We start from the raw sequence: 286,426 nt of genomic DNA on the forward strand, positions 1-286,426 counted from the left end.
ATCCGAATTTGGTTTTACAGAAACGAGAATGTCTCTGATTGTTGGAATAATATAGTCTAGTAGTAGATTTTTAAGTTTTATAATGTCCTAAGTTATGTTGGGTAGAATGAAATCTTGCAAGCGAAGGTTTGGGTCAATTTGAGATGACGAGATACTAAGTTTCTTTAGGAAATTGTCTGGGAAGCCCCAATTATGAAGTCAAAAGAGAATTTAAGTTCCATCTCCAATTTTCCATCTAATCCCTTAAAGTATACTTATGTACAATATAGTAGATCTTATCAACGGAAAACATATATTGATATTATACGCAATATAATGGAGGATTTGATTTTAATATATTGTTTTAACATATAGAAGATGCATATTGTGTAGTATATATCGTGATACGTGCTTTAACATATAGAAAAATGTAATTGTTGCATGATAAAGTAAGTGTTTAAATGATATATTAAGTTTCTCCATGATATATTGAGTGTTTGAATGACTGTATTATTCAAAAATGATGTAAATTTGCATGATAGAGTATGTCACTAAATAATATAGTGAGTTTCTTTATGATATAGTGGGTTTCTGAATTATATAATGAATGGTTTAAAAATGTAGTTTCTGCATGATATAGTATGTTTTTGAATGATATAATGAGTTTCTATATGATATAGTGGGTTTCTGTGTGATATAATGAATTTGAATGATATAGTGGATTGTTTAGAAATAATACTAGTGCACAGTAATGTTAACGTGAAACTGGTCTACATAAGTTAGATTGGTGTAAATATCTTAGATTCGACTTTTACATGGAAAGTGTATTATGAAATTACTATTTCAGGTAGATATTGAATCACAAGCCGCCATAAAAATAATCATACAACCTTTGTTTTCGGATGTAAAAAACAATACTTCTATATAGCTAGTGTGTAGCCTGAGCGATTAAATTTTGTCGAATTATAACATTTTTGAAACAATTCTAGATTGATTTGTGCCATAAAGTTTTCGAAGTTTATTGGTATCAAATGTTTTATGATCAATGCATAGTGAATATTTATGTAACACGGAAAAAAGTTTGTACATGATGAATATTTAATTGTTTCAAGTTATATATATTTACGTGGAGTAAAAGCATATTTAATATTGGCTATTACTATGCTTTAAGGCCAAAACAAATTCTAAGTAATGCAGATGATCTTATAATATAAGGTGACTTAAAATGGTAGCACTTTATCATTTAAGTCACCTAAAATACTTTCTCAAACAAAACTTTAATTCCTCCCAAAATAAAGTGGGTAAATTAAAATAAAACAGAGAAAGTAATAAATAAATAGTGTAAATAAAAATGCATTAACCAACTACTCTATCACCTATCCCCTCTAGTCAAAAAAAAAAAAATATCATCTATCCCCTAAAAAAAAAAAAAAAAAAAACTACTCTACAGTCTAATACTAGATTTTCTCAGTCAAAAACTCCATACATTTTTCGCCAATTCGAATCTGAAATTTCGTGTTTTCTCTCTCATCTTCCTCGTGCTCGAATTGCAGAAGCTCGTTGCAGGTTCTTCTTTCGTTCCTTAGATTAACCTACTTGTTCAGACGATTTTTGTTATTGTTGCGAATTTTGGTGTCAAATTGCGATTTTTAGATCTACTTCATGTGATTATTCATACCATTGTTTGTTTTTATGCGGTTGTTATTGTTTGTTTCATGAATTCAACCTATTTTTTCTTTATCTCAGATACTTGGTTATTTCATGTTTTTATGATTCGAATTTGTGGGTATAACTTGTTAATTCATGTTTGTTTGTTTCATGGCTATGTTACTCAGACACACGGATTGAGTGTCTACTCTGATACAAGTGTCCAAGTGTCCGACTTGGCTATTTTGTAGAAAAAAGTCAAGTTTTTAGTTTAAAAATGAAGTATCCAAGTAGTGTGTCATGTCGGACCGGACACTGACACGACACTTTTTTTGAGGTAAATGAAGGTGTCGGAGTAACACTGTTTCATGGAACTAAATGATGATAAAATTTATGATACAATTTGTAGATGGGCATATTTTCATGCCATTGTTCACTTGTTGATTATTTCATCAGATTAAATTTTCAAGTGTTTGTCATCCCTGGCCCTGGCCGCCCCTCTTGCCCTTGCTCAGGGACGGGCCTGCATACATAACGCTATAACAGGAGACAACAATCAGCATGGGACTACTTTGCAGCAGGCATCAACATTCCAACAAACCTGATCCAGAAAATGCCCAGGTACAGGTAGTGCTACTAGTCTACTATTACTATTACTTTTACTTTTGCTCATTGAATTTCCATTACTCACCATTTTATTGTCAGGCTGCAGAGATTGAAAGAAGGATTGAGCGAGAGACTATTGCTGAAAAGCATATACAGAAGCTCTTATTACTTGGTGCTGGAGAATCTGGCAAGTCTACCATTTTTAAGCAGGCATTTCATCTTTACCCCCCTCTCTCTCTTTCCTTACAATCCTAATTAGTAATTACTCATTCATTATTCATTACTCATTCATTATTCATTACTCATTCTACTTCTCTTTCCCAGATTAAACTTTTATTTCAGATGGGATTCGATGAAGCCGAGTTGAAGACATATACTCCTGTTGTTCACGCCAATGTTTATCAGACAATAAAAGTATGCAATACTTGAAAAGGGTGTGTCGGTTGTTTCCCTTTTTCACATGTCATAACAATTCTCATACTATATTTTTTTCTGCATTGGTCTTCAGCTTTCATTCAATACTAATTGTCTTTTGCAACAGTTATTGATTGATGCTTCCAAGGAATTTGCTCTTAGTGAAACAGATTCTTCAAAGTATAGCTTGTCCATCCATAATAAGGTTACACTTTAACATTCTTATTGTTTATTATTTCCTTTGGCTTCCACGACTTTCAGTTTGTTTCTTCATTGCATTGTTTCCCTGGTATGCTAGGTAGTATTATATCAAGTTTTCTAGAATTATTTATATCCTTGGCAGGGAAGGAACATTGTATTTCTCAACTTATTAAATTAGTGAGTATTCTGTTAGGAAATTGGAGACAAGCTCTTGGAAATTGGTGGCAGGTTGGACTATCCATGTCTCACTAAAGAACTTTCTGAGGATATAGAAAAACTATGGAAGGATCCGGCTATTCAGGTGACTCATTTGGTTCTAGTGGCTCTTCTTTGTTTGACTTCACTCGATGCGTGTATTCTTCAATTAGTGTTACTCACTCTTACGTGCTCTTTGTAGGAAACTCATGCTCGTGCTAGTGAACTTCAACTTCCAGACTGTGCTAATTTTTTTATGGAACACCTGAAAAGGCTGTCTGATGTTAATTATATTCCTACAAAGGTGCATGCTTGTTTTACAATTTATGTCTTCTTAATCCTCTTTTGGTGGAAGACACATATCTTCTGCACTTCTTTGCTTTAAGCAGAAAGCATAATAAAATTCTAATATTCAAGTAAAGAGCGCTTCTTTGGTTTGCTCCATAATGTGAAATGGTCCTATGGCACCGAACAATTAAGGAAACCTAAAAGGTTATAATATTACTAGTTCTGCAGTCTATACTCTTTACTTTTTAAAATTTATGTCCCCAAGTAACTTTATATTTTACCCTTCACATGCAATATGGCTGTATTCTATCACATAATTGCTGCTCGGTTGCGTGTTCTATCATTGCATTCACTTAAATTAAATGGAGGTGGTCTTCTTTTACAAATTGAATGGAGGTGGCCTTCTGTTACTTCTGATTGGAGTTTGATGTGCCATTTCACGGAGTTTGCTTCTTCAAGTTAAATTTAATGAGTTTTGTCATGCTAGAAGACAACCAAATCGAATACAGGCAGCTTGGTTTTCATGTCTTTTTCTGTTGACTGAAGGTGTACATATTAGTTATGCCAGCAGCCTGCTTCATATGTTTTTGGCTATCTTGTATCTAGACGTTTTTACGTTGATAAAGTTGGAAATTTGGAATGCTGGAGTGGTTCACTCCTCAATGAAATGGGTCTATGATCTGAATAGTTAAGATTGAAATTGCAACTAGGAAAAGTTTTCAGAAACTACCTTATAGAGGCCGACTTTTGTTAGAAACTACATTTTATAAAAAGTTTGTGAAAGTATTACCTTCTAAAATGTTTTTTGTTGCGAAAGGTACCTATTGGCGGAATATGAAGACGTTAAATTCATGTTTCATCCTGTTTAAGCATCCACTTTTTTGCCTAACGTAATTTATCATCTAGGATCATCATCATCACCGTCTTTTCGTATTTTAACAAGCATTCCCTCCTCTTGTTTTCGTTTTCTGCGAAACATATACCGTCCTCTCAAATATATGGACCAATTAAAGCCCATTTTCTTTTGATTGTTATAAAAGTGCCCTACAAAATTCATGTTTCATTGGTCTCTGTGCTCCATCTTATTATTTCATCCAATTAGATGTTTTGGGTATGTGACTCAAAGCCGGGACATAGTTTAGGGGAAAGATAAAGATAGTAAAGCCATTATAAAGAGAATGTAGGAGATGGATAGAGGCAGTTAGGGATACAAAGGGGAGAAAGTCCAGGGAAACAAAGGATAAAGAGATAGAGAACGCCAGAATTTTGGTCAACTCTCTGGATCCTCTTACTAGGTAGGTTTTCACAGAAAAACTTGAAGGAGCTTCTCTCGGTAACATACTTCTAAAGGTAGTTTCCAACCAGATTTTCTTATAACTAATATTTAAGGTCTTGAACTTGTAAACTAGAAAGAATTTTTTATGTAATGTGGAAAAACCTAGTTCCCTCTCTTTTCTGGGACTTGATATATCTCCTTATATCATTATGATCCTATTCTAATGTCCATCTCCATGACATTATACACACAGGAAGATGTTCTATATGCTAGAGTCCGCACAACAGGTGTCGTTGAGATCCAGTTCAGGTAATTTATTTTAAAAAAGATATTGGTGAAATGAATTTTCTCTAGGTATTTGTTGCATTCCCTGTTCAGCTAAATGTAGTGCTTCTATCTCCTGTCCCATTCTCCTTATAATTCTCTCCTTGAATAATATGGAGGCTCGAGAAATTGTTTTAAGGTAGTCATGAACTAGACTGGTGTGGAAGTTGTCTTTGCGGGTATCTGCAGCTAATGTCTGATTGTCGATTCACTATATCCGTTCAGAAAATCATATAACCTATAACACCTTATTTTGTCTCCCTTACTTTTCACTAATAGTTTAATGTTCCCAAATTTGCAGTCCAGTAGGAGAAAATAAGAAAAGTGGTGAAGTATATAGACTTTTTGATGTTGGAGGCCAAAGAAATGAACGAAGAAAGTGGATCCATCTTTTTGAAGGTGTTACAGCAGTAATCTTTTGTGCTGCTATAAGCGAGTAAGATTTTTCTTTTTATTAGTTTGTTGATATTTGTTTTATGGTAATGATGTTCTTCTTAAAATGCGCTACTTTCTAAAATTTTAACGTCACCTTTCATGATGGAAACTGATGAACTGGTGAAGTAAAGCAGTTTGTGGACTTGAGCTTGTAGGACGCAGTAAATGACTGCCTAAGTTACTGAATTCCTAGGATCACATTTCTTCAGATGCAAAATTACTAGTTTAAAATCAGAATGACCAAAGCGAGAAAACCTTTAAAATCATTTTCACCAAATCTAGTGCGACCAGCTATTAAATGAGTTATCTATGCTCAAGGGATCTGTTTCTTGAGACCATATTTTTTTTGAGATAAAAAGGTGGAAAATGATTGCATAAGCAACATAAAGACTATACATTATGTTGTAGCGTTGCAGGAAAAAATTACAAAGGCGTGCGGATATGGTCTGTTTTCTTCAGTAGAAACAAGGACGTTGATCCGTACGATCCTCTCCTCTGCCAATATCTTGTTTTCTGCGCAAGTTTGCTTGAATGTGAACATTGATTTGCTAAAAAGAAGATTATCCTGCTCGTAGCAGTTATCCGTATTCTTATACGTGTCTACTCTTACGTTGAGCTCAAAGTTGAAGATTGATATTAGTTCTATGCAGTGTAACTTGTGTAAGTCTAACCAAGCCTAATAAGAATCATTAATGCTGGTTTAGATACCTTAAATTCTGCTGGCAAATTTATGTGCAACTTTAAGAAAGAAAATCGCAGGGGTAGACCTTTCTCATGTCAGTTTGTCAGTGGTTCATTTTCTTCCAAGGTTAGAGAAATTATTATGTTTGAGAACTAAGTTGGTGTAGTTTAGTCAATTCGAATACTAAGTGTTTGTCTGTTACTTCTGCTACTATGTTTGTAATTGTTTTTTCTGTTACTTCTGCTAGACTGCTACTATGTTTGTATTTGATTTTTTTTTTTATATAGTTTATGAGCAATATCCATTTTATTAGCTTTGCTCATTTCTGCTGGGTGTCTTACTAAACAACCTCTTTGCTTTCTATGGGGGTAAGGACGAGTATGTTTTACCTTTTCCGTGTGCTTCGACCTTATGAGAGGCTGCTGTGTTATTAGAGGCCAGATTTGTTTCCTTTGTTGCTATCGAAATTCGGTTGTGTAGCTAGGGACCGCCAGTATAAGTGGAAGAGTCATTGCTCCATTGCCTCTATATGGGCCAGCTGCAACATACCTTGTACTCAAGCTCCAGTTGTTCAACTTTGCTATGATTTTTCCTTTTAACCCAAATCATCATGAACTTAGACCTTTGATGAAATTCAGCCAGTCCCATTTACTAAAGCATGAAGTATATTATGAATTCTCAAGTACACCTTTATTGCTCCTGTGTATTCTGTCAGCAATTAGCACGGGTTTCTCTTTCATCACTACTTAAGCTTCATATGAGAGCTTCCTTGATTATGTACTTCCCCATCTTCCTCTAGCTTCGACTCAATTTTGAAATGTACATAGAACTACAGAAGAGGTTGTTGTTCAAACTTCAAAAGTGTATTTTGGCTTATTCATATAGATTGTTATCTGTTTAGTTTACAAGTAGCCCATATGATGATTGATGAAACCAAGCTGGCTGGATTTTCTTCCAATTAAGCTTGTTGTGGCTGTTCTGTGATCAGTCCGTTAATTTCTGTTTAGGAGCTACTGTGGTGGTTGCTTCTGAGGCCAAAATTGCTGATCTTGTAAATGGACTTCTCCAAGATTGGAAGCCTATCTACAAATTCCTAATTGGACCAAGTCCATGAAACTCTATGTAATTTCCATGGCCATGGTGCATATCATAGTTTTATTCTGTTTGAGGCAAACAACAATCTCGGTTACTGACAGTTGATGAAGTCATGGATTTGAAAGTGATTATTCAAAGGAAGCTAAAGCATTACCAAGTTCGTTGACAAAATTGTTCATGAAACAAGGCAGCCAAGGAACAGGACCCCCAGTTTAAGGGTGTAATGCTAAGTTAATATTGAAACTCACATGGCCTTGTTATCCTTAGATTGTTGGGTTATAGAGCATGCCCTGCTGTTTGGTTGGATACTTAGAGTCTAGGATCAGTTAGAATATGTTCAGAGTTACCCCAACCCATGCATAAAGTTCTATCTGGACATTTTTTAAGAATTTGATACTGATGGACAAACCCCCAGATACACACCAGCTATGGTTTTCTCACTCCAGTTGGGGGAGTTCGGTTTACTCTGGACCCCACTCTTGCTATCAAGTGAGAAAAATAAAAAGTTACTCTGATTCACCACTTAGTAGCCAAACCACCATCACTACTGTATCTATGTTCTACAGACACCCGCTGCTTCCTCTCCCGGATGCCACAACTTTAGCTGTTACCTCCTGTATCCTTGGTGCCCCTGTCCCTCGCTCTACCACTATTGCAACAAGTCATGACTCATGAGTACTACAACAAAAGGCGACTCCTGCTCCACCTCCCCGTCTTCCTTTACCCCCTCCACCTATTTTTTTTCAAGATGATAATGAACTGCACAGATTGAACAGGAAACAAAGGCATACCTTATCCTTGTCGATATCGATTAGGTTGTTTTTGACCGAACATGGTTTTGGAACTTTACTGGTGCATATTTCACCACCAAAGGTTGGAATAGGGTAGAGAAGACTGAAGAGGACTGGAGGTGGTTGTGCTGTGGAGAAAAATCCCTTTAGGATTTGGAGAGGAGAGAGTGGTGGAGGGCAAAATATAGAATTAGTGGGCTGGAGATTAATTGCTGGTGGAGGAGATGGAAAAAAATTGGAGGAAGTTAACATTGAGTTGGGGAACAGGAAGTAAGGAGGAAAAAAGTTGAAAAAGTAAAGAGAAAGAGTGGTTAAAAATAAAAATGTTTAAGTTTGAGCTCGAAGGGGTATATTAGTATATACCAACTTTTTTGTCTCTAAGATAGTTTTTACTGAGATCTGGGATGCTTTTTTTGTCTTTTTTTCTGGCAACTTGTGTACTTAACTTATGCCAATACTGTATTCAGTTATGACCAAATGCTCTATGAAGATGAGAACAAGAATCGAATGCTTGAAACAAAGGAGCTCTTTGAGTGGGTCCTGAAGCAGCGCTGCTTTGAGGTTCTCTTCTATTATTCTGTGATCTTTTTGTGCTACATGACCTCTGGCTGAGATTTAATTGTTTGAATCCCTGTCCTTTGATGCAGAGAACATCCATCATGCTTTTCCTCAACAAGTTTGATATTTTTGAGAAAAAGGTTCATAATGTAAGGTCAATTAGCACTTGGATCTTGGGAATTTATTAAGTTAAATCCATATATTGAAGTAATGTGCTTTAATCATGAACAGGTTCCATTGAATACATGCGAATGGTTTAAGGATTACCAGCCAGTTTCTTCTGGAAAGCAAGAAATTGAGCATGCCTATGAGTAAGCAGTTCTTGACCTGTTGGCCACTTTGTAATTTGTAGTCGTATACTTGTATTCTTTTCTCGATTATTGTCAGTGGGAATCCATGAGGTAACTTATCTCAATTTTATTTGTTCCAATGCATTGTGTTCATATTTATTTTGGAATTTTCTGTGGAGGTGAATGGTAACAAGTGGAGCCGTTCATTGAATAGTTTGTTGGATGGATCCCCAGTGCATTAAGACGTTTGCAAGAGTTAGCTCTATCAATACTATATTGAATGCTCGCGATTCGCTACATCGCGGTGATATTATACGTGTTTCTTTTGTTTTTAAAAAATTTGGAAGTTACCTTCACTAGTTTAAATATGGCAGTTTATTTTAGGGAAAAAAAGCGGGCAGTTACATACATTACAGTTTTTTTTTTTAAAAAAATCTATGACTTTGTTGCGTTCATTAATTATCTTAGAATAGCAAATACATAAAGAGTATTTAAGGGAATTCAAGTGGACACCAAAGTCCTCAAGAATCCCCATGTATAATAGAGATGTGAAATCTTTGATATATATCTTCTACTAGTACGACTGTCTCAACTTTGCATCCACAGTTCCTGTTTTCTGATATATGTTGGTGCAGATCAGCCGAATAAAAATCCATGTTTGAATAAAACATCTTGGACCTTTTGCAATGACATTACTGGTGAATGAGCTTTATTCTGATCCCTAATAAAAAAAATTCAGGTTTGTGAAGAAGAAATTTGAGGAGCTGTATTACCAATGCACTGCGCCTGATCGTGTTGATCGAGTTTTCAAGATATACAGAACGACTGCTCTTGACCAGAAGCTTGTGAAAAAGACTTTTAAACTGCTCGACGAGACTTTGAGAAGGAGAAACCTTGTTGAGGCAGGTTTGTTGTGATATAGAGAGTCGTATTTTGGTGTGAGTTCTGTTAATATATTTGATTAGAGGCGGTCTGGGGAGCATATTTTCAAGTGTCAATTAACCAAAAGAGGGACTATATTTTTGACACCAAAATGTGACTACTGTCATTATACTACATTACATCTAGAGATTATATTGTTTACTCCCACATTACATTGAATTCTGTTTTATACATTGGCTTGCCTCCACCCTGTCGGAGGGCCAGAATACTTTGTAGCTAAATGAAGAATTTTTATCAGAAGATTATTTAGTGACAGCTAAAAATCCTAATTGCATATATATATTACCTATACTAATGTATAACAATCTTTGTGGTCAAGTTTTGAATCCAACCTTACAAGCATCATTATGGGCTTACAGCTTACTGCATCAGTTGAATGATTTTAATTGGGACTAATGGAACAGGCGAAGGCTGGTTTATCTGGCTAGCAGTCATCATAACTATGTACCATGTAAATTTTATAGTTCAGAGTTGTTTTGGAATACAAATGATATGAATATAGGATTATTTCAAACCATTAAATTTCCGTGGTCAGCATGAGTTATTGACCACCTTAAAATCTTCCGAGAGTCAAACTCGTCTTCCATCTTCCCTTCACTAACCATCTTTAAGGATATTGAGGCCTCAAAGCTTAAAGGCTTATGACTATTGACTTTTGATATTTTTTCTAACGTTTTCTTCGTCGTATCATTTTTTCTTAGAGGGTGTTCGGTGTGGGAAAATTTGATGTAGGAAACGTACTCAAATAAGCATTTTCATATCTAATTGTTTGATATGAGTGTTACGTAACAAATAGCATTTTTGCAGGGAGACAAAATCCCTCCATTTGTTATCCTTATCAAACTAGTAGAAACAATCTACGTTTCCTTGCTCAATCATAAGTACATAACCCTCTCAATTGTTTCCATTCCACTAGAATATCAAACTACTCCCTCTTTTTTTTTTTTTTTTTTTTTTTTATCTTTTTCACTTTCCTGTGCACATCTCTCACTCCACATCTTTGAACTTAAATATCTCTCATATATATTAATAAAACTTATATTGAAGAATATTAATAATATATTAATTGAGACGAATCAAACAAGACTCACATGACTATATTTTTTCTTATAAATTGAAAAAATTGAGAAGATTCTCTCCAAGTATGTATAGTGTCAAGATTCTAAGTAAGAACAATAAAAAAAAAGAGAGGGAATATTATTTAAGGTAACAATTATTGTTTTCATTTTCCCTTCTTATTCAAATCATTTCTACTCCGTTTACATTAATTATACCGAACACTCTCTTAATCCTTATCCGGCCACTTGGGCAATACCCTTGTTTTGTCAAAAAGTAGATGTGACAAAATTACAGGGCCCATGTTGGAACTTAACACTCCTTGATTAACGTTGATGGATTTAGGATAACAATAATAGACAACAAACTTATATATGACCATACTTGAGTTCAAATTTTAAAGAAGAGTTAGGCTATTTGATGAACGATTTGGTAACAAATAGGATGTGGAGTTATTCATTTCCTCACCTCTTAATTCATAACATATTGTTTCTCTTTGCTTGATCCAATCGAATCGAATATGAGTGATTTGTTTTCTTGTTCGTACTTCCACCTTGCCAAATGCTGCAGCCTGATCCACTTCCTTTCTCACTTAACATATAGATCAACGTAATTATATCTTAAATGTTAAACTAACTACCCAGTAATAGTAGTGTAACTTTATGAGAAATTCCCATGATGATTATACAACTTCTCACTTTGTGTAGACGCAAAACTATAACATGATTAGAAATTGTAATTTAAGGTCTCTAATAGGATTAGCTAGAAGTTTGTTTATGAATGTTTGCTTTTAGTTTAAGGCAATCATCTCTTGTTTGTAATTATCGGAGATTTGATGCTGTAGCCTGCAGGTATCAGCTAGGCAACCAACTTACATCCAACCACCTGTCTGCCTGTCTGTATTGGCAATCGTAACCTCCTTGCTTCGGCTGTTTTTTGCTAATCTTCTTTTACCATCGAGATAGAAAAAAACCCTATTGAACCGACACCTCTTGCAATGTATGTATAATTGACAGACAGAATTTCATCAAAATGCTGTTTAATATGCGTTCAATAATGAACGAAGTATGTACAATAGCACATTGGTATGTTTCAGCTAACAGATTCTTTGAAACTAGTACTACATCAAGTACCACAGAGTGACCCCCATTAAATTAAACAAGAAAATAGAAAAAAAGACCATTTTTTTGGCAGATATAGGCCTTTAATTTGTGTCATCTTTTCTAATTTACTTTTAAGTACAAGCAGCAGCAGCTGTATAGACTCATGAGCTACTCAATCATGTTACAAATGTTTAGGGAAGGGGAACATGAGGACAAATATAACATTCTTACAATTATATACACACACCACACATGTACTCTTTGTATAATAATCAAAATATGGGAGGAGAAGGAGGAGCCTCCCATACATCAAACACATTTTCTTCACTGTGAAGGGCAAAGAGTCGATCCCCAGCGATGGAAAAATCGCAGATTGGACCGCCATGTCCACGCCTAAGCCTAGAGGTTAAGACCCAATCAGGGCCAGAAAAAACAGAAATGGAGTCATTCATAGAAGAGAAGAGCTGAGAGTTGTGTAAGGCTAGCTTAGGATAGCAAGTCTCATCCTCTGCCTGTTGCATTCTCTTATTGGCTTTCATAACATTAACCAGTCGACTTCTAGAGCTCCATCTGACACTGGAAGCGGAGCTTCTGAGGTCTATGAATCCCAAATCCTCGAACTCGTTGACAACACATATGGAGCTAGCATCCTCCATGGCGATGGCATCTCTGACACGCTTGTCATCCACCAAAATGGGGGCTGGACCAGAGGCCCCTATGTCAGACCAAGACCAGACCATGGACTTGGCCCTGAAATCCAACAAGCTGATATAACAGTTGTCTTTCCTTGGGAATAGGGTAGCGACTAGGAGACAGTTGGAGGCCGGGAGCCATTGCAGCCTGTCAGCATCCCCAAGAGACCATCCAAGGGGTTCGTAGAAGAAATCGACTTGCTGGCCAGTCTCCTGGTCCCAGAGGCCAATGCCATATTCGTTGCTGCGGCCCTTGCAGCTGGAGTAAATCATCTTAGAGTTGGAGTCAGAAGTAGTGAAGGCCAATGCACCTGCAGTGAAGCTCTTGACTTGGTTCTCATGCTGGACTTGGAACTTATGACAGAGGTGTCCATTAGAGGCATCAAATAGAGCGATGCCACCATCTCCACGACCGAGCTTTTCACAAGCCGTGACTACAATGTGGTTGGCATCTAACCAACCAACATCGTTGACAATCTGGTAATCAAGATGCAATGGAGGGTGCTCCTGAAGCATCCAATCATAGACATGAACTATGCAGCCATGAGCAACAGCACAACCACCATCAGGGCCAGCTCGAATGGCAGTTCCATCACCGGGAGCTGGACCAGTGACGGAGCTGGTAAGCCGGAGCCAGTTACCATCAAAAGGGCCCCACTTGGCGGCACGAACATGGTTGGAGAGGCCGTAGAATTCTGCCTCCCGGTAAAGGAGGTTCTGAGGGAGGTGAGGTGGGATGTAGAGCTCCCCAGTTCGGAGAAGGTCTAATAGAATCCCAAAGCATTCCGGGTTCCGATCAATGAACAACGATTGCGATTGCGATTGCGATTGCGACTGTGATTGTGATTGTGATTGTGGTTGTGCTTGTGTAATGGAATTGGGAAGGTGGTGAAGATTCCAATCTTGATCAAAGAGTGCCCCAAAGAAGGAATTTCTCCCTGCATTGGCGAGCGTAGTTGATGTAGTCTCAAACAATTTTCCGCCAACGTTGAACTTGATTCTGTCGTTTGGGATTGAAATTGGGTTTCCATCCATGTCTACCTCACTTTTTTATTTTGTCAAGTACAAAGTTGGACGCTAAACACTGATCACTAATCTAAAGAGAATGATTGTATCTTTTTACAGGAAAATGGAAGTATGAAATTCAGAAAACAAAACTACTGTAGTCTGTAGAATTGATTGAATGTTTTTGAAAATAAGTAAAACTTGAATGTATAAGAAGAGAAATTTAGCAGTTGGAGAACTTTGAAATGTATATTAATTGGGTTCTTTTGACTAGGTCTGCTCTGACTCTGTAAGCTGTAAGTCTGTAAATAATTTTACTGTTTGGTTTTGTCTGACCTCTTACCTTTTTCCACGTTCACACTGAAACCCAAACTCAAAGAAGCCGCCTTTGTGCTTTTTTATATAGTTTGGAGTAATAACTACTTTTCCTTTGTTTTTTTAACTACCTTGGTCCATTAGTTTAATCTGTTTGGAGTTTTGCCTTCTAAGTTCTCCCTATTCATACGTATCAATAACTTATCTGCTACTCTCTTTACAAAACAATATTACTAGTAAGTATTTTGGACTAGGGGAAGTGTGTTTCGCCTTGTTTGGTAAAGAGAGATTTGGGACAAAACTAGATGTTTGAGCTTATATTAGAGAATTTGACAAGTCAATCCTCTAATCGGATTGTTTTGTAAAAAGAGGTTTCAATTAGATTATTGAGTCGAAAAAGCTCTTTTTGAAAAAGTTGGTGTAGGAGCTTTTTGATGTTAGAGGTTCCGGAATGAGTCGAACAATTACATTTATGTCCTAAAGTTGTTAAAAATGACATTAATAAATAATAAAAGGTACAACGATAGATTATTCACTTGTCCTTATTGGTCATTTTACGCAATAATGTAGCAATCAGCTATCAACTACTTACCAAACACTTTTATACAAACAACCAATACTTCATTATGGATCTTACTTCCTACTTCATTCTCATTTTCAATAATACAATTACAAACTAAAAGTAAAAGTGGCACTAAGATTTTATTTTCTTCATGTCAGTGATTATGCTCTTCATACCCTAATAATTTGTGTGGTGGTTAGATACTTCCTTGTTTTTTTTTCTAACCTGTTTTTCTTTTTTGATGAACGTTTTCGAACTTCTAATATAGATAATTACTCATATGTAAGAAAAAATATATTCGTATACAATCTTACTAGATTATGTGTATTTCTTTTGACAGGAATTATGCGTGGTTTCAAAATACAGACTTTTTATAAATTTAACTAATGCATAGTTAGATATATTCATAGTTAAAGTTGTGTATTGGAGACCACACACGCTAACAAAAGAATAAAGAACACATAATAGATATCGATAATGGTAGTGAATTTATGTGTAATTTTGCAAATAAAATTTCACAAAACATTCATGCTTATATATTTTCATCTTATATATGAATTTTAATATCACCTTCTAGTAATGGTACTAAAGTTTGTAAAGATAAGTTACAATAAATAAAATATTCAATATACGGTTGAACTTAGACAAAGAAATGAAATATGCTTATCAAAGTGGTCAATATCATTAGTGAGTAAGAGACAAGAGTAAGCCATAAATAAGTAATTGCAATGAGAAACTGATAACATATGAAGATTTGGCAAAATAAGACATAAAAGATGATAATCTTAAAAGGTAATTGTGGACCTCAATCTCAGCACTTATGGATTAGTGCTTAATTTGTACGTTCGTTCTCCCGACTAATCCTAGATTATTGTGTCTCCAAGTCAAAGTCCAAGCAACCAACGAGTATTTCCTTATATTATTAGGAAATACGAAATTCTAGGGGCCAAGTTTTGTGTTAGTATATGTTATGTTATCTATATTCTATGTGGAGTTGGCCACCTCAAAGTGCAAAAGAGCGTGTCTTATGGGGCGTCTCCTCTAGATAGTAGATACAATTATTATAGAGTATACATATTAATATTCTTCCGGAGAAAACGACACCAACTTCCATCACCATAAATAATAATAATTGGTCAATACTACAATTATTATACTAACTTTCTCGATCAATTTCAACTCGTTTATGCGTGACGGGCTATTTTTTTATTAAAAAAGATAATTGGTTCGAAAACCAACCCATATTAAGCTACGAGTCTGCGGAGTATACCACCTTAGTGGCTGGGTACAAGGTTAAACAACCCAAAAGTAAATATCCCAACATATTATTGAGATGAAAATTCGAATCCTGAACAATGCTCTAGAATTTAGGATAGTACACCACTGAACTACCACCTTTCCCTCTAAATGTGACGGACTATGTTGGTCAACTATTGGGACTAAACAATTTTAAAACAAATTTCATTTCCAACTCTGTAAGACATGTTTCCATATCCTTTTTCTTCGTTTATCAAGTTGAAAATAAATATCAATTTAATGACTTAAAGTATAACAATATTTTATGCCCTCTTTTCTATTTACGTCACTATTTTTCTTTTTGGTATAGTAAGTTACAATCTCTTACAAATTAACACTTTTCTCAAATCAGTTGGTTCAATTTAGGTCAAATCTTTTAAGGGGAGGGGGAAAGAGAGAGGGAATATAGAATCCCCCTCAACAAAAGCTCCTCATAGGGTGTAATTATATGACTTCATGAATCACAAAATTGATAACAAATTCAAAGAATGCGATTCTCTTTCACTAATTATGGGTTAAGAACCACACTCTTATAGCTCCAACCTCTAAATTTTCACTTTTCCCATTACCAGTAAGACAAACTTTAAGATTGAAAAAAAATACACTAATTTAATTCTCTTTCATTGATGATGGTGAGAAATCACCAACGGTGGTTGTGAATTGTGTTGTAGAAGTATTATGCAAAGTGGTAAAGTATGAGTCATCTAATTGTGACTACAGAGATTTTACATTGGATTTGTTGATACCATAAACATGTAGGAAAAGTGTAACACGTCTCTGAATCTGTATTTGTGAACAAACTTAAAAAAGTTGCGTAACAATAAAGGCAAAAAGGGATGCACAAATGATATACATCATTTGGGGTTTTTGTTTTTAAATACTTAGGCAAGAGTCCAACTAAACAGCTAACACCAAATACAAGATATAGCTACCTAATTGCCCTTCATTGAATTTGTAGCAAGGACAAATAGGTATTTTCATACCGTGTTAGCTAGTTATCTAGGGACAAGACAAAGTGTGCCAAGCCTCCAATTACCCATTTTCTAGTTCAATGGCTGGTAAACTACAACTGGTGTTCGACCACTTCAAGTTGCTCCATGACAAAAAGGAATGAAAAGTACATTCTTCTCCCGATCAAACAACTTAAGAAAAGGAATACTATCTAATACCCAGCTTTAAAAAAGCTAGCCTAATATTTCATCATTAGCTGCATTATGTTTCATCATTTACATATATAACTGAAAAACCAGCAATAAAATTCACTATACAAGACATGTTGGGCAAAGGCGCACACCTGACTACTGTGGCCAGATGCCCAAGATGAATGCCAGAAGCCACACAAACTGGAGTATAAATTCTTGTAGCACTACGTCGACGTGTATTTCAGTCGTTCAAGAACCCATTGAAATAAGCAGGGTCAAGACGCAGAGGAAACCCGTGGCTTAGGCTCCTAATCCAGAAAAGTAAATTAGCTCAGTTGCATCTTCTAATAATAGAAGCAACATTTTTTCCGATCTCTTCTTTTGCTTGCTTTGAGACAGGAAATTCTCCAATGTACATGTCAAAAAAGGCCCCTGCACAGATAGACATCGCATAAAAATTCGGAACTTCGTTTTCAAACTCTTCCCACACTTCTTTTTCCAGGCAAGGGACGGGTAAGATTCGAGATAGAGATGGTGACCAAAAAGATGGAATATTGAACCAGTTTTAGTTCATTCAACTCTGTTCATGATCTTGCCCAACTGCCTCATACCACGTTAAAAAGGCACAATACTAATTACGTCCAGAATTACTAGGCAGATTGTCCATATCCCTCATAATTAAGGATATGACACGATTCTGATTAGAACCTTGATAATAGTTGGACAGTTGACACTCTCTCCTCTTTACTCAACCTTGGTAACGGTATTTTGGGAAAATAGTGTCCGACTCTTATTCCTTGATGGAGAGAGTAGTTTTCTAGCTTTTTTTTCCATCCTTTTATGAGAATGTGAGATATGCAGAATCTTGGTTGGAGGACTGAAGGAGGTAACACCCAACATTGGAGCTCACAGGTTACAATGTGATTTGCACTTGACGCCAAGGAAAGGCACTTAAATGAAATAAGAAAGCAGAGATACAAAAGAATCACTTACTACACAATTCCCTGCTATGCACTGCTCCGATTTGGTTACCTCCGACTGCACGACAAGGTTGCCAGTATTAGTTATGAAATAATTCTTAACGTAAGGTAGCTCTAAGCCTTTAATACAGCTACTCACTTTCGGTAATCAGCTGTCCATCAGCAGTTCTTCTGACGTCAATTATTGTACCCTGGGGAACAAAACTGAAAAAAATAAGACGTCTATACTTGAAAAGGATCTAGGGACAGATAATCTGTATCTCTAATGGCTTTCTTACAACAGGCAATGGAATATCTTTTGTGAAATAGGAACCAAATGTTGTGATGCATTTGAAATCAGTTTCTGGATTTGTCTGTTAAACATGGACAGAGGAAAAGCAGAAATTAATCCAAACAGCTAAAACTTTTTAAAGTGATACATCAGAAGATGGACGCCAAACAGGTTATGATTTACTACCCTGGCTAATCTTGCTCGGAGAGACTTCTCAAACGTACTGCAAGAAAAGAGGAAATAGAAGTTAGAAGAGACAAATAAACTGAATCTACAACCCCATCATCCATCAGCATTTGCATTTCAACAGAAAAAAGATCAGCTCCAAGACAAAAATCTTGCTCAGCCAATTTGCATGTGACTGAGTGCAGAAGCTGGATTAAATGTATACTTCATATTAAACTGAATGGGGTAGCAGGAACTTTTCCTTTTCCCTGTCTTGGGTGGGAAATGTTGGCAACTTAGGTTAGAGTATTTGCTTCAAGACTAAATTGATGGCTAGAACAACCGAGCTTAGCTTAATTTCAGATTATGAAGTTTTCTGAAAAGAAAAAGTTACGGAAATTTGACCATGGATGGAGTAAGGGAGCAACAAGTTAACACTGAAGTCTGACATACAAGGCCCTTAAATGATAGAGAGAAGGATGTTTCTCATTGATAAGTTAACCACAAAGACAAAGAAGTCTAACCCTTGGAGAACGCATGATAGAGGCCACGAATCACGATCTTAGAAAAGCATATCTTGATGGACCATTGATGGCTACGAGAACCTCACCATCATTTATTACTAAGGAAGAGACTTAGTGAGAAAAGGACTGTATGACAACTAGATATCCTCGCGTTAGCATGCTACCAAGTGTGTGTCCTGAGTCCATAAAAATCTAGATATGGCAGCCTGGCAAGTCGGCCATTAAAAACTAGGAACACTTCTGTTAAACAATATATACCATTAAAAATCTTCGACATCTTAATACGAAGTCCATATGCAATGTGAGAGACCCATAATATAGGATTCCAACATATATTAACGAATTGTCTCATTCGGTGCTGATAGTCAAACAACTTAAACCACAGTGAATATGTTATATGGTCCTAAAAGATGGCATTCTCTATATACCGTATTGATGAAGTGTATTTGTCATGTGGTCCCTAAAAGATGGCATTCTCTATATACCGTACAGATCCCCCATACAACCCTGGAAGAGAAAAAAAAAGGAGGGAAGCCACAAACAAATTATGAATTTAATACCTTCAATAATATAAAAGAAATTCTAGAAGATAAAATGCAGAAGAATCTTACTCTTTAACTGTATCAATTTTCATACCACTGTAATTAACCACAAGTCTAACCGTCATCCCGATATCTTCCCTGCACCATCCACAAAATAGATGTTATCATTAAAATATAGTTGAACTCCATGAAAGGAAGATAGATCAGTTCTGCGTTCATAAGAGTAGTAAAGACTGAAAGCTATGATTTAGACTACAAATCAAATGGAGTACCAATGTATCCACTAACAATGGAACAGTTAATAAAGTGAGCATAATTTGTTGCCCAGTTCATGAGCAGATACTTGATACACTAGCAATATGAACTTGGTTCAATATATACAAGTAAAAATAAAATGCCAAATGCTTTGGATGATTTACTATATATTTCCTTCTTTTAGGAGGGATCCTTTAAGATCTTTATAATGGTTAATGATATATGTAGCCCTTAGGGCTACATATAAGCATTAAATACATTTCTTTAAATGGAAACTGTTTAAGAATTCAAGACACATTTTCACATCAATTGAGGTAATAAATGCTTGATTCAATATTTTATTTCCATTTTAAGCACCTTATACATAGCCCTAAGGGCTATGTATATCATTTTCCCTTTATAATAATATATTTCTGTTACATTTGCATGTTTCATTTAGCTCTGAGAGACTCAGAGTGTGGTTTCACTGTTTTAAAAGGGAAGGTTTACTTTATTACTCTTGTAGACCAATGGAAGTTGCTTTGCCCAGTTTTTAAGCTTGTTTTGTTTCTGATCTAGAATTAAGTCAAATAAAAATTGAAGTACGAAGGCGGTATACTCCTAAAAATTACACACGAGTAAGCAGGTATAGTATAAATAAAGGTGGTTATTCGGATTTTGACAACTAAGGGTGCATTCTCTTCAGCGTAATAAAATGTGTAAAGGGGCTGACAAGGTCTAATCAGGGATGATCAGGTGTAAACATAAGGTGAAATCAGCCATGAGATCTAATAGGTTCAGTTCAAATCCTCATATGCTTTAGAAACAAAAAAATGTGTGCTTGGATGACGATATGCTCTAGCAAAACAAAATTCATACCTAAGAAGATCCTCATAGAAATCATGGCGTTCTTTGAGATCCACGGCTGGAACAGAACCATATTTGGAACCCAATTTCTGACAGACAGAATAAGGATGGACATCTAAAAGAGAGAGATAGTTATAAAGCTTGTCATAGTAGACAAAATTATACGAGATCCATAATTATATTCAAATGTGAGAAAACTTACAAAAGCCGTAGGCATAGACCTTCAAGGATTTAATTCGAACAATAGTCAGAACCCTAGATCCGGTTCCAACAAGTACCTACAGGATAAACAGGAAAATGATTTGATGCTCCAAAGCATTTAAAATTCTCCATCTTATGACTCCTACACCAAGTCATATATCATATACTTCTAAAATCTAAGACGAAACAGCAAAAGGGCACAAGAAAATATGGCAAGTCAGATTGTTGAAACAGCCTCTCTTCTTGTTTATTCTGGACTCTGGATAGGTGTCAGGTTGTAAACAGTTATATTTCCCAAGACCTCCTATGGATCTACTAAATAGTCATTTTTGCTGTTGCACCCAAGAGTCGAGACAAGAAAAACACATTTCATGCATAGCTGGACATGATCATGCCCAAGGAAGAATTGAAAAGGGCCAACTTTTGAAAGAGAGTAGTGTGCAAGGAATACCGGGAGACACAAATTAATTACACATCAGTAACCAATCGGTCAGAGCAGTTTAACAGCCCTAGTTTTGGAAGAGAATAGTGTGCAAGGAGCCAAGGAATACCGGGAGACAAATTAATTACATATAAGTGACCAATCGGTCAGAGAAGTTTAACAGCGTTATTCTATTTTCTATATGGGCACATCATGGCATGGGTATTACTATTATGTATATATTTGTGCCAAAATAAGGGGGTGGGTCACTTGAGAATTGTTAGTAGTATTGACAAAGCTTATATAAATGATCTTATGTTCCACCATTTTCCTGATATGATGGTGCATTATTTACATGAAGGGATTTCAGATCACTCTCCTCTGGTGGTCTCCTTGTCTACTCAACATAATGAGGGTGGTAGACCTTTTAAATTTGTTAACATCTTAACAGAAGATCCTTGTTTTTCGGAGGTTGTGGCTGAGGCCTGGCATTCTACTAGTGCTCAGTATAAGCTTAAAAGTGTTTGGCTTAAACTTCAAGCTGTGAAAAGAGCTGTGAAACTGTTACATAAAAATCAATACTCAAATACTCATCTGAAAACCGCTTAGTACAGATCTAAACTTGTTGATATCCAAACTGATGCTGATATGGTTAGTAATGAGGAGTTGCAATATGCTGAGAAAGAGTGCCTTGATCAGTTAAGACTCTGGTCAAAAGTGGAGGAGAGTATTTTAAGACAGAAGGTAGAATGAATTGGCTGGCTCATGGTGATGCCAATTCTAGACTTTTCTTTACAGCTATGATTCTATGAAGGTTAGGAGGGCTAGGAATTCTAACACTAGGTTACAGGATAATAATGGTTAATTGTTAACAACTAAAGCTGATATCTAACCAGATATAATGGATTTCTATAAAAGTTTGATGGGCACTAGTGCAAGTTCGCTTCCAGCTATAGACTGCTATGAATTAACATAGCTTGGACACATTAATGGCAGAAATTAAGGAAGAAAATGAGTATTTGATTGAGAAACTGAAATTACAGCAATATAAAATGATAGTACAAGCTTTCGAGAGGCTTGTTCTCTCCCATTGAACTTTAAAAGCTCACCCAGTTTTTCCTTAACAATTTTCAACATACTTTTCTCCCTCTAATTATCTCTATATATAGTGTAATTACCTTAGCACAACTATCTAGCTTATTCCCCAAGCTAATAATTATGATAATACCTAAATTACCCTTCCCCTAAAATACCAGTTCATAGCATAGACTTGAACACAATCAGGAACAATCTTGAGTAATGAAGCTTGTGTTGCTTTGAGTCAACCAGTGACTCATGGGGAGATTGATAGAGCTTTATATTCAATTGATGATAATAAAGCTCCTGGGTTAGATGGATTTAATGTTGTTTTCTTCAAGAAGTGCTGAAGTATTATCAAGGTTGATGTTTAAGAGGGAATTCTGGAGTTTTTTCAAACAGGTTTTATTCATCATCCTATAAACATTACTGCAATCACTTGGGTTCCTAAAGTGACTCAAGCCACTCATGCTAAGGATTTCAGCCTGCTGCTCAGTTTTCTATAAGATAATTTCTAAAATTATCACTCACAGAAATCATCATATGATCAGTGAAGTTGTAAGCCCGGCTGAAGCTGGTGTCATCCCCGACAGGTTTATTGATGATAATATTTTGTTAGCTACAGAGCTGATCAAAGGCTATTCCAGTGCTCATGTTTCACCTAGGTGTGTCATTAAGGTGGAGTGGTGGACATTAAAAAAGCCTATGACTCTGCAGAGTGGTGTTTTTTGGAGTCAGTGTTATTGGAGCTTGGTTTCCCTGAAGTTTGTGTTAGATGGATCATGGCTTGTGTTAGAGGAGTGTCTTATTTTATACTTCTCCTTTTCAGGCTAAGAAAGGGTTAAGGCAAGGAGAGGCCTCTCTCCTTTCCTGTTTGCTTTAAGCATGGAATATTTGAGCAGATGCCTTGGTGAATCGAAGCTTAACCCTGATTTCAATTTTCATCCTATATGTGAAAGGATTCATCTCACTCATTAAATGTTTGCAGATGAGTTATTACTATTTGCTAGAGCTGACCTTAGTTCTGTTACTAAGATTATGGCAGCATTTCAAAAATTCTCTTCTCCTTCAGGCTTATAAGCAAGTGTTGATAATAGTATGTATATTGCTAGGTACTTGGTTCTGTTGCTGTAAATTTTGCTGATGCTAACTTACCTCAGGAGAGTTACCATTTAAGTACTTGGGAGTGCCTTTATCTTCCAAGAAACTTAATTTCTCTCAATGTAAGGAGCTTGTGGATAAGATTACCAAAAGAGCTCAGGGTGGATGGCTAAAAATATTTCTTATGCTGGAAGATTAGAACTGATTAGAAGCATCTTGAGTAGTATGCAGAACAATTGGGCTCAGATCTTCCCTTGGTCAAAATAAATCATCAAAGTTGTTGAGGAGGACTCCAGATTTCTATTGGACTGGGAAGACTCCAGATTCTAAGAACGCGTCAATAGCTTGGACTGCCTTCTACAACCCTAAAGTGGCTGGAGGTTGGGGTTTATTTAACATGCAAGTTTGGAATAAGGCTGCTATACTTAAGCTCTTATGGGATGTTACCTTCAAAAATAATAAGCTTTGGGTTAAGTGGATCCATGCTTATTACTTGAGGAAGCATACCATCTATAATGTTACTATTAGTAGTAACATATCCTGGTAGCTGAGGAAAATAGTGAAAAGTAGAGAGCTGCTGCATGAAATTGGTAACTGGGATGATATGGTTACTCATGGTAAATTTAGTATAAAAGGGCCTATTCTTTAATGCTGAGGAATTTCCAGAAGGTGCAGTGGAGAAGGTTGGTTAGTTGGTTTGTAATAACAAAGCCAGCCCTAGGAGTAAGTTTGTGCTTTGGATGGCAATTCAAAACAGGTTAGCCACTGTTGACAGAATCTAGTAAATGAAATGTGAATTGCAGCTTATCTTGTGCTCTTTGTCAGCAAGACAATGAAAGTATTCAGCATCTTTTCTTCCAATGCCCTTATTGTGGTGGGTGTGGGAAAGTATTAATGGTAAGTTAAAGCTTACTTATCAGAGGAAAGATTTCTTTGAAGAGTGTAGGACTGCTTGCATTAAGGCTCATGGGAAAAGCAAGGTAACTAGATTGTATGTGATGCTTTTTACTTAAGTTGTCCATGCTCTGTGGATTCAGAGGAACAATAAGGTCTTCAATGATAATTGTATCTATCTGCAGAACTAATATGAAATGAAATAAACTGAACTGATGTGAAATGAATGAAAACTGTAAGAGGAAACTAACTGAAATGAATGTGTCTGAACTGAACTTAATTGAATTTTTATTAATTCAGTCCAAAAGAACAGAGCCTTAGTAAAGGGAGATCATTTTCAGGGTTGGTGAGTCTGTGTTTGGTTGCTGTTGATTTAGCTTCAGTGTTTGCCTTTGTGTAGGTGTTTTTGCTTTGCCTCTGTGTAGGCTGCTTTGAGCTTGTTTTCTGTCCTTGTGTACACTATTTTTTTTGGTTATCAATAACAACTTTCAATTGCCAAAAGAGAAAAAACTTCCTTAAGATACTATCAAAGCAATGTGTTCTCGCTTCTCAGTGCATTGCATGTGCTTGTTCACTTTGCCACCACACCGTGTTGTCGGCCCAAATGTCTCATCTACGGAATAACACACCTCTTCCTAGTACATTGACATATTTGCATCTCCCCCGCTCCCACACCCTGTCTGCTTATGATCCTTACTAGAAAACAAAAACTCACTTCCCCCTTCACGAAGTCATGATCAAACTTGAAAACCTCAACCGCATATTCCACAAGTTTGAGAACATCAAACTGTGAAAACACAAAACACACAAACCTTTTATGGAAAACTGACAAAGTCGTTAAAAATCTCAGTCAACCCAAAATGAGAAACCAAGGATCTTTTATCGTACTTAGAGCTTTGAGTACATATAAAAGAAAATGGTTGTGTTATGGAGGCATCAGTGTCCTTGAAGCTTTAAGCAATACAAATGACAAACATTGTTTACTATTTTTCATATATTTTATTAAAATAGGTACGGATGAGATGACAACAATACTATGGATAGGCCTACTGGATGATGTGGATGCATCATAATATCTTGAGGCCCTGTTATACTTGAAAGAACGAGTAACTTCCTGTATTAGCCAATAGCTGATAGGCCCTCTAAACTGAAAGACATGATACAGACCTAAAGCTACTCAGATACTTTTCCTTTTCTGGGAGGAGGGAGGTATCACATGGGTTCTTTAGAGAAATTTACCAAAGAAATGTAAACTAGAAGCATATCAAAACTCTATAAACTATAAACCATGCTTTTATCACTGATCAAGTCGCATTTGCTTCAGGCCCTCAGCCCTTGAGAGAATAGAATCAGTTCACATATTCATATGAAAGGTATTCAGTTCTGCTTCCTAAAGTGCAAAAACTTCCGCTCATAACAAGTTGTTGAGTTAGAATAGGTTACTCAAACAAATATCTCCAAATCTGTAGGCCTAATTTCAGTTCACATATTCATATGAAAAGTATTCAAGTTCTGCAATTTCCTGAAGTGCAAAAAACTTCCGCTCACAACAAGTTGTTAAGTTAAACTAGGTTAATTAAGCAAATCTCTCCAAATCTGTAGGCCTAATTTGAGTCCATAAATCAAATTAAGCAAGTTAATCTGATAAGGAACGTGCACATCTCTTAACTAGAGTTAGGTATGTGAAAGATTTTAAGTGGTTTTAAGGATGAATATCGATGGGTAGTCTCAACAAGCAGTATTTTTCTGAGTTATATTTTAATGGCAACAACAATGGAACCCGGGTTAACAACCTTTTGAATTATTATCAAAAATTCTCTTACTCAAAGATTTAACCGGAAAAGCTTAAGAGAATTACAATATCATAAACGTCCAACTATAATTGTTGCCACATGACTTACATTTATAGACAAAATAATCCAAAACTCCTTAATCTCCCACATATTTTTAGGTCCATACAGCCAAACAAACTTAACTATTTGGACTTATAATCTTTTAGAGATCAAGCTCCATAGTCCCTACCATAATCAAAATAGACTAGATACTGCTACTTTTATCGCAAGTAATCAAGGTTAAATCTGTCCGGATTCTCAAAAAAAGTTTCCTAAAAGAATCAAAACTACCTTTTTATTCCCAGAGAAACGTATGATCATGAAAACCTAAGCTCCTAGTTCATAGATAACTAAAACTCTAGAATGTTCTAATGAAAAAAAAAAAACCTTGGTAAAACCCGAAACTAATGACTGAAAACGAAGACCAAGTAGGTATCATGTCCCATGAACTTTGGGCTCACATTTTATCTTAAACGAAAGAGAGATTAAATCAATTAAAATCCAAAACAACCACAACTTCCATCAAAACATGTTAGCCCTTTAAAAACCATAAACCATATTCTACAATTCTTGCTAGCTACTTATCGTGAAGCTAATGTGTTAATAAGCAAACTACATCCTATCAATTAAGTTTCACTGGCTAACTTACCATCATCTTGCAAAGAACATGTTCCAAGTGATTAAAAATCAGACTTCTAGCTTGGTATAAACTGGGATAGATATTAAGAACATGCGGCTTATTTTAATTCCTCTCACAAAAACCAATTTTAAGGCAAATGCATGCTGACTTCATTAGCCAGTAAGCCAGCCTTGATAATTCAGCCCATGAAAATTCAGATCCGTGAAACATACTTCTACAGATCCTACCATCCAACCACCCTCACATCCCAATAACAATAATTCAATCAAAGATACGTCAATGAGGAAAATTTTAAAAAAAAAATCCAAAACAGCTACCTAATATCAAGTTTTTGGTTTGGGTAGCCCTGACAACTAACAACTGGACATTGATAAATCTGTCACAGGGGCCCAGTCTCTATATGATCTCTGTTTCCTATTTTCCTCAGCTAAGAGATAATTTTTCCCCCTAGGCTATTCGAACTTCAAGTAACTCCTTTCTCCTTCCTTTTCTCGTTCATTTTGGCTCAAGTAGGAATTTTGTCCCACATCAAAATTAAGGGTCACATGCTCTCTGTCATCATTAGCCCCTACTTGTAGATCTGGCTCTCTCAACCTCTCTCTCCTACGCATCACATACCCCTCTCTTTCACTCCCTTTCTGAAACTTTCTACATGGTATTGTGGGACATTGTTCTTGAGTTAGTAAAGTACATAGTTTTCAAATAAACGATTACCTCTTATAAAAAGATTTTAAAAAAAAAACTATCCTCTAAATATAGACTATGTTCATTGAAAAAAGAGGAATCAATATTGAACTGAAAATTTAAAAGAAAAGGTTTTTTTAATGAGAATAAGAGGAATTTACATTGAACTCAAAATTTAGTCCAGGCGGAGGTGAAGCAATGAATAATGGAACATCATAAACAAGTATTTATAGGCTTAGTTAGAGAGTCATGTAATGAGTGCTCAAAGAAGAATGTAATGTTGAGCATATCTCAAAATAGGCTTAAATCCTACAAACATTCATAAACAGATTATAGTTGGAAAATTCCTCACAAAGACTTCTGTCAGTCCGTCACAGAACTAGTTTGTTCTATGAAATGAAAATTTCTCTTAAACACTAATGTAGCCTTAAAATTCGTCAAAATAAGGGCAATCATTTGGACGCTTTATGTCCATTAACTGACCTGAAAGGCAAACTTGCATGCCCAAGTCAAGCTCATGTGCTCAGTAATATGATCAACACGGATTGCAACAATAAAGGATAACACCAGACATAGGAAACTGTAACAGGCAAGTAGAAGTTAAGTCCAATCTTCCAAGTGCAATGGGAGAGCTATATTATAGAAGTTCATGCTTTCGGTCATCTTTTTCAAAATGAGCAACAAAACATATATCCAAAAAGTCACAAGTTAACAACAGATTATGAACAAAATTCAATAGGAATAAAACTATAACTGCACATAATAAGCAAAAACTATAAGCATGCCATCACTAGAAGTAGAGCTACCTCTGATGACAAATTGGATTGGTTGTCCTTGGCTAGTATGCTGTTTAAAACACCAGGAAATACAATGCCCGTTTTGGGTTCCACTGCATGTCTTTCCCAATTAAACTCTGGAAATGCATGACCGACACAATCTCGATGCTGAACATTGCAAGGGCTTTTATCCAGGGATCCCAACATTGGTATATTAGCATCCTCAGGTGGGATAGCTAACAAGCTTGTAGTTCTGAAAATAGGAGGCTAGTTGGTTAACAAGTAAAAATTGGCAAACTTGAAATCGAATTAACAGTGCATAACTGGAATCAGAGATAAATAGGGAACCGCTTACAAGTGATCAAGCGGTGGTATGAGGGCAGCAGCCAGTGAAAGCACAGGAACTGGTTGAACATTGTCAGCTACTCTAAAAAAATGTTTGAGAGAGAATGTTGAAAACTTATGACCAAAGAGTCTAGCGAAAGATTCTTGTGGGAATGTGAAGCAGGATGGAGTAATGTGTTTGAGTTTAGTAGAGGGGGTAATGTATTTGAGTTGTCCAATGGAGCTACTAGAAATGTGAGTGTCATGAACTTTAGTTTTAATCTGGGAAGCACCGGAAAACCAAAAAACAAAGGCTCCAGCAAGCTTAGAAAAGCAGCTAAACGCTCTTTGCAGTGCGACGCCTCCAGGAGCTAAGAGGTATTTAGAGTGATGGAGGGAGTTGTCGACAATCGAAAGGAAGGGATCAGTGAGCAGCAAATAATAAGGATCACTACCCCCATTAACATCCATCAAGAGTTTAATCAATTAATTGTTATTACTATATCAGTTTTGGTTACTGCCAAAAGGAAAAGGTTCCCTCCAATCTCAGCCTGGCAAATATTGCAGGAAAAAAGAATCGATTAATAGCCCGTTTGAATGTTTGATTGAGAGCGATGTCGTCTACATCATAAAATCATACTATGAATCAAACAATTTACAGCATTTGCGTCAATAAAAGAATGAATATGTGATATGCAAGTATCATAGCATCGATCATAACAATGATAATTAGTTCATTACGGAAAAACAAAACTCAACGACTCCATTGTTGACAGAAACAGATTATCATCAGTAGTACGCATAAACTGTAAAAAAGAAATTGAAGAATCACAAAACAAATAGGATACGGAAGGAACAAGAGTAGAAAGAATACCTGTTACGAAAGAGTTGGAAGGGAAGTTTCTGGGCGTCCAGAGACCAGATTATTCGACCAAATACATTATGAATGGAATTTCTTGCAAGTTTCACTTTCTTTTCTTCGTCTTCCCAACTCGATTTGGCGCTTTTTGCCACTACAAACGACCTATTTCACCCACCCGGAGCCCCACCTTGATTTTGGTATCTCTTTTGTCTTTTCAATCTCAACCTTTATGCTTTTTAATAGCAAAAACCCATCACTATCATAGTATCATAGAAGTGATCATGGGTCGAGTCGAGTTTTGGTCAAAAGATAGCTGGCTTGTTTTGGGTCAAATCCTTAAGTCAAGATTCACGTACCAAATCTCACTTGAAGTGCTCATAGAAAAAAGTATTTTTAGGCATCCTACAATATAGGTGAGTTTTTTTAGGATTTTTCAAGTGTTGTAGGCTATTTATTTATTTCATGACCCCTTCTTTAAGTGTTTACTTTTTTTTTCTAGCAAAACTCTGAATGGTTTTCAACGATGAGGATATATGATTTAAAATTTGAAATATTTAGAGATGCTTAAAGGTCGAAACGGGCTAGCCTGGACAGGTTTGTGAAAGGTATAAGGTGGACTGGGCCTTTTGACTTGTCTCCAAGTCAACCGAACCCAACAAATAATTGTGCGTTTCTTATTCAAAGTTTTCTTGTGCAAGTTTGCTTGAGCACCCCCAAAATCACCCAACCGACCTAATTTATCGGTGGCAATCACCCTACTGAAATTGAACCATACACCTACGCCGACACCTACACCTACACCTACTTACCCGCCTCAACCACCTTTTTCAATTGTTTAGACAACCTATCTCAATCTAGCTCTTGGATTCAAGAGACTCTTTAAAAGTTGTACATTTACTCCTCCCCCACATCTATACCTCTATACTAATATATTAAAAGGTGTTCCTCGATTTTGAGTGTTTTCTGCCATGTAATCCACATACAAAAAAAATAGAAAATGTATTAGGCAAGATTCAATCCCGGGATCACAAGCATATATACTAATATACTAATAACCACTAAACCAATTGATATTTGATGTCATTAATTCAAAGTAGAATATTAATAAATGAAAGCTCATATATGTAGTTGTGATGGTAGCTGTTAGTGGTTGATGTGTAGCTTTTAGCTGTTAGATGTCAAAGTGGTGGTATAACATGTTGATGTTCGGTAAAACAAGTTGTCAAAATGGCTATTTACACATAACTAGTCAAAAACTCAAATAAAACTTTAATATAAATTCATAGACCACTAAACAATAAACACTACTCCAAAAGCTACAAATTATACCTTTTGACAAACACTATCAAAACACTATTTTTACCACTAAAAGCTACTCATACCACTACTTAACCAAACACTCCTATTTTTCTTAATTAGTATCTTGACCGAGTCCAAACACTAATTAGAAAATATAATAGTGTTGCCAAGATAATGGTGTAAGTATCTTTAGCGGTACAAGTAGTGTTTATCAAAAGCTACAATTTGTAGCTTTTGGTGTAGCGTTTAGTGGTAATATAATTATATGTTACAATTTTGTTTCAGTTTTTAACTAGTTATTCTTAAACCGCTACTGTGACAGCTTCTTTTACCGAACATCAATATTTTATACTGCTACTTGGACAACTAATAGCTACATACCAACCACTAGCTGCTACCAGCACAACTAACAAATACACATCAACCACTAACAGTTACCAGCACAGCTAACAGCTCACGCAAATAAATACATGCACCCAAGTGCACGTAGACTATGGTGCACCCTTTTCTAAACTACGTCGTTTTATCATTTTTAGAGTCTATAATTTTAAAAAATTATTGTTATTTGCTTCCTTAAATTTTGCAACCAAAGATTCTTTTATCAAATTCAAATTTAAAAGGTATATATTCTTTTAACTTAAGTGTAGATGTTCATTTACTATATGTTCTTTTCATTATAACCTTTGTTCTTTTAAAAATATAAATTTACACGTTCTTTAATTTTAAGTCGTGTGTTCTTTTTTAAAATAGAAAAGTTGTTAAAAAAAGTTTGTCTTCTTTTATATAAATGGTATTGTACATCCTAGTGTATAATCCACGCTTTGCTAACAGCTACTCTAATAGCTAAAGCCTAAAAGCTACCACACAGCTACCGTTGTCGAACAAGTCCCAACTCCCAAGCCGAGGAGCCCTAATTTAACTTTAACGGTTGCTTCCCGTTAAGGGAGTGATGTGGCGCATAACTGTTGGCAATTACAACCCTTCTTCCTAAATAAGAAAAAAAAAACAAAAAAACTTGCTCATAACCACTAACCAGTATCGAAAAGATTAAACAGGAAAGAAAAGAAAAAGATATCGAGTCTGACGACGAGTTCGAATCGACATAGGAGAGAGAAGCAACTGACAAGAGTTCATTTTTGATTGTGGAGTAACTATTCGTGAAGTGGCTTAGTGTGGTTCTTCCGTTCATCCAGGTTTCTCTCCCATTTCTTTCTATTTTAAACGATGTTTGTGTAATTTCGATTTAAGTTCACCATCCACCAACCACGAGGTTCCAGATTTCTTGTAATTTCGATTTAATTTTTTTCGTTTTTTAGTTCAAGAACTCGTCTTTTTTAATTTCATTTCTTGTTTATGCCAGTGTTCATGTTTTGTATTTGTTTAGAAAGAAAAGAGATTTTGATTGGTGAAAATCGAACTGAAATGGCGCACTCAACTTCAGAAAATTTAGATTCCTCACCATCTTCAATATATGGTAACCCATAAAATAATTTTCAGGCTATCCCTCTCTTCCTCTTTTTTTTGTAAAAAGCGAAATTTGACTAATTGAAGCAGATTCAAAATTGGTTTCTTTTTTGCTTTTTTTTTTTGTATTTCTGGTGCATTTTCTGCTGGAAATTACTGGATATGCCGCAAATGGTGTTGGAGAAGGCGCGCATTGGAAGAAATGAACAGTTTATATTTGAAGAACAATAACTAGAAATTAACAAATGAAAGTATAATCAATTCTTAAAAAAAAGGAGCAAAATTGGAAGTGCATAAAGATGATAAAAATTACCAGGGTTTGGTTGAGAGTTTGAGTGAGAAAGTAATGGTGATTGAGAGTTTTGAGTTTGACTAGAAAAGTAGCAGAGACTCTTTGTTAAGGAGGAAGAAGGAGAGCGAGGCAGATGGTGGCAGGGGAAGGGGAGTAAGGGGAGGGGAGGCAGGAGAGAGAAAAGGAGGAATAAAGTAATCTGGTTAAAAAAATGGAGGCAAAAATTGGTGGTTTCAGGGACGGGGATGGGTGGTGGGACACTAGAGGAGGTATTGAGGGCGGGGAGGGGGTGGCAGGGCAGAGGATGAGGTTTCAAGGTGCGGGAGGGAGTGGCGGGGTAGTGGAGGAGTTTCAATGGCGGGGGAGGGGGTGGCAGTGCAGGGGAGAGCGTGGCAGAGGTGGCAAGGGTGGTGGTTTCAAAAGGTTTACTTATTGTAGCAGGTTAAGTGACCTGCTAGGACCATTAATGTAAAGCACCCCCAAAGTTGGGACTGGTGTGAAATGATCGAAAGTTGGGATCTTTTATGGAAGGGTGGTCAAGGGCGGCCATAGTTGGGACCACCCTTGTCAATTTTTCGTAATTTGTATCAGTTCGAGTTGTTTGAATACTTAAAAATTCATACATAATTTACAGACTTTTTGGAAGTGTGTTAGGGCCTTAAGGATGATGTGGTTTTATTTTCAGAAAAATAAAATAAATGAATAAAGTAACATGTAACATTGGACTAATTTTGGAAGACTATAGTTTAATTATCTTGAGAAGAAGAAAGACGAATGATCTAAGAAGCTATACTAATGATCTGTTTATCACACACGTTTTGGGATTTCCTGGAGAAGCTTGTGGCCAAATTAAACTGTCCTTTCCAACGAGACTGTAAACTCAGTCTTCCCAATTTTTTGAAGGTTTATTTACTTTTTAGGAGTAACTGTATCCTTTAATTAAGATTGATTGGAAACTTTTTACATCTTCCATTAATCTGAGCGACTGAGCGACAATTCAGAATTGGAGAAACCCAGAAAAGAGTCTTGCTATGAGTGGATGTGTTTCTGCTCTTTCTTCTTTGTTTCAGTTTTTTCTTCTCTTTTCTTTTTGTATATTGAAAACTCTCAGATTTTATGTTGGTTTAAGATACATTAACAGCATTTCTAGCAATGTCTGATTGTCTATGTAGTAATTCTTATTAGTGATTGACCCATATTGGGCTTCACGACTCATGTACTAATGCATAATCATCATTTGCGAATCTCTGAGTTCTTGTGTAATTTTCATTTAAAGATTTGGTAAGATTTTTGCTCGTACTCGACATTATTTGTTTTTAATATCTTATATTCTGAGCCTTGGTTTTGTGTGGAATGGTATGGGTTATTTCAGAGTTAGCCAACAAAAACTTGTGTTATTTCAAAGTTCAAACTATATTGAATCTCTTTTCGGGGGTGATTTAAATTTTGGGGGTTTATTTGGTGTGGTTTTAAATTCCTTGTGGATTTCTATACCATGATTTTATTTTCTGTTTTAGCTCCTAGCGTAATTCAGCACTAATATCTCATGAGCTTAGCATCGATGTCCAACATTTTCAATAGAGAAGAAGTATGCACTATCAGAGAAGGTTACATGGGTAGGGAGAGAGATTAAGAAAGAGGAAGGCAACTTTTTCGACGTAATATTTGATCAGAACATGAAGTGCAACTAAAAGTTTTAGGGCTTCAATCCAGTGTTGCTATCCTGGAGACTTTTCTTTTTGTCTTGCGAAATTTCAGTCATGCAAGATTAGGTGATGGCTAACCTCTCAATTTGTATCTCGTGTGGCCATATTGCAGTGTCTTGTATGTACAGAAAATCTTTGCCGAGGCTTCTCGATTGCAGAATTAGAATTTAGGAATGTGGTTTTTTTTGTGTCTGGATTCTACAGCCAATAATCAACAACTCGTTGATCTGTAATTAATGTGATTCCATATCAGATGCTGTCTGTTGGTCTTTACTGTCCCTAGTTTTTCTACTCCCTTCTTTAAATCATCATTGTACCTTATCTAAGTGACTACTTTTATTTTAGTGTGTTTTCTTCTTTTGGGTCTTCAGGGAGGGTGTTGATGATCTAAAGTGGATGTGACTGTGTTCTCTGCCACAGCTGCTACTATCACTAAGATTTGGTTGATTCTAGAATTGCATCGATTATCAAACTTTTTGTAGTGTTGTGTGCACAATATGCTGCTTGCATTAGGGTTATGATTTGAACAAGTATTGCTGTAGTTGAGGTTAATGATAACTTTCAGGTTATGCAGGAAATGGATGTAATTCCAATTGAATCGAAAAAGGACACGTCTTCTGCTCCTGCTTCACAAGCTCCGTCTGAAGAACATGGTAAGACGGACTTAGACCACATGACTACTGCATTAGGTCTGTCTCTTTTTTACGGGGGTGTTCTTAAAGAGCCTGTGTCATTTTGCTAGAAATCAAAGCCCGGGTGGATTCTGTGTGGCAGCAGATGAATAAAGGAGTATCTACCAAGACACTCAACTCCATTGTAAACAAATGCAGTTCAACTGCAAATAAATCCCCGCAGACAGACAAAATTTCCAATGTATGACTGGAAGTGCTGCTCTTGAAGCATTTGGGGAGTAACGATGCTTGACTACTAATCACGTTATTTCTCTTTGCAGAATTGGATGTCATTCTTGGGCTTGGGATCAAAGAAAACAGAAGCCAATGGGGCATCCTTGGAAGGGAAGAGCACCATTACTGCACAAAACGGAACCAGTGATGAGGCAAAGAAGCTTGCTGCTGCTGCTCTTGCAGCAGCCAGAGATGCTGCCTCTGCGTTAAACAGGGGAAAGATTGAGGTTATTAATAATCACATGTACTATGTGTGTCATCATTTTTACTATTACAGTATAGTTGAATGGTAATGTGGTAATCTGGATTACAAAGTTTGGAATCAAGCTTTGAACTGCTTTATTTTTCGAAATCTGTGTGAAAAAGAGTTATTTTGAAGATAAGGATTCTTGAGTTGAGTTGTGAAGTTGTTAAGTTGTTCTTCTGCTACAGGTTACGGAGGTTCGTGACTTTGCTGGTGAAGAGATTGAAGTGAAGAAGCTGGTTGACCCTAGCTCAAAAGAGGCAGCTGAAAAGGCCAAGTCACATGCAGCACCATCATCTGCAGTGGATGCTGTTCTTGAACAAATTAAGAAGAAACCAAAGCTCAGTCTTCTTGACAAGACCAAAAAGGACTGGGGAGAATTTAAAGAAGAAAATAAAGACTATGAGGAGGAACTAGATATTTACAAGAAGAGTTCAAATCAATATTTAGACAAGGTCTCCTTCCTGAAAAGGACAGACTATCGGGAATTTGAGAGAGAGAGAGATGCAAGACTTGCACAGCAGGCAAGGCGGAGGTCAGATATGCGAGAGGATCCCTAATCGCTGATTTATACATCCACATAACAATTTTCTTCTTGCTATTTTTAAGGCAATACTTGTGTTATTGGAGAGGTTACATGATCTTTTTATTACGCTATGGATCAATTTTAGCTGTAGGAGAGTGCAAATGCAGTGAGGCTGTAATCAAACTTGAATGAGATTTGTGGAGTCGTTTGTGAATTGTGATTGTTGTACCAAGCAAATGAAATGCGCCCCAAATTTTGATTATAATACTAAATTATGTGTCATTGTTTATCATGTGTACATAATTACATATTGCTTAATGGTGTTTTTGGAATTGGATGTCAATGGTTGGTGGAACATGACAAGGATAGGGAAGGGAATGATTGGGTTGTGTTTTCCCTCCAAATTGTTTCTAACTTGGGGAGGATGTGGTTCCATTTCCCATTTTGCATCCTTATCTAATAATAGATTGTTCATTGTCTTGATTTCTATTCAAAATCTCTCATACAAAGACATTGTAAACTACAATATCATACAAAGACATTGTAAACGACGATAGAAATGTAATTGGATTTATCTCGAATTATTTTAAAATTAAAAAGGAGCATCAATTTAGGTTTCAAGATATTAGATTGATTCTCTATTAACAGGAAAAAGGGTTTTCTATATTGTATTTTTTAATGTGAAAAATAGAAGAGATTTTGATAATGAACATAAATAAAAGATAAGTCATTGAGGGACCCATATATAGATAATTTGAATATAACTAATAATTTATAAACTTTGTTGTATTTTTATAATTGGAAAAACTCTTTAGTACAATAATGCATATCAGTGCAATATTTTACTTTTTTTTTTTTCAAGATGGCTAAAGAAATCCGTAAAGTAATTGAAAATTAGATCTATCTCTATTATACTCCTATAAGGGAAGTGGGAGGAAGATGTGTCCCTGTTTAAAAATGCTAAATTACCCTTAATAATCTAATGGAATAAAAAAAAATTACAAAGAAAACAATTTAAGAATCCTTTTTCATTTCAACTTTGCATTTTAGACACTATTTTAATATGGAAAAAGCTATATTCAGCCCTAAGGGCTGTATATAAGAAGGTAAAAATGGAAATAAGTTGCATTAATTGATCATTTATTACCTCGATTGATGCAAAATTTTTCCATAAATTCACAACTTATTTTCATTTTAAGTAGTGTATTTATCTCTTATATGCAACTCCAAGGGCTGCATATAGCATAACCCTTTTAATATTAACACACGCTTCGCATCCATATAGGCTAGTACTAATATATTAAAAAGCGTTAGTAAACGAAGAGGGGTACCACGTGACGCTCTCCCTACCGCATTTTACTTCATTTAGTTCTATCATATAAAAGTTAAATTTAATAAATGAAAAGTTTCCTTACTCGGCACATCGTCCAGGCCTAATAGTTCAGGCCTAATAACCATTTATAATGTGATAGAGAGTGTGTTGATAAATTAAAAAAACCTTGCTCGTGTTCCTCCTCCTCGCGGTGATAGAAGTTTAGGCTGAATTTGGGTTTGGGGAGGGGAAGAAAAGAAAGGAGTGATTTCTAATTTCTAATTTCTAATTTCTAATTTCTAATTTCTAATTTCTAATTTTTGGGGATTTTGTTAATTGGTAAGTGGTAGTTCCAATAACACCACACTACAGAGTACAGAGTACAGACTAGAGACTATTCACTAGTGTGTGTGTGTTGAGTGTTGAGTCTCTAAAGTGTTTGTTGAAATCTGAATAAAGGTTAAGGTTGTGATTGGTGTTGGTGTCGGTGGTTTGGAAGTGGTGCGAATGAAGGGAGGAGCAGGTGGTGGTGGTGTTGGTGGTGGTGGTGTTGGTGCGAATGCAGCAGTTTCTACAAAGCGACGATGGCGAGGCTTCGTAATTGCAGTTTTAGGACTGGTCATTCTCTCTATGCTTGTCCCTCTCGTCTTCCTCCTCGGCTTTCACAACGCTTTTCACAATTATTCTTCTTCTTCTGGATCCGGATCCGGTATTTTCTTTTCCCCTTTTGGTTTTTGTTTTAGTTTTAGTTTTGTTTCCGAATCCAATCTAATCTCTTGTCGTTCCCCAGGTTTTCCGTCTCAACAACAAGCTTCATCCGACTCTCAGGTAACAACACTTTCTTTTCTTTTGTCTTCTTTTCTGATGCTATTACTTGTACACATACATTCACACTATTAGTATTAGTATACTCTATTGTTGTTTATTGTTAATCGTTCACTGTTAATCGTTAATGTAGGAGCATCATGTTCATGTTGCTCTTGGAGGTTATCAATCTCACAACCCCAACACCACCATGGATCCTGATCAAGATCAGGAACAGGATCAGGATCAGGATCAGGTTCCCTTTTTAGATCTCCTTTTCCACTACTCTTATGCTTTCACTCTCATTGTGCTATTCTTAAACAGTTAAACTCGTCTATTATCTCATCATTATTTACCATTTTCACAACTCATCTGCAGCATGATCAAACAATACATATCAAAGATCTTATCCACAGATTGGCACCCACTCTTCCTAAGGTTCATTGCATAATGCTCTGATGGTTAACACTCATCTTCTTGTACTTACTTTTTTCTTATTAGGCCACACCATTGCCTTTTCTTATATTCTAAATTACTGCTTGCCAATGCTCAGGTTTTTCCATCATTTGCTTCATTTTCTGCAAGTTTCTTATTGTCATGTGGCCATGTCGCTTGTTTATCTAAAATGTCTTCACAAATTCTATCATAATTCCTTTTCCTTATTTGTAGTGTCGTATCAATATTGATTATCGAATTTGCTTAATTTGTGACTACAGTTATTCTCATGAAATTTTATCTTCAAAGGTTTTACGTTCTAAGATATTGGCAAGATATTTTTATAATATTTTGTCGATTGTTATCCCAATGCTTCTGATATAGGTGCTTGTAGTGTTACTTTACTTTGAATATCCAAATTGTGTAGTTCAACGAGCTACTGTCTCCGATTTTTATTAGTTTACCCACTACTTTGAGTACATAGTTTTAGGATAAATAAGTCTGTGGGTCATAGAAGAAAAAATAAAAGTATTAAATTATTGGCATATTATATTGAAGCTAATGTTGTGGGCCAAGAAAAGTAAAGTGAGAAGTTAAAGATAGTAATAAGCAAGAAGTCTTTGATACAAAAGCAGAAGCAATAGTATTATTGGGAAGTGCAATAACACATTCACCATCCTCTAAAGCTAATGGTGAAGTCTTCTGATACTATTGCACTTCCTAATAATACTATTGCTAAGGATATAAGATAAAGCTAATGGTGAAGTCTTTAGAGGAAGGTAAAGTGTTGCAATAGTATTATTGGGAAATGCAAGTCTCTGCTGAAAGTGAATGTGTTCAGCTGGACTATGGTTTTGAATTGAATTAATGCAATTAACTTATCTATAAGTCAAGAAAGAGGAAATAGATATAGTTGCTGAGGAGGTACACAAATGAGTTTATGCAGTTAGGGACTTGGGAATCCTTGTAATCTTTTTTTCTAGGATATTTGCTTGGCTCCTACCCCTTGTGTACCCAAGGGGGAGAAAATTTTGCATCGCTTTCTTTGTTCTTTTTTTTTTGTTCTGGAGCATAAGATGGACTGTAGGGTAAGACTGACCATATTTTAGGGGTTTGATGAACTTTATGATGAGGGAAGACGTCTTGTGAGAACGACAGAATTTCGGGTAAATTATCCGTCTTACATGTGTACCCATTCTATCAGAGAGATTTCATTTGCTCAAAAGCTCTGGAGACTAGAGGAGATTGTTGAGGGTGGTAGGTGACTTAGGTTTTCCTTCAAGAGAATCTCAAGCTGAGTCTTGTATTACAATGAAGTGGTTTACCTATTCTTTATTTACCGGGAATGCGCTGCGGGAGCTTTACGTTATGGTTTTCCTAACATGCTCCTGAACTGGGGAAGTTTGTCATCTTCGACGATTTTGCAAGATGTCGTTTCTTATTATTTTATACTTTTACATCTTTTCTAACAAACTTAGGTAGTTTTAGGAAAATGGATTTTATTTCAAATTTGGTTATTGAAATCCCAACATTCAATTTCAAATCATTTGTTTGGCAAAAAAAAATTGAAATTCATAATTCCAAATTCTTGTATTGTTTGGGAACTTGGGAAGTGACAAGTGAGTAGAATTTTACTTCCGAAATTGGGAATTTTTAACTAGGACTCCCTTTTCTCTCCTCCACCTCCACTGCCAAGTCTGTCATATGACCATTGAAATTCTCAGATTTGCGATGTCTATGTTTGGCCGAAATAGATCAATCACCCGGGAAGAGAGACAGAGGCGCAACAATATGTGGTGGTGTGGTGGCTCAGGAACAGATTAGATAAATAGAGCTTGGGGAAGGAGAGAAAATATATAGCTTGCAAGAGAAGAGAGAAATATAGTTGGCGGGAGGAGGGAGGGAAAGAATCAGAGCATAACATTAAAGAATAAGAGAGAGGAGAGAGAATGAGGGAATTAGGATTTGAAATATGAGATTGCATTTGAAATTCTCACTTTAGGCCTTTAGGATTTGTATACATGGAATTGGGTCAACTCCAAATCTTAATCTCATGATCCAAGCACTTGATTTTGGCCAAATCCAGAATCTCAAATGCAATTTTAGTTCCTAAAACAAGCCATTATATTATCTGGATGATGGTGTACAGAAAAAAAAAAAAAAAGATGTTCGACTTGGTTTATTTCTCCACTGAACTGAAAAACGTAGTCTTTGAACTGCTTTTTCTGGACCAAATGATAAACATATATTAGTATGTATCATTATTTTTCCATTTGCATTTTCCATCTAAATTTCATATCTCTGCCTTAGGCCCTCATGTTTTCTTATTGTCAAGCGCAAAGTAGGCTGTTCTAAATTATTGCCTCGGCTGGGATCCTAGCCTCAACCAATTTGTGCTATTAATTAGTTTCTTGTGTTTTATCTGAGAGTACTACCGAAAGCGTTTTATGTCTTCCTGCTGTTTTCTGAGCTGACTCGGATTTTTTTGCGGGCAGTATTAATTGTAGTCACTTACAATATTCTTTCCGAGTGTCAGGAGCATATTGAAAAACCAGATCAGGAAATATCCGTTCATAGTGGAATAAACAAATCCACCACTAAAGCCCCTATGCAAGATTTGCAGCCAAAAGGAAGCCATGGTACATAAACATCTCAATGTCATTATACCAAATCCATAATTCTTCCGTGAAGAGATTGTATATCCTTTTTTTTTTTGTTTTGCAGGGAATCCTTTGGAGAAAGATGTCCATAAAGCATCTCCAGAAGGAACTGTAAGATTTAATTGTAATTTCTTTTCATAAAGATATACTTCCTGTGTTCACAAAGAAGTACAGCAGTTTGACTTTTGTACTATTCATGTACTAACCTTGATCGTATATTTATTTACCACTTCCCAGTATACGAAAATAAAGGTTAGTATGTTAGTAATGATGGTCAAAGACTCAAAGTTGTGCGTTGACAAGTGTGAAGGTCAAACTGTTGCACTAAAACAGAGGAAATAATATTTATTTAATAAGATGTTTCTTTTGGGAGAATTTTTCACCATCAGATAGCAACCACCGAGCCATTATCAAAACTTTTTCTGAATTCTGGCAGAGTGTTAACATCAGCAGTCCTGATGCAGTGATTCAGATAGCAAAAGGTGATGAAAGGCTAACGTTATGTGAATTGAGATTTGGGAGCTATTGCCTTTGGCGTCGTGAATATAAGGAAGCTATGATGGATGTTATGGTGAAAAAGCTGAAGGATCGGCTATTTGTTGCTCGTGCATACTTCCCGAGCATCGCAAAGCTTCCTGTACATGAGAAATTGTCTCGGGAGTTGAAGCAAAACATACAAGACTTTGAGCGTATGTTGAGTGAATCTACTACAGATGCTGATCTTCCCCCTCAGTGAGTCACAACTATCTCAAAATTTTCAGCCTAATCAAGTTGTTATTATTACCTGCGTACCCCTCACACCCCCCCTCCCCACTGCCAAACACCTCAAGAAAAATGAAGAAAAAACAGAAAGAAAGGAAAGATCGGATCGGAGAGCAGAGAAGAAACAAAATGGAAGACCAAAAGAATGGAAAATTGAGGAAATATAATGGGGAAAATGAAAAAGAAGCTAGATTTCTGAGTTAGCTACTGTTTAACTAGATGAGCTATACTTTCCAGCCTGAATTAGAGTAGTTTTGCTTGTGGTTCTTGTTATGTTTATTACCTTCACTATGTTACGTTTATCTTGTTACCGGGAAAATGAATGCCGATCCTTCTAAGAACTATGTTAAATGAAGTACGGAACACACATTGCTCATTAGCTTATATAAGAATTTTGTACCTGTTCGTGTTCTGACCTCATTTGCAGAATTGTAACTGCTGGATTTGGTAGTGCTGGCGTTATTACCTGCAATATTTGTTCAGTATTTCTTCTCTACTTTATCAGATTGTTTTCTAATAGCCTTTTGAGAATATATGTACAAAGTACAAACTGTTTTATTGTTTGTGTCTATCAGTGTTGAGGATAAGCTGTGGAAAATGGAAGCTGCAATAGCTAAAGCCAAATCAGTTCCTGTAGATTGCAGCAATGTGGACAAGAAATTTAGGCAACTTGTTGATCTGACGGAGGATGAAGCGAATTTCCATACTAAGCAAAGTTCTTTTCTTTATCAACTTGCTGTTCAGACCATGCCAAAATCTCTACACTGCTTGTCTATGAGATTAACGGTTGAGTATTTCCACACTAACCCCCTGGATGTGGAAGATTCGGTGACAGAGAAATATGTAGACCCAGAATTGTACCATTATGTTATCTTGTCCAACAACATATTAGCAGCTTCTGTTGCTATTAATTCGACTGTTATACATGCTAAAGTATGTTCTATTCCAACACATTTTTCCCTTTCGAATTTGACCTTCTTTTCATTTGTTCATTTATTTAAAATTTAACAATGAGCTCCTTTTCAGGAGAGTAGGAAGCTGGTATTTCATGTACTGACAGACAGACAGAATTATTTTGCTATGACGCTATGGTTTGGTAGAAATACGTTCAAGAAAGCAACTATTCAAGTATTGAATATTGAAGAGTACAATAGGGTACCCGGTTTATTACTGCCTCAGGAATTTCGTGTTACATTCCAAAGTGCTCATAAGCTTCCAAGACTTGATTACAAGACGGAATATGTTTCCCTATTTTCTCGTTCGCACTATCTCCTTCCCCAAATATTCAAGAATTTGGACAAAATTGTTGTTCTGGATGATGATATTGTTGTTCAGCAAGACTTGTCCCCTTTATGGAGAATCAACATGGGAAGGATGGTCATTGGCGCTGCTGAGTTTTGTTCTGTAAGGCTTGGTCAGTTGGACAAGTATCTGGGTGGAGTCAATTTCAATCGAAACTCTTGTTCCTGGATGTCTGGAATGAATGTGATTGACCTTGCAAGGTGGAGGGAGCTTAATCTTACTGGAACATTCAGAAAAACCGCACAAGAGGTGAGTTGTATACTCTTTTGCATTTTTCTGTTCATCTTTGTTGCTATGTTTGAGCATAGGGTCTCCCCTGATATGAACTCAATAGTTTATTGGGTAAAATAGACCAAGAAAGTTGCATATATGCTAGTGTACTCTGCCCTCTCTCTCTTTCTTCTGTGGGCAGGCCCTTGAATGGAGGGGATTACAGGCTTTCATTTTGGTTGTCCTTGCAGAGGCATTTTATATGGTCATCATTTTTCCTTTTTTGTCATTCTTGTTGAACCACAATTTTTTTACACATTTGCTTCGTATGTTGTCTAATTTTCTAATAGCGTGGTCTAGATCATGAGAGGGAAGAGGCAAATTGGGTTTGATTCCCTTCCTCTTGTCTTCTCACCATGCAATGCGCTGGGGAGGGGAATTATTTTCGTTTCCCTGTTCTGTCACATGGAAGCTTTGATCAAAGAGCTAGCGATGTCTATACAAACTGTGGATTTACTTCTAATTTACATTATTATATTTAGGGGGTTGGGGGGGTTCTCGTTAGCAAGTACTGTAGCTCTTGACTTACCTTCTTTTAAAAATCATTTTACAGCTTAAAAGGAAAGGTAGACTGCCTGAAGCTGCTGCATCTATGGCTAGCTTACTTGCATTTCAGGATCTGGTTTATGCGCTTGATGATATGTGGGTTCTGTCAGGTCTGGGTCATGATTATGGCCTTAATCTACAATCCATTAATAAATTTGCGGTGTTGCATTATAATGGGAACATGAAACCTTGGCTTGAGCTAGGAATTCCTAAATACAGAAGTTTATGGTTTAAGTATTTAAACCGACAGGACCAACTTTTAAGTGATTGCAATGTCATTCCGTAGAGGATGATCCAGCTTGTTTCAAGTAGGAGATTTTTCGGCATTCTTTTCCTTAGCTCAGGGTTTTTGAGAATCCTGCTCTGCTATGACTTGAAAGATGCAGCCGGGACGATTACAACGGGCTTGTTTGGCATGCTATTTTGTAAAATTCATAGTTGAAAGACTTGAAAATTGGATTATTCTTTCAAGCAACAGAAGAGCTCCTCGTTGATCAAAAAGTGAAACAGATCAATCTTTGTATTATCTAAACAATGTCGAGATTGATGGCTCGAAAATTCTTAGCTCATGATTACAGGGATCCTGGGGACATCAAGGAAATAAGCTTCACCTTTATACTTACAGGGTCCGATTTTGCAAAGCTAAGCTTACATCTACTTTAGTTGAGCGCTATCTTGAGCAGATTTGTCTTGTGTGTAAGTTAGAGTGTGTTGTGTAAATGATAGGTGGTCTAAGATGACCCCTTTGTTCAGTCTCAGTTTTTGTTTTTAAACAGTAAAGGTTGCTCGGCTGATTCGTTCTTTTTTGTCTAACTTGTAATCAATTTATTGTCTTAAATTTATTTCAAGTTTTCTGTTCCAAATGGTTGGATTAGTGAGCTATTGGTTCAGAAATAGTTTTTAGCTAAATGCAACTGGTTTTTTTTCTTCGTAGACAATTTTTTTTTAATGGCTACATAAACAGATTCTCAAGGAACGCAAGTTGCACATGTGACTGTACGAAAATAGGTGATGAATGAGTGAACATGACAGATAAATGGAAGAGTCTTTTGATTTCGACAGTCAAAGGATATGTTCTGCTCACCCCATTTTCAGTACTTGTTAGGAAAAAATAAATTTAGATAAGTTCTTTTTCCATCTAACAAGTTCACATAAGCTTATTTAAGTGTATGACACTCTCACAAATAAGGTAAAATAAGTTCTTAAATAAGGTATAATAAGTTCGGATAAGTTTAGATTAAGATTAACAAGGACTAATAAGGTTTAATAAGTTTAAATAGTAAAAACAAGTTGATATATTGTAAAAGTTATTTATGTTTGTCATTAATTCCCAAAATCCCCTACATTTCTACAATTGTGAGAAAATTGCATAAAATTAACGAGAGTAAACTAGGATTATACTTTCCATAAGTAACATATATATTACCAATCAAATAAATCTAAATTAACAATGATCTAGTATTGATCACATCATTAGATACATGGAGATTTGATGATATTAATTGCCTAATCACTTTTTATAATCACGACATTACCTTAAATTTTGATCGGTTGATTCCTATTAATTGCCATGAAACCACTTGTCCAACTCTTTAGAATGATGATTATATTTGTTGGCATGACTTGTATTGACTGCTTGGACAGCCCTCAACATAGAAATATATACAGTTTGTGCATTAGATTATACACGTCGTAGGAATTAGGATAGTAGGATTGCCTTTTATTTCGGTTGTTTGTAAAAAGAATTTCTATTAATGAAAGAATCAATGAAGGAAATTTAGGATTCCATTAAAAGTGGGTTGGCTCTCCTTGTTTCTCTCCCTCCATATCTTTCAAATGATAATCCATTCCCACTCTTACTACTCATTTACATTTGTTTTTCTTTCTTTTTCCTTTCTTCATCATATTAGTAAACCAGCCTCCCCTCATTAGGGGACAAATATTCAAGAAAAAGAAGAAAAAAAAAGTTGTATTGGTTTGTGATTTATACATAATCCCTTAAAAAAGAGAATTGTTTATAATTAATCCCACAAAAAAAAGGTGAAAAACAAAAAATAAAAAAAATGAAGGTAATATCAACAAGTATGGCAGCATGGGTGACAATAATGATAGCAGTTTTGGGTGGATTAAATAGGCAAACAGTAGTAGCACAAGGAGGAGGATTCAACTACAAAGAGGCGTTAAGCAAAGCCATCATCTTCTTAGAATGTCAAAGATCAGGGAAACTGCCTCCTACTAATAGGGTCCCCTGGCGTGGTGATTCTGGCCTTGAAGATGGCAAACTTGCCAACGTCTGTATATCTATCTATCTGTCTATCTATCATTTTTGTTCTATCTCGCATGCACATTTTATTCCCCATATATCATTTATACATGGTATTTATGGTTAATTTCGATAGACAGTAATATATATATAGCGGTAACAATAATATATATGTTATGCTATTATAAATTTGTAAGAAAAACCACGTGTCAATGTCTATGGCAATGAAACTTAATCTCGAAAAATGAGTTGTTCTTCCTAAACTTTCATCACCAACCAATACTACATTCCAAAGTAATAATGTACGGTAACATTTTTTGAAGAAAAACTAATGTTAGAAGGTGGACGTCATAGAAACTGATATAGGACTTCTTCCCTTGTGATATCATATCAATATTACTAGTTACTGCAAGGCTGTAAAATTTTGAGAAAGGACTAGTTATATTATATAAAGAAAGGAACATTACTTTATGTAATTCGAAGATAAACTTGGCACGAATCGTGGATTTAATGGCTGAAAGTCACTTGTAACTTGTAAGGATATAAGATAAACCAAACATGCAAATGGTAACCTCAATTTGGATATAGCAATAGATTAATTCAATAGCTAAATCCATTTGCATAAACGAGTCTCACAAACAGGGATCAAGATTTAATTTTTGTGCATTTACTGAAATAGTGATTCACTTAACATTAATAAATGTAGGTGGACCTGGTAGGGGGATACTATGATGCAGGAGACAATGTAAAGTACGGACTGCCGATGGCATTCACAGTGACAACCCTGGCATGGGGAGCCATCTTTTATGAATCTCAGCTGCAGGCTGCAGGGGAGCTCCAACATGTGCACGACGCCATTAAATGGGGAACTGATTATTTCCTGAAATGCAGCTCCAGACCCAACCGCTTGTACGTTCAAGTCGGAGACCCATTGCAGGATCATCAATGTTGGATTCGCCCTGAGAACATGAAGACCCCTCGTACTGTCTTACAGATTGATGAACATAAACCTGGCACTGAGATTGCTGCTGAAACTGCTGCTGCCATGGCTGCTTCTTCAATTGTCTTCCGCAAATTTGACCAGCCTTATGCTCGCCGTCTCCTCAACAAGGCCAAATCAGTAATTTTTCTGTTACTCTGATGCATGGCATGCATACCCCATTCTCAACACCAGTCAATACCAAATGTTTATATAACAATATAACTAATGCATGCATGATTTATATCAAAAATGCCTCATATAACATTGGTTTTGCATGCAGCTCTTCAGATTTGCCGGAAGCTATAAAGGAACCTTTGACGGAGAATGCCCCTTCTACTGCTCTTTCTCTGGGTCTAATGTAAGCTACTATGTCTCTCTGTCAAGACTGTCTTTCTCTTTTCCAGAATATCAGTGTTTGTTAAGTGGCCGCATTTCTACATGTAGGATGAAATGCAATGGGCAGCAACATGGCTATATAAGGCCACCAACAACCAAACATATTACCACTATATCAAGGACCAGTCTGTTGACGCCTACATAAGTGAATTTAATTGGGACCTCAAATATGCCGGTAGCCAGATTCTTCTCACTGAAGTAAGTGTTCGTTGCAGATAGAAGTCTGCCCCGTAACTTATCTCACCTTATTTAACTGCAATATAGCAAAGCAGCATTACAATATCAGCTTGCTTATATTTTTAACAAAGTTCTCTATATGACAACATGGTGATGGCAGATGTATTTTCAAGGGCAGCAGACTTTCGATGAGTACAAGAAGATGGCTGACAGTTATATATGTCAAGTAATCCCTGGAAGCCCTTACGCTCAAGCTCCCTTCACTCCTGGTACCCATAATCACTACTACTCTGTCTAAAACATCACATAGACCATAACATCTATGCATCCAACATTTATTAATATTATGATCATCAGGAGGACTGCTTTACATGAGGGATGGAGCCAACTTACAGTATGCCACAGCTGCAGCTTTTGCATTCAGTGTCTATGGTGATTTGCTTGCAAGACACAACCAGCAGATCACTTGTGATAAGAAGGTATTTGGATCAGCTGACCTCCTGGCTTTTGCTAAGAAACAGGTACTAGTTAACAATAAGCTCGCATCTTGAATTGATCAATTTCATTATATACACCCAAGTCACAAGACTTTCTGCCATACTAATATCTCAAATGATGGGGTGGACAGATGGATTATATATTAGGAGCAAATCCACAGCAGAGATCATACATGGTAGGATTTGGGAAAAACTTTCCACAACAACCACATCACAGGGGAGCATCAAATCCTATCATGCAAGTATCTGAAGTGGTGACCTGTGCCAGGACATTCATTGACTATTTCACTAAAAATGCCCCAAACCCACACGAGCTAACTGGTGCCATCGTGGGAGGTCCTAACAAAAGTGATAACTTTGAAGACCGACGTCACATTGGGAACATGGAAGAACCCTGTACCTATATAAACTCTCTTGCTATTGGTGCATTGGCTAGATTGACATCCGCTTCTTAATAAAATGTACTCAATTTATCTCGGTTTTCTCTCTATTAATCCCCCCATAAGTCTTTCAGTATCTACCTTATTTGTGAATTTTGCACCGCTTACATGAGAAGAACTTAATGGCATGCAACATGTAGTACATCTCCATATCAATAGAAAGCCAAGATGAGATGATAGCATACTGTCATCTATACAATGTGATGAGTAATTAGCAGAATTATACTCTGGTGTAAACAAATTCGCCAAAGACTAATAACAGCTTATATAAAACATATATGTATATATACTCCATATGCAAAGCAATTGTTTCGAAATTAAGAAGACACATCCACTTGTGGGCACTTGACCTTAATTTCATCAATAAGATATGTAAAAAGCTTGAAAAAAATGTGATTTATAAATGTTAGTATATGTCAAGCAATTGTTGGCAAGCAACATTTCAGATTGAGTACATGGACTAATTAGAAAAATAAATGAAGCCTCAACTCAATAACCAGAAAAGCAAAATGAGGTCCAATAAAAAGTAAATGATTGAGAGCATAGTATGACATAGTAATAAGAATCACTTGCAAAGCTTCAATTTTCTAAAAAAGGGTGATACTACAGATTTAGGATATGGCTTAGTAGCAAGACATGTTGGAAAATTCTCAGGCTGCTCAATCCATAATTTGTGTAAAATCCCAGCTGAGTTGAGCTTTTCTGAAAGATTGACAAGCTGAGTTTCTCCTTTAACTTCAAGTGTAACCTACAAAGATAGGAAATAACAATGATCAGATTAACATGGTTTTCATAAAATGAAATGAATGAATAAAAAGGTGACCTTACTATGTAGAGAATAATTCTGTTAACCTGATTAGATTAATTCTCACATTCGATATATAGTGTTTACAATACAGATCTAAGACTAGTAAAAGTCGCTTTTACCTACAATATTAGTCTAATACTTACCTTGTGCATAGAATCGAGAGCATGAGGAGGAGAACAGTAACGGAGAGTGGAAGAGTCATCTTTGTGTTGCCAAATAGCAGCGACAGAAGCATGGCAACCTTGTGTAACCACACTACCAAGAGGCCATTTGTCAATTAGGTCTCTCCTTAATACCACGTACTGTACCACAACATCTTCATCTTCATCTTCAGATTTTCTCTCTCCTACATCTGACACTGATAGATTTGTTGTTTCATCGGTGCTCATGCTCCTGCCGTCAATTGAAAACCCAACAAATTTGGCTCTTCTTTCTCTTTGTCTTGCTTTACCCGTTAAATTCAATGGCACCACTCGTAGTTTTGGTATTGATATTGATATGGATGCACTTAATCTTACCAATGTCAACATTTCCATGTTTTTCTTCGTCTTTTGCTTTTATCCTCGACTTGGGAGTTGGGTCCGAGTATCTCATTCTAATTCTACCATAGACTCAAGTCCAGTTTCGCATGTTGGACCCTGCGTTGATTTACCCTAGCGGCCCGTAAGGTAGTTAGTAACAAATGGTCATGAATTGTGATGGGAATAAATTTTAAGTATAGTTTTTCAAGGAAAACATCCGTAAAATCTCTATGGAAAGGAATTTTCAACTTTTAAGTTTGTGGCTTTTTCTCTACGGAGAATGCAATTTCTCCCTTTAGCTTTAAAGGGAAGTAATTTTTGTTAGCACTCATTGCCAATTACAAGGTGGTATTAGACGGGTGTGAAAATTTAAGGAGAAAGATAGACACTTTTAGATAAATTAACATTACCATGAAAATTAACGTTGTTTTTTTATCATAAATTTACCTACAAATAAGGCAACTCGTGATTGTCTATACATTGAGAGGGTGACACTTGTCATTCTAAGATTGAGAGATGTCATTTCCCCAATCACGTACACTTAATTTTTTTACCGTCTTTATTTTGGTGATATAAGCTTAAATGGGCCCATCTTTTTGGGGCAATGTAATGAAACGTGTCCAAAAGGATTTGTTTTTTTTTACATAATGAAAGTTGTGATATATTTTTCTCAATGGAGACTCCTAATGAATCAAGAAGAGCTAATTTATCTAACAAAGATTTCGTAGAAATATCCACGTCAACGGAAGCAGCAGAACTATTCTGACATTTGTGACCTTTTTTTGATAGAAGATATGCTATCCGATTAGCTTCCCGAAAAATATGCTTAATGGTGTAGAATCTAAACTGGCGAAGCAAATGTTGAATGTCATCAATTAGGGTTTGGATAGCCCAAGGGAAAGTGTAATACCCTTGCAGCACTCTTATAACTACTTGACTAACTCTTTCAATAATCAATATATAGATCTTAAATATAATGCTGAATGGCAAGTATCACTCCATTCCTTAATTCCCAGGCTTCAGCAACGAGAGCTGAGATTTGGCCAAATCGATAAATTGAGCGGCCAAAGGAAGACTAGCAGAATTACGAATGGCAACACCGGCAGCGGCTGATGATTCAATAACTGAACCATCAAAGTTTAGCTTAAAGCAACCGGGGGGAGGCTGCCAGCTAACTGCAATATAAGTAGGGGACCTGCAACAAGGATTTGAAGAGATTGTGAGAATACATATAGGTAGCACAACCAATGAGTGACATGTGAGCCCTCTTAAGAGACACTAATTGATAATTTTACACCACAAAGAGTTCTCATATTGACTAGTCATCCAAATGTAATGTCAACATAAGGAAGTAGGAGAGTCATCACATGTCTACTGGATATCGGATGATCTTGTTAGGAGTTAGGCCATGTAACAACAATTTGTTAGGGAGACATATTGCTTCTTCTTCTTCTGATGCTTAAAGAGCAACTTAACATGATGATGTAGATGAGATTTAATCCCAAATCTTTAATACCACCCTCCCAACAACTTTATCAATTAAATTAGATAACATCCACATACATCTTCCATTTATTTAACTCATTATGCTTCTCAAGTCTCAAATGCCCTGAGCCCATACTACCCTAGGCCCACCACAAGTCAGCACAGCAGTCACCACCACCAACATCCAGCTTCTTAAAAAATAAACAAAATCATACAACCTGGCAGAAGCTTGAGGATTACATTTGGGACTCCAGGAGCTACCGAATATGTATGTCATCATTTAATGAATAGGCTGAAAGCTCTACAGCCAGAATGCCAGATCATGACTCATCTCATGACAGCAATGGACTAAAACTTCAACATACTTCTACTAGTCTTCTAGCATCAATATGAGAAAGTATTCCCCATATTTGATATTCGACAATTTGTCCCGTATTATGTTATTTTTGTAATTTTACTAATAACTCGATACAATACAATATAATATATCATTCACTCGATATGATTAGATACAGTTAAATTATGATATAATAGCTAAATGATATAATAAGTTAAAATATGACATACGAGTCGTCTAACACATTAACTAAATTTCAACTAATAATCCTCAAATAATAATATATTAAAAAAAATATTTTTCATTTATAATTTTTTAATATCAATTTTTGACATAATAATTTTGGTATTGGACAAAATATCATTGCTCGCATCAATACACTTTTTATTTTGTTTCTCTAGTTTGTGAAAAGAATAACGGAAGAACTTACAATTTTGCATGCATGTTTGCCGCGTGCATCTATGCTTTGCGGAGACATTGTCCTGCAGCTTACTACCTTACTACTATTTCTACCATTGTTAAATGTTAATTTGAGCCTAAGATATGACTCATTCATATAAGATTTTTGGTATGAATAATAATATCTGTTTGGCATATTTAATATTCCTTTTGCTAGCAAAGCATCTATCTACTACTATTAAATACGATCTCATAGGTTCGATCTACATTACATAGTTAAACAATTAAGAGATACTCAATAAAATAGACATATTTTTAAGTCATTACTAGACAACTTGCATATAATCTACCAATCTAGATCCTAGATACTTTCTCTATGTATCAGAAATTTCACTTCATTAAGCATCATCATCTTCACTTTTTAAAAAAAAACTAAAATAAGAAGAAATTCAAATTAATTAAGTTTTAATAACATTATATAATTAAGTTTTAATAAAAATAATTTCAAGTATTGTCCAGGATTCGAATCCTCATTGACATTTATTTTTGAGTTGTTTAGTGTTGCACCCAACTCCAAAGCAGGTGTGCCGTGCACGTTAGTGGCATAGCAGGAATTGATTTTCGGACCAATTATCTTTCCTAATAAATAAATAAACTTAAATGTAAACGCATCCTCTAAGCTCTAATCTAGTACAATAAAGCTTCAAATCAATTTTCAATGTGGGCATGTTAATTTTGGATGGAATTCATCAGATAATATTGCAGACAGCCCAAATCTTGCATCTAATTCTAGCACGATTACTTGTCCTAGAAACATAGTTTTTTTTTTTTTTTCTATCCAAGCAAAAAAGCATGTGACTTTCCAATGGCATAGAATGGAAAATGCTGGTTCAAAATAGAAGCAATCAAAAGCAAAAACACAGTGATCTACATATATATTTATATATGAATGCGTTATTACAGTACAAGTACTTAAAAGAAGAGCATATATCTAACTATTACGCCTAAACCTATCATAACAAACATGATTAGCAGTAGTAGTAGCAGCAGTTGAAGAAGAAGAAGTAGGCAGATTTACAGTAGGATAAGAATGCTCTTTAATTTGTTGAAGATGAGTATTAGATGCTCGAAACGAATAATAATCGTCGGCATCGGAGGAATCATCAACAACATCACCATCACCATCACCATCACCATCATCTTCTTCAGCAAGACGTAAAAGAGGCATTGAGATGTGATTGGAATGGGAATAAAACAACCCTGATTTCTTCTTCTTATGATCATTATTATAACTATGATCATCATCAGTATTATCATCCTTAAACATGAGATTATACGCCATTAAAGTTCTTCTCCTCTTATTAAACGGATTCTCTGATTTCCCTAATTCCTTGAGGTTCTTCACTTCTGTTAAATTCGCAAACGATTTCGACTTTCCTGCGTAGAATTTCGACAGCCCTCTCCTGTACATGTTTAATCAAATCCGAATTTCATCAAATTGTTTAACTCGCTCATTTTCTAATTTATTCAAAAAAAAAAAAGTATTTTTAGGCCTACTGGTTAAGATTGGATTGGTTAAATTTGAGGTGCTGTTAACAAAAGTATTATTTCGACACTTTCATTTACCTCAAAAAACAACGGAGTGATACGACACTTTAGCTGTTTATTTTTAAACTAAAAACTTGACATTTTTCTACAAAAATAGCATTAGACACTCAATTCATATATGAGTAATATAGGTTAACGATAGGTCACAAATTCAAATCCCCTCCCACTTATTTATACTTTATACCGTATTCGCGGCTCATATGGATAAAAAAATAAAAAGAAAAGAAAACAAACTTGATAGGAAGAGAGTCTTCAAGAGAAGCCAAGCAGGAGAGAGAAGAAGTGCTCTGAACTTCATCATCATCGGTAACATCGTCTTCATCATCATCATCAGGTTCTCCAATAGATGAGCTTTCCGTTGAAGCCTCTTCATTTTGTATTTCCAATTTTGTCCTTCTCAAACTACCGTCTCTTGAACACCCTGGTTTGACGTCATCCACAACTGACATCACCTCCATTCTTCTTCTATTATTGTTTAATTTTATATTAAAAAAAAGGAAAAAGAAAAAAACTGAGCTTGAAGTTGAAGATAAGATGGTGAATGGATGGATCTAGGGTTCAACCTTCACCTCGGCGTCGGCGAAATACGAATTGAAAGTTAGAAATCCAGCTTAGCCGCTTTAAAATAGTAGTAAAACGGCTGATGCTGTAATTATGTTTCATATCCAGATGAATCTAATCTTTTTTCTTCTTTAATCTTCCATCATAATTCATCTCATTCTTATCTCATATCATAGATAAATGCTTTTAATTTAACAAATATCACTTCAATCAATCGATCGGATTAAGATTGAGTTCGATTGGATTTTATTTACCACTTTTATTATGTTGTGTTTGAGAGAAGAAGAAGACGACGAAGAAGGGTAGAGGAAAGAAGGGAAGAGAAAAGAAAGAAAAACAGAAGATGGAGGGAGTGGGACATTATAAAGCATTAACCACCAGATTTTGGATAGTGATGGATACAACATTATTTAATCCTGCATTTAATACAGGATAAACTTACTTTTTAATCCATTTTTTATTTTATTTTGTAGATTTTTTTTTGTCATAAATTACCTTACCAATTAAGTTTTTTTTTTTTGAAAAAAAAACCTTAAATAAGGTGTTTTTTTTTGTTGTGAATAGTATATTTTGCCGGATTTTGGATGTTGACTATAAACTTACCGTTTAATTCATTTTTTATCTTATTTTGTAGATTTTTTTTTGTCATAAATTACCTTAGCAATCAAGTTTTTTTTTTAAAAAAAATACCTTAAATAAGGTGTTTTTTTGTTGTGAATAGTATCTTTTGCCGAATTTTGGGTGTTGACTATATAAACTCCCACATTGACTAACACATACTCAAAAATCCCTAATAAAGTCGAAATAAAGATTCCCTCCCCTAGTTCCTCCAAATTTTCCCATTGTTTTTGTTAAATAAATTACAATCAGGTTCAATAAGGTCAACTAAGTTTCAATCAGGTCCAATAAGGTACAATCAGGTTAAATAAGTTTCAATTAGGTCAATAAGTTACAATCAGGTTCAATAAGTTTCAATCAGGTTCAATCAGGTCCAGTAAGTTAAGTTCAATTCAATTTAAATAAGTTCAATTCAATTCAAATAATTTCAGTTTAATTTAGAATTATTTAAGTAAAAATAACGCAATTTAAGAGCCTTACAAGTTGTAAGTTTGTAACGACTCTCTATTTCGTTGATCATTAGCGGGGGTTGTACAGCCCGTCTTGAAAATTTTGCAAAAGTTGACAATTTCTTTTCCTTTTAGCCCATCTTTATAGATATTGCATCAAAAATTATATTTTGGTGATTTTATATGTGGATGTTAGGTGATTAATGAGTTCACTAGGCCTAAATTTTAAAACATTATTGGCCGACAGATATTCTAAACCCCCAGGCATTGACCGTGGTAAAATATACATTTAACCACTAAAATAAACGGAGTGATGCACAAGGGATTATTTAGGAGACTATTTGGTGAAGAAATGGGTTGGCCAATGCTATCACTTGCGACTTGCGTGTTGTGTTCTATTCGCCAACCCATTTGGCTCCCACTCCTAAACCTAACCTTATCCCCTACAAAAAATATATTACTATGTGTTATTGTCATCAACTAGAAGATGATTGATAAATTCATTCTAGCTTTGGTGTGATTATTAATAGTTTTATATATAATTCTCTCCTGCTAAAAGTTGTTTCCATATATTTGAACAATTTACTATTATTTACCTAAAGTCAGAATAGGTACTTTTCAATAACAAGTGTATCAACTTTCTACTCGATCTCTACTTTTCTATTCTTCCTGTCCGTTTAATTAGTGATTATAAATCGTGATAGTAATAATGAAATTTAGTGTAAATGTGTAAAGAAGTTCTTATGTCAATATTAGAATGAAAATTTATCACAAAATATGGATTTCCCGTTATAAATTTTTGTTACCATCCAATACCACATTTTCAAGTGGTAATGGATAGTAATGAGATTTTAGAAAGAAAATAGATATTTTGGGATGAAGTAGCATTACCGTATATAATGATATTGGATTTTTAGTACAATTTTACATTATAATGCATTAACATTTCCACCATTTTATAACCTGTTACTGAATGGGCCGTTAGAGTTTTTTTTTTACAGTAAGCTATAGAAATGACATTGGACATCTATGATGTGGGGTGACAATAAGTTTTTCAGGCAAATAAAAGAGTTGTTGGAAAACCAAATTTTTCTCTAATGGGAGATAATACACGTATATGTTAAGAAAGAAGAGTATGATTATCCCTCATACTTAGCTATTATGGGCATAACATTGACATGAGCTGGAATCATAATGCTAGACATAAGTTGAAGCCTGAAAATACAATAAGAGAGAAAAGAGCAAATATGTAAAAACAATTTAGTAACCACGAATAGAGTCAAACATTAGTGGAAGTGTGGAACATTGATATATGGCTATACACTCAATTCGCTTATGAATATCTCCAGGGAAGTAATTCAAGTGCATGAAAGATATCAATGGTTGTCCATCAAATAAAGGATATATGTATGTCAATTAAGATGAGATCGTGTCTATACCAAATTACCAATGCAGTATTAGTTACAAACACCCGAAAAGAGGAGATAATCTAGCTAGCTAGGCAATCAAAATCAAGTGTTTTAACTGTTTCCACATATATATATATATATGCATGCACGTTTAATTTACAGAAAACATCTCTCTAGCTAGCTTCGTAAACAAGTGGTTACTCGCAATATTAACGCAAATATTAGTCATCTGTCATCCCAGCCCTAGCCTCTTTCCCAACGTACACCCCACCTCTGACCTCTCTGGTTCTCCATAAGTAGTAAACTTGAAAGTACAAACTTGATCAAAAGAGAAAGCCCATTGTTGAAGCTATAATGTATAGCGCACAACATTTGTAAGTGTCTCATATTGATAAAAAAAGAGGGATGAATTCGCTTTATATTGCAAAGGGAGTACTCCCTTACTCGTGAAGTAAACTCTCTTTCTTTATGATGGGTGCGGCTTAGGCCCCATAATTAACACCCACGCATCCATCGATGATCGATCATTTAAAATTTGACTAATATAATAGCTTGAGTTGACGTGGACTCCATCTCTATTAGATAATCATGGTCACGCTACTCCGACTGTGAGAAGAAAGAAGATGCATCCGAGGAGCACGAGTTGGCCGCAACAATACTAAATTCAACTTGAAAGCAAGAACATGATGTTGTGCTCCTAAAGGGCTTAGCTTGCTCAAGTTGGTCAAATAAAGGATTATATATGGTTTGTATGTGCAATGAATTCATGGGTCAAGAGTGCCTAGGACTCGTGTTAACTCCAGACTCTAGTGTGTACGTGACTACGTGGGTGCCTTCGTCGTCGCCTGGAATGATGCTTTCTTTCTTGCTAAGTATATTAAGTTAGTCTCATATTAAGTGGGAAGGTAGTTTAGTACGTAGCTCATCATTTAACTTGTATTTTACCTTTTAGAGTTAAACAAACTCGGGTTCGTCATTACCCAAATGAGTAGGGATGGCAGTGGGGCGGGTCAAGTAGGAGACCCGCTCCATCCCTGCCCAAGCGGGGCGGAGATAGGTCTAGGTTTGGTAAGGATGGGGATTAAAATCCTACCCGCAATGGGTGGTAGAGCGGGTATGGATTTTATGCTATCCCCACCCCATCCCCGCCCGCCCCGCCCGCGCCTTCCCAGCCCCACATATATATGATTAAAATTATATTTATATACTTATATTAATAATGATCTTATCTTGCAAAATATAAATATATGGGTATGACATAGGTACGAAGCGGGTGCAAATACAAATGCGGGTGGTGGGGGTGGGGATGAAGTGGGTAGGACGTGGATGCAGGTACCCATGCGGGTGGTGGGGCGGAAATGGGTATAAATACGTATCTGGTGGGGCGGGGATAGGCCTGGAATTTTTCCCCCGCAGGGAGTGGTGAGGCGGGGATGGGATTGGAATTTTATGCGAGTACAGGTGTGGAGGTACCATCCTCCACACCCGTCCCGTTCCGCCCAATTGTCATCCCTACAAATGAGGTTGTTCTTATATATGTATTGATGGACAATACGTAACTTAATCCATACTAATATATATGCCCGCTTTTTTTTTTACAGGAAAGCGAATCCATAAATAGGCATATGTACTAGGAGTATTATTTTTGAATTTGGACTTTGATATGTCCAAGTCCAGTGACGTGGATTTCTTCCTTACATGCATGAATGCTAGCTTGATGCACAAATATATTGTGCTCCTTCGTAAATGTTAGTATTTTTTTTGGTGCACGCAACAATTGTTTATGAATGTAGTATATAATATGGACTACTAGAGGAAAAGTCAAGCTTTATGGCTCTTTCTTGACTAGCCCATATTCTTCCCCCTCCAGGATTTACACAAGGTTAATAGTCATTTACAATTTACTTTCTTTCTTTTTGTTAAGCTGACTCATTTAAGTCCTTCAGTAGGAGATAAGAGTATTATCTACTTTTTCGAGAAAAATTGAATCAATAAGTAAACAATTGTGAATCAAGTTCATCATAATAAAAGTAGTGAAAGTCGGACCAGAGCTTAAGAGAAAGAAATTAATGGCAACAACTCACGACCACTCCTCTCTCTCCTCCAAACCGCTTGCTACTCCAACATCCTCTTCTCAGCATGCTCCCTGCCGACTCCGACGTCTCCCACCACAAATCTTCGTTCGAATTGTGGGGTTGGGCTTTGATGTTTGGGTATTGTAAGATGATGTTGATCATATTATTGGAGAACAAGAGGATGATGATGGATGATCTGATGATAACCATCTGATTTATTTCTCCATTTCTCCTCGATTTTTTAGCGACAATAACAATTTGATAATGATCGATGATGATCATCAATGACTCAAACAAGACCAAGACACTGACAATTTTCTTCTTGATTGAAACATTAGAGGATGATGGCGACATAGGTTGTGGTGGTGGTGGTGTTTCTTTCATTTCTTTTGTTTATTGTTTGAGTTGAATGTTTTCAGTTGGTTTTATTTTTCTTTCATTTAGTTGAATTTTTCTTTTCAGTTAGTTTTGTTAATGCTGATTATAGTTTATCTTTTGTATTTTTAATAGTGGGTCTGATTCAGGGAAGAAATCAGTTAAATATCAGACCAAATGAAAAAAAAAAACAAAGTGGATGCATCAGATTTTTATCACCTGATGCTAAGAGGATTGAAATACATCCAATAGGGTTGGAGTTTCAGTTGATAGCATCAGGTATTCTTTCAATGACGCTATGGTAACAGTATTCTTTAAGTTCGTTGGTATATTATTTCAGTTGGTTCCTTTATTCTTTCAGTTGGTTGTTGGTCAGGCTGGTCCGACCACTTCCATTGTGTCAGACGAGTCTGACACAATACCTTCTCATAAAAGTATTATATCTATCAGTAGAACTATTTGTTTACATCCAGTTGAATCAAATCAAACTAAACCTCAATTATTATAATCATCGATTGCCTCGCTCGTTGAAGTTGTAGAACACTAAGTAACAATAATAAGACCTTAATTATGCAAAAATATCAATTCACACACACACACAAGAGTTATTTTTAATTCATTATGTGATATGCAACTGCTATATTTTGCACTTTACAACAGTAGTCCAACTTCAAAATTCAAATTAATGAATAAGCTTAAGTTTTCTGGAAAAAAAAATCACTTCCTAATATATATTATTGCTTTTGTTTGTAAAATTTCAAAAGTAACAACTCTAAGTAATTTGGAATTGGATTCCATCCATTCCACAATCTTCTACTTCTAAGTAAAACTAATTTGAAGATTTATTTTTTTAGTATATATTAAAAAAAATGTATGCTATATACAGCCTATAAATACATTACTTAATTTATTGTTAATTTATGATAAAAGTTTGCATTAATCTATGTAGTAAATGATTAATTAATACTTATTTTTTTATTTTTAACTTTTTATATGAAACTCTTAACCCTTACAATTGCATTTAGCTTTTTTTATAAAAAAAACACTCATATGTTGTGGTAGAAGAACCTACAATTAATAATAATGTTGATAAAGTATCTACCCTTGAACCAACGAATATGATATTGACTTTGCAAAACCCAATAACCATCCATCTTGGTGGAAGTCTTTAATATTTGATAGTCAATGGATTTGTTGTCCACTCGTATTAAAGATATCCATCAAGTGGCGTATTCCACGGGCTACGAATCTCCTATTTAACACTTTAACATAGACAATTCAACGCATTTTGATATTGCCATATCAATTTCTTGTTAGAAATGTCAAACTTTGCATTTAAAACCCTTTTTTTGTCATTATCATTTCTTCCGAATCAATTGACCAAATCACCTTTACTAAAACAACCTCCACCTCATTTTGTTTTGTCTAGTCAACATTTACATTAAAACCCCTCTTTTGTCTTTTTTACCACTTTGCCCCTACATAAAGGTCATAGTAGTAATTTCATACAACACCATCTACCACTACTTTAAGAAAAGTCTACATTACAACAAACAAAAAAAACAAAGATGATAATAATAATAATATTATACTTATAGTACATACAAAAAAGGAGTCCGTCTTAAATTGATTAAATTACTACAGTTGAACAGAAATTCCTAATTTACCCCCCTAAAACCTTCTTTAATCTCAGTCAGTCAGACAAAGTCAAAATAGAGTGAGACTGCAAAGGGACCAACCATGCCGGTGATGCAGTAGTGGGGACCACTGGTAGATGGTGAGAAATGTTATCGTGTGATGCAGGTACAGGTGAGTGTCGGTGTTCTCCTTCATAAGTTACAATTAACATCGTTGGATCATCTGTTGCTCTTTCTACATGCTTTCTCGCCGGACATCCTCTTACTGTGCTACACTTGTAATATCCTCTGTTTCAATTCAATTTCAATCATTCATCAGTAATCATACTTAATATTTTTTAATATTATTAGAATAGATAATTGATCCGGAAACAAACAACAGAATTCGAAATCGTAGTCTAGTGAGCTACCACCTCTTGATCAATTTAATATATTCATATACTAATTAAAAACCAGATAGATTTAAATATAAGAGAGAGAAAAAATTATACCGTGGGTAAGGAGATCCTTTGATTGGTTTTTGGCCGTATTTTCTCCAAGAAAAATCATCAGCAGGAATATCAGCAGTTTTAGAGCTAATAGCAGGAACTCTGATGGTTTTCTTCACTCTCAATTTCTTACGCTTGGAGGAGCAGTGACAGCGAGTAGAGCCGGAAAGTTTGCCGGAAAAATCATCGGAATATTCTTGATGTCGGTGATGATGATGATGACAACTTTTATTATGATGAGAAGATGAAGAATTAGAGAGCGGAGGTTTTCCGGAGAAACCAGAAGAAGATGAAGGAGGATGAGGAGGAACAAACATAGATCCAATTCCAAATTGTTTTCCATTAGAAACACTTCCTTCACCAGTAATCGAAGATAAAAACGACGATGAATTCGCCGATGATGAAATACTAAACGACGCCGAATTAGAAACAGAAGTACACTGGTTAGGGTTAGGTTTTGTAAAATCTAGAGTAACTGGTTGGTGAGATTGTCTAACAACTCTCACAGGAATTGGTTTCTCTGGTTGAGAAATTGCAAGCTGTGGTTGTACTGGTGGTTGAAATGAAGAAGAAGGAGGAGGAGGTGAATCAGTTGAGTTTGACGAGTCAGAGGAGAGAGAAAGATTAGGTGCACGACGAAAACGAGCATGACCAGTACGATTAAGAACAGAGATGAGTTTCTTAAACTTACCAACTGTTGCTTCTGTAACTTCTCTACACTCAGCTTCACGTTGAGGTTGAGAAGATGAAGATGATAAAAGTCGAAGCAATTGTTCCATGGATTTCATTCCAGCTGATGCAGCTTCTTCTATGGCTACTTCATCTTCCATTTTCTTCGATCTATAACCTCCCATTAATTTAATTCTTGGAAAAAGAGTAAACGAGAGAGAGAGAGAAAGAGAGATAGAGAATGAGAGAAGAAGAAGAAGGGGAATTGCAGATATAGAGGCGGAAGAAAGGGTGTGACCGGGTGAACCGGTAATACACATATCCCCAATTATGATAAAGCAGCGTACATGGCGGGTCCTACCTTCTTATTACTTTACTTTATTTCTTTTATAAGTCAAATTGTTGGGAGGACTATATTTATTTTAAGGGCCACCTTTAGATAAACAAACAAACAAATAAAATCAAAATTAATTGGGAGTCACCCACTCAGGTTGAAGTTTCATAATTTTCCAATCCTCTAATACGTTTACTCAGAACAGTAAAATTGACAAAATTCAGCACTTCTCGAACTTTTATAAAAATAAATTAAACAAGGGTTATTCTCATTTCTCAATTTGACCATGTCTTGTGTTTATTTAAACTCGAGTTGAGTTGATCTATACGAGATTCTGGTCCGTTTAGAATATTTTTTCGTTTCTTTAAAAAGGAAATGTTTAGTGTTTATTACTCCTTTCACTTTTTTTTAATTGCTACATGCGTATATTTTTCATATATGGTGTTTCTTTTTAATTGATATATTGTTTAACCTTTTCTTATTTGGGCACTTGGCCCACGATGAAGTATCACTCCATCTGTTTCAAAATATAAGTCATTTACGCTTTACAAAAATTTGCTTTGACCACAAATATCTCTCAAATACGATAAGTAAAAATTATAAAAATTATACCGTTGGATTTGTCTTGAAAAATACTATAATAATATTATTTTTAAAAATTTTATATGAACATAAATTGAGAGTAATTAACGGTCAAAGTTCGACCTGAAAGTACTATTTTTTCCAAAAAAAAGATCCATTATTTTTTCCCTTTTTGTGAAACAGAGGGAGTATTATTATATTTGTTTTTCTCTTTTTCCACCCAAAAGTACTATTTTTTCCAAAAAAAAAATCCATTATTTTACATTAAATGACAATGTCAAAAAATAGTCTCTCAAAAACTTGAAAGTGTTGTTGTCTAAATAAAAACGAAGGGAGTATCTTCTTGATTTTTGTGTATAGATTGTTTCTTTTAAACTATTTACTATTTTTTTCCTCTCAAAATAAAAAACTATTTACTATTTTTTTGTTACTCTTCAATGGTAGGCCCCCATGAAGTATTTTCTCATTATTCTTTTAATGTTTTTCTTTATAATGTACTTCCTCATACACTCTAGAAATAAGCGGAAAACATAAGAATATGCAGATCTACAAGCATAAGGTGTTTATCTACGATCGGGTGTGGCCTCTAGGATGCAAATTGTATTTTATGGACCTTAATACATTCTTCTACTCGCTTTTTTTATTGTTCCTATATTTTTCATCGATAAATTTCAATATGTTATTTCTATTTTAAATCTCCAAATCACACATCGCATTAGATTAGGCCTCTAATTTTTAAAGAGGTTTATCTAAAAAAAATTACGATATAACCAGGAATACGTTTAAAATACCACATGTGGATCATCAGGAATGCCAATTTAATATAGCCGATTTGATACCTTCGTATTCTAGAATCGAATCCATACATAGCGTAGTTTATGAATTAAATTTTCTCATTAGTTTTAAGTCGCAATTAATCGTTCACACTATTGAGTAGTTATTTTTTACATTTTGGGTTTTTCTACGTTATACTCTTCTTCTTTTTTTCAATTTCAACATTGTACGTCAAGTTTTTAAAATTCCACACGCACAGTATTCTCAAACTTACCTTTTTAAATCCACAATTCCCCTACCGCTGATTATACGTCATTCATTTAGTGTACTTTTTATAATCCTGTGAAACAAACTAATTAGTGAATAATCCCTTTAGGGATTAAACTATGTATAAGTTAAATTAATTCCAACAATTTTTTTAAAAAAAAAATAATGACATATAATCAGTAATTTGGGCATCATGCATTAAAAGAAGGTAAGCTTGAGGGTACCTTGTGAAGTTTTTTAAAAGTTAGGGTACAACGTATAAACTGAAGAAACACGAGGGTATAATATAGAAAAACCCATATATTTTTAACTCCTCAAACTTTTATCTCATATTCTCATTAGTTGCCTAACTATACATAGACACATGCTTATTAGAATCCAACTTAGCAATGTATTTTTTTTTTGACATTATTTGTTTTTAGTGGGTTGATTACCCATTAAATGACTAAGGTTATGTTCTTTTGGATTGAATTAATGCAAATTTAATTCAGTTTAATTCATAAATTCAGTTCAATTCATTTTGGTTCGGTTTAATTAGTTTCCTCCTATAGTTTTCATTTCATTCAAATTCAGTTCATTTCAATGCAAAAGAACAAAGCCTATATATAGTAATATTACCTACTCTGCATCCATCTTTTCTAATTAAAGGAGTAATATTTGTAGTTAAAAAATTGTTTATAAAATCAGGTCCAATTAAAAGTTGTTTTATTATATTATTCAACGTCTAATATGCCTAAATGTGATTAACATGTTTTATTATCGAAATACGACTTAAGGTAAAAGGTAAACTAAAACAAAAAGAAGTAAGTTTTCTTTGATACATGAACGGGCCATCCTATAACGTATCCCAAATAGCAATGATAAATAGGTTAAATTTGTGTTTGGATAAAAAATATGTAGGTTCAAAATTTCATCATCAATCCAAATCTAACCTATCTAATAAACGGGTTTGACAACTTAATCCTGAGTCGACCTATTTAAAAAATGAATTACCCTTTATCCATCTAATCATAATTATTACTATTTTACATAAAAAGTTAAATAAACAAATCCACTACATAAACATGCATTTTTAGTGTTTTTTAAAAATAATCATGACCTACTTTATGTTTGTTAACCAAACTATAGATTGTCTAAATATGATTTTAAGAGAAACTTCTACATTTTTTATTTGATAGGGTCAAAGCAAATCATCTTCGAATGAAAAAAAAACAATATTAACCTAATCGATTCAAGTAAATGATTTTTCTGAACTTTTGTTTTTAAACTTTTTTTAAACTTTATTCTCTTAATTTTTATTAACTTTTAACAAAAGTAAGATGAAGAGAATAATCCCTTATTTCGAACAATACAAAATACAAAGAAAGGAGAAGAGATTCGAACCTGTAATCTATCATTCACGGTACTAGAACACTAGAATAAGACATCCTTAATTGTTTTTTTAATACATTTAAAAGTAAGTAGTAAGTAGTTTCACAAAAAAGTTAAAAAAATATACATAACATAAAGTAAGCTGACCATAAAATAAAGTGGCGTTCACGTTGAGTCTTTTTATTTTATTCTCAAAAACTGTTGACCAACTTTTAATATCTTGGGGAGAGGATACCAGTTTACCAGTATAGTCGGTAATTCTTTTATGAATCGTCAGATCTATCTTATATATATCCCACGGTCACTATGTAGCGGATATGGTTGACTAAAATCTGTATATTTCAGAACCTCAATGTGGTAGGACCCGCGAATTTGCTACCACTTGTTGTCATGAGTCATGACCTGGTTTCCAATACTGCAATACTAGATGTTAAATTGTTAATCAATAGTCTTCTCTATAATGGGGAACTATAATATGCATAATTAGGCTATGTTCAGTTCACTTTATTTTTGCTTATTTCAGATCTAATCAGATTAGAAAAAATAAGTTCAGATCAGATCAGAAAAAATAAGTTCAGATTAGATCAGACCAGATCAGATCAGTTCAATTCAGATCATATCATGCTTATATTTAAAAACTTATTATTATTAAATATCTTTCACTACATATTAATAAAAATTATAATAATTGAATATTAATAAAGTATTCATTGAGACGAATCAAACAAGACCCCACATGACTAAATTTTTTCTTATATATTGAGAAAAATTTAAAAGATTATCTCTAATTGTGAATAGTGTCAAGATTCTAAGTGACAAAGATAAAAAAAATACAAAGGGAGTATTATTATTTACTAGTACATTTGTTCAAAAGAATTATTATTGTTGTTGTTGTTGTACTTATTAATTATTAATATTGGTAATTATTATTAATCTTGTTGTTACCATTATAAATGTCATTGTTATATTATATTAAGTTATTTTGTTGTTATTAAATAATAGAAAATTAAAAGCCACGTTAAGAACATAAGATTGACGCAAAAATAAGAAATATATAAAATATGATATCTCAAATTCATGACAACGAAACTACTAAGTTCGGATTACATTTCAAAATAAGTGTGAGATACAAATTATAAATTTAGATTCGGTATACCTCTTCCTACCGAATTCCAAATCTCTCTAGCTATTTGAAGTTGCACGATATTTATTTATTTTTTGCTCAAGTCATAGTTGTTTGTATATCTTGTTCTATTTTATATGGAAAAAAAAGAGTTCAGTTTGCCGACTTCTCAAGTGTGAAACTTTTTTTTAAGGGAAAGTGTGAAACATTGTATAAGTGTCTTATAAAATAATGACTTGAGTTATATAATTATTTTTAGTAATAATAATAATTATGATTATAATTATTATTGTTGTTCTTATAATAATGATAATAATAATAATTATTATTATTATTATAAAAGTGTTAGTTGTAATAGAAATAAAATGATAATAATAGTAACACTATAAAGAAGATCTTATAATGTATTGCATAATAATGATTTACAAAGTAGTAATATAATGTAATAATAATATATTTATAAAAGATAAGATCTTGTTGAAAAAATAAGTTCAGATCAGATCAGAAAAAATAAGTTTAGATCATATCAGATCAGAAAAAATAAGTTCAGATCAGATAAGTTCAGATCAGAAAATTTCAGGTGAACTGAACATAGCCTTAGTAGTGATACTATTAAGAATTTTCGGATCCAATTGTAACACCCCCAAATTTCTCTCTTTTGGAAAACTTATTTTAATATAAAACTCCTTGAGAAACTTGAGAGTATTACCGCCACGTGATAACGTTAAAGGCTTTAATACTAACTACTAACTGAACTTTAAACTAATGCAGCGGAAACTGAACTAACTTCTCTTTATAAATATAAACTTTATTGTACAATTATTAACAATGGAAATAAAGACAATAAAATAACAACTCCTTGACTAATTATGATTCCTCACTAGCTCCCCATATGAAGTATGCATCAACCTGTAAATCTGCTCACCAAAAGGGTCATCACAGGGACAAAGCCATAAAACAAAACAAAACAAATGCGTGTCAGTAAAAATATGAGTACATGTATATGCGGAAATTTAAATACTTTACTAAACATTAAAATACTCATATAAATCTTCCTTGGATACTTGAAATAATTTGTATAAACTCCTTGGATACTTGTATAATATAAAGTATATAACCTTGATAAAAAATCCTTTTTCCTTGCCTAGGTACCTTGCCTAAAGTGTGCACACCCCCAAGTTTAGTATTCCTTACTGAGTCTATTACGAGGGGAACTACCTTGTCCACATGACTTATACAAAAAGTACATGGGTAAATAAAATAATAGCTACCGTTCTTGCTAATAAAATAACAAGCCGTGGCCTCTTTATAATTGTGATCATAAAAGATCATATAACTAATAAAATCTTTCGGAAACAACCTCCTTAAAAATAATAGTAATTCTTGTATAAAACTTTAGCCATATAAAGACATATAAAATAACGTCTTCATAAAATCATCTTAGAAATTTTCAATGATATATGAAATAATAAATTTTATGACGATAGCAACGAGCATGACAAATAACCTGATTCTTTTTTTCTTTGCAGGGATACTAAGTTGACGAAAGTCATGGGATTGAAATTGTAATACTTACTACCTCCAGTTCAATACCGACGAACCAATTAACAAATAACTCATGAGATGAAACTTATAAGGAGTATAATGAAACTTATCTTATTCACACTAAAAAGCTATAATATTAATAGGCTTAACAGTACACTAAGAAAGCAAATTAACCAAACACTTACATATGGAGTATCCTGTAACTAACTTATAATATTAGTACAAAACTCACGTATATATAACAATCCAAAATAACAACCCAAAAACATAATACTATATGTGCATAACAATATTAAAAATCTACATATACACGCACCTTGAATAACAATAACTATCAGGGAGAAGAGAAAAGGTAGGCTAAGAGGGAGAGAGGGTTTAAACTTGAGAAAAGAGATTTATTTCTCAAATTTGGTGTGAAGAATATGATGGGTGGAGACCCTATTTATACTAGTTGGGTAAATAGGATAAGAATAGGAATAGGAACTAAAAGATAGATTTTTGAGAAAAGATAATTATTTTAGCTAGGATACATTATCTTTTTATGATAATATAGCTTGAATAGAGGAATATTCCATAAGATAAATAGTCCAGATCCTTAATTAACCAAAAGATAAAAAGAAACAAAGTTAATAAATCTTGAAACAAATTAAACTCACTGGCGTGAGTTCCTTCACGTAAAGATTTTTTTTTTTTCTTCTAAAAATCTTTCTCCTTTTTTTTTGTAAATCATTTCTTTTCTAAACCTTTTTAGATTTTCTTTAAAATATTTATAATTTTATTTTGAACCAACTACATGTAAAACTTAAGAAAGTTAGGTCCAAATTCATTTGGGCTAAAATTTGTTTTAAATACCCAAAACCTTTCTTATAAAAGCCTTTCTAATAAATAATAATCCTTTTTAGTAAATAAAACCTTTTTCAAAAACTAAAACTATTATAAAAATATAAATAATAACTTACAATAAAATACGGAGTATTACACCAATGATATGACTTCTTATTTCTCATATGGGAGATCAAAGTTTATATTTTGGTGGAAGCAAAATTTCAATATTATTAGAGAGAGGAGGAAAGGATTTGGGAATTGTTGGGTCTCTGAATGAGTCGTCCTATTTGAAGGCAGCCCAAAGAAAATTCATATTACTATGGATTTTCGAAAAGGGGCCAAAAAAAAAAGGTAAAATTAGTAGTTCTATTTATTTTGGTGAATTATGGTAAGTCAAAGTACTTGTATGAGTGAAGAGTTACCACCACAAATTTCATGACATTGCTTAAGGTTGGAGTCCTCATCCCAATAATATGTTGGGTATTTAATTTTGCATTGTTTAGCCTTGTACCCAGCCTCCGAGCTGGTGTGCACAGTGCATTGCAGGCTAGTAGCCTTGGTCTTCGAACCATTATTTTTCCTAATAAAAAAAATACTTGTATGAGATTTTCCCTCAAAAAAAAAGTATTTGTATGGGGATAACTTTGAATTTAAAAATATTACTCCCTTCATCTCATAATATAGTACTCACATTACTTTTTTGGTGTCTTAAAAAGTTTTTACCTATGTTTTTTTATATCAATTTGTTTGGAATTAATTTTTACAAAAAAAATTCAAAATACCTCTATCTTCCTTTCAAAATATGTGCCTTCATTTATTACTTTACACCATTTCAATGAACAATTCTTGTTTTTTGATTTTTTTAAAGGAAAAAGAAAACAAACAAACGAGTTCCTAGACAAAAATACAAAAAAAAAAAATCGATATAACTTGGTTGACCCAATGGGTAAATTACCCACCATTAATAGAATTTATTGTAGAGTCGAATTCAACTCAACATTAACAATTACTCCCTCCGTTCCAAAATATAGTTCCCATTTCCCTTTTTTCACGGTAATTTATGCAGGTTGGGATAGTAAAGATTTTTTGTTTATTTAAATAAATGTTGTATGGGAAAAGATGATTTTAGGAGAGAAAATGGAGATAATTGGTGAGAGCATTAATTGTAACATTTTGGTTGAATAAACAAAGAAAAAAACAAAATTCAAGAAACAAATAAATGATAGGACACAATTTTTCTAGACAAATTACGGAAAAATGTAGAACTAAATATGGAAATGGGAACTATATTTTGGGACACCCAAAATGGAAATGGGAACTATATTTTGGGACGGATGGAGTATATTTTAATGATCATTAGGCTTCGTTCTTTTGGACTGGTAGAATATGAATTGAATTGAACTGAGGAAAACTGAATTGTAGAGAGAAATTAGATTGAATATAAGTCCAAAAAGACAGGACCTTAGAAGTGGAAAATCTACCTACTATAGTAGATGTAGTTATAACCATGAGTATTATATTTTGGGACATAGGGAGTAGGATTTATAATCAGTTTAAAACCCTAATATCTTTTGTTGTTCAATTCCATTGAAACTCTTTTTAAAAAATTGAAATTCAAATTTTAACAGAGTTTTATAAGAAAAAAATATAAAATGAAAAAACACCATTTGCTTGCTGCCTTGCTTATTACTTCATTCGTTTCTTTATATTCTACCCGTTTTTTGTTCTATCCTTGTCATTTTAATCTACACACCATTGTTTTTTTTGTCTCGTTTATTTTCTACTCCTTTTTCACCCTTGTTGACTTGGTGGTCCATTTTTTATATAATAATCTATTTTAAAATTTCTCTCTCTACTTTTTTTTAAGTTATCTATCTCACTTTTTAATCTCACTCTTTGTCTTTTCCGTTTTCTTGACTCACCTTTGGACTCTATCCTTACTTCTTTCCCAAAGTGAAATCAATAAATAAAAATTGAAGGAATTTTTTTTATAAATATTGCTCACGTTATTGTTGAGCAATTTTGCACAATTTACACTCAGTTTACATTATTTAAGTAGAGAAAATTTTCATAAACTAAAAAAAGGGTGTACTAAAATAGCATTTCAATTATACTTAAATAATGTTTCAATGAGCAACATAAATTCAAAACAACTACCATTTCAATTACACCCAACTTAACTTAAATAATCAGGATTTTTTTTTAACTTAATTATACTTCAGATCAATTACAATCATAATTAGGATGCTTTCCCGCAAGGTGTTTTAGCCTTGGCGGAATTGGATGTTAATTAATAATATGGCAACTGTTTCCCCTCAAAAAAAAAAAAAAATTACAATCATAATTATACAAAATCTCATATAAGACCTCTTTAAGGTACATGGTGACAAGTTGCGAAAAAAAGTAACACTTTTAACATATAATAAAGTGACTCTTTTAACTTGTAAAATGACTCTTTAAGAATAATAGTAAGGTGTCTTATCATTCTTTTAAAGAGATATTTCATTTAATTGAAGGCCAAATGACATCTACTTCCTCCGTTTCTTAAAGATCTTCCTTGTTACTGTTCCTACAGATACCAAGGAGGATCCTTTTGTGTGGGGTATAGGGTAGGTAAAGTAGGAAAGAGAAAGGGGTTAAGATAAATAAACAAATAAAAAGGGGTCAAAGTAGCAGGAAAGAGAAAAGGAGTAAAATTAAATTAATAATGCAATGGTGGACCATATGATAGGGACATGAGAGAGTAAAAAGGTGAAAAAAAAATTCAAATAAGGAATAAAGTAAAAGAGGGAAGATCTTTTGAAAACGCACTTAAACGGAAAGAGGGGAGATCTTTAGGAAACGGAGGGAGTACAATAGATAGTACTCCATCCGTTTCCTAAAGATCTTCCCTCTTTCCGTTTAAGGGTGTTTCCAAAATATCTTCCCTCTTTTGCTTTATTCCTTATTTGGCAAAACAAATTTTTCTATTTATACTCTCATGTCACTATCATATGGTCCACCATTACATTATTAATTCAATTTTACTCCCTTTCTCTCTCCTACTTTAACCCTTTTATATTTGTTTATTTATCTTAACCCCTTTCTCTCTCCTACTTTACTCACACCATGCCCCACACAACTTGATTTTCCTTGGTATCTGTAGGAACAGTAAGTGGGAAGATCTTTAGGAAACGGATGGAGTATTAAAGTAAAAAGATACAATCAAACAAGTATAAATCAAAATCGTTTCTGAGAGAACTACAATGAGCTAAATAGCAATACAACACAACCCCTTGTATTTAATTTGCTGAATCAAACCACTATTGTTGAGGACGTACTCTATCATTCTAACATAGTTTGGGAAGAACATTATTCTTAATCGATGCATATTTTACTGCATTTAAGATTCTAATACTTTCATGTTGAGTTTCGAACTTTAACCAATGATAATAATTTCTCATACCTAAAGACAAAAACCATACTCACAACTCCCATAAGAGAGAATGATATCTCTAGAATAGAGACTAAAATCTCCATAATATATAGGACTTGAAAAAAATCTCATAAATAGGGACTAATTTATTCAACAAAACAACAAAATAAACTAAAAATTGAAAATAAAAAGGGAAAATGGGCTTATCATGTACTCAATGTCATTCCTTAACTGATGAAGAAGGTATGTGAGGCTAGGGTTTGAGAGAGAAAGAAGAGAACGAAAGAAAGAGAGAGGGTTAATCACAAGTGGTCCTACCATAATCTTATTGTAAATTAGTCTTACGCAAGACTTGTTATCGTTGTATAATATATTAACATGAAAGACTATTAAAACAATTTAGCATTTTCCTACTTATCGCCCTATAATTTTTTACTATTACTCTAAATACATATAAATATACACCACATAATATATCCTTACCAAAAATTGAGCCAGACGCCCAAAGATTCCGTCTGACCTTGGCATGGGTGACCTCCTTAGGCGCCTAACCATTCGTCTGGGTGTCCCATTTGGGGAGCAATGATATTTCCATATTCGATATTGGGCAAATTGTCCAATATTATGGCATTTCAGTAATTTTTATGATAAAAATTAATATTAAAAAATTTTAAAAAATATATTTTTATTTTTATTTTGAGATTGTTATTTGAAATCTAATTGATGCATTAGATTACTAATATATCATATCTTAATACCATCTTATCATATCAGTTGACTATTATATCATATCTTGACTGCATATAATAATATTAAGGGAATGTTGTATTATATTGTATTATATCAAGAACTAGTAAAATTACAAAACTGCTATAATATGAGACAAATTGTCCAATATCATATTATCATACATAGGAGAATACTTTCTCCCCATTTTGATACATGACCTATGGTTTTGGTCTCTTGTCTAGCCATCTAACCGTTTGTCTAGGTGTAAAATTGGGTTGCTTGACACAATAATTATATGTGTCAGGCAGCCTAATTTTACACCTAGACAAAAGGTTAGATGGCTAGATGAAAGTCATACCTGCCTAGGGATGGTACTGGGGCGGGTCAAGTAGGAGACCCGCCCCATCCCCGCCCAATTGAGGCGGGGATGGGTCTAGATTTGGCGGGAATGAGGATTAAAATTGTACCCGCAATGGGTGGTGGAGCGGGTGTGGATTTTATGTTATACCCGCCCCATCCCCGCCCGTCCCGCCCCACCCCCACCCCGCATATTTATTATTAAAATTCTATTTGTATACATATATTACTAATGTATTTAAAGACACTTTTGAAATGTAATAAAACATTTGCCTTTGTTATTGTATTTTAACTTTTCTTTTACTATATTATATAGTGATTTTGTGAAGTAGACAACTATAATGGGCTTATGACAGATTTTTTGGTGGTTTTTTTGCGGGCATGAAGTGGGTATGACGCGGATACGACGCGGGTGCGGGGGTGGGTCTAGAATTTCCCCCCGCAATGGGTGGTGGGGCGGGGATGGGGATGAAATCTTCCCCCGCAATGGGTGGTGGGGTGGGGATGGGGATGATAATTTAATGCGGGTGCGGGTATGGGGGTACCATCCTCCGCACTCGCCCCGCCCAATTGCATCCCTATACCTGCCAATATTTGGGTATTCATTCTAAAAATATATAGATTAGCATGGTTCTTTAAAGAATCTTAGATAGCTATAAATAAAAATCGTCAATTTAGAAGATATGTTTGATTTTATCAATTTAAATAGTATTATACGGTAATTTTTGTTTAAGGGAAAACGAACAATAATATTATTAAGAAATATCAATGTTCGTCAAGGTTAAGGTTAACACACCTTGTGGAAAATCATCCACAAATACCTGTTCTAGGCCTTCAACAGGAACTATTATAGCAACAAAGTGAGCTACACAATTACCTACCCGCTTAACATGAGAAATATTAAAAGAAAGAAAACAATAACTTAACACTTGCTTTTATATATGCACCAACTTGATTTTATTTGACAAAGTTATCCATTAACACTTGGTTATATTATGTATACTAACGGACTAGCTAATGTAATTTGATAGAATGATATCCCACAATAGCTCAATAATATGATATTTTAAAGAATTCTTTTTCCATCGATTTTATATTTATATAACCAAATTATAAAAATGTAAGACAATCTAAGATATTCAAGAGGCAAAACCCGTGCATTCTAAAATATAATAAAGTCAGCTAACATATAAATGAATTTAACATAATAATAGAAGAAGAAAATCATGTTCATTGAAAATGAAATGAAACAGAATTGATGTGTATACATATCGTATAGGAAAACATAAACTAAATTTTTTCTTGAAGAGTTCCCATATATCTTATAAATTTTCTAATATTATAAATATGACATGCATTAACATGGGGCCAATCTAATATCGAAATTCACCTTTTCATGGGTTAATTCGGTTCAACTTAATAAGTGAAACTATTTAGGAGCGAGAGAGAAGGATAAATTCAGAATATGCTCCACACTTAAGTGTATGTTTGCATAGTATCAACAAGACTTGTGTTTCATGGGGTTAATTCGCCCATTAATGACTTTTCCTTTTGTGCTTGATTTGCCCATTATATGGCCTTTTTTTTATCCACATGAGTCACGAAAGCTGTACAAAGGAGGAGAAGGGGGGATTCGAACCTGTCTATCGTTCACAACAGCTCAATTTTAATCGTTACGCCAAGACATTCTTGGTATTATATGGCCTTTTGGGTGTATGATAAAAGTTGTATAACGGTATAAAAGTTATCAAGCAAGAGTTTTTTCCAATTCCCCATGGCCTATGCACCAAATGACCAAATTGTTGTCTGTAACCAAGTTAAGATAGAGCTGGGTTGTGGTTTAACCAACCCAAGACTTATGGACGACAGGCCCAATAATCTGGAATTGAAACGTCACTGTTACTTCAACATTATGAAGTTTGGACCATTCACTCTACCAACATCTCGTTTTTCATGTTTGAGCAACCAACATACACCTATTTTCTGCTTCTTCTCTTTGTAAAATTCATCTTTTCGTCTGTAAAAACAAAATTTGCATAAAAAGTTCACATTGCGTTAGATCTAAGAGAGAAATAAAGGGGCGAAAAACAAACAGACACACTCCAGCAAAAGCAACCGACATCTAACAACAGCAACAACCCTAAATTCAAAAAAATTAACGTCAACCAGATCCATTTCTCCTCAAATTCCTTCAATTTCGGCGTCAATCAGCAAGTAATCATCTCTGTCTCTCTTCATTTTCTCAATTTTCATAATTTTACTCAATTTGATTTGTAATTAGGAAAGTTTAATTTCTAACCTTGTTTCAAGATTTGTATGAATAATAACTCTTGTAATCGGCAATTTCTTGATTGAATTTCTTAACTCAATTAAGTAGGTGCATTTCTGTTTAATAGTCCGTTGATATATGAGATTAATTGAGATTGCAAAAAATGTTAGATTACATTTGACTATTCAATTGGAATATAATCATATATGATGGACTTTCTGACAGTGAATTGGTTTGAAATTTTTGTGAGTGCCAGTCAGTGATCGGATGCGGCTGATTGAGGCATTGTCTTAGACCTAAGGCGGTTCGGAATGGACAAAAAATCGAACCGGACCGATCTGCTTGCTGCTGGCCGCAAAAAGGTTTTTAAGTTTCTTCTCTCTTATTAGTATTTTCAATGCATTTGAGTTCAGTTCAGTTAATTTCGGTTTGGCTGAGTCCTGAGTCCTGACTGCTGAGAGTCTGAGACTAGTGGTGTAAGAAAATAGAAAATCTTGGACTCTAAGTTTTGTTCCTTGTATCTGTATTTTATGAGAGCCTTGGACTTGATCAAAATCATATTGCTAACATCAAATTAATACATATTGCTTAAACTTAATATTAGCACATGGAAGCCAGATGGACAACCTGCTTGGGGAGGTCGGGAGACCAGTTAGCTTTGTGTTCAAATTTTTCAGCGTGTTCATCGGTTGTTTTTTGTAGAATGATGTGTACGGTTAATCAACATTTTTCTAACTTGAAAAAGAGTTACTTAAAATGGGTCATTGTATATCAAATCTTTCATTTGGTACTTAGCAGGTTTTCTTTTGTTTGGTTATGTAACAAAAATGTTAGAGACAAAGGGAAAATGAAAATGGAAGGATTAGGAGTTAGGACAGATGGAAGAATAGAAAGAGGGATGTAAGGGATAAGGAGGAAACTGTGGCATTCCATCTTCTAGAAAGGAAAATGTTTTTCTATCCTTAATTCCTTAGGGAGAGCGATCTTCCACCCATTACAAACCAATTAAAGGAAAATGGGAAATATACTTTTTTAAGGAAAAACTAGTGAGTATCCCGGGTGATGCCCCAGGTTATCACTTTTCGTAATTTTTTGTCTAGTGATGAAAAATTGACATCATGACATGATAAATAATTGTATAGTATTTTGAAAAATACTCTTTAAAGTTTGGAGATTAAAGCAAAAGCTTAACTTTCTACAATATATTGGCCGAAGTAAGAGTTTATGTCTACAATAGTCTCTTGTTATTATCATTGAAGTGTTAAGAATTTAACTATTTGTACAAGTCTTTTAATAAGATATAATTATAAGATACTCCCTCCATCCCAAAATATAGTTCCCATTTCCATTTTGGGTGTCCCAAAATATAGTTCCCATTTCCATATTTAGTTCCACATTTTTTCGTAATTTGTCTAGAAAAACCGTGTCCCATCATTTATTTGCTTCTTGAATTTTGTTTTTTCCTTTATTTATTCAACCAAAGTGTTACAATTAATGCTCTTTCACCAATTATTCTACACTCTCTCTCCTAAAATCATCTTTTCCCATACAACATTTATTTTAATAAACAAAAAATCTTTACTATCCCTCTTATATTCTACTTGCATAAATTATCGTGAAAAAAGGAAAATGGGAACTATATTTTGGGACGGAGGGAGTACTATTCTATTTTATTTTGAAATAATAAACAATGATGTAATGTCGGATTCCTCATTATGCTCTCACTTTTCATATCAAAGGTCATGACTTCGATACCTTGTAACTAAATAATGTTACTTTTTTAGTTGAGAGGTTTGACATTGAAATAGAGCATTTGCATTAGCACCTTAGAGGAGGTGCCACGTGGCACATAAACTTTCATAGGAAAGCCTTTTAATATATATATATATATATATATAATATATATATATATATATATATATATATTATATATATATATATATTTATATATAATTATATATATATATATATATATATAGAAGGATAATATGTTTATTTTCTACGTTTTGATGATTATTTATCTAGATTTTTTGCAACGAATTTCAGCTCAGCTAATGTGTACCATTTAAGTTAATATGGTTTATGTTGTTGATTTGTTTCTTCAAGAACATGCTTTTGGCTTGTGACAGTAACTTTGTAATCACAGGGAGTAAGGACTAAAATGTTTTTGTTTCATTCCTTATTCTAAATTAATATTGATTATGTACCCAATACTTGATCGTATTGCTATATCAAACTGGAGCCACTTGTATTCTTGGCAGACGGAAAATCCGCTTTCTATTAGGTTGTACTTCCTCTACACTTTCCAAGAAAAATATCGGTTTGATGATTATCATGGAAAGTCATATACATGACTTCTTAGCAAGCATACATGGGCATGTGCCTGTTGATTTCAGTTTTGGGGATTTTGATTGGGTCTTGATTTTGTATGTATATTTCCAGCTTCAACAATATCGTCAGAAAAAAGATACTAAAGGGAAGGATGGGAAAGGAAAGGATGGAAAAAGCAGTAGTAGATCCACCAGTAAAGCTGATAAATTTGAACAAGATGAAGCTGATGCCAATTCGGTCTCTGCTGCTGGTACAAAGAAGGCAGAATCATCTCAAGCTTCTGGAGCTGAAGTTGAATTATTAGTGAATTCTGTAGATTCTATCATTGATACCCAGAAGGCTTTGGAGAATTCAGAAGGTACCTCTGCTGATACGCAGAATGCTGTTGACAATAATGTGTTTGTAGAGACTTCGTCGAACCGTGAACCTGACTGTAGTACTCCAACCAAAGGAGAGGTTGAGATAGATGCTCATGAAGTTGAAGGGTCTGGGACATCAGAATCTACCAAATCAAACACTGTTCATGATGATGTTTTGGCTGTTGCTACTGACTCTTCCCCTGAAGCAGCATCTGATACTGAAATGGTTGCTGCTGTTTTTGTTGAAGCAAAGGGGCAGCTTGTGGGAGATCAGGTATCAGTTGTAGGTTGTGCCTTCTTTCTTCTTCATCGTCTTCTTTGTTTTCATCTTTTCCATTCACCATTATCATCTGCTACATGATTTGATGATAGTGTATCACCAACGTTATGCCAATATAACGTGTCTGATAACATGTTGACCTGTCAATAATCTTGCAAAATTTGATGTATAATTTTATTCTCATTTGTTGCTGGGTAGGGGCAATGCAGGAAGCTGACAGTTTTGATCCTAAGAATTCTGATAGAAGTGTCGCGCTGGAGCTGGGAGATTATAAGGCAATTGAGGCTTCTGTTCCTGTTGAGACAACCTCTGTCGGTGCTGAAATAGCAAGTCCGACAATGCTGAATCGGGAAGGAGTTGATGTGAACCAGTCATACAATGAAAATGCACTTGCTGTGCAATCCATAAGTGATTCGAGAGATTCTGAAAGAGAAGAAAATCAAGCTGATTCGGATCAGAGAGTTGTTGAAGGTTACGGTGAGGCATACTTACCTGAGGGTTCTAGTGTGATTGATGTCAAAAGTCACGTAGACTCTGTTAAGAGCAACCTTGGAGATTCTACTGAGGTCCGATCTTTGTGCCATGTTGTACATGGAAACTCCTTGGATCTTGTTCAGCTTGCAGAGGTACTCAAGGGGCTTCCTGAAGGTGATTTTAGGTATCTGATCAAGTCAAGAGAAATAAGAGATTATGGCAATCTTCCTGTGCCCAAAAATGAGATAGTTGCTCTTTCTGCGACATTGCAGGAGCAGCTTTATCTTGCAAATATTTCGAAAGACTTTTTTCACTTGCAACTTCTGGAGCAGCGTGAGCGACAAACTGATCGTGATCTTGATGAGTGTAGATCTGAACTGGAGAATGCTATCAGCGAGAAACTAAACTTTCAGAACCTGTATCACGATGCCAAGGAAGAGTGTGTGGAATTTTCTGCAAAAGTTGATGAACTGAAGATCAAATTGGATGAATCAGTCGCGCAGATCTCCAGTCTTTCTGCAGATATGGCCAACTCTGATGTTATTCTGGAAGCTGCACAGCTAGAGAATGAAAAGCTACTGAAAAGTCTCGCATTAGTGTCTGAGCAGCGTAACGAATTTGAGGAGGTGATGAAACAATATTCTTATGAAAATGAGAAGCTTTCACTGGGTATGGCTGATAGTGATACTCAACTGGCCACCTTGGAGCAGGAAATTACCAACTTGAAAATGACCCTTTCTTCTATGACTGACGAGAGGAAAAAGTTTGAGGAGGAAAAGGATTACCTTTTTCATGAGAAGGAGATGCTTTCAGAAGATTTAGCAGATTGCAGGAGAGTGATTGTGGATTTACAGCAGGTAAATTCTGGTTTGAATACAAGCCTTGCAGTCTTTACTGAAGAAAGTAAGAAGCTGAAGGACCATGAAGAGTTCCTTGCCCATGAGTTCGAAAGACTTTCTACAGAGCTCGTTGTTTACCAAGATAAGGTGTCAATACAACATCAGGAACATGTGCAGCTTGAGGCTGAACTGAAAGAAGCTATGTCGCGCCTTGAACAGATGGCCGAGGAAAATATTTTCCTTCATAGCAGTTTAGAAATTTATAAAGCTCGAGTCGCTGACACAGATAGCAGGCAATTTCAGCTTTCTTCTGTTGGGACTCGTAGCTCTGCGGAAAATTCGTTGAAAGGAGATGATGAAGCTGCATTGCAGTCAGTGGCTCCTGCAGGTGGAGAATTTGACGGCATATCCCTTGTTGAGCTGCCATCTGGTTACAGTGAGGGTTCTTCTATTATGAGGGGATGTCTGGAGGAGGCTGAGAAAATAATGCAAAAACTCGAAAAGGCAGTTGACTACATGCATTCTCACTCAGTATCCCTGAGTCGGTCATCTGGTAAAGGAGTATCAAAATTAATTCAAGCTTTCGAGTCCAAAGGTAATGTTGATGACAATGAGTCTGAAGAAAACCCCACAATTGAAAGTGTGGGGCCTCTAGATCCTTATGTGGCTGCAAAGGAGCAAATAAGTTGCTTGGGAAATGTGCTTCAGGCACTGGTTCAGAATGTCAAACACGTGGATACTCTGGTCATGGATGAAAATAATCGCTGTAAAGCTGCTGTGGTCACCTGTGGGCAGCTGGAGGTTGAAGTTGAAGCTCTAAAGGATATGAGTAATAATCTTGAAGCAAGGAACATCGAGCTGGAAGTTATTTGTGGAGCTATGAATCAGCACGCATATGATACTGAAGCAAAGAAAACTCAGCTAGAAGATTTGTGTGAATCCTTGAAGAGCCAGTATGCTGGTCTTCAGTTGCAGAATATTAAGCTTGTCAAGAAGTTGACAGACACTCATTCTAGAGTTTGTGAGCTCCAGATTCAGCTGAAGGAAATACAAAAAAGCTCAGCTGAGGTGGCCTCTACAATTCTCAGCGAAGTCGAAACCATGCAAAGGGAAATGAGAGAGAATATATTTTCAGTTGGAAGGGAATGGAGCTCTTCCTTCGCAGCGCTTGCTCCGATTGTTCAGAAGCTTGATTCAGCTATTCAATCTGCAGTTAGCTACTCTCTTCCGAGTGAACTAAGCCATGACTTGAACGGCCACTTCTCCTTCTCTGTAAATTCTGCCTGTGAGGTGATTGAAAATTGCAGGTCAAAGCTTGAAGCTCATGATGAGCTTTCTAGTTCATATAGACAATTAGAGGAAAAGCTGTGTGGTGTTGATGAAGAGCGCAGTTTAGCCATTGGTCTATTGCGAAAAATTTCTGCTGATCTAATGAATTTGCTGAATGTTGCTGGTGAACACTTTGAAGATAGTGAATTTTACAGTAAAGAGAGCTACCAACAGGATCCTTTAGACGCCGGTTATTATGAAGCTCTTGTCGCAAGAGTGGGCAATATGCTTGGTGACATACAGCTGCTTAAGGAGTCCAATAGCAATTTATCCACCGACTTGTTTAATAGAGTCAGTGACATTGAGGAATTAAACAAAAGGTGTCTGGACACTGACTCATTACTGAAGCTTTGTTTGGATGTTAAAGAAGTGCTTAAGGTCCAAGATACAGAGGTGGATATAGATGATGCACCTGTTTCACGCCTGCAGTCTGCAGTTTCGTTGCTTATTCAGAAATACTTGGAGCTGGAAGAGCAGGCCAGCTTATCTATTAAAGATATTAACTCTAGAGTGATGGAGTTTAATGAGCTGCAAGGCTATGTTGAGTTGTTGAACTCTTCGATTATTCAGCAGCAGAATGATATCCTTGTTCTCAGGGAGAGCTTGGTTCAAGCAAAGGATGGCTGTGATGCTATGCAGACTGAGTTACTGAATAAAGTCAAGGAGCTAGAGCAGTCAGAACAGCGGGTTGCTTCTGTTAGAGAAAAGCTGAGTATTGCTGTTGCAAAAGGGAAAGGCTTGGTTGTGCAGCGTGACAGTCTTAAACATTCTCTGGCTGAGATGTCAAGTGAACTTGAAAAATGCTCCCAGGAGTTGCAGTTGAAAGATGCTAGGCTTCTTGAGGTCGAAGAGAAACTGAAGGACTATTCAGAGGCTGGTGAACGTATGGAAGCTCTGGAATCTGAGCTGACATATATCCGTAACTCTGCGACGGCGCTGAGAGAGTCATTTTTTCTGAAAGATTCTATACTTCAGAGGATAGAGGAGATTTTGGAAGATCTTGAGCTGCCGGATCATTATCACTCTAAAGACACCATTGAGAAAGTTGATTGGCTAGCAAAGACTGTTGCTGGCAATTCTTTTCCGGCAGTTGATTGGGACCAAAGGAGTTCTGTTGGAGGAGGGTCGTATTCAGATGCTGGCTTTGCTGTTACCGATGGAGGCAAGGATGATGTGCAACCAACTTCTAATGTGGATGATGATCTGAGAAGGAAATATGAAGAGTTGCAGACAAAGTTTTATGAATTGGCTGAACAAAATGACATGCTGGAGCAATCACTGACGGAAAGGAACATTTTGGTGCAGAGATGGGAGGAGATTTTGGATAGAATAAATACACCTACCCAGATACGATCCATGGAACCTGAAGAAAGGATTCACTGGTTAGGAACTGCTTTATCAGAGGCTGACCACCACATGAGGTCTCTTCAGCAGAAAATTGAGAAACTTGAGAACTATTGTGAATCATTGTCAAATGATTTAGACGAATCACAAAGAAAAATTTATGAACTCGAATCAGCTCATGAAGCAATCTTTCATGAGAAGGAAAGTGCATTGTCTGAAGCTGATGAGCACATGAAGTCCCTTCAGCAGAAGATTGATAGCTTTGAAAGTTACTGTAGCTCACTGTCCACTGATGTAGAAGAATCACGTAGAATAATATCGAAGCTTGAATCCTCTTTGCAAGCTGCTACTCAAGGGAACGAGATTCTGTCGAGTAGCTTGGTGACTTTGACCACTGATCATGAAATAGCCATGCATACCGCTGTGCAGTATGAGCTTGAGCTGGATACATTAAGGAATGAAGTTGATGTTTTGCAGGGGAACTTGGTAAAGAAGCTCAGTTATGAGAATCAGATGAACCAGATTGAAAGGGACTTGAAGAGATTGCAAATCTTGATTCTTGATGTGCTTCAGGATTCTGGAGTTGAAGACGAGTCTCCTGATGTGAGTAGTATTCAAGTCTTGGAAAGATTGATCAGAAAACTTGTGAATCATGATAGAGAAATTGATGCCGAAGGTCATGATCCTAAACCAGGTGTCCACAATCACATTATAGAGCATGCTGCAAAAGAATTAACTATGACTCATATAGAGAATGAGCATCTATCTGATAAGGATGTTATGGAAATGGATGATTCCAAGTCTAGAAGCAGAGTCCACGAGGGGCAGAATATTGAAGATCTGAGACGAGATCTTGCTGAGGCTCTAGATGAATTAGTAACCGTTAGGGAAGAGAGAGATGTATACCTGCAGAAGAATCAATTTATGTTGAGCGAAATTGAAGATTCGAACACGAGAAAAAAGGAGTTTCAGGAGCTGCTTAATCAGGAAGAGCAGAAGTCAGCCTCTTTGCGTGAGAAGTTAAATCTTGCTGTTAGAAAAGGAAAATCACTGGTGCAGCAAAGAGATGGTCTGAAACAGAACATTGAGGAGATGACTGCAGAGATCGATCGATTGAAATTCATTATAAACAATCATGAACATTCACTTGTGGAGTCTGGTCAGAAGATAAGTGATTTGTCTCTTGAGCTAGAAACGTACAAAGCATTTGAAGCTGAGAACTTATCCTTGAATAACCGTCTGAAAGAAGCTGAACAACATCTACAGCTAAATAGCCATACTTTGAGTATGCTGCTTAGCAAACTTGGTGAGATCCATGCTGGTGAAGTAATTGATGCTCAGGATCCACTGCAGAAGTTGGAAGGAATTGTAAAATTATGCTCTGATCTACAACACGTGGCTGCTTCATCTGAGCAGGAGGCAAAGAAATCCAAAAGATCGGCAGAGCTTCTGCTGGCTGAGTTGAATGAAGTTCAGGAACGGAATGATGGTTTGCAAGAAGAATTGGAAAGAGCCTATGATGAAATATCAAATCTCTCAAAGGAAAGGGATATTGCATCTTCGGCCAAAATAGAAGCTCTTTCTCATCTTGGCAAATTATCTGAAGAGAGAGAGAATCAACGTGCTGAACTTGAGAGGCTGAAGTCCAGTGTGCATGGAGTGAAGAAAGTCTTCTTTGATGTATCTACTCTAAGTGATGATATATTTGCCAAGGATTTAGAGCTTTTGCTCAATGTAAAGGCTCGTATGGAGCCTTGCATGGAACTTGGTGCGGACTCTGTACGTGCTAAAGATCATGGTGGCCGTGTCTCTGTTAATTCCAGATTCAAGGTGCTTTATTCTGAATTTTCATTGTTGTTTATTTGTGAAGATATTATGCTTTGCTTGCCCTGTGTTTACACTACTAGAGTCTGCCCTCATTATCCCTCTTTCTCTCTTCCTGTCTCCTGCTTGGCTGTTGATTGGGGCATCTAAATAGATGAATGCAGGCTTGCTGGAAAGTTGAATACTCGCTATTATATTACATATACCATGAATTATCCATGGTCTCAAATTTTATTATTCAGAATTGCGTTGTATATCTTATCCAAGATCTAGGGAGTGTAAACTATCATTTACAAGAATTGATAATATAGGAAGATGCTTCTGTTGTGGTCTTGTGGATGTTGTATTTGTACCTAAGCCGTGACTCTTTCTTGAAGAAGTTAATCCATTCAATGCACTTTAACTTTTCCAAATCTAACATGTTCTAGTAATGAAGATCAACTGAGCCATTTTGCACTTCTGTGTAACATTTAGTTGTGGTTATTTTGCATATCCATCTCTTATAGTAACTGAGTTGCGGTTCACCTGTTTCAGGATTTTTGGTCAAAAACTTCTTCGTGGGGAAATAAGACCCCGGATTCATTTGATGAAGGTGCTGATTTTGATATTGAGCAGCACCTTCAGCAGCTAACAGAAAAGATTAGTGATTTTAAGGAGAGAATACATGGCCACTCAATGTCATTGAGAACAGAGATCGAGTTGGTATCCACTGCCATTGGCACCATGCTAAGAGAAATTGCCTCTCAAAGGAGCTCCTTGGAATCCATCAAGGGTGACAACATCCGTCTTGAATCAATTGAGAAGGAAAAAGACATGGAGGGAATTGTGATGCGAAGAAGCATATCACTTCTCTACGAAGCATGCACTAGCTCAATTATGGAGATTGAAGACAGAAAAGCCCAATTGATCGGTGACACTTTTGCAAATGAAAATCTGAGGATCAATCTGCCAGCTTTACCTATAGGTGATGGAGGAAAGTTCAGTGGGGATGCTCTTTCATCTTCTGAGGAATCTGTAAAAAGCCTGGCGGATAGGCTATTGGTGGCTGTGAAAGATATTGTTGAGATTGGAACTAAGAGTTTTGAAGGTCATAATAAAGAGTTGAAATCTACAATATTAGATTTGCAGAAGGAGCTTCAAGAAAAGGATAGCCAAAGAGAACGATTATGCATGGAGCTTGTAAGTCAAATCAAGGAAGCTGAAGCTACTGCAGCAAATTGTTCCCGGGATCTGCAATCAATGACGAAATATGCTCATGACTTGGAGGACAAGTTAGAAGCATTAGGCAATGACAGGAGTTTGTTGGAACAGAGGGTGGCTGAACTACAGCATGAATATCTTAGTTCAACAGAGTTAGGAGAAAAGGTTAAGTCATTGACTGATACAGTGGCTGCCAAAGAACAAGGTCAAGTTACATATTTATTTATTTAAATTCTAATCTTGATCTACCTCCCGTATGTTATGATTATCTCTGCAGTATCTGACAATGAGTGGCCCTGTACATGTGTTTTAATTGCAGAAATTGAGGCTTTAATGCAAGCACTAGAGGAGGAGGAGAATCAGATGGAATCCCTGAGAAGTAAGGTTGACGAGTTGGAAAAAGCAGTGCAGCAGAAGAGTATTGATTTGGAGCATGTAGAAGCTTCTCGTGCGAAGGCCCTTAAAAAGCTGTCTGTTACTGTGAGCAAGTTTGATGAACTGCACCATATGTCTGAAGGTCTTCTATCAGAAGTTGAAAATCTTCAAACGCAGTTGCAGGATCGAGATAGAGAAATTTCTTTTCTAAGGCAAGAGGTCACTAGATGCACAAATGATGTCTTAGAAGTAACAAAAATGGCAAAAGAGCGAAGTTCTGGTGAACTTTATGATCTTTTGACATGGTTGGATACAATGTTTTCTGGTGTTCTGAAGCGTGATGCCCATGGTGTTGATGATAATGTTTCTCATGTTCCTGAATACAAGGAGCATGTTGAGAGGGATATAACATGTATAATATCAGAATTGAAAGATTTGCGGGTTGCAGCACAAAATAAGGATACACTATTGCAAGCAGAACAGAATAAGATAGAAGAGTTGCTGCACAGAAAAGCAGCTCTGGAAGCTTCATTGCATGAGAAGGAGCTATATCTAAATTCTCTCCAGGGTGGTGGGGTATCTGGATTAGGAACCTCTGAAATCGTCGAGGTTGAACCAATGGTATGTTTTATAAATGAATTATGAGCTTAGTTCCCCAAAATATTGTGTAGTTTTGTGAGAGAGCAACTAGTGTGCACGTTGTGAAATATGTTGCTCATCTAGTTGAGCTGGAAAGTTACCATCCAATCGCCATGGACTGGTTTGGAACTTGGGGAGGTCATCAGACGCTTCTGGACTGAGGCTTGTTGAAGGGACGTATATATCTGGCTTGTGTATATTAGTTGGACCATTTTTGTGGATATTTATTAGGCCTTTTTTTTTAATCTCTGCTTAGATTCTTTTGTTTATGCAACCCTTTCTAGAGTCAGTGCGATATGTTTTTTTCTTGCAACTCTAAGGGTTTTTTCTTTTCTGATGCATGACCTGCAGATGAACAAATGGACATCATCAGTTACTTCTTCTCAAGTCCGGAGTTTACGCAAAGTGAACAATGACCAAGTAGCAATAGCTATTGATGCAGATGCTGGAAGTTCTGGTAGAATTGAGGATGAGGAAGATGAGAAAGGCAATATTTTCTGCGTCTTTTGTGTTTCCTTTTCTTTCCACAGAATCAGATTGCTTAAGATTTTTCCTGAGCTCAATGATTTTCTTCTTACCATGTCTCTTTTCTCTTCAGTCCACGGCTTTAAATCACTTACAACATCGAGGTTCATCCCCAGGTTCACAAGGCCTGTCAGTGACATGATTGATGGTCTATGGTAGGCTGTTTGTTATCGTTTCTAATAATATATTATTAGAGTTATATATTTTCTCTGAGTCTGATTGTTTTCCTCTCTGCTGCTTGCCAGGGTTTCTTGTGACCGAGCACTAATGCGTCAGCCTGCTTTGCGTCTTGGTATTATGATTTATTGGGCTGTATTACATGCATTTCTAGCCTCATTCATAGTTTGACGAACTGCTGTTTATAAGTGGTAATCACTCTTCTTTTGTGAATAATACTTTTTGGAATTTGTGAAATGTTGCTAGAGATAATGTAACATCATTGACATTCTCTGGATTGTATCAACTGTCAGTTTCCTTTTCTTTTGTGAATAATACTTTTTAGACTGCAGCTCCGGAATGTTTGTTTTCCTTCAAAAAAAAAAGAAGCTGCAGCTCTGGAATTTTGTTTTTTCTTTCCATATTAGGATTTAAGAGTTTGGTTTCTTTGTCTTCTGTTTGATTTGTCCCCTACCTTAGTTCTTTGATGCGTGACTGTAACTTTCTTTGCTTCTGTACGACTTAAACATTGCTGATGTTTATTTCTCAGCTCTATCTTAATTTTTGGAACTCTTTCTCATATTACTTTTTGGGGAAGTATGATAATGAGTTGTACTTATGCTTATGCTTATGCTTGTCTTCTTGATGAAATGCAGAATCAATACGTCTGTGGCCAAGTGAGAGATGCAATTGCCTGTAACGGTATTTTGTATCAATACGCACCATACGAACTACCAAGGTTGTACTGTTTCAAAGTTCAGGTCTATTTTAAAATGTGCAAACTGAGATTTGCTGCTGTTTTATTGATGGTGAATCTCAGTCAGCTTGGCTACATTCTAGGAGGAGCCATTGTTACCGTTAGCAGTATATGTTCGTGAAAGACGAAGCATTTTTGTTACATGGAGTACAGCTACAAATGTGTGGTTTTGCACACTCATACAGGTTTCTGTAGGCTTGGAGCCGTGTACAATGTACAAAAGAATTTAGTTAGCAACATGCGGTTCTTGATTTTGTGAATTTATAAATTCTTTAGTACATCAACTACATGTGGAATAGAAAGAAAGGCTTTGATTTACCTGAATTGGATTCATAGCAGTATCCTTTTGTAGCATACGTTGCATAAGGCTAGAAACATCTATGGTGTTTGATTGGTTTTGAATTGTTGATATGGCAAAGCTTACTAATTTTTTAGTTAGGTTATTGACTGAATATGTTTTATGGGAGAACAAAGATTAAAGACAATTTTATAATTTCACTTGAGAGTTTATTGTCACCATCTAATTTCATCTTATTAGAGTGGATCCAATCATTTTCTTATCTTGTTCTTCGCATAACATGTTCTATAAATAGCTATAAGGAGATATATAATCGTGTGTGATTTAGAGTAAAAATGACTATCATGTAAGATAACGGCATGCTAAAAAAACATAGATAGACCTTCAATTAATCAAACCATAAATATACAAGTATACAACAAAGTCCCCAATATTAGTCTCACATACACAACTGGCACACAGGCAAAATGGCCTTGCCAATTGCCATACAGAAGCAAATGAAAACCAAATACATCAACAAAGAACCTTGAAGTCCAATTCTTCAGTGATGATTATGAATATGATGGTTTAATTAGCAAAAATATATGACAGGAAATTTGTTCCAATATGCATAGGAAAGAATGCCACCATCTAATCTCAGCAACAACCTTGGCTACCTCATAGCTTGGAGGTACCTACTTGTTCCGCAAACTCCTTGATGTTACCTTTAGGATTCTTGTCAAACCTGTCAAGTTTAAAGTACTGCAACTCTATCCCTTTGGCTTCACCATGGAGCATCAAATCAGCCACCACCCTCCCTATCACTGGACCCATCTTGAATCCGTGTCCAGAAAATCCACCCGCAACTATCACATCCTTCCCAAACTTGCCTCCTAAGAAGTCTATCACATAATCCTCATCCGGGGTCATTGAGTACATGCAGGATTGCGCTGAGACTGGATGATCATGCTCAATTCGACCCCCGAACTTCTCTTGGACCCACTTCCTAAGAAAGTCCATTAACTTTGGATCAGGGGTCCAAGATCGTTTATCTGGGTCACAGAATCGTCCTCCGTGTACCCCAACCTTGATCAACCCAGGATACTCTAAAGACGGAGTACCATATATGTATGGATTCCCGTACCCAGCAAAGCTAGGAAATCTCCCATCAATTGAGTAATCTCTTTCATGCTCTTTCTTGATCTTCCAATAGCATATGGTAGTCTCCAAAGGTTGAATAGGAACTTCACGCCCTGTCACCACCTTTACCAGCTTACTCATCCATGCACCAGCTGTGATCACACATTTCCTGCCAAAGAATTTCTCCCCTGTAGCTGTGGAAACCACTATGCAGCCGTGAATATCTCTGCTTATGTCGGTAACCTTCATGTTGTCTTTCAGAATTGCGCCATTATGAAAGGCTAAGGTTTGAAACATGGACACAGCTTTGGTAGGCTTGATTACACCAGCCCCTCCACTGACAACCCCAATCCAGTCCTCCGGTACTACCACCCCTCCAGAGAACTCCTGAGACACTTGTACATGATCAAGCACCCGAAACTCAATGGAGTTGGACCGACAGCTCTGAATGGCGGCCTGGAGAGACCGATCACTAGCTTGACCAATGTCGAGCTGGTTGGTGGGGTACAAGACTCTATACCCAATCTGAGACTGAGCGTCTTCCCATAACTTAGAGGATTCTAGGACCATGGAAGAGTAGTAAGGCTCAGGGTAGGTGACACGGAGAGTTCGAGACTCTCCGTGGGAAGATCCCCTGTTGTGCAGCAAATCAAACTGTTCTAATAACAGTGTAGAGTACCCCCTCTTTGATGTTTGATAGGCTGTGCAGCTCCCCATGATCCCACCTCCCACCACTATAACATCAAAGTTGTGTTCCACAGCGTCCTCCTTTCTTTTGCAGCTACCCATCTCACTCTCTAATCTCTCCCAATTAGGACTCTTTCACAGTTCACAAAACAACATTGTAAGTTACCAGTAGATTATAGCATTGTTATAGAAGTACTTTCTGAGTTATCTTTTCTGAGGAAAAACAAAGATGATAAAGGAACTACCACATAATGGGATAATTAATCAAAGAAAAAACCACAACATTTTCTGCTTCTATTAATGTTCCACTTAATACACATCAATCACACAACATTTTGTTAGCAAATTAATAAAATAACATAACTTTGATTAGATGATATAGAAGTATTCATCATCAATCAACAAAGATATACATATGTATAATTCACCATGAATTATCGGTATTATCCCATCATAATGATCCAAAACCCCAAACATCCTTTTAACACACCACATCAAAGTACTTTATTAGAAACTAAGTAAATAAAACTCATGCATATAGAAAATCTACAAAAAGCAAGGCCTAGTTAATCTTAATCTATAGGGTGACAAAAGCAAAGTAACATAATTAGACAAAAGTTTGGTTCCTCTGTAGTTGTATTACTACATACTTAAATGCAATAAATTACTCGCTTACACAAATAAATGAAGTAAATATACAGTATAGAAGTAAATTGCAAGAGAAAATAGTGGAAAAAGAAGAGAGTGACATGCACACCTAGTCCTCCTTTACAGATCTGTTGCCAAATGTATGTCAATTCACGCTAACAAGCTGCACTGCTCAGTGGGATATTAACAAAAATGAAATATGTGAAGAAGGAGAAGAAGATGATGATGCATCTATATGTGAAGAGATAAAAGAGAGGAAGAGAGAGATGAAATGGAAAGGAAATGAGTCAACTCCCTCATTCGTCCTGTCCACGTCCACTTCGCGAAGTTTCATAATAACTACTTCCTTCGTCCCAAATTAGTTGCTACATTTTGACCCTAGATATTATTCACGTCATAATTTTGACTATGTTTTACTCCATATATACAAGAAAAAATATAGTCATATTGGATCTTGTTTGATTCGTCCCAATTTGTATTTTCCAAATATATAATTTTTTCATATATGTAACTCAAGATATTGGTATTTAAAGTTGCATCTTGTAAACTGTGAAAAAAGCAAATGTAACAACTGATTTGAGACGGAGGGAGTACTTCAGTAGGTGTAGGAGTATTTATGAAAGGTGTTTAAAGCCCACGTCACAGCCAGCTAGCATCATACCTCATACGATTGTACATTTAAGATTATTTTGCAGTCATATGCTTATTTGGAGCTCTTAATTAAAGTCTACTTTGTTCATTTGGAGAAAAATGAGCAAAAATATAGTATCGGATATACTATATTCAGGTACACTTGAGTATATGATAAAAGGTTCTACACTTCACTTGTCTTAATCTTTACGAATCACAATAATGTAAAATTATGTTGTTAGCGTACTTTGTCCCACTCTCTTAATAAGAAAAACATGTTGTAAAACAAGTGTTAACACTTGTCTCGGATAGTGGGGATTGGGAAATGAGGATATACTCTAACAAGTAAAGATGATGTTACTAAACTTGTCCATTTCTCTTTGTCCAATTTAGATATTTGTTCTCCAAATACTGTTAAACTTTTTCTTCATACTTCCAAGACTTGCAACACTTGGACTTCTTCCATGATATATTGTTGACTAATTTTTTTTTTTTACTAAGAGTATGTTTGGTTTGAGGGAAAACATCTTTTGCAGAAAAATGGTCTTTTACGAAAAATATTTTGGAAAACGCAAATAAATATTAGCTTTTCTTTGTTTGGTTTGAGGAAAACTATTTAAATTAGGATTGAAAAATGGAGATGCTGGAAATGAGTGAGTGGAAAAAAAAAATATTTATAAGAAGATGAAAAAATTATTTTCCACCTTAGTTTTCATTTTAGGTCTCTTGTCCAACCAAAAAACTAAAAATGCGAAAAATCGTTTTTTTCCATTTCAAATGGAGCCTAAGATATGACGCACATTTGTCTAAAGGCAGTTAAATATGGTCTTAAACTAGTGTGAGGATGAGGCCTAGGAGGTGCTTTAGGTAGGGAAGGTTATTGACATTATACTTCATAAGTCATAACTCATAAGACATAAGATATACGAATAGGGCTGGTCACAAATGGAACTGTTTGTGAACAGTTTGAATTCGGCTCGTCAATTGTTCGGTTCGAGCATGGTTTGTTTCTAACGAGCTTAACTCAAGCTAAAAAAAATGTTCTCTTACTTAACGAGCCAAACTCAAACTATTTGGTATTTTGTTCGTTAGCTCGCAAACAGTTCGAATATTAAAAATATGCTTCTATGCCTTATGAGTTATGACTTATGAAGTATACTGTCAAGTTGTTAATACATCCCTCAGTCTTCATACTACCTAGTTGCTATATTATGACTCTTCCTTTCTTAGTTCTCCAAAATCCAGTAATTATGCTATTGCCATATTAAAATAATTTCCCATACACAAGACTCGATTAAAGGTTCGATTCGTTTGTTTTTTGAGCCAAGCTCGAAAACGAGCTCGAGCTTCAATAATAGCTTTTGAACAGAGCTCGAGCTCATCTTTAAAGTTCGAATCGAAATCGAAATCGAGCCTTACAAATTAAAGGGTTATAAAGCCAAGCCTTGATATGGTTCGACTCGACTCGGCCCGGCTCGTATCCAGTCCTATATACGAAGTATATATATTTGAAGTTTGGCTCGTTAAGTAATCAGCCCTTTTTTTGGGTTTGTTTTCGGTTCGTATAGAAACAAACCAAGTTGAATCGAGCATTTGACGAGCCGAACTGAGATGTCATGATCTTAACTGGATGGAAGAAAAAGAAAATGAGAGGTCCTAAATTTTATGATTCCTATAAGAGGAAAAAATAGTAGCGGTCAAATATTAAATTGTGATATTTTCTTATTTTTCTTATAAACGAAAATCATGACTTATCTCCCCTAGAAAAAAAAGAAAATCATGACTTATCTAAATGCATATGGCGTAATCTTAATAACATTTATTTACAAAAATATCCTTAAGATATAAAATTTGTGAATCTCCGAGATGAACCGGCACTACCTTGTACAATATGTAGAAGACCGGCAGTGGAAATAGGGGAAAAGGGTACAAAGACTAAAACCCTAAAAAAGGACCCAAAAGTATTGCCTATTGCCTTCCTTCTTCTCTGCTTTCCAACTCTCTACACTCTCCAGATCGCTTTGCCTTATTTTCTCTTCACTGGGTTCGTCTCTCTCTCTCTCTCTCTCTCTCTCTTTCTCTCTCTATCTCTCTTTCTTCTGCAATCTGTCTTCAATTGCTGTTGCTTTTTTTTTGTTTTAAAAGCTATATCCGTCGAAAATTGTCTTTTTCAAGATCCACTTCGTAAATTTTCTCAAACCCTAACTTATGAGTACAATTTAACTTTTTCACATCTGTGTTGTGTTGTGTTGTGTTGTTCGTTATACTTTGTTGCTAATTCGTGATGTTGTTAAACGTTCTTTCATCTTCAGATTGTTCTAAAATTTCTTTTAGTTGTTCGTTTACTTATTTAAATTTCGCGATTGACTTGATCTGAATGTCTGAAACATTTATTAGGCGATTACTCTGAACAATGTCTCGTGTATATGTTGGAAACTTGGATCCACGGGTCACTGAGCGAGAACTTGAGGACGAGTTTCGTGTTTTTGGTGTTATACGAAGGTGAGAATCTTTGAAATTTGAATTACATCTTTTTTCCTCAATGATTTTCCTTATTGGGGAATTCTGATTAATTGCTTTCGAAGAATTTTATCGACCTTGTAGTTCAGAATAGTGCGTTTATTTTTATTATTATCATTAACTGCTAGTTAATTGAAACCAAATTATTGGAGGTTGGAGCTATAATAGTTTACGAACTGGTTGATGTTATGCTATCGTCTTGATTTCGTCTAAATTTGTCTTGGTTGTGCAGTGTATGGGTTGCTCGGAGACCTCCAGGCTATGCATTTATTGATTTTGATGACACCAGGGACGCAAAAGATGCAATCCATGCCTTAGATGGTATATGAGTTTTGATTTTAGTTCTTGAAGCTATGTCCTTGATGAATATAAGGATAAATTGTCAGCATCTACTTCTCTAGAATGTATATTAGCTAGGCAGTTCAAACTTAAAACTTACGAGAGAGTTTGGTTTGATGCTAGTCGCATTAACCTCATTATGCACTCCTTATCTATAAATGCGTGTAGATCCACTTATATTTTGCCTTTTTGCACTTGTTTGAGTTTTATGTTTATACTTCACTCAACATCTTCTCCTATATATTGTTCGACAGAGAGACTTGAGCTTGTTGGTGCTTACAATTTATAAACGCGTTTACAATGTGCTCTAGTTGATGGTTACAGTTTTGATGCCAAATGAAATGACCAACTCTACAACTGTAAATCAGGCCTTTTAGAATATACTTTCTGTAGTTGAATTAAGTGACTTTTCCATCCCAAAAATATAATGAAAAGCAATGGTCAAGCTTTATCTTAATTGACTTGGGACAGATGGAGGGTTTACATGGTTCCTGTTATTAGCTCTGTTTTATTTTCTGTAGTTTTTTACAATGTTAATGTGTTTCTTATCCTTTCCATTTTTTCCCCTTTTGCTTCCACTCGTCACAGGTAAAAATGGCTGGAGAGTTGAGCTTTCACACAATTCTAGAGGCGGCGGCGGTGGTCGTGGTGGAGGAGGCGGTGGTGGTGGTCGTGGACGAGGTGGTTCTGATTTGAAATGCTATGAGTGTGGTGAGCCTGGTCATTTTGCTCGTGAATGTCGTTTACGTGTTGGTGGAGGAGGAGGAGGAGGGGGAAGGCGTCGTAGCCGTAGTCCAAGATATAGGAGAAGTCCAAGTTATGGCAGGAGGTATGGTCGTTGAGACTATGATTGGTTATATTTATTTTTGGGCTTCCTCTTGTAAACTTACAATAATTAATACTTCTATATTTTTTTGTATATTTTGGTCTTTGGGTTTTTCAATGTTCTTTGCTTGTGATGCCAAAGCAACCACGATTCCATCTTCTTTGAAGAGTCCTAGTTTTGTTATGACTTTTATGTACTTTATTTGAAAGTCCTAACGGAATTAGGACTCTCCAAGAAGATGGATTCGTGGTTGCTTTTGCATGAGTGGGGGGTGGGAGAGGGGTTGATATCACCTCTTTTGAGTTTTGATTGGCATGTTATACTGGCGTTTATATTTTGTACTTCATTTTTTACTTTCAGGAGCTATAGTCCACGTGGTAGATCTCCACCTCCACGTCGTCGTAGCCCCTCACCTCGTGGAAGAAGCTACAGCAGGTCACCACCTCCTTACCGTGCTCGTGAGGAGCTGCCTTATGCTAATGGGTAAAAGTCTTATATGTTACTTGTGTTGAAGTTTTTGCTTCTTCCTGCTTTTGTTTTTTGGGTGGTTACTTTTAATGATATACACCGGCAACGTGGCTCATGTGATTGAGTAAATGCATGCAGAAATGGTGTCAGGGAGCGACGCAGGAGCAGGAGCTGATTTGGGTTGTTTACTATGATGATATGAGATTATGTAGTATGCTTGGACTTCATTCAACTCTGTTTGAGCTGGGTGCTGCGTGCAGCTGCAAACTTGGATTTGGTTAAGTTCTTTTCTTACTGTGTTAATTAGTAATTAGTGATTTTTTATGTTGCGTATAGTGGCAATCTAGTTTAAACTTGAGGATTGGTGGTAGTTACCATTAACTATTTGTTCTTAAGTACATTGCAAGATAGCTGGCTAAGTTTTGTACTGTTTTTCTTGTATCGAGGTGTCTTCATGGTTCTGCTACATTGGTAGTGTGCCTCTTCTGCTTCTGCGTCATTGGTTTACTGCTTCTACACTCCCCTGTGGTTTTGTTGCTCGCTGCCTTCCCCAGGATCTTTAATTTTGAATTATTGTGGATCCCGGCTGGCTTCGTCACTTGCAAAAGCCCTGCTTAGTTGAATCTCAGCAGCATGATGCATCTCCCTCCCCTGCCTGTGGTTTTGTTCCTCCTTTGCTGCCTTACCCAGGATCTTCAATTTGAATTATTGTGGATCCCGGTTGGCTTCGTCACTTGGAAAAGCTTTAGTTGATTGAATCTCGCCAGCATGATGCATCTCCCTCATACGTTAGTGCGACTTCTTTTCTGTTGTTTGCCTGGATAGACAAGCTGCTTGAATCTCCTCTGGCAGGTACAGGCATTTTAGAAGTTGAGGGTTCTCAGGACTTATTTTTTTTATTTATTAATTGGCTTACAATGAGTAGGTATCTAAAAGTATGACGAACATCCGGTCTGTTCCGTCTAAGCCAGGTTGGAGTCGGTGTCGAGCAAGTTGCAATTTCGGGGTTCTGTTGCTTCTTTAGATCACAGTGCTTCAGTTTTGTCCTATTTTCTTTTTATTTTGGTTTTCTTTAGAGGGGGAGGGGAGGGGAGGGCAAGGGGGGGATGGGATGGGAGGATGGTGGTGTTTTTATTGATTGGGAGGTTTCTATCTGCACTCCATTCATATGAGAGTACAATCACCTCGTGTGCTCTCTAAAGCTGGAATACATGGTGTATTTGTGGGATAAAGAGGGCAATTTGTCTAAATATTTTGGGTGTACTAGCTTTCCAAATGTCTGGGAATCTTCTCGGTGCTGCTATCTGTTAGTTGTCTGGTGATCTTCTGAATGATGGTGTTTACGAGTTCAAGTAATGCTAGTGATGAGTTTCATTTGGAGCTGTTTAGTGTAGTGAAAGAGCATCCTCGGTATTCTTGGGCCATGAGACTATTGTAGCATTCATCTATATTTACCTTCCCTGTTTCCAGTTGGAAAATACTTCGCGACATATAGTTCACTTCTCTTGCTTATAGTTTGATAGTTGTACATCTCAGTTTCACTTTGGACATGCTCTAAATAGGTATGGTCTTTTGTTTTTTGCATTAGGGATGTGGTTTGGTTTTCATCCAAACCACTGCCATGCAACTTTCTGTACATCTCGCTTTTACATAGTGAAACAAATAATTCTTGGTTATGAAGGTTATATTTTCATCCCCCACTTCCTTTTCGATGAGTTGCATATTTAGATTATGAATCGACTCTTATCGCGTTTTTATTAGTGTGTCACATTTTTTTGTTGTAATAGTTGTTTCACTTGTCTTTTTAGTCATATTTAATTATAATGTACTTGTTCATCAAACCTGTGGACTCGGTTATATATGCTATTCAAATTTAGGTTCCTTCGATTCCAAATTCTCTTTCCTCCCTCAAGGCCATACCACCAACCATCATTACCTAGTTGGCTTGTAGATTTTCCTACTCGTGTTTGACTTCTTAATCTCCAAATCTCGAGCCTTAATGGTTGAGCTATTCAACTGTGTAAATCCCTAATTTTCAAGGTATGATTGATTTGCAATGGTTATGGAGAAACCGGCGTTGGTTGGTGGTGTTGGTGATGGAGTTGGGAATTTAGGGTTATGAAGTTGATTCATCATTAAGATGTATTTCGTTTGCACGTCAAAAGAAAGTTGTATATACTCCCTTCTAACTAGGTAAATGCAACAAATCTACTTAGCACTATTCATATATCAACTTTGCATTTATCTTCTAATGTATGAAAAGAGGATGTTCATGTTTTTAGATCTATTTCTATGCATATTTTTTTGCAAATCAACTCTTAAACCTTACTATGTACTGACTCTTGGGATTTATGAGGAGGGGTTGGGGCGTATGACTTGTAATGGGTCTCTGAGCGGGGCATTGTGTGAGATCAGTTTAAAGAATTTTTTCTTACTTAGGTAAAAAAAAGAGTACCGACTAAGTTAATTGCAACTCTTTAATTTTGAGAAGGGTGTGAAGTCAATATGATCATATTTTCCTGTTTATTTTGCAATAACGGTCTCTCTTTTATTTCTACCAAAAAAAAGTAGACCTCAATATTATATAGAAAATTCATGAATGATTTAGTTTTTTTGACATGTGACTTGGATATTAATTCGTTTTATTTATTTATTAATTTTTGAGTTGGATATTGATTCCGTGCTGCAGTTTCTTTCTTTCGTACTATGAAACGATCATTTGGCAATTGCCAATTGGCATCATGTGGGTAACATGCAGTACCTTATTCATGTTGTCTTGTTACTTTAGTACTTGTGTCTTTTTAATATTTAAGTATTTAATACTTTTGATTGTTTTAGTTTTTTATGCATGTCTTTGTCAAAGATAAGATGTTGCTTATCTTCTAAGAGTAGTTGTTTAGATTTGTCCCCTACTCTTTTTTTTTTATATATTTTTATTTTAAGAATCTATTTTTATGAAAAAAAACTATAAACTTTAATCAGACTTCGCTTCTTGTGATTGTTGCGATTAGTTTTATGTCTCAGCTAGGTAGGTAGTGTAAAATTACTAATTAGAAGTCCATTATTTAATTTAGTTTGTAATTGCTATTTAATTTTAAATTAATATCTTTCTTTTATAATTTATGTTGGTCAAATAATTTTCTATAAAGAGACTTGTGCAGTTTAATGATTTGTTAATTAAAAATTATCAAAGTCGAATCATTAAGAAATAAGAAGTCTATAAAAAGATAAAATTTGGGTTATGGCAATTATACAATCATGCTGCTGGACCAACGCAAGAAGAATATGGTTATCGAGTGTTGAGTCTTGCATTTCACATGTTGGTTTGTTTGATGGTTCTTGAGCTTATCCCTTTAGCTGGCGTGATTTTGATATGGCAACTGGTAGAGCATACTTTCTAAATATTGTGGACGCTGGACTATTTTCTTATGTAGTCCCCGAGTTTTTTTTTACTTACTAGTCCTATATGTACGCAATGCGTGCGAAAACAAACAAAAGGTCAATTGCATAATAATATATACAAAAAGTTCATAAAATTCATTGTAAATATTTTGTTAATTTAGAGTATAATGGTAAAAGATGGAGAATTTGTATTTTATATTTAAGGGTATAAATGGGTTTACTATTTTTGGTGTTTTCCTTCTGTTCTCTTATATAATAGAGATTCTACTTCGACTTTTGCACCATATTTAATCTTATCTTGGATTTATCTGAGACATGTCTGGATAAGCATCACCGTTTGAAATAGATAAGTAGTACTGCTTTGAGTTTGCTTCAGCACTTGAACACTGCATTTTTGTAGCTTTATTTGATTGAGAGTTTTGACTTGACATAGAAGGATATGTTTCCTTTGCTGGTGATCCTCGAAGTGATGCTGTACATGGATTTTGACATTTTCTATTTTTTTTTATTGATATAAGAAATTATTTCCTCCATTTGTTTTTGTAAGACCTACGATATTCAAGAACGAACTTTTATTGCTATTTTTTTTTTGAGGGAACTCTTATTGCTAATTACTGTCAAGCTATCTAGTTAACCTATTCTAATCATATTTTTTTTTACTAATATATAAACGAAAAAATTACCTGTTTGGTTTGTTTTTATAAGACGTACGCGATAGTCAAGAACGATTTTAACTACTCTTTTCGCTCCTTATAAGTCCTGATTCTGTTTTTGCATAGCTATGAAGACAAGTAGAATCTTGGTTTAATTAGATAAATAAATTTCTTTTGATCAAATAAAATGACCGATGAATACTTATTTAAATTTAATTAACCAATGAGGACAATTTGTCATTAATAGCGGTGCATTGGAAATAAAAGATCTCACTTTATCATAAAATTGAATAGTGGGTGCATTGGGAGAGAAAATAATGAGGATATCTTGGAAATAAATGTATTTTCATGAGGGTATAATGTGAAAATTCTATGATTAAAAATTGAAACTGAATTTATATTTTGAGACATTTTATAAGATAACAACATTTTCCTTTATAAAAAGGATGTAGAGAGTAGTAATTGCTCTCATTTAAAGTACTATAAGTAAAGATCTAATAGTTGAGTATATCTCGTACTCCTACGAGGTACTGATTAATTGTATCTAGAAAAGTTAGAATATAATCCACTTGTTAGATGGCTCATTACTTAGTTGACATTGATAATTAATGCAACTTCCTTTGAAACGCCGTTTCTTTTTCCTTCATTTAGTATTTTTCGATTACGCATTTCATCACGAAGATGATGTAAATTACTCAACAACTAACAACCATCTTGGCTGTACATTTGTGATTTGTCGTCTTTGCTTCCTTTTTTCTTATCAAAAATCAATTAAAAATTAATATAAATCTTGAGAGAGATTAAGGGCCTGTTCTCCCCAGCTTATTTTCAGTTCAGTTCAGTTCAGTTCAGTTCAGTTCAGTTCAATTCAGTTCAGTTCAGTTCAATTCAGTTCAGTTCAGTTCAATTCAGTTCAGATCAGTTCAGTTCAGACCAGTTCAGTTCAGTTCAGTTCAGTTCAGCTCTTGACAATACTTTTACTCTCACATATCACTATTCATTTCAGTTCAGTTCAATTCAGTTCAGTTCAGTTCAGTTCAGATCAGTTCAGTTCAGATCAGTTCAATTCAGTTCAGTTCAATTCAGTTCAGTTCAATTCAGTTCAGTTCAGTTCAATTCAGTTCAGTTCAGTTCAGTTCAGTTCAGCTGTTTTATGCCGAAGAGAACAGGCCCTAAATTAAATTTTATACTCTTGACGAAATTTATAAACTTCTACTCCCTCCATCCCAAAATATAGTTTCCATTTTTCTTTTTTCACGGTAATTTATGCAAGTAGGGATAGTAAATATTTTTTGTTTATCTAAATAAATGTTGTATGGGAAAAGATGAGTTTATAAGAGAGAATGGAGAATAATTGGTGAAAGAGCATTAATTCTAACATTTTGGTTGAATAAACAAAGGAAAAAACAAAATTCAAGAAGCATATAATGATGGGACACCATTTTTCTAGACAAATTACGGAAAAATGTGGAACTAAATATGAAATTAGGAACTATATTTTGGGACACCCAAAATGGAAATGAGAACTATATTTTGGGACGAAGGAAGTATTTGTTTTGGGACGATATTTAACAATTCTCCTGACGAAGTTGCCAGCTCCCTCGTACTTGTAGTCGTACAAAATTATCTAATACAAAAAAATTGGTGCTTTTGTTTTACTACAAGGGAAAGTCATCATATGCAAAACTCCTTATCAAAAATCAAATACTCCTAAAACTTCTTCCATTCTTTTTTGTTGGCTGTTATTCGTTTACTTGTTCAACTAATTCTTTGCACATTATTGTTATGTTCAAATCTTTCATACTTGTGTGCTTGTGTTTTCTCTGTAACTCATATGATCAATAATTCAAAACAAGCATGGAATCCACAAGGCAGAAGCAAGTAAGGTAAAATCTTCTATCCTAATTTATCCAATTCAAATCAACATACACTTCTATTGATTAGTTCTTCCTAAAACTAAAAACAACTAACAATCTATGTAGCACGGAAACCTCTATCCTAACAACTGTTTCCGGGCTAATGAAGCTCGATAATGGGTGAAACCTGTGATTTCACAGTATCTGTTTCAGAAATGGCAACCATTTTGATGCGACATAGCTAATAATAATATAATAATAATCCATTCTTTGTTTCTTTTGTTGAACAGCTTCTATGCAAATGAAAATGAGAGCTATAGTAGTTACACATACTGGGGAAGAAATGACTCTTTCCCATCATCTGAAAAATCATCAAATAATACAGCCTCTCCTGCATACAAACAGACCATTCCTTTACTAAACAGTAACAGTAACAGTAACGACAATAGTCATGTTGGTTTCGGGTTTGGAAGCGGCATGAGCAAACTAGGGGAACCTTTCAAGCTCCCAACATTCAGAGTTTTGTCAGGAAATGGTGATAATGGAACCAAACAAGGTGAAGAACCATGGTGGAAGAGGACTTTGGACCCCTCAAGTGAGGTGGTTTTAATGTGGAATCGTATTTTTCTAGTGGCTTGTTTCGTTGCACTCTTTGTTGATCCCTTATTCTTTTATCTGCCTCAAATAGAGACTGATCATAGTGGTGATGAATCCAGCCTGTGTATGTCAAGGAATATGCCGTTGGGTGTTGTTCTCACCTTCTTCCGTACATTGGCTGATGCCTTCTATGCCTTACACGTTCTTGTAAGGTTCCGAACAGCTTTTGTAGCGCCGAGTTCTCGGGTGTTTGGAATAGGAGAACTTGTTAGGGATAGGAAGCAAATTGCTTGGAGGTATATTAAAACCGGCTTCTTCTTTGATCTCATCGCAGCATTGCCTCTTCCCCAGGTAGCAGCTATTCTTCTTGCTTTACAATTACTAGATATTTAGTCCTTTTTTTAATAAAATACTGGCTTAGGAGTTGTTTCTTTAGAATTTAGATGGAATTCTATTATATTTTATATACCCGCCTGCGTGTACCTAATAGTAGGTACGTTCATTCTCAGGCTATCTTCATTTGCTCGTTTGGGAGAGAGCATGCTCTAAACGAGCAAGAAAATAGGGATGAATGTGAAAATTTACTTTCTAAGTATAAGTGGTTCTATGTGGAAGGCTATGACTCTGTGGTAGACAGGGGTTCGATTTTTGCCTTGCAGCCTTGCAGGAAGTTGTTTGGTCTTTTATAGTATTAGATTCTTGGTTTGATTGGCAGTTTTTCTAAGGTATGGGATATGTAAAGGATGGTAGTGAGGCATATATGAAACATTAACCATTTAACTCCATTGGTACTGAATTGGCACTAGTAGGGATTTACTGAACAATAGTACTGTTATTATCACAGTGTTGATACCGCCCTTTCTTCCAAACTTTTGCAGGTGAAGGTTAGCACAAGAAATATATTGGGTGGTAGTTGTTATAACGAAACATGTATCACTAGATATCTAAACGTTAGAAACATGAGTCAATGAGGGAATCTTTGTAACTTCACTTGATGTAAGACCCAAAGCTCTCTTATTTCATATCTACATATCTATACATTTCCAGTCAGAAAATTAAATATCTCGAGACAATCAATTGGTATGAATATGGTATCATCAAGTTGCAATAACTCAATCTATGAACCATTACCATAGAATGACAACTCAAGATATCAGTATTAGGAGTATAAACCAGTCTGTAGGTGTTAACTCAATGAACTTTCTTCCTGTTGGTCTCTTGTGAATCTGAATTTCATTCGTAAACCAAACAAAAGATCGCTGCTACAAACTAAACATCCTTGATTCACAACTGAGCAACATTATCCACTGTTTTCTTCTTCATTACCTTAGCTTTCATCACGAATTCACGATTACATCCACTTTATTATCTTTCTGTAATTTCTGTCCACTTTTAAGTTAATTAGACATTGAGATATTATTACTATATTTTTTTATTTTTATATGGCAAGATCTTATTATTGCTTGATGAAACTAATTTAGTTGCAAATATTCCTTGCAGATTGTGATATGGTTTATTATTCCGGCAATAAAGCTCTCTAAGTCAAGAAGCACCTATAATGCACTTCAATTAATTGTTTTCATCCAATATTTCCCAAGGTTGTATCAGATTTTTACTCTCAGTTCTGAGATTATCAAAGCTGCAGGAGTTGTCACCAAGACAGCTTGGGCAGGAGCTGCTTATAATCTGCTCTTGTACATTTTAGCTAGTCATGTAAGGATTAAATTATCCCGTCCTCTTCAATTGATCATACACTTCGTCTTCTATACAATGCAACATTTGACTTTTCTAAGCCATAATGTGAGAACTTTTATCGGCTTCTTTGATTTTTCAACTAATATATTCTAAAGAATATCATCATGTATGATGTTCAATTCAATTTTTATTTTTCAAGGTATAAACTTTTATGCTCCCTTTTCATCAACCTATGGCTATAGATAATATGCTGCTGGTCTGGAGGACTGTGTATAGTCAAATGTTGCAGGTAATTAAAGAACGGATGAAGTATATCTTGGTACCTTGATATACTTATTATAATTCAGCTTCTATCAATCCTGTAGATTTTAGGTGCAGCTTGGTATCTAATGTCTGTGGAAAGGTACGCCTCATGTTGGAAATCGGCCTGCAGAAATGAAGATTCCCCCATCATTTGCCGTCTTAGATACTTGGATTGCAGTACTATAAATGATGATGATCGTACGATTTGGGGAAATAGCACCCAAGTGTTTTCTATGTGTAGTCCTGATGACTCAAATGATACTTTCGACTATGGGATATTTGAAAATGTTCTGCTAAAAGGTGTGGTCTCGGATAGATTCATGATCAAGTACTTATATTGTTTGTGGTGGGGGTTGCAACAGTTGAGGTACTTACAACTCCATGTTGTTAGATAATAAAAGTATATATTATGCTTTATAACACCTCAGATTCCAATTTGACATGAAGATGGTTATTTTTAATTTGCAGTTCGTTTGGTCAGGAACTTGAAACAAGCACATTTGTCTTGGAAACTATATTTTGCATTGTCATTGCCATAATGGGTCTGATTTTGTTTGCCTTATTAATCGGTAACATGGAGGTAGGGAACTGCTTCCCTGCAATATTGAACATTTAATTTGTGTGTATCGTACGTGGTTGAGGCTTCCATTGCTTATACTTTGGAAATATGACAATTTTAACTTGTAGACCTATATGCAATCTCTTACTTTGAGGCTTGAGGAATGGAGGCTTAAGAAGCGCGACACTGAGGAATGGATGAAACATCGCCAGCTCCCTCCACACTTGCGAGAAAGAGTGAGGCGGTTTGTTCAGTACAAGTGGCTGACAACTCGAGGAGTCGATGAAGAAACAATACTCTCTTCCTTGCCAATTGATCTACGGCGTGATATCCAAAGTCATCTTTGCTTGGATCTTGTTCGACGTGTAAGCTCTTTTGCATCTCTTAAGGGTACCTCTCAATTGAGATTATAGGAAGCTGCAAACTAAACGAACATATAGTTTTCAACTGAGTTGATAGCATCAGTAGGACTGACATGAGGTCATTACTATGTATTAGTAATAATAAATATCTACTTTATATTACAGGAAGTTATCAGTTTTAGGTCTTGCAATTCTAAAAGTTGTAGGCTAGTAGTAATTGTTAACCATGGATATACTAAGTCATGTTCTATGATTTTGAAATCTGACAGCAGGAAAAATGAGTCGCATACTGAAAAAGCAGCTCTCTTGATGTGCAGGTACCGTTTTTTGCTCAAATGGATAATCAACTACTGGATGCCATATGTGAGCGACTGAGATCTTCACTCAGTACTGCAGGCACTTTCATTGTCCGAGAGGGTGATCCAGTTACAGAAATGCTGTTTATAATAAGGGGGAAACTAGACAGCTCGACCACAAATGGAGGACGATCAGGGTTTTTCAACTCCATCATATTAAAACCAGGGGACTTCTGTGGCGAAGAGCTTCTTGCATGGGCTCTTCTTCCAAATTCTGCTAGCTTTCCATCCTCAACAAGGACAGTCAAAGCAGTAGAGGAAGTAGAAGCTTTTTCATTAGAAGCAGAAGACCTCAAATTCGTGGCGAATCAGTTTAGACGTATGCATAGTAAAAAACTTCAACACACCTTCCGTTATTACTCTCTCCAGTGGCGATCATGGGGTGCCTGCTTTATTCAAGCAGCTTGGAGAAGGTATGAGAAGAGAAAGATGGAAGAAAGGCTAAGCTCAACATCAGAGTCACACTTCAAAGATGCTGAGTATCGAAATCAGGAAGAAAGTTCTAATGATAAGAACAAGGAAACTGCAACATCATCTCAGATTAACCAACAGCTTGGAGGAGTCAGTATGTTGGCGAAAAGATGTGCAGGAAATGATCATATTGAGTTGCAGAAGATGGTGAAGCCTCAAGATCCTTATTTCTTTGCTAATGCTTGAATTCCGAACAGTATACTCAGAGTTATGGATCATAGATTTTGTATTCTAGATTCCTTACTGTGAAAAAATGTGTAGATTTTGAATTCTTAATCATATCCCTCCTTTTTTGGGTGATATCTAACTTGACTAAATGTAACACTAATTAATATACATTAGGGAGTAATCTTCCTGAAAGAAAATAAGGAATCATACTTATATTTACTGTCCGTAATTCCTATATATATTTGATGTTTAACTTTGTGCTGGAGGTATTATAAAAATTAAGCATCACTATATAGATATAAGATTCATTGATGTTATCCTAATTATTCTTCATGAGTTCTAGCTTTTAGACTTTAGTAAGCAAGAATTCATCTTAAGACTTCAAATCCAGCTCAAAAATATAATGTTGGAACATAGCCACATTGTGAGAGGCCCTTCTGCTCTTTTTGCCTCCTGAAAACAACACATCTCATGTGGAAATGCTCTAAGAATGAAGATAGATGTTAGATGATATTGGACCGTAGGTCTATATCTACAGGAAAGGTCCATTAGGTTAAATTTATTAGGTTAAATTTATGTTATGTTCTATATATAGGTAATGTAAATCAATGGGGGTACAATAATACAACATCTCTTCTCTCTATATTTGACAATAGAGATGTCTAATTTTCTACAATCTCTTACATAAACTTGGGTGTATGTATCTAGACATAGGTATAAGTTACAACCTAGGTAAAATTATGTTCGAACAACTAGATTTAAAGCATGTATGTTTTAGAAGGTACATGAGACATCTAAAGCTAAGCAGTGAACATGTGACCATTTCTCCCATCTTTGCTGCCTTTCGTCAGACCTTGAATTATTCGTATATTTGTTTTTTTTTTTATTCATATGAGTCACGAAGGCAGTACAATGTACAAAGAAGGGGAGGGGGATTCGAACCCGTGATTTATCGTTCAGAGCACCTCAATCTGAATGACTAGGCCAAGACATCCTTGGTAATTTATTATATTTGTTTGCTGCTAACATTTTATAATGTTGAAGACAAAGACAATATTAAGTTGCACTTTGTAATACAGTACAACTAAATGATGCAATAAAAATAATATACAATAATACAAATATTTAATAAAATAATAGACAATAATAAAAGTATAATACTATATCATCATTGCGGGTACTTTAATTAAAATTCTAATAGTAACATAATTAGCTAACAGTGATATGAATAACAAAATAATGGACAGTAGTACAAATGTTTATTGAACATTGACTATTTGGACCTTATTAGACCTAATTGAAACTTATTGCACTTGATTAGAACTTATTAGACTTGATTGGAATTTATTGCACCTGATTGGAACTTATTGAACCTTATTAGACCTGATTGGAACTTATTGTCCTGATTGGACCTGATCGCAACTTATATGAACTTATCTAAACTTATTGGATTTGAAACTTAATTTTTAAGTTGAAGAGAACGTACCCTTAATCATTTTTTTAAAGGGTTCACTTCTACTTATATATAAGTCACCTACTTAGGAAAAATAGTTTCCCCCAACTCACAATAATATAATTATTGTGAACATATCTCATGTAAGAATATGTGAATAATTTATGATTATATAAGTAAGTGAAAGTATTGGGTCAGACCGTCTGACCCAGTACTTACTGTCAGACGGGCTGAGCCCAATACTCAAATGGCTTAGTAAGAGAATGTAGATTTGATCAATTAGGGAGGAGATTCAGCATCGGAGTCAATCTCAGCCGTCGGATCTCCGGCGATATCGATGGAATTTGAGAAGCCGAAGCTACAACCGGAGATTCGATCACCAGTACCAGAAACTCCTCCTCCTTCTTCTGTTACTGGTGCTGTAACTGTAAACTCACCTTCAATGGAGTCGGTGAAATCGCCATGGAAGTTCAACCGAGAAGCTCCGAGACTCTCGCTTGATAGCAGAGCAATTACTGACGCTAAAGGCGGACTTCGACCGCGAGAGATCCGAATCAACATCGTTTCTACCTCTGGCGCAACCGCTGACGACGGAAGAGACAATCAGCGACAGTCTCCGAGCGTTATAGTATGTGGAAGTATCCTTTTGATGGCATGGTGACTATGATCCAAAGGGAATGAGGGTTGTTTAATAATGAAGAAGAAGGAGAAAGTGAGAGAAAGCAGAGGTTAGTGTTTTGTTTTCAGTTGGACTTTGTTTTCTTTCAGTTGGACTTTGTTTTTTTTTTTTCAGTTGGACTACCTGAAAAAAAATGAAGACTACCTGAAAAAGAATGAAGACTACCTGAAAAAAAATGAAGACTACCTGAAAAAGAATAAAGACCAACTGAAACTCAAAGTAAGTCTAACTGAAGTACAAAAACCAACTGAAAAAAAAAGAAGACTAACTGAAAACAAAATGAAGACTACCTGAAAAAAAATGAAGACTACCTGAAAAAAATTAAGACTACCTGAAAAAAAAATTAAGACTAACTGAAAAAAAATTGGAACCACCTGAAAGTCGTCCGACCAAAGATTATGGTCGGACGAGTTCGACACAATACGTTCAATTATATAGGACAAAAAGTATATTGTAAATAAAGGATAGTTAAACTTAGAGGGGAAGAAAACTCTGAAGTTTTAAATTAGTATGAATAGATTAGTAAATGTTGTACAATAACTGACAAAAGTTGTACTGGTACTAATGATATACATATATTGTCTAAAAAGGTACTAATGTTGAACAGAGAGTAGCTCATGTTCTTAATATGAGCAAGATTTTGTTCCTCTCAGATTGGAATCAGGTATAGCTCCGCTAACATTTGCTAGTGGTATATTGGGTAGGAAAAGAGTAAATTTTAGGTGAATTTGTGCTTTATTAAAAAACTACTAGAATTTTTTGCACGCGATGCGTGCTTGAATTTTTTTCGAAACAGAAACTCGATTTTTCTTCGGCATAAGAGTCAAAATTTGAACATTTTAGAAAAAATTGATATATCATTGAAAATTTCAGAAAATGTCATTGCGAACATAATAATATTATGGAAATGCACGAATATTGTTAATCTAATCATGACCTATTAAGTTATTAGCGTTTTAAATTTATTTAAGTTTTTTCCCTCTTTTGTTTGGAGCTTCTCTTCTGAGTTATAAAAAATTTATTAGATCGTAGTATTGTGTAGTTATAAGCCCATAATCGAATCCGCACAACCTGTATGATATATGGCACGAAATATATTTTTTCTTGACTGTGGCTGTGGGAACTGGATATGGTAACATCTTTTTGAGGGAAAAAAAAGGAGGAATACAGTTTGCCAAATATAGGCAGCTCTTAAATTTAGTAAAGTCAAAAAATACAAATACTATTTTGTAATTTAGAAAGAGAAGGGGGGCAAAATTGACATTTCAAAAGAGGACACCATTGCTCCCCCCTTCCCTTATATAATAGAGATTATTTAACTAAGAATTTCAAGTAAAGATAAAATATAAGTCAATTTAGTTCGTAAAATCACACATATTGTCTTGTATAGGAGTAAAAAAAAAAGGATTGTAATTAGTGTAAACAACTTTAATGAGAGTTTATATGGAAGAAAAATCCACTTATTACCAAATTAGAATTATTTGATCCTTCAATCAAACGTATGTAAATCGGATTTATCTTTTTAGATTGCACTTATAATTTTATCTTATGTTTACACCTCATTAGAATTGATCAACACCTAAAAGTACATTTTAAAAAGTAAATAGAATTTACCACTCTATCCTCATATTCATTTTTACTTCCTCTATCTTTTTTTAGTTGATACATTTGCTTTTTTACGGTTTACAAGATACAACTTAATTGAAACACTAATATTTTGAATTACATATATAAAAAAATTATAAAAACTATATACGTGGAAAATACAAATTGAGACTAATCAAACAAGATTCAACATTGCATATGTATATAAACTCAAAGATAGTCAAAGTTATCATGTGAAAAATACTCATGATCAAAATATAGCAAGAAAAGAGAGTATCACACTACCTTTTTATTACAGCATCAAATTCGATGTGAATATTTATGCTCAAAAAAGACAGTATTAAATCTAGTTTAATACTCTACTAGTTGATATTAACAGTATTAATCTATTGTATTAGTCAATCATAGCATATTGGTTCTCACGTCCTCTACCAGTGGTTCCCCACCACCCTTCAACAAGCTTCAGCAACCAACCAAGAACAAATAACAACCATCTTAGCTGTTTCTTTTGTCATCTTTCTTTTCCTTTTTTATTTTTCTTTATTTCTTTCTTGACCAATTCCAGCTTCTTCCTAGCTGCTTGTTGTATTCATACAAAAACTTGGTGTTCTTTTGTTTTCTTGAGAAAAGTCAACTTATTCAAAGTATCCAAATCAAAATTCTTCTAAACTTAAATCCATTTTCATCTCTTTTCTTTTGGCTTTTTTCTGCCAAAAAATCTCTTCCCAGATGAAGGAAAATCTGTTACTTACTCTGTTATTATTATTAGAGTATTAACTTCTTCTGTTTGTTGTTCTGAGTTTCCATGAACTTGATCCATATAATCAAATCAAATCAAACAAACAAACATGGAACCCAAAAAGCTTAAGCAAGTAAGGTAATTAAAAGTTCTACCTCATTCATTTCTGTTGATTACTTTGTAATTTAAGTATTCCTACTAAACAGTTCAAGTAATAATGATCCATTATGTTTAATTTGGCAGTTTCTATGAAAACAGAAATCAGACATTCAATCATAATTATACATCAACAGAAAAAGCATCAAATACAAACAAACAAAGCAGTCCATTACTAATTAGCAATAGCAATGGTGTGGGTTTTGGAAGTGGCATCAACAGACTAGGGGAAGCTTTAAAGTTGCCAACTTTAAATTTGAGAGTATTCTCAAGAAATGGTGGGAAACATGAAGAAGAAGAAAAATGGTGGAAGAGAACCTTAGATCCTTCAAGTGAGGTGGTGTTAAAATGGAACCGTATATTTCTAGTTGCTTGTTTAATTGCACTCTTTGTTGATCCTTTATTCTTTTATCTCCCTCAAGTAGACAACATAAATAATTCCTTTTGTATGTCAAGGAATGTACCATTGGGTGCTGTTGTTACCTTCTTTCGTACACTAGCCGATATCTTCTATTTCTTACATGTGCTTGTAAGGTTTCGTACAGCTTTCGTGGCACCTAGTTCTCGGGTTTTTGGAAGAGGTGAACTTGTTAGGGATAGGAAACAGATTGCTAGGAGGTATATCAAATCGGGTTTCTTCATTGATCTTATTGCTGCATTGCCTCTTCCTCAGGTATATAACTGCTTTTTGTCTGTTTAGTACTTTATTAGTTTATATCAAGTAAAGGCTAAATGGAGAACGCGTTCTCTAGTGAGCACTCTGAGCAGAGAGGAGGAATTTGGTGTGGTGGGTGTGGTGTGGTGCCCTCCTCAGATGTTCGCTGAAGAACAGTTCTCTAAATAGCAGAGTTTTGTCATACTCTGGTTACTTTCTGACAATGATTGAATTGAATTGAATTGAATTTTTGGTTGGAGTATTGATTGATGTCAATATAATGTATGCTATGGAGATTAATATTTTGTGTCTATAATTGTTCAAGTTGATTATCTTTGATTAGAAAGAATGTTTACTTGAAGATGAGGAGACTTAATTGGAATTCTTTGGTTGCAGATTGTGATATGGTTTATTATACCAGCAATTAAGCTCTCTAATGCAAGAAGCACCTATAACGCGCTTCAGTTAATTGTTTTCATCCAATATATTCCAAGGTTATATCTCATCTTCCCCTTGAGTACAGAGATAATCAAAGCTGCTGGAGTTGTTACGAAAACAGCTTGGGCTGGAGCTGCCTATAATCTGCTTCTGTACATGTTAGCTAGTCATGTAAGGATTACATTATTTGATCCTATATACTTCCTCCGTTACATAATAAGTGAAACACTTCTCTAAAAAAGCTCTCACATAAAAGAGAGAAGTGTTTCACTTATTATGGAACGGAGGAAGTATCTTAGTACCTTTAATTAAAAATAGTGAATGTCTTATTTGGATGCTTGTGTAATGATTCAGCTTCTTTCTTTCTTTCAATCCTGTAGATTTTAGGGGCGGCTTGGTATCTACTGTCTGTCCAAAGATTTTCTTCTTGTTGGAATTCAACCTGCAGAAGTGAAGTTTCCCCTATCACATGCCATCTCAGATTCTTGGATTGTAGTACTAAAGATGATGCAGATCGTATCATTTGGGCAAATAGCACCAAACTGTTCTCGTCGTGTGATCCTAACAACCCAGATACTACTTTCGAATATGGTATTTTTCTAAGCGCAATGTCAAAAGATGTGTTCTCTGAGAATTTCATTGACAAGTACTTCTATTGTTTGTGGTGGGGATTACAACAGTTGAGGTAATTTCCTAGCTCAAGAAAGTTTTCCTAAACATGAAAAAGACACCCAAAGCATTCATCTCTATGTGATATTATTGATGATGTCTTATTGTCATATATTTGCAGTTCCTATGGTCAGAATTTAGAAACAAGCACATTCGTCTGGGAAAGCTCATTTTGCATTCTCATTTCTATAGTGGGTCTGGTTCTGTTTGCTCTCTTAATCGGTAACATGCAGGTAAATAACTTTGCCTTACTGATAGATGATACTTAAGAATGTTTATGCTAGATCAAGATCAACAACTTCATCTAGCTATTTACTGAACTAAGAGACACTCTGATAGAGTATGTGGCTTAAGGCTTCTGTTGCTTATGCTCTGAATGTTGCAACTTAAAACTTGTAGACCTATCTGCAATCAATCACTTCAAGGCTTGAAGAATGGAGGCTTAGGAGGCGCGACACTGAGGAGTGGATGAAACATCGCCAGCTCCCTCCACACTTGCGAGAAAGAGTGAGACGGTTTGTTCAGTACAAATGGCTGGCAACCCGAGGAGTCAATGAGGAAGCAATCCTCACTTCCTTGCCATTGGATCTACGCCGTGATATCCAGAGTCATCTTTGCTTGGATCTTGTTCGACGAGTAAGTTCTTTCTTATCTCTCACTTGTATGCAACATATTTTCACTTGAATCTAGATTTTTTTAGGTTGTAAGAGATTGCAGAGCAACATATTGGACCTGATTGTACATGATTAACCTTCATTTCACCTTATGCTTACACCTGATTGGCCCTGATCAGATATGATTATCCCTGGAACTTCTTTTATAAAAGCTGTAGAAGATGCACCCATACTAGTCAATAGTCATGTTAATAGTGAAAGATGACAACTGAAAATATTTGTCACATACTGAAAAAGCAGTTCTGTGATGTGCAGGTCCCTTTTTTCGCTCAAATGGATAATCAACTACTGGATGCCATATGTGAGAGGCTGAGATCTTCGCTAAATACAGCAGGCACATTCATTGTTCGAGAGGGCGATCCAGTTACAGAAATGCTCTTTATAATAAGAGGGAAACTAGACAGCTCAACCACAAATGGAGGACGGTCAGGTTTTTTCAATTCAATCATATTAAGACCAGGAGACTTCTGTGGTGAAGAGCTTCTTGCTTGGGCTTTACTTCCAAATGCTGCTAGTTTTCCATCTTCCACAAGAACAGTGAGAGCACAAGAGGAAGTAGAAGCTTTTTCATTACAAGCTGAGGACCTCAGATTTGTAGCAAACCAGTTTAGGCGTTTGCATAGTAAAAAGCTACAGCATACTTTCCGGTACTATTCTCATCATTGGCGAACATGGGGAGCCTGCTTTATTCAAGCTGGTTGGAGACGATTTAAGAAAAGAAAGATGTCACAAAGTCTGAGCTCAAGAGAGTCGTTCTCTAGTTCTTTTACTGAGTCGACTTCATTTTCCCATTATGAAAATGTTGATCAAAACAGCAATAATGGTGGAACTGGAGAAGCTTCATCTCAGGCTATCCAACAGCTCGGAGTCACTCTTTTGGCGAAAAGATTTGCAGGAAATGCTCGAAAAGGTGCCCAAAGGGGTAGGGATATTGAGTTGCCTAAGATGATGAAGCCTCAAGATCCTGACTTCTTCGCTGAACCTGAACCTTGAATACTAATCATCAGATAAGGAAAAAAAAAAACATAGGTTACTGCGCCTTACTGTGCAAAATGTGTAGAATTGTTTACTTTTACCCCTCTTTTTTTGGGTGATATGTTACCTGATTAGTTGTACATTTATATTGGCTTGTGCAGATTGTAAACCAAATTTGTGATTTTGACAGAAACTTTTAGGAAGTAATCTTAATTGAAGGAAACATACTGCTATTTGACAACCTTATGTACAAAATAACATCCTGATGTATCTATAATGACTTTAGTTGAAGGGTTTAAGAGTGATATGAAATAGTTTTATAGGAGCAGATAACACTTAGCTGATAATCTATGTAGGTGTGATTGAAGATAAAAAAATAAATTTGATTCATGCATCCGAACCAATCGTATAGGATTAAAGATTTAACATTGTTTGTATTCTGAAGTCTGAACTGTCACATTCACAAACCTTTTCTATTTGCAGTCTGATTTTGTAAATCTTTTGATGCCGGGTATCTGGATGCATTATTAACATGTCTGCTGTTAGGATCATCCCAAATCAAGAACCATTAGCATTATGCTGTCTTTAATCTTCACATGTTCTTTTTTTTTTTATTCCGTAAATACTATTCAAGAATTCAATTCATTCAAGAATGCTGGAAAATGATTGATCTTTGCCATTCATTCAAGTTGTCAAACATGGAGGCTTATCCAAATCTCTCTGTTTCCACTTAAGAACACGTATACGAGTATGATTTTTATATCTTTTTCTGAGTAATGAGTATAACAGATATGTCTCCACTTCTGAGGTTCATATGAAGAAGTATACATCAATGAAAGTAATAATGGACGCCATGACTTGCTTACGCCCAAGTCCCAACAGTTTACACCCAAAAAATAGAATGAGAATGAAAGATAGCAGAAAAAGAATAAGCTGTGAATCCGATCATTTTAGATGTGCCTCAACATCAGGAGTTGTCTTAGGTAGCTTCTTCTTCTTCTCGTGGTACTTGGCATAAGAATACCAGACACCTCCCGCAGTGTTGATTACCAGTCCTGTCACATTCAGAGCATGCACTTCTACTCCTCCCAGCAAGACAAATCCAAGGGTCTGAACAGCCGAGAAAGAAGTTAATTGCTAACGTTAACTTATTTATAATGACAAAGCCAAGAGTTACGCATACCGTGGATCCAACACCTTTCAAAACTCCGACAATAGTTGTTGTTAAAGCAGAGTTGACTATCGTACACAAGAACATGGTGAAGTTGAGAGCAATGCCCATGATTAGAGAAGCAGCAAGGATCATCAAAAATGATAGAGATGAGCTCTGTCATTCAAAATAAATAAAAATGATATTATATGAATAATCGCTGACTATCTTATAGATAATAAAATCATGTATACAAATAACATTACCCAAAAACACAGGAATGTATACCATACATTCAACATAGGAAGGAGCATAACTCATGATTGCATAATAGGGACTCACGGATTGTGCAGCAGTTCACAAGATATTAAAAGAGTTCTTGCTACCAACAGACCCAATCAGGCTATTTGGAGAGCTGTTCTCCGCCAAACATGTAAAGGCATTTTGGTCAATCCATATGGTATGTATCACACATCTTCTTTTCCGTTTGGTGGAGCACAAGTCTCCATTCAGACATTTTGCTATAGTTATGATGCAACCCCCCCCCCCTCCCAAAAAAAAAAATATTCCCCAAATTCACATTTACTGTCTGAAGTTCAAAAGAGCACTCACTTCACTGGCATCATGATACTGAACGGAATATTAATGGATAATCTACCCACTAGAGATAGAGATTATTGATTAGTGGAGTCCAACTCAAAAGTGTGTTTGATTTTTAATTATCCATTTCTAGTGGGTAGCTTACCCAGTGGGTAGATCTATCTATCTCCATACTGAACTTGCTCTTGAAGAACAAAGTGAACTTCTAACACAAGGACTAGAAAGATCCTTACCTTGGCAAATAACAAAGATAACGAATCAGGAACCTCCCTCGTTCCTACAATCAGTAAAAGAAGAGCTGGGAGTGACAAGAAACTATTATAGAACATTATCTCCACGGATGAGAGCCCATCCTCTGCACCAGACTTCTCGACCAACACTAGATACATTGTCTGCATCCAGAATCAGTACTCTATTATCCCAAAAACAAAAACAAAAAATCATAAAATATAGCTTTTGTATCTTGAATCTTGACTATAGAAGCAGTACAGATAATGTTCAAGACATATGGTCAAGAAGCAGTACAGAAAATGTTCAAGATAAAAGGCATATGCAAAATACATCTATCAATAGCATTCAGTAAACCGTTACCTGAAAAAAGACAGAAGTCAATGCCATAGTGTAACCAAAAAAGTCAAAGGAGAAATCTCCGAGTGCTGCAATAATTACCCCAGCAGCTGTAAGCATCACTGAAAGGCTCACCTGAACCACAGCATAAGTAGAATAGCAATTAACACACGTAACTGTATACTTGTGTATGTCTTTCCATGTAATCAGATGCAAACAAGTTCTAAAAAAATCACTAACATATAATAATAATGTCTAGCAGTTTATATTAGTGCTGAGCAATGAAGATGCATGTGATTCCTCATCCACTGTGACTATGAAAAGGAAAACAGAAGAAGATATAGACGTAATTAACAACAAACTGCACAAAAGATTTTGATCAATCTTTATCTAGGAACAAAAAATGGTTAGTGCAAACCTGTCTTGAAGGTCTTTTCTTCCCTGAAAAGAATCCAGCCACCAGAACAGCAAGCGGTGTAAGTCGTTTGATCGCAATATACATGGGAATGTTAACTCCTTTCAAGCTTGCTAAGGCAAAGGCTACATTGGCATTGTAGAAAAGCGACACCCAAAGAAGCTTCTTAGCAGTATCCATGTTCAAAGCCTTGGCCCTCGTGTACCCCATCACACGACCAATGTGAATAAGCAAAGCAGTTGCCAATTGCTAAAATAAACATAAAAACCAGCTCTCAACTCAATGACATAGAGCAATGCAAAAATCTGCTACAAATACCATGCTATGTTTAGAAATCAAATGTTTCCTGAGTAATTTCTATGAAATACCTGGACTGTGAGGAGAGTCATCGAGTATGAGTATTCCATGAGGATTGCCTTGTTGATGAAGACCATAGCCATCGAAGAAACTCCATAAGACAAGGCAGCAAATAAACTGTTGGCAGTGCACATCAATCAGCCAATATTATAACTCTCAAGAAGTGGCAACAAATATTCAGACAATATTTCAATTTGCTACAGTAATGTGGGATCCTTTATCTGAAAAAAGTAGCAAACCTTCACACTCTCAAGTCTCACCTAAGAATCCAATACTACACTACACAATCAAATCAACAGGTGGTATTTGTGTCCACTGGCCCACACCATTTGGTTTACACACTCCCTCAGTGTTATTTGAAACACTCATATTTCAATCTACAAAATTTACACACTTGAGTAGCGTACTCTGATTCACTCACTAGATCACTAAAAATGCAAAGAACACATAACCCAAATTATTTGATTTTTTTTTTGACAAATGATAGATGGCCATTAGAACCAATTAATTCCACATCTGTCGTGGATGGAATATAACTTTGTTGGTTAAGTTTTGCGAGGAAGGTACCGAAGACCCGTTATCGAATTATGTCTACATCATTGCCTTAAGCAGCTCTCTATACACCCAAAAAAAATCCCACATTTGCCATTGTCTCATTTCTCACACAAAAAGCCTGCTCTAACTTTCTGACAATATGCTGTGGACTGACAGCAGCTTTTACCATCCTATGACACAATCTACATGATCATCCACCTCACTTTATTTTCTTTTACTTATTTTGGTAGTAATTGCTGATTGGTGTCCTCAAACTGGAGGGACCCCACCCTAACACTAAACTGTGATGGAAGACAATTTAATGAGATTGTATTTTTGCAAAGTTGGTACAGGGGTTACTACATTTCATTTCATCACATGCAATAGGAGTAAATAAGTTGATCATAATGCAACATATTTGGTAAAACAATCCAAACTACATTGCCATTTTCCATATCATCACAAATTTAATAAACTTTCTGGAACCGAAAGATCGGTAATTTGATATAAATTTCGATTGTCCTTATTTAACACACTTCATTAGTGATCTACAGATAAAAAAACTCATCAAACAACACCCATAAATCAATCATTCCAAGAACAAGTCTCACTGAGATAAGAAAAAAAAAACCCAGAAATCAACAATGCAAAATACTTGAAGAAAAAAAAAATTGTATACGAACCTCACATATTGAGTGGCCTCCAAATCAGGAAGACCATCCATTGTAAATGGTATATTACCAAATCAAGCTTTCTTATAAGAGTAATCTGCCTAAGAAGTAGTATAAAGAAAGCAACTCAATCCCAACATGCAACTTTGCAGATTTATAAAAACCCAGAATTTGATTTACATGATTGGATAAAAACTTTACAGATTGAATAAAATCCAGATGCTAATTTACATGATTAAATAGAAACTTGAAGAATCAATGAATAAACCCAGAAGTCTAATTTACATGATTAGGTATAAGTTTGAAGATTAATTGAAAGAACCCAGAAGTCCAATTTACATGATTGGATAGAAGTTTGAAGATCAACTGATTAAAGAGAGAAGATAATTTACATGTTTTTGACAAAATTGGGAGATTAAATAGAGAGCAGAGGTTGATTTACATGAACGCTATTAGAAGTGTTGGATAGGAAAGGATAGAAAAGAGAGGAGAAACTGTACTAAAGAGTGTTAAGATTCGGAGAAAGTTGGTGAAATTTTGAGGGGGACAAAATAAATTATAGAATAACCAAAGAAATGCAGTAAAGTAGTCAGATGTATAAATAAAAATTGGGGTTCCAGATCTCTAGAAAAGCAGAGTAATTGCGTTGATTCGTTTGGAAGTTTCTCGCACAGCTTGCTTTCAACATTAACAGATCCGGGACACACCACTCACCACCCACCAGTTGGTTTTTCTTGTGAGCTACTCAATTTTCACTCGCTCAAATTTGGTTTACAGCATTGTAGCATTTAAAAAGTCGTGAATACAGGACGTCTTCAGATCGGGTAATATTTTTGGATAATTTTTGGATGGTTGGAACTTTTATATTGACTTAATGGTTTCTGTTTTTCAGACTATCAATGGTTTCTGTTTTCCAGACTATCATATGGGATTGACGTGAGTGGTTAAAGGTCTCTCGCTCTTTAATCAAGGTCTCGGGTTCGAATCTTAGGTATGGAAAAAACCCAGTTGGGAGGGATACTATCCTTTGAGTTACCCATGTAAGCTCGAGGTATGGAAAATTTGTATTATAGGCTTATAGCTAGAGGTGGCATGGGCCGGGCCTGTTCACGGGCTCGGGCCCATGAGTGGCGGGCCGTGTCGAGCTGGGCTTTAAAATTTTAAAAATTTGTTCACGGGTCGGCCCATGTTTTATGTTGTATTTTTGACAGTTTTAGGGTAAAAAAACAAAGGAAGCGTTCGGCCCACAGGTTCGTGCCGGTGCAGGCCGGAAATAAAATTTCTTGATCGTGACAGACCCGCGACCCACGTAGCGGACAACGGGCCGGGCCGGTCCTCGAGCGGGCTTGTGCCCGCCTAGCCCATTCCCACCTCTAATTATAGCCTTCAAATTTACGTGACTTTGGACACTTTCAGGGAATATGATGATTTTTATCTGGGACATTCAAGGGTTTCGGGATGCTTTGGGATGACACTGTGCTTGGTTTTTTTTTTTTTTTTTTTTTTGACACTGTGCTTGGTTGAACTCTTTTAAATTGACATAAAATGCCTTCTATAACTTATTTTGTACCTTTCCAATTCAACTCAAAAGCCACCAAACTCTCGTTCTTTGTCATTTATATAATATCGAGTAGTCTCAAATGGTCCGAGAAGAATTCATAGGGTTTATTGGACGAGCCCTAAGAATGACTAACATGTATTATAGCCTTCAGAGGCCTTATGGGCTGTCGAGAGTCGAGACCGTGTACACTGTCTTAGCACGCCATCTACATGTTGTTTTGTATATTTATAGTTCAATATCGAAATAGCTCGAAAGTCACTATATGCGCGTTCTTAGTCATGAATATTATTCCCGTGATGCATTTCATGGGCTCTATTGCTCGAACCCTCGAGACAACATGAAAGTATGCACCATTACCTTCACTTTTATTTATTATAGGACTATCTTACACAATAGATTTCAAAATATCAATAAACTTGAAAAGAAGCAATATTTCAAAAAAAAAAAATTGGGTATAGGGATGACTGGAATTAGTTAGAGTTAGGTCCCGTTAACTTAATTATTTTTAATTACACAATATGCTCAGTATTCTTCACGTCTTTTATCAACGTGCATGTGTAAGATACCAATATTTAATTTGCGACTAATCAAGTTTATTCAGAGATGTGATTATATATAATCAAGTACTACGTCTATAAAATTAAGGTGAAATTAGGACGGATCAGACACAATCAAATCAGGCAAATCTACTTGGAAATAATTCAGGCAAGGAACCCACTTCTTTCCTTGTTTGGCAACTACCTCCGGCCCGGTTCTCCCCTACGGGCCACACACTCACCTACTGGTCACACTTTAGCACTTGGATTGACCTCCAGATTTTATCGGACAATCCACGTTTCATTTCTCCCTCTTCCCCAAAACTAAAAAACGTGCCTATCTTTCATCGCCAAACAGAAAAATTAGTGCGTTTGAAACTGGAAATTCTGATCTCACGTAATAATTAGTTTTAGTTTCTCCAATCAAACAAACCTCTTTAATTTTTGATTCTTAATTTCTAATTCAAGTAACCTTTGATCTTGGGGCCATAGGTGGTTCATCTCTCCTATGGCCTCCGATTCTGACTCCGCCTACGATTCCGCCGCTGATCAAAACCCTAATTCTCTTCCCGACACTCCGATCAACCACCAATTCAACTCCGCCATTGATGATCACTTAAGCTCACTCACATTGACTCCCCTCAACGACGCCGTGTCCGACCTTGCACCATCGCAATCCTCGAACAACGTCTTAGATGCGAATTCATTAGCCGATCAAATTGAAGCGATTGATCGGAACTCATCGCCGGAATTCGAGGTCTCAACGGTAGAGACGACGCTGGAGGTTGCTGTTAGTAGTGAAGTCGTGGTGGTGGTGGAGGAGAGAGAAAATAATTTGGAGAGAGAAAGTAATTTGGAGAGTGATGGAGGTGTGGTGGTGTGGAGGGAGGTGGAAGGGGATGCGGTTGCAAGCCCTAGTAGCAGTGGTTATGCAGGGGAGAGAGGTAGTAGTAGTGCTAGCAGTGCATCTGGTATTGAGGAGATTGAAGAGCATCAAGTGAGAGTTAGAGATCGGAGTTTGGTCAATGGTATAGCTGACTCTCAACCGGCATGGATTCCGGGCAAGCGACACGAAAATGAGGTCTGCCTTATGGTTTCAATTGCTTCATTTCAATGTTCAGTACTTTCACTTTAGTGTAATTATTCCATTTTAATTGGTGAAAACAGTACTCTTTCCGTTCCAGAATACTCGTGTTTTAATGGTTATACTTGTAGATTATGGAGCTGTTAGTTATTTGTATCGATAATTTGATATTCATAATTGTTAACGACTATTGATTTGGTAGTTCAAATCGAAAAGTGATAGTGTATTGAGTTTTTAAGTAACAGATAGTATGGTATAAGATTAAGTCAGTTTAGTATCAAATACGGGAAGAAATGTATGAATTGCGTTCGCTAATGTTTTGACTTAGTAAATTCATTCATATCATTCTCTTGTATGAATTTTTTTGATTAGCACCTTGCTGTTTGAATATGCAGGATGATGCCTCTATTTCGTGGAGGAAAAGGAAAAAGCATTTCTTTATTCTAAGTCACTCTGGGAAGCCTATATATTCCAGGTTTATCTTCTGCCTATAAGTTGTGAATACTAACTACTAACTACTGCTAAGTTTGAACATGGCAAGCGTTTCTAGAAATCAGGATGAATTTGCTTCTTTAAAATGATTTCTGCTGCCTTGTAATAGGTATGGCGACGAACACAAGCTTGCTGGATTTTCAGCAACATTGCAAGCTATAATTTCTTTTGTTGAGAATGGGTATGTCACTGGAGTGAGTTGGCAAGATCTTGTTTTTCGAGCATGCAAGCTGTTTAGTTCTCGTTTGCTACGTTTTTCTTCACCTTAAAAAAGGCTATTCTTTCTATTTCCTCAGGGGTGATCGCGTTAAGTTGGTTCGAGCAGGAAAGCATCAGGTTAGTGCCCCATTAAGCTTATGTTCTCATCCACTTAGCTGTCTTCGCTGTCATATTGTTCTTCAACCCCTCAATGGAAACTACAATTTTAAGTGACATTGATTTTTCAAAGTCATAAATTTACTTTGTGGTTCTTAATACTTGTGTTATAGGTCCCTTTCCAACTTCTTTTTTCCAATGCTAACTTGCTAAGTTTTGCTAGCTGCTTTGACACTTGCTATTTTTGCTATCGGAACTTCCTATTTTTGCTACACTTCACCATTTCACTTTACCTTTCCTTCTTTTAGTTTTGGTCCATTTTAAAATGACTATACTAGTTGCTTAGTCTCTTTGTGCATTTAAATGCACGATTCTGCAAATACCTATCACTATTTCTCATTTTGAATTATTCCTACTATGCATGATTTGTCGACTAGAAACATTAAGGATTTAAGGTGACATGGAGAGAGTAGATTGCTAACTTTAGGAACAGAGCAAGCCCCTCTTTCCACTTGGTGCAAATTAATGCTACTATGCACTATTATGCTCACTATTAGATTAAACTAATTGATCATTTTCACGTAAAGAATAAGGTCTCTTTCCACTTGGTGCAAACTAATGCTAATATGTACTTATTATGCTCACTGTTAGATTATATCTTATTAATCATTTTCGCGTGAAGAACAAGGCCTCTTTCCACTGGGCTCATGCTAAGGCTCACCTACTCACCTCTTATATGCTTGTCACCTTTTGAAAGTATGTTCTTGCATATCAACTAATATGAATTTTCAGAACAGATCTGTAATGCTAGATGTATGGAAGAGGCTTACTTCTCTTTAGATGGTTCAGGGCCCAGGGGCCATATAATGCTTATTCAGTTGTGTCTTTCGGTATTTCTCCTTTTGTTCTTTCTCACTTCATGTTTGGTATAGTGAAGAGGCTGGAGAAGGTTATGAGAGATTTCTGTTTGCTACGGGGTGGAGGAAGAGAGAAGAGATCACCTTATAAGATGGGACCCTGGGAGTGTATGTAATCCCAAAGACTGTTGTTTGGAAGCTTGTGCTCAAGAACATCTCCTTGATGGGACAGTGTCTTTGGTGGGTCCTGCAAATTACAGGTTTTTGATTGACATAGATTGATTAGAATCGTATTTGGTTTTTAGAGAAATGGGTGGGATGCGCTGGTGGAAGCTCTTACCTCCTGCACATCAGACTGAGTCACTGCACTTTCTTCCTTTGTGGAAGTTTAGTGAATGTGCATCAATTCTTTGCCATTTTTTAAGTGCTTTAGTTGGAGAGCAATGATGGGATTTTTGGCATTGGGTAGTAGTGAAGTTCTTTGTGGGACAGTGAGAAATTGTGGTTTAACATCTTGCTAGGATCATGCTAATGGGCCATTTGTTGATATGGGGTTATTAGATGTAATTTCTGAGTACTGACTAGACTCTATATATGTCTCCGTAGTCCATTTTTTGTGGACCTGTGGTCTGCCCTGCTTGTACCCTTTACTTTCATTATTAAGCTTTTCTCATCTAAGAAGTAAGAGATCTGTTAGAAGCTTACTGCTTATATAACCGTGAAGGTTGTTGCTTCTTACTCAAACATATTTGCCGCAGTGTGAACTATATGTGATGTGTTTTTTTTTGATTGGTTTTTAACTTCTGATTGAAGTATTGCCTAAAGCACTGGTTTTGACAATCAATTAGTTTGTTTTATGCAAATATATGCATAGGTAACCGGTGTTTGTTATCAGCTACGAAGTGAAACACTTGGATGAATAATGAGTATGTGTCAGCTTTTTGAGTCTGTTACAGACATGAAATGATTTTGTTTGGTAAGGTGTAATAAAATTATACAAATAGTGTTCCATTTTGAGGAACAAGCCTTCTCTTTCTAATGCACATGTTCTGGAACTTTCTGAGTCATCATATATGTAGAGTTGCAACTTTGGCCCGTACAAGAACTTTCGACCTGTTCACAAAGTGGAATTATTATGATAATATACAAACATGACATAACTTGAATAGAATTGGAACTAAAATTGTCATACAGAGTTTTGCATGTTCCATGTTAATTTTTAGACATTAAATGCTTACCAACAAACAGCATCAACGACAATAAAAAAAAGACACTACATGCAGTGGTGGATCTTGGATATTACTGATGGTGGGTGATTAACTTACCACCTTCGAGGCTTCCACCTTCCACTGACCACATACCAATAGCCAATATACAAACAAAAAATATAATTAATACTTCCTCCATTTCAAGATAGATGACATGTTTTGACTTTTGCACTATTCACACACTCTCCTTTGACCGTGTTTTGTGATCCTTATTAAGGAGAAATTTAATCATGTGGGATCTTATTGGATTCGTCTCGATATATACTTTCATAATACCAACTTTTTACAGTTTTTACATAAAGGAAATTAGAGATATTAATAGTCAGAGTTATGTGTTGCAAGCATGCCCGGAGAAGTGTGTCAAGTATTTTGAAACAGAGGAAGTACCTCATAAGAAGTCTCATTTTAGAAGTATATATCCACATACATTACAATGTTCTCGATGACTTTTCATATTTTGATATCTATCAACAAACTTTAGAACCTGCATTTTAGATTTTTGATCTCCACCAAATTAATCTTATCTCATCTATCTCTCTCCCTCTTCCATGGGTTCAAGTCATCAAGAAAAAGATTAAAATACTTCCATTACTTCCTCTTTCTATTCTTTCCAACTCCGGTGTTTTTGTAAGCTTCCCCTTTGCACTTGGGTTGAAAAATTGCAGCCAAAGAAGGCAGGATCATCATCTCTTAAGATTGCAATCTCCACAGGCTTGCATTTCGGAGAGATGCTGCATGAGTGACCCACCTAGTTACTTTAGAATTTATTTCATTTTATATTACAAAAAACCGAGCTTCATTTTTTTACATAATAATGGTGGCGAGAGTGACACCACCATGACGAAGCCTCTCTCCGCCACTGACTACATGCTGTCATGAACTGCCAACTGTCTTATGGTTTTTTCCATAAGTTCTGTTTAAGAGTTTTGCATGGGTCAATTGCTTGATAGGGTTTACCATGAATATATGGTGGCAAGGTCGCAAGGACTGAAATACTACTTGTCCCTGAAAATGATTGAGGGTCTTTGGCATTAAATCAGAGAATCGGATTAGGAAGAGGAAGATTTTTCGTTTTTATAAGTAATGAGAACTTTCCTGTCCTAGGAACGAAATAGTTCAAGTGTTTGTTAAGAATTATTTAAGGCACAATCAAACAGTTTTGTGCTTGCCATAAAGTTCTTGATAACGGGGGTGTTTGGGAGAGAGAGTTTTGGAGAGAGTTTAGAGGTTTGGAGAGAGTTTAGAGTTTTGACCAATAAAAACTCTAAATTGGGTGTTTGGTGAGAGAGAGGATTAAAGAGAGTTTTGTACCGAAAACTCTGATCAAAACTCTCTTTTGAAAAAGCTGGGTAGAGGAGCTTTTTCATGAGAGTTTTGGAGAGAGAAAAAACAAATGACTATTTGGTCCATATAATTAATACTAAAATTTGTTTTAAAAAAAAACATATGTCCATAAATGTCATTTTACATGCTCTAAAAGTACAAAACTCTAAACAATCAGCTAAGTGTTACCAAACACCTTTACACAATAATTATTTAAATCAGCAGTCAAATCCTCTGAACAAAAAAGTAATCATCTAACCACAAACTCTAAACTCTAACCTCTAAACTCTAAACTCTAATTACCAAACAGGGCCAACATCTGCCATGAAGTGGTTATCTGCTTTTTGTTAGTTATTAATATAGAACAAATAAGTTAGCTGATAGTGATTGTTACGGGTGCTAACAAATTGAACCGGGCTTGATCATGGGGTTTCTCAGCTAGGCTTCTGATACCTGCATTTTATCTTGAGCCGACTCTTAGTTTTTTTTTTATCTTAATTTTCAAGTTCAACTTACCTTAAAACTGATCTTGAACTTGGAAGATTATGACCAAGTATATAATGTACTATTTTTATGCTATAATATCTTCATACTTAAGTTTGGTTATTTCTTTCAAGCTTCTCACTTGTATGGTGCAAAGTTTGGCTCTTAATTTCAATTTTGATTTTTTTGATAGGTAAAACAAAATTGTTTTAAAAATTGTTTTGAGACTATTTACGAGCTTTTTGGAGAGTCGAGTCCGGAGCATGTTAGGCTCGGCTCTCAAAACTTTTGACCGAGCTCGAAATTTTCACGAGCCATTTCTAGTCATTACAGTGTAAAGAAAATTAACCTTGGATTGAATTTGAAGCTCTATTCTATTAGAAACTGCCTCCTTTCTTTTCACTTAACTTTTGCCATCTTCAAATATATTCCTTGACTACAATAAATTTTCCACATATGATTATAATTTGTTTTTTTGAAAATATAATTATACCAAATTTATAATAAAAAATAATCGATTTTTCATGTTGTGAATCTATATACTTTTCTTAATAAATTGGTAACAGTTTATTAAGTTTGATCAAAGGCAACATCTGCTCAAGGAACACAGGAAGTAGGAGGTAAATCACTGTTATGATTAAGGTTTAGGTTTCATATTAGATGGATATGTATGAACATAGGGTCATATTACGATTCCATTATCATAGTTTTTGGTCAAGGAGGATGTTTATCTTGCAGAAATTATGATTGTACTATCAAGGCATAGATTAACATGTCTTGGATCAATATAACTGCTAAATTTTAATAGCCAGACCAGACGTCTATGGTGTAGATGTGTTGCTGCTTGAGGTCATAATTTATCCTCTTGTACCTGGGGGGCGTGGAAAGGCAGTGCTGGTTTATGACATGTTTTACCTCTTATTACATCATTTATCATGCGTCAAATTTTCATGCAGCTAAATATCCCATTATCTTCTACTTTGTTTTCAGGTGGTCTTTCTTGTGAAAGGACCTATATATTTGGTCTGTATAAGCTGTACAGAGGAGCCTTATGAGTCTCTAAGGGGACAGCTGGAGCTTCTCTATGGTCAGGTAGCTTCCCTTTTCTCTTGGTCTTTTCTCTGTGTGTCACCGTTCAATGTATTCAATTCTAATTTTGTGTCTTGTTGACATTTTGTGTACAGATGATCCTTATTTTGACGAAGTCTGTGAATAGATGTTTTGAGAAGAACTCGAAGTTTGATATGACACCATTGCTTGGGGGAACAGATGCTGTTTTCTCATCTCTCATCCATTCGTTCAGTTGGTTTGTTTTGCTCATCCCTGTTATCCTGATACTCCTCTCAGAGCCTTGGACTTTGAGAAGTTAATTCCATACTTTACTTTTTGTGTGTGTGTGTCTCGTGTTGTTTCTTTCTTTGCAAATGTTACTTTGTGTGCATTTTGTGCCGCCTCTTATTTTATGGCTGGTTTGCCTGTTTTATTACGCAACTAATTGGAGAGATTGTAGACAGTGAGTCTGATGCTCATGTACTTGAAGCATCAGTAAAATATGTGCTCAACAATTTTCATTTTTGCTTAAATATTTCAGTTGATCCTTTTGAGGATTTTTGTATAGTTGGAGCCAAGTGTTGCACGTGGAGCAGCATTTATAATTTCTTGATTTAGTTGAAAAATAAGATATAGTACATGATCATATTGTGGCAGTCCATCTATACATGGGTGACAACTTCCTGATGTCTTCTTGATGTGATTCTTATAAAATCATCTAAAATTTACCTGTTCTGAAAGTAGTGTGTTAATTTATATTGCTATAAACCTTATTTGTGCCATGAAGTTGGAATATTGTTAGAAGAGATAAATATGCAAAATGAAGTTTTGATGTGTTGGTGGCTTGGTGCTGCTAATAAGTGAACTTTCTTGACATAATTGTTTTAGTGCTAAGGAAGTATTGATTGGTGGCAATGTAATTTTACAATATCCATTGGGGATTGGCAGAGCTAACTCTTTCGTTTATCTATAACTAGGAACCCAGCTACTTTTCTTCATGCCTATACGTGCCTACCTCTTGCTTATCCAACAAGGCAAGCTGCAGGTGCCATATTGCAAGATGTTGCTGATTCAGGGGTCTTATTTGCGATATTGATGTGTAAACACAAGGTTCTGTTTGTATCATATGATGCTTCCCTTTTTTCTCAGAGTTCACTCCAGATACTTAGTGTTTGATGCTGCAGGTTGTTAGCCTTGTTGGAGCACACAAGACTTCTCTTCATCCAAATGATATGCTGCTATTGTCAAATTTTGTTATGTCATCAGAGTCATTTAGGTAAGTTTGATAGCATTTTCTATTTCTTTTACATTGGTGTGGATTCCTTTTCCAGTTATTACTTAATCGAGTCTTTCATATGTGAAACTCTCTTGTTGTGGAATGTGCGGTATATATGGTGCTGAGTTTTTGGAAACTAGGTTGTCATAGAGTTGAAATCTTTTTCCTTGTGCCAACGTTTAGTATAAAGTGGTCCAGTAGTATTTTTTATATCTATGATTCTTCAGAATGCTGTGATGCATTCAGTTAAGGACGCGGAGCATAATTTACTGTTCTAGTGTTAAGGATGCCAGCTTCATTATTTTAGTTTTTGTTCTGCAGTGATTTTTGGTGCTTGTACTGTGAGGAACTTTGGCATTTGCCATAACAACAATCTTGTTCTTAGCGAAATGATTCCCCTATTATCTTGCTGGAGGCCGTATTCTAGGGAGTCTAGATGTTTGCAATCATGTCCCCAAGCAGTTGAGATTTTAGACTATCAGAGCTTTAGAATAACGACATTTGTTCAATTTATGATTTACTATATTTAAGTAATACTGTAGTCACATTGTCAACTATGGAAGTTCTTTATCCACATCTCTACACAAATGTGGGGATTGCCCAATATGCTAATAGTTAGAACATTATCTTGCTCTGTTTGAATGTTAGCTCCTATCTTCCTCTTGACTTGTGATATTTCGTGATATACAGTTGGTCTTGGCTGATCAATTCTCATCTTTAGATTCACTTTTTTAATGCTTTATTTGCCTTTTGGTTATGAAGGTTACCATGTTAGTCCTAATATGGAACCTGGGCTAGGTAGTACTCCCTTTGTCTCCAAATAGACTTTCCATTTCCCCATTTCACATTTGCCAATGCACGTTTTGTATCATTAATATCATTAATTACATGTTAGTAAAAATTATAAGAGTTTGATTTTCGTTATGTACTCAATGAGATGAATCAAAGAAGACTCCACATGACTCTTTTTTCTTATATATTGGATAATATTTGGAAGATTTTCTTTACTTATGAGTAGTTCTAAAATTAGAAATGGGAAGTATATTGGGGAAGGAGAAGTATCCCCCAAGCCCCCAACTACGGAGCAAGGTTGACTTGGCATAGTTCATAAATCACGCACCAAATTCACTCAGCATTGGGTATGACATATGATATCCCACAAATTTGGTTAGGAGGATGGAAAATTCTAATTAGCTGTGGCTAGTGTGTTGACACGAACAATATTTTATCTCTCATATGAAGTTTCTTTTCCTTGCTTCCGATACAATTCTAGAGTTTTATTTTGCACATTATTTTTGGACCAGGCTTCTCACTGACCTTTCTGTAAGTCACTTTCACTCCCTTTGGCCTTTCATGGTCAACTTTTACGCTTCACAATCTACTTGAGTCATATACCTTTCTGACCATCTTATACCCAAGACGATAGCTAGGTCGTCTAAGCTAAATTCAATCAATATAGAAGGGAGATCTATTTTTGGGTTCTCATACTATAAGCAGTAATCATTATTAGTACTAACCACTTGCTACTAGACTAATCATTGTAATAATAATGCTACTATTTAACAATCCATAAAGGTGACAAACAGTTTTCTCTTGCTCCTTCATTAGTGCAGGATTTTAGAACCATCCATGCACATAATTAGCTATAATCAAATTTGTGAAGTCATAATTCTCATGAGGTAACTTATGGCAGCACATAATAATTTAGCGAATATCTTATAATCCAACACGTATGAAAATAATTCATCACATATGGCATCACATAATTCACTTAGAGAATTATGTGACGTCGTTACTTACCTTATGAGAATCGTGACTTACAGATTTTATTATGGCTAATTATGTGCATGGATATGCTTTCATAAAGTAGTCAGACCAAATTGTTTGCAATTTCAAGCAGTCAATACTCGACTATGCTAACTTTTTAGTAGGTCAAGGTCACGAAGGACTTTGTTACCTTGGAGGCTTGGACCAACTATCCTTGCCTTCTCTCATAGAAAAATCTCTCTTTCTTTTAGATTTTATTTTTATTTTTGAGAGGATCTCTTTCTTCTAGGTTACGTCTTAAACTATAGTGATGAGACTCCATACTCGAGCATAGTAGTGAGGGGGTCTAGTTAGCTACTATTCTCCATTTACAAAAGATTTTGTTATTTAGAGCGTAAGTGGAGGAAGAATGAGGCCTAGAAGATTGAAGTTTTTCAGGTTCTACCTAACTATGTGTCACAAGAATCTACTCAAAGCTTAACAATATCCGATGCTTGGTATCCACCTACCATTGCCAAAGTATACTCCTTTAACGAAGTCTAATATGAAGAGGTGGAAAGGAATAAAGAGGAAAAAATATGGTACGAGAAATGAAAAACCAAACTTTGGATGATGACGAAGATTCTTCTGACCCAAATAATGACCCAGGTTAAGACATGGATACATATATTCCGATGATGATTAGCTTGTTTGCTGGCAGTTAACATCATATTATGTGGTAATTATTGCATTATCTTTATGGATTATTAAGGAGCAGCATTGCTTATAGTGATACAGCTATCTGAATAATTTGCTTATGGCATGCATGAGAACCCATGAATAAGTTCGTCTTTGGACTTGACTATTTTTAGCTTAGATCACCTAGACATTGTCTTGGGTGTGGATTGGTTGGGAAGGTATATGGCCAAATAGATTGTGAAGCCCAAAAAGTGACCTTGAAAGTCCCAAAGGAGTGAAAGTGACTCACACAAAGGTCAGCGAGAAGCCTGGTCAAAAGATGATCTCTTCGATGCAACTCCAGAATCGTATGAAAAGGTCCCCTAATGGTCTGAAGGGTGAGCGAAAATTAGGAAACTCTAGGGTACAGAGTGAAGAAATACAGCATATATTGTTTGTAGCTACTTGCTGGTATGTCATATTACTCATATATGGACTACCGGCTCCAATGCTTTGTGTATGTCTCTTTTCTCCAACCTTCTATCTCTTCTATGCTTCACTGAGTGTCACTATCTTGCCGAAATGTGTATATGTGCTATTTTGCTGTCACACAATCACAACGGGGGAAGCCATTGATTGGCTATTATCTCTTAAGTTAGTAGTCATCACAATATAAAAGAATTCTGTTTATTCAACTGCAATCAAAAGTTGAAAACTGCTTGATGCGGGTATACCAATTTATGGTTTTCTCAATTATTTGCAACGACTCATATACCGTGTGCTTCTCTCTCCCTTCGCAGATGTTCACTTAAATTGCCAAACATTTCGTTTTCGATTAAGCTTGAGTTTGCTTATGTAACATTGTTCCCATGCTTCTTATATGCATATTTAAAAATTTTCATGCACCTTCTTTTGCTTTTTTAACTCAATACCTCTTTTCACGCTGTTTATATGCAGGACGTCTGAATCTTTCTCTCCAATTTGTTTGCCCAAGTATAATCCTATGGCATTTCTATATGCATATGTCCAATATCTGGATGTAAGTGTATTGCACCTTGAAGTTTGTGGTCATTGCAATTTTTTCTTCTGAAGTGCTTTAGAAGTCTGAGGACTTCAGTAATTCACTATGTGGTTTTCTTTTTTTCTATATTTGGATTTAAGTGACATTGCTCCTTGAAGTTTGTGGTTGCAATATCTTCTTGCTAAAGTGCTTCAAAAGTCTGGATTCACTTTATGGTTTTCTTCGTGCTATATTTATGTACAATTCCTGTTTGCTACCTCCGGAGACATTGGTGAAACAAATGGAGTTGCATCTTATTTGTAGATAACACTCGATGAAAATTCTGTTCAATATCTTTTTACCCATCAATTTAATGTTAGACGCTTACTTTTTATTTCTGAAGATTCAGTCTCAAGAGATAGCATCTTATCAATTTTGGTTTGTATTTGAGTGTTTCTTGATAACTTGTCCTACAATTGGCTAAACTGAAATAATTTACGTGCAATGAAACATACAGATGCCAAATATGAACTTACGCAAACTATAAGTGGCTTTCACACAGTTATCTTCACATCATCTTTAGATAATGCTGATGCGCTGGTTGCTGCAGGTTAATACGTACTTGGTGCTGCTCACTACTAACTCAGATGCCTTCTATCATCTCAAAGAATGCAGGTATCTCTTTTAGATTATGGTATACACCGAAGTTTTATGCTTGGGTATGCTTTTGGGTTTCAGTCAATGGAAATTGTGAACAATTCACTAGTATGGAATCCCCGTAGGCTTTTCTTTCTCGATCTTTTTCTTCTGAATTCTGTCTTAGCTTCAGGACTTCTGGTCTTGATTTCTTCTCACATTGCTTTAACCTTGAACAGATGGTTTTAGCTGCTATCAATGAAAGGGTTCATGGCATTTTTCTTCCTCCGTGAAAGCATATCTTTTCGTAGCATTTTCTTGATAGTTTCTGAAGGCATATACATGAGGCTCCTTATCTTAAGTATATAAATTTTCATTTCCTTTTCTCATGGTGGATTTTTGACTGCTTCAGGATTCATATTGAGGCTGTATTATTGAAAGCAAATTTGCTCACTGAGGTCCAAAGATCTATGTTAGATGGTGGGATGCATGTTGAAGATTTACCTGCGGATCCGTCTTCTCGAACTGGTTCTGCATCTTCTCATTTAGGCCAACATTCTCCAGACAGATTTAGGGATACACGCACTGGTGTTGGTGGTCCCTGTGGACTCTGGCATTTTATATATCGCAGTATTTATCTGGATCAGTATGTATCTTCAGAGTTTTCGTCCCCAATTAATACACCACAACAGCAGAAAAGGTTCAAATTGTAATTTAGAGGCTTGAGCATGTTTTTCCCTGTAAACTTATTAACTCCAAATAATCATTGGTGCAGATTGTATAGAGCGTACCAGAAGATATATGCCTCAATGCATGATAAAGGATTCGGTCCCCACAAGACTCAGTTTCGACGAGATGAAAATTATGGTGAATATCAATCTTAATTCGTTTCTGCAGATTTTGTATTATTGACTTGTGCAGTACATCTGGACGTCAAGATTTGCTCAATTTTATTGCATTTCTGATTATATTGTTTATAATTTAAATCATTTCAGTCCTACTCTGCTGGGTAACACAAGATTTTGAGCTTTATGCTGCATTTGACCCCCTTGCAGACAAGGTATGAATACTCCTATAAGGCTATAACTGTGTTGTATCAAGTGTTTAAGCACATTAGAGCTACCGTATAATTTGCTGACTAATTTTTTGAGCAAGTAGTTACTGAGTCTTACATGCCAAGCTTGTAATTTGCTGAGTGGAGTTTTTTCTTATCTGTTTCCTTCTGAGTTCTGACTTCTGAGTGGTGCTAGTCTTGTGGAATATTTCATCTTGAACTCAGCAAATTACTTCCTTCGGGCAGAAGCAATGATTAGCTTTTTTCTCACTGTCTTGCCAGCCAACATAATTTTATCCATATTAATTATCATGAGGTTGATAAGTATACCTACCATCTCCAAAAGAGGAAAGTGAATAAAAGCTTGACAGGAGTACAAACTCAAATTAAGCTTGTGGCTGACCATAATTATCAGTTTATGTTCATATCTTTGCTGTTTTGATATGAAATATCCTGAATTATATTTTGGCAATTAAAAGAATTTTAATGACCAAAATGAGGTATTACAATAAGGCCCGTCCAAATACATCAAAGACAAAGCACTCTCTAGCTTCTGTACATGCATCAGTGTCACTCCTTTCCCACCTTCTAGGTTGGGTAGCAGGGAGGACTTGCCGGGAATTAATCTCAGCAAATTTTGGGTAGATAACATGGAATTTGTTTTTGGATATTATATAATGAGTTACATAAAGTATGATGATATAAATTTTCAGGCTTTGGCAATCAAGACCTGCAACCGTGTTTGTCAGTGGGTAAAAGACGTGGAGAACGAGATATTCTTGCTGGGAGCAAGCCCTTTCTCTTGGTGATTTTTTATTCCTTCACCAAGCTCTCTCACCCTAAGTGATATTCACTCTACCAGTTGATTCCCACATTCTGCTCCGACAGAAGTGCCGAAACTGTCCTCGCACAATGAGTTCGGAAATCAGTTTTGGAAGTGTGAATTTTCCCTTCTTTTTGGGTAATATACCCCCCCCCCCCCCAACATCCCCGCTTTTTTCTTATCCCACTTTTTGCTCATCTTTTGTGGTAATTTTATTAATAAAATCCCATAGGTTTTTGTTTCTTTGTTGTATCTATTAGATGTGGTTTTCTTTTGAGTACATAGTGCGAAGCTAGCAACCTTAGAAGCAAGGGATGGATACTTGTAATTTCAATCTATAGTTGTCTAGATATGAGATCAATAATGTTATGAAGTAGCTCATCATACGTGATGGTACAGTTTTTGTTCTGTAAAATTAATTGAGCTGCCTAATGCACAACATTTTCAGGCAGCTGCAGGCCGCAGCCGATTTACATCTCAATTCTAAAGCTGAAACCGAATTTTCATTTTGTTGTTGTACAGTAGTTTCCTGCTCTAGAGAAACTGGGTTTACACTTAGATTGATTAAGCCAGCCTTTCTATTTTATCTATAAATTCTTTTACACTCCCTCTCAAACTTGGACCATTAATGTAGTTTGGCTTAACTTTGTGAAAAAACCTCCCATCTTATTATTATTACCATTAGCATTACCATTACCATTACCATTACCAATGATGATAAAAATATTACTCTACTTGTAATTATTAATAACACTCAATTCTGATCAGTTCAGATCAGTTGTTCAGTTTAGACTTATTCAGTGCAAAGAACAGAGCAAGTGGCCGAAAAATTGTTTGAAAAAACTGCTGGCCCTAATGAGATAATTGATTATGTGACCTTTTTAAAAGAGACATGCAATTCTCTTTTCAAATTGAGTGAATTTAAAAAGATATCACAAATATAATACAAATTAGTAGGTTCACACGTTCGTATAGTGAGTAAGGCGTGCATGATGGACATTAAGTACTAAGTTATGAACATAAAGACCAATACTTATGAATCTTTTTTTTAAAAAAGACCAATACCTATGAACATATGCTAATAGAGATGTACATATATTCATTTGATTTGTTAACCATGTACATGCGTTCATTTGACTTGTTATTTATATACATTTAGTTAGTCATATATATGTGCGCACATTCCTCATCATACAGGTATATATACCGTACCGCAAATATAACAATACTTTCAATTACCGTTGTGATAATACTTGTGACGATGATTATGCTCATATTACCCTTTGTATTACTCTTATTGGAGGGTAAGTTCAATGAGAAAAGCATCATAATTCATAAAGTGTCACTTCAGCGTCTCCGTCAGACAGACAGACAAGTCTCATCACCCGTTTTTTCTTTCCCGCCGATCCCAACTCCCAAAGAGGCCACTATAATGCTTGATACAACAGCAAATCCACTCAATCATTTTACAAAAAAAGTAGTCATCTTAAAACAGAGAGAAAGAAGGAGAGATAGCTTGAACTTGGCCACTTAATTGGATGCCAATAAAAATTGGTAAGATGCGAAGCTCATCTAAGTTCAACAGTAGCTGCAACAACAATGCTCGATTCATGCAGCCCCTCCTCGACTTCTTCCTCAATACCTTTGTCAGTCTTTTATCCCTTTCTCTTCTTTTCCTACATTAAAATGAAGTAACTAGTTAACAAGTCCGAGCACTAAATACAACTTGATCGAGTAGTTAAAAGTTAAAACTTTAGTATATGAACTTGAGGTCACAAGATCAAATTTTATATTATGCAATTTTCTTTTTATTGTACATGAGTTACATAAAGTCTTAAGTCTTTCGGAAGAGCGTCATGTAGTACCATTTCTTGCTTAGGGATGCGGAATGCCTTTAATTTATTTGTATAGATAATGACCAACTTTTTGAAATGGACAACTGATCATCCTATTCTCCTGATTAGGATTTTCATTTTCTTGAAAGATTTCTACTTTAAGCTGATTTTTTACCCACTTTTTTTTAAAATGCTTCTATGCAAGTTGATTTCTCATTCCTCCTTTTCTAATACATATAGAAAAGGCATTTTCATTTTTTGACTTTCATAGAATGTCATTTTTCTTCTAGTATTTTTCCGTTGTAAAAATTTGCAATGACTTGTAGTTTTGGGCTTTGGTCGTTTATAACTCAAACAAACAAACTTAAGAAGTTGGTATCTGCAAAAAAAAGAAAAGGATTAAGACAAATTTATTAAGACACAGAATAGTTTTTACTTTACATAAGTTGTATTCCTATTAATTAAAAAGATATAGCGTTGCTTGTAGAAGGTGCAAAATCTATTGCAATACATTGAAGAAAGAATGGAAAGTATACATGTTTAAACTTAATAATTCCAGTCAGAATGCATCTTGGGTGTAATACGTTACACCAGAACTTCTTGTGTAACATGTATAATAACATACAATACTTCAACAAGAATGACATGAGCTATACAAATAATGACATGAATCTCATGTCATTTTGTTATTTATTTCATATCATTTGAATTTTGTTACAAAAGCAGTGGTTGTATAGTTACACTACACCCAAGAATTTGTGTTTCAAAACAGCTGAAATAAAGTATTGTTTTTTGTTTTTGTTTTTGTGCATACAAAGTCAATTCCAGTGTCATTTATGGAGCACTTAGAGATGAAAACTAAATTGAAGGATGATCCACCAGAGAGTGTAGTGCTTACAACGGAGGATCAGCCTCACCGTCATTGGATCGTCAAACTCGAAGGCGGCCGCCATTTTAAGGATGGTTGGAAAGAATTCTGTCTCCACCATGATCTGCAAGTGGGTGACTTTCTGGTGTTCACTCATCAACTAAACTTCATCTTCCAAGTTTCTGTCTATAATGCTGCCACTGCTTGTCAGCGTTGTTATTCTTCCTCCAATTCCCACCAGCAGCTTAAATCAATCCATAAGCCCACTGGTCCGTTTTCCTCTTTCCCACCAATTCACAATGCGTACACACATTTGTACTCGTTTGTTTTAGTTGCAACTTCTTGACTTTTGTCACTATTTATATGCTAGCTTTATCCGGAATCTTTTAACTAATTTATAGAAACAATCTTTCGTACTATATATATGCGTGTATATATACATATATATCTAAATGTACGTTTTTAATTTTGCATTGGCAAATATCCAAATCAAAACGTTGCAATTACAAAATCTGAGGGCAATTTTGATGTGTGATTATATCAAGGTTAACACACCTTTCTATTAGCATTACCCTACTTTGCCTCAACATCGTCCTACATTCTGTAAAGAGATACTACTAATCTAGGAGAAGTTTTAAGTTGTTACTAGAGTAGAAGTAGTTAATTACAGAACACATGGTTAATTGTTTGTTAGGATCAAAGACGAAGAAGGTTAGATTGAAGCCCAACTCTAGAGATCGCATAAGTGGCAAAAGAAAAGCAAGGGAAGCTCAAGCACAAGCCACTCCTACTGCGGAGGGCCAAGATATTTATGGTCAGATCACTCTCACTTCCTTTGCCATTAAACGCTCAACTATAGTAAGTATTTCTTTAGATAAAATTATTAAGCTGCTACCCAATTAATTTCAGCATTTTAATCCTTGTCTACCGTCTATGTTAAATTGCGTGTATTCACTTGTTAGAACACAATAATATGAACCCCAAAGGTAGAAACTGAAGGCTTGTGCACTTCTCTTGATGTAAGTAGTTCTATAGTATACTTGCTGTCCTGCTTCTGCTTGTAGTTCCTTATAATAATGAATTTGATTGAAGTAACTGAAAATAGGAACTTTGCTGATTTGAGAGGAGAAAAATTATCTAGATAGCCATTTAGTGGTGACTGGTGAACAAGAAAGAGTTGCGGCTGGATCGAGTCCCTAATCATTTACCGTCTTTTTCACTACTATGAATCAACCTTTCCCATTCAAAAATGTTCTTTCTTCAAGGGCCTTTTACAAACTATCTTCGTTGAACATGCAACTCTAATGAACAAGTGAGTTCGCGGACATCTTAACCTCATAGGATTTTTGCGAGTACCTAGTTTTTGAAATAAAAACACCCACCATAATAAATATCCTATCCTAGGGATCAATTAGTATTCCTTGGCCACCCAAACTCCTTTGGCTATTTCATCACTGTATGCAAGGGTGAACAAGAACAAAGAGAAGGATGATGTGAAGCACAAGCTAAGAGATCGATATTTCCAAATTGCTTTCATCTTTCATGTTTTCTGCGTTCCAATTAGCTCAACTCATGCAATCTCACCTTAATTTAGTAAAGGAAAATACCCATTTCCCCATTACATATTAAAGAAATTTGAAGACTCAAAGTTTCTATCTTGGATAGCAGTAATTTGCTTCCAGACTTTGTATTTCTTTTGTAGTGTTTTCTCACACCTCTCTCTTGATGTGTTGCTGCACAATAATCAGCACTGAGGTATATATACCACAGCACACACAGCCTCCACAATCAGACCTAGGAATATGTGTACAAAAGGACAAACAACAAAGTGGTCCTCACAGAATCAGCCTAGGAACACTACAAATTACAGCTGTCACCATTCTTAGCTCAGCTTTACAAAAAGTAATATTAAAACTAATAGACCATATGATCATATTCTCAATACCCCCCTCTCAAGATGGAGCAGAGGAAACGATGCCCAACTTGAATGAAAGATGATTGTGCTGCTGCTCACTCAAAGATTTAGTCATAATGTCAGCAAGCTGAAGAAAGGATTTAATGTGAAGCACTTTGAGAAAACCACTTTGAATATGTTCTCTAACATAGTGACAATCCACTTTCAAGTGCTTGGTTCTCTCATGAAAAATGGGATTATAGGCAAGATGATTTGCAGACTTGTTGTCACAGAACAAATCAATAGGTTAAGGAAAATGAAAGTGCAGATCCTCCAAGAGTCCATGGACCCAAACTATCTCACTAGTAGTTTGGGACATACATCTATACTCAGCCTCAGTTGAAGACTTAGAGACTGTTTTTTGCTTCTTTGTCTTCCAAGACACAAGTGCATTCCCTAAGAAAATGCAATATCCAGTGAGGGACCTGGCACTGAATGCACAACTTCCCCAATCAGAGTCACAAAAAGCTGTGAGCTGAAGAGCTTCAGAACTTGGATAATATAGACCCCAATCCAGTGTACCAGCCAAATATTTAACAACATGAATTGCTGCTTGGAGATGTGGTTTCCTAGGTGAGCACATAAACTGACTGAGCTGTTGAACACTGTAGGAAATATCAGGTCTAGTCAGATTGAGATAGAGCAGCTTCCTAATGATTCTTCTAAAAGATTCAGGATCTTCTAGCAACTCTCCTGAATCAATAGATAACTTGACTCCTTTAGGAAATGGAAACTTTGTGGGTTTGCAATTTTCCATACCAGTACTTTTAAGAATATCAAGGATGAACTTCCTCTGATTCAACATAGTTCCTTGAGTAGTCCTGGATATTTCAATTCCCAAAAAATATCTGATGGCTCCAAGGTCTTTGATGGTGAAAGCTGAATGCAAACTGGCTTTAATTCTTGTAATTTCTTCATCATCATCACCAGTGATGAGTAAATCATCAACATACACCAGAATGATTGCTTGCTTCCCTGATGTTTTCTTTGTAAACATGGAATAATCTCGTTTGGATTGAGTGTATCCATGAGCAAGAAAATGTTGGGTGAGTTCAAGATTCCACTGTCTAGAAGCCTGTTTCAAACCATACAAACTTTTTTTAAGTTTGCATACTTGTCCTTCCTTTCCACCTTGGTATCCTTTAGGAGGCCACGTATAGACTTCTTCATCCAAATGCCTATGAAGAAAGGCATTATTAATATCCAATTGATGCATAGGCCAATTTAAGGAAGTGCCTAGAGCAATAAGGATCCTTACACTAGCAAATTTTGCTACAGGGGAAAAAGTGTGCTTGTAATCTTTACCTTCCACTTGTCTGTCACCTCTGGCTACCAGTCTAGCTTTCAGCTTATCTACATTGCCTTCTGGAGTGAATTTGATCTTATATACCCACTTGCTGTCTATGGCTTTCTTATCACTGGGTAGGTCCACCATCTCCCATGTCTCATTGTCTACTAAAGCTTTGATCTCAGCATTCATTGCCTTCACCCATTCTTCATCTTGGCAGGCTTCACCATAATGACTAGGCTCTCTGACCCTTAGCACATTGCTAAGAGATGCCAAGTATTCAACTGAGTAGTAAGAAGAAACAGCTAGGTTAGCTGTAATTAAGTTAACATCTTGAGCACTCTTCCTTTCACCTGGCAGGCCAACAATGAAGTCTTGATAATTTTTAGGAAGAGCAATCTGCCTTTGTGGTCTTCCTGGCTCCAGGTTTACATGAGCAGTATCATCAGGAGATGAATCATCAGAAGATGAATCATTGTTTCTCAAATCATCTGTCTGCTCACAAACAGGTGGGTGCAGAGGTGTTTGCCCATCTTGCTCAGGCAAATCAGCATGAGTATCATCAATGAATTCTTCACTTTCTAGTGAAGGATTATGTCTCAAAGCAACTGTAAGGTCATCATTTTCCCTGTTAAGAAGGAAAGGAAAAATGTGTTCCTTGAACACTACATCTCTACTAACAAAGATTTTTTTGGTTTCCAAATCTAACAATTTATATCCCTTTTGATTGTGAGGATATCCCAGCAGAACACATCTAATACCTCTAGCAACAAATTTGTCAGATGGCCTTTTACTAGGACTTGCATAACACAGGCTACCTATGACTTTCAAATGGTCATAACTAGCCTCTTTCTTCATCATTCGTTTATATGGAGTGTCCCAATTTATTACTCTGCTGGGAAGTAAGTTAATAAGGTGAGTAGCTGCTAGAATGCACTCACCCCATAGATAAGTAGGCAATCCAGCATGAAGTTTGATTGCCCTAGCAGTATCTAAAAGATACCTATGCTTTCTTTCCACCCTAGCATTTTGCTGTGGGACACCAGCAATGCTTCTTTGATGTATGATACCTCTCTGAATAAAAATATCACTGCATTCTGACTGAAATATTTCAGTCCCATTGTCACTTCTTAAGGTTTTGACCTTAGTATTGAAGTGGTTCTCAACATATGAAACCTGCCAAAATTCCCTTCACCTGTTCTTTATTGGACAAAAGGTGTGGCCAAGTTGCTCTACTATAATCATCTACAATGGTCAAGAAATAACTTGCACATGTGATGGTTTTAGCCCTGTAGGGACCCCATAGATCCACATGAATCAAATCAAAGATGCTGCTGGCAATAGATTTACTAAGCACAAAAGGTTGCCTATGATGTTTAGCAACAGAACAGGTATCACAAAAATGATCATTCAGATCATCACATTTACAGAAAGGTAAATGTTGCATTTTAGATATGGAAATATGTCCCAATCTAGCATGAATAAGATCCAATTTTTCTACTTTATTACAAACATTTGCATCTTTCTTCTTCTCATTTCTTCCATCATACTTGTTCTTCTCACCAAGTCTGCTCTCTACCAACTTGTATAGATCATTTTCATTTCTCCCAATCTCAACATCTCCCTTAATGGAATGGTCCTGTATTGAACACCCATTTTCATCAAAAATGAGTTTCTTTCCACATTGTTTCAGCAGCTTACTCACAGAAAGTAAGTTGTGCTTAAAATCATTTATATACAACACATCATATACTGTAATTTCCTCATTCAGCTTCACATCTCCTATTTCATTTACCACCTTGATACTTCCATCAGGTAACCCCACTCTAACACATTTTTTTAGAATTTTCATGTCAGTTAGAAGTTGTCTACTTCCAGTAATATGATAACTTGCTCCTGAATCTATGAGCCAAGTGTTTGTTCTATCATGAAAATGAACAAAATTTGCAGTATTTGCAGTTACTTTACCTGCAAAATTGCTAGAGCTCGTTCCTTGTCCACCATGCCTATCTCCCACCAGCTTCAGTTCCTGAATAACAGAAGAAACCATTTCTTTGTCAACCTTACCTCCATTTGCATCTCTCTGAGGAGCATAATCCAGAAAGGTATTTGGTGTATTTTCTGCATTTTCATCCTCCTGTCTGGACATGTTTGCAGCTTCTCTTAACCATGGCTTTCCTTTTGGTTGCTTGAACCATTCTGGATACCCAACTATCTTGAAGCATTCCTCCCTAACATGTCCCTTCATCCCACAGTGGCTGCATTTCTTTGATTCCTTTTCCAGCTTCATTCTCTTATAGTCTTCCATCTTCATCTTCTTGTAGTCCCTTTTCTGAAAATCCTTGAGAGGTCCAAGGCTATAGCTCTGTCTATTCACAGCCAAAGCACTCATCTCAACTCCAAGATTCATATCTGCAGCAAGTTGTTTCTGTTTCTCGACTTGCATCACAAGGTTGTAGGCCTTATTCACAGCCATTAAAGGTTCCATGCTAAGAAAATTTGTCTTCATTTGTTCATACCCATCATTCAGTCCATTTAAGAACTTCATCAGCCTGTTATATGAGTCCATCTGAGCTATCTTAGCATGTAAATCACATCTGCATTTTGCCATTGCTCCACAGCTGCACTCAGGAACCTCATCAAGCTCAGATATTTGTTCCCATAACTCCTTCAGCCTACAATAATATTCACTAACAGACAGGTTGTTCTGTTTAAAATCCCATAGCTCTTTCTTCAGTTGGTAAAGTTGAGGAGCATTTGTTTGCCCATATCTCTCAACTGTTTCTTCCCAAAGTCTGCTAGTAGGTTGCATACTAACCAGACTACTTGCAATCTCAGGCTTCATAGTGGCAAGGATCCATGATCTTACCATATAATCACACCTAGTCCACTTCTGAATCTCATCAGCTCCAGTGGTAGGTTTCTTGTGTTTTCCTTCAAGAAAAGCAAGCTTGTTCTTAGCACCCAGTGCTATTCTGATACTCCTATTCCAGTTGAGAAAGTTTCCACCATCAAAGATGATACCTCCTAAAGGTGTTGCTGCATTTTCATTTACAGCGACAAATAGAGGGTCTTTGTATGGGTTCAAGTTACTCTCTTTGTTGTTGCTGTTTTCACCAGCCATTTGAGATTATATCAGTTTAGAGCCTTCAAGATTTCTGAAATATAGATCGAGAATTAAAATCCCTGCTCTGATACCATAAAGAAATTTGAAGACTCAAAGTTTCTATCTTGGATAGCAGTAATTTGCTTCCAGACTTTGTATTTCTTTTGTAGTGTTTTCTCACACCTCTCTCTTGATGTGTTGCTGCACAATAATCAGCACTGAGGTATATATACCACAACACACACAGCCTCCACAATCAGACCTAGGAATATGTGTACAAAAGGACAAACAACAAAGTGGTCCTCACAGAATCAGCCTAGGAACACTACAAATTACAGCTGTCACCATTCTTAGCTCAGCTTTACAAAAAGTAATATTAAAACTAATAGACCATATGATCATATTCTCAATACATATGCCTGTATGTATTACAAAAACAATCCACCATCAATTACTAAGATGCAATGAACATTGTTATTTAACTGATTATCCTTGTAATTGTACGTGCAGTATCTTCCTAAAGGTTTTGTCAGATCGTGTGGCCTAATAAATAAGAACTGTTTCGTAAAACTCATATATGGAGATGGTAAGGCATGGAAAGTAAAGCTGTCTTACCGGAAATATGATGGCCAGGCTTATATTCACGGAGGATGGAAACAGCTTCAGGCTGCAAATAATCTCAGACCTCGAGATATCATCTGTTTTCAGCTCCTTAAACGTGGGAGGTGGCCTATTATGAAATGTCACAGTGAGTAAACTGATTAATCTTTCTCTTCAATAAGGCACATTTCTTTGTTACTACGCTCTTTCTAACTATTTTTGTAACTTCTATCTATCTACTCAAGCTCTAAAAGAAGAAAAAAATAACCTTACATATCTCCAGATAAAATGCACTTAGCATGACAAAAACTACTACTGGCTTCGTTGTTTTTCATAAGTTCTACTCACTTAACTTTTTAGATTTCAGAAACTGAACAATCTTGTTAGATTGGTTTTGATGTATAATTTCAAGATATCACCTTTCGTAACTTTTAGTAAAAGTAATCAGATATATTACAGGTCAAAGTTGTGCTTTTAATAATTTGTAGACTTTAATTAAGTGAATAGATCGCTCGTAAGAAAACAAAAGAAGTTTTCTAGTACCAGTAGTAATTTAAAGAATATGTAGGCTAAAAACGTTTAACCCTTGCACTATTGCAAATGGAGTAATACATTTAAAGTATTTATATTGGTGGATTTTTGAGCAGAATTAAGCAGCGGAAACGAATCTTGATTTATATTGAAGGATGACATTTTGGGCACGTATTTGGGAGTGAATATGGATCTGGCATGTTTTTGTTTCTGATCAGCCAATTTAGGCTGTGGAATATCAAAACTCAAAAGTTATATGGTTGTAAGTTGTTAATTAGGAAGGTGTAAAATGCACAGCTGAATATACTTTTGTATTGTGCATAATAGTTGGATTGCTTTCCTGCAATGTTTTGCTTCTATTTGGGACATTAGTATGCACGCCACCGCCACTCTATGTTTTTTGGGTCTTATTACGAGGAGTTTCCCACCGCCTTCGGCGAGTGGACTAATCTTCTGCAAGTAGTACGTATCTATTCAAAATCAAACCAAGGGACTAGTAAATCTAAAGCCAACCTTCTTTCTCAATTAATTGTCTTCTTTAACTTTTCAAGTCAAATTTCTAAATCTTAGAACTTAATTGATACTTGATTTATATATCTCAATGTAGAATTTGAATATATCGAAATTTGATTTTGTTTTTATTTATGCTAATATATCATAATTTGATGATAGAAGCTAGAATATGATTATATATAATGATGGTCAAAGTAGTACATTGAAGATCGTAAAAGTCAAACTAAATACTCCCCCTGTTTCAAAATATAAGGTATTCACGCCTTACGAAAATTTACTTTGATCACAAATATCTCTCATAATAAAAATTATACCATTCGATTCGTCTTGAAAAATACTATAATAATATTATTTTTTAAAATTTTCTATCAATATATATTGAGAGTAATTAATGGTCAAAGTTCGACCTCGAACGTCGTGTGTGCCTTATATTTTGAAACGGAGGGAGTAATTACTTGAGTATGGAGGAAATATAGTATTAGGATATACTATATCATTAACCATTAATGAAAAGGCCATGCAAATCGGTAAGCAAAATTCTCTTAGTTTTTTGCACCATTATTTGTCACTGTACTCAATTTTATTAGTTGATGTCAATTACTCTTTGTTCTAATTATTTTTTAAAATAAGAAGTTTGTTTCCATCTAATGAAGTGGACCAAAACAATTAACTGACATATGACATATATAACATTACAAAAAAGTGGGACAAAAGTTTATGTAGTTTTCATTTATTTGAAATAATTACTTTTTCTTATATTATAGTTAAACAAATAACAGCTCAGACGAAGATATGGTAGCTCAATGGAGTACCACCCAAAAAGGACTTGTCCAGGATACAAATCCTCCTCCCAACAATATACTACGTCCGTTTTTTTTTAGTTGCTGCAACGTTTGACAAATTGCACTATTCATGTTCTCTTATTTGACCACATTTATTGATTTATATGTTAAACAAAATATAGTCATGTGGGGTCTTGTTTGATTCGTTTCGATGTAAGCTTTCATAATATCAAATTTTTATAATTTTTACTTACATACAATTAGAGATAAAACGATTTGAAATTGTACATTGGCAAGCATGAAAGTCAAAACGTTGCAACTAAATAAAAACAGAGGTAGTATTTAAGAATTTCTCTCGTGGTGGCAATAGGCCTAGTAGGGATTGGTCCTTGGACCAATTATCTCTCCTAATAAAAAAAAAAGAACATAAAACAGCCCAAGAATAAAAAATAGAGTTTGTCTTGTAAGAAAGCGCCAACTTTTAAATTAAAACTAGTTATTAGGCCCGGGCTATGCCCCGGGTAAGAAAATTTTCATTTATTAATATTGTACTTTGATATGATAGCACTAAATACTACTTGGTCTAGTGGTTAAAACTTTAGTACATGAACTTGAGGTCACGGGATCAAAACCTATACTATGCAATTTCTAATTTTTTATTGTACATGGATTACATGATCTAAAACTCCCTAGGAAGAGCGCCACGTGGCATCGTTCCTGGTTTACGCACGTCTTTTAATATATTAGTATAGATTAGGCAATAGTAAGCCCAATATTAAAAAGAGAATAATAATGGCTAGGTTAATTTCTTTCGGTGACTAGTTTAATTCATTTAGTAGTTAGGTCTACTTTTATGTTCAAATTAAACTGTCTTTTAATAATTTTTGTAAAAACTATTACTTGCTCTGCCAATATTTTTTTTTCACGTCATGAATAAAGTTCAGATTCAGTTGTAAGAGGAGTCTACGATATCCTATTATGATTTAATATTCTATTACGAATTCTATTGTAATTAGAATCCGTGGGTTTTTGGGAAAGTTTTTTCCTTCCTTATCTTTGTATAGTCTGTTATGTACAGTATTGGAGGCAAGTTAATTAAGAAACTCCGTACGTAGGTTGTATTAGAGTCAGTTTCGGTAATCAAAAGGGTTGAGTTGTTGATCTCTCCACAAGTTTTTCAAAACTTAACATATTCCTTACCATATTCGTATTAGAATTTGTGTACACTTACAAAACTTTATGATAAGTTTATGAGAAGAGATAAACAATAACACTTTACGAACTCTATATATATATATATATATATTGTCTGATGCATGATCAGTTAATTGAAGAAAACAGAGTAATAATGATGGAAACAATTAAGACAGTTGATAATTATTTGCCTGAAGACATCCTCTACGTTGAAATCCTTACTCGTCTGCCCGTAAAATCTCTGCTTCGGTTCAAATCCGTTTCTAAACACTGGAATTCCATCATCTCTTCCAAAGATTTTGCTAAAGATCATCTCCACAAATTTGGTAATTCCACTTTCAACACCTCATTACTCGTCCACTCCACATGTAAAGAGACTTTTCTTGGTCCAAACACACGTATAACGATCGATTACGTAGCAAAACTTTTTACTTTCAAACTAGCTCAAGTTAAAAACACAAACATCAATATCACATTGTCACCATTGGATTACTACACCGATGATAGTATTAGAAACCCACTCGCCTTTGACTCACATATGGTTGGATCATGTAACGGGTTGATTTGCTTACAAATTGGCAAGAAGTTCACTATTTGTAACCCGGCAATACGAAAGCAGCACCAAACAACACCACCTAAGTATAACCCCGGCAAGAACAATCTTTTTGTTTCTGGGTTTGGGTATGATTCTTCGTCGAATGCTTATAAGATACTCCGCCTAGTCCTCGGAAAACCTTACGGAACAGACGAAGAAACATGTCAAGCACATGTGTTCTCGACTAAGAACAATGAGTGGAAAGAACTCGACATGAGTTTTTGGTTGACGTTCATTAATGGTGCGTGTGAACCTTTCATCTTTCACAGTCATGTTTTAGTGGGTGAAACATTGTATTGGGTATTTGAAACTCGAGACACTAGTACACGCAATTCGAATATCATTGCGTTTGATTTTGCCAAGGAAACGTTTTCTATCATACCTCTTCCTAAATCATATCATGCAAGTATAAGAGACTATCCTCCCACTCGCATGTATTTGAGTAACATTAGACAGCGATTAAGCGCTTGTTGGATGTTGTCTGGACAGCAGTTCGTCATCGAAGGTTGGATGCTAGAGCATAATGCAAACTTGGAGTATTGTTGGACGAAATTATTGAAGACTAATACTACTAGCATATTAGATCCGAGTTATCGAAGTCTGTTTGAGCTTACAGCAGATAACAATTATAATGGCAAAGCAGTAAGTTTCTTTCTTTTCAAAGGCATTAGTGAATTACTGCGCGTCCCTCTGAATGATGAAGGAGGAGATTGTTATCATCTCAAGCCTACACAACGGGTTCCGATTCCGCTTCCGACTAAAGAACGTGGATCCTATCAAATCAGTTATGCATGTCTTTATACTGAAAGCCTCCTATCTCCTTTTTAGATCCCATGCATGGTGCTGGATATATGTTATATGATGATGACAGGAGCAGCTAAGACTATGTGTAGGGTGAACAACTACACAGATGAGGGTCCAATTTTATTAGTAGTTCGCTTAGAGTAAATAAAAAAAACTAATTTTAATTACAATTTGTTTTTTTTTCTATTTATTATTGAGTGTAATAAATTTTAATCTAATGTTTTGCTTAGTCTCTCTCTATTCTCCAAAAGAAACCCATTAATTACTCTTTCGTCTCTTCCTCTTAACTAAAAATTTTCAATTCTTATAATTTCATCTAGCACAGGGCCCTAAATTATATGGGGCGGCCCTGGACAATTGTATAGATTATTATCTGTGACTCCAAGAAACATATAGCTAAAACTATGTTGGAAGGGCTGAAAGTGGCGAAGGAATGTGGTGTCGAGAAGGTGGTGGTAGAAAGTGATTGCTTACAAGTGGTTCAAGCCCTGTAGAAAAGAGTGAGCTGATCTAGTGTTTTCCATTAAGTGTTAGACTTAATTCGGTTAATTGCGTTGAGTTTACAAATTATTTTCAGTATATTATAAATAAATAATAGTACTTGTTTACGGCCCTGTTTGGCAATAGCGTTTGAGGTAGCGGTTAGCGGTTGGACAAGATTGAAACGCTACTTGAGAAAATTATGAGTGTTTGGTAAGGTAGTGGTTGTAGTAGCGGGTAGCAGTTGGAGTAGATTATAAGTAGCGGTTGTGGAACGTTACTACAAGTAACGTTTGAGGTTTAGAGGTAGCGGTCTACGAAATAAACCCTATATTACAACATAAGGTAGAATTATTAACCAATGTTTTTTTTATCTTTTACAATTCCAACAGCTACTTTTGCCAAACACTTCTGATTAAACAACTAATTTAATCACTGACCGCTGACAGCTACTAGTAGACAGCTAGCAGCTACCCCCAACAGCTACAGCTACTACAACCGCTAACAGCTACTAGAATCGCTAGTTTTGCCAAACATGCCCTACATGTATAACTATTATGACATTTCATGTTTAAAGTTTCAAATTCCTAGGTCTCATCACAATAACTTTAATTGCCTTCTATATATCGTAAATATATTCATATTCAACTTCAAAATAGCTTTAGAAGCCCTCATATGTCCATTCTTAAACATAGATATTCAAGTGGTTTATTATGACCATTAGACGCTTTTGTCACTTGAGCCTAAAAAATGTCCGGAAGCATGATTTATAGTCTTCTAATTCAGCTATTTTGGCGCTAATTTTGGACTTTTCTTACCCAACCATATTTTTCATACAATCATACTAGACTTACTCGAGGGTCTTGGGATGCCCGGAGATGCATCTTGATAGTTGCGACCCTCTACAATGACTTAAATTACCCTCTATAGTATCTTATCTATTATCCTATTCAAAACCCAAAATAACTCTAGATACCACCATATGCTATCCCCATTCTCAGGTATGTATAATGGGATATACATTCAAATGCTTTATGATGACCCTAGGACACTTCGCATGGTATTGATATAGACTTCAAATTTCATTATATTGGCAAAAAATTTAAGATTTTAAGGATATTTTTTCATACCGACAACAAATAAAGTTGAAGGACAATAATATAATAACCGCAAAACTGGTCGCAACACCCTAAACAATGACTTGTCATGCACGTTGGACCACATACTTTGGCTAGTAGCTAAGATATCACGAATTAATAGACTTGGTGTTGTGCGTATCATTAATGATACTGAAGGTAAGTTATTTGACCCGCGACACTTTTCAGTTCAGCTAATTTCAATCAAGGCCTAATTGTCCCATTTTACTGACAACTTGTCATACTCACTCAGATAAGTGGGGGAAGTTTGATGTAGCATCGGTTGGGAGCAGTGAGCAGAGTAGAACAAGTGGTAACATTGCATTGGCAACACTGCAATGGCAGTGATGGATGATTACTCAAGGAGCATATCTATTAATTTTATATGCTACTATCAATCAATACAGAATAGGAACTCCACGCTAAAGGCCAAAAAAACACTGTGAAGAATGGAAACCAAAGAAAAGAAATTCAACAAATAATGAAAACAAGAAAAAGAAAAGTAAAATGCTGAGTTAATTGACATACACTTTAGTTCAAGTGAATTGATTCCCAGATACCAAAAATGCAGAAACGCTCATCACAAGAAAAATTAAGCAGCTGCTGCAATAATGTTCGATTTATGCAACCTCTAATCCCTGGTTTTATTAATACCTTTGTATGTCTCTTCCATCTCTCTCTTAATTTGTTAATTTCCTCTTCTTCTGCTTCCTACATTTATGTAAAAATTAGAATTTCCAGCAATAACAAACTCTTGTTGCATGCAGTCAATTCCAGTGTCATTTCTGAAGCGGTTGGATGAGGAGCTACATGGTCATCTGCTGAAGGAGGTGGAGCTCATGACAGAGCCACAGCGTCGTTGGGTGGTTAAAATCGAAGGTGGCCGCCATTTCAAAGATGGTTGGCAGGAATTCTGTCTGCACCATAATCTGAAAGTGGGTGATTTTCTGGTGTTTACATATCAGACTGACTTCCTCTTTCACGTCTCTGTCTTTGATCCCGCTACTGCTTGTCAGCGCCATTATCCACCTTCCTCTCACCAGCACCACCTCAACAGTGTCAAAGGTTTTCCCTTTTTATTATATATGATCATATGTTCAAAGTTATTATTGGTTAAAGTTGTACACCGAGATTGTGAAAGAAAATTATGAAGTAGGCTTAATTTTTCAATAATAAATCGTATATATAGGTTCTGGAAAGAGGAGGGGTTTGAAGTTGAACACTACTTGCAAAAGAACACAGTTGGAAGCTGAAATTGCTGCTACAGAAGTACCATCATCTGATCAAACCCAATTTCCAAGTTGTCAAGTGACTCTTACTCTCAGTAGCTTCAATAGAAAAATTATTGTAAGTTTTTCCTATTTGTTCATAGCAGATATTATCATGATATAGGGGCATTTCACTGTTACCTGAAATTCATTTATCTGAACTAATGTGAACTTTTATTAGAGCTATGAAATGAGCTTGGATATTGGAAGTTTAGAATGTATATGAAGTCATTTTTGTGCATATAGGACTCAAGCATAGGCCATATGATCCATGTTGATTCCCAGATCAAACATATGAGAATGCACCCAAAGATATAAACTTTACAAGATCTCCTGATTTGTTACATAAATACTTTTTTGGACAAGACATAAAACTGATACATACTCCCTCAGTGTACGTTTGTTCTCCCTCTTCTACTTCTGTGGCCTTAACTACCCACAAATAGAAGCTTATTAGAATAATAGTGATGTAGATGTTGTCAGAGTAATTAAAGATATTCATGATTAATATTGTGCATCAGAAATCTACGAAAAAAAGAGAGGAGTAACAAAATCAAAAACCACTCATTGGAGTATTACTGTTACTTATTGTCAGCATGTATATTTTTGAAATGTGAACTTCAGTTCCCTAACACCAAAGCCAGGGTGTCTGATAAAGAGAATACTGGCCAAAAGTAAAAAAAAAAAAAAAAGGATTAGGGTCGTTTTAAAGGTCTTATGTGTCTAATTGTGTTTGGCGAATAGCTTATTAGAAAAGTGATTTAGATTCAATCCTGTAATTTTCAAAAATTAAGAAAATGAGCTTTTTTTCACAAGAAATAGCTCTAGTTTTGAGATCTAAAAGGCGAAGTGAAAAAGACATTCAAGTTAAGTCATGTATTTCATTATAGGTAATATTATACAATAGTAAAATAAACCAATAGGAAATGAGATCAACTAGCAGTTATAGTATATCTGTTAATTGCCAAACAGGGTAATTCCCTTAGTGTAATTGGCTACAGTACACATAACAACTTGGTATTCTTAAGTTTTTCCACATTATTTGGATGTTTTGTCATAACTCATGATCACTTATGCAGTATCTTCCTATGCGCTTTGTGAGATCAAGTGGTCTTCTAAATAGAAACTGTAACATTACGCTTGTAGATGGAGAAGAAATGTCTTGGAAAGCAAAGCTGAGTTTTAGGAAAGATAACGGTCAACCTTACATTGTGCAAGGATGGAAATATTTTCAGGCTGCAAACTGTCTCAAGCCTGGAAATGTTCTCAGTTTTCAGCTCCTTGAAGATGGGACAGTACCTATTCTGAAATGCTATAGTAAGTTATCTTCCCCCTCAACATGGCTTATTAGTTGGTTAGTTTTTCCTCTATTGTCCAAGTTGAACTTGTGTAATAGACTAGCCTAGGTGGGCAGGGGTATTTTCGTAATATACTCTAGTTAATATGTGAGCTAGGGGAATAAGACAAGTAGACTATAAATACAGGATATTAGGGAAGGAAAAGATCATCAAGAAAATATTGGAAATTTCATTTTAGTTGTTAGCTTTGGGAGTGTGTCAAGTCACTCGAAAACTTGATAATCTATCTTTATTTTCTGTTATTTCCATTTTTATCAATCAAAATCATCTTCATCTTCTTTGATTTTAGTGTCCCAAATATCCAGTTCATTACAACTTGTCTTTCAATATAATTTCTATAATGCATGGGGTGTATATATCGTGCGCATGGTCCTAGAATATTTTCTTGTTCATGTGTTTATTTGGAGGCGCCTCCAAATAAGTAAATCAATAACCAGAACAGAAGAGTTTCAAACAAGCAGAAAATAGTAGTGAATGTATCATCAAGGTGTATAGTGGATGCATTAGGTGAAACGAATAAAAATCAAAAGGGCTTCTAATTGAATACGAGAGAATAGGTAGATACTTACGGGATTAGATTGAATGAACAAGTCTAATGTTTGAGTAGAGAGATCCTCATAAACTGGGTATTTAACTAGTTCACTTTAACCCAAGAAGCCAAGATCATAAAGATGTTTTTGTTTACCTTCTAATATATTCAGGACTAGACCAGAAAACATCGGATGGATCCCAAGTCCCACCTGAGAACTAATGCTTGATTACCCAAGGAAACAAGAAGGTAACAGCTATTGTAAAAGAAACACAATTATAGGTAATTCAAATATTTTAACTGTTTGATTCTGAGCAGGAATTTAAAGCGGCAGGAGAACAATAGCATGAATTACAAAGAAAGAAGCTTTGGGAAACACTGCTGTTATCAGAGTTATCGTGGATGAGTCATTAATTTCCCAGGATCACAGCATCAATTTAGAAGATCAAAAGAGCTGCTACCACCAAGAAGGTAAAATTGATAAGAAGGGTGGTAGTAGTACCTTCAATGCTTTTGTGGTTTTTTAGGAGACTTTAGGTTTCTATGTCAAATACAAAAGTGAAGTTCTATGTTCCTATACTATGTAAGCTTTAAGTCTTTGCAAATTCGTGCACTCCTATTCTGCATTTGAACCGAAGTTTGTATCATAGTTGATATCTTATTCATTAGGTCTGAATTTCACTGGTTTCGTTACTCATTGTGAAAAGCAATCAGGATGACAAATTTTAATGTTTGAGATATTGTTGAATCATAAAAGCACAAATTCTTTCAGGTAACCACTTCATTAAAAAGAGTTTTCATCTTAGTTTAATTGAAACCTATGAGGCAAGTACAAAAATAAATAAATTTGAGGCACTAACCGTTATGAACATGTCTCGACGTCTCCACCCATGTGTCTTAGTGCATGAATATTGCTTGAAGAGTTCAATACCCAGATCTCAAGCAATCTAGTATAACGTGTTGCCTTCATCACAATCTGAAACCTTCTTCATTTGCCTCAAAAGAAAATTTACCATCATATAAATATCTACTGACTTTGGATGTCTTTTATCATGTGCTATGAACATCTCAAGTTTCCCTGAAATTTCAACATAGCTAAATCCAGGAAACTTCTTCACCCCTGTAATATCCATAGCTTGCCTCATCATCTTCGCATCATCCCAACGCTTGATTGTAGCATATAAATTAGACAAACCCACATATCTGCCATCATGATGAGGGTCAACTTCAACAAGCCTCTTTCCGAGTAGTTCAGCAAGGTCTAACCTTCCATGGCTCATACAACCACTAAGGAGCGCACCCAACATTGCAGGCGTAGGATCCAGAGGCATTTCGTTCAGAAAATCATAAGCTTCACCCACCTGACCTGCCCTTGCCATAACATCTATCAGACAAGCATAATGCTCAGACTTGGGTATCATGCCATTTCTCTTAAGAGACTCGAAAATCTCCCAAGCCTCCTTCACCAATCCTCTATGTACACAAGCAGATAAGAGACACAAATAAGTTATTTCATCGGGTGCAACTCGTACTTTTGACATTTCTACGAACAATTCTAGCGACTCTTGGACATAGCCATGGCTCGCAAGCCCTCCAATAATGGCATTCCAAAGTAAAACATCAGTTTTATGCTTTGGTATCGTTCTAAACACAACCAAGGCCTCCTCTATGGCTCCACATTTGGCATACATGTCCACAAGAGAAGTTAGCAACACAAGATTTAAGGATAGCTTATTCTCGACTATGTAACGATGCATCAATCTCCCTTGCTCGAGAGCACCTAAATGAGAACAAGCACCTAGAACACTCACCATAGTCACCTCATTAGCCTTAGGTTCCCCTGCCACCATCATCCTATCAAAAACCTTCAAAGCTTCTCCATACTCACCACCTTTAACATACCCATCAATAAGAGAGCTCCACGACACGATATCCTTATCGGGCATAAACTCAAAGACTTCACGGGCTCTCTTCAAATCCCCGCACTTAGCATACCCATCTAGCATTGAATTCCATGTCACATTCGTCCTCTGACGCATTTCATCAAACACCTTGCGTGCATACAATATCTCCCCACATGCTGCATACATATGAATCAGAGAATTCTGAACGAAGATATCCAGCTGATACCCAGATTTCAATACAAGAGAATGCAGTGACATCCCATGTTCAATCGAAGCGAGGCGTGCCGAGGCCTTGACGAGGAAAGGGAAGGTGTAATGATCTGGGATGATCCCAAATTGCTGCATTTCCACAAAAACTTTGATGGATTTGTTGGGAGTTGAATTGTTAGAAAAACTCCTGATAACTCTGTTCCAGTGTACAACAGAGGGACTGGGGTTGTGTAGCAATAAATGGTGAGTGTAATCGGCATTGCCTGAATCTGCGAAGAGAGAGAAGAGTTTGGAGGCAAAAAGATGTTGCTTTGAAAACCCAGAAACTATCAAAAGAGCATGAATTTGCTTCACCACTGAAAATGAAAATGAGTTGGGTTGAAATTGATCAAGTAAAGTGATCAAAGTTTGATGTAAGCTGCCATTTCTAATGCAACAATTGCCCAACATTCAACGACAAAGAAAATAAAAGAAGAAAAACGTTTAAATGGAATGCTACTGATGTTCAGTTAGTTTTCATTCAAAGACAATGCTAATGAATAACTAACTTTCACTAACGGCCTATTTCGTCAGTAGTGATAAACAGTGGTAATAGTGACGAAATTTAACGTAAATTTGTAAGGAAGTTCTTAGAATGAATTTTTTTTCTTAAAATATGGGTTTTCCTTATAAATTTTTATGATCGTCTGATACCACCAAGTAGTAATAATGGATAGTAATGAAATTTTAGGAAGAAAATGGATATCTTGCGATAAAGTAGCGTTACCATATGTAACACATTGAATTTCTAGTATAATTTAAATTATAATGCATTACTATTCCCACTATTTATGACCTTTCACCAAACAGGCCATCAATGTAATAATTGTCAAAGAAGAGTAAACTCGCTTATACATATCTGAAACCACTCTTTTACATCTTCCGATTTAATTTATATGAATTAAATTGAATTAGTAAAGTAAAATAAGAAGTTAAAAGATCATTGGAAACCAATTTCTAAATTGCTTTTTTCGTTTAAATATAATGGAGAATTTGTAATCCATTCAATTTTCATAATTCTAGCTAATCAGAGAGGGAATTAAGAGAAGTGAATAAATTCTACTATTTGCAATAAATTCAAATAGGAAAAAAGAAAAAGGCAAAAGCTAATAAATTTCCCTGGGGCTTTAAATAAGATAACTAAAAATGAAATTATTTAATGAATCAAAATATTAATTATACCGATCGATGCGTGATTTTGAAATATATTCTAGAATTTATAACATTTCAAGATAACTTATTTGATGCATCAAAAAATACAATAAGTGTAATCATATATTGAAAATGGTATAGAAAAGAGGACAAAATAATAAATTCGTCCTCTATTTCTAGATAAAACTAGTATTTGGGTCCAGGAGTTGTCCCGAAATGGTATTGTGTTTCCGAATTGGATATGCATTTTTTTCCATTCCCACTAAAATATATATAAAAGAAAATTCAACATTTAGAGATACAAATATAATAATATGGACACTTAAAGCATGATTAAAAGTTGGTTGAGATGGTAATAATTGTGTCATGTTATAATAGCAAAAGGTCACAGGTTCAAATCTTGTTGCAAGCTAATTTTACTTTTGTTGATCGACGTAGCTTAAACTATTTGCTGTATTCAAAAAGTGTTATGTTCTCTTCTTAATATCGAACTTGAATGGTTGCCTAATTGAGGTTGAGGTGGTGGAGTAGTGGTATCGCTTCCCATCTGTTATCCCTGAGGTATAGGGATCAAACCTCATGGAACTCATTTGAGTAATCTCCCATACCCCCCCTCTCCAAGTGAGTCCCCTTCATCTTACAAAAAAAAAGCCTAATATTAAATTATAATTAGATGGTCTTTTATAAGACCGACTCTTTCTGCACATAGGTCACAATATTTTTGCTTCCATAACTTTTCGTTCTTTAATTCCACAGTCTCCATCAACATCTTACTTATTTTAGAATAGATGATGTATGGTAGTATTAATTGGTAAAGCACTAAAGCTCCTATAATACACAAAAGTTTACATATTATAGATTCGTACATGAGACGAGGTTACAATATACTTCCTCCGTTCTTTTTATATTAAAATAATTACTATTTTGGATAGTTTCACATCTATTGCAACAATTCCAATTTTGGTATAAAAAGCAATTTTAATTGACAATATTGCCCTTACTTTATCTTATGAAAATCATCATTAATTACTCACTTTGTCTTATAAAATTGCTTTTATTTTCTAAGGATGATTTCTCTCCTACTATAGTTGATTAAAGAGTTATTTTTATTTGTTCCAAATCCTTAAAAATTGTGTCCAAACACATTGTTGTACTAGAAAAAGAAAAACGGAGGTAGTATTAATTCGGCTAAATTTTAATCGGATTAGGTGACCTTTAGTTTTCACTACTTATAACCTTCAATTTTGGCTTTTTTTTGGGACTTTTTGGACTTCTCCAGGTCTGGTCATATTTTCTTCCCAAACATTCCTAGAAAAGTCGACGTGACTTGTGACGTCCCACGGGTGCTTAGCACCATTTGTGTTGCCTCAAAAAGCCTCTGAATACCCCATTTGTTCATTTCTTAGGAAATAGAAGTTTGCCTCGAAATGAACATGAAGGCATCCACATATTCATTCCAGGCCACATGACTCCTTTCCAATGACCAGTCATGTCCCTAGAAGGCATCCCGTGGCATCAGTAGCTCGAACCCCGCGAAACTGTATTATAAACCTCAATTTTGGCTATTTTTGGGACATTTTTGGACTTCTCCGGGTCTAGTCATATTTTCTCCCGAAAAGTTCCTAGGAAAGCCGGAGTGACTTGTAACGTTGCGCGGGTGATTGACACCATTTGTGTTGCCTCGAAAAGCTTCTGAACATCCCATTTGTTCATTTCTCGTGAAACCCAAAATTGTCTCGAAATGAACGTGAAGATATCCACATATTAGTTCCAAGCCACATGACTCCTTTCTAATGACCTCCCATGTCTCTAAGAGGCATCCCGTGGCGTTCGAAACTCGGACCCCGAGAAAGTCCAAAATTGTGTATTATAACCTTCAATTTTGGTTGTTTTTGGGACATTTTTGCACTTTTCCGGGCCTGGTCAAATTTCCTCCCGAAACGTTTACTAGGAAGGCCGACGTGACTTGTAATGTTGCGAGGGTGCTTGGCATCATTTGTGTTGCCTCGAAAAGCCTCTGAACACCCCATTTGTTCATTTCTCTCGAAACATAAAATTGCCTCAAAATGAACATAAAGACATCCATATGTTCGTTTCAAGCCACATGACCCCTTTCTAATGACCTTCCATGGCCCTAGTAGGCACATAAGAGGGTGAAATCAAGCCATCTTTAATGGCATCACGTACGAAGTGGCAATCAACTTCAATGTGCTTCGTGCGTTCATGGAAAATCGAGTTCTTAACAATATGTAATGTCGACTGACTATCACAAAAGAGTCGAATAGCCTTGGGATGATGAACACGAAGACTAAGTTATAAACCTTTCAGCCACTTGAGTTCACAAGTAACAGCGGCCATAGATCTATATTTAGCTTCAACAGAGGAGCGATAGACAGTAGGTTGCTTCTTGGTTTTCCAGGAAATAGGAGAGTGACCTAGAAAAACAAGCCAATCAATAAGAGACCGTCGAGTAACTGGACAGGCAGCCCAGTCAGAATCACACCACTCTTGGAGAGTAAAATTACAATCTGGTCGAAGAAGAATAATACCCTGCCCTAGAGTACCTTTTAGATAATGAACGACCCGAATCACTAGTAGAATAATTGCTATTTCCTGCACTGATATTGCTGCGGTTTTACCTATACGCAGCAATATATCACGTAAAAAGAAAACAAAAAATAACCATATTGCTGCGGTTTCGGATGAAAACCGCAGCAATATGTTTTCAACGGAATTTTTTTGACTATTTGACCAAACATATTGCTGCGGTTTATAGAAAAAACCGCAGCAATATATTAAAATAATATAAAAAAATAGTATGAGAACCTATTGCAGCGGTTGCTATATAAAACCGCAGCAATAGGTTTTTAAAACCATAATAAAATAGTCCAAGTAGTGGGTGAACGGTGAATGCGTTTGTTTATTTCTTTCATTCACCCAGCTAGGGTTTCCTCTCACTCTCTCTCCTCCTCTCTTCCTCACATCTTTTTCACGCCTCCTCTCATCTTCTCTCTCTCCTCTAACCCTCTCAAATTCGCTCCTTCGAAATCAACGTCGACCTTTCGAAATCTCTCGCCAGATTCGCAAGTGCCTCGCCAAATTCGCACGGTCTTTCGCCAAATTCGCGACGTTGCTCGCCAGATTCCCAAGGTCGCCGGTGACCGTTCGTTGTTTGTTTGTTTTTCGACATGCTCTCGTGGTCCCTCGCCAGATTTATTAGGTCGCCGTCGACCATTTGGTTTTCGTTCGTTGCTCAACAGATTCACATCTCTCGTTTGTCGCCGTTGTTGGTTGCCGTTGTGGGTCGCCGGTTTTCGTTCGTTGATCAACAGATTCACAAGCCCTGCTTATGCTTTCTTGTCCTCTTTTTTAGCCGGAAATACACAGCTTCTCTCCTCTTTCTTCGCCGGAAATACACAACCTATTGTTATTATTTTTCAATTTTTTTTTTCCTATTTTTGTTAGTTTTTTTTTGGTTATCTGATGTTAGGTTGGTGATACTTGTTTTGGATTTTTTTCATTTTTATTTTTTAGAATGCTTCGCTGGGAATACACGGTTTTGGATTTTTATTTTTAGTCCAATTTGTAACTATGGAGGTTTATATTCTAATATCTGATGTTATTTTCAATTTTTGTTCTTTTTATCGTTATATATTAATCAGATTTATATGTCATTTCATTTTCAATTCATATGCGAATTTTGTGAAAAGTGGATTGGTTTGATGCCTGATTTTAATCTTACAAATGGGATTGCAAAATGGAAAAAAAAAATTTTTTTTTTTGGTTACCAGGACCTATTGCTGCGGTTTTGGGCCAAAACCGCAGCAATAGTTTGACATATTGCTGCGGTTTTGGCCCAAAACCGCAGCAATACTCTCTGTTAAATAGCTAATACATAATAATATTGCTGCGGTTTGGCTTAAAAACCGCAGCAATATAATTAATACCTATTGCTGCCCCCTTAATTGATGCGCGCCCAAAACCGCAGCAATATGGCACTTTTTAACCGCGGCAAATAGCATTTATTCTACTAGTGAATAGCGGCATCCCAATGCTCAACATAAGGCTCCTACATAAATTGAGAGAGGATATGAACCGAATAGGCTAAATCGGGCCGAGTGACAACCAAGTAGATAAGGCGGCCCACAAGACGACGGTAGGCAGCAGGATCAGAATAGAGAGCCCTGGTAGCTAAGCCAGGCTTGTGATTCTGCTCAATGGAAAATCAACAGGTTTGGAAACTAATAATCCGACCTCAGACATAATATCAAGAGTGTACTTCCACTGACATAAGAATAATCCGGAGGAGCTATGAGCAACCTCAATCCAAGAAAGTATTTTAAAGAGCCAAGATCTTTCATATGAAAAGAATCACTGAAATGGGTCTTGGAAGCCATCAGGGAAGTAGAATCATTCCCAGAAATGATTAAGTCATCAACATAAACAAACACATTCATTTGAACCGAACCATGAGTGTAAGTAAACAAAGAATAGTGAGAATATGATTGTAAGAAACCATAACCTCGTAAAGCAGTGACTAATTTGGCGAACCAACATCGAGGAGCCTGTTTAAGACATATAAAGACTTCTGGAGTCGACAAACTAAATTCGGATCGGAAGAAGTAAAACCAGGAGGAAGTTTCATGTAAACTTCCTCAGTAGATCGCCATGTAAGAAGGCACTGTGAACATCCATTTGATGATGTTCCGAATTCTTAGAAGCACCAATAGCCAAAAAAGCACGAATAGTGACCATTTTCGCAACGAGAGCAAAGGTTTCAGTGTAGTCAATGCCTTCTTCCTGATGATTGACAAGAGCAACCAAATGAGACTTAAGTCGCTCAACAGAGCCATTTGAGTAATACTTGACACGTTAAACCCACCGGCAACCAAGAGCACATTTACCAGGAGGAAGAGGAACAAGAGACCAAGTGTCATTAGCCTCTAAAGCTTGAATTTCATCGGACATAGAACTCCTCCAATCACTACTTCTCATTATTGCTTCTTAAAGATTTAGGTTCTGACTTTGAAGTAATAGCTGCAAGAAATAGCCGATAATGCATAGAAAAATTGTCACAATTAATATAGTGCGCAATAGGATAAGGAGTACCTGAAGCAGACTATAGAGACAGAGTGGAGCAGGACGGACCTTGAACAACAACAGGATTGGTAACATAATTACGTAATAAAATAGACGGAAGTTTATGCATGCCACCACCCAAGTCAGAAGAAGAAGATGAAGTAGTGGGCTTTGAGGGAGAAGGAGTAGTTGAAGTAGGAGTTGGCGGCCCAACAGAACGGGAATGAGAGAGAGGCAAATTTGCGATAATAGAAGGATCAGTAGGCCTAGAAGGAGACCCAGAAAGCATGGGGGCAGATTGAGTGAGCGGGGAAGGGTCAGTGGTAGGGGACTCAGATTGGGCTGTGAACTGAGGCCCAGTTGGAGAAGGCGTTAAACTAGGCGCTAATTGAGAAAAGGAGGTGAGTTGTGGCGGAGGGGTACTTGGGAGGGAAATAGCATTGGGCCCAGTAGAGCAGTTAGGAGAAGAGGAAGAGGGAGATTCGGTGTTAGGGTCCGTAGAAATAGAAGAGGAAAGAGAAGAAGTATGGGGCTCATCAGAAGGAAACAAAGGATTTGGTTCATCAGATTCAATAATAGGAGTAAAATCATCATGAATATCGCAAATGGGAACAATAGCATAGGGAACAATATTGGCTTTTTCTGGATGAATAAAGGGGAAAAGATTCTGAAAAAACTTGACATCACGAGAAATAAAAAATTTCCGAGCATCTAAATCAAATAGTTTCCACCCTTTCTTGCCAAAAGGATACCCCATAAAAAGACATTTCCTACTCCGACTGGCAAATTTATCACTTTTGGATTTTAAGTTATGGGCAAAACAAAGACATCCAAAAGTATAAATTTCATCATAAGAAGGACAAGTGCCAGTCAAAATTTCATAATGAGATTTGTTATCAAGTAAAGGGGTAGGAGTACGGTTTATTAAATGTGCTGCAGCAAGAACACCTTCACCCCAAAAATAAATAGGCAAATTGGCCTGAAATCTCAAAGCTCTCCCAACATTCAAAATATGTTTGTGTTTGCGCTCAACTCGCCTATTTTGTTGTGGAGAATGGGTACAATAGGTATAAAAAAATCCTATGCATGGCAGAAAAATAGTCATGTAAACAATGAAATTCCGTATCATTATCACTTTGAACTATTTTGATGGTTTGAGAGTATTGACGATCAACCATAGCAACAAAGGACATAAATATGCGAAATACTTTAGTTTTATCCACCATTACAAAAACCCATACAATACGGGAATAATCATCTACAATAGTCAAGAAATATCGAGCACCACAAGTAGATTGATGCTTATAAGGTCCCCATAAATCACAATGTATTTTCCTCAAAAATCCTAGAAGCTCTATTCTCACTTAAAGGAAATTTATCGCGAGAGTGTTTAGCACGAAAACAAATTTCACATGCCTTATTCAAACTACCTTTTAAACCAAAAACATGATGAAGTAATTAATTTTACGACTTTCTCAGATTGGGTGGCCCATGCGTTGATGCCAAAGAGTGAGAGAAGAAGAGACACTATGAACTGTGACATGTTGAACTTCCTTCGTTCCGAAGTAGTAGAATCCATCTCGTCTAAAACCCGTTCTAATCTGCTTCTTCGATTGGTCCTGAATAACACATGTATGTAAGTCAAAGTGAATAATACAATGCAAAGTATCGGTTAATTGAGATATAGAAACCAAATTGCAATTCAAGGACGGAACATATAGAACATGAGATAGAATAATGTGAGAAGAAAGACGAACCAAACCCTCTTGTGTTGCAACAATAGTAGTACCATTTGGTAAATCAACCGGGCCAGGAGAAGACAAGGTAACAATATCAGAAAGCCAAGTGAGATTACCAGTAACATGGCGAGAAGCGCCAGTATCAAGTATCCATGAAAAATTGTCAAACTTACCCGTTGAACAATCATCGGGAATTTTGGTACTAACAATTAAACCCACCAATACCTTCCACTGTTCTGCTGTAAATAAAGATAGATTGGCTATATATAGGCCCTACCAAGAGTTGGGTTCAAGCAACTTTTGCCCTATTTGGCAAATAGAGTTTAGAATTTAGCTATTAGACTTTAGAGTTTGTTGTTAAAGTTTTAATTTTTTTTTCCAGGCGGATTTGACTGCTGATTTGACAACTTTTTTTTATAAATGTGTTTGGTAACAATTAACTGATTGCTAAAAGTCTATTGCCATTTGTTCGTTTGAAATGATATTGATAGACATTTTAATACATATGTTTATAATTAGTATTATTATTAAAAGTAAAAAAATCATTAAACATTCTTTTACCTAATCCTCTAAAGAAAAAGCTCCTATTAGGAGCTTTTTCATTTTGAGAGTTTTTATTCCAAAACTCTCTTTTACCAAACACCCGTTTTAGAGTTTTTAACTAGTCAAAACTCTAAAATTGGTTCAAAACTCTATTTTTACTCCAAAATTGTAATTGACAAACACCCCTTTGTCTATAATGGAAAATCAAAAGAAAGTCGCAAGCGTGAGTATTAGAGGGGTATGGGACTTGAATTTCCTAGTCTATAACTTGACAAGCGACGCAATTTTCGAGGGATAAAGTGGAATTTCCCCTTATGTTTGTCATAAAATGTGAAAAGATAGAATTGTGTCTTCAATAGCAAAGACTCATCCCCTAACTAGCCTACTCATTAGATGTAAAGCCAATGGTTGCGCAAGCGAATTTGCTCGAGCTCACCTTGACAAACAAGTTTCTACCCTCTATGTTATACCCACCCTTGTGATTTTTTCATGATCCATGTTGATGCGTCATTTATTGGTCTCTATGATATGGCAGGTCTTGGGGAGAATCAATGAGAGAAGTTGGGTTATAGGTAGGGGTGGCAATGAGACGAGACAATTCGCGAGCTACTTGAAATCCACTCGGTCAAAACTCAGTCAAAGCTCGACTCGAGGGAGCTCAAATAATCGAACTCGAGCTCAACTCGAGATGTTGGTGAGTTGAGTTGAGCAACTCTATACTCGATCTGAGAACTCGTGAGAAGCTCGAATACCCAATTACCAATAGCAAAATACATAATTTAACATTTTTCTACCTTATTTTTGCTTTTAACATGAGACACTTGTAAGCTACTCGAAATCTACTCGGTCAAAGCTCGGACAAAACTCGGTCAAAACGCAACTCGAGTGAGCTTGACTCAACTGAAATTCGACTCAAAATGCTAACGAGTCGAGCTAGCTCAAACTCGAAATCAACTCGCATCATTTATTGCCACCCCTAGTTTTTACTAATGAGTCTCTTGCAGCTGATATTCTAAGCATTCTGGAGGCTATGTATATTGTGGAGGCATACCATTTCCATAGATCTATCATCTACTCTTGATTGTAAGATGGTTGTTGACCTCATTAATCAAAAGAACATATTGGCAACATGTGCAGGAAATGGAGCAAGAGACACCCGGAGGTGCTAATTAAACAATGTGGAAACGACAACAAAACGGTGGATGATTTGGCTAAGAATTGTAGAAACCCGGATTTGAAATGTACTATAACTAGGAATTTCCCTACCTCTCCTAGTTATTGTATGGAACATTTAGTTTCGAATTATATGAACTTTGATATTGTAAGTTCTATTGACTATCAATCTAAGAATAATAGCAAACAATAATAGAATATCAAATAAGAAAGCAGGAAAGAACACACCAGAACTTTCACGTGGAAACCCAAGAATTGGGAGAAGAACCACGAATATGCACTAGGAATCAATGAATGTTCAAGAAAGATTACAAAAGCGCTCAAGAACTCTCTCTAAAGCTTTTTTTCTCTCAAATATGTGTTTAAAGATGAAGAATACATTATTGACGTAATTAGGGCACCTATTTATACCCCCACTAAAGAAAACCGCAAAAAACCGCGTTTGCGAAGCGTTTGCGATAGGTGCGGGCGCACCACTGTTTGGTGTGGGCGCACCAGTATTTGGTGCGGGCGCACCCCGTGTGCCGAACCCCTTTTCTTTCTACGCAACCTTTCTCCACACCCCATACACCCCATTGAGCCTCATATGGACCATATATCCAACAATCTCCCACTTGGAGATAGGTGTAAGTGAAGAAAACTCCATACTTTCATCATCTTCTCATTCATCTCAACTCCTAATCCACCATCTTCGCCAACAATCAACAAAGACCAACTAAGGTTCTGCACAACCTTTGTTTATCACAACTCACACTCTTAGTGAGCATATCTGTTGGATTCTTAGCACCCAACACTTTCTCCGGACTCAACTCATTCTCCTCCACTAAACTCCTGATATAGTAAAAACGCCTACGAATGTGTTTAGTCCTACAATGATACATGGAATTCTTAGCCAAATGCACTGCACTTTGACTATCACTGTAAAGTATCACTTTCTCCTATTTAATGCCCATCTCCTCAAGAAAACCAATCAACCATACCATCTCCTTACCTGCCTCCGACATAGCCACATACTCAGACTATGTAGTAGACAAAGATATACACTTCTGTAACTTGGACATCCAACTCACTGCAGTACCCCCCACAGTAGATACATATTCTGAAGTGCTTTTGCTTGTATCGATATCTCCACTGAGATCAGCATCAACATAACCCTCTAGCTTTACTCCCTTCTGCCAGAAACAAAGCCCCATACTTGAAGTACCCTTCAAATACCTTAGTAACCACTTTACAGCCTCCCAATGTTTCTCACCTGGATTAGAAACAAACCTGCTAACAACTCCCACTGCAAAAGCAATGTCTGGTCGTGTGCACACCATGTCATACATCAAGCTACCAACAACTGAAGCATAGGGAACAGTGGCCATCCGCTCCTTTTCTGCTTCTGTAGTTGGTGAATGCTCCCTTGTCAATTTGAGATCACTAGGAAGTGGTGAATTTCTGGGTTTAGCATCTCCTACATTAAACCTCTTCAGCACCTTAAGAATATAATCCTCCTGAGACAACTTCAACATACCAGTAGACTTGTCCCTGAAAATATTCATGCCTAAGATTTGTGTAGATTCACCCAAATCCTTCATCTCAAATACTTGTGACAGCTTTCCTTTCACACCATTTATCATATCCATACTTGTACCAGCAATCAGAATATCATCAACATACAGAAGTAAATAAACATAGTCATTTTCATACCTCTGAAAGTAACAATAATGATCACTATCAGCTCTCTTGAACCCACTGCTACACATGAATGTGTCAAACTTTATGTACCACTGTCTAGGAGCCTGCTTCAATCCATATAAGCTCCTCTTGAGCTTGCACACCAAGTTCTCCTTTCCTTGAACTTTAAAACCATCTGGTTGCTTCATGTAAATTTCCTCCTCCAGATCACCATGTAGAAACGCAGTCTTTACATCCATCTGTTCTAAGAACAAATTTTCAGCAGCAACAATAGCCAACAAGATACGAATAGTAGTTAACTTCACAACAGGAGCAAATATTTCATTATAATCTATACCCTCCTTTTGTAGGAACCCCTTTACTACTAATCTCGCCTTATACCTGACACTTCCATCAGGCTCTTTCTTCAGTCTGAAGATCCACTTGTTGCTAAGTGCTCTCATACCTTTAGTAATGCAGACAACTCCCATGTCTGATTCTTTTCCAGGGACTTCATCTCATCTTTCATGGCTAACTCCCACTTAGATGAATCAGTCGAATTTATTGCTTCCTTGTATGATTCTGGTTCACCTGCATCAGTTAGTAACAAATAATACATAGAAGGTGAATATCGAACAGGTGTTTTGGACACCCTTGCGGATTTTCTCAAGTCAACTTGAGAGACAATTCTCGTGTACTAGAACTGGAGCCTCTTGGTTGTATGACAATTGTACCCTCTGAATTACCAGGCTGTGAGATATCTGACTCCTCAGAATCAGACCCTGCAGGAGTGTGAACCTCATCTCTATGTTGCTCACCCAATTCTGGAACAATGACATCCCTAACACAATGCCACCTATCTCCACAATCTCCTTCTCCTGAACTCCCACTACTTAGTAATCTCAGATTTATCACCAAATACATCCTTATACAGCTTAGTCTCATCAAATGTGACATCACAGTGTCTCAAAATCTTCCTACCTTTTGGTTCCCAACATCGATATCCATACTTCTCAGAACCATACCCAATAAAATAACATTTAACGGCTTTTGGGTCTAACTTGTCACGTTTCTCAGATTGAACATATGCAACACAACCAAATAGTTTTAGAAAAGAAAGATTTACCTCCTTTCCACTCCAAACCTCCTCTGGAAACTTGAACTCAAAGGAACTGATGGTCCTCTGTTGATCAAATAAGCTGTTGTACTAACTGAATCTGCCCAGAAAGTCTTAGGTAGCCCTGCATGCAACCTCATACATCTAGCCCTCTAGTCAGTGTCCTGTTCATCCTCTCTGCAACTCCATTCTGTCGAGGTTTCCCTGGAACGTCCTCTTCAGAATTATGTCGTTTTCCTTACAGAGTTTTGTGTACTCTGTCAACTCATACTCACCTCCATTATCAGACTTAATGCACTTAATCTTCCTTCCAGTCTGATTCTCGACCTCAGCTTTCCACTTCTTGAAGGTCATGAAGTCAGATTTCTTCTTCATGAAGTAGACCCACACCTTCCTACTGTAGTCATCAATGAAAGTAACAAAATACCGTGAGCCTCCAAGAGATCTGACTGGTGAAGGACCCCACAAGTCAGTGTGCACCAATTCTAGCTTCTCAGTTTTCAACTCTTTCTTGGCTTTTGTGAAAGTCACCTTTTTCTGCTTGCCATAAACACAGCTCTCACAAAATTCCATGTCAACTGATTTCAACCCTGACAACTTGCCACTTGAAGCTAAAATCTTCATCCCCTTTCACCCATATGACCAATCTAGTATGCCATAACTTGGTCTCATCTACTGTAGCTGCACCAATCATGACTGTACACCCTGCAATAGTGTATAGGGCTCCCATCTTAGTACCTCTAGCCAAAATCATGGAACCTTTGGAAATCTTCCACTTTCCCTCACAGAACACAGTTTTGTAGCCACATGAGTCCAGTTGACTCACAGAAATCAGATTCTTTGCTAGGCCTGGAATGTACCTAACATCATGCAGTTTTAAAGTTCCTCCATTCGTAGTCCTGACAACCACATCTCCCTTCCCCATTATATCCAAGGTCTTATCATCAGCAAGATGGACCTTTCCTAACTTCTTTGCCTTGAAGTCCTGAAACAGCTCCCTCATGGGTAAGATGAAAGATGCCCCCGAATCTAGGATCCACGACTCTATAGAACTATCAAACTCAAAACAGAGCATCCTCAACCTTATTCGATGCAGAAGATATCGATGAGTTGTCACTATCCTCTTGTTTCTCATTATGGTCAGATTTTCCACCCTTCTTCTTGGGATGTGGACAATCCCTCTTTGGATGACCCTTCTCACCACAATTCCAACAGGTAAAATTTGTTCTACCCTTTGACTTACTTCGCCCCCTTGACTTTGATCTCCCTTGTGAACTCTTCCCTTTTCCCTTTTGTTTTCCCCTCCCTCTACCCTCTACACTGTATGCCCCAGATGATTCTCCACTTCTTTCCTTCGAATGCTCTCACTCAAAATAAGATCACGGACAACATCATAAACCAATTTCTTTTACCAGAGAATTACTAACAGCAGTTACAACAGTTTCCCAAGCAGTAGGTAAAGAGGACAACAAAATTAAAGCTTTCACCTCATCCTCAAAGACAATATTAACAGATGATAACTGACTTATTATTGAATTAAATTCATTAATATGTTCGGCAGCAAAACTACCATTATTCATCTCTAAATCAAATAAATGGCGCATCAGATATACCTTATTCATAGCCGAGGGCTTCTCATACATATCTGACAGTGCTTTGATTAATCCTGCCGTTGTTTTGATATCCTTGACATTGAACGCCACAGTCCGAGCCAATGTCAAACGCACCACCGCTAGTGCCTGCCTCTCTAGTACCTTCCACTTAGCCTCCTCAATCTCAGCAGGCTTTTCAGACAAAGGTTGATACATATTTTTCTGATATAAGATGTCTTCTATTTGCATCTTCCAATATCCAAAATATGTCCCATCAAACTTCTCAATTCTAATCTTTGAATCCTCCATTGTTAATCATTCTAGATCTAGACAATAATCAAACCTAGCTCTTGATACCACTTATAAGTTCTATTGATTATCAATCTAAGAATAATAGCAAACAATAATATAATATCAAATAAGAAAGCAGGAAAGAACACACCAGAACATTTACGTGGAAACCCAAGAACTGGGAGAAAAACCACGAATATGCACTAGGAATCGATGAATGTTCAAGAAAGATTACAAAAGCGCTCAAGAACTCTCTCTAAAGATTTTTCTCTCTCAAATATGTGTTTAAAGATGAAGAATACATTAATGACGTAATTAGGGCACCTATTTATACCCCCACTAAAGAAAACCGTAAAAAATCGCGTTTGCGAAGCGTTTGCACCAGTACTTGGTGCGGGCGCACCAGACCTCAGGTGCGGGCGCACCCGAGTCTTCTGCCTCAATGTGTGAAAGTCCTCCGTAGATTAGGTGCGGGCGCACCCCTTGTGCCTAACCCCTTTTCTTTCTACGCAACCTTTCTCCACACCCCATACACCCCATTGAGCCTCATATGGACCATATACCCAACAGATATATCTAAGTAAGTGTTCCTCTTTTCTCCAAAAAAAAAAAAATGTTGAACCTGAGTTCTTGCACTTATTTTCTTTCCCAATCACATGGTGTTTTTTTTTTTTCTTTTCCAAAGTTCTACCAACAAATGTTGTTTGCTGCTGTAATTTGTCACAACTCAATTACCATACATGGAGCAGTATCATGTTATTAGTAGTGTGGAGGTAGTATCATGTCATTAATAGTGTAGAGGAAATGAGGAATAAGTTAGTTGAAAGGATACATATATTCAACGATACATTAACCAAAAGCTACTACTAAAGGAAAAGGAACACACTAAATCACATAGTAACTAACTATTGTTTAACAAGAAGTCTCTTTCAGCCTATCCAAAAACCGTTTCACGTCAATTTCGGTTGACAGTCCTGCCACATTTTCTTATCTCACCCTGACAAGCTGTGAGAACCTCAATGGAACCCATACGAACCATAGCTTTAGCGAATTTTCTAGCCCATATATCACCTCTGTCTCGAAAGATTTTCACCATAGTTGCAGTTTTATTGGATCCATTAAAGGGTCTCTTGGGTTAGAATTATTGGATGGATAAAGCCTTGGGGTAACTGCAGAGCAATTGGAAACTCCAATAGAATGAGCTCCGGAAAGGGTAACCATTTCTTCCAAGGAAAGACCTTTTGTTTTAAAGAATTGATGGAGTAATTGCAAATCAAAAAAGGGTGCGGGTAAGTTTAGGGGAGGCTCATCTATAAGTGAGACTAATCCATCTCGTCGCCCTAATCTTAGTGCATATTTGATCCCTCATAGCAGGTAGGCACTATCATGAGCCGCAAAGGCTAGGATGTCCGCACAAGAAACTGTTTGAGGGCAGTGAGCTTCAAGCTCAGCTTTCGCCTCATCAATCACCTCATAGCCTCTTAAGCTTGGGTTGTTGATGAAGTGTCCTTCTCTGTTTTGCTCCTCATAGTAGAATCAAGAAGTACTGAAGCATCACATCCCTGAAATTTATATGTGGAAAAGTTAACAAGTATATATTAGTGCATGAACATGAAAACTAAACTTGGTTTGTTGAATGATGCTTGAAAGTGAATTCGTGTGTAAAAGATTTATGTGAAAGTTGCTAATAATACATTATTAGCAGGGCCGTATTTGGGCATGGGCGAGAGGGGCAGGTGCCCAGGGCCGCCCCAAAACACATAGCCCAAATAAGTAAAGGTAAAAGAGAATAAAAGGAAAAATAGAAAAAAAATGGAAAAGAAAAGATCACTGCAAAATTGCAAATGCTGCCGACAATTAAGCTTATTGCGAATTAAGTTTGTTATTCGATTCTCCCACTTGTTTTTCAATTCAATGTCAAACCCTCAAAATTTTTGGGTAATTTCTCTCTTTTCTTTGCAATTTTTGTTCTTTATTCGATTTTTTTAGGTTTTACAAATTCTGAATTTTATTACTTCTTTTTAATTAATTTGCTTTGCACTAATTAAAAAGAACAGACCCTTAATGCATCATTTTTTTTATAAAATTTTGATATTATCTAATATAAATTTCAATTATTTTTTTTTTTCACTTTATTTCGGTCCAGGTTAAATTTTTCTGCCTTTGGTCCTTCTATAATAGATGGTTGTAACTTTATTTGTTATTGTTTTATTAGTCATTTAATTGTGCATCTTTTCAATTTCTTTTTGGTTTTCTGATTGACATATTAAATGATCAAGTACTTACCTCCTTATTTAACGTCTCTTTCAAAAAATTCGGACCAAAAAATTGTTTATTTTTCGGTCTAGACCGGAAAATAAAACATTCAAAAAACTTGTACATAATCATGGCCCTAATATGTAGGCTCGCCCTTGGCCTCCAAAATCTCAGAAACGGGGTTGATTACTATAGGCATACTAAAGATTGTACATACCCTCACAAAACAATCATGGAAGTGCAATCTGATTAGACTAGCTCCTAGTCCAGGATTCCTAATGATCGTCTTCTTTACAACATTTTTCACAATTGTCTCTGCTGAAGGACAACTCTGGTTATAAAACCCAATTTTTAGAGACAGGGAAGCAGCAACAGTAGACATATGTGCCATGGAAAGAATGAAGAGTATGCAAAGGAATGAAGAAGTCTGCATTTTTTTTTCTCTTGATTGAGGTTGAAATTGTTGGAAATTAAGGATACAGAAAAATAAGTGATTATGTGGAGTTTATATATAGACGTAACAAGCATGAGCATGGGCGTGTAGATAAATGTTGGAGAAAAGGTGTAAAATGATGTATAGTATAATTAAAATGGTTTATATCAACCACCCTACAGGCTACAGCTAACTAGTTGAATCTACCTTGATACTTAAAATGGAATTGGTAATGTGAATCATCTTAATTTTAAGGCTTTGAATAGTTCCTACATCCTATGTTAATTAATATGCTGCAGTACTTTGAAAGTGATCAATGATCACTACTTAGTTACTAGAGGCTTTCTGTATGATTTTTACCGTGATTTGACATGTAACCTATAATTGAAAGGGAAAAGAATTGTCATACATTTGTTTTGGGTGTAAGAAAGAAATTGAAGGTTTTGTGCACTAAAAAGTTAATGCTAAGGGGAAAATGGTGAAGTGAATGATTACCTTTGAAGCTAAGTGTGTCATACTCATGTTGAACATGTATAAGGTTGAAGAGGAATTTGGTTAAGTACTATCAGAGGATGAACAACCAGAATGTTTTGTAGAAAGGCTCAAGCGTAATTTTGAGCCAAATTTCTTTGCCAAGTTATATCAAATAAAATGCTTAGGTAAATCTTCTACATTTAATAGTAACCACGCGCGCGAATTTATTTTCAAGAGGTTACCATAGTTGGAATGGTTGTATAAATCTTCTAGGGAATGTATATTCATGAACTTATGTTTGTCCTTTCGCTTTCTCTTATCCCAGTTCTAAGGAGGGACTTAATCAACTATAAGGCATATCTCAAATTGGTGCTATATGTATTTTTTTTTTCAACTAAATTATTCCTGAACTACGAACTCAAATTATTAACTAGTAGCTAGCTATAAGTAGGAAACTTCAACAAAATTATGTTGCTACATTCACTAGATCATTGGGCAAAAACTTCATTTTAATGACAAGACATATCCAAAACCAATGCTATTTGTATCCTTGTTGCAACTAAAAATTATTCTTAATTAATATGTTTGTTACCAAAGCTACAAACGCAAATTATATTAACTACTCCATCCGTTTCAAAATATAATACATTCATGCTTTACAAAAATGTATTTTTCCGAATATAGTACATTCACGCTTAACAAAAATTTACTTTAACTACAAATATATCTTATTTTTAAGTAAAAACTATAAAATTTATATTATTATATTCATCTTTAAAAATGCTACAGTAATATATTATTTTCTTTTTTTATCAACTTGAATTAAGAGTAACTAATGGTCGATATTCGACCTTAAATATTGCACTTGCCTTACATTTGAAATGGGAGGAGTATTGACTTAATAGCAGCTACAAACAACAAGCTTGAAAAAAATTAATCATGTTACTACATTCACTAGATTATTGTCGTAAATAATAGAATATGTTAATATTCTGCTTAGTTGTAAATATATCTTTTGTATATTTAGTTAGTTTCCTATTTTGTAGGAGTCTCCTTGTATTTATACTGACTACACTCTCATTCAATGATTAAGAAAATAATCATTCTATTATAATATCAAGAGCCTAGGGTTTATTTTTCCTCCTCTAGTCGCCGCCCCCCTTCTCTATTCTGTTCTTCCCGCCGCGGCCGTGATCCGCCATGACTGAATCCAAGTCAAGCTATCGTCCTGCCCTCACTCTAAACATCAAACAACACATCTCTCTCACCCTCGACCTTGAGAACGTTCATTACTCTTCATGGGCGGAACTTTTTAAAATCATGGCACGCGCCAATCAAGCCCTTGATCACATCATTCCTCCCTCCGACCAACCGGACATCAAGGACAAGGAACTATGGGGCCGCTTGGATGCGTTGGTCCTTCAATGGATCTACCACACCATCACCGAGGATCTCATACTTACGATCCTCGAACCCGACTCCACGGCACAACAAGCATAGGAGCGTCTGCGCGACATCTTTCAAGATAATAAACACTCACGTGCCGTCTATCTTGAACATCAATTCTCTCACACTCATCTTGAGAACTTTAAAACTGTCTCTGCTTATTGTCAAACACTAAAAATGATTTCCGATCAATTGGCCGGAGTTGGCTTGCCGGTCACAAATCAGAGACTAGTACTTCAACTTGTCGCGGGACTCGCAGAATCGAATTGGGATGCTTCAAAATACTCAGGGGGAGTGCCTTACTTCTCCAGAGGCAATTAAAGAAGAAATTATCAGTTTTTATAAGAATTTGCTTGGCGCTTGTGCTTCCTCTTTGACTGCTCTAGATCTAACCACAATCAGAGCTGGTCCAGTGTTGTCCTTAGATACCAGGGCCTCTCCTATTCATCCTGTTACAACAGAAGAGATTGATAGAGCTCTGCAGCAGATTGATGATAATAAGGCCCCAGGGGTTGATGGATTTAATGGCTTGTTTTTCAAAAAATGTTGGCACATTATCAAACATGATGTTTATAGAGGTGTGATGGAATTCTTTGAACAGTCCTACCTTCACAAACCAGTTAATAATACTGTTATTACTCTGGTTCCTAAAGTGTCACCAGCCATGTATGCAAAGGATTTCAGGCCAATAGCTTGTTTTACTACTCTCTACAAGATTATATCTAAGATACTCACTCACAGGATGCAGAATGTGATGCAGGAGGTGGTAAATGAAGCTCGATCTGGTTTTATTCCTGATAGATATATAGCTGATAACATCTTATTAGCTTCTGAATTGATAAAGGGATATTCCAGGAAGTATATCTCACCTAGATGTGTTATCAAGGTTGATATAAAAAAGGCCTATGACTCTGTTGAATGGCCTTTTTTGAAAAAAATGATGCTTGAACTTGGTTTCCCTACAATATTTGTGGGGTGGATAATGGGCTGTGTCAGAAGTGTCTCTTATTTTATTGCTATAAATGGTATTTCATCTATACCTTTTAATTCTAAGAAGGGCCTAAGACAAGGAGATCCTCTTTCTCCTTTTCTTTTTGCTCTTAGTATGGAATATCTTAGCAGATGTTTGAAAGAGCTTAAAGAGGATCTTGAGTTCAATTACCATCCCAAATGTGAGAGAATCTCACTTAATCATCTCATGTTTGCTGATGATTTGCTGATGTTTGCAAGGGCTGATATCAGTTCAGTGGTTAAAAAAATGAATGCTTTTAGGAAATTTTCTGAGGCTTCTAGGTCGGTTACTAGTGTGGAGAAGAGTAATATTTATATGGGGTGTGACTGGTGAAGAAGCTCAGATGATTGCAGAGACTATTAGTATGCCTATTGGGAGTCTGCCATTAAATATCTTGGAGTGCCTCTTACTTCCAAGAAACTAACCATCTCTCAATGTAAAGTGTTAGTTGAGAAAATTACTGCTAGAGCTCAGTCCTGGATGACAAAGCATCTCAGCTATGCTGGTAGGTTACACTTGATTATAAGCATTTTGAGTAGCATGCAGAATTTTTGAGCTCACATATTTCCTCTCCCAAATAAGGTTATCAAAGCTGTGGAAGCAATATGTAGGAAGTTTCTGTGGACTGGTCAAATACTAGATTCCAGAAAAGCACCTGTTGCTTGGCAGAACTTTTATAATCCTAAGGTGTCAGGAGGTTGGAGCTTGATCAACATGGATACTTGGAATAAAGCTGCTATGTTAAAGCTTTTATGGGCTATTTCCTTCAAAACTGATAAGATATGGGTCAAGTGGATAGCTGCTTATTATCTTAGAAGACATGATATCTCTAGTGTTGTAATCAACAACAACATGTCCTGTCATTTGAGAAAAATCCTAAAATCTAGAGATCTTCTTGGAGAGTTGGGGAGCTGGGATGATATGATGCACCATGGAAAGTTTAGTATTAAAAAAGCCTACAAGCTTCTTCAAGGGGAGAAGCAGAAAGTGAATTGGAGAAGAGTTATATGCAACAATAGAGCAAGCCCAAAAAGCAAGTTCATTGTATGGTTAGCTGTCCAAAATAGACTTCCCACTACTGATAGAATTAGTAGATGGAATGTTGCTTGTCAATTGCAATGTAGATTATGTTCTACCCAGATGAGACCATCCAACATCTCTTCTTTGAGTGCAGTTATTCTGCTGAGGTTTGGATGGGGCTGTTGCAGAAAATTGATATTAACAGGACTGCATGTCCCTTTGATGTTGAATGCAGAATAGTGTGCTCTAAAGCCCACAGTAAGAGTATGAAAGCAAGGGTGTATGTGATGATGTTCTCTGAGGCAGTGCATACTCTCTGGTGTCAAAGAAACAATGTAATCTTTGCTAATACCTATTGTTCTCCCTATCGACTGATTAAACAAATTATCTTCCAAGTTGCTTGTAACTGTAATGAGGCTGAGAGGAAGTTATTAGTGCAATAGGGTAAGGTCTACTGTTGTTCTTTTCCTTGTTTGGCTTTGTCCTTTTGGTCTAGTTTGCTTGCGGAGCCTAGGTTGTATCGTTTCACCAATATTTTTTTTGGTTGTCAATAAGAATTTTGAATTGCCAAAAAAAAAAATATAACCTTGAAACTTGAGACATAGGGTTTAAGACTTATATTAGTATCGTACTAACAATGACGACGATGATGATAATAAAATTAACTAATTACTTCTTCCGTCTCTTATTTGTTTACCCATTTTTTTGGGTACACAGTTTTATGAAATATAGTATGTGGGTCCTAAATATAAATAGAAAGTATTTATCTCTATTATATAAGTGAAAGGGGAGGCATTGTGTATCTCAATTAAATGACTATAATACCCTTATTTTTTAATTATATCAATTTTATTAAAATTTTTAAAATAATAATGGGTAATCAATCAATCAAAATGTTTGCCATTTAAAACAACTAAAATTAAAATAACTTTAAAAATTAGGTTTTAAAAAAAGAAAGACTAAAAAGTTTACAAAAAAAACAAATATAACAAATTATAAAAACCTTACATCAAAAGAAAACATTATCAAACTAAAAACAATCAGCAATATACACTTCCACAATATGTGTCATGGAAGCAACAACAGTAGACATATGTGCCATGGAAAGAAGGAAGAGTATGCAAAGGAATGAAGAAGTCTGCGTTTTTTTTCTCTTGATTGAGGTTGAAATTGTTGGAAATTAAGGATGGGTTTTAAAGTTGAAGAAAAGGTGTAAAATGATGTATAGTATAATTAAAATGGTTTATTAATCATATCAACCACCCTACAGGTTACAGCTAACTATTTGAATCTACCCTGATACTTAAAATGAAATTGGTAATGTGAATCATCTTAATTTTAAAGCTTTGAATAGTTCCTATCGTCCTATGTTAATTAATAGTTGCAGTGCTTTGAAAGTGATCAGTGATCATTACTTAGTTACTAGAGGCTTCTGTATCATTTTTAACGTGATTTGACATGTAACTAAAAATTGAAAGGGAAAAGAATTATTATCCTATACATTTGTTTTGTGGTATAAGAAAGATATTGAAGGTTTTGTGCACTAAAAAATTAAGGCTAAGGGGAAAATGGTAAAGTGAATATATAAGTGTGTCGTACTCATGTTGAACATATATAAGGTTGAAGAGGAATCTGGTTAAGTACAATATATTCTCATTGCAAGTTGCTAAAACAATTGTTACACGAAAACTTTAAACTTTTGTTTAAGTTAAATCTCTACTTTTTGTAGTTTGATGAGCAGAATAATGCTCATGATTTGAGTTGACATTTTCGGAGTAATTAACAAACAGATATTTACACCCAAAAAAAACAAACAGATCTAATCTACACTTAAGAAAGCTACTACATATTCACAGACTACGAAAAAGAAAGAATATGTGCTAGTGTGAAGAGTATGTATTAGACAATACTGGCATAGTTGTTATCATGTTGCGCATTATTGTCGAATAGCCGAACACAATTCATTTGCCCCCTAACAGTCTCCCAATCATGCACAGGCCAATCTAAGTTAGTAAAATGACCGTCGACATACCGTCCAAATAGAGTAGTACTTCCTGGCCAACAATTGACAGGACTCGTTACTCTTGCCTCAAGTGCGTTGGCATTGGCGTTGGCATTTTTCTGCAGCCAGCATCCGTATATTGCATCGGCGAATGCATCCCAACTATCAAATTGTTCTGCGTATAAGGCCGTTTGAATGACTTGTACGAGACAATTGTTCACATTGTATCTCCAAATTGTTATTGTGTTAAGCCAATCATATACGTTTCCATCAGCATTTTGGCCACCACCATTTCCATTGTTATTTCCACCAATATTACCAGCTTCCCCATTCTCAGCAGCATCATTGTGGTGGAATACGACATTACCATTACCATTAGCATTAGCATTATTGTTATTATTCGCATTGTGCACACCAGTTTGATAAGGCAAATGACCATTTTCTTGTGGTGCATCGGCTAATTTTCGGACCTGAAATGTACATAAAAACAATTAGAGTCGATCAAATTACACTATCGGATGATATTAATGCAGTGTAATATAGCTGTATGTATGACTTACTGCAGAATTTCTATTGAAACTTGAGACTCTATAGAGTAATAAAACATCAGAATTTGCGGTTTCACCTATCATTAAATCCCATTAGTCTTGTATTGCCATAAGAACATCCACAATTAAACTAAGAATTCATCAACTTAATACAAATCTTGTAAGACATATATACAGGTTGAATTATTGCAAATCAAATGAAGACATACCACAATCACTTTCCCCATTGTTACAGTCGGAGAATGTAACGAATAGTAGTCGAGGTGGCTTCAAGTGTGGACTACTAAAACCTCTAGATTTTCCAGAGTAGAAATTTGACGCAATTCCAATGCCAATGTAATGTGATTTGATGCAAGAAACCAGTGTGTCTTTTGATGAGTGATATTTATATCACTCTAAACCGCTTATTTATCCCTATATTTAACCTTTATTTTGTATTTTACCCTCTTTTATGAGAGTAGGATGGGAGTTGTGTGTTGGGTCAATAGCTAATTCAAGTAGTGTTCATGTATTATCTCTATGTTTGATATTCTTATGCCTATTTCATGATTAGTTGGTGTTTAATCCCATCTCCTAACTTTAGTTATCTTTGATATTTGGCTTTTTCGTAGTTCTTAGTTGGTTATTGACAATTTCCGACTCGATTCCGGCCTAGCTTATTGTTTTATCAATACATTTTGGTGTTCCTTAGTCCCTGTGGATTTCGACCCTTACTTATCACTTTACCTAGTTTAGTGATTTAGTTAGGTTTTGTTTGACCTTAGGAGATTAGTAACGACCTAGTTTTTCCTTTGTCATCTTTGCAACTTTCAATTGCATTGCTTGAAGAAGCAGCACCCATTTCTATGAAAGAAATTAAGAACAGGAAATGTATTGGTAAAATTGGTTCATGAGTAATCAAATTATCTGTGAATTTACAAGACAATGAAATGGAACGATAAAAGACTGGCAGAACATCTTTTAATACAAGAAATCACGATATTTGCTTATATTTTGAAGTTCTTTGAGTTCATCCAGTAATGTGACATGGCTTGTTGAAAAATCTACATTTGATGTTACATTGAAATGATAAATTATGCTATTAAACTGAATAACAAAGTAATAACAAAAAGAAACATTAAGTTATTTTTATCATCACCATTAAACATTTCGCAAGAGGTTCAAAAAGACATACTATGTTCTTGTATCATCATGGACGTACATTTTAGCGCAAGCAAATAAACATGACAATTCAACGAAAATTGAACAATAATCTATGACAAAATTATTTCATTATAATTATAAAACACTAGAACTACTTACCAGATGCGAAGGAGATATTGGTAGTCGTATCATCAATTCATCATCAGCATCATCAAACAGAATTTGGGAAACGCATTTGAAGTTAACAATCTTGATAACAATGGTTTTAGTGCAACGAATGTTGATCAATTCAGAAGACTTCAAGAAGAAACTTTTAGGATCTTGAATATGGGTATTGTCAACATTGATGTCAGATTCTTTTTCAGCTGGTTTTATCATTCCTAAACTTTGTGAATTGAATTCAGAGTCGCAAAAAGATGCAATTTTAGAGTGCTTCGGTTTGATTAGTTTGAAGTTGAACATGATTTCTGGGTTTATGTTTGCAGATTCATTCATGCTTAACGAAGATGAAGAGAAGAAAACCGATTAGAAGGTAAATGAGTAATTAAGAAAAGGAATAAAAGAGGATCACAACAAAGTTTGTTAGTTATGATTTTGATGAAGTTGGTTGAATAGTATAACAGAGTAAATAGAGTAGTTTGAGAGGAGAGGAGTATTAGAAGGGGTTTTTCCGTTTTTGTAGTTGCTTACTTACGCCAACTGCCTAATTGAATTGGATTAACCAAGTTTGTCTATGATAGTCACTGATTCTTTTACGAACTCTGCATTAACTTTTTAAAGTAGGACCTTGATTTTTTTATAAAGTGGTAAAAAAACTTATCGCAAATTCTTATATGCGGTCGGTTACACGGGATGTTACAGGTTTGGCTGCGCGCGAGACACACTGTCAGCTCATTTTTGATAGTTATACAAGGTGTATTTGATGTCGAAAGTGTGGTGATTTATGTTGTAAATGTAATACTTCGTATTTTTCTTTATAAATAAGAAAATATAAAGAATATAATTGAAAGGTATTTTAGTATTATTTACAAAAATAATAATAAAATGATAGTAATATAGTTTGAGTACACTTACAACTTTGACGTAATTCTATTATCGTTCGGTTTATTTTTTTTAATTTCGGAATAAATAAATTAAACCGAATCTAGGTTTGCCACACTATAAATATGAGAAAATAAGAATAAAAAAATCAGAAAAAAACCCTAATTCTCTCTCCCTCTCAGCCGTCCCTCTCTCTTCTCTCTCAATTGCTCTCTCACAGCCGTTTTTCCTCTCTCTCTCAAATTCTCTCTCTTCTCTCTTCTTCTTCCGCGTCGCCTCCCTAGAGTTTCGTCGACGGAGACGATGTTGGGTGTGTGGGGTCTCTCGCCGCCTTCGACGAAGTAGTATCGTGGTGCGTGACGCAAGGATTGAAGTCGAGGATTCGTGCGACGAGGGTCGTGCGTGTATTGTGTGTGCGATTCGAGCGGTCGGGTGGTGCGAGAAGCTGCTCGAGTGTCTGCGGGTTTCGTGCGACGATTCGAGGGTGCGAGCGACGAATCGAGCGTGTTGTGCGAGCGTGTTGTGCGAGCGGTTCGCGCGGCGAGGTTGTGCGAAGTCGAGCGTGGTCCGTGGCTCGTGGGTTTTGTGCGATGCTTCGCGTGGTTCGGGTGTTCGCGTGGTTGTGAGGGAGTTCGTTCGAGTCGCTAGGTTTGCGCGAGTGTGGGTCGAGCGCGAGTGCTGCCGGAGGGGTGAGTCGCGGTCGCCGGCGCAGGTCAGCCGTCGTTGGTGGTCATACCCTCTCTTTTGTTCTTTAAAATATTATGTATAATATAACTTCTCGTTGTTACCTATTATTGTAGAATATGCATGTTTTAATTATTAAGTTGTAAGTTTATTAATTTGTAATTTGAGTAAATTATTAATTAATTAAGTTTGTATAATTCGTTTAAGTTATTAATCTGATTTAAGGGTTTGTAAATAAGTAAGGTGTAAAGTTAAGAAAGTAGATTATTGAGTATTAGTTGGAACATTATAATGAATTTGCTATTCAAACCTGATTTTAGTAGTATTGGACATAAGGACTTGAATGGAGTTGTTAAAGGTGTTATATTACTGAGTTAACTAAAATCATGGCTCACTAACATTGACTCTCAAAAGACGCTAAGTTCAATATTAGGAAAGAAAAAGAAAGTTAATAAACAACGAGATTAGTTATGGTTTATACTTCGAAATACTAAGTCGATATAGTTGTCACGTATTATTTGATAATATTGTCAAGGACGTAGCACTGAAGTACTTCCTTATCGTTTAGGTCCCAATTTCATAAGCGGAACGTTTGATTAGACATCGAAAATTCTCCGTTACAAGATACTTACATGTGCCAGTTCAGTTGCAATTATTAGTATCATGTTAGGTTGCAAGTTATTCGATTGGAATCTAGAATCATGATAAGGAATAATTGTGATTGCTGATATTGTTTGGTAATATGTTTATGATTGGAAATCGATATGTGGCATTGTAATGCGAAATTCTATCGTATCATGAGCATGATTATTAGATTTATATTATTTGATCCATGGTGTAACAAGAATGTTACAAGAAGAAAAGATTGGAGTATTGTATCTAAGAAAGCATGTTCAATGATTCTATGTTATTGTGGTATGAATGAACAATACTAAGAATGAATTTTGGCAATAAACTTGTAGTTGGATTCTCTACAAGTGATGAACAATGGGGGGAGTATGGAACTTGTTCTACACTCCTACGCAGGCCTATTGTGGCAATAGTGTCCTTATAAATTTTGATAACTCAAGTAGGCGAAAGGTTACGTACGATCTTGGGGGTATCCATACTAAGGTGATGGGTGTGAGACGGAACGAAACCGTATTTGCATTTCATCTAATAGATCAGACCAGGTTGTCTATTAAGGATTAAGTAGCCTGTATAATTCTGGTAAGATGACGGGAAATGTTCGCTGCCAACTAAATAAAAAGCAAAGAATGTAATGCTATTGTAGTGTCATGTCTATGGATGATCATTATTGCTTTGTTTATGTTTGTATGCATTCAATGGTATACTATGTACTCAGCGTAGCTGATTGTGTGTTATTTTGTGTTTGTTGACCTGTGATGAACCATTGATTCTACAATAAGGAACAGACTAGGTGTACTGGTGCTGCTACATAATACTGAGCATACGGAGGATAATCCTTAGTCTTTGAACTTTAAAGCGTTTTAATTAAGCATTATAAGATTATTATGATTTACTTAATTAGTTTGTGGCTTGAATAAAAGGGGTCGTTGAGGATTCCCGATTTGTAGTTACATTTTTATTTCCCCTGCATTTCAGTTCTCGAGACAATGATTTGAGCTGGCATTCCTTTTTTAATAAGCCTTGCGTTTTATCGCGGCGGTAACACTCCTAAAGTCGATGTGACGTAGTTGTAGACGTGTATGGATTTTGGGGGTGTTACGGTAAATAAAAAAGAATGGTGATTTCATCTCTTATAAGAAAAAACTTGCAATTCGAAGAAAATCAAATTGATACGAGTTATTAAATAAACCAAGTTAAGATCTTTACAATAAAGTTCAATTGAAGGGAGGAGTTTGAAGTTTGTTCTTTGGTTTTGTAAATAACTAAAAATTAAAAACTGATTATTAATAAAGTATGGACGCTAAGCAGAAAACAGAGCACATAAATTAACCATAATCTGTATTTTTTGATTCTCGCTTATTGTTTATACGATGAAATTACCAAGTGAAGAATACCTTTTAAGAAGCGTTTGTTGAACTTGATAATGCACACGTTGTGCTTGGAATTGGATTACAATGCTTGCTTGCGGAAGTACCTTAAATAAATTACACCAAAAAATTAAAGTTGTATAATGATGAAGAACAACCCACTGTATTAATGATTTGTTATTACCTGTTATTCCCATATGAACATTGAACCATTGAAAAACTATGCTGTTGGTTATATGCAGGTAAGAACAACCCAAATGAGTTTCATGATTATGGAAGGAATTTGAGAGCAAGATCGTGGATCCTTGATAGTGAGATATTAGAACAGGAAAAAGCCAAAAATGTGAGAGTAGTTTCTTGTTGTTGTTTTTGCAGTTTTAATTGTCCATATAATAAGGGATTTGTGGATGGGGATATTGTGGTATTTGGTTCATCTCCACGTTTGACGGTTTTCTTGGTTTATCCATTCTTTCACATTCAAGTAGTTAGTTGGTTTTTGTTTTTATTTTTGCTTTTTTTTTTTTGGGTATAGAATAGAGATTTACGGAACTCTGGTAGGAATGGCAACGGGTCAGACTTGGACCGGATTATGCATCATCCGACTTCGACTTTACAAGAAGTCGGATTTTAAATTTGAGTCCGACTCTGACTTTGAAAATCCGAATCCGACCCGATTTGAAATTCGAACACCCGACTCTGACTCCGATCCGACTTAAAATCCGAACATCTGACTCCGAACCCCATCCGACTTATTTTTCCAGCCAATCTCTATTATATAAGGGAAGGGGGGAGCAATGATGTCCTCTTTTGAAATGCCTATTTTGCCCCCCTTCCCTTTCTAAATTACAAAAGAAATGTCAAAATCAAAATCGACACTCAAAGAAAACTACCGAAAATTAATTTACAACACTAACTCACAAATCACTTAAAAGAAGAAACCTTACAAATCACTCATACAATTGAGAAAATCACGTTATAAAAATCACGCAAATCACTCAAATAACCGGGAAACTTTATTAAAACTTAAAATTAACATACAAACTAAAACTAATAACCTAGAACGTCAATACATACAAAAATATCAAAAAACTTACAAATCACTATTCTCAAGAACCATTCACAATTAATGGTGGGTCATGATAAAAAATAGAGGTGTATTTGTAGTGAAATCAGAATTTAGAAGTTAGACAAGGAAAAAAATTATTTACTTTTTTATAGTGTGTTATATTAGAAGTTAGTACTTACTTAATTCAAGAACAACTAAAAAATTATAATATTAGAAATCATAAATAAATTCAATAAAATTTCTATTTTGTTCATAATTTAACTTTGAAAAGTAAAAAAAAAAAAAGAAGACAAAAATAATGGTGAGAAACTTAAGTGACAGAAACTAAATCAATCAAATTGCAACTAAAAACAATTATACTTCATATGTCTAATCTTCAAATTTTGACTCTTATGCCGAAGAAAATCGAGTTTCTGTTTTGAAAAAAAATTCAAGCACGCATCGCGTGCAAAAAATTATAGTTTTTTTTATAATAGAATAGTCTTTTATAATACAATAATTTAATCATTACAATTTATTCTAATCATCATATGAAAATCTTATATAGTACAAATAATCTAAATATTGCCCTCCCTAATCTTTGGATTAAAAAGGGTAAAATAAGGCTTCCATTATTTTGGTGTACCTCCTCTCTTCCCATTAGAAATAGATATCCTCACGCAACAACAAAAACAAACCAACAAATTATAAAAGGTTTTCCCTAGAACTTAGAAGTATTGCGTAGAAGAACACAACAAAATCGCATGACCATCTCAAACCTTTTCGGATTTCCATAATCAAATAGTCAAACCTTCAGCTGGAGTTGAGCCTCAGCCACGGGAAAGGATTGGGTTAATTTCGACTTTCAGAATTTCTAAGGTTTGTTTTACGGGGAATTTGTCATTTGTTATTTACATGGCAGAACCTTTGATCCAGGTTGTCTCTGTCACTGTCTCCCCCGAATAATGCTCATGATTTGAGTTGACATTTACTGAGTAATTAACAAACAGCTCTTTACACCAAAAAAAAAAAAAAAAAACAGATCTAATCTACACTTAAGAAAGCTACTACATATTCACAGACTACGAAAAAGAAAGTATATGTGCTAGTGTTAAGAGTATGTATTAGACCATACTGGCATACTAGTTATCATGTTGCGCATTATTCTCGAATAACCGAACACAATTCATTTGCCCCCTAACAGTATCCCAATCATGCACAGGCCAATCTAAGTTAGTAAAATGACCGTCATACCGTCCAAAGAGAGTAGTACTTCCTGGCCAACAATTGCCAGGATTCGTTACTCTTGCCTCAAGTGCGTTGGCATTGGCGTTGCCGTTGGCAATGATACCGGCGTTGCCGTTGGCAATGACACCGGCGTTGCCGTTGGCAATGACACCGGCGTTGCCGTTGGCAATGACACCGGCGTTGCCGTTGGCAATGACACCGGCATGTCCGTTGGCAATGACACCGGCATGTCCATTGGCAATGACACCGGCGTTGCCGTTGGTGTTGGTGTTGGCATTTCTCTGCAGCCAGCAATGGTATATTGCATCGGCGAATGCATCCCAACTATCAAATTGATCTGCATATAAGGCCATCTGAATGGTTTCTATGAGAAAATTGTTCACATCGTATCTCCAAATTGTTATTGTGTTAAGCCAATCAATTACGTTTCCATCAGCATCTCGGCCACCACCAATACTACCGCCATTTCCATTGTTATTTCCACCAACATTACCAGCTTCCCCATTCTCAGCAGCATCATTGTGGTGGAATACGACATTACCATTACCATTATTGTTGTTATTCGCATTGTGCACACCATTTTGATAAGGCAAACGACCATTTTCTTGTGGTGCATCGGCTAATTTTCGGACCTGAAATGTACATAAAAACAATTAGAGTCGATCAAATTACACTATCGGATGATATTAATGCAGTGTAATATAGCTGTATGTGACTTACTGCAGAATTTCTATTGAAACTTGAGACTCTATAGAGTAATAAAACATCAGAATTTGCGGTTTTACCTATCATTAAATCCCATTAGTCTTGTATTGCCATAAGAACATCCACAATTAAACTAAGAATTCATCAACTTAATACAAATCTTGTAAGACATATATACAGGTTGAATTATTGCAAATCAAATGAAGACATACCACAATCACTTTTCCCATTGTTACAGTCGGAGAATGTAACAAATCGTAGTTGAGGTGACTTCAAGTGTGGACTACTAACACCTTTAGAATTTCCAGAGTAGAAATTTAACGCAATTCCAGTGCCAATGTAATGTGATTTGATGCAATAAACCAGTGTGTCTTTGCAACTTTCAATTGCATTGCTTGAAGAAGCAGCACCCATTTCTATGAACGAAAGTAAGAACAGGAAATGCATTGTTAAAATTGGTTCATGAGTAATCAAACTATCTATGAATTTACAAGACAATGAAATTGAACGATAAAAGACGCGAATCCACCCAAGATAAACGAACGATAAAAGACTGGCAGAAATAACTTTTAATACAAGAAATCACGATATTTGCTTATATTTTGAAGTTCTTTGAGTTCATCCAGTAATGTGACATGGCTAGTTGAAGAATCTACATTTGATGTTACATTGAAATGATAAATTATGCTATTAAATTGAATAACAAAGTAATAACAGAAAGAAACATTAAGTTATTTTTATCATCACCATTAAACATTTTGCAACTTGCAAGAGGTTCAAAAAGACATACTATGTTCTTGTATCATCATGGACGTACATTTTAGTGTAAGCAAATAAACATGACAATTCAACGAAAATTGAACAATAATCTTTGACAAAATTATTTCATTATAATTATAAAACACTAGAACTACTTACCAGATTCGAAGGAGATATTGGTAGTCGTATCATCATCAGCATCATCAAACAGAATTTGGGATACGCATTTGAAGCTAACAATATTGATAACAATGGTTTTGGTGCAATGAATGTTGATCAATTCAGAAGACTTCAAGAAGAAATCTTTAGGATCTTGAATATGGGTATTGCCAACATTGATGTCAGATTCTTTTTCAGCTGGTTTTATCAATCCTAAACTTTGTGAATTGAATTCAGAGTCGCAAAAAGATGCAATTTTAAAGTGCTTCGGTTTGATTAGTTTGAAGTTGAACATGATTTCTGGGTTTATGTTTGCAGATTCATTCATGCTTAACGAAGATGAAGAGAAGAAAACAGATTAGAAGGTAAATGAGTAATTAGAAAGGAATGAAAGAGGATTACAAGAAAGTTTGTTAGTAATGATTTTGATGAAGTTGGTTGAATAGTATAACAGAGTAAATAGAGTAGTTTCAAAGGAGAGGAGTAAAAGGGGTTTTTCCGTTTTTATAGTTGCTTACTTGGGCCAACTTCCTAATTGAATTGGATTAACCAAGTTTTTTTTTTTTTTTTTTTGGTGAAAAGGGTATTGCATTAATAAAGCTTATAAATCAGTCCTGGCTATGAAATAGCCTCATACAATCAAGTTCCACAAGTGTTTCACAAAAACTAGGCATGATAGGAATGTCTCAGTTTCATTAAGCATACAAGCATTCTTCCTACAATCTTTAGCCATTTCATCTGCCACCCCATTATAGCTCCCGCCCTCACGAATACGAACTGGGAAGTTTGAAACCTCTTTTGCCACTCCCTGCATTCATTTACAACATGACAATAAAAATCTCGACTAGTATAGTCCATGTTCATCAAAGTAATTGCCTGCTTATTATCAGAGATAATGGTGATATTGTTGAGGTACTCCTTATGCGCAAACCGTAGCCCCTCCAGGATAGCTAAGAGCTCAGCCATTAGTACATCTTTAGCATATATAGATTTTTGAAATCCCCCTAGCCATTCTCCTCTATGATTACACCACACCTGCAATACCCGTTAAATAGCTCTTGGCAAGAAAAGAGGCGTCAACATGTATGTAGAAACAAGTAGGATCATTGAAGATAATGTTTCCAGGTTGTGTTGGTTCCAAGTTAACAATGTTATAAGATGTAAGGAAATCTCGAGCTGCATAGATAGCTTTTCTAAGAGTTCAAAGCGGTTGCGGCACATTTAGTTTTTCGAAAATGAACAAATTACGGTTTTTCCAAATCTCATAACAAATAAAGGGGAATAAGGTTGCCCACTCAATGTCTGACTTTCTTTATAGCACAATACATTCTCTCTTACCCATCTGATCATTGTCTTTCCACACAATTGGGGGTGCAGCACACTCCCAGACACACTTGGCATGGTCACAATCCTTGATGGCATGATACGAGGACTCCTCTTGCCTATTACACATGGGACAAACCGGGAGGGAACAATCTTTCTAATCCACAACATCTTATTTGTTGGCAACCTTTTTTTCCACAAAAGCCATAGAAAGAATCTCAGCTTTGGTGGGGATGGGTTCCTCCAAACATTCATATGCTCGGTTGTGGAATAGTCAAACAAGGCCAAGTACGCATTTTTTTAATGAGAATTGATTATCACTCACAAAAGAGGAGCAAGGGTAGTCAGGTTCCTCAGTCTCAACCCACACCAACCCTACAATTTTGTCTCTTATCTCTACCGGGAGCTGAAAGGACAAAATGTCAAAGTTCCAATCATTTAAAACGCGACATTGGCTAACCGTGAGCTCATCTTCGTTTTTATTCAAGGGGCCATACAACTGTGATCTCAAATTCCCCAAGCCCAGCCAATTATCCTCCCAAAACAACGTATCTTTTCCATTTCCAAGGACCCAAGTACAGTGACGTGAAAGTAACACCCAACCCCTTCCAATATCTTGCCAGATGTGTGACCCTTTTGTGAATTTTGTAATGTAGGTGAGTGAACATACTTAGACTGAATACATTGCTGGGCAAGGTTAGGATTTCCATGGCACATTTTCCATCCAAGCTTAGACATTAGGATTGTATTTAAATCCTGTGACTTCTAATACCAAGCCCCCCCAACGTTTTAGGAGAAAAGGAGACCTCCTTAGACACAAGATGTAACTTTGATTTACCTTCAACTTCTCCCCACAAAAAATTATTACATATCCGATCAAGGTCATTAAGAGTAGCAATAGGAAGAAAGTTTGCTTGCATATAATAATTGGGGATGGTATTCAACGTAGACTGAATTAGCACTAACCTTCCCGCTCTAGAGAGAAATTTTGACTTCCAATTTGCAAGTTTTTTCCTCACTTTCTCTACAATGAACTGCACTTCACCCTTCCTAGGCCTCTTATGAGAGATGGGCATCCCAAGATAAGTTCCTAGATTCTCATTTTCCTTCACACTAATCGTCTCTTGGAACAACTCTTTTGTGTCATTAGGGGTATTAGGAGAGAAGATTAAACGGCTCTTTTCTTCATTAATTTTTTGCCCCGATTCCCCACAGAACGTGTCAAGGATCTCTCTAACCTTAAAGGCGGTTTGTTCATCCACTCTACCAAACAGGAGGAGGTCATCAGCAAATAAAAAATGTGATATAGGCACTTTTTTCCTTCCCACCCAAAACGGAGTCAATTGCTTAGTCTCACAGGCTATGTTACCAAAGTGGTAAGGTACTCTAGACACAAGTTAAAATATAAGGTGACATAGGGTCTCCTTGACGCAGCCCTCGAGAATGTGTAAAGGAGTCAGATTTTCTGCCATTGACAAGGATAGAAGAGGAAGCTTGAAACACACAACTCATAATCAAGGATACAGACCCCTCATCTAAATTAAACGACTCAAGACATCTTTTAATGAATTGCATTCCATCCTATCATATGCCTTTTCTAGATCAACTTTTAACGCAAACCAACCCCATTTTCCTTTTTTCTTATGCATAGAGTGTAAAATTTCGGCTGCCACAACCATGTTCACCTCCGGACCCCTCCCTTTTATAAAGCTATTCTGATTATGTGAAATCCAATTAGGGATAAGGGGTTTAAGCCTGTTAACAATGATTTTAGTCACCAATTTATACATCGTATTACACAAACTGATGGGTCTCAGATGCTTGACAACTTCAGGGCAAGGTTGTTTAGGTATAAGACATACTAGTGCTTGACAAAGGGTTTCCGGGACTCTTTTTTCCTCAAACCACTTCCCCAGGTTCTTACATACCTCCTCCCCCACTACATTCCACTTTTCCTGGAAAAAAATAGGGTGGAAACCATTCGGGCCCGGGGCCTTGAGTGGTTTCATGCCTACGAGGGCCCTATAAATCTCTTCATCATCTGGTCTCATGCTAATTTTTATTTCCTGTTTAGACATTGATTGATTATTTTTAGCATAGAGAAACTCCGAGGTATACAAATCGCGAAAGAAGGTAGTGATATGATTAACAATTTGTGCAGGTTCATGAAGCTCCTCCCCACTGTTATTTCTCAAGGTTATTATTCTATTAGCATGTCTACTAATGATGACACTTTTGTGAAAATAGGAAGTATTTCTTTCCCCTTCTGCTAACCATTTAGTCCTACTCTTCATTTTCCAGAGCCATTCTTCTTGATTAAGTATATTTATCATCTCATTTTGAAGCTCATTTTCCAGATTATGGTAGAAATATGATAGTCACTGATTCTTTTACGAAGCATGCATTAACTTTTAACGTAGGACCTTGATGTTTTTATATAAAGTGGAAAAAAGCTTACATGAAGTTACAGGTGTGGCCGCGCGTGAGACACACTGTCAGTCCGTCAGCTCATTTGGATACTTTCCAATAGATTCAATGATCAACATCCAATTTCACTCCATAAGGGAGCCTGCTTACTCCGACAAGCTCAAAATCTCTGACAATTGAAAGAAGATAGTACCTTCAATTTGGTACCCGTATATATAGATAGGTCCACCACTGCCTTCATCTTCTACACCAAATTTATATCTCTCTGTCACTTCTCCATTATCTCTAATATATAAAAAATATAGCTATTAATAATATAAAAATAATTTTTTGATATAATATCCATATAAAAATACATTAAAATATTGTAAAATTAATTTTTCCACAAAAAATACGTAAAAGCCGAAAAAGAAAATTATTCCCGATTTGGACACAAGATGGAAAACTTGAAACCTGTAGAGAATAATCTATAGTTGAGACTTATACAAGAAAATGTGTAATAGTTGGGTCCCCTCTTGTAAATTTCTAAAAAAAAACAAAGCATACATCGAAATAACCAACTAGCCAAGAAAACAAAGCCCAACAAAGCAAAAGGGCCACAATACCAACAGCGGTAAGTAAAACCTAGCATAATTCCTTTTGCACCTTTACAGCTAGCACTCTAGCATCATTCAATTCCTTTTTTTAAAAAAAAAAATTATTCTAGTTTTTTTTCTTATTCTTTTAAAAAAGAAAAAAATTCATATAGGAGGGCCCAACTATTACCCATTATCTTTTATAGTTTTTAAGTATGAATTATTCTCTGCAGGTCTCATGTATTGGATCACAGTTTAAGCCTAAATTGGGCTTTCACAAAATGAGTTTTTTCTCTTTTATTTTTCCTATTTGGAACCCAGAATGAACTAATGCAAACTTAAATGTTTGGTTAGATTCCACATATGTGAAGAGATAGAAAATAATAAAAAAAAAAAAGATTCCACCCATAAGAAAAGAGAGAAAAATCAAAAAATCATGCTACACTTTCAAGAAGAGTGAGAAAGCATTCAAAACATAGAAAAAAGAAAAGATATATACGATGTATTAATTGCATTTATGAGTACAATAGAAAATTTGTAGTTGTTCTATGTCCCTTATGTTTCGCTTTCTTTTGCTCAGTTATTCTATTTACGATCAACATAATATTTTTTTTTTACCTCACCTAACAATCTTCACCTCGGAATCGATAATTACCATCCATCATAAAATCGACAAATTAATTTGGGAAGGCTAAAAACTGCAAACCTTATTCTCTCTCGTGTAAACTACTTCAATTTGGTTTATATCTTTGACCAGTTGATGTATTCGTGGTCACTGAGCCTCATATCGTGGTTTCGTATCTGATGTCTTTTTTGCAGCCCAGTTCGTTGTTGTACACAAAATTCTATCATGATAATAACTCTGGAGTAATAGGGGTGGTGCTTAACATGTGCGATTTTGTATTAATTAGTATTTTGTAGTATACTACATAATGTTTCTTTACTGTTGGTACTAACTAAATTATAACATTATTTTTAATTATATATATTTACGTTGCAATTATTTTTGTCATTTCATTATAAGTAAAGGAAAAGTATTTGCATATACTATGTCATTTTTTTACAGCTAAATTGATAAGGTAAGTTCCAAATTTGTCTTTGTTATGTTGTACATTACTTTTATAATATTTGAACCGCCCTTAGTGGTTGTTGGTGTCAATAATATTAAAACTGAATAGGGTTTTTTACCACTCCATTACACTAACTTCATCAAACATGTTTTATTCAAGAAAACCCTATATGTTTTTCTCACATTAATGTAAAACGTTACTACGTACACGCTTAGGCTTGAAGGCGATTTTACTATTTTTCTCACCAACATAAACAACCATGTAGCATAGAAATATGCATAGTATTACAAATAATACATTATTATGCTGCTATAATACTAAAATAAGGAGATAATACTTGAAATTTGTTGACCCAATAAGATAGATTGATAAGTTTAAGAGCACTGGAAGCCACGCGGTACCCTTTTGCCACAATTTTTGATCAACGATCTCAAGGAGGTAGAGACATCAGGCTTGATCCCCAAAACATTGGCTTTGATGGCAGTGCAAACACACGAGCATGCTTCACGATCAGTCAACCCTTGAATGATATAGAGCAACATCGATACTTTAGCTGACTGCCAATCAAAAGTCTAGGCAAGTCACCTACAATGTTAGCACAAACCCTTAATTTAAGCGGATTTATGGGACACTTGCCCGGCGGCAACGGCGTTGGTGACTTGGGAGGTGGTGACCGAACCGGAGTTGGATTTGGTGACTTGGGAGGTGGTGACCGAACCGGAGTTGGAGTTGGAGTTGGTGACTTGGGAGGTGGTGACCGAACCGGAGTTGGAGTTGGTGACTTGGGAGGTGCTGACGGAACTGGAGTTGGAGTTGGTGACTTGCTAGGTGGCGACGGAATCGGAGTTGGAGTTGGTGACTTGCCAGGTGGTGACGGAACTGGAGTTGGTGTTGGCGACTTGCCAGGTGGTGATGGAACTGGAGTTGGCGCTGGGGATTTGGTAGGGGGCGATGAAACTGGAGCTACGATAGGTGATTTATCAGGGGGTGATGGCATTGGGGACTTGCCAGGTGGTGATGGCGCGGGAGTTAAGTTTGGGGAATTTCCCGGTGATGATGGCCCTAGAGTTGGGGTTGGGGACTTGCTAGGTTGTGATGGCCCTGGAGTTGGGGACATGTTAGGTGGTGATGGCACAGGAGTTGGGGTGGGGGACTTGCCTGGTGGTGATGGCCCTGGAGTTGGGGTTGGGGACTTGCCTGGTGGTGATGGCCCTGGAGTTAAGGTTGGCGACTTGTCTGGTGGTGACGGTGTTGGAGTTGGCGTTAGTGACTTGCTAGGTGGTGATGGCATTGGAATTGGCGTTGGCGACTTGCCTGGTGGTGATGGCCCTGGAGTTAAGGTTGGCGACTTGCCTGGTGGTGACGGTGTTGGAGTTGGCGTTAGTGACTTGCTAGGTGGTGATGGCATTGGAATTGGCGTTGGCGATTTGCTAGGGGGTGACGGCACTGGAGCTATGGTAGGTGACTTATCAGGCGCTGATGGCATAGGAGTTGGCATTGGGGACTTGCCAGGTGGTGATGGCGCTGGAGTTACGATTGGGGAATTTTCCGGTGATGATGGCCCTAGAGTTGGGGTTGGGGACTTGCTAGGTTGTGATGGTCCTGGAGTTGGGGACATGCTAGGTGGTGATGGCACAGGAGTTGGAGTTGGGGATTTGCCTGGTGGTGATGGCCCTGGAGTTGGGGCTGGGGACTTGCCTAGTGGTGATGGCCCTGGAGTTGGGGTTGGGGACTTGCTTGGTGGTGATGGCCCTGGAGTTAGGGTTGGGGACTTGCCTGGTGGTGATGACCCTGGAGTTGGGGACGTGTTAGGTGGTGATGGCATAGGAGTTGGGGTTGGGGACTTGCCTAGTGGTGATGGTCCTGGAGTTGGGGCTGGGGACTTGCCTGGTGGTGATGGCACAGGAGTTGGGGTTGGGGACTTTCTTGGTGGTGACGACACTGGAGTTGGGATTGGGGACTTGCCTGGTGGTGATGGCCTTGGAGTTGGGGACGTGTTAGGTGGTGATGGCATGGGAGTTGGGGTTGGGGACTTGCCTAGTGGTGATGACCCTGGAGTTGGGGCTGGGGAATTGCCTGGTGGTGATGGCACAGGAGTTGGGGTTGGGGACTTTCTTGGTGGTGACGACACTGGAGTTGGGGTTGGGGACTTGCCTGGTGGTGATGGCCCTGGAGTTAGGGTTGGCGACTTACCTGGTGGTGAGGGCACTAGAGTTGGCGTTGGCGACATGCCTGGTGGTGATGGCACTGGAGTTGGCGTTGGCGATTTGCTAGGGGGTGACGGCACTGCAGATGGTGTTGGCGACTTTCTAGGTGGTGATGGCATTGGAGTTGGCGTTGGGGATTTGCCAGTGGGTGATGGAACTGGAGCTATGGTTGGTGATTTATCAGGCGGTGATGGAATAGGAGACGACATTGGGGACTTGCCAGGTGATGATGGTGCTGGAGTTAGGATTGGCGATTTTTCCGGTGATGATGGCGTTAGAGTTGGGGTTGGAGACTTGCTGGGTTGTGATGGCCCTTGAGTTGGGGACGTGTTAGGTGGTGAGGGCAATGGAGGTTGCATTGGCGAATTGCCATGTGGTGATGGCCCTGGAGTTGGAGACTTGTAAGGTGGTGATGGCATCAGAGTTGGTGTTGGGGACTTTCCAGGTGGTGATGGCACTGGAGTTGGTGTTGGGGGTTTGGCTGGTGGTGACGCCAATGGAGTTGGTAATACGCCAGTTGATGGCGCTGGAGTTGGTGTAGGTGGCTTATTAGTTGGTGGCACCTCCGGAGTTGGTGTAGGTGGCTTATTAGTTGGTGGCACCTCCGGAGTTGGTGTAGGTGACTTATTAGGTGGTGAAGGCACTGGAATTGGTGATTTTTCAGGTGGTGATGGGATTGGTGTAGGTGATATTCCAGGTGGTGATGGCATTGGTAAAGGTGACATGCTAGGTGGTGACACCACTGGAGTTGATATCGGTGACTTGGTAGGTGGTGATATCACTGGAGTTGGTGGGTTCCCTCCCTCATTGCCACCGCCGTGTCGAGGGGGATATTTGGGACGTGGTGGTGGTGGTGGGGGGTGGACATTATAGGAACTCACATTAGTGAAAAACACTTGACTGAAGCATATGAGTAAGGTTATTAAAGACAAAACTTTTAAAGACATCTTAGCGAGCTAAGATAAATTAAAGTTTCTGTCAAGCAAATACAGGTTTTGGATTAGGATTTGAGATATTGTGATGCAAAATAGATGGATGGGTTTTAGGCTATTTATAGTAAAAAAAATTGAGAAATCTTCAGAAACAAAAATATACACATATTAGTGCTTGCAAAAAAAAAAAAATAGAAAATCATTTAGCTAATTTATGGCTCATGAGGTAATTGAGCATATCACTAAAGCATCACATATAAGCTGGATGGTGGACTTTGTTTCTCCACACTATACTATGCGTGTTGTTGAAACTATTTTTAAATTTAGATCTAAAATGTTTGACTAAATAAAACCTTATTAAATGCAAAAAAAAAAAAAATGCAAGAAAGCTTTCTCCTCTCCTTCTTCCAAGCGGTAGCTAAGTCAATTAGACGTAGCTTGAAGTGTAGATAGGTCGCTAATTTTCAAGCACAATAAACTAACACATGCAAGCAATCAAGCAGTAGCTCACACATTACACCCACAAGTCACAACACTCAAAGCTTTTATTTGCTTCACTCAAACTCACTTATGGCAGTAGAGAAATGCACTCAACTTTCTCTTACTCAAAAACACGAGAAATTTTGGTGTTGGGCACGCATCAAGCGGGAAAACGGGCTTATTAGTTTGAATAAATATAGTTACCTTAGTAAATAATTGAGATTGCTCGTATGATTAAATGTGGTTACTTTTATAAATAAATAAAATTATTAGTATGGATAAACGGTGTTACTCATAAGATTAAATGACGTTACTCATATGATTAAACAAGGTTACTAATCGATTAAACAACATTACTTGTATGACTAAAATCGAAAATGAGATTCTAATCAATTTACTCTTACGAATTAATGAGGTTACTCGTTTGAATAAATGCAACTACTTTTGTGAACAATTGGGGTTACTCATATGATTTATTTTTTTTGATAGTTTTTGCGGATTTTCATTCATAAAAAGAGGACAGCAACAGCTAGTCAGCCTCAAAGGTTACAGTAATAGTGCTATGTGGTAATATTGTCACTTGAAATGGTATTACATTAATAGTCACCAACTTTCAAATTGTTTTCATTATTTAAAGTAACGCACCACAATTTTGTTAGGATTAACAATATTTCCTGCCAACCCTACATAATAGAAGTAGATTATATATCCCAATTCTTTTTCTATTGCATCAATTTGTTCTTTGGGTAGTTTCATGTCTATTGCAACATTCACACTTTTGTTATAAAAAACAACTTTAGTTGGTATTAATACCTTTACTTTATCTTACTAAAACCATCATTAATTACACACCAACGCACGATTTATTGTTAAAATGGTATTTTTACTTTGTTAAGTATTCATTTCTCTCTAATACTCTTGAAATATACTTTCCCTCAAATTATGCTATGTAGATATTCATAAAAGTGAATGAAATAATATAGACATTAAATGTTCTGTTGTCTAACTATACTTTTACTTCTCAAAAAAAAAATACATTATCAACAATATACTTTTCCATTTGTTTTCTTTGTCCTATTATTAACTTTCACCCAACAATTTACATGGCAATTTTCATGTAGTTAAACCCTTCTACTATGATCACCAATTGTGCTATTAAACCCCATAAGTTTCAATTAGAGTTTGACCCCTATGTTTGTTTTCAATAACTAATACTCATCCCATCATGTTTTAAAAAGGCCTAAAGATTAAAAAAAAAAAGAACAAACTTTTGTTTTTATCATAATTGTATTACGTTTATGATTTAACTATACTTTTACCCACAAAAGTAATGCATATTTACATTCCTATTTTAAAATTACGCATAGTTATCCCATTCAACTATACTTTTTTGTAGAAGATTAAGAGATAATATTTTCTTGAGATGCATAATTGTAATACTTTTTTCCCATAATAAGCAAAATAACTTTAATAGCTTTAATATGCCAACATCCTATAGAAAACAGTAATAAAATCTTTTATGTACATAAGAATTTTTTTTAATTTTTATAATTTCCAAATTATCATCATTGGCCCTAATCTTTTCAACTTATTTTACTTATGTAATCTTAACTGAACTTAACTGAATCTATCTAATAACTTATGTAAACTTATTACACCTTGTTAGTCCTTATAAGACCATATATGAACTTATTGTGAGATATGTCAAACTTTATCATTGCTTGTTTTTTTCTTTTTTTTTTTTTGCATTACAGAACTTATCTAAATTTGTTAAGCCATATTATTCATTATCTGAACTTTTCATTTGAAAATAAGTTTGTTTTTATGACTTGAAATCTTGTGAAAATGCATAAGACTGACTCTGAATGCATATATCTCTTTATCTATAAATGATTTTTATGTGATTTACATTGGATGTGATAGCTTGTTCCAAGAGTTTTCCAACAACTGGTCATATGGCAATTCTGCTGGGAAATGAAAAAGTTATGGCTGTTTTATGAAGAATTGTCGAGAGCATACCGCGGCTCGCGGCAGACATCGCGCCTCGCGGTCAGCGTGATGCGTTTCCGAATCGGCTTTATGCTAGGGTTCTTTTACGCGGCGTCTATTCTAGGGTTTTTGTGCGGGGTTTCTTATATTATAAAAGGACTCCCTTGGTGGTCATTAACTGACACAAACACAAATTTAAAATTTTTGACCACATAAATCCTTGTGTTCTTTTGTTTATTTTCTTTGTTGCTTTTCTCATTCTTATTATTTCATTGACTTGTTTCACATTAATCAAACACTACAACACTCATTTCCTAACAAAATTGATCAGAGCCGGGTCATAGTTCTTTGTTTATAAAAACTTGGGTTTATAAATATTTAATTTGATTTTGTTATTTGGTAATTTTTTTAAATCTTGGTTAAACGTTACAACTTATAGCCATTTTTCTCAATCATGCTATTATATTAACCAAATATTGAGATCATTAGTTTGCCCTTAAAATACAAAAGCCGCAATAACATATGAACCTATTAAGTTATATCTTAAACGCTCATGGCATGGCATATGTTTGGTATTTAATCAAAGATGAAAGATCTTTTATTTGGTAATTGTAGCGATGATGATGCCCAAAATATATCAATAGTATCATGTGAATTGTGGCCTTACCTTTGGGTGTGTAGTAAAATTTCTGGAGGAGAAAATCAGGCCCTCTTTAAGGTACTCAAAAAATTTAAATAGCATACCCATCTATCAACAATTACATCTACAAACTAAACAATGTATCTCTACCATTGTTCGTATACATGAAATAGAATACCATTGTTACCTTGTATACAAAAATCATAAGACTAAAACATGGAGATGAAACACTGCAATAATTAAGAATTTTGGGGAAAGATATAATATTTATCTTTAGAAGAATGAATGACATTTATATACAACATTTAGGGCCTGTTCTCCCCAGCTTATTTTCAGTTCAGTTCGGTTCAGCTCCAATCAGTTCAGTTCAGCTCCAATCAGTTCTGTTCAGCTCAGTTCAGCTCCAATCAGTTCTGCTCAGTTCAGCTCAATTCAGTTTAGTTCAGTTCAGCTCAAATCGATCATATAAAAAGCACATCAAATAAACTTATCCAAATCTACCTGCATGTTAAATGCAACCATATGAGCCCCATGCATCCATACATCCAACTAATGGCTCGTAATTTGAAGATCTAATACGTGTTCCCTTGGGATAAATCCTTAAAGAGTTTCTTTGTGTGAACCTGTATTTTCAAATGAAAACAGCAAGAACAACAAATATAAGCAAGTGATATACAGCTTATTGCAAGACAAGTCGAACTCACCTCACAACATCAGGTGCATAGCTCGATGCTTTACTATATTGTAGCCATTTCATTCAAATCTTTTTTCCCACAAAGATATGTAAATAACAAAAAATTGCCACTGACATCTAAGCAAGTGATATACTTAAGGTAAGAGATGCATATATATATATAATTTAGGGGTTTGTTAAACATCATCCCCAAACTACTTAAAATCGCTCCACCTCTCACATGAATGTACCATATACTTGATGAATGAATGCATAAGCTAATGCTCTTTCTCTTCGCATAGCAGCCTCCTGTTTGCTTTGTATACTTGCTTGTTGCTTCGAGTTGCTCTTTAGACTGCGTACTATCATCCATACGTCCATCTGACATGAAGGAGTACAATAAGTTTGTTTATTGACTTCCTATCATACCATCAATGGAAATAAATCATATGATTTGCATGTAGCTTCATGGGTTTTTCCTTAGTGCTCACGGCAAGGATAAAAAACAATCATACCGGTTTATTCTTGCCACTTTGTGTGGTAAATAAATCATATGTAGCAATGTACAAGCTTATCATCATGAAGAATAGAACTGTTGTAGATCTTATAATTATTTATTTTGGAAAATAAAATTATCAAAAATTGGGAATTCTCCTCATTGATCCGACATTATTTATTTCCTTTTGCATTTTAACTTTTTTTTTTTTTTTATGCAGAATGTGAAAATATATTAAACAAGGCCTAGAGGCCCATTAAGGCTCTGTTTGGGGAAGCATTTCAGGTGACTTAAATGATAAGGTGCTACAATTTTAAGTCACCTTATATATGATTAGTAGTGTTTGGTGGAGGAACTTAAATAAAATTTAAGTCCAAAATTTGACTGAAATTGAGTTGGAGGAAAATATAGCGTCTGAGATCAGGTGCTGAAATTTTTTAATTTTTTTATTTTATTTTTATCTTTTTAAGCCTAAAAAGATATTTTCTTTTTATCTTTTTAAGCCTAAAAAGATATTTCAGTTACAGTCATAAATAATTTTACCAAACAGGTTATGCAATCAGCTAACTTCTCAGTTTCAGCACCTTAACAATTTCAGCTGCTACCTAATCAGTTTCAGTCACCTTATCAGTTTCAGCTCCATTTCAGCCAGTGTTGCCAAACATAGCCTAAGTGTTCTACCAAAAAAAAAAAAAATCGCAAGAGAGGGTCCAACTATTACCCATTTTCTTTTATAAGTCTCAACTCTGAATTATTCCCTACAAGTCCCAAGTTTATATCTTGTAATTTTCATAAGTTTCGAGTTACTTATAATCGGGTTAGAAGGTAAGGTTTTTAAATATTTACCATCTTCAAACACTTTCAGCAAGTGACAAAGACATATAAAACAGGGCCAGCGTTTAAAATTCTTACCTTTTAAAACGTTTATAAGTAATTTAGGACTTATAAAAATCACAAGATGGTAAACTTGAGACTTGTAGAAAATAATTCATAATTGGGACTTATACAAGAAAATGAGTAATAATTGGATCCTCTTATGAATTTTTAAAAACAACAAAGCATACATCGAAATAACCAACTAGCCAAGAAAACAAAGCCCAACAAAGCAAGAGGGCCACAATACCAACATTGGTAAGTAAAACCTAGTGTTGTAACCTAAGGGAACACTCAAGAAGGGGGGGGGGGTTGAATTGAGTGGTGAAATCTAATCGATTTTCGCAAAAATCCTTTCACAGCTCAGTGCCAGGCTCTGAGCTGAACACTCGAAAATTGCTAATTTGCGTTTTTGCGAATAATAAACTTAAAAGATATTAGATTTGACACAAGATATAACGTGGTTCAATCTCACCTCTGAGATCTACGTCCACAAGAAACAAAAACTCTTTTATTTCTTTGAATCCTATATATCAAACTCTTGATACAATACGATTCCCCTCACTACTAACCCTAGTAATGACTCCCAACACTTAACTCTAAGTGTTGACACTCTCATAATGTAAAAGTTACAGAAAAGAACGATCCTCAAAGATGTGCTTCTTAGTCAAGCAAATAGAGGACAATTACAATTGTGAAATAGTAACTTAAACCTAACAGCTCAGTGCTATGCTCAGTGCCAAGGAAATAGTTTTCAGCTTTTTAATTAGACTCGATTTTTCTCTCTGAAAACGTGAGATTTAAAAGTGAATTCTGATTCCCTTTTATAGGCTTGGTTAGGACGAAAATCACTTAAAAATATCTTTATCTTTTAATCCTTGATTTAAGGGATAAAACTTTATCTTTTTCTATCTTTATCTTTTAAACAAAAAAGATAAGTTTTCCACATAGATTTTCTTTTTCAACTCAAAGTTTGTTATATCTAAAAATTATTTTTCCAAATCCTTTTAGAAAATCTGAAAACATGTTTTAATAAAATTCTGTTTGATAAAAATCTTTTTATTTAAAACCACGGTTTTTATCAAAAACGATTTTTATCAAAATCTTTTTTCAAAAACTCGTTTTTATAAAATCTGATTTATATTAAAATCTTTTTCAAAACTCATTTTTATCAAAAACTTATTTTTATTAAAATCTTTTTCTTAACTCGTTTTTATCAAAAACTTATTTTTATTAAAATCTTTTTCTTAACTCATTTTCCTAATCCCTTTTGATTTCTGATTTTAAAAACTTATTTCCTTTTATATAGAAATATAATTTTAATATAATTATTTACTTTCTTAACTCAAAGAAGATAATAATTATATTAACTTTATATTTCTATATTGAGCACATTGCATATTACTAAGCATATTACATTTGAATCTAAAGTTACTATTCTAAGAAATTATAAACTCGAACTTCATTCTTGATTCTTCTTTTCTTCAAAGTCTTCGTTTATCAATTTCTTTCTTCTTCATGCATCTGTTGTAACTGTTACATACTTTCATGCTATAACATATTATATTAATTTTCATCATCAAAACATAACATGTGCATAAAACATAACATGTACATGCACAACACCTAGCATCATTCCTTTTGCAATTTTATAGCTTGCACTCTAGCATCATTCAATTCCTTTTTTCAAAAAAAAAATATATTCTAATTTCTTTTCTTATTCTTTCAAAAAAGAAAAAAATTGATATAGGAGGGTCCAACTATTACCCATTGTCTTTTATAGTTTTTAAGTATGAATTATTCTTTATAGGTCCCAAGTATTGGATCACTGTTCAAGCCTAAATTGGAATTTCACAAAATGAGTTTTTTCTCTTTATTGTTTTTCCTAATGCAAACTTAAATATTTGGTTAGATTCCACATATGTGAAGAGATAGAAAATAATAATAATAATAAAAAAAATAGATTCCACCCATGAGAAAAGAGAAAAAAAAATCAAAAAATCATACTACACTATCAAGAAGAGTGAGAAAGCATTCAAAAAATAGAAAAAAGAAAAGATATATACGGTGTATTAATGGCATTTATGAGTAAAATAGAAAATTTGTAGTTGTTATATGTCCCTTAAGTTTCGCTTTCTTTTGCTCAGTTATTCTATTTACGAGCAACAGAATATTTTTTTACCTCACCTAGCACTCTTCACCTCGGAATCGATAGTCACCATCCATCATAAAATCCACAAATTAATCTGGGAAGGCTAAAAATCGCAAACCTTATTTTCTCTCGTGTAAACTGCTTCAATTTGGTTTATATCTTTGATCAGTTGATGTATTCGTGGTCACTGATCCTGATATCATGGTTTCGTATCTGATGTCTTTTTTGCAGCCCAGTTCGTTGTTGTACAAAAAATTCTATCATGATAATAACTCTGGAGTAATAGGGGTGGTGCTTAACATGTGCGATTTTGTATTAATTAGTATTTTGTAGTATACATAATGTTTCTTTATTGTTGGTACTAACTAAATTATAAGATTATTTTTTAATTGTATATATTTACGTTGCAATTATTTTTGTCATTTCATTATAAGTAAAAGAAAAATATTTGCATATACTATGTCATTTTTTTACAGCTAAACTAATAAGGTAAGGTCTAAATTTGTCGTTACGTTGTACAATACTTTTATAATATTTGAACCGTCCTTAGTGGTTGTTGGTGTCAATAATATTAAAACTGAATAGGATTTTTTTACCACTCCATTGCACTAACTTCATCAAACATGTTTTATTCAAGAAAACCCTATATTTTTTTCTCACATTAATGTAAAACATTACTACGTACACGCTTAGGCTTGAAGGCGATTTACTATTTTTCTCACCAACATAAACAACCATGTAACATAGAAATATGCATAGTATTACAAATAATACATTATTATGCTGCTATAATACTGAAATAAGGAGATAATACTTGGAATTTGTTGACCCAATAAGATAGATTAATAAGTTTAAGAACACTGGAAGCCACGCGGTACCCTTTTGCCACAATTTTTGATCAACGATCTCAAGGAGACAGAGGCATTAAGCTTGACCCCCAAAACATTGGCTTTGATGGCAGTGCAAACACATGAGCATGCTTCACGATCAGTCAGCCCTTGAATGATAGAGCAACATCGATACTTTAGCTGACTGCCAATCAAAAGTCTAGGCAAGTCACCTATAATATTAGCACAAACCCTTAATTTAAGCGGATTTATGGGACATTTGCCCGGCGGCAACGGTGTTGGTGACTTGGGAGGTGGTGACCGAACCGGAGTTGGAGTTGGTGACTTGGGAGGTGCTGACGGCACTGGAGTTGGTGACTTGGGAGGTGCTGACGGAACTGGAGTTGGAGTTGTTGACTTGCTAGGTGGCAACGGAATCGGAGTTGGAGTTGGTGACTTGCCAGGTGGTGACGGAACTGGAGTTGGTGTTGGCGACTTGCGAGGAGGTGATGGAACAGGAGTTGACATTGGGGATTTCCTAGGGGGTGATGGAATTGGAGCTAAGGTTGGTGACTTGTTAGGCGATGATGGCACAGGAGTTGGCGCTGGGGACTTGCCAGGTGGTGATAGCACTGGAGTTGGCGTTGGGGATTTTCCAGGGGGTGATGGAGCTGGAGCTATGGTTGGTGACTTATCAGGCGGTGATGGCATAGGAGTTGGCATTGGGGACTTGCCAGTTGGTGATGGCGCGGGAGTTAGGATTGGGGACTTTTCCGGTGATGATGGCCCTAGAGTTGGGGTTGGGGACTTGCTAGGTTGTGATGGCCCTGGAGTTGGGGACGTGTTAGGTGGTGATGGCATAGGAGTTGGGATTGGGGACTTGACTGGTGGTGATGGCACTGGAGTTGGGGTTGGAGAGTTGCTTGGTGGTGACGACCCTGGAGTTGGGGTTGGGGACTTGCCTGGTGGTGATGACCCTGGAGTTGGGGTTGGAGACTTACCAGGTGGTGAGGGTACTGGAGTTGGCGTTGGCGATTTGCTAGGGGGTGACGACACTGGAGCTATGGTAGGTGACTTATTAGGCGGTGATGGCATAGGAGATGGCATTGGGGACTTGTCCGGTGTTGATGGCGCTGGAGTAAGGATTGGGGACTTTCCCGGTGATGATGGCCCTAGAGTTGGGGTTGGGGACTTGCCAGGTTGTGATGGCCCTGGAGTTGGGGCCATGTTGGGTGGTGATGGCCCAGGAGTTGAGGTTGGGGACTTGCCTGGTGGTGATAGAACTGAAGTTGGGGTTGGGGAGTTTCCTGGTGTTGATGGGTCTGGAGTTGGGATTGGGGACTTGCCGGGTGGTGATGGCAATGGAGTTGGGGTTGGTGACTTCCCTGGTGGTGATGGCACTGGAGTTGGGGTTGGGGAGTTGCTTGGTGGTGACGACACTGGAGTTGGGGTTGGGGACTTGCCTGGTGGTGATGGCCTTGGAGTTGGGGTTGGTGACTTACCTGGTGGTGAGGGCACTGGAGTTGGCATTGGCGACTTGCTAGGTGGTGATGGCATTGGAGTTGGCGATATGCTAGGGGATGACGACCCTGGAGCTATGGTTGGTGACTTATCAGGCGGTGATGGCATAGGAGTTGGCATTGGGGACTTGCCAGGTGTTGATGGCGCTGGAGTTAGGATTGGGGACTTTCCAGGTGATGATGGCCCTAGAGTTGGGGTTGGGGACTTGCTAGGTTGTGATGGCCCTGGAGTTGGGGACGTGTTAGGTGGTGATGGCTCAGGAGTTGGGGTTGGGGACTTGCCCGGTGGTGATGGCCTTGGAGTTGAGGCTGGGGACTTGCCTGGTGGTGATGTCCCTGGAATCGGGGTTGGCGACTCGATTGGTGGTGACAACACTGGAGTTGGCGTTGGCGACTTGCCTGGTGGTGATGGCACTGGAGTTGGTGTTGGCGATTTGCGAGGGGGTGACGGCATTGTAGTTGGTGTTGGCGACTTTCTAGGTGGTGATGGCATTGGAGTTGGCGTTGGGGATTTGCCAGTGGGTGATGGAACTGGAGCTATGGTTGGTGATTTATCAGGCGGTGATGGCATTGGGGACTTGCCAGGTGGTGATGGCGCTGGAGTTAGGATTGGGGATTTTTGAGGTGATGATGGCGTTGGAGTTGGGGTTGGGGACTTGTTGGGTTGTGATGGCCCTAGAGTTGGGGACGTGTTAGGTGGTGAGGGAAATGGAGTTGGCATTGGCGAATTGTCAGGTGGTGATGGCCCTGGAGTTGGAGACTTGTTAGGTGGTGATGGCATCGGAGTTGGTGTTGGGGACTTTTCAGGTGGTGATGGCACTGGAGTTGATGTTGGGGGCTTGCCTGGTGGTGACGCCAACGGAGTTGATAATACGCCAGTTGATGGCGCTGGAGTTGGCGTAGGTAACTTATTAGGTGGTGAAAGTATTGAAGTTGGTGTTGGTGTTGAGTCTCCAGGTGATGATGGTGTCAGTGCTGGTGACATTCCAGATGGTGACACCTTCGGAGTTGGTGTAGGTGACTTATTAGGTGATGAAGGTACTGGAATTGGTGATTTTTCAGGTGGTGATGGGATTGGTGTAGGTGATATTCCAGGTGGTGATGGCATTGGTAAAGGTGACATGCCAGGTGGTGACACCACTGGAGTTGGTATCGGTGACTTGCTAGGTGGTGATATCACTGGAGTTGGTGGGTTCCCTCCCTCATTGCCACCGCCGTGTCGAGGCGGATATTTGGGACGTGGTGGTGGTGGTGGGGGGTGGACATTATAGGAACTCACCATAGTGAAAAACACTTGACTGAAGCATATGAGTAAGGTTATTAAAGACATAACTTTTAAAGTCATCTTAGCGAGCTAAGATAAATTAAAGTTTTTGTCAAGCAAATACAGATTTTGGATTAGGATTTGAGATATTGTGATGCAAAATAAATGGATGGGTTTTAGGCTATTTATAGTAAAAAAAAATTGTGAAACCTTCATAAACAAAAAAAAATAGAAAATCATATAGCTAATTTATGGCTCATGAGGTAATTGAGCATATCACTAAAGCATCACATATAAGCTGGATGGTGGACTTTGTTTCTCCACACTATACTATGCGTGTTGTTGAAACTATTTTTTAATTTAGATCTAAAATGTTTGACTAAATAAAACCTTATTAAATGCAAAAAAAAAAAAATGCAATAAAGCTTTCTCCTCTCGTCCTTCCAAGCGGTAGCTAAGTCAATTAGACGTAGCTTGAAGTGGAGATAGGTCGCTAATTTTCAAGCACAATAAACTAACACATGCAAGCAATATTAAGAAACAACTTTGCTATTACTAAATACTAGCAATCAAGCAGTAGCTTACACATTACACCCACAAGTCACAACACTCAAAGCTTTTATTTGCCTCACTCAAACTCACTTATGGCAGTAGAGAAATGCACTCAACTTTCTCTTACTCAAAAACACTCGAGAAATTTTGGTGTTGGGCACACATCAAGCGGGAAAACGGGTTTATTAGTTTGAATAAATACAGTTATCTTTGTAAATAATTGAGATTACTCGTATGATTAAATGAGATTACTTTTGTACATAAATGAAATTATTAGTATAGGTAAACGAGATTGCTCATAAGATTATATGACGTTACTCATAAGATTAAACAAGGTTACTAATCGATTAAACAACATTACTTGTATGACTAAACGAGAAAATGAGATTCTAATCAACTTACTCTTACGAATTAATGAGGTTACTCGTTTGAATAAATGCAACTACTTTTGTGAACAATTAGGATTACTCATATGATTTTTGTTTTTTTGATAATTTTTGCGGATTTTCATTCATAAAAGAAGGATAGCAATAGCTAATCAGCCTCAAAGGTTACAATAATAGTGTTATGTGGTAATATTGTCACTTGAAATGGTATTACATTAATAGTCACCAACTTTCAAATTGTTTTCATTATTTGAAGTAATGTACCACAATTTTGTTAGGATTAACAATATTTCCTATGAACTCTACATAATAGAAGTAGATTATACATATCCCAATTCTTTTTCTATTACAACAATTACTACTTTGGATAGTTTCACATCTATTACAATATTTCCACTTTGTTATGAAAAACAACTTTAGTAACCTTACTTTGTCTTACTAAAACCATCTTTAATTACTCATCAAACGCACGATATATTGTTAAAAGGGTATTTTTACTTTGTTAAGTGTTCATTTCTCTCTAATACTCGTGAAGTATACTTTCCCTTAAATTATGCTATGTAAATATTCATAAAAGTGAATGAAATAATACAGACATTAATTGTTCCTTTGTCTAACTATACTTTTACTTCTCAAAAAAAAATTACATCATCAATAATATACTTTTCCATTTGTTTTCTTTGTCCTGTTATTAACTTTCACCCAACAATTTACATGGCAATTTTCATGTAGCAAGTTAAACCCTTCCACTATGATTACCAATTGTGCTATTAAACCCCATAAGTTTCAATTAGAGTTTGACCCCTATATTTTTTTTCAATAACTAATACTCACCCCATCATGATTTAAAAAGCCCAAAGATTAAAAAAAAAGAACAAACTTTTGTTTTTATCATAATTGTATTACGTTTATGATTTAACTATATTTTTACTCACAAAAGTAATGCATATTTACATTCTTATTTTAAAATTATGCATAGTTATCCCAATAACTGTAATACATTTGCCCATAATAAGCAAAATAACTTTAATAGCTTTAATATGCCAACACCCTATAGAAAACAGTAATAAAATCTTTTATGTACATAAGAGTTTTTTAAAATTTGTATAATTTCCAAATTATCATTATTGGCCCTGTTCCTTTTAACTTATTTTACTTATGTAATCTTATCTGAACTTAACTGAATCTATCTAAGAACTTATCTAAATTTATTATACCTTGTTAGTCCTTATTAGACCATGTATGAACTTATTTAAAATTATTTTGTGAGTATATCAAACTTTATCTTTGCTTGTTTTTTTTTTTTTGCATTATAGAACTTATCTAAACTTATTAAGCCATATTATTCATTATCTGAACTTTTCATTTGAAAATAAGTTTGTTATTTGTGACTTGAAATCTTGTGAAAATGACATAGGATTGACTTTGAATGCGCATATCTCTCAATCTATAAATGGTTTTGATGTGATTTAAATTGGATGTGATAGCTTGTTCCAAGAGCTTTCCAACGACAGGTCATATGGCAATTCTGCTGAGAAACGGAAAAGTTATGGTTGTTTTACGAAGAACTGTCGAGAGCATACTGCGGCTCGCGACAGACACCGCGCCTCGCGGTCAGTGTGATGCGTTTCCGAATCGGTTTTATGCTAGGGTCCTTTTACGCGGCGTCTATTCTAGGGTTTTTGTGCAGCGTTCCTTATATTATAAAAGGACCCCCTTGGTAGTCTTTATCTGACACACACACAAATTTAAAATTTTAGACCACATAAATCCTTGTGTTCTTTTGTTTATTTTCTTTGTTGCTTTCTCATCGTTATTATTTTATTGACTTGTTCCACATTAATCAAACACTACAACACTCGTTTCCTAACAAAGTTGATCAGAGTCGGGTCGGTGTTCCTTGTTTATAAAAACTTAGGTTAATAAATATTTAATTTGATTTTGTTATTTGGTAAAAAAAATTAATCTTGGTTAAACTAACGTTACAACTTATAGCCATTGTACTCAATCATGCTATTATATTAACCAAGTATTGAGATCATTAGTTTGCCCTTAAAATACAAAAGGTGCAATAACATATGAACCTATTATATCTTAGACGCTCATGACATGGTATATGTTTGGTATTTAATCAAATTAAAGATGAAAGATCTTTATTGGGTAATAGTAGTGATGATGACGCCCAAAATATATCAATAGTATCATGTGAATTGTGGCATTAACCTTGGGTGTGTAGCAAGACTTTGAAGGAGAAAATCAGGCCCTTTTTAAGGTACTAAAAATTTTTAAATAGCATACTCATCTATAAACAATTACATCTTCAAACTAAACAATATATCTCTACCATTGTTCGTATACATGAAATAGAATACCATTATTACCTTGTATGAACAAAGAGGACAAAAATCATAAGACTAAAACGTGGAGATGAAACACTACAATAAGAATTCTAGGGAAAGATATAATATTTATCTTTAGAAGAATGAATGACATTTATATACAATTTTTATAGGGATACAAAATTACCTACACAATAACACAATACCTATGTAAATTGAAGAACCAAAATGTCTTTGAGCTCTCTCTCTACCCCGTATATATAGCATATTTAAACTTGCAACATTAGATTAATCAATCCCTAAATTAGGGTCATGATAGTTGATAAACCTACATACATTATTACTCCCTCCGTCCCATAATATAGTGTCTATTTCATTTTTGGTGGTCAAACTTTAAAATCTTTGACCGAATATTCTCATTTGTATATATAAAAAAACATATTCATGTAGGATCTTGTTAGATTCGTCTCAATGTGTAGTTTCATAATATCAACTTTTTATATTTTTTATTAATAAGGAATTGAAGATATTAAAGGTCAAAGTTACGTATTGGAGACCGTGAAAAAAGAAACAAGCACTATATTATGGGACGGAGGGAGTATATATTAGTGATAGTATTGTCACGAATTTTGCCTAAAATTTAGGTAATTTTGTAGCACTAATTGAAAAAAGTACACAATTATAGAAATGGATAAAATTAGAGGCTAAAATTACGGGAATGGAATAATGGCATAGAGCAAGAAGTCAAATGGAATAGAATAATTGAGATTGAGGAAGGAACAGATAAATAAAACATCATACAAAAATGTTATATACAAATACAATCCTTGTAGTTCATGAGATTCATTGTAACATAGATATTGTTCATGGATTAGTCAACTGTTACAAACTATATTTCAACTATTCTAGCTAATCACCGCTTGTAAGCTTAGTTTTCACTACTTACATTTTGTCACATAACCTTATTGATCACATAAATAGAACTAGCATTTTTTGCACGCTATGCGTGCGTGTCCTGTTAACTTTTTTGATCTTATCAATTAGTTATTAATCAGTATTACAAAAACTTTAATTTGAAAATATATTTATAATTATTATTGATTTTTTAACTATATTTTTCTTAAATCAATGTTTCATTGGTTTTTTTAGTTATTTGTTCATCATTATTCAAATATATTATCGAGAGTAAAAAATATACAGTAGAAGAAAGTTTGTGCTCAAATAAAGTGGAAAAAATTTGTGTATCAGGTTCAATGGTCGAAAAGAGTTTGATTTACATAATAGAGATTACTGAAGATTTGAAACATTGATTTAAGAAAGGAAAAGGGGGCAAAATAGTCAGCTCAAAAGAGGACACCGTTGCTCCCCCTTCCCTTATGTAATAGAGATTAGTCAATATACTTGAGCATCCGCATGTAAATGGAATCTCTTCGTATTTAAAGAAAGTTCTTCAGATTTCCTTTTCGATTTTCTGACCTTATTGATTTTGCGATTGTGCTAATTTATTAATTAGCAATGGCAACTGGTTAAATTTGTCTCCAAATTCTTCTCAAATTCAAAACTCTGCAATCAACTATAATGATACGTATTTCTTGTCTTCTGGTGATATTCCTATCAATTAGGCATCATTTGTTGAATAACAATTATACAAATTGGAGTCGGGGTTAATATGGACGATTTTAGGGCAATGATATTAGGATTTGTGGAGTATGGTGTCATAATGCCATGCAAGTATGATTAGGGTATTTATAGTGATAGAGTTAGGGTTTTGAAAAAAGTAATTTGGTTTTTTTCTTTAGGAAAACCGTAAAAATGAAATAATATTATTAGAATAATCTACAAATGATTCATTTCCTTTATTGTATTAATTTAGATTACTGAAATTGTGAGATATTAGAGAGAATTTCAAAAAAGTTCCTTTAGTGCTAATCCTATCATTACGGCTCAAATCAAGGGGAGATCAATTAGCCGGATTTTTGCACATGCTTTTCGAAATCGATCTCTGGTCTCTGTCCCAAAAAGAAGCGTCCTGACCACTAAACCAAAGCAAAACATACAAGTCTCTTTGTGTGTACTTTGTACATATTCTTTTTCGGATCCTTGTGAATTTAGTTGAACCCACTAAAACCATGCTAGATCCGCCATTGTTGATTGGAGGAGATATCTCCTTACTATAGTAAACTTTAACATGAAGCACTTTGTAACTTTAGACCATTCAGCTACCCATATGCTGGATATGAATGCTCCGTTGTTGGAGATATTCCTTTCCTGGTTACCCACTTGAAGGATGATCATATGCACACTGGCTGTACATTCAATCATCGCTATGTGAAGTCTAAGGAGGTTAACAGAATAACAGTAAGTGTTTGCTATTTATGTCCCTTATCATTCTTATTACTTATTAGTTGCATTCAAGTAGATATTATTAGGAACATTAGCCTGCTGAGAATGGGATAGGGACTTCCGGATGTTGGGTGATAAGCATATTATTTGAGTTCAGTCCCCAGTGCAAATTTGTATCACTAACATTAACATCAACAATTTGAATGGTTAGCATCCAAGATTTCTTCTAATACTGAAATCCAAGACTCCTAAATCAGTTCTTTTATGCAGGGTCATCCAAAAATATATAATCCTCAAACACAAAAAAATTATGATCTATTTCTTCAACTCTATACTAAATCTATGCACAGTTTGATCTTCTCCAACTTAACCAATGTGTTAATATAAACCTTGAAAGAAATGTTTGTCCGCCGTTGCTGCTTGAGCTTGTTCAGTGTGACAGCAAAAGAAGGGTAAATTATAGGCTTTATTTGCTACATTAAATATGGTCCAAGCAGCCATCGTCTTGCACCAGTCATACATCCCACAACAAAGGTACACCAAATAGAGTCACCTGCTCCATCCATTCATGACTTGTCATAAATGTTCCATATGACAGACTATAATGCAAAAGACTTAGCCATGCACTTGAGGAGGCTTCTCTGGTGGCTTCTCCAGGCAAATGTTAGTAGGACTTTCATCAATTACCACATCATGGATGACACCATTCAAACATTTATCGAGCTCATTAAGTTCCACACTGTCCCCCTCCATGTCATCTGAAAATTCCGCGTCTTCCACATCTGCCCACTTGAAACTTCTCCGGTTGGAAAACCAAGCAACAGACTCCTTATCTGAACTGTGGGAAAAACCAGCAACAGAATCATTACCCAAACTGCTCATCTCAAAAGGGGCAGTTTGGTCGATGACAGAGGGAGCATTTCCAGTAATGCCAATTATAGGACATTCATCCTCAGCCTTATGCTCTTCAAGTTTTCTAGTGGGACCCAATAGCCTAATCGCAGAAATATCAGTGGCTTCTCTATCAGATACTTGTGTAGTAGCTGAACCCTCACGTGAGGTGTCATTACATCCATTTATACCCATAGCAGATGATTTAAGGATATCAGGAACTTCACGAGGTGATTCAGCACTTGAACTAGTAGAACTGAAAACCCTTTGAAAACTTACAGCTTTAAGTGTATTACAAGGACCATTTCCATTTCCATTTCCAAGAACTTCAACTGAAACTGGTGGACCTAACACACTCCGAGAGTCTCCCATATCTCGGTTGATGGGTTCATGGTGAACTCCAGACAAATGCTCAGAAGCTGAAGTAGAAACGGAATTGCACATCTCCAAAGAAATTGAAGTCTCCTCCCGTGGGATTGAGCTACTATGCTCTATCTCAGTAAGCAGTTTCTCCCCCTCATGCAGCTGACTTGTTGCAGGTTCAAATGTCTTTAGACATTTTGGTCGAACGCAGATCCTGTCCCACAAGACAAAAAAATATCAGCAACTATAGTCTCCATGCATTAGAGAGTGTACCATAAAACTCCAGAAGTACGCAGGAACAAGATACACTTAGTCTTTAAATAGCCAAATCTACCCTCTTCTGAATCAAATGCTAAACAAAATTCACATTACATCATAATATATGACTGTTCAAACTACAAGTGTTCTTATTCATGGTTGAGAATGCTAACGAGGGAGTGAGTTTTCCTACACTATATAATAATACAAAATGTAAAGTGTAAACAACAAAGAATAGTACAGATTTCATTAGCAAGTGAGCACTTCCAAATATAACCTTCCGTTCATCCCAATATTAAACCATGAGCTTGATAAGGGATGAGTTTAGCTGCCGAAAATTATTGACAAACTTAAGCTTTACTTTCTACAACAGTTACTCAACACCATCAGCACAGTCCACCAGGAACAAAGTGCTCTTCTTCTGCCAGCAATCATGATTCATGGGTATAGAGTGACCATTGACACCCCTTGAGCTAGGGCATAGAGTCTGACAATATTTGCCTGGCTTTCAGTAGCACTAATTGATGTATATGCGTCTCTCCATCTCTCTCTATATAAGTAGACACATAATGTACAAATCCCAACTTAACCAAAGATAAGGTCTTTGATATTATAGTCTACAAAGTAAATAAAAAAATTTAGCGAACGCATATGATTGACAGACTTTGGACTTCCTTCACAAGAATGTGTCAATATGACACACTATATATGTATAACCAAAAGCTTCTATGATTTGTGAAGACTACCCTTAAAAAGGAATACTGGAAACATAACCAAAATTTAGGCTAGACTCCAGAATATTGGAGTCTACATGGTAAAGAAACGCAAACAGGTTTACTATTGTCAACATTCTCACTCTGAACCAAGTAACACAAACATCAATATCCTAACATTTCCTCCCCTTTTCATATCCCTCTTCCACACTAGACATCTAAAATCCCCATTCCTTCTGCACACAACTAAAGGGACGCCTGTAATAGATCAGCTTTCCTAGAGCCCTATAACGTCAGATCCTCACTCCGTCGTCTCCCTCTTCTACACTAGACATCTAAAATCCCCATTCCTTCTGCACAGTGCACACAACTAAAGGGACGCCTGTCACAGATCAGCCTTCCTAGAGCCCTATAACGCCAGATCCTCACTCCTTCCAACTTCATCTCTCGTTGCCCTCTGTTTCCTCACAAAGCCAGCCACCACAAAGACTGTCCCTTCACCAAGGACTCATCATCCTCTTTATCCTTCTATCCTTCATACATATGTCTCCTTACATTCCCTAAGCCCCACAACCAATACCTAGGCAACACCCTCAACTTAAAATAGATCTCCCACATGCTACACTGTATTAACTCTTTACAATCAAGGTCAATGATTTTCTCTACAGTCAATGAAGTTGATACATGGCTGCAAGGGTGAACCTTAAAGTTGAAAATCAAAACAGAGAGACAGAGTGACAGCCATATTGGCAGTAGCCTCAGTGTGAAAGAATAAAGTGATCACAACATATGATTTTCTGTCATGTTTCATATTCTAAATAATTTGGGCCCCGAAACCAATATTACCGCCTCAATGATGTCCCACTAATTCTAGCTATGGATGTAGGGGGATTGTCATGCCAAATGCTATCACTAGCAGTGTTATGCCAGCTGCCACCACGAGCTCCCCCGACGTGGTTTTTGATATTATTTCTTTATTTTTCATTTTCTTTATTATAGGAAAAAAAATCATATTGGATTGCTAAAATATGAGGAATTCAATAAAAAGAAAAAAAGGAATTCTCACGGGAGAATATTTACTCTTTCAATATCTATTTTAGCTGTAGAGCGCATTAGACATGGATGACAGAGGAATATGTGGAAAGGGAAATTGCTGAATTTTTAATACATTTCCCTCGCAGTCACTCTTCAAGTTTATTCAGAAACTACAAATTAATATACCCAAATGCAATTTCAGGCCTGGAATACAGCGAGGTCCAAGCTATGAAATTGTGAAGCCACAAAGATAGTCGTTTCAGCAGAAATAGTACTATTCCCTTACTCCCAAGACAATAAAACTCTTGCATTTTACAGCCAAGGCTTCACAAATTACCTTTTGTATATTAATAAGAATTATCATTTTCATATGAATAAATGGTAGAAAAAAAAATTACCTTCTATACAAAAGCATATAAGCTCCCTGTGAAAGCACTTCATCTAATTCAACCCTCGTCACCTGGAAAGTCAGGAATCACAATCCTCATTAGGTAATTTTGAAGACAAGCAAATAAAAGGACGGCCTAGACGTGGATGTGATTGGGCACAAATGCACAAAAGAATACGTTCAGAAGTGGGATTATTGTTACTGAAGGAGTTAAAACACACCAACAGAATTAAGAAAAACTTTGAGGGGGTCTCTAAAGGGATTGACATTATTTTCCACTGACAACCCCCCATAAACACATTGTTTATTCCAGACTTATGAAGTTAGTCATGATTGGAAAGGGAGACATAAAGCACGAATAATACATAGAGAAAGTGGAAGGGAGCATAAACAGTACTCAAAGAGTAAACTTTCAGTCTCACTAAACCAGAATATCCCTCTCAACATGATACTTCACAAAGCATGATATTTTGTTATAAGTTGGGATTCAAAAGGAGCAAAAGGATCAGGGAAGAGCTACATGAATTACACATGCTATCCAATCATATGTTTATATAGGCCACTCATCTCTACCTTGCAATCATCGATTCTGTACCAGTCTCCCTCAAAACCCTTTGTGTAACAGATATAATGCCCAAAGAATGATGCATTTAGCATGTCCACATGGACAACAACAGCATAAAGCTTGTATTTATCCATGCCATCTCTCTCTTCACTCATATATGGGTTCAGATCCAAATCATCAGGAAAAGTAATTTTTTTGTTGATCTTCCCAAATCTTCCACTCTGCAACCAAAACAAAAGCAATTAGCTAAGAGACGTAATTGAAATACAGGGACAACAATCAGAAAGAGAGAAGCCTACAACAACGCATTCAAGTCCACATGCAGAAAAAATTACCTGGAATCTTTTTAAAGCAATTGTAAGTACGTGTGGAGCTTGGTGGATGGTCAGACGCTTCCATGCCTTGACATAATCATTACATCTGCAAGCAGCAGCAAAAATAAGTAGGTGTCAACAAAAAACGATAGCCCATTTAAGTGTGAAATAATTTGGAAATTGTGAACCCTATGGTCTTTAGGACGGCAACATCTTTAAATTCTTGCTTACAAGCTCAAGGGAATACATATCCACAAAATACCGAGGTAGAGTGTATTTATGAAAGAGAAAAACAGCTATTCAGAAAATGCATCAATTAACCAACTCACTTCTCTGTAGATGCACGTAAAATGATGTAACTGAGCACTACAAAATAGAAAAGAATATTCTCTCAACAAAATGAAGTCTCGTATGATCTTCAAGGTAAATTTCTAACCAGTTGTATATACTATTAAGTATCATGGTATCACCTATCATTAGAAATTACTTTTAGATAATGACCTACACCCAGGGAAAAAAAACGCGCTCGCGGTCGCGTTCGCGGGAACGGTCGCGTTGTCGCGGGAACGGCTTGTAACGGCGAAATAGAACGTTTCGCGGCCGTCGCGTCGTGAATTTTTTTAAAAAATTCACATTAATATGTTTTAACTATATTATTTGAATTTTTCTAGTTTATGAAGCATTATTACAACATAATATAATCAAATCTAATAGAATATCATGTTTCCTCAACTATATAATTAAATCATAAAAAAAATTTGGCCAATGTTTGAAAAGAACGGATGTAACGGGGATAAAATCGCTCTAACGCGGCGAGTTCGCGTTACGGAACGGACAACGCGGCGAGAAGTACGTGAATTTTATTATGGCGTTCCGTAACGGGATTTCGCGGAACGGCAAATCCAAAATCCGTTACAGAACGGCCGTTCTGTAACGGAACGGGAGAGTTTTAATTCCCTGCCTACACCTAGTATTTTAAATAATAGACAATAGTCCTTATCTTTCACAATTTGATGCAATAATAAGGTAGCATTTTATCTCTAATCTTAAACAGGACTACAATTTACACAAAATCCATAACATGTTCTTATGACAAGGACAAACTCCAACATTCATATATGAATTCCATGCAAGTACGTCAAATAAATAAGAAAACGAGGGTTCATTTCAAATGCTATAGGCCTACCAAACTTGATATGATCTCTAAACTAAACACTAAAGATTCCCTTAATCTACATGGTATAGCATGAATACATATAAGTATAAGGAGTATCTATAACTATGTCTCAATATCAACAAAGAACAAGTTAGACGTCCTATATCGAGATTGCAATTGCAAATTCGCAATCGCAATAATGGTCATATACATGAGAGCATACTTAATTGCAGCATCGCATAAGGGTCACAGTAGTGCGACTCATTGACAGTTTAGAGCAGCCACATATCAGTAAATAAGTCGGTTATGTATCAACAGATATGTGATATGGTCCTTAAACTTTCCATATAGCTTTGTTCGTTAAGCTGAAAATTCTGTAGATATCGTCAGATAATTGCGTATCTGCCGATCAAACCATGATTAGAGTGAGAATGAATTAGATCAACGTCATTCTAGCAGACACACAAAGCTCAAAATTGACTAATGGGTGAGGCTTAAGGTGGGTCAGTAGCAAGTAACAATGCTAATGGACCAAAATGGGCCATGTCATGCGGGTTGCGGGTCAATAGTGGGTCGTGATGGATGAGCCAATATAAAAGTAAGGAGATAGGGCCTAGGAGAGTAAATAATGAACACACAAAAAACTTCTAAACATATTATTTTGCATATATTTTCACTTCTACAAAGTTATCGGCCAACATTTTTGACCCTGTTTGACCTTGTCCAATAAAAACCCTCTTGACTTGAACAGCCCCCGCTCCTGCCCCTTCCCCCCAAACAAAACCCCTAATGGGCCCTTTAACTAAAACCCTAACCAACTTTCACCATATGATCTTTGGAACAAACCAAACTCTACATTATTGGCCTATACCCTAAACCCTACACCACCTTCACAGTATAACTAGATATAGGCTCCAAAGATATTTCATGGGACCTTAAAAGGTGACCGTATAGCGGTATAGGTATCTGACCAAGTTTGGCCCTTGAGTCCATTTACATTGAACTCACATGTAGCTGCACAGAAAACCTCCAGCTACCATAAATAAAGAAGCGACGACCCTTAAGCATAAAACAGTTGGCCTTCATGAAAGGCATCAATGAAGGGATTTCACGTTAATGAAGTTGAACACCTTGCTAAACAGATGCAGGTTATCAGTGAGGCCAGAGCTTTTTGTTTAGGGGAGAGGAAGGACAAATCATGAACTAATTTTTATTCAGGTCGCACTTCCATGACCTGTACTGCCCTCCCATCCCACCCTCTAAAAATTCAACTTGCCATAAGAAAATTAGTGTAGATTCTTAGTAAATCCATGGTGGGAAAAATCAATACACCATAAACCAGCTTCAAGGACTTTTAATATTAAAGTTGTCTTAGAATTGCTTGAAACTCTACTCACTGTAGAGTCTGCAAATCGCAAAAATCTATATTTCACAAATGCAAAAATAATATTGAAAATATTAGAATTGCTCGTACCCATCACATTTATACATATTTTCTCCATGAAGCCACTCTTTTGCAGTAAATTGATCAAGACACTCCTCCAAAGATGTAGCATCTCCTTGCATTTCAACCGTCAGATCCATCATATTTTCATATTGATTGGAGACTTGATCGCACTTTGTACATATGACCTGAAAAAGAAGATATACATGTTAAGAAATGAAAGACACACACAGTGAGTCATACTTCCTCTGTTTTCATTTTCCTATTGCATCATAATATGAGGTTTCACGCTTGCCAATGCACAACATTAGCAATAAACATCGATAATTATCTATTAGTAAAAATAAATAAAAAATAGTTTGAAAGTACATATCGAGATGAATCTAACAATACCCCACATGACTATATATTTCGTATTTAAATCTCCAAAGATGGTGAAAGGAGAGTGTGTGAATAGAGTAAAAGTCCAAATGATTGCATAAATAAGAAAAGGAGGAAGAATATCTTAAGTAAAATATTGTATTCTATTGGAAAAAGATATTCAAAATGAAATGATGTTGGAGAGAAGTTCGCTCTGAGATGCATCGCAAGTTTGCGACAAAATGAACATATCATGACAGAATTATATGACCAATCATGCAAAAGGAAACAGCAGGGGGGAAAAGTAAAAATAGATAAACCTTGCTCAACTTTCCCTCACCCACATTTAATTAAGTGGACATAACTTTATAATTTCTGACAGATGATCAAATATAGAATACTCCTTCCGATCTATTATAGCTAACTTTCTAGAACTTGGCACAAGAATTAAGGGTAATGCAGAAGCCACATAACTTTTCTTATTAAAAAAAAAGCAATAGTAGTATCACAAGTAGTTACACCTTTTCAACTTGCCCTGATTAATGCAGTTACTTCTCGTTTAGCAACTGGTAATTAAAAATGATGATAACGAAATTATATGTAATTTTGTAAATAAAGTCTTATGCCAATACCTATGGTAATGAATGTCGTCCCTCAACATGTGGATTTCTTCATTGATTTACAGTACGAGTTAATATCAATATTCCACCTCTAAAGTAATGAAAATATATGAAGAAAAAGAGGTATTTGGAGTTGGACAAGCATAACTATGGACATTGGCACAAGACTTTCTTTACAAAATCACCTATAGATTCATTACTACCACCATTTATTACGCCTACCAAACGAGTTGTTAGGGGTGTGTGGCCGAAATCAATGTTAGTTGAGGAACTAGAAGTGTCCCACATTTTTGGGAAGAAATAAGCATGCTGGCCTCTGCTTAATTGGTGTGCATATCCAAGCCAGGTAAGATAGAAGGTAGTCCATCAAACACTCTCCGTAAATGAAGACTGACACGTCAACTATAATGGAACAAAATATAACTCTCAAAACATCAAATATCGTGAATTAGAGGGGATAAAATAACTTGCAAGCCCCACTAACCTGGGAGCGAAGCTGACCACCAAATATATGTTGTATAAGGGTAGTCTCTTGAGATTTGGGATCGATGTTTTTCTCACCACCATGCTCATCAAGGAAGACAGATTGCATTGTATCAATTGCAAACCTGAAAACCCACAAAAAGTTAATTATTTATATTCAAGTGCCTGAGAACACATGCACACATGATCTCAGTCATGTCACCATGAAAAGAAGACAGTAAAGGTTCATACAGTCAGAGCCAAATATTCACTTGGACTCTTCACAAGTTACAACACCAATTGGCTCCAAAGTCGAAACAAGATCAAGTAAGAACAACAATAATAATTAAAAAAAAATCTAAAACTAACCAAGCATGACCCCTGAAACACTTGGCTAAGAGAGAGAACACAACTCCAGCCCAGTCCAAGAAACAAAAATGTCATAGTGTACCATGAGTATATCGTATTATCGAACATCGAAATAAATCTACCTCATGAACTCATGAGCATCCTCTTGTTTTCCATAGCCAAGATTTCCACCAATGCTCGGCAACCGTGACAGGATATTAATTGGTGAAAAGGACTGCTGACTTTTACTAGCTCTTGCGAGGTGCATTTCAAGTTCACAGAGGAAACACCACCCATTCCTCCTGCCTGAGAAACATCAATATAAGCATAATTACATCATACACAGCAAAGACAAAATCAGTAGAAAACGTCCTGGCTTACAATCTCTGCGATGACCTTTCTCCAATAAATATGCTAGAAGTGGACGGGTGTGAGCAAGACATTGTAGGACCACATTCGCATAACAACTGCATGAACACACACAAAAGAAACTAAGAAAGTCAACCTGGAGCGAAGAATTGGATTAGGGTGATATGTACTATTAGAGAAGGAAGCTTATCAAGTCAGAATATAATAATTTATAATCCTTTTCCCTTGTTTAGCAATTAATAGGAATAGATGAAGTTAGTAGGCGTGACATTTGTTTTGGAGATTGAGTTGGATTTTCATAACCTACATTAGGGAGGAATAATTCTCAATATACTGTGAGAATCACCACGCATAACAAACCTGTTTCCACAATTTAGAAGTCCACAAGGTGGGAAGATCGACTTTTCCCAGTTGTAAAGTTTGACGAATTCATCGTAAGGGAAGAGAACCTAGAAGAAAAAGCCTTGTGAAGATGGTACGTAGAAGCAGGAGCAACACTCAAGCAATTAAAAAGTCGCACCAAGAAGACATCACTTTTAGCAATATTGTCAACTGACCTTGTCCACAACCCTCTCAATTTTGTCTGGTCCACTTGAAGGGACCAAAGCAATGGACATATGCCGCTTTCCACCAGTCTCCTGGATTGATTTTCGCTTGCTAGATGATTGAAGTTCCTTGCATTTTATCCTGTGCTCTGATCGCCAATGTCGTGATTGGCAAGCATGGGAGCTTGAAAGGAACAAAAAACAAAAATAAACCTAAGTACATAGAACAAATCTCCAAATTTTAAGGGACAAGGAGCTCCAACAGAAACATATGAGCTCAAAACAAATAGTCATATCTGAAGCATTGGAGTAAGTTAAGAACTATATATAGGCAATGACATTAGCTTCCCATCAAAAAAATATTGATCAAGTTGGGATCTATACATCAGCTGATAACAAGAAGCTAAAATCAAATAGCAGTGACGGCAAAAGCATAAAATTTAAGAATATGAACTTCCAAAATGCTAAAAGAGAGCTGCTTTTCTATGCCAAGTGGCAACAATCAGAACTCAAGCATCTTCAAACTGATAAAGAAATGATTTATTTTAGCAATGATCAATCACAATTTGTCTTAAGATGCACAGCCATTCTTGGTTTAACACGTTTTGTTTCAAATATCATCATTATGCTCTCTTTTTAGTATGTTAGTGTGCTCTCTCTTGCTTCATATATCCATTTTAAGCATTAAGGCAGTGTATAAATTATTGCGAGTACTGAATATAACGAGCAAGAAAATGGAGATTTGCTTCTCACACTTTAACCTGACTACAGGTAGAGCCTTAAACTAACAGCAATGCACCAATTCCACTACCTCTTCAGCTATAGTTTCAGGATCCTGTCTTGTCACAGAACCATGGTATAAAGAAAGAGGAGAAAACCCCATCACAGATCTATCACTATTCACCCCTTTTATCTAATGCTTGGAAAGGTTAATGCATGCATCTCAATATACCCTGAAGATTCTCTGATAATTGCATGAAACAAACAACACATTTCCAACTCCACACTCTGTACTTATTCAACAAGGAACAACAGCCAGAAAAGAACCTTACTCTTTCTTCTTCTTTTTTCACAGGAAAAAGAACCTAACTCAGACACCAAAAGATTATGAAGCATATATATGTGGCATAGAACTCAGCATGCAACGCGGCAGCGTTGAAGAATTGACATAACAACCTCAAAGTGCCTTCTTTAGACCCCAAGGGTTTTCGAAAGCACTTACTAGCACAGTCACAAGCTGCAATGGCGGGAACAATCACGTCAACACCCCTCATCAAGTATTCAGAGAGATTCCACACACGACAAGTTCCTTCGCACTTCCCTCAAATTTCTCCACAGCAAATCCCCGAAATATCTTCTAATCATATATATCTATGTTGGAAATTATGTCCTTTATCATGCCTAAGCCCCTTTCTGGAATAATGGTACCTAAAGCATAATCTAACAAGCAAACAAAACAACCCTTATCTCACAAATCAGAAAACCAGGTAAAGAGTGAAACCTAAGAGCCTCTATGAGTTAGTTCACCTATTTTTAATAATGTCACTTCATCCTTAATAAGACCAACTCCCTTTCTTGGCTTTTTCCGGATTAAAGGTCATATTGCTTCCTATTCACTCAATTATACCTTATCAAATCGATAACCTTGCATTATACCAAATCCCAAGTCATAAAAAAAGCAATTTGTAATAGACATAGGGGCAGCATTCTCCTTCACTAGTCTATTGAACTAAACCCTAGTAACCTTATCAAATGTCAGTACATCACACTCGTCATGAGCATAATGGCATACATGCCTCAACACTCTGCAAATAATAATACCACCTCCTAGTTCCTAGCTCCTACAATCCACTTAAGAATTGCTCAAGGCTCCCCCATCACAATTCTAACTTCTGAATTTCCATTCATATTTTAAAATTTTCCAATAAAAATCTTGCTTCTCGACAAGATTAAACCATTTCTCTACTCACCATGTAAAAGTTACATTCTTAGCCTTTTTCTATATTCAATACTTGCCTGCTTTGATAATTCTTTCCCCATACAGATAAATTCAATGCACCCCATTCCCCAAGAAAGCACAAATCTTTCCCAATATAGATAATCCCCAATATCGCACTTATCAAAGAAACAATAACAAGAACAAGCATATACCAAAATATTCCAAAAAAAACAATTCTAATATTTAAAAAACTCAAGATACAAAAAAGAAATTATAAAATTGTTCTTTACAACCGAAGCAAATAGTATTTACAGCAATACTACAATGTTACATTACACTAGCCTGGTGAGAATGGGATAAGGACTTCGGGAAGTTGGGTGATAAGCATTATTTGAGTTGCATCTAGCATGATAACTTATATAGGTGAATTATGAGGTCCAGTTCAGTCCCTAGTGCAAATCTGTATCACTAATATTAACATCAACAATTTGAATAGTTAGCATCCAAGATTCCTTCTAATACATGCCTAAACACTCTGCAAATAATAATACTACTTCCTATTTCCTAAAATATATCCACTTAAGAAATACTCTGCAAATAATAACTCCCATCACAATTCTAGCTTCTGAATTTCCATTCATATTTTAAAATTTTCCAATAAAGATCTTGTTTCTGGACAAGATTAAACCATCTATCTACTCACCATGTATTAGTTACATTCTTAGCCTTTTTCTATATTCAATACTTGCTTGCTTTAATAATTCTTTCCCCATACAGATATAATTCAATGCACCCCATTCCCCAAGAAAGCACAAATCTTTCCCAAGATAGATAATCCCCAACATCTCACTTATCAAAGATACATTAACAAGAACAAGCATATAACAAAATATAAAAAGAAACCCAAGATACCAAAAAAGAAATGATAAAATTCTTTGTTACAACCGAAACAAATAGTATCACAGCAATACTACAATAATGTTACATTACATTACATTATTATTACCAATCAATCAAGTATAATGCAGCAAAATTTAATAAAATTAAAAGCAAAAACAAAATAGACATTACCAATATTTAATAGCTTTACAACCAGCGCAATGTTTAGTAGCAGGTTGACTACAAACAGCACACGGTTCAGCCGCAGCAACAGCCATTGACGAGGAGATAGAATACGACGTCGTTGAAGAAGAATTAAAATTAGTATCAACTACAAAATACTTTGATGCAGTAGACCGAAGCAAATATAAAAACCCTAAAGAAAGAATGAAAGCTGTGATCAAAAACTGGAGCACCCAATTCCAATTACTATTCGGGTTCGGATCCAAACACAGTGTCGAGGTGATAGAGGAGACATGCATCTATTTTTATACACTTTCCCCACTTTCTATAATTTTTTCATTGAAAAGAAATCTTTTTTTTTGGGGAGAAATATATTGATTTTGAGAAAATTAAGGAAACTTTTTTGTGTTTGTATTTTCTGGGTTTTTAGTTTTACTCTCTGTTTTTTTAGTTTGTTTGTTGATGAAAAACAGAACAAATATTCGCTGGTTTTTGGAAACAAAAAAGAGAAAAAATTAAGTTAATAGTAATGGTAATTAATTAATATAGTTAGGGAGTTGTGAGATCTTTGTTTGTTGGAGAGTTATTAGCCGTCTGATTAGGTGTATAGTGAGGTGGATTAATAATAGAGATCAGATGGTGTTATTTGATTGTTGTTTAAGAAAGGAAGGTTTCTGACTGTTGTAAATCATAGGAGTTGCAGAGAATTTGCTGGTTTGAGGTGTGTCTGATGTGGCGTGGATGAGGAGTCAAGTCTCAAGTGTGTGACTTTGTGAAGTTGGGTAATATTCTTTGGAATCATTCTTTTCTTTCCTACACTTTCTACTCTTGTCTTTGTGAAAAAATTAAAATTTTTATCGACGCTAGAGCCGGTAAATGAATCGTGTCGTGTCAAAATTCGTATCAGGTTCAACTGTAAACGGTCTAAAAATTCTCAACCAGTCAAATCGAAATCGATTTGTTTATTAAACAGGTCAACAATACTCAACTCTTACCCGGACTGTTATTAAACGGGTTACCTAGCCCGTTTTTCCACCCATTTATCAAGAGCGAAGCATATATACATAAACTAAACAAATGTAAATCTTATAATTCTTAAACCAAGTATTATATACTAATATATTACCTAAATAAACCAAAACGGGGAACCAAATAATAAATCTTATGTATTTATGAAAAATATTCATATTATATCAAACCCCACAAATAATATTGATAGTAGAATAGTAGTTAAACAGGTTGTCGTGTTGAATTCGGGTTGAATTGTCCAACCCTTACCGAACTTGTTTAATAAATGGGCCGTATCAAGTTAACCCGCTTACTTAAACATGTTGAAAACCTTGACCCAAACCGACTAATCTCAGGTCAAGGTCAGGTCGGGTTGGCGGGCCGTTCAAACTTTTACCGCCTCTACCTAGTGCATTACTAAATCTGGTGTTGATATAATGCTAGTAGATGTGATTATATTAAAAATAGGGTCATTATGTTAAAAAACATGCCATCGTATATGCTTAACAATGAAATATACTACAAAATTGTGTATAGTAAGATTAAAAAATGCGACACCAATAAAGTGTAAAGTAGAAGTCTTACCATTTTAACCAACTATTAAATACGCTCTCTACTCCACATAAATATGTATAACTTGCAACATTAATATATAAACAAACTAATCTGAAGTACATAGTATAAGCTTGATACATATAAATATTATTTGGGGCTTTGCCCGAGCTACACACTAGCTTACGATGAAAAAGATTTTTTTTTTCTTCTTTAGTACACTCTCCAGTTTTTATTAGTTTACCGATTTCTTTGGGCATAGAGTTCTAGAAAAAATAGGTATGTGGGTCATAAAAGAAAAGAGAAAATATTAATCTGTTGTTATATTGTATTGAAATTAGTGTTGTGAGCCAAGAAAAGTAGAGTGAAAATGTAAAGATAATACTTCCTCCGTTCCGAATTAAATACGACAATTTCACTTTTTCACTATTCACACTTTTCACTTTGACTAAGATTTGTGATTTATACATAATGAAAAACATAGTCGAGTGAAATCCTGTTAGATTCATTGCATGACGTACTTTATAAAACATAATTTTAATAATTTGTACTATATGTAATTATAGATATTTGTGATCAAAATAATGCCTCGGCAAGCGTAAAAGTGGGTTTGTTGCATTTAATTCGAAACAGAGGAAGTAATAAAAACAATTATTAAGGCCATTCCAAAAACTAAAAAAAAAAAACAAGAAGTGATAAGGAACAATTCGAAAGAAAAGCGAGTAAACTAATAAAAACAAGAGGGGATATGTACTTGGATGGAATAAGGCCGCTGTACCCATAAGCAAGTTACAGGCCCATCACTAAGCCCAATCCCTTCCCCATATTCGCACCCAAGAGGTCAAGACCTTCCCCGAATGTGGAGGACTGGATGAGATACCATCCTGACTATAGCTATTCTCAGTTGGTTAAATTTTTTGGTTAAACTATCTTTAGAAATAATGTTCTGCTTGAATAGCTAAAAGTGCATATAAATTGCAACTTTGCAAGAGTAAACTAGTACAACATATATATTGACAATTTGACATGGGGACATTTAATTAACTCATTTAGCAAGACACATTGTATGGCCTTCTTTAAGTGGTACTGGCCTACTGGGCCTAGTTCGTGGGAATCCGGCGTAAATACTCCCTCCGTTCTGTCTTAAATGAACCGTTTGCTTTTTCATGCAATCCAATGCATTTTTTTAATCATTAATATCTTTAGTTATGTACACGTAAAAAAATATATAAAAAGTTCGTAATTTGATAGTATGCACGAATCTAACAAGATCTCGCTCAACTATGTTTTTCTTTATATAATGGCGATAAATTGGAGTCAAAATTGATCAATAAATAATGTCATTTCACCCAATGTTTCATTTAAAACGAAACGAAGGAAGTATACTATTCTTGACATGCTGTAGAAACAAATTACGTTGGAGGCTAAAATATCATAAATTTACATCCTTTTTCAAACTAACCTGAAAGGTTGGACCAGCGAGGAATAATCAAAAGGTTGGATCATTTATGGCTGATGCTCTAAAAGTTGGACCATTGATATCAATTTTGTTTGGTTTACGGTTTTTTTTTTTTTTTGACATTTTTTTTTTTAATTTTTAAACACTAACAAATAATGTCTAATAGATTTCAAAAAACTAAAAAAATGAAATAATACATAATGTTTTGTGTAATTTACAATATATATTAAACGTCGTATGCATACTTGGATATAAAAGTTCGATGCAGTTTCAAATATAAGTGAAAATATTGGCATTATAGGTTATAACACAACAATAACAACATTAATCATATAAAAACTAGATTACTAATATCTTAATTAGTGTGTAAAATAATTAAAAAATATGTTAAAACATTCTGAAACCAAATTAATTGTTATAATACGGTTTACAGTTTGGTTTGGTTTATAATTTTTGAAAAACCAAACCAAACCATAAACCGTAATTTTTTTGTAAAACATAAGCGAAATCATTTTTTTTCAAACCATGCAAACCGCTATAATACGGTTTGGTTTGGTTTGATTTACGATTTAGACCAAACATTGTACACCCCTACTTAAGATGTTCAATCGACAAGGCAGTAAGCACACTCAAACATACCATTTCTACATGAAAGTATCCCCTAACATCGCTTTGTCCATAAAACAAGTCCTCGAATGGATTATACAAGGTACATTATTATGCTTGAAGACTTGTGTACTTGTGACCACAATTACGTACAGATTTTGTTCACCACCCCATTAATCAACTGCTCCTTTTTAAATTCTCTAAAACCCATACTCTTTTTATGTATTGCCAACAATTTATTAAGACTAGGCTTTTCTCATAACATTTTATCTTTTGTTGGCTTACAATGTCTCGATAGCCAAGTCTTCCTATCGAAAACTACTTGTCTTCAAACAAAATATATATTGTGCGCTAAATTATGAACAATCTATTAGAACCTACAAATAATGTTGCAATCTAAACTAGCAATTTGGAAAATAATTTGAAATAAGTAAGATGTAATCTTCTGGTTTCTAACTGTAAAGTTTTATGCCTTCAGAAAACTCGTCATGTGCTATTTTCAAGGCCCGCGGGCGGGTACGCCCGATCGGGCATCCGTCGCGAACTACGATCAGGCCCGAGACGTCAACAGTTTTGGAAAAATCGACCGCCCGATCGGGTAGCCTAGCGGCTATGCGTTTTCGATTTTTTATTTCTTTTGAGTTATCTTTTAGGGTTTGTACGGGGTTCCTTATGTTATAAAAGGGCTTCATTGTGTTCATTATTATTGACACAACTTATGAAACACTTTTAGCCTCTAGAATTTAGGATTCCTTGTATTATTCTCTCTGATTTTCTCCATTATAGTGAAGAAGCTCTAATCCCCTACCTGTGGATGTAGGTCAAATTTGACTGAACCACGTAAATCTTTGTGTTCTTTGTTTGTTCATCTTTATTATTTTCTCACCTTTATTATTTCATTGATTTTTCTGTTCCGCATTAATCAAATTACAACACTCGATTTCCTAACACTAACTTTGACAACTACCCTATATCGAACCATGCAATCATGCTTGCTTAAACAAAAAACCTAATTATCTTTTGCTAACGTGACTCGAAAACATGACTAAGTCGAATTAAAATTTAAACAGTGCAAATTGGGGACAGTGCACAGGCCAAAAACTAGTATGGTAAAAAAACGAAAATTTTGACTCACGTGCTCAGCGTGTGACTATTATTGACAAAAAAAATCATGGTTGGAAAAACATTTGGGTATTGGTCAACAGTTTATGGAGTTCAAATAGTTTTGGACAATTTCGTACAATCAGCATAGTTTCTCGTGAAGTGACAAAGTTTTGGGAGTTTGGGACAAAATCCTTTTTCGAAAGATAAAATCTGGTTTTCTATACTTGCTTTATCTAATAGTGTCATTGCCCACTATAATATAGATGTCTTACTGAAACTGTTATATTTCATATATAAGATAAACCCTTTTTTTTGAATTTTTAAAAAAAAATTAAGGGAGGCGTCCACCATGGATGCCCCACCACCGGTGGAGGCGTCCATGACAGGCGCCTCACCATGTGTGGAGCGCTTGCCATGTGCACCTTCACCGGTGGTGGGGAGTCCATGGTGGATGCCTCCCTTAACTTTCTTTTAAAAAAATTCAATGTAAATGAAAAAAAACAGAGAGAGGGGGTGATGGTGGGGGTACGCGGTGATGGTGTGTTGGGGGTAGCAGTGCGGCGGTGGTGGTGCAGTGGTGGTGCGGCGGCACCAGTGTCTAGTGGTGAGTGGAAGAAGATGGGAGGGAAAGTGAATGGAGAAGGGGAGAAAATATGAAAATATTAGGAAGTGAGTCAAGGGGAGGAGAGAGAAAGAAATACAAGTATGTAAATACACACTAGGGGAAAAAAACAGAAGGGCTGCGCAAGAAGGGTTGCGCTTTTGGTAAAAGCGCAGCCCTTCAGATTGTAGGGTTGCGCTTTATGAAAAAGCGCAACCCTTCTCACATTAGAAGGGTTGCGCTTCTAAAAAAGCGCAGCCCTGCACTTTGAGAAGGGTTGCGCTTTTTTAAAAAGCGCAGCCCTTCTCTCATAGAAGGGCTGCGCCTGACTAGCGCAGCCCTACTTGAAAAGTGAAAGGCTGCTATGGAAAGGGCTGCTATGGAAAGGGCTGCTGTCAAAAAGCGCAACCCTACATGCCATTTTCAGCGCAACCCTTCTGCTTTTTTCCACTAGTGACAGTATTAAAATACCGTATTTAGGATGTTACTAGGAAATTTTAAGGCGTGGTTTAGTAAAACCCTACATATAACCATTACCATCATCCATTAAGCATCTATTACAAAAGTCGTAAATAGACTAATCAAATAAGTGACACTTAAATAATACAATAATGGAAAGGAAGGATATATAGAGAGTAATACTTGGAATTATTTTTGAATTAATATGTTAGGGTATATTATAATGACATTGCCAATACTCTAGTTACTATTTCTAATGTTTTTTTTACAAGTGTGGAGAATAATTGTGTTAACCTGATTAGGTTAATTCTGACATTCAATATATATAGTGTTTACAATACAGGCATATGACTAGTAAAAGTCCATTTGATCATGTACAAGTGTGGAGAATAATTGTGTTAACCTGATTAGGTTAACCCCTACATTCAATATATAATGTTTACAATACATGCCTACGACTAGTAAAAGTCCATTTTATCCTTTACATATAATGTTACCCTAATAGTTTTGGTTTGTTTAACGAAAGTAGGCATCTAATTATCTTGCTTATAAGGGCAAGTATATATACTTGCAACGTTTTGAAATAAGTGAAACACTTCTCTCTTTTATATGAGAGCTTTTTCAAAAAGGAAAAATTGATTTTATCAGTCCCAACTATGAGCGCCCTGATAAAAAAGTCCCAACTTCAATTTATTATTGTTCAGTCCCAACTTTTGGAGGTATTTTACAATAACGGTCCCAGCAGGTTTCTTACCTGCTGTAGCAGGTAAACTTGCCAAAAAAAAAATTTCCTTTTTTTCTATCTTCTTCTTCCTCTTTCCTCCCTCCTCTCTTCAATGCTCCCTCCTCCTCCTCCTCCCCCTACCACCCAACCCCCTCCCTGCCACCTAGCCCCCTCCCCCGAAACCACCAACACCAGCCCACCAGCTCCCTCTCCGCAGCCACTACCCCTCCCCCACCCTCGCAGTCCCCTCCCCTGCAACTGCCACACCCCCTCCCCCTTTCCCCACCCCCCGCATCCCCCTCCCCTTCCCCTGCAAATGTCGCAGCACCCTCTCCCCTTATTCTGCAACCGTCGCACAACCCCCTCTCTCCCTCCCTTTCCCCCGCAAACGCCACTGCAACGGCGACGAGGCGAACACTGAGAGGAGGCGATGACTCGACGAGGGCTGAGTGAGAGGAGATGAAGACCGACGACTGAGAAGAAGCGACGACGAGTGAGAAGAGGCGACGAGGACTGTGCGCGAAGGGACGGGGAGGGGAGGGGGGTTGTGTGACTGGCGGGAGGGGGAGGGGGGCGGTGCGACTGGCGGGAGGGGGAGGGGGCTGGGTGTTGTTGGGGGTGGTGGGTTAGGGGAGAGGGGGGGTTAGAGCAGGGGAGGGGATGTGGCAAGGGAGGGGGAAGGGGAGGTGGCAAGGGGGTTAGAGCAGGGGAGGGGAGGTGATGACCTCTTAAACCGGTTACTGGTTAACCTGGACCGTTATTGTAAAATACCCCCTAAAGTTGGGACTGAACAATAATAAATTGAAGTTGGGACTGTTTTTATCAGGGCGCCCATAGTTGGGACTGATAAAATCAATTTTTCCTTTCAAAAAAGTGTTTCACTTATTTTAGAATGGAGGAATTACGTACTAATTTTCTAATTCATGTTTATTTGCTAAATTGGGTAGTAGATATGCTTGAGGAGCTAGGATCAGCACCAAATTGTTTGAAGCACTAAGAATTGGACGTTTATCGGTTAAAAATTGAGTAATGCTTGCGTATTAGCCTGATTGAGAGTGCAAACTTTCATTAATCATGTATGAAACAAATTGTAATCTAATATAAAGTGTTGTAATCATTAAAACTAAGCTCATGAGTCATTACCTTGCTCTTAGACCCTCTTTTTTTTTTAATTGGAACATTCTACCATTTAAAATAAGGAGTTGTACATTTGACTTTTTTATTTCTTATATGTAGATGTAGGTTAATTTTACTCTCATTCCATATAAAATCTCATATAAGACCGCCATAACATAATTATGATAAGACAAAAGTAACTTGTTGAGAACTGATCCCTATAAAGTACATTTTAAACTATTATCTAAAAGTAACCATTTTTAACTTATAATATAGCTCTTTTAACTTATAAGGTAATCATTTTATGATACGAAATTAGATGGATGTACCATAATTTTATTGTATTAAGAGTTAAGACAATCTTACACAATAGTTTTACTACTGTACTCTTGTCTACCTTTCTCATTTTTCTTTAAATTTACTCTCTTTTTTCTACCATTTATATGTACTACTCTCTCTGTTTTTTTTTTTTTATCTTTCTCACTTTCGCATCTCCCAATGCACATATTTGAATTTAAATATCTTTCATTATATATTAGTAAAAAATTATAATGATTGAATATTAATAATGTATGAGACGAATCAAACAAGACCCACATGACTATGTTTTTTCTTACAAATTGATAAAAATTAGGAAGATTCTTTCTAATTATGAATAGTGTCAAGATTTTAAGTGAGAACCATAAAAAACAGATGAAGTATTTCCTTGGTCTATATACAAAAACAAATAATGTTCCAATTAAAATAAACCTCGGAGGTAGTATCATCCATTTCATCATGTTCCATCCTAATACTTAAATGATCACTCGCTCCATTATCTAAATCTAGTCAAGACTCAAGAGACATCATGTTTCTTACCAATTTTTAAATTGAGAGATTATTGTCAAATATAGATCAACTCATACCACTATATGCTATTCAAATTTATTGTTGTTATTTGCTAGTTGCTATATATATAAGTTGTCATCCCACTAATTAGTTGGCTGCTATAAGTAGCTGGTATTAATATATTCATATTATCAACTAGAGCTGGAAAGAGAAAAATGTCAACCATGGCTTTAGGGTATTTTAGGTCTAGTCTACCGTTCAACTGGATCAGTTTGTCCTTTTCTATCATTATAAAATGAAAATAATCCCCATGTTGGACAATGTAAATTATGTTAGATGTCTGATCAAACAAGGGAACCAGATATACCATTTTAAGGCACGGAAATTTGACTTTCCTATTAGTTTAATTTCGCCCCTCTAAGATCACCGGGTTACCACGAAATAACTAATGAGATAAAATGAAGAAAACAATTCACAAGATGATTTTTCTATGTGAATCAACAAGAACTTTGTGTTTGAAGTTTGTAAAGAACACTCAAGAGAAATTAGCAAGGTTTCTCTCAAGCAAAACAAGTAGATAGGAATATGAAAAACTGATTTTTCTTTTTTCACCCCTCATAAGAATCACAAAGGTCATATATAAATATCACCTTCAATTCATAGGTTAGAGTTGTTATTGCCATAACACCCAACCCCTTTAACCCACTGATTAAGACCCTTTAATCCTCAGATTAAGAATCCCAATAGTCATTAAAAGGATAACGTACACAATACAACGGTTATAAACCATTTACGCACCTTTTCACGTCCCAAAACAGAAGCCTCGTCGCGACTCACAATACAGATTGTGACTCGCGACAATGCACTGGTCGCAACCGGCGACGGGTGTCACGACCCATGACTGACATTCTGTTTTGCTTGATTTGCACGTGATTTTGCGTACTCTAATCTTAACATACGACTAGACCTCCTCCTCTTCTAGTATAGAATCATATGAGATTGCTGTAAACCCATTGCACTATAAATGTTCCAACAAATTATTTCCTAGGTTTCATAATACTCGTTATACTTTCAATTATGGGAAGTTTCACATTACTTGCTACACTTTTTTTTTGAACAATAAACTCTCTCTATTTGTCTCCTCTCATACGAGTCCCTTTTCTTTTTATTCTCTACATTTTTCTTCTCCAAAAATTACCTAGAAGTCCGTGAATTGAGAAGTGTAACAAGTAATATGAACAGAAGAAGTATGTGCAATAAAATTACTGTTTCTGCCGTGGAACTATTTACAATAAAGGAAAAATGACAAAAGTAAGAGTAATTAATTAGAAAACCCACCCCCATAATCCCAGTAATGTAAGTAGAATAAGGGACATGTGTCATTAAGGCTTTGGTTCAACTATTAATTTAATATTAACAATAAAGCCAAGTTTGTTGATGGACTCCATGTTGGTGCTATGTGCTAATACTACAAAAATGGCCCCTAATTAATCAAATAACCTTCACATGATTAGCAACCGTCCTACTGATAAGGGTGGCACATTCGCACATGATAGAGGCCAACCCTTTTGGGTGGATGTGATTCTTCTTCTCTATAGTAAAAACCTGGCAAGCTCCATGCATGAGTAAATTGCAGATACTTTGCATCTTAATATATATCTATATAATATAATATAAGATATAAATATAATCCTACTTCACTTGAACATAAAGTCTTACGCCATGAACCTTGCATAATAATTTATATCCATTTTTGTGGCACTATATATGTTCATTAGCACTCACTAATCAATTAAAATTAGATATATTTAATCTTAGGGCACGTTCGGTATTATTGTGGTTTTCTGTGATTTTCAAAGTCATGTGATATATGTCTTATAATGAATAAAAAGTTAGTCAAATTTATTGAAAACATGATGATTTTGAAAACTGACAAACGAAAAAGTGAAAACCACTTTTTCTGGTTTCCTGTTTTTGGTTTTCAAAAAAAATTGAAAACTGAAAATTAAAAACAAAAAACGATAACGAACGACCCCTTAGTTTTACTTTAGCTATGCCATTTTCCTTTCTGACAAATGATTCAAATCACCTTGAAATCCAAATACGTATGGATAATGTAAAAAAAAAAGGCTAGTAGAACTCAATTCGATCTGACTTGACTTATAAGTGACCAAATAAACATTTTAAAATTAATACATAGCCTATTATAATTAATCTTATATATGCGTGTCAACGTCTCCTTGATCTCGACTTTCTTGCTACTACTCTTTTCACTATTCAGTGTGATAGTATAAAACTATTTTTGTGATTTTAGTCATCAGCTTAAACTTTTGATTGAGTTGGTCTTTTGACATGGTACTAGAGCCAACATGACATAAAGATCATGGATTCAAATTTCATCCACCCTCTTCTTTAAGTGCAATATTTAGCGCTAGGCATAGACCTATGTTGCATCCACACTTCAAGCACAATGGGCTTTCGCGTGAGGGGACGTGATAGAGTATAAAACTATTCTTGTGACTCCAACCATCATCTTAAACTTTTTGCCGATTAAGTCGGTCCTTTGACACATTGTAAACTCATACGAAAACTTAAAAGTGTTTGCTTTATTTGAGGCTGCAATTGAAAATATTGAAATAAAAGAGCTGCAATTAACAAAGTGACTATTTTCATACTATAACTATGATAACATTTAAAATGTCAAAGATTAATAGTTAGATGAATTTATAGGTATATTAATTTTCTAATATAAAAGACTAATAAAGGTTGTGAGTGATCTTTAATATTAAATTTTTGTGACTAAATTAAAGAATATCAAAGGTAGTGAGTATTTCAGACTTTTCAGGATATTTTGTCCATTTAATTTTCTGATTGAAATATTTAATATTACCATTTTTTAACTTGTTTTTTGAATAGCAAGTTCAAATGAGAAATGATTCTTAAATTATTTTCTTTTTTTAATTTTTTTCATTTAATTAGATCATTAAGAATAATTTAGTACTTCCAAATGAAGACACCATCTTTCTCCGTCCTTCTTTTATATAATAGAAATATGTACATAAAATCGAGGTTGAAGAAGTAACCCTGATCAACACTCGACTAAATAATACATGTTATATTATTTCTTAAAGTTGATAGCGGAGTGATGGTTGTTGACAAAATTTCCATCATGTATATCTAGAGTTTTAGGATCATTAGATTACTCCATCTATCTTTTAATAGATTTTTCATTTTTACTTTGAATATTATTCTTAGGTAAAGAAAATTTTCAAAAAAAAAAAAACTTCAAAATATTAGAAAAAGCATATAGCCGTGTGGGATTTTGTTTGATTCGTCTCATTATGTACATTAGAAAAATCAACCTTTTATAATTTTTACTAATACGTAATTAAAGATGATAATGACATAAAACTTGCATTGGAGAAATGAGAAATCTATTGATAATTGTAATATTTTTATATAATCCTTATATGTTTCTAATAAATATTGTTCGAAATCTAATAGAAGTATGCAAAACTGAAGATCGACACAACTTAAGGAGTATAAATTCGGAATATCCTAAGCAGTTTCTTAAGCACTATAGATAGAAAGTAGAAGTTTGAGTGGTCCTCTACATTTTTATTAAGACATACTACTAATGTATTTAAAATACTAGCTAGTCAAAGTGTGTATATGTTTATGTAGAGTTATTCTTGTAAGAGTCCGTCTACTTTTAAATTAAAATTAGGCAATGACAAGTTTTATATTAAAAACAGATTTAGCCCAATAGTGACTAGTTTGATTTCTTTCAGTGACTATTTTAATCCATTTAGTAATTAGGTCTATTTTTATATTAAAATTAGACCATCTTTTAAAATAATTTGTAGCTATGTATGCTCCTTGCTAAATCGATTAGTGAAAAATTAACAGTATTGACATCACTCTTTTTTGCCCTATATCTTCATGGTAAAGCAATTGTTTTCTTGAGTGGAATAATTCCAAGAATGATTACGTCCAAACACATTATCATGATAATTGTCATCAAACGTAACAAAAACGTGATATGCATAATGCAAATACATTTTCAACGTAGCTGAAATTTATATATTGAGTTATTACTTATTATCTACATATTAACAAGAGCGAGTGTACGAATGTATAGTTATTTAGTGCAATTTGACATCGTACTAATTAATTGAATAAGCGATTATGCTTTAAATATCACATTCTCTCTTTCTATCTCTCCTGTTTTGGGGGCATAGGTCCTTTTAATGCTTAAAGAGACATTTTATACTGTAATTATAAGGATAATTCACAATAGTATTAGGAAAATTGGCAACGTCATTAATATAAATATTTGTGGACGAAAATTTTAGGAAATACTTTATCAGTTAGGAAAAATAGTGCTTGTTTGTATTTTATTTTCATGGATATCAAGATTCAAAACAATCGTATTTTTCATCCTTTGGTTTTAAATGATGTACTTGCATTGAAATCAATAATAAGATTAAGGGGTTCAAAATATGAGGAGATAGAATTTCTGTAATGGTTAATGTGAGTAAATGAGGGGAGTTTTTTTTTTTTTTAATCCATATGAGCCACGAAGGCGGTACAAAGTACAAAGAAGGGGAGGGGGGATTCGAACCCGTGACCTATCGTTCACAATACCTCAATCTTAACCACTAGGCCAAGACATCCTTGGTAGTAAATGAGGGGAGTTAAGAAAAGAGAATCTATACAAATGCAAGTATCGAACATCTGACTTTTGAAATGAAAAGTAAGAATTTAATCATCAATTCACTATGATTTTGTTGTCTAATGTTTCAAATAAAATATTATGAAGTCTTGTAATAATTTTATTAATTACTAAAAAGACTTAAACAATTATATACATACATCTTTAACACTTTTATTACGTAACTTACGAGAGAATATTGATATCATATTCTCTTACCACAATTCCTTTTAAGGTATTGTTTTCAAACTCAAACCTTTCATCTTTTTTACTTATCACGTTGTAACGTGAATTTTTTAATTTTTTAATGGATAAAAAATACGAAAAGTAGCAAAATAAATTATGAAATTTTAAAATAATAACATATTTGTTTATTGTAACTAACCCGAGGCATCGCTCGGGCAAAAAAAACTAGTTTATATGGATCAAAAGGTGTAAGATTTTAGATTTCACTAATATGGGTACATTTTTTCATGCAAAAATGAGTACATATTTGGGAATAAAGTTATGGCAATTAGGGAATTTGATAAAGGAAAACTTGATGTTTAAAAATAAGAACAAACACTATATTTTGATACACCTAAAATGGAAATCAAACACTATATTTTACGATGCAAGGAGTAGTAGATTTGATTTGAGAAGTCTGTTATTCTTAGGACATATTGGATGCTAATATTACTAGTAGCTTCATAATGTATTAATAATAACCTTATTTTGAGGTTGGTAATCTGGTCATGTTCGGGTTGACACATTCATACAAACGAATCATTACTCTCAAACTTGAATTCGATATGTTTACCTAATCATGTTACAAATTCCAACACGAACTTAATTTATATTTATAAACGAGTCGGGTTCATTTCGACCCATTAAACCCGATTTTCGAAAACTTGTTCATACAAACGAATCATCACTTTCAAACGAGTCGGGTGGTGCTGTGGTGGCGCAGGGGTGGAGGTGGGGTGGGAAGATAGAAGGGGGGTGGTGCTGTGGTGGCGCGTGGGTGGGGGGGGGGGGAAGAGGTGAGGTTTCAAAAATCGAATGGGTGGGGAGGAAGCTGGCGAGGTTACGGGGGTGGGGGAGGGAGGGTGGGGGATTGCGGTGGGGGTGGGGCTGCAGGGGGTAGGGTGGGATGGGTGGAGGGGTGAGGGTGGTGGTGGGTGGGGTTAAGGTTAGGGTTAGGGATTGAAATTAGGGGTTAGGGTTAGGGTAGGATTAGAAGTTAGATCTCAGTATTTAGCTAGGTTAGTTAGGTTAATTAGAAATAATTAAAGTTTAACGAAGTTTAAGACTAACGATGTTAACCCTGTTAGTCATTAAGAGCATTTGAGTGTATTATTATAAAACTTAGGGGTATCTGGTAAATTTTGAAAATATGGAGAATACCAGGTGAATTTTTTGAAAACTCACGAGTACTTGATGAAAAAATCGTAATTTTTATTAAACAAACAACCCCCTACATATCAGTATCATTTATAACCGTCTACCAAATAGGCCTTCGAGTATTACGTGGCGGATATAGTAACTTTACATATGACAAGTGACAACGCCATCCTTGCCAAGTGCGTTTTCAGGCTGGAAGACTAAGGCGCGTAATAATACGCTAACGTTACCTTGGAAATTGAAACAGCCGAGAATATAATTCGTGTGACTTTCCCATTAAAAAGATTTTACTTTCTTTCATCTTCGATAGAAAACTCATAACTCAACTACTTACACTGCACTCAATACATAAATCTCTTCTGCATGTCATATTATCATGCAAAAACATCAACCATGCAAAAACCAGAATTAAGCAGTAACTAAAAGTCTAAAACACATTGTTAATCTAATAGGAGAGAGAAAAAATTCCCAGAAAAATCTCTAGAATTCAGCGTTCGATCAGATTCTGAGTAGTAACATCAGAAATTAAACTTTTTGGGTGCAGAAAAACTGGAAAAAAAAAAGACACAGAAAACTGAAAAGAGTGATGAATGAGTGAGTCTATTATGTGTATGAGTTGTTTTAGCCATTAAACTATAGAATATACATATATAAATAACACAAAGAGACATCAAACATAAAAAAATACACAGAATACATAACACATATTGATTATTGACCTCCTCTTATGAAAGCACATGGCTACCTCTTAGCTTAGATTTATTATTATTATTAACAACTCTTTTCTCTCTCTTTCCTACTTAGATTGGACTTAGTACTACTACATTTTCTGGGTATTTTTTAAATCTTCTTAATTAATTAAAATTAATTAACTTAATATAATTGTTTCTCTCTGTAATTGACTGATAATTTCAAGACATGTTTATGACAAATTATCAGATCTATACACCCTCTAAATAAAAGTCTCTTCCTGTTCTTTGTTCTTCTTCTTGTTCCATTATTTCACCTGCCACCTACAAATATTAATTAGTACTATATATTACTAATTACACTCCTTAATTCAAACTTTTTTCACAGATTATTATCTTTTCTTTCCACCTTCTTATGTTTGTTAGCTCATCATTGATAAATCCCAATTTCCCAGGTTAGAAACCTTTTACTTTTGCTTAACTTTTTTTTTCTGATGTTCTTATTAATTTTTTTATCTTAATCCAGTTTTCTGATTGAGATTTTATTGGGTGACTTTGTTTGACTTATGATCAATGTCTAACATTTGGTGGGCAATCTTCATTTTCCTTTTATTATTTTCTCTCATTTTGATTGTTTTCTGATTCAAGATTACTCCTTTTTCCGAGAAAAATTATTGGGATTTTAATTTTTTTGCCAATTTTTCGAATTTGCTGAATCAATTTTTCAATTGTATTATATTCATTTTTTTTTTTTATATTCTGGTGATTTTTGTCATTCAGTATTAATATGAGTGAACGTTAAATCATTATTTGATATTATCAATGGTATCCAGTTTAATATGCATATGGATTCAACAGTCAGTTTCTATAATTTTCTTGTTTAATTTCAGTGGGAAAAGGGGGAAAAAGCAGAAGAAAGTTATATTTTTTGAGCTGTTTTTTTTAGATTTTTCTATTAGTAAATGTTTAGCATATTGTTATATTGAAGGATTTTATTCCAGAAGTAAACTAGTAGTAGTAATAATAAAGAGTTAGTTGTTGATGAATTTTTTTGTTGTTTGATGTTTTGTCACAGCAGAATTTTGGTTCTTTTTTTTTTTTGTTTATCAGGACAATCCTGAATTGGAAATCACCCTGAAGAATTCAAGTGTTCTCCTTGATTTTTTTTGAATCTCGAAAATCCTCCTAGAAAAAAGTATGAAGAAAAGTGCCCAAATGGTTGTACCAATAAAATTTTCATTGAATTGAAAGAAGGGTTATATAGAATTCTGAGTAAAAATGGAGGATCAAATAGTGGATGATCATATGGAAGTTGAGGAAGCTCTGATTCCGATGTGGCCGGAGGATGTAAACGAAGCAGGGAGTCAATTCAATGTAGATAGGCCAAGAGAAGATCAAGATATGTTGAAAGAAGTTGCAATTAATGTGGGAGAGCCTCAAGAAATTGATTTAGAGCATCTAAATGATATGACAGACCACAGTGATAAAGGTTCCTCTCAATTGACATACCTTGTAAAGCATTGGGAATATAAGCAAGCGAATGCAGTTCGCCTCTTAAGAGAAGAGCTTGATCGCCTTAGCAAGCAAAGAGAGGAGGTTGAGTTAAAGAGATTGGAGATATTAGAGGAGCATCGTTTTGAGGAAGAACGAGTAGGGAGTGACAGCAGACTTCCTGTTTCGGTGTTGGAGGAGTTATATGGTTTTTATAAAGTTGTTCCTAAGAAGAAACTCGATTCACCTGTTGAAAGTAAAGGGATTGAAATAGATGCAGAGTATGATACTGTTGTGTATTGGAAACAAAGAGCCATGGTCTTGGAGAAAATGTTGAAGGAGAGTAGGCAAAGAGAGCAGACTCTCTTGGAGAAATTGGATGAGAGTATTAAGAATATGGAAAAACAGTCCACACCGGTGGAAGAATTGTCACAGATGCTCAAAAGGGCGGATAATTTTATACATTTCATTCTTCAGAATGCACCTATTGTTCTTGGTCATATGGTAAGGCCAGAAAGATCTAAAATTCTATGATCAAATATCCATTTGTATGGCTAAGGGAGCATATTCGCTAAGGCTTTCACGATGTGCATTTTTCAGGATAAGGAGTTGAGGTATCGTTTTATCTACAATCACTACCCAAGCTTTAAAGAGGAGGTAAGAAGCTGGTGTGCTTTTGTAAAGTTAGTGGCTTAAAGCTTTGTCCTCAAAGCTTGATGCAATACTCAACAAATGAGGACTTGGCTGTATATCTATGTTTCCTTTTGTTTCAAAGCATCTATTTGCAGGAAACCGGTGCGGCATCCCTCAACTTCCCTGATTTTTTTCAGGATATTATAGGAAAAACGGATACTGAGATCTTTTCTGGTGCTGGAGTGAAAGAGTCTCTAGACTTCAAGCGAGAAGTCCTAGAACGTGGTTTACCTGGAAAGCGAGAAATCACATTTGAAACTGAACTTTTTGGGTCCAAAACGTTTTTGATATATGTGGAACCTGTGTTTAACAAGGCAGGGGAGACCATTGGTGTCAATTACATTGGAATGGACATTACAGATCAGGTCAGTTTCCGTTCAGTAGGAGACTTAAAACACCATTATAGTGCCTTTCTAATAAATATGTTTTTTGATTTCTCAACAGGTCAGGAAAAGAGAAAAGATGGCAAAGCTCCGAGAGGAGATAGCTGTACAGAAAGCCATGGAGACTGAGCTGAATAAGACTATACATATAACAGGTTTGGTGGGAGTGTATTTGAGTTCCTAGTCATACTTAATGTTTAGCATATGTTTGCTAAAATATGGTTTCAATAATTTCACAGAGGAAACCATGAGAGCTAAACAAATGCTTGCTACCATGTCTCACGAAATAAGATCACCATTGTCCGGGGTTGTTAGCATGGCTGAGGTTTTAGCCACCACTAGACTAGACAAGGAACAAAGACAATTGTTAGATGTCATGATCTCTTCAGGAGATTTGGTCCTCCAGCTTATCAATGACATCCTTGACCTGTCAAAGGTTGAGTCAGGTTTGATTTAATCACTCTTGATATTGGTCATTTTCTGGGAGGGCTGGTTCAATGGTTTACCTTTAGTTATGTTATCTGAATTTTGTAGAACTTCATTTTTTGTTCTTTGTCATTGGATTTCAGGTGTTATGAGATTGGAAGCTACCAAGTTCCGACCGAGAGAAGTTGTAAGGCATGTGCTCCAAACAGCTGCAGCATCTTTGAAGAAAATGCTAACACTGGAAGGATATATAGCAGATGATGTTCCTATAGAGGTAGAACACTTTTCCCATGTAATCCAAAGTTTACTCTGTAATTATTTTTATCAATGACGGGCCATAAGTGGTTTGTGATATACCTATGGGAGCTGCATACATGCATGTCCACCACTCTCCTCACCCTGTCCGGATCACGAGCCTATATAGAGGCATTGTTTTATTATTGATGTTATATCCGCTGATGCTTGAAGTTTTGGGGATGTTTAAGAAGACTTTAGAGTTCAAGACACATTGCCTTAACATACATGCAAATCATCTTGACTTCCCTATGTATCTGTTTCAGGTGATTGGAGATGTTCTTAGGATTCGACAAATTCTCACTAATCTAGTAAGGTACTTATGGAACACCCCTTCATTGGTCCACACATCTATCAGTTTGTCTGTCTCTACTTTTCTGCTTCTCAAATTCTCAAGTAGTTCGACCAAATCTTGTCCTGCTCAACTGTTGATCTGAATATATACACCAGTCACAGTATAGAAATGAATCATGTCCTACCAACCCTAACGTCTATAATCTACACGTTTACTTTTCATGTTGGGTTTGTTGTTCCATTGTTTATACCTTCCATGTTCGGCATGCTTATAATGAAGTTTCTTCTGCAGCAATGCCATTAAATTTACGCATGAAGGTAAAGTTGGCATAAGTCTCTATGTGGTACCAGGGCCATATTCTGGAGAGGAGGATCACGAATTTGACAAAACCCACACTGGAACCAAGGAAAAGGATAATTCTGATCAGTCTTATGGGGATGCTCCTTATGAAAGTAATGAGAACCAAGACGAGGGTGGCGAACCACCTTCAAAAGACGAAGAAAGGCACACTGTTACATCTCCAACAACAGTGTGGATACGCTGTGATGTATATGACACAGGGATAGGAATTCCAGGTAAGCCTTTGTACTTCTTTAGTTACTCCTTAAATTGTTTTACAGCATTCACTAAGGTATTAAGCATCTATACTATGTTACTAAAACAAAAGCCAGTAAAGTTGACTTCCCTCTCAAAGTTCCCACCTAAATGAGTTGGTTTCCCTCCCAAAGTTCTCCTAAATGCATCAAACTTTAGTAATTGATTGGATATGATTTTGTTTAATTAGTAACCATTTTTAAAATAATTTAATTAGCAGTAAGCCTCTTTTTTTTGCCAAGCATTGCTTGGGTATTACCCAGCTAAATATATTTCAGAATCCATGGCAAAATCACATGTTGATCAATGTTATAAGTGCTTATTTGATGCTCATTGTTTCTACTTTTAGCTCCTCATACATATCCCTTAGGGACACATTCAGCATTTTCCATAATTATATGTGCAAACTAGAGTTAGAATTCAATAATTTTGATTCTCAATGAATCTTGTGTGTGACAGAGCATGCTTTGCCTACATTATTCAAAAAATATATGCAAGCTAGTGCCGATCATGCTCGAAAGTATGGAGGAACTGGACTAGGCCTAGCCATATGCAAACAATTGGTAAATTTTACTTTTACTTCTGATTTTCATTTTATTATTATTATTGTTATCTTCGAAGTATTGATTCTGTTGCCTAATTCCTAGTAATACTGTGACAACTTCAGTCATGCTCTTGGTATTATCTTTGAAAATTTGCAGACGCCCTGAAAATCTTGATTATCTATATTTATCTGTTTCTTTTGCACAGGTTGAGTTGATGGGCGGTCATATGACAGTATCTAGCAAAGAGCATTGTGGATCAACATTTACATTTGTCCTTCCATATAGGGTATCTGTCGTATCCGATGATGAATCTGATGATCCAGATGAGCTTCCAGATACTACTAGTCATCATGATACATCAGCTAATGATGATCATACTGCTGGATATTTCCAATTTCAGCCTCGGACATTGAGTTCTTCTATGTTGTCTCTTAGTGGATCAACCAGGAACCCGGATCTATTACAAAGTAATTATGGATATAGTATGCTGTCTGACAAAAGCCCAGTGCCAGAAAATATTAATGTGTTCTCTCCTATTCCTTCCACTCCAAACGAGTTTGAAAATGAGCAGACATCACCTGAGAGTTCTTCAAGGCATAGTGGTGATAATGCTGCTGCTGAGACTAGTGGTAGAAATGATCAGTTTGTCGGAAATGAAAGGGATATTGGAGAAGCCCAAAGATCATCTAATAGTATGGAGGTTGGGCCCAGTGCAAGTGGTGGTCAAGGGGTAGAGAAATTACATGAAAATCAAGAAGCATATCAGACTTTGCAGACGTGTGATAGAAGTCTGCAGAGTACTGCAAGCAGTGATCCAGAAGTAAGCAGAGCTGAGGAAAAACCTAAAATCCTCCTTGTAGAAGACAATAAGATCAATGTGATGGTGACAACGTCGATGATGAAACAATTGGGTCACAGCATAGAGGTTGTGAATAATGGAATTGAAGCCGTTCGTGCTGTTCAAAATCGTACTTATGACCTTGTTTTGATGGTATTTAACACTCAATCCTTTTTTGTATCATTCCCGTCCTTTTATAATCATGAATTAGTTTCCATCCAAAATTTCCTTTTCTTTTTCTTTGAAGGACATGTTTCTCTAAAGATTTTTGACCAAAAAAATTGCATATTTCCTAATTGCCAAATAGTTGGTTGTGCTAATGGTATAGTGGGGAAAATTGGAAAAGAAAAAGTAAAGAAGCTTCTATTCATCTGATTTTAGATGAACTGATATTAATTTAAATTCATAAATTTGATTTTTTGTGCTGATTAAGGGATGTTTAAATTTCTGCAAATAATACATTCAAAATGATATTAGTTGAAGAAGATCAATCTTCTTTTGTGGTCTAGAAGATCACAAAAAAGCAGGCTATTAAGGAAACATAAACGTATGTGTCTTTGAATAGTACTGACAGATCTAATTATTATCTGTATAGAGGTTTGCTTCTTGTAATTTAGCTAGATACTTGGTCCAGCAATTGCAAAGCACAAGAGTGGTTTGACTGATCACAAGCTATGTCTGCAGGATGTGTGCATGCCAGTAATGGACGGGCTTCAGGCTACAAGAATTATTCGTTCTTATGAGGAGACTGGCAACTGGGATGCTGCTGCAGAGGCAGGAATTGATCAACCCATGCATTTCCAGGATTCAGCATTGAATTTTCAGGATTCATCAAGAAGAATTCCGATTATTGCGGTAAGCACTTGTAATTCCAAAAGCAAATAGATGAAATAATGTTAGATGTTGTGAAGATTATTTTTTTAAATTAATTTGGTGAATGCAGATGACAGCAAATGCATTATCGGAGAGTGCAGACGAGTGCTATGCGAATGGGATGGATTCGTTTGTGTCGAAGCCTGTTACATTTCAAAAGTTAAAAGAGTGTCTTCAGCAGTATTTGCCGTGAGGCCTTGTATATTCATTCATCTGTACAAAAGTAAATTGTTTTTTTTCTTAGGAAAGTTTTGTAATCAAATGTATCATGCTTTTAGGAATGAGCAACATCTGTAAATTTTTTTTTGTCAATTCTTTTACAAGTGAAGAAGAAATAAAAGTTTGCAGTTTATAGCTGAATGAGTTGGAACTTGCATCAAGCAAGGCGGTTTCATGAGTTTTGACTCTGAATATTTCCTTGATATATAGTTTACTGATGAATATAGTAGGATAATCCCAGAACATGCATGGGGAATGTTAGTCAGACAATTTTTAGTTTGGCGAAAAATTCTGATAAATGGTTAAATTTCTTTTTACGCGAAGCTTATGCTGTCGAACAAGCTAAGCTGCATTTATTTCTGCATATTTGTTCAAAACCTACTGATCTGTAAAATCAAATTCTGATGCATCAGAGAATCAATGGTAGAGCTCCCCTGAGGTTCCCTTGTCTCCCCCCAAAAGAAAAAAAAAAGTACAGAGGTTGTGTCATTTGTGGCCTGTTAATTTCCGAATCATTCTGATTTATCAAACATATCAACTCAATGATAATTACAATTATCAGCACTTTCAGTATAAGCTTCAATAATCTGATGCTTTCACCAATTTTTTTCCTTTATATAAGTGGCTAATTGTTATGGTTGAGCTGCAGCGGGGGACTAACTAACGTGATCAGCCGAAAGAATTGCTTCTGCAGAAAACACCAAGTTCTCTTCTGTCTGATTCGAACAGATTGGTGGACTGGAAGGGGCATCAGTATTGTTACCACTGGTATTGGATTGATCAGTTCTCGCATTTCTTTGTGCTCTGCATCTCATTTTTCCTGATTATGTCACCTTCTTACTCAAACACCGGTACAAGTATCAAATACATGAATATTGTCCTAGTAAAATTGAACGAACATGGGTGCAGGAACATAATATTCATGCAACATATTTTTAATTTTATACAACTTTTGTGTAAGATAATCCAAGTGTATGGGTGAATATGAATTTTCAGGTAAGGATTTCCTCCCTTAGCTTGCACAAGAAAAAAAAGAAAAGAGTCAAGGTAATATAGCTTATAAATTTTAATGGTTAACATCATTCACTTCAACTGACAAGAGTAAACATTTTCTCTTGCCAATTACTTCTACAAATTCTTAGCTAGATACTGTGATCATTTTGATAATCTGACGGGTGGCTAATTTCTTCAGTAGCTGCTGAAGCGAGGGGCTGACTAACATGATCAGACGAAGGAGTTGTTCCTGCAGATAATACCAAGTCCTCTTCTGTGTGATCTGTCAAGGTTGATGGCCTGGGAGGAGAATCAGTATTGTCAACACTGTGGATGGACTCATCAATTTTCACATTTCTTGCGATCTGGACTTCGTTGTTCCTGAAAGTATGAGATGCCATGTCTCGTTGCAGAAAAGCTTCAGCTAGATCACGGGCTTTGCTCCTTATTGAAGCGGAGGAGTAAAGCCAGATACGTTTGTGTTCATACAAGAATGTTGCTACATAGATAAGGAGAGACATTCCTGAAGCAACTCCAGCTATCATGAATAGACCCCAAAAATTGTCAAGACTCAGACTGCTGGAAGCTGCTACCTTGTTACCTTCATCTGAAACATTATACAGTGGCATACCCCATGCTTTCTCCATTGCCAGCATATTATCACTTTCTACAAGGTCCAATATTTCCCTTGAAACATCAGGGGCTAAGGAGGAACCTTTTGGAAATGCCTAGAAGCCAGTCATGTTAGAAACAAGGTTAGTAATGAACATCAGTATATCATATGCTTGTCGGCCAAAATATAATGTAATTTTTTACAGAAATTATCCATGGTAATCCAGTATCATAAGCCATTTACCAAAATAAACCAACTTAATTGACAGTTTACCCTGAACTTGAAAATAAAGAAGGTCAATGAGACCGAGACTTTCGAGAATGACAACTTAATTTACAGGCCACAGAGTTACCATGGATAATGATTTCCTTTTTAGTCATTGAACAGGAAGCACTTACAAATCCAAAGCCTTCAGCCTTGTAAAGAGGTTGAACCATTATATATTTTGTAGAATACTTTGCAAGGAAAAGCTTCATGTAGGGGATTTCATCAAAAACAGCTGCAATGCCCCCATTTGAGTTACCTTTTGAAAGAAGGTCGTCTAAATTCTCTGAAGTGTTGTAGGAAACAAGTCTTGATTCATGAAAACCTTTCTGTATTAGGAGTCCCTGGACAAAGGAACCCTCTTGAAACCCTACATAAGCCTCTTTGATTATTAGCTCATGTACATCTGTAATACTAGGCTTCAACCGTTGAACAGTTAACATAGAAGTCAAGCTGGCGGTGTAGCTTTGAGTTAGTACAAACACTACAAACACCCAAATAACCACTACAAACCTGGACAAGTTACTCAATACATTCTCTCCTGCACACATAGAGCAACAACAAAATTCAATACATTATTCATCATGCATCTTTCACACTCTATAATTACAAATGCAAAGTGGGAAGTTTACTTTGTGCAAAAACTAGCATGGAGAATGAGTAAAAGAGACTAGTGCCAGCCTGCTGTGATGGAGGTCCACGAAATTCGTTATTTACTCGATGTTCAAGGACCCAAATAGAAAAAGCTATGATAATAAACGCCGATAAACTAGCCACCCATAGATCCCAAGTTAACGGCTTCAAGAACACCCATGCATTTCGCCTCTCATTTCTAATAGGAACGACCATTGTCACACCAGATTCAGTGTATGGCAGTGTAAAATCCACATATTTTGATCTGTTAGCAGTTATAGTAATGTCTCCCACAACGATGTCAAAGTTCTGCAAAATAACAGACACAAACTTTATCAAAAGAACCCACCCAGGCAGTAGGCTGAATATAGCAGTTAGTATTACTACTTTATAATATGGAATAGTACCAAAGGGGAATACTTATTAAATTCATTCAACTCTACCTGAAGAAACACCTGGTGTACAGAATAATCATAGGAGTCAGACGGTCTACCATCGCGACCAGGAATCAGATGATATTCATAAAGCCTAGAATACCCAAGTTTGTCCATAACAGTGTCAAACACATGAATGCAGAAACCTGTGACAGTTAGGTTCCTCGTAGTCTTATCTAGGGTCACATTCAAAAGTTCCTTATAAACAGGCTTGAAAGGAACTCCGACTCTCAACTTCTTCCTACCCACTAGTTTAACCCAACCTTTCGGAGCTAATGTCGTTTCTCCTGGCCAAATAACTGCTCTGAGATTATGATTGGAAGAATTCAAACTTCGCACAAGTTTTTCCTTAGGAGTCCAAAATCCAATATCTCTACTGCCACTACCAATCACATTTATGATTCTGTATGTTGATGAATTTAGTTGCCTGTCAGGTAGACTAAATTGTCCGGAAAGGCCACTGAAGCTAGTATTAAGCATTGCCAGTAGAAGTTTTCGCCCAACAGAGGAGACGCCTAAAGTATTTAGATCAGTAAAATTTGCAAACATATCTTTCTTCTGGAAACCAAAGTTTAGATTTCCAACTGATTCTACTGCCTTGGCAAGTGCACAAGCTGCATCGTAGGCCCATAGTCCAGTTATACTAAGCTTCATGTCTCGGAATTTTTTATCCCAACGACTGTCAAAGTCCCTCAGATTATCTGTTTGTGGAACATAAGTCTTTAAGCCAATAACTCCTTGCATTGACTCAAGCACACTACTATCTAGCGAGCCTAACTCGTTGCTTATGCCAGTTGTTGTTATCCAAACAAATCCCTCTTCCATCATTTCTAGCTCATTTGCTCTTAAGAACAGGCGAGAAGCAAGATCAGAAGACATGTGCACAACAAACACACTTGTCGACATACTCTTCAACTTAACAAGTTGTTCGCGAATTTGATCATGAGTGGCAAATGAAGGTATGACTCCATGATAGGGAATATGAGCACCAATTTGCTGCAAAGCATAGGTCAAGTAGGGTATAAAGCCTGTTCCATAGTTATTGTCTACATAGATGGGAACAATCTCTCGCCATCCAAAAGTGTGCACAAGAGCACTTATGGCTTTTGCTTCAGGCAAAATATTTGAAGCTGTACGGATGAAGTAGGAGCTTTGGACAGAAGAAAGAAAAGGGCTTGTTGCAGAATATGAAAGTATGGGAACTTGAGCTTCTTCTCCTAGTTGTATTATAAACTCAGCCTCCATAGATTTTATTGGCCCCATTATTGCCTTGACTTCAGCATACTTAAGAAGATACAGAGCTGTCATAGGAGAGAGTCAACCACATATATTTACTTAGAATTTTGGAAAGAACGAAATGATAAATATCTATATATTTGCAGCTACTCCCTCTTAACTAAGAATATGAAATAATAACTCAAAAAAGAAACTAAAAAGTTCCCAAGTCCAACCTTCGTTTCTATAATTAGTGATACTTCAGTTCTCCACATACTATTTTGCATTATTGCTTGTGGGAGCGGGTCCTGCTCCCAAACAACTAAGGGTGTAAATTGGATGGACTAGATCGGACTTTGCCAAGTTCAAATTTAGTCCGAAGATTTTTGGACTCGGAAATTGTTGATTGATTTTAAGCTCCCTTCTTGCAAGCGGACTCTAAAAAGTCCACACCAGTCCAATCCAGTCCAAATGGTCGGATTGGACTGGACTAGAAAAAGTTCGGACTTGATTGATTAATCATGTTTTTTTTCCCTAAAATAAGACAAAATATTTTTTCTCCTATAATAGGGGAAAGCACAAAAATGCCTGGAATTAGAGGAAGAATTAGGAAGGAAATCAATCATATAGGGGATAAGCTAGAATTAAGGAGTTTGTACTAATAAAAAAAGTGTACTTCCTAATAAGAATTAAAAAGTAGCGAGAAAAAACTTGGTGGGTGGGTGAGACCCAACTTTAGATATAAAGAATAAAAAAAAGTTAACAAGTAATCAGAGAGACCCCAAATTGAAAAATGCAACTATTATTATGAGACAGAGAGAGTACTACAAATTAAGGATTCGTAGAATCCGTAACTCCTTCCCCTCATCCCTCATCCCTAGCACACCATAAAGGGAAACAGTTGACATAACAATAAATATCAATAAGTGAAAATATTTTCGAAAAAAAAAATTAAATAAGAAAAAGATGTAGCCATGAATTGCATACCTGCTGAAGTTGCACCAGCAACACTGTCCTTTGGATATACCCTGGTATTGAGGACTATCCTGGTGTTGTACTGTTTATTAGATTTATAAAACTCAGAAAGTGCCAACTTTATGCAGTTCAACTCCATCTTCCTCATGTTGTTACCTTGTTCATAAATCACCCCAATATTCACAGCCACTGTTTTATTCTCTAGTGTCTTCTGACCTGCTACCTTAGTTATCACAGAACAACAGAGTGCACAGAACAAGAAAATGAGCCACATTGGCAATCCTTTCAACATTGAAGCTTTCATTTGACTCAACTAGAGTTATGCTATCATAATAACTCAACAATATTAGCACAACTTACCAAATTTGAAGAAGATATACTTCATTTACAGAAACTAAGAAAGGCCCCTATTATTTTGGATGATTGTTATTTATTATGTGGACCTCTTTGGAAGAGAAGACAAATAAAATTTAAGCTAATTGTCAATTACAATGACTTGTATTAAATGTGTTTACTTTTTACATTTGAGCTTCAAAAGTTGAAATCTTTGATTCTTCTTGCATGGGACAAAAACCAACTCAGCTGTTGGATATGTCTTTTATTTGAAAGTAAGAACTAAAATCATGCAACCAATGTGCAAACAAAATGTTAAATTTTGGGTGTTACCTAATAGCTGCTTTCAAGCAAATATAATGACAAAGATCATTTCTTTCTCTTGCATTGACTCTTCATTTTGCTTGCCTTGATTCTATCTCTACTGTCAAACATCAAACAATTATATTTATCTAGGATGAATTTGTCAACATTTTAAATTGATGGAGGCAAAAGACAGAGTTATCTTTCTCTTTTCGACTGAGTTGATTCGATTAACTGTAAGTCTGTAAGTTAATTCTTTAACTTCTAACTGTAATTTAATGCTCTAACTTCCTATTAAAATGCTCTAACTTCCTATTAACTGTGTTGCATTGCATTTTAATAGGAAGTTAGAGATCAGACGAACTAACTAGTAACACATAATTATATTTCGAAGATTTCTTTTGAACACTGATCATGATTTCATTGGCTATATTTAGTATCATTCCATCACTAACCATAAGTCCATAAGCTTTACATTCACAAGTTGGTTTTCGAGCATTTCAACTGGTAAAATGACTACAGAAAAGTGAAATCAGCATCCAAACAGAGCTAATAAGTACTATAATTCAAAATTAGTAATTGAAACTATTACAAGGCTAATGTATTTATACTACTAAGTAACTACAATTATAACAAACTAAATCTTAACAACTAATCAACTAACAACCTAATAAACCATAATTCCAACATACTCTATATACAAGAGGTCGCTGCACTTATCTAGTCGTTTTTACTCTAAATCAGAGCATATGTATCAGCATTTAGCAGTACCCTCGGGTGTTTCAATCCCACTTGAATTTGGATCAATATTCTCTGATGATGGAGTTGATTGTCCTTCAAATTTACTGAAGCCTCTTTCAGAATTGTTCCAATAGCTTGACGGACTTTGCAAACATGGACTGTTTGATAATGTACCAAGAGAGCTTTGATCTCTCGGTTCACTTTTTCTAAATGTGTGGGAGCTGAGATTCCTTTGGTCATAAATCCTGAACAATGTTCTAATTCTACTCCAAACTGAGGAACTCTGATTAGACCATATGTTCCTATGCTCTTTAAAGAAGTTAGCCAATGATATGATAAGGGCAAACATTGCTGCAGCTACCGCGATTGTAAATAGGCCCCAAAAGCTCTCGAGACCAAGACTATTAGAAGACAATGACGCATTTGAATCAGGACAGTTGTTTTTCTTACACCACTTATTCTCAATAGTTATCATTTCTTCTCCTTCTGTCACAGTTAGCACTTTGTGGGAGACATCTAATCCGAGAGGAGAACCTTTTGGGAAAACCTACAAGACGAGGAGCATCCAAACACATATGAAAGCCAGTAAGAGAAAGACATACAAAAAAAATGAAAGAAAGCGAAAACAGGCTTACAAATCCAAAGCCATCAGCCTTATATGTAGGTGGAACCATAGTATACTTGGAGCAATATTCTGCCAAAAAGACCTTCACATACGGAAGTTCATCAAATGCTGCTGAAATACCCCCTCCTTCTGTTCCCTTAGTCATAAGTTCATCCAAGTAATGTGTAGCGTTATAGGACTTCAATTTTGAGCCATTGAAGCCCATTTGTATTAGTAGTTGCTTGACAAAGGAGCCTTGTTGATACCCTACAGTTTCCCCGCTTCTTATAAGCTCTTTTACGTCTCGAATGGTAGGTTGAAGCTGTTCCACTGTCAGCAAGGAAGCCAAACTGGCAGTGTAGCTTTGTATAAGGATAAGCACCACAAAAACCCAAATAATCACCACAACTCTTGTGAGGTTGCTAAACACATTAAAACCTGAAGAATCACAGAAGAATAAAGAGTTATAACTTACGATACTTAATCGATCCAAAATGCACTTGAAAGACTTGATGGTTGCAAGTTGCAACAATAATGTTGTGATCCTAACAATATCTTCTTCTAGTTAAATCAATTGAATGTAATTAAATTGAGAGTTACATAGAGGAAGATGAACTCACTATGTGAGAAAACCATTGTTGAGAAGGAGTAATATAAGCTTGTCCCAACCTGGTGCCCTGGTGGTCCTCTGAAATCTTCATTTATCCGATGTTCAAGCACCCAAACTACAAATGCAATGAAAATGAAGGAGCAAAAAGTTGTAACCCATAAATTCCATGTCAAGGGTTTGATAAAGAGCCACGCCCGAATTCTGTTATTGCCTTTTGTAGGTACAATCATTACAACACCAGATTCAGTATATGGAAATGTGAAATCTACATTCAATACCCTGTTTGCTCTAATTGTTACATCTCCCACCACTGCATCAAACTTCTGCAAACAAAAGACAATGTATTACTTAGCAAATTAAGCTTGTAATTTTCAATCAACTGAAAATAAATATGACATAAATACAGTTTTGCTGATTAAAGTCAATATCTATCAAAACATCTAAAGGACTGCAGCAAACAAAAACTGCGTAAAGAATCACAATCAATTGCGATTATTTGATTTTATACGAAAATAAACCAACAAGCCCAATCTAAAATGAAATTAAAGTTGAAGTTTCCTCCATATTGTGCCTAAGCACAATATGCATATTCTGCATTACCTTCTGGTAGACTTGATTTACCAATGTATCATAACTAGGTTGGCCACCATGCTCGCCAAAAGGGATATACTCATAATGAACCAAGTACGGTAGTTTGCTCATTACAGCATCGAATATGTCAATGCAGTAGCCAGTAACTTTTGTTATATTGGTGTTAGGATCTTGAGTGACTTTCACAAATTGAAGAAAGCCATTCTTTATTGGAACTCCAATCCTCAACTTCTTTCCATTTGGTGAAACTACCCAGCCTTTCGGAACAAAACGAATTTCCTGGCCATCTAATGGACTTAAGGACAATATTTGAAGTGTTATATACATTGTTATTTGCTGAAGTTGGCTCCTTAACAAATCCACTAGAAGGCATCCAGTAACCAATGTCTTCTCCTCCATTACCCACCACATTTATAAGCTTAAAGGTTGAGGATTGAAGCTGTCCATCAACCAGAACTAAGTTTCCGCTTAGACCTACAAATTTTAATCTTAGAATTGCTTGGAGCAACTGTGAACCAAATCGGGAGACTCGAATATCAGATATATCAGTTGACAAACTGGCTGCATTGTTAGCACTCTGCTGAAACGTGAAGTTAGTAACACCCACTTCTTCCACAGCTCTAGCAAGAGCAATAGTTGCATCATAAGCCCAAAGTCCATGAACATTCATTCTAGCATTTAGTACTGCAGGATTTTCTTGCTGGAATTTCCTTTGCCATCTGTCAGTAAAATTTTCTAGTTCCTTTGTTTTGGGTACATAAGTCTTCATCCCTAGTACTCCCTGCATAGACTGTATTACAGGAAGATCCAAAGACTCTAAGACATTGGCCATCGTGTTCGTGACAATCCAAACATAGTCTTCATCCAACATATTTATCTCTTTTGCTTTCAAAAACAACCGAGATCCTATAGAAGCTTCCATGTGAACTAAGAAGACACGAGTGGACATAGATTTCAACCTATATAACTCTGCTTCGATTCGATCATCAGTGGCAGCTGATGGAATGACACTCTTGTATGGGACTCGGATCCCAACCTCTAGCAAAACCTCAGCCAACAAAGGTATTATCCCACTACTATATTCATCAGCAACAAAGATAGGAACAACTTCTCTCCATCCAAAAGCTTGCATAAGGGCACTGATGGGTTGTACTTGGGTGGATTCATCTTGTGTAGCTCGAATAAAATATGGGTTTTGTTACAACGGAAGCGATTAACAAAGCAATAAACTCAAGAAAGCGAATAAAGAACACACAAGATTTAACGAGGTTCACTATCAATTTGATAGCTACGTCCTCAAGGCAGGGGAAAAGATTGTTTCACTATGAACGAGATGATTACAAGTACAATAGGCAAGATTCAATGATATTGAATCTCAAAGACTCTCTCTAATCTCCTCTATTGTGTTTCTCTCTAATCTCTCTCTCTAATTTGTGGTAAAACCAGCTACAATTAGGGCACTATTTATACCCTCATTGAAACAAAACCGGAGAAAACGCGTTCCGATAGGTGCGGGCGCACCACCTTTTGGTGCGGGCGCACCGGCTTCTGGTGCAGGCGCACCAGACAAATGTGCGGGCGCACCAATGCTTCTGCCTCTCAACTGAAATCCGTCGTGACGAGTGTGCGGGCGCACCCCTCCCTGGTGCGGGCGCACCTGACCTGGTGCGGGCGCACCTTACTTGGTGCGGGCGCACCACTCGCGCTGATCGCAAGTCATCGTTTCACAAATCTCCACCTTGACTTGCATCTACCACACAACTCCACCTCAAAACAATCAACCAAACATGTATCTCTTCAACAGTACTCGAGATACACTTTCCCCTCCTGCAGTTGCATCTTTAACCCGATGCCGGGCTTGCCCACTTTATCCCGGGGCCGGGATTGCCTCCACCTTGAGGCACAACCTCTCACAAGATCAAATGTGACTATCAACGTTCAACAAGTCCAAGCAATGTTTGAACTTGCGAACTGGAACTGGCTTGGTGAACATATCAGCTGGTTGTCTGCAGTCCCAACTTTCTTCACCACTATCCTCTTCTCACTCCTCAGAAAATGGTACCTTACATCAATGTGTTTAGTCCTATCATGGTGCACCTGATCCTTAGCAAGACAAATAGCACTCAAGCTATCACAATACACAATAGCACGATCATGGTGAAGACCCAGATCACTAACCAGACCACGTAACCATATACCCTCCTTTGCTGCAGCAGTCAAAGCCATGTACTCAGCCTCCGTAGTAGACAAAGTCACTGAAGACTGCAAAGTAGCCTTCCAACTAACCACAGAACCTCCTAGAGTGTATACATACCCAGTCATCGATCTTCTAGTGTCTATATCACCTGCATAGTCCGAATCAGAATATCCGGTCACCAAACACTCAGTATCATTCCCATAAATGAGACCCACATCTGCCGTTCCTCTCAAGTAGCGGAAAATCCGCTTCACTGCCTGCCAGTGTTCCTTCCCTGGTTGAGTCATAAACCTGCTCACAACACTAACAGCATGTGCTAAGTCTGGCCTAGTGCAAACCATAGCATACATCAACTACCAACAGCACTAGCATACGGAACCTTAGACATATACTCTTTTTCCTCATCAGATTGAGGAGAAAGCACAACAGAAAGACGAGCATTTGCAGCAGCAGGAGTATCAATAGATTTCGCAGTACTCATACCAAACCTGTCAAGTACCTTCAAGATATAACTTTTCTGAGAAAGGAAAAGTTTCTTCCGTCCATGATCCCTATAGATCTCCATGCCAAGAATCTTCTTTGCTCTCCCAAATCTTTCATGTCAAACTCGGAACTCAGAAGCTTCTTCAACTTCACCACGTCTGACTTCTTCTTTGCTGCAATAAGCATGTCATCAACATATAACAATAAGTAAATATATGAACCGTCCTCCACCTTGCTATGATAAACACAGCAATCATATGGACTCCTGTAAAACCATGCTCAACCATGAAGCTGTCAAACCTCTTGTACCACTGTCTAGGTGACTGCTTAAGTCCATACAAGGACTTCTTCAGACTGCAAGCAAACTTCTCTTTTCCTGGAACAACGAACCCCTCTGGTTGACTCATCAGAATATCCTCCTCCAACTCCCCATGTAGGAAAGCTGTTTTCACATCTAACTGCTCAAGTTCCAGATCAAAATGTGCTACCATTGCTAATAACACTCTAATAGAAGTATGACGAACCACTGGCGAGAAAATCTCATTGTAGTCGACCCCTTCCCTCTGACTGAACCCTTTTGCAACTAGCCTGGCTTTTATCTGACACTTTCACCCTCTGAAGTTCCCTCTTTCCTCTTGAAAACCCACTTGCAACCAACCACCTTACGACCCTGTGGTATCCTCACTAGTTCCCATGTCTGGTTCTTGTGAAGAGACTCCATCTCCTCACTCATAGCAACTAACCACTTAGCTGATTCGTTACTAGAAACTGCTTCCTTGTAGGACATTGGCTCAGGTGACTCAATATCTTCAGCTACATGTAATGCATAACCAATCATCTCCTCTACACAGCAGTTTCGGCCAGGAACATTCCTGCCCTCTATCTGTTCAATCAGTCTCTGGCTTCTTCCTAGGTCGTTTCTGACCTTCAACAACAGTTTCCTCATGATCAGACTCAACATCAGCTGTTTCATCAACAACAGCTACATCCCTCTGACTAGTCTCCACAATGGGAGAACTCACTGGAGCCTCATTATCCTTCCCCTGAGTTCGAACCTGTGGAGTAGGATCTGGAGCAACTACTTGCTCAGATCCTTCATCTGTGCTCTCATCAGTATCACCTGCAGGTTTGTTAGCAGATACAAACATAGTGTTTTCATCAAAAGTAACATCTCTACTAAGTATAACACGCCCTTCTGATGGGGACCAAATCCTGTAACCCTTCACACCATCTCCATATCCCAAAAAACAACCCTTCTTAGCCCTTGGTTCAAGTTTACCCTCATTCACATGATAATAGACCATACAACCAAAAACACGCAAACCAGAATACTCAGCACTTCTCCCAGACCATACCTCATAAGGTACCTTGCAGTCAATACCTGTATGAGGACCACGGTTTATCAGATAACATGCCGTTTTCACGGCTTCACTCCAGTACTTCCTAGTCAACCCTGCATTAGAAAGCATGCATCGAACTCTCTCTAGCAAAGTCTGGTTCATGCGCTCTGCAACACCATTCTGCTGTGGTGTTTTCCTGACAGTGCGATGTCTCACTATCCCGTGCCCTGCAAAGCTCATTGAACTCATCATTAACAAATTCTAAACCATTATCCGTACGTAGCCTCTTAACCTTCTTTCCTGTCTGATTTTCCACTAAGACTTTCCATTGCACAAAAGTCTTAAAAGCCTCTCCCTTATGCTTTAAACAATAAAGCCAACAGTACCTGGAGAAATCATCAATAAAAGTCACAAAATAACTGAATCCTCCTATACCTTCTACCCGAGCAGGCCCCCAGCAATCTGAGTGAATATAATCCAGCGTCGCCTTAGTTATGTGCAGCCCCTTCCCAAACTTAGTCCTGTGTTGCTTACCCAACACACAGTGCTCAAGGTTCTTCACCTTGTGGCCACAAAGAAGGTTCATCTTGGATAATATCTGCATCCCTCGCTCACCCATATGCCCAAGTCGTCTATGCCACAACTTAGTCATCTCCTCAGAACTTGTAGATGCAACATTAGCAGAACCAGTCAGAGTAGTACCTTGTAACACATACAGAGTACCCAACTTAGTGCTCTTAAGCACCACCTTCGAACCTTTCCACACACATAGTTCCCCATCCGAGCCAGAAAAAGTAAACCCTCCTTCATCTAAGACACCCAGAGAAATCAGATTTTTCTTTAACTGTGGAACATGTCTAACATTCATCAAGTACGAATCTCACCCCCCAAAGTCTTTATCTTGATGGAACCCCTTCCTACAACCTTACAAGCAGCATCATTACCCATAGTAACATTACCACCATCACAAGACTCATAAGAAGTAAACCAATCACGATTTGGACACATATGGTAAGAACACCCCGAATCTAAAATCCAACGATCAGACGGACTAGGCATATCAACAGCAGCTAATGCTAGGTCCTCTTCGGAGTCATATTTCGTATCCTGTTGTGCAATGTTAGCATTGGAAGCTTTAGGATTCTTGGGACATTTATTCTTCCAATGGCCAGGTTCTTTGCAATAGTGACAGACATTCCTAGGATTGGTCTCTTTACCCTTAGAATTTTTCTTCTTCTTAGGACCCTTCCCCTTAGCCGAGTTCACCACCAACCCACCCCTGAATCTCCACCACTCTCAGTCGTTGCCGCCTTCTGGCGCAACTCCCTAGTAAAAAGTGCTGACTTCACCTCCTCTAGGGTCACAGTCTCTCTCCCAACAACAAATGACTCAACAAAGTTCTCATATGAATGTGGAAGTGAAACAAGCAAAATCAAAGCAGCATCTTCATCCTCAATCTTAACATCTATATTACGCAAATCAAGTAAAATAGTATTAAGTTGATCTAAATGATCTCTTAGAGACGTACCTCCTTGCATACGCAAGGCAAACAGCCGTTGCTTCAAAAGCAACTTGTTGGTGAGTGACTTCGTCATGTAGAGACTCTCCAACTTCGCCCACAGACCTGCCGCAGTGATCTCATCTGCAACTTCTGTGATCACATCGTCTGCCAAGCACAGCAAAATCGTGGAGTGAGCCTTCTCCTCCATCGCCTCTAATTCGGCCTCGCATAGGGCCTCCAGCCGCTCCACTCTTGTCACTCTTGACAAGAGGTTTCCAGATGCCTTGTTGCTTCAACAAAGCGCGCATCTTTATCTGCCATAGCCCAAAACTGTTCCTCCCCGTAAACTTATCAATCTTTGAGTTCATCGTATTCATCTTCCCAAAACCCTAACGCTGATTTTAATCTCAAGCTCTAGATACCAAGTTTGTTGCAACGGAAGCGATTAACAAAGCAATAAACTCAAGAAAGCGAATAAAGAACACACAAGATTTAACGAGGTTCACTATCAATTTGATAGCTACGTCCTCAAGGCAGGGGAAAAGATTGTTTCACTATGAACGAGATGATTACAAGTACAATAGGCAAGATTCAATGATATTGAATCTCAAAGACTCTCTCTAATCTCCTCTATTGTGTTTCTCTCTAATCTCTCTCTCTAATTTGTGGTAAAACCGAAGCATACAATTAGGGCACTATTTATACCCTCATTAAACAAAACCGGAGAAAATCCGCGTTCCCGATAGGTGCGGGCGCACCACCTTTTGGTGCGGGCGCACCGGCTTCTGGTGCGGGCGCACCAGACAAATGTGCGGGCGCACCAAATGCTTCTGCCTCCTCAACTTGGAATCCGTCGTGACGAGTGTGCGGGCGCACCCCTCCCTGGTGCGGGCGCACCTGACCTGGTGCGGGCGCACCTTTACTTGGTGCGGGCGCACCACTCGCGCTGATCGCAAGTCACTCGTTTCACAGGTTTTGTAAAGGTGACAAGAAATGACTTGTAAGGGAGTAGGAAATAATGGGAACTCGAGATTTTTCTCCAAGATTGGCAATGAATTGAGCCTCTGCTGATGTTTGTGGTCCAATGATTGCTGCAACTTGTTCATTCTTCACTAAATCCAATGCTGCATTGTCAATGTGAAAGTAGACTGAGTATCTCAACAATAATGGCCACTTTCAGTAGGAAGTTCCTCAGTGCAAATGTGCAATAGCTAAGTGTTGTGACTTGTGACTATGTATGTATCTTGTGTCTATTAAGCACCATGCAACATCAACTATGATATGTTACCCAATATCTATACAAATATATTACCAGGCGTGCGAAAGAAAGTCTATGCGCCACGTGAAACGTATCGAACACGTGACCTTTGAAATGAAAAGTAAGAGGTTAATCATCAATATATGCTTTTGTTGTCTAATGTTTCAAATAAAATATGATAAAGTCTTGTAATAATTAAAATTAACTAAACAAACTTAAACAAGTATATACATCTCTAACACTTTTATTACGTAACTTACAAGAGAATATTGATGCCATATTCTCTTAGCACAATTCATTTTAAGGTGTTGTTTTCAAACTCAAACCTTTCAATTTTTTTCTTAACTTATCACGTCACGACCTGAATTTTTCGATTTCTCAATGGACAAAAAATATGAAAAGTGGCAAAATAAATTATAAAATTTAAAAATAATAATATATTTGTTTATTGTAACTGACCCAAGACATCGCTCGGGAGAAAAAAACTAGTTTTTTTTATTAATTACAGTTCTATATATATTAGTTAACATATTTCATTTATACTCACTCTTATAAGATCAAGTTACCCAAATATTATGATTAGTTAACATTTTTCTATTAGAAGTTAAATGTATGCATGGCATCATGGTCATGTCCACGGACATAAAATATAAATGTAAGATGGCGTTACACAAGAATTGTAGATAATGTTTTGAGTGCAACGTTTGTGAAGGATGCATGAATTATGCCTTGAATATGTTCGAGGAAATGCGTGGTCGCAGGCCTGCCCGATTGAGTCGGGCAGTGCCATTCGATCGGGCGGGGTTGTAGTTTAGCACGGGTACTTTGCAGAGCGCATGATGGCTTCGGCCGGGTTCGCCCGATCCGGCGTAAATATCGAACATACAACAACCGGGAGAGAGTCGCCCAATCGGGCCTGCGTGCAAATTTGGTTTGGGAAAAGAGGCCGTCCGACCCAATCGGGCGGTAGTCTATTTTGACGCGAAATGCGTTTTTCCTAAGTGGGGTATAAATAGGTTTTAAACCTAGTTTCTTTATACTACAAATTAAATCTTAATTACTCTGTAATCTGATGTTTGTCTCCATCAATAAAACTATTTTCTCTCTGTCCGAAACGTAACCAACACACTGTTAGTGAACCACGTTAAATCTGTGTGTGCTTTTCTTTGTTTTACATTCAATTATTTGTTCTTTATTCTCATATATGTAATAACAAAGAAACCTTTGGCACTTCTTGGAAGACTGACCTCTTGGTCTATGAAGCTCGTCATCTCTCCGGTCAATTATTCAAAGTTTAATTAGTAAAATATATATATATATATATGTATATCCTTGGTTTCTCCATTCAACAAGAACATATATACAGGACTTGGACTGATCTTGAATTTTACTATTACATTTAACTATATGGTTTCAGCAAGAATTTTTCTAGTCAATATAGACTACTATTCTTCAAGTTGTCTGATTAGAAGTAAAATATACTCACATAATCGATCATCTATTACATATATTACGCAATGCGATAATGAAAACAGCCCTTTAAATACAACTCCCCGTCACATCACATTGAAGCCAATGAACAAAACAAATTAGAGACAACTCATTATTTTACAGAAAAAAATAAAAAACGAAAGGGAAAGGCAAGATATGGAGTCAACTCCGCAAATATTGTGATTATGCTTTTTTTTAGGAGATATTGGGGTTAAGCTTAATGCACTTAATCTAGTTAAGTTTTCGCCACTAAAGAAACTAGAAGAATGACTAAGGTAATGACTAATGAGAAAATAAAACTAATCTTGTCAGAAATCCCAGTTATGACTAGGAAGAGTTTGAAATTGACAACTTCTAATTTAAGTACTAATTATTAGGCTCGGGCTATACCCCGAGTAAGAAAAAAATTTCATTTATTAATATAATACTTTATGATAATTACACTAAATACAACTTAGCCTAGTGGTTAAGACTTTAGTATATGTACTTGAGGTCTCGGATCAAACCCTATGTACGCAATTTCTAATATTTTTTATTATACATGGATTAAATGAGCTAAAACTCCTTAAGCAGAGCGTCACGTGGCATAGTTTCTTGTTTATGTACGTTTTTTAATATATTTGTATAGATTAGATACAATTATAAGACCTTATGGTTTTTTATTTTTGAAATACTAAACAATGGTGTTATGATGGATTAATGGATAAGCTTCCACTTTTCGTTTCAAAGGTCGCATGTTCGATATCTTATACAACATTTTTTTTAATTGAGGGTTTTACTTGTAAATAAAGCATTTACATTACAGCTTTAGAGGAAAGTGCCACGCGGCACACAAACTTTCTTATGAACACCTTTTAATATATTAGTATAGATATCATTGTAAATTGTTGGAATGCACTTAATTTATTACGCGATTTTTATTAGTTTATCTATTTTTTTTTTAAAGGTTATCTCTTATTAGTTTACGCACTTCTTTTGTTTGTATTTATGGAATGATCAAACAATATTATTAACTTTAATACAATATGCCAATAAACTAATACTTTCTCATTCTTTCTATTATCCACATACATATTTCTCATAAAACTTTGTCGAGAGTATTGCTCACACGTGAGTTAGAAATTCATTATCCCATATTGAAGAATTAGAGATAATGACTAACGTATAAATTGTTGGGCTACTCCACCTATCACCAATTGATTTTAAGATGGAACCACGCCAACCTCGTATGTGATCACTCTCTCCTCCGATGTACATGTAAACTAATATGAAATTTAATAATTCATCTAGCTAGTCAAATAAAGTACTACTTAACTACTGTTTCATTATTAAGAATTAAGATTGATTATCGTCAGAAACTTAAGAGTTGCTATCTAATATTTATACAGATGAAGTGAAAAAGCCAAGTACATAGGGCGATGAAATAATAATATCCCTCTATTTGGAAATACATGCATGAAGGAAGGAAGGAAATCAAAAGGTATATCACTTTAAAATTTGCCTGAATGATTGACATGCATTTGAGAGGAGCTAGAAGTTTTGGTGCATAACTTGTCTTAGAACAATCTTTATTCGGCCAATAACTTAGCTTATGTGAATTTTAAACCACTATTCGGATTATAAAACAAATTAAAGCTTGCAAATTAAACAATTAACAGGCTAATCAGTAGCTGTAACATAACATAATAGATATGTACATACGTACGTACGTACCAGCAGCAGAAGGCATAAGAATATCATGTTGTTTCACATCTCTAACATGAAGAAAAATCCTAGTCTTGAACTGAGGATGAGCAGCATAAAAATCCGAAATCGCCATGTTTATGGAGCTTAATCCTATCTTCCCTTCCATGCTTTCCTTGTCTAACACAACCCCTACTTTCACTTGCACTGCTTGGGCTTGTGCAGCAACTAATGTTAAGGATTTGAAGGAGTTGTTTAGGCATAAAAAGCGTACATAAATGAAAGCTGTTAATAGCTTTGATGATGTTTGAGTTAACTTATTCATCGTCATCTTTTAAGACTAATTAGCTAGAGTTTTGGGGTGATATGTGAATATGTGATATGTCTCAGATGATGGCGCATTCCAACTAATCGGGTTTTATAGTTGATATATATATTGGCTACTACGTAACAAGTACGTATAGCATAGATCAAATCACAATACCTATAAGAGGATTAACATTTTCAGAGTATAATATGTATCATTGATAAGTATGATGTAGGATATTTTACTTGTCGTTAACGTCGATTTTATATATGAATTTGCTGTCTTAATCATCTATCCTTGTTTGATCCTTTCAACGTACGTCTAGATTATAGAGTTCGAAATCTTACCTCATTTAATTTGACTTGTCAAAATATAAGAAACTTTCTTCAATCATGCTAGAAAATAACTTGAATCAATACTACCTCAGTTCCATACTTTCGTTGTTCCTTTTACCATAATTAATTATTATTATTCCAATTAGTATCATTCTTCTATTATATACTTCGAGTTTAGTATTAAAGGGGTTTGAGTGAAATCATATTTAAGGTCTCAGTTAAGCAAAGAGAGAGGGGGATGTACTTCGAGTGACGTTAGAGTAGAACGATAGTTAGAGTTAGAGGCAACTGTTGGTGGGGACTTGAGTTTAATTTGTCGAGTAACTTGGCCCGAATTTATAGTAGGATTTAAAAAAGTCGGCCAATTATAAAAAAAAGTGTTAAGTTAAATTTCTTGAGATCGAGGTTTTTCTTTTCTGTTCAGCGCGGAAACTTTTCCTCATAAAAGTTTATGTTGCATCGTCTTTGTTCATTTATTGTTTTTCCGCAAAATGAACACTAATTAGTCACACAACAACTCACTAATATATATACCTTTAATTTCTTGTAGTATTCCACTTATTCCAACACTATCTTTTTCATTCTTATATTTTCTAGTACACCGTCCTTTTAACATACGAAACTAATATATTATGTAACGATTATAGGATCAATAAAATAAAGATAGCTTTATATAGTACTATTTAGTTTTTGTAATTTCTATTTGGTACCATAACAAGGTTTTATATTTTACATGGTACCCCAAAATTAGTAGTTTATTGACATTTTCATACAATTCCACTTCAAATTATAATAATATGTTCCCTAATTTTCTTGTAATACATCTTCATTTAGCACAATTGAAACCAAATTAAATTTTATGTTGGGTTTCGGTTCTATTATCAATTAACATAACTTGTAACAAATTTTTAAAAAAGTCAGTTTGAGTAACTTTCTTAGAAAGACCATGGCTGGGAATATTAGACTCGATTTTCGTAAGATGCAAGTTATTTCTCCTCCACGAAGCTGCGCTAGTATTTAGTAACATTAGTGTTCAATTTCTCTCTCCCGTTATTAGCCACACACACAAATTTTTAGTTTGAATTCTTATACACTAGAAAACTAGAGATAATCACTTCCAAAAAAAATTATCATACATCTAAGTATACCGTGAGCATGGTGCACATAAAACTATTTTGTTTGCGTATTACTTATTTGCAATCATCCAAAATGAGTAAAATGTACTAAAAAAGGAGAGTTTCAAATGAGCAAGAATTAATCTTGAGTGCATTACCACCTCTCAAAAAAATAATCTTGAGTGTACCATGCACGTATGATACACTCGGGTGTATGATGAATAAACTCTCCTTTGTTATAACCCACTCGGCTAGATTTCGCCTTATTGAAAAAAAATGATTACACCCCCAAAAAGAAAAAAAAAATGACTGTACATTCTTGATTTTCTTGGTCACATAACGGTCTTGCGTTACATTTTAGTTTCTTTGATTTATTATTTTACTCGTTAAAAGACTATAACATAACATTCTGATAATAAAGTAAACATAGGTGACTTACAATTTATGAAATCCCAACATAGTTATCATAATATTCATATGGAACCAAACTTAACTAGAAGGGAATTCCTACAGACAACTACAAACCATGTAACACTAACGGATTAATTGAAAGCTACTTTCCAAGAGCAAGGTAGCTAGATACTAGATTTTTAAGTATAATGAGGAATATTTTAGTCCCTTAACAATTGCTGATGTGGCTAATTAATGACGTGGAACTAAATTGTGGATGATGTTCATATTATTAACGGAATAACGGTCGACGATGATATAGTATCTTTTGATATGTACATGGTGAAGGGAGTAGCTAGAAAAGTCAACGGATGGAAGAAAGTCTATAAGAAAAAGTCAAGGAAAATAAAAGTTTAACTAATCGTATTCACTTAATCACAATATTATATGATAAAATTACGAAAATCATATAAAATCAATTACAAAATCGCATAAAAATCAATTCCATGGTAATGTATTATTGTTTTTTGCATGGTTTTGTGCTATATATCATTATTAACTAGTTATTAGGCCCGGGTTATGCCCTGAGTAAGAAAAATTTCATTTATTAATATTGTACTTTTATATGATATCACTAAATACAATTATACAACTTGGTCTAGTAGTTCAAACTTTAGTACATGAACTTGAGGTCACGGGATCAAAACTTATACTATGCAGTTTCTAATTTTTTTTATTGTACATGGATTACATGAACTAAAACTCCCTAGGGAGAGCGCCATGTGGCAGTGGCACCGTTCCTTATTTACGCATGCCTTTTAATATATTAGTATAGATGTCACACTATAGTATAAACAATAATGCAGAGCCATTTGTCATAATAGATTATTTTCTTGACTACCTTATATAAATTGCCAAAATGAGGATTACCTTTGATAATTACTTTTACGATACTTAATTAAGTTTTAATTTAAACTATTAGTTTCCTCGAGGTGATTATAATGTACCCTATAAAAAAACAATCGATATGGTTATCATCAACCTTGTTAGTGTTTTATTTAAGTCTATTTTAGTTAGTAATTGAATTAGATTGAACTAAATTTTGTAGTTTTTATTCTTTTAATGATTAGTACTCCCTCTGTTTTTTTTTTATCTTTCTCATTTGGAATCTTGACACTATTCATGTATAGAGAGAATCTTCTCAAATATTCTCAATTTATAAGAAAAAACATAGTTATGTGGGGTCTTGTTTGATTCGTCTCAATTAGTACTTTATTAATATTCAATCGTTATAATTTTTACTAATATATAATGAAAGATATTTAAGTTTTAAAACGTGCATTGGAAGACGCGCATAGGAAAGTGAGAATGATAAAAAAAACAGAGGGAGTAATTTTTAAAAGTAATTTTTACTAATTGGAACCGCCTTTTTGTTGATTCTCTAGTGCATCTCTCCTATATGGCTATATAATTGGTTTTTATCAATATAAAACTAATGACTTTTGAATAATACTACTAAACGGTGGTGAAAAAGTTGGTTATATATGAGTCTTTTAGTTTTATTTTAATTTATTAAATGAAAAAAAAGTTGACTATAGGAACTTGGGAACAAACCTCTACAAAGGTTTGGTTTTTTTTTTTTAAGAGAGGTGAGAATTTGGAATAGTGCCTGTTTAGGAAAGTATGTGTGGGCCGTTGTTTATGCTGGACTAGCAGCTATGGTGTATTATGTATGGCAGCTATACTGTAAGGAGGATTAAAGAGCTAGTGAGAAGTAGAATTGGTACTGTGCTACCAACAAAAATGAGCAGGGGGAGCTTATGCTTGGTTTATCTCATTGTAATATGTGATTTAGCTTGCTTATCTCCATTGATCTCTCTTATATAAGCCAAGGGAGGAGGTGTGGTGTCCTCATTTGAAACGACTGGAATACTCTCTAATAAATTAAAATATGTTTTTATATTAAATTTACAAATGAGAATCAATGTAACTTGCCATATGGAATAAGTCAAAAATGGAATATGCAATCACCGTTAATAACTTGACTAGATTGACACAATCAAGTCATGAAATTAATTAAAAACTTCAATTTAAAAAAAGTTAGTGAAATATCATGACAACATAATAATTCGTATTTACAAAGTTCAAACAATGTGCATGATTTATTAACATTTACAATCGTTAAAGAACTATACTAAAGCCGCTGACAAAGAATTATTAAATCTCGACCAAAATTTTCTAACAAGTAAAAATCGGTCACATTTAGTTCAAAAAGATAATAACATCTACAAAAAAAACTCAATAATTTAAATCACTAACAAAATAATTTTAGATTAAAAAAATATATGTCGACGCACGCATCGCGTGCATATACGACTAGTTTACTATGATCCAATCTAGTTGGTATGTAGTTATCTTTGGTGATTTAGGATATAATTGAGTTTCAAGTGCGATCAAATTACTTACTTATATATAAAAAAAAGGTTTGGTTTTTGGTTTAAAATTGTTTTTACTAAAATTAAAATTGACTAAAACTAATTGAAACCATGCTTTATCGATAAAAACCGATTTATACTATATATTATTCACTTAAATTGAAGCGAACATGCACTTAATTAATATTTAATGATCCTAACTTATTTTGCTGAATTTAACGTAGGGCATGTTCGGCAATAATAGCTGTGGTGATAGCTTTAGCTATGAGAGTAGCTGTTATTAGCTATCCAAATAGCGATATAAAATATTGATGTTCGGTAAAAGAAGCTGTCAAAGTAGTTGTTTACAAATAACTAGTCAAAAACTAAAACAAAACTTTAATACTTAGCTTCCTCTATTATGATTTAAATGAAATACTTCTCTCAAGTAGTCCTCACATAAAAAAAGAAGTGTTTCACTTATTTCAAAACGAAGGAAGTATAGGATTTATATACGACTAAAGCCTAAAATATACCGCAAAAACTACAAATTGAAGCTTTTAATAAATACTACTAAAACAATACATGTTCCATGCCTAAAAGCTACTCAAACACTCCTATTTTTCCTTTATTAGTGATTTGTCCGAGTCAAAACACTATAATCTACCTCAAAAGCTTGCGATGCCCGTATTGATTAACTCTACTTTTATTTGCTTAACCTTACTTATTTTTGATGAATTTAACATATCTTTACTAAACCTAACTTATCTAAACTATCAACGTCGATCACTAAACTCCTGTTTCATGTTGAGAGGTAAGCATGGAATTATGTTAATCTGTATATATACAAATCCTAACAAATTTCTTGTTGAAATCTACATGATCTCTCTGCACAAGTGTACTTTTTTTTTTGAAAAGTCATTCTTCACAAGCTTCATACCTTGTGTATCGTGTATATCCTAAATGTAAACTTGTTCGTTAGCAGCACCCTCAAGCTTTTCCAACCCTCCTATGTCGGGGTGTATTATATCAGACAATGGAGTTGATTGCCCTTCATAATTAATGAAGCCTCTTTCGGAACTATTCAAATAACTTGAAGGACTTTGCGCGTATGGACTATTTGATGTTGTGCTAGGAAAATTTTGATCTTGCAGGTTGCTTTTCTTGAAAGTATGGGAGTTGTGATTTCTTTGATCATAAATTTTCATCAGTGTCGTAGCTCGATTTCTCACAGAGGTACTATTATCTGACCATACACTCCTATGTTCTTTTAGAAAGCTTGCCAACGATACAATGAGAGCGAACAATGTTGCAGCTCCAGCGAGTGTAAATAAGCCCCAAAAACTATCAAGACCAAGACTGTTGGAAGATAATGAATCACCTAAATCTACTAATTCTGTGCCCCTGAACCATTTGTTCTCAATCTCAATCATTTCTTGCCCTTCTGTCACGATTAGCACTTCGCGAGAGACATCTGATGTAAGAGGAGAATCTTTGGGAAAAACCTGTGAATAAGGAGCATCAAAAAATTAACATGATAGCCAATAATATAGACTGTAATATTACCAAGGATATCTTGGCCGTGGTTAAGATTGAGGTGCTGTGAATGATAGGTCACAGGTTCGAAACCCCCTTCCCTTCTTTGTATTACCTTCGTGGCTCATATGGATCAAAAAAATATAGACTGTAATATCAAATCAAAGAGAGAATGGACTGCGTGAGCTTACAAATCCAAAGCCATTGGTCTTATGTATTGGCGGAAGCATGGTATACTTGGAGCGATATTCATCAAGAAAGACCTTCACATATGGAAGTTCATCGAATGCTGCTGCAATGCCACCTTTTTGTGTTCCCTTTTCTAAAAGTTCATGTAACTGCTCTGTTGTATTGTAAGACTTTAAGTTTAATGGATTGAAGTTCATATTTATTAGAAACTGTTCGACAAAGGAGGCTTCTTGAAATCCAACACTTTCTCCTCTATTTATTAGCTCCTTCATATTGTTAACGGAGGGATGTAGTTGTTCTACAGTCAATAAAGATGCCAAGTTCGCAGTGTAGCTTTGTGTTAGGATGAGCACCACGAACACCCAAACAATCACCACAAACCTCGTTAGGTTGCTAAACACATTAAGGCTCCGTTTGGTAGGGCGTAAAATATTTTCAGTGTAAAATGATTTTCATGGAAAACAATTTACAATGGAAAACACAATTCCAAATTTAGTTTTCCGTTGTTTGGTTCGATGTAAAAAAAATGATGAAATGAAAGGAAAATGAAAGGGAAAGTAAGGAGGTAGTGAGAGGAGTGTACAAGAGAAAGAAGGAAAATAGTTTTCCCTTCATTTTGAAAGGAAAATGGTTTTCCATCCTTAGGAGAGTAATTTTACCCCAAGGGAAAATGGTTTTACACTCTTTTGCCAACCAAACAATGTAAAACTCAAAATAGAGGAAAACAGTTTTCCGGGAAAACGTTTTACGCCCTACCAAACAGAGCCTAAAACCTGAACAATTCAGAGAGAAAATGATGTCACTTCATGAAAACTTAACCACTATAATCAGGGGCGGGGCAAATATCGGCAAAGATAATGGGGTCCTGTACAATTTCCTTAGTTGGGACTTCATTTGTAGTTCAAAAAAGATAGAAGTATAAGATTCGTATTTCCAGCTGGCTAATTAATGACGACTATTTTCAAAAGTTTAAACAACAAAACTTTGATGAAATTTTATGTTCTCATTATTCCTTCACTTATACTTTTACTACTGATCCAAATATTTTCTTTTGTCAAATTAATCTTCAAACAATTAAAAATAAATATATTTTGGGTCCCTTATATTTCGAGGGTGCTATTCCGTCGCTGTGATGGCATAGGCCAAGAACTACCCCGACTATAATGCAGATAAAAAGTATGGTTCCTAGTTGCCACAATTAGTTGTGAACCTTGCAATATGTTGTGGCAAGAATTGAATACTAGAAAATTTCAAAAGTAGAGGAAGAAAACTAACTGTGTGAGAAAACCAATGTTGAAAAGGAGTAATACAAACTTGTCCCTGCTTGATGTGCTGGTGGTCCTCGAAAATCTTCGTTTATTCGATGCTCAAGTACCCAAACTACAAATGCAAAGAAAAGGAAGGAACAGAAGGCTACAATCCACAAATCCCTCGTCAAGGGTTTGAGAAAGAGCCAAGCTCGTATATTCTTATTGCTTTTCATAGCTACAACCATTACCACACCGGATTTAGTATAAGGCAATGTAAAATCAACATGAAACGATCTATTGGCTCGAATTGTTATATCTCCTACCACTGCATCGAAGTTCTGCAAATATGTACAACATATATAAGTAGCATATTATGTTACATCATTATTACTAGAGAAATAAGGATGAGGAGCTAGCTCATGTGGTAGAGCACTCCCCTCTGATACTTGAGGTTAGGGGTTCGATCCTTACCCCCAGCATTATGTTGGGGTATTTCCTTAGCATGCTTTGCATGCTTTACCAGCCAATGTGCTGGTAGTTCCTACAAGGCTAGTAGCCTTGGTAGGGGTTAGTCCTTGGACTGACTTAATTTCCCAATCAAAAAAAAAAAATTATTACTAGAGAAATTGAAACAGTCCAGAGTCACGATATCCTAAGCCAAAATACGTGATAAATATTAGAGTCATGGTAAGTAAATTATATTAGAGTCCTAGACTAACTCGTTTCATTATTAGTCTAGGACTCTAATATAGTATACTTACCATAACTCTAATAATAAATTTCATAGTAATGTGAGTGTTAAGAAGAAATAAGCCAAGTAATAATGGTCCAGACTAAATAAAAAATGACTCAATTTAACCTTCCTAATCTTATAAGAACAATATGAATAATATTGGTATATTACCTTGAGATAGACTTGAGAAACCAAATTATCATATCTATTAGTTGGTTCACCAGCATGCTCCGTATAAGGGATATAGTCGTAGGGTACAGAGTATGGTAGTTTTTTCATTACAGCATCGAAAACATCGATGCAGTAGCCTGAAACTTCTGTTGTATTGGTGATAGGATGTTGAGTTACTTTCACAAATTGATGGAAACCAATCTTCATTGGAACACCAATCTTTAAACGCCTTCCATCTGGTGAAACAACCCAACCTTTGGGTGCATTTGTTAGGCCTCCTGGCCATACAATGGACTCGAGGCCGGTCTTCATAGTAGCATATTCATTGTTGTTTGCCGAAGATGATAGATTTTTAACAAGTCCACTAGATGGTGTCCATAAACTAATTACTTTTTCTCTACTCCCCCATATATTTATAAGCTGAAAGATTGAAGATTGTAACTGTCCATCAACTAGAATAAAGTTGTCGCAAAGTCCTTTGAAGCTTGATCTTAGTACTGCGTGTAGTAAGTTTGGACCAAAATATGAGACTCCAAAATCAGAAATATCATTTGATAGATTATTGGTTGTATTATCAGCTCCCTGAATAAAGGTGAATTTAGTTATACCGACTTCTTCGATAGCTCTAACAAGAGCCATAGTTGCATCATAAGCTCGAAGACCATCGATGCTCATTCCAACATTAGAAAGTGCCGAGTCTACTCTTTGGTATTTCAATATCCATTTGAAAGTAAAATGTTCCAACTCTCGAGTTCTAGCTACATAACTCTTCACTCCCAAAACTCCCTGCATCGACTCGATTACTACAGGATCTAAAGACTCCAAGACATTTCCCATGGCATTCGTGATAATCCATACATATTCTTTGCTCATCATTCCTAGTTGCTTCGCTTTTAGAAACAACCGAGATCCTAGAGATGCTTCCATGTGAACGAGAAAGACACGAGTGGACATAGATTTTAACCTGTATAGCTCTGCTTCTATTCGATCATTGGTGGAAGATGGGGGAATGATACTTCTATAAGGGATGCGAGTTCCAATCTCTTGTAGAACATCGGCTAAATAAGGTATGATCCCACCTCCAAATTCATCACCAACATAAACAGGAACAATTTCTCTCCACCCAAAAGCTTGAATAAGGGCACTAATGGGTTGTACTTGGGAAGAATCATTATGCGTTGCTCGAATGAAATATGGGTTTTGTGAGGGAGAAAGGGAAGGGCTTGTAGAGGAGTACGAAATGATGGGAACTTGAGCTTTATCCCCCAGATTGATAACAAATTGAGTTGCCGCTGATGAATCTGGCCCAATGATTGCTACTACTTGTTCATTCTTTAACAAATCCAAAACTGCATTAAATTCTCATTAATGTTAAGAAAGATCATGTTTGAGCACTACAATGCAAGTAATTAGTAAATAGTACTAGTAATAGTAGTTTTTAACTGCCAAAAAGAACAAAATACTCGTATCTAACTCAGTACTTTAGTAAAACATTCAACTAAGGGCTACATATAAGCATTAAATACATTTCTTTAGATGAAAACCGTTTAAGAATTCAAGACACATTTTCACATCAATTGAGGTAATAAATACTTGATTCAATATTTTATTTCCATTTTTTAAACACCTTATACATAGTCCTTAGGGCTATGTATATCATTTTCCTTCAATTAAATGTTGCTCACTATAGAGACAAAAGCAAAATCTATCTTTGACGGACAACAAAAGATACGTATCTTAAATTGTCGTGTTATCTTTGGTTTATTTTTGTTTAACTTAACTAATTTTTTCTTGTAAAAAACTTATATGGACTTGGTCCACACTACATTAGTGTGAACCTAATGTTAATTCATGTGATTTATGAAAAAAAAGGTTACTATATTAAAAAAAAAAAATAGATATAAAAGATGAGTAAGTATAAATTGTGAAGTTTGATGACTATGTCAAAAAAGGTTTATTATATCACAAAGTGAAACTGTTGTGCATGTACGTGTAATGTTTTGATGATGAAAATTAATATAATATGTTATAGTATGAAAGTATGTAACAGTTGCAACAGATGCATGAAGAAAGAAATTAATAAACGAAGACTTTGAAGAAAAGAAGAATCAAGAATGAAGTCCAAGTTTATAGTTTCTTAGAATAGTTACTTTGTATTCAAATGTAATATGCTCAAACTTGGTGATATGCTATGTGTCGAAATATAGATTATATAATATTAGTATAATTATTATTTTCTTAGAGTTAAGGAAATAAATAATTATGTTAATGTTATATGTCTATATAAAAGGAAATTAGTTTTCAAAATAAAGGAAAAGATTTTCATAAAAAATGTTTTAGGAAAGGATTTTATAAAAAACGAGTTTTAGAAAAAGTATTTAATAAAACCATGTTTTATAAAGTAATTTTGAAAAACGAGTTTTATAGAATTTTAGAAAAAGAAATTTTCGAAAAAAACGTGAAAAAGAAATTTTCGAAAAAAAAACGTGTTTTACTAAAACGTGTTTTGAAAAAGGTTTTAAAACTGAATTTGAATAAAACGTGTTTTGAGAAAATATAAAATCAGATTTTATTTTGGAAAATATCTTTTTGATAAAAGAAAACAAAATTTGAGTTGAAAAGAAAATCTATTATGGAAAACTTATCTTTTTAAGGTTAAAGATAAAGATGGAAAAAGATAAAGATTTGTTTTTCTAAAAGAGAATGAAATCCCTTAATTTAAGGAATCAAAAGAGATCTTTTGAGACCTAGTCGTCCTAACTATATCCTATAAAAGGGATTCATAATTCACTTTTAGATCTTACGTTTTCAGAGAGAAAAATCGAGTTTATTAAAAGCTGAAAACTATTTCCTACGACACTAAATATAGCGCTGAGCGAGTCTGATTAAGTATCTTTCATTCGATTGTAATTGTCCTCGAAATTGCTTGACTAAGAAGCACATAATTGATGATCGTCTTCTTTCTGTAATTTTACCATTATAGAGAGAGTAAACACTTAGAGTTAAGTGTTGGGGGTCACTACTAGGGTTAGTAGTGAGGGAAGTCCTATTGTATCAAGAGTTTGATGTTTTAGGATTGAAAGAAATAAAAGAGTTTTTGTTTCTTGTGGACGTAGATCTCAGAGGTGAGATTGAACCACGTTAAATATTGAGTGTTGATTTAATATTGTTTTAGTTTATTATTCGCAAAAACTCAAATAAACGTTTTTCGAGTGTTTGGCTCAGAGCCTGGCACTGAGCCATAAGAGAGTTTTTGCGAAAATCGATTAGATTGCACCACTCAATTCAAACCCCCCCCCCCTTCTTGAGTGTCACCTTGTGTTCCGACAGAAACATCATGATAAATTAATGTGAGGAAGAGTGACTATATTAAAATAAACCATCACTATGATAGATATTAACTGTATATTATAACTTAAGATTTTAAAATGTTAATATAAAAAAAAGGATCTCTATGTTAAATAAGTGGTTTTGGTCCACAATAAGGTTACTATGGACCATGTTCACGCAAGATTAACTCAATTTTTAACTTAACTTATTTTGTTGAATTTAACTTATCTTTGCTTAATTTATTTATATTAAACATCATAATTTTCTAAACTTAACTTATTTTTGGTGAACTTAATTTTACTGAATTTAGTTTTGCTGAACTGAACTTAATTTTTGGTGAATTTATTTTTGTTTTACTAACTGATTTATACTGAAACTTAGAGTATTCAAACTTATTTTTGCTGAAATAATTTTTATTGAACTTATTTTTACTGAACTTAACTTATCTTTACCGAACTTATTTTTACTGAACTTAACTTATCTTTGTTGACTTAAATTATTCTTACTAAAACTTATTTTAATAAGTCGAGGATAATATAATTTTTAAATAAAGATTATATCTAATATACTTTAAAGATCTAATACAATTCTTCACTTTTTGTCTCGAGAGTATATTTTGTAGCTTAGAGTATCTATACTAATATATTAAAAGGCGTGCGTGAATCAGGAACGGACGAACGGTGCCACGTGGCGCTCTCCTAGGGAGTTTTAGTTCATGTAATCCATGTACAATAAAAAAATTAGAAATTGCATAGTATAGGTTTTGATCCCGTGACCTCAAGTTCATGTACTAAAGTTTTAACTACTAGACCAAGTTGTATTTAGTGCTATCATATCAAAATACAATATTAATAAATGAAAATTTTCTTAGCCGGGGCATAGCCCGGGCTTAATAACTAGTTTCTATTTCAAATCATACAATTCTCCACTTTTTGTCTCGAGAGTATATTTTGTAGCTTACGATAATTCTATTTCAAATCACCCAAATTTCTACGGTAGCTAGCTACGTACTTGGATCTTTTTTGGATCTTTTTAGCGCGATCGGAGGACGTAGACTTTTGAATAATTGGTTTCTTTGCTCAAAGTATTATCTTATTCGGACCAATATGATGTGGCATTTCGAGATTTGTGTGGCTTAGATTAGTTCGTCGAGACTTTTCCTATTGTCAATACAATTCTGATCTCCGTATTATCTTTTATTCATAATTTAATTTATAACCATACATCCATCAAAACGCAATGTGAAAACTGATAGTGATAACAATAACAATAACTGCCGCTTAGACGTGTCGTTAATGGCTATCCAGCTCCTCACTTAACTTGGTGTCTAAGATTTGTGTGGCTTATACTACCTCTGATTATGATTTTGCATGTATCTAAAAAGGGAAAGGAATGGAATACTCTTGTGGAAAGGAATTGCATGCATATTAATTAATGGATGAATTAGGATTATATCTATTATCTTGTGTCCTACTCAACCAAAAGCTTAAGTTGATGCATGGTTGGAGTTTCAGGAATAGTTTTATATTCTAACACGCTCCTTAAATAGTTTTATACTTAAAAATGATGGATTGATGAGATTTGAACTCGTGACTATTATGTCACGCTGGCTCTGATACCATATTAAAGGACCAACTGATGATTGGAGTCCCAAAAATAATTTTATACTCTATCACCTATCTCGTTCTATCTTGGAATTATGTCACATTCACGCGAACTACTTAAAATATGATATCTTAAAATAACTTATCGTTATTCCCATTCATACATATTGCGGCATTGGTTTACAAAATGAACTCTGAAATAGGGAGAATCTTGATCTTGAATTCAAAATTGTTACATATATTCCCATGGTTGATCTATAGTCTTTCATCTTTCATCATTGACGTCTATAAATATTTACGGACAAGTAGATACACACGAGAGTTGCGCGGTCGTGATTATTATTGACATTAAGGAATTTATTACTAATGATGAGAGTTTAAATTCAAAAGACACGTACTAAACTCTGCTGTCTTATAATTTTTTCCACTATTTGTGTGCTTTTCTTAACTTGAACAAATTCTTCAGCATTCATTGCATTTCTAGCGGTAGTATACTATTACCAATTTTAGTCACCATTCATCAGTGTGTATGTATTAGTTTCGAATATAATACTCACTTGCTAATTGAGTTTTTTATAAAGTCTAAATCATGAGCTCGCTAATTAAGAAGGGAAAGATAACTAATCAACAACAATAACATCATTACGTACTTACCAGCAGCAGCAGCCATAACAGTGTCATGATGTTTGCAGTTTCTAACATGAAGAACAATCCTAGTCTTGGATTGAGGATGAGCAGCATCGAAATCCGCAATCGCCATGTTTATGGAGCTCAATCCTATCTTCCCTTCTATGCTTTCCATGTCTAGCACAACTCCTACTTTCACTGGAACTGCTTGCGCAGCAACTAATGTTAATGATTTGAAGGAGTTGTTTAAGCATAAAAAGAGTATATAAGAAAAAGCTCTTAATAATATTGGTAAATTTTTACTTAACTTATTCATTGTGTTATCTTTAATCTGTTTTCTCAAAACTTTATTTATAGATTTCCTCAAAAAAAAGAAGTTGATTTTAAGATATTGTTTGTCACATAATAATCGGTGGTTGTATTTATAGTAGTCGTTAGTCGTTACTGCTGCCTACCAAGTACAAAGAAACTGTCAAACCTTACCATTATTGATTATTGAATATACGTTTGTCATGTATAATACTCGTTCATTGACGGATTCTTTTGGTTACAAGTCGTATTAAACCGTATGGGACAATGGACATATAGTAAAAAATGCAGGTATATATATAGGATATAATCTACTACCTCTGTTTTTATTTAGTTGCAACAATTTCTACTATAGTCTAGAAAAAGTCACGTCGTCTTGCATAATAATTTACCCTGGCTTTCTACGTTAGTTTTATCTGGCTTACTGTAATATGCTAGCTAGTTTAATTTAAGAAATATTTTGACCATGTTAGTGACGGGTATCTATGAAAATATATAGTCGTTAGGATCTTATTAGATTCGTTTTAATGTATAGCTTTCTAATACATATTCGCATATATTTATGATGAAAAGATAACTTAAAGATATTAACAGTCAAAGATGTTCATTTATGGGGTGGATCCACATTGTAACATAGGGTAGCATGTGCTACCCCTGATGTTTAATTTTCTTTCAGAAAAAACAGAAAAAGAGCTCCAAACACTAATGTTTCACACTTCTGCATCTCTCTCTTCAGTCTCCTCCTTTCCTCCTTTATCTCTATCTCTATCTTGGTCACTCCCTTCCGCTTCTCTCTCTTATGGATTCTCTTGAGTACCGCCCCACTGAGGAATGAGAGTGACGAGTAAATGTTATTAGGATCATCAGGATCCTACTTTGGATCGTAAGGGTTGGTAGGATCGAATCGGTAAACTCGAATCGTAGGATCGTAAGATCCTACAATATAGGGTAAATTAGTGACAATCATGCTATAATGTAGTCAAAAGACTCATGTTAGAATTTATACACATTAAAAATGATGTTTTTCATTCACAAATGGTGATAGTAGCTAAAATACTCTAGGATTGAAGCAACATGCGACCAAAAGCTAAAGGAGAATGATAATATTTGGAATTATTTTTTGATATTTTATGATAGAATTGGATCTTAAAATCATGTTAAGATCGTACTATGTGAATATTGGTAGTTGGGTAGGTGTTGGAACCCAAGGTGACACTCAAGAGGGGGGGGGGGGTTTGAATTGAGTGACGAAATTTGATCGATTTTCGCAAAACTTTTGTTATCGCACAGTGCCAGACACTGTGTGAAACACTCGAAAATTTATGTTTTGAGTTTTTTCGAAAATTAAAACTAAAACTATATTAATCAATACTCAAACTCAAGATATAACGTGGTTCAATCTCACCTCTGAGATCTACGTCCACAAGAAACAAAAACTCTTTTATTTCTTTAAATCCTAAAATATCAACCTCTTGATACAATAAGATTTCCCTCACTACTAACTCTAGTAGCGACCCCCAACACTTAACTCTAAGCGTTGACACTCTCTATAATGGTGAAATTACAGAAAGAAAACGACCCTCAATTGTGTGCTTCTTAGTCAAGCAATTTAGAGGACAATTACACTCGTATATTCGTTACTTGAATCTGACTCAAACAGTGCTATACTCTGTGCGAAGGAAATAGTTTTCAGCTCTTAATAACTCCGATTTTTCTCTCTGAAAACGTGAGATCTAAAAGTGAATTATAAATCCCTTTTATAAGACTTGGTTTGGACGAAAATCCTTCAAAAATATCTTTATCTTTTAATCCTTAATTTAAGGGATAAAACTCCTTTTTAGAAAAACAAACTTTATCTTTTTCTATCTTTATCTTTAATCTCAAAAAGATAAGTTTTTTTCTTATTAGATTTTCTTTTCAACTAAAATTCTGTTTTTATCAAAAAATATTTTCCAAATCCTTTTTGAAAACCAAATTACGTTGTTTACTAAAATTCTTTTCTAAAACTCGTTTTCATAAAATTATTTTCATAAAACACGTTTGTAAAAATATTTTTCTAAAACCACGTTTTTTATAAAATTCTTTTTCTAAAACATTTTTTATGAAAATATTTTATCTTATTTTATAAACTAATTTCCTTTTATATAGACATATAATATTAATACAATTATTTATTTTCTTAACTCTAAGAAAATAATAATTATACTAATTTTATATTTCTATATTTAGCACATAGTATATCACCTAATTCAAGCCTATTACATTTTTACACAAAGTAACTATTCTAAGGAACATATAAACTTGACTTCAATCTTGATTCTTCTTTTCTTCAAAGTCTTCATTTATTAATTCCTTTCTTCATGCATCTGTTTCAACTGTTACATACTTTCATACTAAAATATATTATATTAATTTTCATCATCAAAACATAATATGTGCATAAACCATAACATGTACACGCACAACAGTAGGATCGAAAGATCCTATTAAATTAAGATTCTATGTAGGATCAGAATCGAAAAGGTCCTTCTGATCGTAAAATCGTAGGATCAGAATCGAAAAGGTCCTTCTGATCGTAAAATCGTAGGATCATAAGATCCGGATCGGAATTTTAACAACAATGATGTAGACCCCATTGGGCTTACCACTGGTGTTGAGTGGAACAACATCGTTGTCTTCTAGCCGTCGCGATTCATGCCAGTCCGAATCGGAATATATATATATATATATATATATAATATATATATATATATATATATATATTATATAATATATAATATATATATAATATATATATATATATATATATATATATATATATATATATATATATATACATGTTAAAAACTCTCAAAAACCCATGTTTAACTCAAAAATACTCCATTAACAACAATACACTTTTCCAATTTTCAGCAACATATAACATATATATTAACTCTTTTTAAACATACTTAAACATATTTAAAATCATAAGAATACTCAATTTCATACTCTCATCGTTTCCTAAAGATCTTCCCTTTTTCCGTTTAAGTGCATTTTCAAAATATCTTTCCTCTTTTACTTTCTTAATTGGAATTTTTTTCCCCTTTTTACCCTCTCATGTCCCTATCATATGATCTACCATTACATTATTAATTCAATTCACTCCCTTTCTTTCTCCTACTTTAATCCCTTTTTATTTGTTTATTTATCTTAACTTTTTTTCTCTCTCCTACTTTACCCACTCCACACCCAACACAATGGATCCTCCTTGATTGGTATCTGTATGAATAGTGACAAGGAAGATATTTAGGAAACAGAGGGAGTAAACTATAATATATATGATGATTTTCCAACTATAAAACCCTAAAAATTCATGCTTTGATCATTAAAAATCCAATTCAAACATGAAAAGTAAATTAAATTTTTTTTTTCTTTAATCCATAAAGTATATAACTTTTAAACATAATCATGTTAAAACAAACCATAAAAATATAATCTTTGCATTAAAATAAAAACTTAAGGAGGAAAAAAGATAACCAAACAAAGGAGGAGGGAGAAAGACAACAGCCACAAAGGGGATTCGGCGCTGCAGTAGTGGTGGTGGCTGGCGTCGGTGGCCGGCGGCGGCAAGGACCTGCCGAGAGAGAGAGGGAGAGAGAGAGAGAGAGAGAGAGAGAGAGAGAAAATCGGATGGAGGAGGAAAGAAGAGAGAGGAGAGGGGGCCGAAAACTTTGGAGAAGGAGAGAGAGAATAAAACTGTGTGGGAAATATTTGGGATTTTGGGAATTTTTATAGGTTTCCCTTGTGGGCTCAAGAAAAGGTGATTGAGTTCAAACTAGATTTTAATGATTGATGAATTGAGTGTTTAGATCCCTCATACCCAATTAGAAATTCTTTTCACAACCCAAAAGTGTTTTAAGTCCTTCAAATATTTTTCAAAGCATGACTAGACAAAATGTTTAGCTTTTTAAAATCATTCAAATAATTCCTTTGACTTTCAAATAGTCAAGGTTTGAAGAATAAATTATTTAAATACTAAAATATACTTAATCATATATAAATACATATTATAATATTTTTATAAAATTTATAAATTTCGGAATTATATGGTCTAGTGGTTAAGACTTTAGTATATGATCAACTGGAGGTCACAGGATCAAAGACTACATTGTGAAATTTTTGATTTTTTTTAGGGATATTCCATTTGGTACCATTGAATTTTTGGCTTTTCCATTTGGTACCACTGTTATTTTAAAATTACACATGATACCACTCTAATTTAATATTAATCTTTATCATACCATTTTTTTTAAGTAAAAATGTTAGTTAATGGTTGAACAAGAATACAATTTTGTTTGGGTTTGTATGTTTCTATTTGCAGTTGCAAAAATTTAATAAATTAAGATTTTAGGGTGTCGTTTTAACCGTTAAAGCTCTATTTTTCAGTCAAAGTTTTCATAAAAAATGATCATAATATTCTATCTCTTTTTATTGTCAAATATGACCTCAACTTTGACATTAACGACTAAAACGATTACTAAACCCTTAACGCAGATTAAAACATGTAAATCGAAGTAAAACTCTAGCCTATTCTAACTTAAATTAACACTTTACTTAGTTGAATGCTACAATAAAAAATAAAATCAAATTATAGTGGTACCATGTAGAATATCTGAAAAATAATGGTATCAAATGGAAAAGCCAAAAGTACAATGGTACCAAATAGAATATCCCTTTTTTTTATTGTACATGGATTATATAAACTAAAACACTCTTAGAACGAGTGTCACGTAACACCGTTTCTTATTTAGAAACGTCTTTTGATAGATTTATATAGATCTGTATATTACAAACAAAAAGATAAGAAGTCAGACATATAAAAAATTCAAACCTTCGTGTCAGTCGCATTGTATGGACTAATATGAGGTGGAAGAACGAGAGAAATAAAACATTGCACTGTAAAATTCAAAAAAACTTATTACACTTATGAACTCCAAGCTAACTTCTTAGTTCTTGCACCCCTTGACTTAAATTAACGTTGACATTAGACTTGATCAAAACATTTGGTGTTATTATGTACTACAATTTTTGTATTCCTTCAAGCTATAGTATGTATCGAGTACCCGTTGCGATCTTTGACTTGAAAAGATGTAACCAAACTTCACGTAACTTTGGAATGCAACGGTCGAAGCATATGAGCTGTCTCTTGAAAACAGGACCAAACTTATGATTCTCTAGAAACACAGTGTCATACCTAACAATTACAAAAGGTCATATAAATAGATAGGAAAGAATGCAATACTTAATTGTAACATGTTACACAATAATTTATTATTTATCAACATTTTATATGTCCGAGTTAATAATTGTTTCATATTTTCATGACATTATTGGTGTATTCCATGTCATTTTGAAGCTGTTTTATGTAATTTTTTATTCTATGTCATTGTTGGTATTGTTTCATATCATTATTACTGACTTCTATATCATTTCTCAACAAACTTGTATAATCTTTTTCAAGTTTATTATTATTTTTCAACTCTTTATATACATCATCATTACACAAACTAATATTCTTATTCATTTTATGTCATTTTTTCAGCAAAATTCTTGTATCATTTTCTCCTCTTCTCAAGGATGCTTCGTCTCAGAGGTGGTACGGAAGAGAGATATGGCATGGGTGGGAAGGGGAATGTGGTCATGGGAATGATGGTGGAGAGAGAGCAGTGAGGAGAGAGAAATGGGCATGGAGGTCGTAGGAGAGGATAGGTTGCCTATTTCAAAAATGGGTGATTGTACACTAAGTTATGGTGTGGAATTGAGTTACACCCAAAGAATTTTGAATAGGAAAAGAGGGAGTGTGTAATACCTCTTATGATTGCTTTAAAGGAATTTAGCAGGCTACTTATTCCAACAATATGTAAGTTCTATTGACTATCAATCTAGAAATAATATCAAACAATAATAGAATATCAAATAATAAAGCAGGAAAGAACACACCGGAACTTTTACGTGGAAACCCAAGAACTGGGAGAAAAACCACGAATCTGCACTAGGAATCGATGAATATTCAAGAAAGATTACAAAAGCACTCAAGAACTCTCTCTACAGCTTTTTCTCTCTCAAATATGTGTTTAGAGATAAAGAATACAATAATCATAATTAGGGTACCTATTTATACCCTCATTAAACTAAAAAAACCCGGAAAAGCGAAACAATTCGCATCACCTGCAGCTCGACGACGTGCGGGCGCAGGCC

The 286,426-nt window shown here is 35.8% G+C and overlaps 25 protein-coding genes and 1 pseudogene across 51 annotated transcripts; 12 read left to right on the forward strand and 14 right to left on the reverse strand.

Annotated features, from left to right (window-relative positions):
• The first annotated feature begins 1,387 nt into the window (after positions 1 to 1,387).
• LOC104906028 (guanine nucleotide-binding protein alpha-1 subunit) lies at positions 1,388 to 10,028 on the forward strand. Of its 9 annotated transcripts, none has more exons than XM_010694718.4 (13): positions 1,388 to 1,545; positions 2,083 to 2,253; positions 2,332 to 2,442; positions 2,557 to 2,646; positions 2,774 to 2,851; positions 3,041 to 3,148; positions 3,245 to 3,346; positions 4,860 to 4,915; positions 5,232 to 5,366; positions 8,401 to 8,494; positions 8,581 to 8,640; positions 8,723 to 8,802; positions 9,521 to 10,028. In XM_010694718.4, the coding sequence occupies exons 2-13, from the start codon at positions 2,188 to 2,190 to the stop codon at positions 9,696 to 9,698; spliced, it is 1,158 nt and encodes a 385-aa protein (XP_010693020.1). In that variant the 5' UTR covers positions 1,388 to 1,545; positions 2,083 to 2,187; the 3' UTR covers positions 9,699 to 10,028. The 9 variants fall into 9 exon arrangements, with proteins under 9 accessions (XP_010693020.1, XP_057248377.1, XP_010693022.1 ...); XM_057392394.1 differs by having other exon boundaries at positions 2,339 to 2,419; XM_010694720.4 differs by having other exon boundaries at positions 2,083 to 2,247.
• A 1,773-nt stretch (positions 10,029 to 11,801) lies between these two features.
• LOC104906027 (BTB/POZ domain-containing protein At2g24240) lies at positions 11,802 to 13,981 on the reverse strand. Its single transcript, XM_010694717.4, has one exon. The coding sequence runs from the start codon at positions 13,607 to 13,609 to the stop codon at positions 12,155 to 12,157; it is 1,455 nt and encodes a 484-aa protein (XP_010693019.1). The 5' UTR covers positions 13,610 to 13,981; the 3' UTR covers positions 11,802 to 12,154.
• Positions 13,982 to 16,895: 2,914 nt separating this feature from the next.
• On the reverse strand, positions 16,896 to 29,504 carry LOC104906026 (fatty-acid-binding protein 2). 4 transcript variants are annotated; one of them, XR_007270859.2, is made up of 12 exons: positions 29,302 to 29,502; positions 28,459 to 28,978; positions 28,134 to 28,356; positions 20,680 to 20,755; positions 20,490 to 20,592; positions 19,446 to 19,514; positions 18,332 to 18,368; positions 18,153 to 18,227; positions 18,014 to 18,065; positions 17,888 to 17,932; positions 17,134 to 17,326; positions 16,896 to 17,090 (listed from the first exon to the last, which is right to left on the reverse strand). XR_007270859.2 is itself a non-coding variant. In XM_010694715.4 (11 exons), exons 2-11 carry the CDS (start codon positions 28,896 to 28,898, stop codon positions 17,226 to 17,228), a joined length of 1,221 nt encoding a protein of 406 aa, XP_010693017.1. In that variant the 5' UTR covers positions 28,899 to 28,978; positions 29,302 to 29,502; the 3' UTR covers positions 16,896 to 17,225. The 4 variants fall into 4 exon arrangements, 2 of the variants coding, with proteins under 2 accessions (XP_010693017.1, XP_057248378.1); XM_010694715.4 differs by having other exon boundaries at positions 16,896 to 17,326; XR_007270861.2 differs by lacking the exon at positions 16,896 to 17,090 and having other exon boundaries at positions 17,229 to 17,326; positions 18,014 to 18,078; positions 29,302 to 29,504.
• Positions 29,505 to 31,566: 2,062 nt separating this feature from the next.
• On the forward strand, positions 31,567 to 36,009 carry LOC104906025 (uncharacterized). 2 transcript variants are annotated; one of them, XM_048638023.2, is made up of 5 exons: positions 31,567 to 31,781; positions 34,616 to 34,703; positions 34,793 to 34,923; positions 35,003 to 35,182; positions 35,388 to 36,009. In XM_048638023.2, exons 2-5 carry the CDS (start codon positions 34,619 to 34,621, stop codon positions 35,757 to 35,759), a joined length of 768 nt encoding a protein of 255 aa, XP_048493980.1. In that variant the 5' UTR covers positions 31,567 to 31,781; positions 34,616 to 34,618; the 3' UTR covers positions 35,760 to 36,009. The 2 variants fall into 2 exon arrangements, with proteins under 2 accessions (XP_048493980.1, XP_010693016.1); XM_010694714.4 differs by having other exon boundaries at positions 34,625 to 34,703.
• A 1,215-nt stretch (positions 36,010 to 37,224) lies between these two features.
• On the forward strand, positions 37,225 to 44,754 carry LOC104906023 (probable galacturonosyltransferase 7). Of its 6 annotated transcripts, XM_010694708.4 has the most exons (10): positions 37,225 to 37,746; positions 37,828 to 37,865; positions 37,996 to 38,097; positions 38,220 to 38,279; positions 40,813 to 40,915; positions 41,001 to 41,047; positions 41,373 to 41,668; positions 42,274 to 42,631; positions 42,725 to 43,249; positions 43,824 to 44,754. In XM_010694708.4, exons 1-10 carry the CDS (start codon positions 37,545 to 37,547, stop codon positions 44,100 to 44,102), a joined length of 2,010 nt encoding a protein of 669 aa, XP_010693010.2. In that variant the 5' UTR covers positions 37,225 to 37,544; the 3' UTR covers positions 44,103 to 44,754. The 6 variants fall into 6 exon arrangements, with proteins under 6 accessions (XP_010693010.2, XP_048493983.1, XP_010693011.2 ...); XM_048638026.2 differs by lacking the exon at positions 38,220 to 38,279 and having other exon boundaries at positions 40,807 to 40,915; XM_010694709.4 differs by lacking the exon at positions 38,220 to 38,279.
• A 1,146-nt stretch (positions 44,755 to 45,900) lies between these two features.
• On the forward strand, positions 45,901 to 48,604 carry LOC104906022 (endoglucanase 16). Its single transcript, XM_010694706.4, has 7 exons — positions 45,901 to 46,107; positions 46,786 to 47,199; positions 47,342 to 47,419; positions 47,506 to 47,655; positions 47,795 to 47,903; positions 47,992 to 48,155; positions 48,263 to 48,604. The coding sequence occupies exons 1-7, from the start codon at positions 45,901 to 45,903 to the stop codon at positions 48,584 to 48,586; spliced, it is 1,446 nt and encodes a 481-aa protein (XP_010693008.2). The 3' UTR covers positions 48,587 to 48,604.
• Positions 48,605 to 49,064: 460 nt separating this feature from the next.
• Positions 49,065 to 49,999, reverse strand: LOC104906021 (uncharacterized). The gene is made up of 2 exons (XM_010694705.4): positions 49,523 to 49,999; positions 49,065 to 49,319 (listed from the first exon to the last, which is right to left on the reverse strand). Exons 1-2 carry the CDS (start codon positions 49,913 to 49,915, stop codon positions 49,137 to 49,139), a joined length of 576 nt encoding a protein of 191 aa, XP_010693007.2. The 5' UTR covers positions 49,916 to 49,999; the 3' UTR covers positions 49,065 to 49,136.
• A 3,027-nt stretch (positions 50,000 to 53,026) lies between these two features.
• Positions 53,027 to 54,721, reverse strand: LOC104906020 (hypothetical protein). The gene is made up of 2 exons (XM_010694704.3): positions 53,964 to 54,721; positions 53,027 to 53,584 (listed from the first exon to the last, which is right to left on the reverse strand). The coding sequence occupies exons 1-2, from the start codon at positions 54,185 to 54,187 to the stop codon at positions 53,113 to 53,115; spliced, it is 696 nt and encodes a 231-aa protein (XP_010693006.3). The 5' UTR covers positions 54,188 to 54,721; the 3' UTR covers positions 53,027 to 53,112.
• Positions 54,722 to 60,785: 6,064 nt separating this feature from the next.
• Positions 60,786 to 62,264, reverse strand: LOC104906019 (WRKY transcription factor WRKY51). The gene is made up of 2 exons (XM_010694702.4): positions 61,345 to 62,264; positions 60,786 to 61,141 (listed from the first exon to the last, which is right to left on the reverse strand). Exons 1-2 carry the CDS (start codon positions 62,193 to 62,195, stop codon positions 60,910 to 60,912), a joined length of 1,083 nt encoding a protein of 360 aa, XP_010693004.1. The 5' UTR covers positions 62,196 to 62,264; the 3' UTR covers positions 60,786 to 60,909.
• Positions 62,265 to 75,273: 13,009 nt separating this feature from the next.
• LOC104906017 (trans-Golgi network-localized SYP41-interacting protein 1) lies at positions 75,274 to 88,531 on the forward strand. Of its 5 annotated transcripts, none has more exons than XM_010694699.4 (10): positions 75,274 to 75,546; positions 75,852 to 75,963; positions 78,044 to 78,578; positions 78,770 to 84,387; positions 84,916 to 85,786; positions 85,901 to 86,577; positions 86,947 to 87,082; positions 87,194 to 87,275; positions 87,366 to 87,488; positions 87,933 to 88,531. In XM_010694699.4, the coding sequence occupies exons 2-9, from the start codon at positions 75,913 to 75,915 to the stop codon at positions 87,466 to 87,468; spliced, it is 8,073 nt and encodes a 2,690-aa protein (XP_010693001.1). In that variant the 5' UTR covers positions 75,274 to 75,546; positions 75,852 to 75,912; the 3' UTR covers positions 87,469 to 87,488; positions 87,933 to 88,531. The 5 variants fall into 5 exon arrangements, with proteins under 5 accessions (XP_010693001.1, XP_010693000.1, XP_010693002.1 ...); XM_010694698.4 differs by having other exon boundaries at positions 75,858 to 75,963; XM_010694700.4 differs by having other exon boundaries at positions 75,858 to 75,963; positions 78,044 to 78,565; positions 78,781 to 84,387.
• A 160-nt stretch (positions 88,532 to 88,691) lies between these two features.
• LOC104906016 (probable sarcosine oxidase) lies at positions 88,692 to 91,094 on the reverse strand. Its single transcript, XM_010694697.4, has 2 exons — positions 90,895 to 91,094; positions 88,692 to 90,269 (listed from the first exon to the last, which is right to left on the reverse strand). The coding sequence occupies exon 2, from the start codon at positions 90,237 to 90,239 to the stop codon at positions 88,989 to 88,991; it is 1,251 nt and encodes a 416-aa protein (XP_010692999.1). The 5' UTR covers positions 90,240 to 90,269; positions 90,895 to 91,094; the 3' UTR covers positions 88,692 to 88,988.
• A 2,204-nt stretch (positions 91,095 to 93,298) lies between these two features.
• Positions 93,299 to 96,034, forward strand: LOC104906015 (serine/arginine-rich splicing factor RSZ22A). Of its 2 annotated transcripts, none has more exons than XM_010694696.4 (6): positions 93,299 to 93,459; positions 93,813 to 93,917; positions 94,168 to 94,256; positions 94,863 to 95,103; positions 95,461 to 95,583; positions 95,707 to 96,034. In XM_010694696.4, exons 2-6 carry the CDS (start codon positions 93,829 to 93,831, stop codon positions 95,741 to 95,743), a joined length of 579 nt encoding a protein of 192 aa, XP_010692998.1. In that variant the 5' UTR covers positions 93,299 to 93,459; positions 93,813 to 93,828; the 3' UTR covers positions 95,744 to 96,034. The 2 variants fall into 2 exon arrangements, with proteins under 2 accessions (XP_010692998.1, XP_057248379.1); XM_057392396.1 differs by lacking the exon at positions 93,299 to 93,459 and adding an exon at positions 93,474 to 93,599.
• Positions 96,035 to 100,871: 4,837 nt separating this feature from the next.
• On the forward strand, positions 100,872 to 106,215 carry LOC104906014 (cyclic nucleotide-gated ion channel 17). The gene is made up of 7 exons (XM_010694695.4): positions 100,872 to 101,509; positions 101,770 to 102,427; positions 103,577 to 103,789; positions 104,137 to 104,441; positions 104,543 to 104,654; positions 104,762 to 104,998; positions 105,313 to 106,215. Exons 1-7 carry the CDS (start codon positions 101,481 to 101,483, stop codon positions 106,006 to 106,008), a joined length of 2,250 nt encoding a protein of 749 aa, XP_010692997.1. The 5' UTR covers positions 100,872 to 101,480; the 3' UTR covers positions 106,009 to 106,215.
• A 3,964-nt stretch (positions 106,216 to 110,179) lies between these two features.
• On the forward strand, positions 110,180 to 114,274 carry LOC104906013 (probable cyclic nucleotide-gated ion channel 14). The gene is made up of 7 exons (XM_010694694.4): positions 110,180 to 110,604; positions 110,710 to 111,295; positions 111,674 to 111,886; positions 112,096 to 112,400; positions 112,506 to 112,617; positions 112,784 to 113,020; positions 113,314 to 114,274. The coding sequence occupies exons 1-7, from the start codon at positions 110,576 to 110,578 to the stop codon at positions 114,049 to 114,051; spliced, it is 2,220 nt and encodes a 739-aa protein (XP_010692996.1). The 5' UTR covers positions 110,180 to 110,575; the 3' UTR covers positions 114,052 to 114,274.
• A 482-nt stretch (positions 114,275 to 114,756) lies between these two features.
• LOC104906012 (UDP-galactose/UDP-glucose transporter 7) lies at positions 114,757 to 119,149 on the reverse strand. Its single transcript, XM_010694693.4, has 7 exons — positions 118,340 to 119,149; positions 117,134 to 117,239; positions 116,769 to 117,014; positions 116,375 to 116,485; positions 116,017 to 116,175; positions 115,217 to 115,360; positions 114,757 to 115,143 (listed from the first exon to the last, which is right to left on the reverse strand). Exons 1-7 carry the CDS (start codon positions 118,378 to 118,380, stop codon positions 114,979 to 114,981), a joined length of 972 nt encoding a protein of 323 aa, XP_010692995.1. The 5' UTR covers positions 118,381 to 119,149; the 3' UTR covers positions 114,757 to 114,978.
• Positions 119,150 to 120,683: 1,534 nt separating this feature from the next.
• On the forward strand, positions 120,684 to 135,015 carry LOC104906011 (vacuolar fusion protein MON1 homolog). Its single transcript, XM_010694692.4, has 14 exons — positions 120,684 to 121,505; positions 121,904 to 121,983; positions 122,110 to 122,181; positions 122,297 to 122,336; positions 127,237 to 127,338; positions 127,431 to 127,552; positions 128,274 to 128,406; positions 128,481 to 128,572; positions 131,954 to 132,035; positions 132,607 to 132,671; positions 133,045 to 133,332; positions 133,408 to 133,499; positions 133,628 to 133,692; positions 134,400 to 135,015. Exons 1-14 carry the CDS (start codon positions 120,933 to 120,935, stop codon positions 134,493 to 134,495), a joined length of 1,902 nt encoding a protein of 633 aa, XP_010692994.1. The 5' UTR covers positions 120,684 to 120,932; the 3' UTR covers positions 134,496 to 135,015.
• Positions 135,016 to 135,735: 720 nt separating this feature from the next.
• On the forward strand, positions 135,736 to 154,129 carry LOC104906051 (uncharacterized). Its single transcript, XM_048639850.2, has 8 exons — positions 135,736 to 136,155; positions 137,163 to 137,481; positions 137,907 to 138,070; positions 144,071 to 144,308; positions 147,378 to 148,417; positions 150,924 to 151,260; positions 151,385 to 151,542; positions 152,543 to 154,129. Exons 1-8 carry the CDS (start codon positions 136,048 to 136,050, stop codon positions 152,867 to 152,869), a joined length of 2,691 nt encoding a protein of 896 aa, XP_048495807.1. The 5' UTR covers positions 135,736 to 136,047; the 3' UTR covers positions 152,870 to 154,129.
• LOC104906010 (pentatricopeptide repeat-containing protein At5g08305) lies at positions 150,646 to 156,110 on the reverse strand. 4 transcript variants are annotated; one of them, XM_048638034.2, is made up of 2 exons: positions 154,211 to 156,110; positions 150,646 to 151,267 (listed from the first exon to the last, which is right to left on the reverse strand). In XM_048638034.2, the coding sequence occupies exon 1, from the start codon at positions 155,912 to 155,914 to the stop codon at positions 154,298 to 154,300; it is 1,617 nt and encodes a 538-aa protein (XP_048493991.1). In that variant the 5' UTR covers positions 155,915 to 156,110; the 3' UTR covers positions 150,646 to 151,267; positions 154,211 to 154,297. The 4 variants fall into 4 exon arrangements, with proteins under 4 accessions (XP_048493991.1, XP_048493990.1, XP_048493989.1 ...); XM_048638033.2 differs by having other exon boundaries at positions 150,646 to 151,474; XM_048638032.2 differs by having other exon boundaries at positions 150,646 to 151,523.
• A 14,371-nt stretch (positions 156,111 to 170,481) lies between these two features.
• Positions 170,482 to 172,537, reverse strand: LOC125495155 (peroxidase 5-like; annotated as a pseudogene).
• Positions 172,538 to 193,340: 20,803 nt separating this feature from the next.
• Positions 193,341 to 196,879, reverse strand: LOC125494613 (uncharacterized). The gene has a single exon (XM_048638035.2). The coding sequence runs from the start codon at positions 196,367 to 196,369 to the stop codon at positions 193,730 to 193,732; it is 2,640 nt and encodes an 879-aa protein (XP_048493992.2). The 5' UTR covers positions 196,370 to 196,879; the 3' UTR covers positions 193,341 to 193,729.
• Positions 196,880 to 204,755: 7,876 nt separating this feature from the next.
• LOC130590631 (glycine-rich cell wall structural protein 1.8-like) lies at positions 204,756 to 207,275 on the forward strand. Its single transcript, XM_057393118.1, has 2 exons — positions 204,756 to 206,589; positions 206,701 to 207,275. The coding sequence occupies exons 1-2, from the start codon at positions 204,756 to 204,758 to the stop codon at positions 207,273 to 207,275; spliced, it is 2,409 nt and encodes an 802-aa protein (XP_057249101.1).
• Positions 207,276 to 213,040: 5,765 nt separating this feature from the next.
• Positions 213,041 to 226,464, reverse strand: LOC104906049 (ubiquitin carboxyl-terminal hydrolase 18). Its single transcript, XM_048639861.2, has 11 exons — positions 225,730 to 226,464; positions 222,732 to 222,903; positions 222,535 to 222,623; positions 222,187 to 222,272; positions 221,949 to 222,111; positions 221,480 to 221,603; positions 220,046 to 220,203; positions 217,437 to 217,521; positions 217,110 to 217,322; positions 216,547 to 216,608; positions 213,041 to 214,356 (listed from the first exon to the last, which is right to left on the reverse strand). Exons 1-11 carry the CDS (start codon positions 226,017 to 226,019, stop codon positions 213,504 to 213,506), a joined length of 2,295 nt encoding a protein of 764 aa, XP_048495818.2. The 5' UTR covers positions 226,020 to 226,464; the 3' UTR covers positions 213,041 to 213,503.
• A 14,112-nt stretch (positions 226,465 to 240,576) lies between these two features.
• On the forward strand, positions 240,577 to 247,755 carry LOC104906009 (histidine kinase 5). 2 transcript variants are annotated; one of them, XM_010694688.4, is made up of 13 exons: positions 240,577 to 241,418; positions 242,074 to 242,958; positions 243,055 to 243,111; positions 243,243 to 243,512; positions 243,592 to 243,685; positions 243,770 to 243,976; positions 244,100 to 244,230; positions 244,517 to 244,566; positions 244,837 to 245,120; positions 245,599 to 245,702; positions 245,890 to 246,675; positions 247,207 to 247,377; positions 247,466 to 247,755. In XM_010694688.4, exons 2-13 carry the CDS (start codon positions 242,242 to 242,244, stop codon positions 247,586 to 247,588), a joined length of 2,994 nt encoding a protein of 997 aa, XP_010692990.2. In that variant the 5' UTR covers positions 240,577 to 241,418; positions 242,074 to 242,241; the 3' UTR covers positions 247,589 to 247,755. The 2 variants fall into 2 exon arrangements, with proteins under 2 accessions (XP_010692990.2, XP_010692991.2); XM_010694689.3 differs by having other exon boundaries at positions 243,285 to 243,512.
• Positions 247,756 to 248,533: 778 nt separating this feature from the next.
• LOC104906008 (glutamate receptor 2.2) lies at positions 248,534 to 253,079 on the reverse strand. The gene is made up of 5 exons (XM_010694687.3): positions 252,754 to 253,079; positions 250,561 to 251,852; positions 250,117 to 250,426; positions 249,619 to 250,025; positions 248,534 to 249,335 (listed from the first exon to the last, which is right to left on the reverse strand). The coding sequence occupies exons 1-5, from the start codon at positions 253,043 to 253,045 to the stop codon at positions 248,757 to 248,759; spliced, it is 2,880 nt and encodes a 959-aa protein (XP_010692989.3). The 5' UTR covers positions 253,046 to 253,079; the 3' UTR covers positions 248,534 to 248,756.
• Positions 253,080 to 253,977: 898 nt separating this feature from the next.
• On the reverse strand, positions 253,978 to 266,249 carry LOC104906046 (glutamate receptor 2.7). Its single transcript, XM_057392398.1, is given in 7 exon segments — positions 253,978 to 254,665; positions 254,754 to 255,160; positions 255,343 to 255,655; positions 255,933 to 256,194; positions 256,196 to 257,122; positions 262,424 to 262,568; positions 265,907 to 266,249. Coding segments are annotated over 7 exon segments (2,889 nt in total). The 5' UTR covers positions 266,208 to 266,249; the 3' UTR covers positions 253,978 to 254,131.
• A 4,528-nt stretch (positions 266,250 to 270,777) lies between these two features.
• LOC104906045 (glutamate receptor 2.7) lies at positions 270,778 to 280,256 on the reverse strand. Its single transcript, XM_057392397.1, has 5 exons — positions 279,905 to 280,256; positions 274,317 to 275,665; positions 273,434 to 273,750; positions 272,165 to 272,570; positions 270,778 to 271,942 (listed from the first exon to the last, which is right to left on the reverse strand). Exons 1-5 carry the CDS (start codon positions 280,191 to 280,193, stop codon positions 271,397 to 271,399), a joined length of 2,907 nt encoding a protein of 968 aa, XP_057248380.1. The 5' UTR covers positions 280,194 to 280,256; the 3' UTR covers positions 270,778 to 271,396.
• Between the last annotated feature and the right edge of the window lie 6,170 nt (positions 280,257 to 286,426).

Source organism: Beta vulgaris, chromosome 2 (assembly GCF_026745355.1).
Source record: "Beta vulgaris subsp. vulgaris cultivar EL10 chromosome 2, EL10.2, whole genome shotgun sequence".
NCBI lineage: Eukaryota > Viridiplantae > Streptophyta > Magnoliopsida > Caryophyllales > Amaranthaceae > Beta > Beta vulgaris.

Coding starts and splice junctions, on each gene's coding strand:
- LOC104906028 (XM_010694718.4), top strand. CDS start 2,188: ATGGGACTACTTTGCAGCAGGCATCAACATTCCAACAAACCTGATCCA. Junction 5,367..8,400: donor TTTTGTGCTGCTATAAGCGA/GTAAGATTTTTC, acceptor TACTGTATTCAG/TTATGACCAAATGCTCTATG. Junction 8,803..9,520: donor GAAATTGAGCATGCCTATGA/GTAAGCAGTTCT, acceptor AAAAAAATTCAG/GTTTGTGAAGAAGAAATTTG.
- LOC104906027 (XM_010694717.4), bottom strand. CDS start 13,609: ATGGATGGAAACCCAATTTCAATCCCAAACGACAGAATCAAGTTCAAC.
- LOC104906026 (XM_010694715.4), bottom strand. CDS start 28,898: ATGGATGTTAATGGGGGTAGTGATCCTTATTATTTGCTGCTCACTGAT. Junction 19,515..20,489: donor TTCTATGAGGATCTTCTTAG/GTATGAATTTTG, acceptor TGGATGGTGCAG/GGAAGATATCGGGATGACGG. Junction 18,228..18,331: donor TCCGAGCAAGATTAGCCAGG/GTAGTAAATCAT, acceptor CATGTTTAACAG/ACAAATCCAGAAACTGATTT.
- LOC104906025 (XM_048638023.2), top strand. CDS start 34,619: ATGCAGGAAATGGATGTAATTCCAATTGAATCGAAAAAGGACACGTCT. Junction 34,704..34,792: donor AGCTCCGTCTGAAGAACATG/GTAAGACGGACT, acceptor TCATTTTGCTAG/AAATCAAAGCCCGGGTGGAT. Junction 35,183..35,387: donor TAAACAGGGGAAAGATTGAG/GTTATTAATAAT, acceptor CTTCTGCTACAG/GTTACGGAGGTTCGTGACTT.
- LOC104906023 (XM_010694708.4), top strand. CDS start 37,545: ATGAAGGGAGGAGCAGGTGGTGGTGGTGTTGGTGGTGGTGGTGTTGGT. Junction 37,866..37,995: donor AAGCTTCATCCGACTCTCAG/GTAACAACACTT, acceptor TCGTTAATGTAG/GAGCATCATGTTCATGTTGC. Junction 41,048..41,372: donor AAGCATCTCCAGAAGGAACT/GTAAGATTTAAT, acceptor GAATTCTGGCAG/AGTGTTAACATCAGCAGTCC.
- LOC104906022 (XM_010694706.4), top strand. CDS start 45,901: ATGGCAGCATGGGTGACAATAATGATAGCAGTTTTGGGTGGATTAAAT. Junction 46,108..46,785: donor AAGATGGCAAACTTGCCAAC/GTCTGTATATCT, acceptor TAATAAATGTAG/GTGGACCTGGTAGGGGGATA. Junction 47,904..47,991: donor TCAAGCTCCCTTCACTCCTG/GTACCCATAATC, acceptor TATGATCATCAG/GAGGACTGCTTTACATGAGG.
- LOC104906021 (XM_010694705.4), bottom strand. CDS start 49,915: ATGGAAATGTTGACATTGGTAAGATTAAGTGCATCCATATCAATATCA. Junction 49,320..49,522: donor CTCTCGATTCTATGCACAAG/GTAAGTATTAGA, acceptor CTATCTTTGTAG/GTTACACTTGAAGTTAAAGG.
- LOC104906020 (XM_010694704.3), bottom strand. CDS start 54,187: ATGGAGGTGATGTCAGTTGTGGATGACGTCAAACCAGGGTGTTCAAGA. Junction 53,585..53,963: donor GAAGACTCTCTTCCTATCAA/GTTTGTTTTCTT, acceptor AAACATGTACAG/GAGAGGGCTGTCGAAATTCT.
- LOC104906019 (XM_010694702.4), bottom strand. CDS start 62,195: ATGGGAGGTTATAGATCGAAGAAAATGGAAGATGAAGTAGCCATAGAA. Junction 61,142..61,344: donor AAAGGATCTCCTTACCCACG/GTATAATTTTTT, acceptor GAATTGAAACAG/AGGATATTACAAGTGTAGCA.
- LOC104906017 (XM_010694699.4), top strand. CDS start 75,913: ATGGACAAAAAATCGAACCGGACCGATCTGCTTGCTGCTGGCCGCAAA. Junction 75,964..78,043: donor TTGCTGCTGGCCGCAAAAAG/GTTTTTAAGTTT, acceptor GTATATTTCCAG/CTTCAACAATATCGTCAGAA. Junction 78,579..78,769: donor AGATCAGGTATCAGTTGTAG/GTTGTGCCTTCT, acceptor GTTGCTGGGTAG/GGGCAATGCAGGAAGCTGAC.
- LOC104906016 (XM_010694697.4), bottom strand. CDS start 90,239: ATGGGTAGCTGCAAAAGAAAGGAGGACGCTGTGGAACACAACTTTGAT.
- LOC104906015 (XM_010694696.4), top strand. CDS start 93,829: ATGTCTCGTGTATATGTTGGAAACTTGGATCCACGGGTCACTGAGCGA. Junction 93,918..94,167: donor GTTTTTGGTGTTATACGAAG/GTGAGAATCTTT, acceptor TTGGTTGTGCAG/TGTATGGGTTGCTCGGAGAC. Junction 94,257..94,862: donor TGCAATCCATGCCTTAGATG/GTATATGAGTTT, acceptor CACTCGTCACAG/GTAAAAATGGCTGGAGAGTT.
- LOC104906014 (XM_010694695.4), top strand. CDS start 101,481: ATGGAATCCACAAGGCAGAAGCAAGTAAG. Junction 103,790..104,136: donor TGTACATTTTAGCTAGTCAT/GTAAGGATTAAA, acceptor TCAATCCTGTAG/ATTTTAGGTGCAGCTTGGTA. Junction 104,655..104,761: donor TATTAATCGGTAACATGGAG/GTAGGGAACTGC, acceptor TTTAACTTGTAG/ACCTATATGCAATCTCTTAC.
- LOC104906013 (XM_010694694.4), top strand. CDS start 110,576: ATGGAACCCAAAAAGCTTAAGCAAGTAAG. Junction 110,605..110,709: donor AAAAAGCTTAAGCAAGTAAG/GTAATTAAAAGT, acceptor TTAATTTGGCAG/TTTCTATGAAAACAGAAATC. Junction 112,618..112,783: donor TCTTAATCGGTAACATGCAG/GTAAATAACTTT, acceptor TAAAACTTGTAG/ACCTATCTGCAATCAATCAC.
- LOC104906012 (XM_010694693.4), bottom strand. CDS start 118,380: ATGGATGGTCTTCCTGATTTGGAGGCCACTCAATATGTGAG. Junction 116,486..116,768: donor AGAAAAGACCTTCAAGACAG/GTTTGCACTAAC, acceptor GCTGTGGTTCAG/GTGAGCCTTTCAGTGATGCT. Junction 115,361..116,016: donor TATCTTTGTTATTTGCCAAG/GTAAGGATCTTT, acceptor TTTGAATGACAG/AGCTCATCTCTATCATTTTT.
- LOC104906011 (XM_010694692.4), top strand. CDS start 120,933: ATGGCCTCCGATTCTGACTCCGCCTACGATTCCGCCGCTGATCAAAAC. Junction 128,573..131,953: donor ATGTCATCAGAGTCATTTAG/GTAAGTTTGATA, acceptor GTTTATATGCAG/GACGTCTGAATCTTTCTCTC. Junction 133,500..133,627: donor TCGACGAGATGAAAATTATG/GTGAATATCAAT, acceptor AAATCATTTCAG/TCCTACTCTGCTGGGTAACA.
- LOC104906051 (XM_048639850.2), top strand. CDS start 136,048: ATGCCAATAAAAATTGGTAAGATGCGAAGCTCATCTAAGTTCAACAGT. Junction 136,156..137,162: donor ACTTCTTCCTCAATACCTTT/GTCAGTCTTTTA, acceptor GTGCATACAAAG/TCAATTCCAGTGTCATTTAT. Junction 137,482..137,906: donor ATCAATCCATAAGCCCACTG/GTCCGTTTTCCT, acceptor ATTGTTTGTTAG/GATCAAAGACGAAGAAGGTT.
- LOC104906010 (XM_048638034.2), bottom strand. CDS start 155,914: ATGTTGGGCAATTGTTGCATTAGAAATGGCAGCTTACATCAAACTTTG.
- LOC125494613 (XM_048638035.2), bottom strand. CDS start 196,369: ATGTCTTTAAAAGTTTTGTCTTTAATAACCTTACTCATATGCTTCAGT.
- LOC130590631 (XM_057393118.1), top strand. CDS start 204,756: ATGGGACATTTGCCCGGCGGCAACGGTGTTGGTGACTTGGGAGGTGGT. Junction 206,590..206,700: donor TGGCATTGGGGACTTGCCAG/GTGGTGATGGCG, acceptor GGGACGTGTTAG/GTGGTGAGGGAAATGGAGTT.
- LOC104906049 (XM_048639861.2), bottom strand. CDS start 226,019: ATGCATGTCTCCTCTATCACCTCGACACTGTGTTTGGATCCGAACCCG. Junction 222,112..222,186: donor GAAAGGTCATCGCAGAGATT/GTAAGCCAGGAC, acceptor GATGTTTCTCAG/GCAGGAGGAATGGGTGGTGT. Junction 214,357..216,546: donor TATATGCTTTTGTATAGAAG/GTAATTTTTTTT, acceptor CTTGTGGGACAG/GATCTGCGTTCGACCAAAAT.
- LOC104906009 (XM_010694688.4), top strand. CDS start 242,242: ATGGAGGATCAAATAGTGGATGATCATATGGAAGTTGAGGAAGCTCTG. Junction 243,112..243,242: donor ACCCAAGCTTTAAAGAGGAG/GTAAGAAGCTGG, acceptor ATCTATTTGCAG/GAAACCGGTGCGGCATCCCT. Junction 243,686..243,769: donor TAAGACTATACATATAACAG/GTTTGGTGGGAG, acceptor ATAATTTCACAG/AGGAAACCATGAGAGCTAAA.
- LOC104906008 (XM_010694687.3), bottom strand. CDS start 253,045: ATGAAAGCTTCAATGTTGAAAGGATTGCCAATGTGGCTCATTTTCTTG. Junction 251,853..252,753: donor TGCTGGTGCAACTTCAGCAG/GTATGCAATTCA, acceptor CTCCTATGACAG/CTCTGTATCTTCTTAAGTAT. Junction 250,026..250,116: donor CATGCTAGTTTTTGCACAAA/GTAAACTTCCCA, acceptor CTATGTGTGCAG/GAGAGAATGTATTGAGTAAC.
- LOC104906045 (XM_057392397.1), bottom strand. CDS start 280,193: ATGAATAAGTTAAGTAAAAATTTACCAATATTATTAAGAGCTTTTTCT. Junction 275,666..279,904: donor TGTTATGGCTGCTGCTGCTG/GTAAGTACGTAA, acceptor AATTTAATGCAG/TTTTGGATTTGTTAAAGAAT. Junction 273,751..274,316: donor TTTCTCAAGTCTATCTCAAG/GTAATATACCAA, acceptor ACATATTTGCAG/AACTTCGATGCAGTGGTAGG.